This window comes from Lacerta agilis, chromosome 8 (assembly GCF_009819535.1).
Source record: "Lacerta agilis isolate rLacAgi1 chromosome 8, rLacAgi1.pri, whole genome shotgun sequence".
NCBI classification, from domain to species: Eukaryota; Metazoa; Chordata; class Lepidosauria; order Squamata; family Lacertidae; genus Lacerta; species Lacerta agilis.
The window spans coordinates 10,785,832-11,024,183 of NC_046319.1; the positions used below are offsets into that span (position 1 = coordinate 10,785,832).

General features: G+C 47.1%; 4 protein-coding genes across 13 annotated transcripts; 3 read left to right on the top strand and 1 right to left on the bottom strand.

Moving 5' to 3' along the window:
- The first annotated feature begins 14,518 nt into the window (after positions 1 to 14,518).
- Positions 14,519 to 137,737, top strand: UBR4 (ubiquitin protein ligase E3 component n-recognin 4). Of its 9 annotated transcripts, none has more exons than XM_033159446.1 (107): positions 14,519 to 14,773; positions 22,839 to 22,936; positions 23,200 to 23,303; positions 24,543 to 24,672; positions 25,021 to 25,157; positions 25,650 to 25,752; positions 26,236 to 26,377; positions 26,576 to 26,700; positions 27,437 to 27,561; positions 27,733 to 27,792; positions 28,873 to 29,063; positions 29,176 to 29,275; positions 29,370 to 29,507; positions 29,697 to 29,811; positions 29,936 to 30,123; positions 30,777 to 30,936; positions 32,196 to 32,284; positions 33,110 to 33,279; positions 33,656 to 33,938; positions 34,162 to 34,294; positions 35,909 to 35,988; positions 36,558 to 36,686; positions 37,384 to 37,566; positions 38,697 to 38,819; positions 39,570 to 39,799; positions 40,664 to 40,788; positions 41,049 to 41,146; positions 42,458 to 42,615; positions 43,269 to 43,478; positions 44,500 to 44,601; positions 45,583 to 45,683; positions 46,838 to 47,036; positions 47,859 to 48,047; positions 48,540 to 48,603; positions 49,347 to 49,538; positions 50,115 to 50,185; positions 50,390 to 50,537; positions 50,673 to 50,903; positions 51,494 to 51,664; positions 53,131 to 53,313; positions 54,272 to 54,430; positions 54,915 to 55,067; positions 55,535 to 55,762; positions 57,390 to 57,547; positions 58,169 to 58,340; positions 59,298 to 59,514; positions 61,555 to 61,718; positions 62,441 to 62,657; positions 65,158 to 65,374; positions 67,915 to 67,947; positions 71,966 to 72,029; positions 73,544 to 73,678; positions 75,215 to 75,389; positions 76,347 to 76,487; positions 77,282 to 77,403; positions 78,434 to 78,545; positions 79,352 to 79,482; positions 80,566 to 80,743; positions 81,344 to 81,448; positions 81,944 to 82,099; positions 83,480 to 83,654; positions 85,078 to 85,174; positions 85,978 to 86,085; positions 87,727 to 87,843; positions 89,844 to 90,053; positions 92,466 to 92,615; positions 93,852 to 94,079; positions 94,249 to 94,327; positions 95,018 to 95,260; positions 96,733 to 96,904; positions 97,553 to 97,697; positions 98,311 to 98,396; positions 98,907 to 98,994; positions 100,074 to 100,267; positions 101,473 to 101,712; positions 101,945 to 102,083; positions 102,173 to 102,298; positions 102,546 to 102,674; positions 104,501 to 104,844; positions 105,817 to 105,907; positions 106,697 to 106,781; positions 108,168 to 108,295; positions 109,414 to 109,543; positions 110,138 to 110,295; positions 110,633 to 110,742; positions 111,289 to 111,430; positions 112,194 to 112,275; positions 112,417 to 112,590; positions 113,238 to 113,359; positions 114,052 to 114,249; positions 114,582 to 114,662; positions 119,734 to 119,821; positions 120,808 to 120,953; positions 122,734 to 122,841; positions 123,098 to 123,217; positions 126,036 to 126,226; positions 127,123 to 127,296; positions 127,955 to 128,054; positions 129,161 to 129,379; positions 129,985 to 130,098; positions 131,224 to 131,366; positions 131,676 to 131,801; positions 132,090 to 132,284; positions 133,807 to 134,031; positions 135,893 to 135,983; positions 136,608 to 136,770; positions 137,310 to 137,737. In XM_033159446.1, exons 1-107 carry the CDS (start codon positions 14,613 to 14,615, stop codon positions 137,372 to 137,374), a joined length of 15,615 nt encoding a protein of 5,204 aa, XP_033015337.1. In that variant the 5' UTR covers positions 14,519 to 14,612; the 3' UTR covers positions 137,375 to 137,737. The 9 variants fall into 9 exon arrangements, with proteins under 9 accessions (XP_033015337.1, XP_033015338.1, XP_033015342.1 ...); XM_033159447.1 differs by having other exon boundaries at positions 79,361 to 79,482; XM_033159451.1 differs by having other exon boundaries at positions 14,520 to 14,773; positions 120,826 to 120,953.
- A 22,905-nt stretch (positions 137,738 to 160,642) lies between these two features.
- IFFO2 (intermediate filament family orphan 2) lies at positions 160,643 to 200,921 on the top strand. Of its 2 annotated transcripts, none has more exons than XM_033159456.1 (9): positions 160,643 to 161,769; positions 186,631 to 186,691; positions 187,785 to 187,880; positions 190,171 to 190,311; positions 191,664 to 191,803; positions 194,755 to 194,875; positions 198,289 to 198,381; positions 198,974 to 199,104; positions 199,621 to 200,921. In XM_033159456.1, the coding sequence occupies exons 1-9, from the start codon at positions 161,027 to 161,029 to the stop codon at positions 199,727 to 199,729; spliced, it is 1,635 nt and encodes a 544-aa protein (XP_033015347.1). In that variant the 5' UTR covers positions 160,643 to 161,026; the 3' UTR covers positions 199,730 to 200,921. The 2 variants fall into 2 exon arrangements, with proteins under 2 accessions (XP_033015347.1, XP_033015348.1); XM_033159457.1 differs by having other exon boundaries at positions 160,646 to 161,769; positions 199,624 to 200,921.
- LOC117052177 (ras-related protein Rab-34-like) lies at positions 181,532 to 182,297 on the bottom strand. The gene is given in 2 exon segments (XM_033158952.1): positions 181,532 to 182,009; positions 182,011 to 182,297. Coding segments are annotated over 2 exon segments (699 nt in total). The 3' UTR covers positions 181,532 to 181,597.
- Positions 200,922 to 209,440: 8,519 nt separating the features above from the next.
- ALDH4A1 (aldehyde dehydrogenase 4 family member A1) lies at positions 209,441 to 236,119 on the top strand. Its single transcript, XM_033159458.1, has 15 exons — positions 209,441 to 209,516; positions 211,898 to 211,991; positions 214,863 to 214,955; positions 216,379 to 216,426; positions 216,944 to 217,099; positions 217,740 to 217,889; positions 218,773 to 218,847; positions 220,412 to 220,599; positions 221,797 to 221,870; positions 223,050 to 223,246; positions 225,455 to 225,499; positions 232,295 to 232,447; positions 233,553 to 233,674; positions 234,151 to 234,269; positions 235,056 to 236,119. The coding sequence occupies exons 1-15, from the start codon at positions 209,476 to 209,478 to the stop codon at positions 235,166 to 235,168; spliced, it is 1,668 nt and encodes a 555-aa protein (XP_033015349.1). The 5' UTR covers positions 209,441 to 209,475; the 3' UTR covers positions 235,169 to 236,119.
- The last annotated feature ends 2,233 nt before the right edge of the window (positions 236,120 to 238,352 follow it).

Below are 238,352 nucleotides of genomic sequence, written 5' to 3' on the forward strand. Positions count from 1 at the left end.
CCTCATACACCTCTGCCAGCAACTGCCATCCGTTGCAACATTCTTTCTGGCCAGTAGGTGGAGCTGCATCAACAAACGTACAATAGCAATAATATACAACTTAATATGTGCCGAAGGGACAACAGGGGGGCAGATCTACCTGTTGGACATGCCTGGAATAGTAGAACTGAAACAGGGCTGCTTGTGTCAGAAAGGGAATGGCTGCCTTCTCAAACCCCCAGTTGTGGTCCCTCAGTTCCCTGGAAGTCCCCAGCAGCTTCCATTGCCTCCCGTCCTTCAAAGAACCCAAGCAGCACCACCATAGAAATGGACTGGGGGGCTTCTGAAAGCAATTGATGCTGAGGGAGGTTATTGGGACAGCATTACCTAGGAGGAAGATCCTCCCTTCTTCCAAGCTGATTTCAGAGATTTAAGATGTTAAGATTTCTTTATTGTCATTGTACAAGTACAATGAAATTGAATGCCATCCCATAAAAACAAAAAACACAATTCCAGCCACACATACACATACCTACACACCCATCACAACTCTCCAAGGTCATATTATCTAGTTACAGCATTTAAGATCGTTATAGCTCTTGGACAGAAACTGTTTTTTAATCTATTCGTTCTTGATTTAATTGTTCTAATTGTTCTAATGACTTCAATATTAATGTGGCAATTGTACTTGAGGGCAAGATGTGGATTATATGGTACAACCCAATGGTTATCTATTGTCCTGCCATTCGAAATTGAAGTTTGGTTTGTGTTTCTTCTTCTATATTTTGGATAACCATTTGTATTTGCTGACGTTTTTTTCCTGGAATGGTTTTGGAAATTCCTTAGTGCATTTGTCATTTGACATACATGGTGAATTAGGATTGAGTGTTCCGCATGGTCCATGAATCATATGTTTTGTAACAATTGCATGTAAGTGAGGAGTGTTGGTTATATTTGGAATTTCAGCAGATACAATTTTGTCTATCAGTTCTTCAGTTTTGAGTTTGCAGTCATCTTTAAGAATAAGTAGTATGTGAGCATGTGGTAAACCCCTCTTCTGAAATTCTATTACGTAGACAATTGCTTTTGGTACTCCAAAAAATGTGTTTTTCCCCCCCCAGAGATCAGCAATTAAAGATTTCAGTTTTAGATGAAATACTCTTGCAACTAAATCAGGACGAGCATCAGTAGTTTGGCCATGTTGTAGGTTTTCAACAATCTTTTCCCATTTCGGGTTGCACGTCATTGTAATAAAAAGATCAGGTTTGCCATATTTTCTAACAATTGCCATTGCATCTTGATAATTTTTGAAGCATGTTTCTTGGGCTACCTGCAAATGAGGAAGGTAAAATATATGTTTTTCCAGGAATCAGGCCTTTCTGATTGGATTCATTAATTAAGTGGTCCATCAATCCTGAGTATTTTTCAACTCGCAATTTTGGCTGATTTTGTTGTACATAGTTGAGTCTGTTGGATTCAGGTTTGACATATGCATCAACTATATACTGTTGTGTAAGGCGGCCAGCATTTAAGAAGGGGCTAAAATCGTCTCTGATGGAAAGATGATATCCGTAATATTGCATTTGCGTAACTCGAATTCTAGGATTTCGTGTTTGATTTGTTAAACTTTGTAACGCTTCAGGTCTGTGTTGCAAAGGTATATCAATTCCCCAGCTTTGATCACCATAAGGGAAGAGTAATGAATAAACCATGGGTTCCAGATTGGGGTCAAGGCAGTGGCGGAGTAAGGCTCCGCGGTACCCGGGGTGGCAAAGGAAACGCCCCGGGGCGGGGCGGCGTGACGTCACATTGTGATGTCGCGACGCCCTGACCCTGGGGCGTTTCCGGGAGTGCCGCCGCCGCTTCTGCAGCCCCCTTTTAAGCCAAAGAGCCCCCTTTTAAGCTCTGCGGCTCAAAAGGAGGCTGGGGAAGCGGCGGTCCGACGACGGAGTGCCCCTGCGCAAAATGTTGCGCAGGCGCACTCCATCGTCGGGCCGTGCACTGCCGCTCCCAGGGTGATGGAGAGAGCGGCAGCGCATGGGAATGGTGGGAGGGGCTGCCGCTTGTCACCCCCACGCGCCGCCGTTCGCTCCGTTGCCCCGGGAGCAGCAGCACCGCACACACTGTGCGCTGCTGCTCCCGGGGGGGCGGAGCAAGTGGCGGCGCGTGGGGGTGACAAGCAACAGCCCCTCCCGCCACTCCCCATGCACAGCCAGTCACCCTGGGAGCAGCAGCGCTGCACGGACGGGGTGCTCCCTCGGCCGTGCGCTGCTGCTCCCGGGGCGACTGAGCGAGCGGCGGTGCGTGGGGGTGACAAGCGGCGGCCCCTCCTGCCACTCCCCACGCCTCCGGTCACCCCGGGAGCAGCAGCGCTGCACGGACAGGGTGCTCGCTTGGCCGTGCAGCGCTGCTGCTCCTGGGGTGACGGAGGGAGCGGCAGTGCATTGGAATGGCGGGAGGGGCTGCTGGTTGTCACCCCCACGCGCCGCCGCTCGCTCCGTCGCTCCGGGAGCAACAGCGCACGGCCGAGGGAGCACCCCGTCCGTGCAGCGCTGCTGCTCTCAGAGTGACCGGCGTTGCGTGGGGAGTGGCGGGAGGGGCCGCCACTGGTCACCCCCACCCACCACTTGTCACCCCCACCCACCGCTTGTCACCCGGGGTGTACCGCCCCCACCGCACCCCCCTAGCGACGCCCCTGCGTCAAGGACACTAATCCTTTGTGTTTTTCTTTGATTTATATCATCTGTACTTGCTTTGCAGTGTATTAGAAGGTCTCTTTCTAGTGGAGGTTCGCCATCATCATTTTGAAAAATAAAAGCAACCTCATTATGTTTGGGTGCATTATAGCGTCTTTGGTCATTTATACGATCGTGCACTATTGTCATGGACACTTCCTTAATAACGTTTCCAGTTGTTGCAGCATCCTCCTCATATTCTTTTTCAACTTGGTACAACATTTTGCAGGCCTCTGCAAATGGATTTGTTTGAGCAATGAGTGTGCTTAGTATTTTCATAAGTTCTGGATTTATTCCTGTATTTGTTGAATTTTGCATTCTTTGCTCTGCAGCTTCAGAAGGCTCTAAAATATATAATTGAGCAAACTGTCTGTTTTGTCCCTGTTCTGGGGGCAGTGTGCCTGCTCTGTGACAAATTGATCCGTGGATCCGGAAACAATATGGGCCATTGCCAGGTGGTGGAGTTATGTTTGCTCCCATGGAGGCAAATGCTAATGCACTATTTATAGATCTAATATTGTGGAAGAAATTTTTGCTGTAGTAATGCTGTCCAGTCCTGAGCTGCTGGATTAATGGATTTGTACTAATTGAGGGAAGATTTACTTTTCCTTTTGAACAACATTGTGAAAATTTTCGATCAGAAGGTCTTTCAGCTTCAAAATGTTTTGTAGTACAAAATTGGCATATCTGATCTAAATATCCACACGTGTGTGTTTTAATGATGTCCTCATTAAAGTTCTCCATTTCATTCATAAGTGTCATTGTTAGTATTGCAGGCCTTGACTCTTGGTTTTGTATTATTTCCCTCTCTATGTTTTTCCTTTGTCGTAATTCTCTTTTCCTCTGTGTTAATTGTTGTTTCCATAATTGGTGTTCATCTGGAGGCAGATGTGTTAACCTTTCTCTTTCTAGTGTGGCATGTCGTTGACATTGAATTTTTCGTTCCTCTGGAGTTCTATTTGCTCTCCTTGCTATTTGTCTTTCAGCATCTTGCTGTTGTTTTTGAATTTCTCTTTTAGCATTTCTGTTTTTCTCTGTAGAAATTGATTGTTTTTTTTATGTGAGTTAGTGTCTTTGCATCTTCATGTAAATTTCTTTTATCTGTTATCCTGTCAATCTTGTTTGTGTTTTGTTCCTGATGTAGAGGTTGTTGGTCATCATGAGTTAAAGTTGCTTTTTAAGCTCTTTCAGTGTTTTTCTTCTGATCTTTTACCCTTTCTTCAATAGATCTATTTACTCGCCTTTTTCTTTCTCTTTCGGTGTTTTGCTGACGTATTGTTAGTCGTTCATCCGGGGTTTGACTTGCTCTCTTAGCTCTGCGTCTTTCTGTGTTTTTATTTTGCTCATTTTCTTTATCTTTTTTTGATTTTTTTGCTCGTCTTTGTCTTTCACTTTCTGCATTTTGTTGTCGTAAAGATTGTAGTTCTTCAGGAGTCAGATTTATTCCTCTTTGTTTTACATTTAACATTTTTTAATGTTTATTTTCCTGTTCTTCAATAGATCTATTTTCTATTCAGCTCTGCGTCCCTGTTGCCCTAGCAACGTCGGGGACATGCGCAGAGCTGACTGAGCGGCTCTTTCTTATATCGTTTTTTCCCCCTAACAACGCGAGAGCCGCATGACGTAGCCAGCTCTGCGCATAGCGTCCCTGTTGCCCTAGCAACATTGGGAACACACGCAGAGCTGACCAAGCAGCTCTCACTTGACATCACTCGCCCGCCGCCACTTGTAACGGCTGCTGCTGCTTAGAAGTACGTCCACGTGAGCGCGCACCTGCCGCGTGCCCGCGCACACCCACCGCTTCAACAGTTTCGCCTGGCCGCCCGAAGTCTCTGCGCTCCAAGTCCCAACGGCTGTCCGTGGGGCACATGCGCAGTAGCGCAATCCCACGGACACAGGAACTGGACGCAGAGACACTTGTACTTTATTATAGGTGACTGGATTCCAGGCAACTTATAGATAAAAAAGAAGCACAAAAAAACAAAACAAAAACAAAAACAATTAAACATGGATAGAATTAAATGTATAACTTTATAATCTCACTTATCCTACATATAATTACAATGGAAGAGAACAGCCCTTTCATTCAAAGCAGTCAATTTCCCAAAGTCAGTTGGAATAAGAAAGTCTTCTCCTGCCAGTGGAAGGACAGCAAAGAGGGAGTCAGTCTCACTTCTCTAGCGAGAGAGTTCCAAAGTCAGTGTTATAAGAATTACGAGGGGGGAAGGCGATGCCAGGGCATGTCCAGTTTTACCATTTCAGCCATGAACAGAGAGGGGTAACTGGACTGGAGATGAGGCCCAATTCTCCAGTTCCCAGAATCCTCCTCTTCGACGCCATGATCCACTGGCACAGCTTTCAAACATCTTCCTCTTCATTCCATTTGCAAATCACACCTCAGGAATTTATCACCTATCACCCCTCAGGAAGGAAATTCTCAGCAGGGCTGTCAATCTACTCCTTTGATGAGCTAGCAGCTATTGTCTCGCATAGGAAGATAAGGGGAAGAACATTTGACACCCCTCCACATGAAAAGGACACCCATTATTTCCATGAACTATCCAATTTCCGTGTAAGACCCTTGTTTTTCACACCTTCCAGCCACCATTGGATTGTATGGGAATAGGAGGGTATAAATATTAAGGGTTTCCCACTTATCAGGCCCCTTTCCCTTTTCTTAGAAGGCAGGGACCCTACAGCTGTAGTTTTTTTTTTTTTTTTTCCTGTGTCTAAATAAAGGATCAGTATTGTTTTGCCTGATCAACTTGTTGGTCTCTGTCATTTTTCCCGACCGGAGCTTTGAACCTAGAATCAACAATTGAGTCTCCGTATCGCCACAGACTTCCATATGAAGCAGTGGCATTTCAGGTAATTCTTATAACATCAGCCACCGAGAAGGTCCTCTCATGCGGCCCCACCAAGTGTGCCTAGGAGGGAGGCAGGACCGAGAGAAAGGCCACCCCCCCAAAAAAGCTCCAAACCCTGGCAGATTCGTAGTAGAGAATGCGGTCTTTCAGATAGCTTGCACCTGAGCTGTGTAGACTGCAGCCTAAAAGAACCCTGTGGACTCAGTCCAAAGTCTCATCTGGGCCACCCTTCTGTTCTCACAGTGGCCAACCAGATGCCTAGGAGTGGTCTGCAAGCAGGACTCGGGTGCAACAGGCCTCTTCCCAATTGCAAACTCCTGAGTGCAGCCAATTCCTGCCAAATTCCTGCCCTTGAGAGCAGCTCCTCACTAGCCTCTGCCCAACAAGGATCTGAATCCTGCAGTCCAGCTGAAGCTGGTCAACTCTCCTCTAGGTGGTCTTGGGCCGGCTGACTTTTGGTACCGCTAGCTAGAGCTTCCTTGGAGCTAGATGAATCCCAGAATGCATCCAATTCCTGCTGAAAGAAGGTCTGCAATCTGCACCAATCAGCAGGTCCATGCCAAGTGCAACGCCCACTAGAATCAGCTGTACTATGGCCCAACTCTGTTGTCTAGATGGCTAATGCGCTCAGATGCCTGATCATCGCCTAGGCACCTTGCAGGTGGGCCTAGAAGGGGGAAGTCTAAAGGCTTTGACATTCCTACATGCTTGCAGTGCTTCCCTTCACTAACTCACACATTCCTGAATATTCTGTAGGAGGTCGGAAAGATCTCGTAGCGCCTCTCTTTGGACCAGCTTCTTGTAGCTCTTCATTCAGGTCCTTGCTGAAGCCTTTGGGAGCAACATCAGCTGCATCCATAAAAGGTGTGGTTGGGATGCTGAGGGGAGAGAGGAAGAGTACTTTTGTAAAAAGGTTTTGTATAAGCTTCTGTCTGAAGTGTCACCAGGCCTAATTGTTTTTATTATTTTAAGAATTTCATAACATACTGCTTATTTACAGTATTTGTGCCCCATTGAATATCAGGCATGTCCAACTCCCAAGAGACTGTGATCTACTCACATTATAAAAATGTTGGCTGTGATCTACCCATTGTTATTGACAGGCACAGTTGTTTTGGGGGGGGGCAGATCTACCTGTTGGACATGCCTGGATTAGTAGAACTGAAACAGAGCTGCTTGTGTCAGAAAGGGAATGGCTGCCTTCTCAAACCCCCAGTTGTGGTCCCTCAATTCCCTGCAAGTCCCAAGCAGCTTCCATTGCCTCCCGTCCTTCAAAGAACCCAAGCAGCACCACCATAGAAATGGACTGGGGGGGGGGGGGCTTCTGAAAGCAATTGATGCTGAGGGAGGGGATTGGGACAGCATTACCTAGGAGGAAGATCCTCCCTTCTTCCAAGCTGATTTCAGAGATTTAAGATGTTAAGATTTCTTTATTGTCATTGTACAAGTACAACGAAATTGAATGCCATCCCATAAAAACAAAAAACACAATTCCAGCCACACATACACATACCTACACACCCATCACAGCTCTGTTTTTTAGAAACTGTTTTTTAATCTATTTGTTCTTGATTTAATTGTTCTATATCTCTTGCCCGAAGGCAGCGGTGCAAAAAGAATATATCCAGGATGAAATGGATCCTGTAAAATATTGTTTACTTTTCTAAGACAACGAGAACTGTATAGTTCTTCCAAAGATGGGAGAGGATGACCAATAATCTTTCGGGCTGTGGCTATGACCTTCTGGAGCACCTTCCTCTCCATGACTGTGCAACTGGAAAACCAAGCACAAATACAATATGTAAGAATGCTCTCTATGGAGCCTCGGTAGAAGGACACCAGCAGTCTCTCACTCAGATTGTTGTTTTTTAAAAGTCTGAGGAAATAAATTTTCTGCTGGGCCTTCTTTACCAGAGCAGTGGTATTAGCGCTCCTCCAGGTCATACCCTGCTCGATGGTCACTCCCAAAAACTGGAATTCAGTCACCCTCTGCACCCGGTCCTCGCCAATATACAGGGGCTGAATATCTGCCTTTCCCCCCCTGTAATCCACCACCAGTTCCTTGGTCTTTGCAGTATTAAGAGCCAGATTATTTTCTCCACACCAAACACAGAGCCACTCTACCTTGTCCCGATAGGCGGACTCATCCCCTCCAGAAATGAGCCCCACCACAGTAGTGTCATCAGCAAACTTGATGATTTTGTTGCTGGAATAGATAGCTGTTCAATCATACGTATAGAGGGTATGGAGCAGGGGACTCAACACACAACCCTACTCTAAACCTCTGAGAACGATCTGACAAAAAGTTCAAAACCAAGAGACAAATGGAGTTAGAAAGTCCAATCACCTCTAGCTTGGACATCAGTCTATGGGGGAGGATAGTGTTAAAAGGAGTGCTAAAATCCACGAACAACAGCCTCGCATAACTCCCCGGCTGCTCCAGATGAGACAGAGCAGCATGGAGAGTGGTAGTGATAGCATCTTCCATGGATCTATTTGCCCTGTATGCAAACTGGTAGTTGTCAAAAGTCGATGGAAGACAGAAAATAATGTGACTGCGTACCAATTTCTCAAAACACTTCATAATAATCGGAGTCAGTGCAACTGATCTGTAGTCATTCAAACTACTAATCATTTTAATCGTTGAAATTAATTCCCTGTCCATGAGAAAAGAGAGAAAAGAAACAGGAACGTCTGAATGTGAGGAATGGATCAGGCCCCCAGGCAGGGATGTCACATTTTTGACAGCAGATTTCTACAGATGCTAATATTTACACTGGGAGGTGCGTGGGATGGAGAACCTTTTCACAAAATGGCGACAAGGAAGGTTTGCATTAAATGGAAATGGCATTCATTCTTCTCTTCTAAAAACTTGCCCAAAGGTCAACACTTTCTTTGACCTTTGATAGCTCATTGCCAAACCTGGTGGTACCTGAAGTATACGCAGGTTCTAGCAAGACCCAATGCGGTGATTCAGCTTAAAGGTTTTATTGCAGTCCCAGGAACAGACTGGGGGAAAGGGGGAAAGGGTCTGATTTCTAAACTCTTCAGCCGCTGGTGACACCCACCTAATGTAAGGTTACCAGACGTCCCCATACAAAATCCATTGAAATTGAAAAGTGTCCCTAGACTCATTAACCTAATGCATGACTGGCTGCTTTGCACCAGGCAGTGAATCACAATGCAGGTTTGAGATTCCTGGCCTGCCTTGTGATGCAGACTCAAGCTCAGAGCAGGAGACACTAAGGAACATACATAAACAGGACCAGTATGCTACGTTCTAGAGCTAAGTCCAAATAAAATGCCAACATTCACTTACTGCCAGGAGTTTTTCAGTTGCCATGTTCTATACCGACTAAGCAAGGGTCACCACAGCAAACCTCTGCAAGCCTCTACAAGCTGAGGATGCCAGAACCTCCGTTCAAACAGCCACACACTTCATTGCTGGGTAACAGCCCTTGGTGACATGGAATGCACGGCCACCATGCCAACATTCTCAGCCAGGAGACTCCTTGGGTGACCTTGGGCTAGTCACTCACTGTCAGCCCAACTGGCCTCACCAGATTCTTGTGAGGAGAAGACAGGGAGAAGGAGAAATATGGACCTCACCTTGAGAGAAAGGCAGGATATAAACGTCATAAACAGATCCATAAACCACCAGTTGTGAAAAGTTGACCCATACCAGCTGCACAGTATATCTTCCACAGAAAGACTGAGAATACCCCTTCCAACTTGCCATCATTTAGACACAGCCACGAGATTGAAAGTGAAGTAAATTTGGGTTCAGGCAAGACCCAAGGCTTAATGGCTTTACTGAGGCCTCAGGAACAGACTGGGGAAACAGGGAAAGGGTCTCGATTTATATAAACCTCAGCCAGCCCCTGGCAACACCCACCTAGTGCATTGTGATGTGGACTCAAGCTCAGAGAAGACAGAAAGCACCTGCAGGCAGCACTGGATACAACCCTTTGTTTTCAGCAGGGGGTTTAAGTGCTGAAGGGACAACAAGTTGAGCTTTTCTATTGCCCCCACCTCCCACAGACAAGAAGACCCTTTTCAGCCCTGCTTCTTAGTGTGAACAGGATGGAAGATGTTAGCAGAGACCTCTCTCTTTATTATTTACGTTGGCTAAGCAGTCCCAATAGCCTGGTTCTTGTTTCATAGGAGGTGGCAGGTGAGATGCATTTGGAGAGAACTGATGGAGCATCTTCTGTTCTTCACATGGGGAAGTGGCATGCGACGATGAAAAAGGGCTGTTATGAACATCCCCATCTCTGGGTGGCAGGAGACTCCAGGGGTATCTGTGCTTACCCAGGGTTCCGTTTCCTTGGAATGAAGACAACATTTCTTTTGGGAAGCCTGAAAGTGAATGCTGTTTCCTGTTCTCCCCCCCCCCCCCAAGCACTTACTGGCAAATAAGGTGTATCCACAACAATTCTGGGCAATGCACACCATATTTAGTTTGTATGGCGGATTGAATATTTCGAATGCAGCATACAGCTTTGACCTGCCCCTCCCAATGAGGGAACTCTGTGAGGAATCAGAGAAAAGCCTCACCTGGGCTTTTGATGTTGTGGGTCCTTTCTTGAGTGCAAGGATAGGTCCTAATGTGTGGGGATACACTTGTAGGTACTATGTTGGGGACCCCAGAACTAGGTCAGGCATCTATTTTTCTTGTTAACAAAATATTATTTATTGATTTTTCACAAAAAAGCTTTACGATTTTTAACATAAGCCATAAGTTACTTTTTCCATTGACTTCCCGTCCTCCCCTCCCAGTTTTCATATTTACCCTTTAAAAAAAATTATTGAAAGAATTACAGTTACAAAGAAATGAAGCGAAACAATGGAAAAAGGGGGAAAGTGAGGGTAGAGGCATATAAGAAAGAAATATTCAAAAATGCAATATAATATATTCCCATACATAAATGGATAAAGTGTTATTTAAGCTTAAATGTTGCATACTTCACCTATACTATTCAATACATCCATTTAGAAATATCTATCTTAATAGTTAATGTTGGTGCTCTTATTTCAAGTCCTGCTCGCATTTTCATATTGCTGTTGCAACTCTATAAATAGTCAATTAAAAGTCTCCAAAGTCACTGGAATGTTGTGGGTCGCTGTTGCAGATGTCGTCTTCGGTGAGACTCCTTTCCTGGCTGATGAGATGCTTCTTGGGTCTTCTTGTTTTCGGAGGCCTCCTTCTAAGCGCCAGCCAATAGGCCGCCGTTTTCCATCGTGGTTTCATGCAGGAAAGATAGAAAAGAGATTCTGTTAAAAGGGTACTAAATTTAATTAATGTTAGACCCTTTTGTTCCCCATAAATAATTACTGTTCTGTGTGAATAAATAATTTAAAAAGAAGGGGGCTTTTACTGGCAAATAATGTGTATCCACAGAAAATCTGAGCAAAACATGCCATAGTTTAGCTTCTAAGGCAGATGGAATTTTCAGATTGCAACATACATAAAACTTTTTAAAAAATTATTTCTCTCTCCCCTCAGCATCCCAACATTTTCAGTGGTTTCTGATGCCAAGGACATTGCACCAGAAGGCTTTAGTGAGCACCAGCTAATCTGCTGTCGTTGTGCCTCAAAAGTTGTAAGAAGCAGGTATGTATTAAAATGCTGCGAGATCTTTCCATCCTCCTGAAGAAAGCCAAGGAACATGTGAGTTACTCAAAGGAATCATTGCAACCACGCAGGGGTGTCAAACCTTTCGGGCTGCCCCGTCTGGGCCCACCCAGCTCAGAGGGTCACTGAACAGGGCATGGTAATAAGAAGCAAACATGCTACTTTGGAATGACTTTATTTCTTCCATTAACCAAGATATTGAGACACAAGCTCCAGATGGATACGGACAACTATAAAATGTTTGGTCAAATTGGCAACAGCCACCTGGAGTACAGGTGCTACTTTTAAGAAGAGTCAGAGAGATGTTAAAATATAGTACAAAATCAATTCCTCTTTTGGGTGGGATTTGATGTTATCGTGGTTATATTGCATTGCTATAAAGGATATATGACTATAACCTTTTGATATGTCCATGCTATTTTGGAGTGTTACTTGTTTCCTTTAATAACTTTTTAATTAACCATTGAGAAAAGAAGCAGGAAGACTCAACCTGGGATGGCAGAACCCCTTCAGACAGTCCTGCTTCCTTGTACAGTCTAAGTAACCCTCTCCTTCTCTGACAGGTTGAGGTGCTGCTGGAGGCCTTCTACAAGATCACCCAGGGCCCTACAATGGAGGGCAGAAAAGTGGCCACCTGTGCTTTCTCCAATTTACCATCGCCTGGAGAAAGTGGATGAGTATCTCCTCCAATTTCCTATTGAGTATGGGGCACTCAAACTTCTACTGGACTAAGAGATGTTGGGAATCTGTGGGGTACACAAAGGAAGGGATGCAGAGGACAGAGGAAGAACACGTTCAAAGCCCAAGGCTTGAGATGTCTGCAGGCAAGTCATGTCTCGTTGGGGCCAAGCTGACCTTCTTTGCCCATAGCTGTACTTGGACAGAGCTGCAGCAAATGATCCAGCCGTCCTTCATCCCTGGCTGATAGAGCAGGCTTTACTTCAGCCCAGCAGTCCCAGAGCAAGTGCTGACTGAAGCCCCTTTTTTCTATTGGTGGGGATGGAGATAAACAAGCACAATCGCACAAGCTTCTTATTATCTATTTCATGTATGAATCGCTTCCTAGGAAGACTCTTGTAGACGTTACACAGTACAATAAAAAGAACGTTCTGAAATACAGGTCAGTTTCTGAGGTGCTTGGAAGGAGTCCCTTGTTTTGAAGCTCTTCAGGCGCCATGCTTCCTCAGCAAAGGTGTAAACCTCAGGGGGTCTGTGGGGCTCAGATTCCCTGGGGTGGGGTGGGGAGACTTATCTGGGCTCCACAGGCCGTGGACACTACCAGGCAAATGGACAGGCTCACCTGATGGGCTTGGTTGCAAGAGTGTTTTACTAAGGGTTCCATGTTTGTTTGTTACAGGTGGGTAGCCGTGCTGGTCTGCCATAGTCGAAACAAAATAGAAAATTATTTCCAGTAGCACCTTAGAGACCAACTGAGTGCATGCACACGAAAGCTCATACCAAGAACAAACTCAGTTGGTCTCTAAGGTGCTACTGGAAAGAATTTTCTATTATGTTTGTTTGTGTGAGAGAACATTTTGAAAAATTATAGCCTACCTCAAAGGGGCTATTGCCCCCACAAAGTGCCTTCATCCTGAAACACCACCCACTTTTTTGGAGCGACAGACTGCAAGGCTGCGAGGATGTCTGAACTAGTCTGACACTAATATAAATACCATCTTGATCATATTTTGCAGGGGCAATAATCATCTTGTCAAAGTTGCGGGGGGCAGTGTCACCATGAAAAACAACAACCAGGAGTCTGTGGGACTTTAAATGACTGTTTTTATTAGGGTGGAAGCTTCTGTAGGCCAAAGGCTACTTCCTGACATATCCTGAGGTTTGTAAAGACAACACTGAGGAAGAGGAGCGGACGGTCATACCACTCCGTAGCTCTGGGAGGGAAAAGGGTCTGCCAATAACTTCCAGCACCCTTAACAAAGGCCTGTACATAGAATTATTTGAGGGAACTCCATGACAATGAGGTACTGTATTGAATGTATAGTGCAGATGAGACTTCTGCTGTGTAATTCCTGGGTTACCTCTAGGGCTGGATGATATATCTATATATCGCCCAAAACCGAAGTCCATTTTGTGATACTGGTTTATTTTTGACCTGGCATTATAGCATGAATCATTTTATGTGTTTGCGTGTGTGCATGTACTATGCAAAAATCACAATGTGGGAAAAACCTGAAGCCAGCCAATTCCTGTACACAGCTCCATCCTTATTTCAAACATCGTTATATATCAGTGTATCGCGATGTTGTCGTGCCTGCAGAAAGTCCCAGGTTCAATCCCTGGCTGCTCTTCCAAGAGTTGGGCAAGATCCCTGCCCAAAATCCTGACCAGCCGGTTAGTGTAAACAATACTGAACGAGAGACCAAAATTCTGGCTCACAGAATCAGAGCTTGATGCAACGCTGAATAAATAAAGGATATGTATTCAATAATTATTAACATTAATATGTAATGAACACAACCATATTTGCAAGTAAGCAACACAGTTCTACCAGATACTGATCCTTACCCCATGATTCTAACAAAATCAAAAATTCTTTCCAGTAGCACCTTAGAGACCAACTGAGTTTGTTCCTGGTATGAGCTTTCGTGTGCATGCACACTTCTTCAGATACCTGAAGATTCTAGTTACTTTATAGTGTAATGCTATCAATGTCTCCTCAGAACTCATTTCCATTAAGTTCAATTGGTAAGCATTGGAGCCTTTGTCAAGAGCCTTTTCAGAGTCACATCTTAGGCTTTTAAAGGCTGCAAACTTATACATAATCGGCCAGGAATAAGCTGCACTGCACTCAGCGGGGTTTTACTTGAGGAACAAAAATAGGAACGTGCTACCAAGTCACTAGTCTGCACGTAAAGCTGGCTTGTACTTAGCGCATGCGCACAACGCCATCGAGAGCGAAACTCGCTGACTCACGTTTCTGCGCATGCGTCCTTCCCATGAGCCAGGAAAGCAAAGAGTTAGAGAAAGCATGGGAATGACCGCGTCTCCAGTCACTACCGCTATTCGTTCGGTCAACTTGGAAACCATGTTGTGTTAGATTTGCTCCTCAGAAATAGGAGGGATTTGAAGCAGCTCTAGTGGCTCGGCAATCTCTATAAACAACCCCCACATACTTTGCCTCGGCTGTCAGAAAGCAGAGAACTTCCGTGGGACCTTCTAGCCACTCAGCTTCGAAAAGAACGGAAGTTTATTCGAAACACGCCGCAATGCCAATCTCTAAGGCGAAGCTGCGTCTCTAAGCGATGATTGGTCGCTGCCGCCACTGCCATGTCGTCACTTCCGTCCTGGCCCGGAAGCGGTCCCCTGGCCTCTTCTTTCCTCGCCTCAGCAACTCAAACGCTTCTGGAACCTGAGCTGAGGAGAGTCGTCGTCAAGATGGCGGCGTCGGGGGGAGGCGGTAGCGCCGGTTCTTCCCCGACGGCAACGGCGGAGCGGGAGCCCGGCTGGGAGGTGGCGGTGCGGCCGCTCCTCTCCGCCTCCTACTCGGCCTTCGAGATGCGGGAGTTGCCGCAGCTGTTGGCCTCCGTCATTGAGAGGTAGGCGTGGCGTGGGGGCGTGGGCGGGGCTTCGGGCGATGGTGGGCGTGGTCCGGCCAACACCTGTTCCCGCCCCTTTGGCGCTGAGCGGGATTCATGGCACGTGGAGAGTGACTTGCGTGTACAGGTTATAGGCAATTGTTGCTATAAAATGGGATTGAAATTTACAGGTCTGGCAACCGACATTTCCATTTCGAGTTATGTCTCCTACCCATTGATATTGATGGACCCAGGTTGGTCACATGCATTGAGCTCAGTGGGTCTACTCTGAGCATGCCTAACACTGACTGTGACACTCGACGATTTGATCATTTTTTTTGGGGGGGGGGAGATATTTATTCTGTTCTTATTTTTTTATATACCGTCCCTCATCAAGAGACAACAGGATTGTTTACAACATAATAACCAAAATGCATGAAGTAATAATAGTAAAATAGGGGGGAAAGAAAAAAGGCAAATGCTAGCATAGAATAAATGCTGATTTACTAGCATATATTATACCTGCATTTTTCATTATTTGGTGAGGGGAGAGTCAGCATGGTGTAGTTGTTAGTGAGTATCTGACTAGGGAGCTGGGAGAGGCAAATTCAGATTAGGCTATTATTATTATTATTATTATTATTATAGCTCATTACCTGTTCTTCACTCTAAGGTCCCATGGGGAGGGGTTAAACAATATAATATTAAAACATATTAAAAAGTATTTAATTTCCCCACTCAGACACATGAAGCTTTCAGTGGTTATCTTCGGCTGGCACCTGTCTTCACTACCTCACAGGATTGTTGTGCGGCTAAAATGGAGACGGGAGACCGAAGAAAGAAACATAGGATTCACAACTGAGTTCCTCACAGGACAGTTGGCATATAATTATAAGTAAATAAATAATTATTTTGTGGTGCTTGGGGGCTAATTAAATTACGGGAAGCTGGTTCCCATCAGCCCCAGTAGTGGTGGTCAAGCAATGTGTGAGTTGTAGTCCAACAACAGCTTTGAGGGCTACCTCTCTAGTAAACAATTGTTTTAATACTTTGCTTTATTGTAGGTATTTTAATGGAGGCCTTTAGTTCTGTAATTCCCTTGGTGGTTTTACAAGAAAGCTTGTTACTAGATAGGTGGCTGTGTTTGTGTTTTGTAGCACCAGTTCAGGATTGCCCTTCATGCCTCATAGGCATGGGCGTAGCCGAGGGGGGGCAGGGAGGAGCCGCCGCCCCCCCTAAATAAAAATCAATACAAAAACATAGCTAACTGAGGTTCAGCCCCCCCCCCAACAAAGGGCCTGCCCAAACCAAAATCTTGGCTACTCCCATGCTCAGAGGGGTTGTGGTACCTGAAGGTTTTACGCCATAATGATCATCCTTAGAGTGCCTAAAGGGTCTTTTTGTTGTTACTTATGATTGCTTCCGGGACGCAGGTGGCGCTGTGGGTTAAACCACAGAGCCTAGGGCTTGCTGATCAGAAGGTCGGCGGTTCGAATCCCCGCGACAGGGTGAGCTCCCGTTGCTCGGTCCCAGCTCCTGCCCACCTAGCAGTTCGAAAGCACGTCAAAAGTGCAAGTAGTTAAATAGGTACTGCTCCAGTGGGAAGGTAAATGGCGTTTCCGTGCGCTGCTCTGGTTCGCCAGAAGCGGCTTTGTCATGCTGGCCACATGACCTGGAAGCTGTATGCCGGCTCCCTCGGCCAGTAAAGCGAGATGAGTGCCGCAACCCCAGATCGGACACGACTCAACCTAATGGTTAGGGGTCCCTTTACCTTTATGATTGCTTCCAACTCAGTTTTATTCCTGTTAGACCCAATGAAGTTACTGGACCTAAGTTGTTGTTGTTGTTCAGTCGTTCAGTCGTGTCCGACTCTTCGTGACCCCATGGACCAGAGCACGCCAGGCATGCCTATCCTTCACTGCCTCTCGCAGTTTGGCCAAACTCATGTTAGTAGCTTCGAGAACACTGTCCAACCATCTCATCCTCTGTCGTCCCCTTCTCCTTGTGCCCTCCATCTTTCCCAGCATCAGGGTCTTTTCTAGAGAGTCTTCTCTTCTCATGAGGTGGCCTAAGTTAGTCATGTCCATTAATTTCAGTGCGTTCACCCTGAGTAGGACTAACATTAGGTACAACCCTAAGTTTAATATTAAGTATACATTAAAAATTGTCTGTCTCCCAATCACTTGTTATATAAAAAATGCAGAAACGCAACAATAGTAAAATGGTATGCTATGTACAATTTACGTTATTAAAGCAGCTTCAAGAGAGGAACATGAAACTGCTTGGTCAGTTTCAGAAGAACAGCAAGACGTAAAAAAATTAAAATTCAATGCTTTGGGTTTTTTTTGTTTAAGTCTTGGTTGCTTTCCTAAAATTTGAGAGAGAATGGCGACCACTTGAACCTCTGTCCAGGGGGAAGGGGGAAAATTCAATAATCTGGGTGCTGCTGTTGGATTAGCCTTGTTGCAGTTAAATTTACTGTTAGTTTTTAATTTTGTTGCATGGTACATAAAATAGGATACGCTAACAAAAACAGCAGGACAATAACATAACAGTGCATATCAGTTGGTTAAAGAAGTGTAAGGAGCCACGTCCAGAGGGTCACACCCTAGACATGTTGGCATCTGTCTGTTTCAAGAGAGAATGGAGTGTGCTTTTGGGGGTGAAGTCAAACCACTAGAGAATCACAGCACCCACTGCGGCTGCAGAGACTGATAACTTGTAAGTGCTGCCTCCCATCGTTATTTCTGCTCTGTTAGCAGCACTGAAATGACCTCTCCAGGGCACAAACCTAGGCAATGTATGGAGGTCCTGGGCTGCCCAGATGACAGTACATTTGGCACTAGCTTAGCTGCAGGAGCCTTGCTATTATTGAGAGGGTGCTTTCCATTCATGAACAGTTAACAGCTCCAGAACGTATGGGGAAAGTAATAATCTTAATAGGAAGTTCTTTCACTTTTAATGAGCAGTGCATCATAGCTCAGTTGGTAGAGCATGAGACTCTTAATCTCAGGGTTATGGGTTCTAGCCCCATATTGGGTGAAAGATTCCTGCACTGCAGGTGGTTGGACTAGAATGTCCTCGTGGTTCCTTCCAACTGTTCAATTCTGTGGTTCAGTGATAATACTGATCCTGGGATCTAGTGAGATTTAGGGTAGCTATCACTGTCTTTTTCTGGTAGAGCTGCCATGCAGAAATTCAACCGATACAGCCTTCCCTCCAGCTGGGAGGTTTAGGGCATAGCTATCAACTTTGCCCTTTTCTTGCAAGGAATCCTATTCCGAATAAGGGAATTTCCCTTAAAAAAGGGGAAAGTTGACAGCTATGGTTTAGGGAGGTTTTTAAATGTCACAGTTGTTGACATTTGACTGTCAGAAGCACCCAGCTTCATCAGAATAAAGGTGTCACCTCTGTTCTGATTCACACAATAGTTCTGAAATAATATCACATTTATGTGACTGCTACAAAGCCCTGTAAAACTATCACTGACCACAGTCTTTCCCTTTTATGTATTTCCTACCATGTTTGTTCTTACAAAGCAGTTTTCAGTTGCGCTGCTTTTGTGTTTGCTGTATGGGTGTCATTTGGTGGTGGTTTTGTTTTGCCACTTAAACTGGTTTCTTCCACATTGCTCATGACTGCATTAATAGCCTTCTCTTTAAGTCAGGGTGGGGAACCTCGGGTCCTATGACCAAATGCAGCAGCAACCTGCAAGTCCTCTCTGGTCTTCAGGACTCCCCCCCCCCCCCCAGGCCTCTCTTTCTCCTTTTCTGATGATTTTGCCTGGTTGGAATGTGTCCTTGAATTGTGATAATAATGCCTTGTCCTTGCCTGGCTGGAGAGAAGTGTCTCTGTTGGTGTAGAAACCTCTGGTATTTGCATGGCTGGAATGCAGCCTACTGCACAAAATTAAGAGTTGCATCCATTGCTTTGCATACTTTGGGCTTTGGTCCTGCCCACCACTGGCATGTAGTCCCTAGAAGGTTCCTGAAAATGAACTTCTACCACTGTTTAAGTAAAGGATTTTCTAGACCAGCTAACAATGATAAAAACAGAGGTGCTTAAATACAATGGATGTAGCACAAACCACCTTAGAACAGTAGCAGGAACAAGCTGAGCACCCCACACCCTGGCAGAAAACAAACTATTCTGAAATGCCCTTCATCTTTCCTTGCATCAGGTTGTTTTTGTGCCTCTGTTGTGCAACTGTCTGCTTTGAACCCTCTGTTTTGCAAAATTGCACAAACTTCATCCAGCTCTGTGTGTGCATTAGTGTGTGTTCATGCTTTCAGAGTTATGGGGAACTGCTGTGGGGCATTAACAAAGCAAACAGCGTGAAGCTCGTTGAAGCAGCAGAGAGGGGGGAAAACATGTAAGTGCAAAAGGGTGCTTTGACTGTTGGCTGTTTCTCTTTGAGGCTCAACTCCTGAGTTGTTTTGTTGTCCCATCGCCTGGATTTTTCAGCACTTCCCAAGCCGATTTGAAAAGCCGATGGAGTCAGTCTGATGGAGTTACAGTTGTAAGAGCTTTGTTGGCCAGTTTTTGTAAGTGTGTGTCAGGTCCATATTATATGTTGGGACCCTCCTACTCAGTAATGGGTTTCTGCTTTGGTTGGCCTGATGGGTGAACTCCACCCATTCTTCTCAGTCACTCTGTGATTTTTGTTACCATTGGCCATGGTATGTTCCTGAACTTGTTCTGTGAGATGGGTATTGGGGGCACTGTGTTACAGTGGTCCAGGCCCTGCCTATGGGACTGTGTGCAGAAAATAGCAATAATATTAATAACAATTCAAACCTGGGTCTCCCATGTCCTAGTCCAACATTCTAACCACTACACCACACTGGCATTGGAAAAGTTCTCTTTGGCCCCCTGGCAGTTATGCTATGGGAAGTAGTAATCTATCGCCAAAGCTGTTTAACATCTACATGAAGCTGTTGGGAGCTTTATACATAGGGCTGCCTCTGAAGACGGTTCAGAAACTTCAGTTAGTGCAGAACTGCTCACCGGGACAAGGTGGTTTGCACATATTACACTGATCCTAGCCGAGTTGCACTGGCTACCAGTTAGTTCCAAGCCCAATTCAAAGTGCTGGTTTTGACCTATGGTGCCTTAAATGGCTCAGGACCTCAGTATCTCAAGGACCGCCTCTCCATATGAACATACCTGGATCCTGAGCACAATTCAAAGTGTTGGTGCTGACCTTTAAAGCCCTAAACGGCCTCAGCCCAGTATACCCGAAGGAGCGTCTCCACCCCCATCATTCAGCCCAGACACTGAGGTCCAGCTCCGAGGGCCTTCTGGTGTTTCCCTCACTGTGAGAAGCCAAGTTACAGGGAACCAGGCAGAGGGCCTTCTCCATAATGGCGCCCGCCTTGTGGAACACCCTCCCATCAGATGTCAAAGAGATAAACAACTATCTGACATTTAGAAGACATCTGAAGGCAGCCGTTGTTTAGGGAAGTTTTTAATGACTGATGTTTTAATGTATTTTTAATCTTTGTTGGAAGCCGTCCAGAGTGGCTGGGGAAACCCAGCCAGATGGGTGGGGTATAAATAATAATAAATTATTATTATTATTGTTATTGTTTTTATTATTATCTTCTGAGGCCCTTCTTCATGTGCCCCCTCCTGGAAAAGTGAGCAGTGTTTCCTAAACTTGGGTCTCCAGCTGTTTTTGGACAACAATTCACATCATCCCTAGCTAGCAGGATGAGTGGTCAGGGATGATAGGAATTGTCATCCAAAACAGCTGGAGATTCAAGCTCGGGGAACACTTGTCTGGAGGGTGGCCACACAAGAGCAGCCTTTTCTGTAGTGGCTCCCTGTTTGTGGGATGCTCTCCCCAGAGAGGCTCGCCTGGGTAGATGGATCTGTGGTTCTGGCTCAGTCTAAGGCAGCTTCCTCTGCTACTAAGTCAGACCATTGGTCCCTTTAACTCAGTACAGTATTGTCTACATTGACTAGCAGTGGATCTCCAGGGTTTCAGGCCAAGGGTCTTTTCCTAGCCCTTCCTGAAGACACCAGGGATTAAACCTGGGACTTTATGCAGGCAAGGCAGGTGCTCCAACACTGAGCTGTGGTCTTTCCCCATAAAATGTTTTCTTTCCAAGGTTTAAGTCCTCATAGGGTGAGTCCGGGGACGTAGAAAGATGCCTTATACAGAGACAGGCCTAGCTCAGTACTCTACGCTGACTAGCAGTGACTCCTGGGTTTCAGATGGAAGTCTCTCCCAGCCTTACCTAGAGTAGCTACAGTCCTGCCCCAGAGGCAACCTTCTGTGGGGAGAGGTAATAGCTTAGTGGTAAATTGAAAGCTTTACTGCAGGAAGTCCAGTGTTCAATCTCCAGCTTTAAAATTATTTTAATTGCATTGTTTTAACCCAGAGCTTTCCAAACTGTGTGTCATGACAGGTTAGTGTGTTGGCTGCAGTGTGTAGGTTTGTCGCGTGAATGCTCCCCACGCTCCTCCCTGGGCTGGAAAGGGATTACAGTAGTTTAACCTCTAGTTTGCTAGTAAAACTGAATTACTGTGTCGCAAAAATGATGCATGTCTAAATTTGTGTGTCACTAACATGAAAAGTTTGGAAAGTTATGTTTTAACTTTTCGATGGGGCTCTTATGCAGGGAAGGGTGGGATAGAAATGTAATAAATAATTCCAAAAAAGGATCAAGGCTAGCAGGGCTGGGGTGTGGGTGGTGGGGAAACTCTTCTCTCCCTGAGACTGGAGAGTTGATGCCAGCCAGAGCTGGCAGCACTGAGTTACCAGGTATACGCTAACCTAAGTCCCCTCCAGCTTTCAAAAGGTTAAGTCATAAAAGATTGGGGTGGATCATCAACTTTGGTGTTACTTTTGAATGTGAAATTCTCTGGATATTTTTACTTGAGATGCTGGTGGGATTCCCTTGCTGGGTTAAGATTTTTGATGAATGTTAGAGGAACTGCGAGTTATTGTTTTTATGTTGATGTGATATTTATACTTTTGAGAATGCGCCGTTGTTGTAGTTACACTGTTAGGTTTTTTATGTGTGAATCGATGCAGTCGTTACTCTTGTTGCAACAATTACATTACCCAAAAAACAACAACCCTCAAATGTTTCGGAAAGCACATTCTTGCTGATGTTTCAAAGAATATTGGGTTGGATCCAGGATAAGTAGATTTGCTAGTAGTTCCACTGTTGAGGGCAGTAATGTTTCTGAATCTTCTTCTTTGGCAATCCCTCATAGCAGAGTAAGATTGTCTTCCATGAAGATGGTCTTAACAGTGAGTCTGTAATTGACTGTGGAGGCCAATTCTGGATCCACACGTCTTTCCACAGCTGGGACATACCGGTAGGTTTCCGGGCGGGAGTTGATCACGGCGGGGGTTTGCCAAGCGTGCCTTCCTCTTAGCACACTTCTCCCTTTCATCCTGAGTTCAAGCATCTTCATAGACCATGACACTTTGGGTAAAGGCTATCCTCCAGTTGGAGTGTTCGCAGGCCAGTTTCCCAGTTGTCAGTGTTTATCCTACATTTTTAAAGATTTGCCTTGAGAGAGTCTTTAAACCCTCTTGTTGACCACCAGCATTACGCTTTCCATTTTAAAGTTTGGAATAGAGCAGTTGCTTTGGAAGACGATAATCAGGCATCCGAACAACATGACCAGTCCAACGAAGTTGATGTTGAAAAAGAATTGCTTTGACACTGGTGATCATTGCTTCTTCCAATACACTGGCATTAATTCGTCTGTCTTCCCAAGTGATGTGTTAACATTTTTTGGTGACACCGAAAAAATTCTGAATACCAGACACCAAGCTGGTTTCTGAATACCAGTTGCTGGAAACCACAGGAGGGGAGACAGTGCTCTTGTGCTTGGGTCCTGTTTGCAAGTTTCCCTTTGGGGCATCTGTTTGGCCATAGTGAGAACAGGCTGCTCGACTAGATGGACCACTGGCCTGACCCAGCAGGATCTTCATACGCCCTTATGGATACAACCTGTAATCTTTAACATACTTGATGCATATGGTCAAAGTTCAGGGCAGTCCCCGAGAGCACAGAAATAACTCGTTCATAATCCGCTCTCTGTCTTCTTTCTCTCTCTGCAGTGAGTCTGAAATCTTGCACCATGACAAGCAGTATGAACCTTTCTACTCGTCCTTTGTCGCCCTTGCGACGCACTACATCACCACAGTGTGTGGACTGGGTGAGTGTCCAGAGTGTGAGTTTTGACATTCTCCTTGAGCCATCATGCCTTCTCCCCTTGTTCTTACCAACAGATGTCTCTTTCCCTCAATGGCTTGTAATTTATAAGGTAAACAGGGGGCTAGACAGGGGAAGGGAGGTTTGCAAACCAGAAATGAACTTCCAAGGAGGGGAGACAGATCAGCAAATGGTAAATCAGTTTCTGAGGTTTCTTTGTAGGGAACTAACACCTCTTCGAATGATCTGACATCTTTGGCTTTTTAGTACCTAGAAATCAGCTGCAATCTGTGGCAGCTGCCTGCAAAGTCCTTATTGAATTTTCCCTGCTGCGACTTGAAAACCCAGATGAGGCTTGTGCCGTTTCACAGGTGAGAGGAGAAGCCTTTTTCATAGTGAGAATGTGTGTATGCATGGGTATAGTTTAATAGTAGAGCCTATGCTATGCATCCAGAAGTTTCCAAGGCTTGACTTAAACCAGGGATGCAGAGCTTCTATGCTCCCTTGCCTGCCCTGAATGTTGCTGGACTCCCAGCTCCCATCATCCTCAACCATCAGCCTTAGCTAGTATGGTAAATAGTCAGGGATGGTGAGAGTTGCAGTCCAAAGCATCTGGAGGGCATCAAGTTGGCGAAGGGTGGTCTAGAGGAACACTTTGTCCACTGACTCCTTTGCATACTGCATCTCAGCAGCCCAGAAGGAAGGCTCACCAATGTATGAACTGGGATTTTATTTCACTGGAGTTGCCAGGCATTGTACAGTTGGGGAAGTCTGGGGTAGAGAATATACGGGATTAGATGCTCCTGTTTCCTTACTGGGTGGAAAGTATTGCATATTGAAGCATGCCGCAGAGTGCGTGCAGATTAGACCACACAGATGGAATCACTGAAAAGACGCAGAGAGCTTTGCAAGGTTTAATAACAACTGCTCAAACATACATCTTACAGTCATCCCTTCTGCAAAGTGTCTGTAACCATCACTCATCCACCCCCAGGGGGCAGAGTAAGATACATACAGCACATTATATACTATTCACAATTGCTGAGACATGCAATATGTTAAAGAAAAAGAAACACTGTAATCACCTTATTCGGCTAATTATAATGACTTATCAGCACCTGCTACACTGCTGCAAAAACTAGGTCAGGATATGCACCCTTGCTTTTAAAGTGGTACACATCCTGTGGAACAATAATAAACCCTAATATTTAAACAAGATATTCAACAGAAAGCTTTAAATGTACAACATAACCTTGCAAACTGCAGCATGATGACAGTCTTACATTTTTGGCATACAGAAAGATAGCCTTGATGATGTGGTACCACTAGGCCCATTTCCACTTACCTGTTAAGTTAAAATTGTGTTAAGCTGGATGAATGTGTCTGTCCTGGTTGCCTACTTTGTACTGCTTTTAAAATGCATTTGCTGTTGTTTTCTGTGCTGTTTTTATTATATTGTGTTTGTCGCCTTGAGATATGTGGGAGATAATTAATAAATAATAGTAATAACCGGGACACCATAAAAATTCTGCTGCCTGTGTTTACTGAAATACCACCAAAGCATGTCCTTGCATCTGCCTTGACCTTTGAAGTTGTCTCTTTCTTTTTAGAAACACTTGATCCTGCTGATCAAGGGCCTGTGTACTGGCTGCAGCCGCCTTGACAGAACCGAAATCATCACATTCACAGCGATGATGAAGTCAGCCAAACTACCCCAGACAGTGAAGACCCTCTCTGATGGTGAGAACTGTAGTATGGTGTAGTGGTTAGAGTGTTGGACTGGGACCTGTGAGGCTAGGGTTCAAATCCCCACTCAGCCATGTTACGCTACATTAAGCTCACTTGGCCATTTCTCATCCTCGCCTACCTTGCAAGGTTGTTGTGAGGATGAATCGGTTAGGGGCTGGGAGAAGCCTGAATGCTCTCTTGAGCTCCTTGGAGGACAGGTGGGATATTAAATGAAATAAACTGGTAAACTTTGTTGTGAGCTCTCTAGTGCTGAACGTGACCAGACGATCACATCCAGCCTTTCTATTCCTGAAGCAAGGGCTGAATTACCGTAATGTGTTTTCCTCTCTCCTTCTGCAGTGGAGGATCAGAAAGAGCTGGCATCTCCAGTCAGCCCCGAACTGCGACAGAAGGAAGTGCAAATGAACTTCCTCAACCAGCTGACGTCTGTCTTTAATCCCAGAGTGGCAGCCTCTCCAATCCTGCCACAGACTCAGGTGTGTATGGAAGCCTGGAGACTCCCTCTGTCCAGTGACAACAGTTCAAGTGAAAGGAGCTGGGGAAGGGCTGCAGCTTAGGGGTAGGGCACCTGCTTTGCTTGCAGAAAGTGCTAGGTCCACTCCCTTGTTAGGGCTGGAAAAGACTGCTGGAGGGCCACTGCCAGACATTGGAGACAGGACTGAGCCAGTGGTCTGATTTAGTACAAGATAGCTTCCTATGTCTTAAGGCAGTGGTTCCCAAACTTTTCTCCTTGCAAGCTACTTGAGAATTGCTGGTGGTTCTTGGCAGACTGTTCTGCCTGCTGTGGCAACTGCAATATGCTGTGCTAGGTTTTGTCCGATTTTTGATTGAGTTTTTATTGCTTCTTTTATTTCCTGTATTACTTTTCATTGCATAGAATTCAAATTGTAATACACTAAAATACAAAAGCACTATGTAAATGTGGAGCGGCACCATGGCTGGTGCCCAATTCCCGTTTTTCTCCTCAGGGGGAAGGTGAAAGCGACGACCAGGCATCCACGGAACAAGCTTCTGCAGCCAAGACGAAGAGCATATTCATTGCTCAGAACGTGGCCAGCTTGCAAGAACTTGGTAGGGAGAGGATTTAATGCTTACGACTACTATCACTTGTTTTCAAGCGAGTGATCTTAAAAGAAAGGAAGAGGGGGGGGGAAGTAGGAAGTTGGGTTTCCCTAGCTGTATAACATTTCCATCGGCTGAGGCTGACTATTGTCAAACACCAGTTGCTGGGGGGTGGGCAGGGAAAGGGTTATTGCCTTCACACCCTATTAGTATTCCTCCTGGAGCCGTCTGATTGGCCACTGTGGGAAGAAACAGGAGGCAGGACGAGATGGTTGAAGGGATGGCGGGATGACTCAGTTGATAGAGCATGAAACTCTTAATCTCAGGGTCATGGGTTTGAGCCCCACTTTGGGTGAAAGATTTCTGTATTGTGGAACTAGATGACCCTCGTGGTCCCTTCCAACTCTACAGTTCTGTGAAAAGGAATTGGTCTGATCCAGCAGGGCTCTCTCTTTTTTTTTTTGTCACACCGCTTGCCTTTCTTCTTAACAGGTGGCTCTGAGAAGCTGCTGCGGGTCTGCCTGAACCTCCCTTACTTTCTGCGCTACATAAACCGCTTCCAGGATGCTGTGTCCGCTAATTCATTTTTCATCATGCCAGCCACTGTAGCTGATGCCACTGCAGTCCGTAACGGGTAAAGAGAGCTCCCCTTTTTATGTTCTCTTCCCCCCCCCCCACCTTCCAATCTATCATCCAGTTTGGGTTGGACGTTGCCAGATGGCCCTGGCTTACATCTGTTCAATGCTGGGTTTCGGTATCAGGGGGCCATTGATTTCCCTGCCTTGGTGAGTCCCAAGCTACCCTTCCAATGCTGTCAACCTTCTTTCTGCAGGTTCCATTCGCTGGTGATTGACGTGACCATGGCCTTGGATACTCTCTCCCTCCCTGTTCTGGAGCCTCTTACTCCCACAAGGCTGCAGGACGTCACTGTTCTGGCTCTTAGCTGCCTCTATGCAGGTGAGCACTTGCCTGACAGTAACATAATGAAACTGAACTTGGCACATATTTTCATTCTGATCTCAGAGTAAAAGGATGGACCTCTTCCTCTTGCCAGCTCTCCTTATGCCCCTCCTGTTCCGATGAAGTTTCTCCTTTGTTGAATTTTAGATTGCAAGCTTCTCTGGGCATGGGCCTACCCTCTTCTGTTTTGTCAAGTGATGTGCACATCAAATGTCGTTGCATCAACCGAATAGTAACAATGGGTTGTACCTAGTTAGTTCTACTCAGAGTAGACCCATTGAATTTACCAAACATGATTAACTTGGGCTGATTAGTTTCATAGGGTAAGTATAACAATTCATTTAAATTAGTGGATGTGACTAACTTAATTCCAATGCATCTATGCCAGTCTCATACCCTCCAGGTGTTTTGGACTACAAGTCGCAGCAGGGGCTGATGGGAGTTGTAGTCCAAAGCCTCTGGAGGGCAGTGGGCTGCTGAACGCTGGTTTGTGCCGAGTCTAGTTTAGTTGAATACAGCCCAGTTACGGTGTCTACCTGGTTTGTGCTTTGGAAACTTGTCTCTCAGTAGGAACTCTATAGAGAAGCACTGACAGTTAAAAGGAGGTTTCCTCAATTTGTGATTGGGGACACTTCTTCTTGCCCCTCTGCCCAGACTTATTATGGGATGTAGCTTACAGCACTAGGCGAGGCTCTGCCTGACGCCGAGATCCTCTCTTTCTCTCTCCGCCCAGGTGTGAGTGTTGCGACCTGCATGGCCATCCTGCATGTAGGCAGCACCCAGCAGGTCCGAACTGGCTCCACAAGTTCAAAAGAAGAAGACTATGAAAACGATGCAGCCACCATCGTGCAGAAATGTGTAAGTGGGGTGGCTGGATGCTTAGAGGAATCCCTCTTTCTGTGTGTCCAGAAGGGAAGATTCGGTGCTGAATTTGCAACCCAAAGGTTTTTTTTTTTTGTATGCATGCATGTATAAATGGCAGCTTTTCATTAAGTCCTGAAATATCTCGTTTCCCGTCTGTGTCTGCAGCTTGAAATCTACGATATGATTGGGCAGGCCATCAGCAACTCACGCCGTGCAGGTGGGGAGGTAAGGGCGATAACCTCCAAGCAGAACTCCTTTGTCTTGGCAACTTTGCCCCATATGGATGGGTTGGAATGAAATGTTATTTGTTCTTTCTGCAAGGTTTATATGTAGCACTTGATTGTAATAAGGCCTCAAAGCGGTTTACCAAAAGTAGTTGTTTGTTGTTGTTTATTAAACTTATTGAGACGCAGGTGGCGCTGTGGGTTAAATCACAGATCCTAGGGCTTGCTGATCAGAAGGTTGGCGGTTCGAATCCCCGCAACGGGGTGAGCGCCCGTTGCTCGGTCCCTGCTCCTGCCAACCTAGCAGTTCGAAAGCATGTCAAAGTGCAAGTAGATAAATAGGTACCACTCCGGCGGGAAGGTAAACGGCGTTTCCGTGCATTGCTCTGGTTCGCCAGAAGCAGTTTAGTCATGCTGGCCACATGACCCGGAAGCTGTACGCTGGCTCCCTCAGCCAGTAAAGCAAGATGAGCGCCGCAACCCCAGAGTCGTCTGCGACTGGACCTAATGGTCAGGAGTCCCTTTACCTTTTATTAAACTTATTAGTTGCTTTTTTGAAAAAACAACTCAAAGCAACTTACAATAAGTAACACCTACATCAAAACCAGTGAAAAACACAACAGGGGAAAAAATCTTAAAACACATTCAAATTTTTAAAAAGCAGGATTAAAACATCCCACCCCACCCACTGAAAGAAAAGAATGAAACAAAATAAGTACTGTATCAGTTAAAAAGTAGTTAAAAACTATTACTTAAAACTGTAAAAAATAATTAAAATGAATGATAAGCTGAAGACCAGAATAAAACAACATTCTGCAAGTCTGGGTAGGCTTTGCCTAAACGAAAATGGTTTTTAGTAGGTGCCGGAAGCAGTACAGTGAAAGCACCCACCTGGTGTCAACATGCAGGGAGTTCCGAAGTGTAGGTGCTGCTACACTAAAATATTGATTTCTTACAAACGTGGAATGAATATTGTATGACATCTGTAACAGTGCTCGTTTTGCAGATCAAAGTGATTGTGGTGTTGAACATGGGTTTGTATGTGTTCTCACTCTTTCCCCCCTCTTTCCTGGGATGGCAGCACTACCAGAACTTCCAGCTGCTTGGCGCCTGGTGTCTGCTGAACAGCCTGTTTCTCATCTTGAACCTCAGCCCCACAGCCCTGGCTGATAAGGGGAAAGAGAAAGATCCCCTGGCAGCCCTTCGGGTACGGGACATCATTGCTCGTTCCAAAGAGGGAGTGGGATCCCCCAAGCTGGGGCCCGGGAAAGGGTAAGTTTGGTATCAATCAAGAGAGTAACATCAGGGACTCCCCCCCCTTCCTGTATCTTAGAAGGAAAAGCTCTTGGGTTCTTAAAATGCTTCCTTTTTCTCTTCTCCATAGGCACCAGGGTTTTGGCGTCCTGTCTGTTGTCCTTGCCAACCATGCCATTAAGCTGCTCACTTCCCTCTTCCAAGACCTGCAAGTTGAAGCTCTTCACAAGGTGAGAGGGGGAGAGACAACTCGGATCAGGGTTCTGATGGGTTCTGCTTTCCAAACATGACAAAATAACACAGTTTTGACCCTCCGTCCTCCAGGGCTGGGAGACCGATGGCCCCCCGGCTGTGCTGAACATCATGGCCCAGAGCACATCGATACAGCGAATCCAGCGGTTGATCGACTCGGTGCCCCTCACCAACTTGCTCCTGACTTTGCTGTCGACCTCGTACAGAAAGGTATTTACGGGCCCCTTGGGCTTCCTTCAACCTGGAGGTCTAGAAACTTGCTCAATTTTTTTACATCATTTGTAAAAGTCATCTTTCAAGCCTAAGCTTTCAGGAGCTAAGCTTTGCAGAAAGCAGCTGACCTGGTCTGGTCTTTCTTCTCCCTCCCACCCCAAACCCCCCGCCGACCCAAACTTTCAGGCTTGTGTTCTTCAGCGACAACGAAAGGGTTCCATGAGCAGCGACGTGAGCGCTTCCACAGACTCCAACACTTACTACGAGGATGATTTCAGCAGCACCGAAGACAGCAGCCAGGGTGCGTGCAAAACAAGGGAGGCCTGGGGATTTGTATTTCATGGTGGCGGCAGTAGACTACCCTTAATTGCATGTTACACTCTCGTCTCTTAATCTCTGTGTTTACTTCGGGTTTTTTTACCTAGATGACGACAGCGAGCCCATCCTTGGGCAGTGGTTCGAGGAGACCATTTCTCCCAGCAAAGAGAAAGTGGCCCCTCCTCCGCCACCCCCGCCCCCGCCCCTGGAGAGCTCCCCTCGAGTGAAGAGCCCCAACAAGCAGGCCGTGGGAGAAAACGGGAACATCTTGGCCAGTCGCAAAGATCCAGAACTGGTGTGTGGTGGGAACTTTCTAGGGTTGTGTCCAGCTGGTTTTGCTCAGAGTAGACCCATTGAAATCAGTGGCGCATAGTTGAACCACGAGACTCATCCCCACAAGAGGCAGTGATGGTCACCACCTTGGACAAATTCACTGAGGACCCAAAGACTGTTCTGTTTCTTTGTTTTGAGACAAGTACACGCAAACACACTGGTTACTGCGATTTGCAGTATAAAAGGTGCCCTTTACACAATGCCTTTCAATAAGGAGTACATGGGGCAGGGAGGTGTGTATGGGGTGGGGGTGGGGACAGTACTGACGACCATATTCAATACCTGTTGGCCTTTGGAAGCAAAAAATCTTGGGCCTTCTGTTTTTGAACACAAAAAGTGATTTTTTTGGGATGTGACTGGGATCTGTGAGAAAGCACTGCTGATTACTGCATTGGCCTGAATATAAGCCTCACTTTCTCTCCAAATTCTGACTGTGAAAAGTTAAAGTGCAGCTTATATTTGTGACCATTTAAATAGTCAAACAGCGCCAGGAGCTGAATTTTAAAGTTGTGGCTTATATTCGGGGCAATACGGTATTATCCTCCTGGTTCCGTTCAGTTTCTGTTTGGCTCATGCACCATTCTCTCCTGTCTCCTCTTCTCCTTTGGCCTCTAGTTCTTAAACCTGGCCTCCAATATCCTGAACTTTGTGACTTCCTCCATGCTGGACTCCAGGAATAATTTCATACGCAACTACCTGAGCGTCTCGCTGACAGAGCAGCACATGGCCACGCTGGCCTGCATCATCAAGGAAGTGGACAAGGACGGGATCAAAGGTTGGGGAGCAAGTCCTTGCTCTCTCTCCCCCTTGCCATTCTAGCCTAGTGTCTTTGCATGAGACCCTGGAGGGGAAATTGAGCTAGATCAGGCATGGGCAACCTTAGGCCTTCACAATCCAGCTTTGAACCTTGAATGGTTTTTTCCCTGGCTGGAATGTCTACTTGAGCTCTGATAATGTTTCTGGCTTGCCTGGATGGAAAGTAGAGAGGGGTGTGTGTAAAAACTAGCCATCTCCAGCAAAGTAAAATTTACCTTTGTTGCCCCACCCATTTTTGCCTTTGGCCCTGCCCACCACTGGCATGTGGCCCCCAGAAAGTTACCCAGAGGGGAATGTGGCCTTTGGGTTGTATAAAAGGTTTCCCCACCCTTGAATTTGATGGATCACTGGTCTTGACATTGTCCAGCCATCTTCATATTTTCAAAGGGCATGTCTCTGTTAGCAAACGTCCCACGGGGGCAAGTTGTGAGACTGACCCCCAGGTAGGGACGAAGCCTGCATGCCCTCCTGGCTACTCGAGTCCAGGAGCACATTGATATGCGATTGTTCCCCAGCGTGAAGAACAACACACAAGCCATGAAGGCTAAACTGCTTTATTATAGATAAAATGCAGAGTATGCCTCTGCTTGCCAGCTCATTAAGTCAGAGCTGTGCATTAGCGTGTCCGGCATCTCTCAAGCCAGAAACGAAAGTAAAGTACAGTACAATAACATCACATGTGTGAGAAAGGACTGCTGGCTTTCTCACAGGATGAAAACAGACACATCGTCACGTGAGCCTCGCTGCTGCAGCTTTTGCAGCTCGGCGTGTAATAATATCCTGACATACTCTAGCTGTCTCTGAACCTGGCAGATGTGATTTGATTGTTGTAAGGGCAGAATTGTACACAAGCAGGAGACTTGCAGCTGCCCCTGGAACATAGCTGTCAACTTTTCCCTTTTCTTGTGAGGAATCCTATTCGGAATAAGGGAACTTCCCTTAAAAAGAGGGAAAAGTTGACAGCTATGCCCTGGAAGCGACAGCCCTGCATCTCCTCTACTGCTGGAGAAAGAGGGACACAGAGGGGGTGGCCATCTTTGGTGGCGTCTTTCGTCACTTAAAAGTTCTGGTTGAAGATCAAAGATGGACGAGTGTAATTGTAAGCAAAGTGACACCACCTCAACTGAGAGGTTCTGTTTAGCTATGCCGGGTTTCTGTTTATTTTGTGTGAAGTGGTGGGATCCTGGGATAACCAGCTGACTCTGACCTTTGTCATAGGTACCACAGAGGAAGAGGAATTTGCTGCTGCACTGTATCACTTCAACCACTCCTTGGTGACCTCGGATCTCCAGTCCCCCACTTTGCAAGTGAGTCTTGCAGTGCTTGTGGGGCTAGTAATAAGAAGGATCTAGAGCCCCCCCCCTTAGGAAAGCCAGGGCCAGCAGTTTAGAAATTAGCATGGGGGAATGGTGGGGTGGTGTTAATGTCTGAAAATTTGATAGCCAAGTTGAATCTAGAACAGAGTTGTAGAGCTCCCAGCAGCCAGCATGGTCCAGTGGTCAAGGACAATGATAGGAGCTCAGTGGTAGTGCATCTGCTTTGCATGCAGAAGATTACAGGCTCAATCCACAGCATCTTACAGATGCCATATAACACTCATTCTGTATTTGTAAGCACTGGATCTTTTAGTGTGGCAGCACCTACTTTTGGAACTCCCTGATTCTTGATACTAGGCAGCTGCCTTCACCATACTCTTTTTGGCCCCTGCTAGAAACATTCTTGTTTAGACAAGCCTACTCAGTTGTTTAGAAATTTGATGTGAGTTTTTAAATCTGTTTTTAGGTTAATTGCTATTTTAACTTTCTATAGTGTTAAATTATTGTTAGTTTTTCTTACTGATAGCTTGATTGTGTTACCTTTTTGGTAAACTGCTTTGAGGGTTGTTGTTGTTGTTGTTGTTTGTTTGTTTTTAACAATTGTGGAGCGTATAAATTTTATGAAGTAAATAAAAAAACAACAACCCGGAGAAGCCACTGTTGATCAGTATAGTCAACACTGAGCTAGATGGTCTGGCTCAATATAAGGGAGCTTCATACATCCCCCAAATTGCTAAAGGGAGTCCCCTTTAGCAGCAGTTGTTTAGATTTTATTGAAGGACTTCATGCCGGCACTTATTTTCCCCCTCTTGCCAGAGCACTCTCCTGCAGCAGCTGGGCGTGGCCCCTTTCTCCGAAGGTCCCTGGCCCCTTTACATCCACCCCCAGAGCTTGTCTGTCCTCTCTCGGCTCCTCCTCATCTGGCAGCACAAAGCGAGCACCCAAGGAGATCCTGACGTGCCCGAATGCCTGAAGGTTTGGGAGAGGTGAGCAAGGGGGTAAAGGAGAGCTGTAGTCAAGGCCTTGCTGAATAAGAAACAATGGGTCTCATCAACTAGTATCTTCACCGGGATAATCCTCAACTTCCTCCCTTGCCTGCATGTCTCTTATATATGTTAAGATTGGAGTCCTACTTCTTAAAATGCATTGGTAGACCTTAAAGGCCCTGCTTGGTAGTTCCACTGGCCTCAGATGTTCGGGGGTGGCAGTCCAGGGGAGGGCAGCCCCAAAGCGATGGAATCTTCCCAAGTCAGCACCTTCCTTGTGTAGCTTTTGTCATATGCCAGAGTTGTACCTGGTGCTGTTGAGCTCCTTGCTTTGCTGTGACCCGTTCCCTGCTTCTTCCCTTCCCCTCCTTGGCAGGTTTGTGGGTACCCTGAAGCAGAATGCCATGCAGGGGACGCTCCCTGGCGACACTGAGGACCTGAACGTTGAGCACCTCCAGCTGCTCCTACTGATCTTCCACAGCTTCTCTGAGAAAGGCCGCCGGTCGGTCTTGACCCTCTGCATCCAGACCATCCTGGAGCTGATGGCCAACCTGGATTCGCAGCTGAGCTGCGTCCCTCTCCTCCTGGCCCGCCTCCTCTTGGTCTTTGACTACTTGCTTCACCAATATTCAAAGGTTCCGGTGTACCTGTTTGAACAGGTGAGCACTGTGGGTGGGTGCCGCACCACTGCTGGATGGTGCACTCCTCAAACCAGGGATTCCTTAACTGTGATTCCTGCATTGCAGCACACGGGTTGGGCTAGATAACCATTGGGGGTCCCTTCCAGCTCTATAGTTACGTGGTTCTGTGATGAGCAACCAACCAAACTGACGGCATTCTTTGCTGCCCTCACATCTGTCCTCCTCCTGCTTGCCTTTTTAGGTGCAATACAACCTGCTCACCCCACCCATTGTTTGGGCTGGCGGGTCCCAGGATGGCAATCGGCGAACCTCTTCTCCCCTCTACCACGGGTTCAAGGAAGTGGAAGAGAACTGGGCCAAGCACTGCTCATCAGGTGGGTCTCTTGAGTAAGCTGGTGGAGGTATGGTTTCCATCTCCGGTTAGTGGCATTAAAACAGTTCCAAGCTTATTTTAGGACTTTTCCGAATGCCTCAAGTCTTTTTTGGTTGTTTTTGTTTTAATTCACCATGCTGGGGTGGTGGAGCTGATGAGTGTATCTTCTCCTCTCTTCAGCTGAAAAGCCTCTACAAGAGTGGCTTTAAATACAATCAGTTTAACCCACATGGGGAAAGGGCATAGCTGTCAACCTTTCCCTTTTTTTGCAGGAAATTCCCTTATTATAGCAGTGGGGAACAGCAGGGAGGGTTGACAGCTATGGGAAAGGGGGCAGGGAGGGAGTGGGGAGGGAAGAAAGAAACTTGGGCTGCCATTTTTTAAGCAGTTGTTTTGATAATGATCAGCTAGCACAGTTCAGGAGGTGCCTGATGGAGCTGAGCTTTGGCAAAGCTGACAGAGTGAGCCCTGCTTCCCATCTTCTGTTGAGGCTTGTCTGTTTTTGGAGCTTGGAGATGTATTTGATGCTTGAGTTTCCATGCTCACTCTCCCCCCCCCCCCATGCATGGCCAACCTGCAGTACAGATGTCCCCTGCACTTACGCATGATTGACCCGCATGTAACCCCATATACACATAGTGCCTGGAAATAAATAATTTTATTCAAACCAGGAAATGATGGGAGAGATCCTCCCTCCCTGGAGCCCAAAAAGAACGTCTGTAAGGTTGGAGGAAGCCTGGAAGAGACCAGAGGCACAGCAGCGGGGCTTTGTTTAGGCTGCTCAGTCTCCCCACCTAACAGCTGATGCGCATGGTAGCACAGCAGCAGCTGCTTGTCAACTCATCCTCCGGCCTCTAACTGCCCCAGAGCTTCAATTCCAGTTTTTGATATTTTAGGATACAGTATTTTTGGTCTACAGGTAGATGGGAGAGAGAGCGGCAGAGATGGTGTTTACTGTGTATTTAGATGATGTTCTCCACTATATGCAATTTCACATTGAATGCACAGTATCCAGGAGCGTAACCTCTGTGTAAGTGGAGAGTTGTTGTGTTTCCATTCTGGTTATGGAGGGAAGTTGCTTTCCCCCTTTTACAGCCTGTATCACTTACATGGACTTCCTGGCCACTTTGTGGCTGCTGCAGAGCTGGTTTAGAGTAAAGCCATAACTCATGTTGCGAATGCTGCAGGTTATGTTTTTTCGGGTTGCGCTCGCGCCAAACCTAGAAGTACCGGAACGGGTTACTTCCAGGTTTCGGCACTCGTGCATGCGCAGAAGCGGTACTGCGGGTTGCGAACGTGCCTCCTGTACGGATCACATTTGCAACCCAAGCGTGCACTGTACCTGCTTCACAAAACACTGCCAGGAATTTGCTGGGTAACCGTAGCTCTCTCCTCCTTCTGCAGGAATGGGAATTGCATGGGCCAACCTTGCAGGGTGGCTGCTGGGTCACTTATGTCTTTGGCACTGGTGTTTCTGTATTCTTTATTCCCTTTTGGGGTGGCATTTGAAAGCCTAGCTGTCCTGCTTTCAAGGATCACTTACGCCTGTGTTTCTGTGTTCCCTTGGAGGCAACTTAAAATAACCCGGTTCTTTGAATTGTTCTCTTTCTCCCAGATGCAGCCCCCCAACCAAGGTTCTACTGCATTCTCTCACCGGAAGCACCCGAGGACGATCTGAACCGCCTTGATAACACGGTACCTATAAGCATCTACCCCTGTAGAACTTGGAATTTTGCTACACTGGGCAAGGCTTCCTTGGTGATGTCCAGCAGTGTTTGGCAGCTGGCTTGGTACCAGCTGTGGGCCCCAGTTGATCATTGCACGTACAATGTACGAGACCTAAAGCTGTGTTTCTCAAATTTAGAATAACTGCCTTTTCCCTTTTGAAGGTTTGGTCTTAACCCATGCGCCCCAGTGCCCTCTTCCCTATAAAAAAAGCATTATTCAGAACAGTGGTTTGGCACAATCCGCTAAGGAAGATAACAACACAAAAAAATTCAAAACATTTACAGTTAATTAACAGTTAATTGCACATTTATTCAAAGTCCAGTTAATTTATTTAATTTAACTTGATCCATCAATACCAGCTTTTCAAAGTCTTGCCTCTCAGCTCTCCCCATTTCCTCCTTTGGGAACTGCTGGCCTAAAGGAAGGTGTTTTTCCTGTGGGGGCTAAATTGTACTTTTAGCAGATCTTCTGAACCAGAGTGGCGAGTGGAGCAAAGCCACAGTGAAACAGTTTGGACTCCTCTACTTCTCTTTCAGGTGTGCGAGGTCTTGTTTGCGAAGGCTACAAAATACGATGACCTGTACTCGGCCCTCACCTCGCTGCTGGCTGCTGGCTCCCACTTCGACACCCTCCGAAGAAAGGAGAACAAAAACGTCACCGCACTGGTAAGGACGCTCCCTGGCTCCTGAGCCAGACTTTGATGTGGCTGTTCTTCTGCTGCCCTCTCCAAATAAACTTGAATTTCTTTAACTAGATGAATCTGGCATGGAGCTCAGCTGCCGATCTGTCCACTGAGTCTATTGGCAGTGGTGATTCATCTTCTGCACTGTGCAGCTTGTGGGTGGGGGAGGCGGCAGCAATGTTGCTCAGTTGTGGGACCTAGTGCGGCAGCGGAATAAGTAAAGGTGGTCTTGAGTAGACAGTAGAGGCCTGTTTGAGACTCTGGTCATTGAACTGGCATGATGATTTGAGCCATCCTGACAGAAGGTTCTTGGTTCCCTCATTTGCCCAAGACATGAGATTTATATGAGAGGAAAGGGTCATATACTATGGCTGCACATGTGTTCTGCTTGCAGAAGGTTTCTGGTTCAATCCTTGGCATTTCCGGAAGGTAGGGTTGGCAGAGACTCCTGCCTGTGAAACTTTGTAGAACTGCTGGCAGTCAGTATAGGCAAGGATGTGCTTGGCTGGACCAATGGGCCGACTCAATAGAAGGATACTTCCTATGTCCCTCTGTAGGGCTTGCTGTATCGATTAGGCTTCCTTGCTTTTGGCTTCCCTTTCAGTTTTAGGCCCTGAGGGTTGGACAGCTGTAACAGGACTGCAGTTAGCTAATTCTGTCTTGCTTCCTCTTTTGCTCAGGAGGCCTGTGCACTTCAATACTACTTCTTGATCCTCTGGCGGATCCTGGGGATCTTGCCACCCTCCAAGAACTACATGAACCAGCTGGCGATGAACAGCCCTGAGATGAGTGAGTGTGACATCCTGCACACCCTGCGCTGGTCTTCCCGTCTGCGTATCCCCACCTACGTCAGCTGGATCAAGGTAGCTGCTCCACTTGGCTTGAGAACTTCAGGTTTTGTAGGTCGTCTAGATCAGTGTTTTTCAACCACTGTTCCGCGGCACACTAGTGTGCCGCGAGATGTTGCCTGGTGTGCCGTAGGAAAAATTGAAAAATTACTTTATATATAGGCACAGAGTCAATTTTTTTACCATTTTCTAATGGTGGTGTGCCTCGTGATTTTTTTCATGAAACAAGTGTGCCTTTGCCCAAAAAAGGTTGAAAAACACTGGTCTAGATGGAATCGTCCCCATTTCCCCTGCTTGCCCACATCCAGTGATCCACTGTGTAGCATTGTTTTAATGGTTGTGTTCGCCACGTATTGCATTTTCCTTTCATTGTAAGATTGAGACTTCCTTGGTTTATTGGAGGTGACACATATAAATAAATACAGCTAAACCATGGTTTAGTGTTACACCAAGGCAGACTTGTATTTCCCTCCTGCAAGTGAGCCATAAGAAGTCCTACTTTAGGATTATGTACAGCTTCACTGTTATCTCCAAAGTCAGAACTGTCATTAGTTATAACTATGGTTTGCTGAAACAAGGCAGCTAAATAAACCATGGTTAGAAATAGGCTTCCAGCCTATAGTTGCCCAGAGTGGCTAGGGCAACCCATTCAGGTGGGCGGGGTACAAATAAATTGTTGTTGTTTTAGCAAACTATAGTTAAGATTAGCCACAGCTTGTTGGATTTTGGTTGTTTCCTCAAGCTGCTGTTAAAACAACAGCTAGTCAGTTACGAAACAAGAATATCCTCCCTCCCCCAGCAACAGGATGAACACCTAAAATAGCCACCGCCCCATACATGGAACAGCAAAAATTATATTTCCCTGGTGCTGAAGAGTTGACAATGTTGGCACCAGCCAATACTACATGTGGGAGAGTGTTCCAGAGATGGAACAATAATAACACAATAATGCTTAAGCATTGTGGTCAAACACAGCCACTCTCTGTTCTCATGCGCTGCTAAGACCCTGGAAGCTACCCGTTTGATTCACTATGGGATGCACTTTTCATGAAATTACCTTTCAGCATAAGAGACGCTGCAGGCCTGTTGCAGTTCTGTCACCCATGGTGTATTGTATCTTCTTTTTGTTTTCTCCTTTCGCTTAGGATCACCTTGTTAAGCAGGGCATGAAATCTGAACACGCCACTTCTCTCGTTGAGCTGACCTCGGTCAAGTGCAGCTGTGTGAAGTACGACGTGGAAATAGCAGAGGAGTACTTTGCCAGACAGGTGTGTGTTGAGGTGCATAGAACTAGTGGCGGCAGCTGGGTTTTTGTTACCTGCTCTGATGCAATGCAGAGGGTAGTGAGAGGACTTAGATACACAATAACGTATTGAACCTGCTGGATCAATGCAATGGCCCGTGTATCCCAGCCTCCTGTTCTCATAGCGGCCAACCAGGTGCCTGTGGCATACTTGCAAGCAGGACCCAAGCACAAGAGCACTTTTGCCCTCTGTGGTTTTCCAGCAGCATCCAGCTTTGGAGGCAGAACATAGCCACCATACTAGGAGCCACTGATATCCATATCCTCTCTCGTTAATTGGTCCAATCCTCTTTTTTTTAAAGCCATCCAATTTGGCAGCCATCTCTGCCTCCTCTTGTTTAACTGTGCACTGGGTTAACAGTGTCTGTCCTGAATCTTCCATGGAAGGTAGTAATAATAATAGAACGACCTGGCAATATCCAGATGTTTCAGATATCTTTTCAAATCAAACTTGCCCATCACAGCTGTTGGTACCTGGTTAGCAAAGGCCAAGTTAGAATGCGGGGTGCAGGACCCAGATTCCCAATCCTATCTTGCCTGTGAAACTCATTGGGTGATTTCAGGCAAGTCTCTCTTAACCTAATGTACTATTGCAGGGTTCTGTTTTGAGAATAAAATGAGTTGGCTCCATGCAAGCCACCCCAAGCCTGCTAAGAGGGAAGGTTTGGGATCCAAAAGTACTCAGTAAAAATAACCACTGCCGTTCTTTCCAAAGATCTCCTCGTTCTGTGGGATCGACTGCACCACCATCCTTAGGCTGCACGAGATCCCCAGCTTGCAGTCGATTTATACCCTGGACGCCGCCATTTCCAAGGTCCAGGTCTCCCTCGACGAGCACTTCTCCAAGCTGGCCGCTGAGACCGACCCCCACAAGTCGTCTGAGATCACGAAGAACTTGCTCCCGGCTACCTTGCAGCTGATCGACACCTATGCCACCTTCACCAGGTAAGTGGGCTGCATCATATTCCTGGAAGGGTTGTCTTAGAACAGGGTTTCCCCAACTTGGGTCTCCAGCTGGTTTTGGACTACAATTCCCATCATCCCTGATCACTGGACCTGCTAGCTAGGGATCTAGGGAAGCCCTTAAGGAGGTCCTGAATGCAGCAACCCACTCTCCACACCTGTGATTCCTAGCAGCTGGTATTCAGTAGCGTTACTGCAACCAACTTTTAATTTGTTTGCCGCCTTTCTATACACGCAAGGCAGTTTACAAGCCGTAGACAAAAGCACAATTTGCAACAAAAAGCACATATCCTATAGCACTCATCCAGTGCAAATAAGTCATAATAAAAATATGACTTTAAAATAAGCAACTTACATCAAATAAAGTCATGTTCAGTAATCAATTTAGAATAATATATTGCACTATAAAATTAACTCTTGGAATATCAGTAAATAATAGCTAAACAGAAATTCATAGAATCATAGAGTTGGAAGAGACCACAAGGGCCATCCAGTCCAACCCCCTGCCAAGCAGGAAACAAATTCACTCTCGGCTATTACAGGAAATAATTACTAGATGATAATCAGCAACAAAGTCGTCATACATAAAAGACAATGTTAAAAGATCGAACTCCTCCATGAGTTTTTCCGATCCTGTCTTAAAGCCATCCAAGTTGGAGGTCATCACTGCCTCCTGTGGGAGGGAATTCCACAGTTTGACTATGCCTGCCCTGAATCGTCCAGCTTTCAGTTTCTTCAGGTGGCCTGGAGTTCTAGTATTTTGAGAGAGGGAGATATATTTTCTCAGCGACCCCCAAAAGTCTGAATTGGGAACTCCCAACCTCCCCTTCCCTGTCCCTGGTGCAGGTCTTACTTACTGCAGAGCCTCTTGGAGGAAGGCGCTTCTGAGAACAAGCCCACAGAGGAGAAGCTACAGGGCTACGCAGCTGTCCTGGCTATCGGCTCTAGCCGATGCAAATCCAACACTTTAGGTAAGCTGTTTTTTGCCCTCCTTCCCTGCTGTGGCTTCATCGCTGTGACTGCATTCCCAGATGATGTTACGGGTCCTCCGTATGTGGAGCACATGCATTCAAAATGTCCTGGATTCAATCTCCAGCATCTCCACTTGGTTGGGGGAGGAGGCGAGCGGGCAGCTGAGCTTGGAGCTTCTCCAACTCCATGAAATTATTGGGTGGAGTTTGAGTTCGTGCCCTGAAAGCTTGTCTCTGTTTGCCGGTCTTCTGTGGAGCAGGGCCAGCCCTTGTCCAGAACTTGCCTTCAGCTGTGCAGTCTTTGTGTGAATCATGGAACAACATCCACACCAATGAATTCCCAAACATTGGCTCATGGGTATGTCCAATTTTATAAATATTGTTGTTGTTGTTGTTTATTTTCTGGCTGCAGTGGCAAAGGGCTAAGTTTTTTCCCTCCCATTTGTTATGTTTATATACTGCCTTTTCCTCCAAGGAGCTCCGAGTGGTGTTATATTCCGGTCTCCCCTTTCCCATTTCATCCTCACAACAACCTGTGAGGTAGGTTGCTGAGAGATGGCGACTGGCCCAAGGTGGAGAGGTGATTTGAACCCTGATCTCTCAGGTCCCCAGTCCGACGATAACAACTTGGTTGTTGGGAAGAGGAAGCAGCTCACTCTGGCTGCTTCACCTTCTCACATTTCCCTCTCCTTCCTCTTTGTCCCCATTCAGTGGACCTTTACAGTGGTGAGCTCTCCTCTCTGCCCACTAGATGGCAGGCTCATCCACTGGTTTAATCTCCTCTTCTGCTTAACACATCTCTCAAGCTAGCTATGAGGTCTCTCTCTCTCTAGGAGGTGAAGGGGAGAAAGGTGCTTAAAACTTAACTTGACCATCCCCAAAAAAGCAGCTGTGGGACAGGTGTCCTTAAAGCAAAACCTTGCCTTATGGTGTGATAAGGCCAATGGCCCATTTAGTGAAGCATCCTATTCTCACAGTGGCCAACCAGATGCTTCGATGGGGGAATTCCCCCCCCCCAGCAGCATCCACACACAAGACCACCCTCCCTCCTGCAATTTCCAGTGACTGGTATTCAAAAGCATCACTTTCTCTCATCATGGAGGCAGTGGAAGCCTTTTGTGTCTCCTTCATACAGCTGCAGCTGATGGTCATAAAAGAGGCAGCTTTCTCATCTGTATTTTCACCCACCCAAATCTGGATTATGAAACACTCTCTTGGGCTCTTTACTTTGGGGCTGTAGCCAGCTAAGTCCTCGGAGTAGACCCATTGAAATGAAGGGCATGCCTGACTTTGGACCATTCGTTTCAGTGGATCTCCTCTGCGTAGCCCAATGCTGGGTACATTGCCCTTTAATTTTATACACCCTGGGAATCAAGTTTTCTGTGGTATTGTATTTATTTGCTGATTATTATTTTTTAAAAAACAATGTTTCCTTGCATATTTTACTCACTCTCAATTTTGCACTGTAAATAGCCCTGGAATAAATATTAAATGAATGGGCTAGTATAGGAAATGTATTTAAAAAACAAAAGCAAATGAGTTGGAGCTAACTCAGTTTTACTCAGAGTAGACACTCTGAAATGAATGAACCTGAGAGAGGCATGTTAATTAATTTAGTGGGCCTACTGTGAGGAGGACTAGCATTGGATGCTCTTTTGCTTGCTTCTAGCGCAACGCTTTTGCCAATGACACGATCCCAGCGGAGAGCTACATCAGCGCGGTGCAAGCCGCCCACCTCGGCACCCTCTGCAGCCAGAGCCTTCCCCTTGCGGCCTCCTTGAAGCGGACCCTCCTCTCCTTGGTCAGGCTCACTGGTGACCTCATTGTGTAAGCTGAAATGTGTTTGGTTCACAGACAGCTCCTCTTTCATCTCTACACCAATGGACATCACTTTGGGGTGGGGCACCTGTCTGTCTAGCTGAGTACTGAGTGGCAGCAGCTCCCCAGACGGGACATTTCCTAGCCCTACCTGGAGATACCATTGCAGATCCTCTTCCACTGAGCTAGGGCTCTTCCCTTAGACGAAAGAACACAGAACACTGCCTTGTACCAAGTAAGACCATTGGTCCATTTACAGTTGTACCTTCGGTTACGTATGCTTCGGGTTGCGTACTTTTTGGGTTACGAACTCCGCTAACCTGGAAGCGCAACCTGAAGTGTGCGTGATTCGTGCATGCGCAGAAGCGTTTTTGCGGTCTGTGCATGCGCAGAACAAATTATTCAGGTTACGTCCTTTTCGGGTTACGTATTGTAACCCGGGCTACCACTGTAGTCAGTATTGTTTGCACATACTGGGAGCTCCCCAAGGTTTGCACAGCTCCCCAAGGTTTTAGACAGGTGGTGTTCCCAGCCCTAGCTAGAGATCCGTCTGGGGATTGAACTGAGGACCTTCTGCGTGCAAAGCAGGTGCTCCCCTACTGAGCTACGGTCCCCTTCCTCTTCAACCATTTGAGGGCCCTCTTTCCCCCCTCTCCCTCCAGTTGGTCAGATGAACTGAACCCGCCCCAGGTCATCCGCACACTTCTTCCCCTTCTCCTGGAGACCAGCACGGAGAGCGTAGCGGAGATCAGCAGCAACTCCCTCGAGAGGATCCTGGGCCCAGCGGAATCGGACGAGTTCCTGTCACGAGTCTATGAGAAATTGATCATGGGCTGTTACAACATCCTGGCCAATCACTCTGACCCCAACAGGTATGGATTCTTTCACAGCCCTAAATGCCTTGAACAATAAGAAGAATCTGCTGGATGAGGCCAATGCCCCATCTAGTCCAGCATCCTGTTCTCACAGTGCTCAACCAGATGGCTCAGTGGGAAGCCAAAAAGCAGGATTTGAGCACAAGAGCACACTCCCTCCTGAGGTTTCCAGCAACTATTACTCAGAAGCATTGCTGCCTTCGACTGTGGAAGCAGAGCATAGCCACCAGGCTAGTAGCCGTCAAAAGCTATCTCCTTGGTCTTGTGCTCCATGAATTTGATTTGTTCTCTTTTAAAGCCATCTAGGTTGGTGGCTGTTACTTAAATATATGCCCGGTTCTTTCCCCGGAGGCAATGCAGTGTCCTCCATTGCTTGCATCTTTTCCCAAAGCGCTTTTATACAGTTTCAGCAGAGCAAATCCTTTGTACAGATAAATCCAAATGTAACACCTGTTTCTGTACACCTGAACTGCCAAACTGGTCTTAGCTGGGTCTCTTCTGCAGGCTACTTGTTTTTCTGCTGATTCACTAAAAAGGTGGGGCCCTATTGCCCCTCTTCACTCAGAGGGAATGCAGTTCATGAGATAAGAAGACCTCGAAAGGCCTTGAACATTTCCAAGCAACTAGCATAGAATTGTAGAGTTGGGAAGGGACCCCACGGGTCATCCATTCCAACCCCCTGAAATAAAACCTGCTGCAGCTTTAATCCAACATGGCTATCACACCCTCCCACGGGAGCGACTTCCATAGTTTACGCTGTGTGAAGAAGGATTTCTGGGTTTACCACAGGCATTTGATTGACCACTGTGAGAAGAGGATGCCAGACTAGATAGGCTGTTGACCTAATTACTTTTTTAAGCTGAACTGCCATGGCTGCAGTGGGTTCCTCCCATTAACACAAATGGATAACCAATGCTGCCCTCCTCACTGTTAAAAATGTGTCCTGTGCCTGGTAATACTTAACCTGCCTCTAGGTAAAGTTCCCATCTCTGGAAAAACAATTTCCCCCCTCCCTTAGTGGACTTGATGAATCCATCTTGGAAGAATGTCTGCAGCATCTGGAAAAGCAACTGGAAAGCAGCCAGGCCCGGAAAGCGATGGAAGAGTTCTTTTCCGAGAGGTGAGCTGCCCCATCTCCTTGGCCATCCACCTCCCTGTTATCTCTACATTTCTGACACACCCTTCTGCTCAGGTGCTGCCGAGCTCCTGTCTCCTGTGCAGCTTGGCCAGGTGACCAAGGATGATGGGAGTTGTAGTTCAACAGGGGTCCCCACCCCTGGCTATGTCACCCTATTGCCAACTTGGTACCCTTCAGATATTTTGAATGACAACTCCCTGTATGCACTGGGGCTGATGGGAGTTGTGGTCCCAAAACATCTGGAGGTTTGTGGAGGCTGGGAGATGCGCTAAGAGCCTAAGCAAAGGTCCATCTAGTTTCCAAAGGTGCCCAGACTGATGCCTCTAAGAAAAGCGTAAGTGGAGGAATGGAGGCCAAAGCCTTTCCCCCTGTTTATTTACATTTTTACTTATTTATAAAAGTAGTTACAGAATGCTTTTCAAAAGAGAAAACCAGAGCGGTATACAAAAACCACATGTAAAACCATACAACAACAAAAACCATATATAAACCCTAAAATCAGAAATAAGCTATTATGGAAAGATGCATTCTTAATCACTGACAGAATAGAAAAGTTTTCAGCAGGCATGACATGAAAGGCACTTGCACTGAAGGCTCTGTATCATTGTTGTCAAATGAGCCCCTCCAACTCTGGGAATGACACAAGGATGCTAACTGCAGGTGATCTCAGCGATTGAGCTGGAATTTAAGGGCTCAGGCAGTGCCTCAGGCACTCTGGACCAAATTTGGTCAGGGCTTTGTAAATTAATACAAAGACCTAAATCCCATATATCTGCTATTCAAAGTTATGCTGTCTCCAAACATGGCGGTTCCATTTTGCCACTAGTGGGGCTTAATGGCATGTAGCGTGGGGAGGACACACTAAATTCCAACATTTTCTTAGGTTTTGTGACACTTAACTAAGTTGTGTGGCTACCAGCCATCTTGTCTAATGCCTTTTATCCCATGTTCCTTTTGAACCAGTGGAGAACTGGTGCAGATCATGATGGCGACAGCCAACGAAAGCCTCTCAGCAAAGTTCTGCAACAGAGTCCTGAAGTTCTTCACCAAGCTGTTCCAGCTGAGTGAGTGGTCCTGCTCAGTCCTGCTTTGTGGCTATAGTTTTGACTTGTACAGGAATAATAAACTATTTGCTGCATTTAGTGCTTGCTTCCTTGTGCAGAACGTAGCGAGGTACTTGCTTTAAACACGGTTGTTGGTGCATGGGCCCGGTCCCATCTGAAACCTTCCCCTTTCCTCAGCTATTACTGAGGCTGTTGGAGAGATGGAGGGGAGGGATGGAGGGAAGCTACCATCAGCCCCAATTGCTTCAGATCACGTGAAAAACCCTTATCTCCATTCCTCCTCGGGGGATAGCATAGCCTTCTCTTTTCCTCTCCCCTTTTTTGGATGCCCAAGGCAGCTACTTCCGAATTTTTACAGCTCTCTTTTATATACACACTGTTGCTTAGTAAAAATCTCTTGGAACTGACTCAGGGATGGGGGCAACCTTGGTAGCCCTCCCGATGGTGTTGCTGGACTCCAGCTCCTACCAACCCCAACCAGCATGGCCAGCATTCCAGAGGTCCCCCGGTCCCCCCATCCCTGCATGATAAAGAAATTCTGGTGTTAAAAACCCCTGACTTCCTTTGTAGCTCAGCAGGACATGATATCTGCAAAATAAGCCCGCAGACATCTACTGGATTTGCTCTGCAAACTCATCAGATAACTCACTTTCCTTTTTTGTAAAATGCAGGTGATCTTAGCCTGCAGTATTTGGATAGAGCAATGCCTCTCAAACTTGGGTCTCCAGCTGTTGTTGGACTACATCTCCCATCGTCGCTGAACACAGGTCCTGCTAGCCAGGGATGATAGGAGTTGTAGTCCAATGACGGCTGGCGGCTCCACTGAGATAGAGGGTTCTCTCTCTCGCACCCCCCCCCCGGTAAAATAAATGCTGGTGAGCCCTTGGGGAAACTGCCTTAGGAGCAGAAGAAGCTGCCTGATACAGTGAGTCAGTGGACCACTTGTCTCACTATTGTCTGCAATGGCTGGCAGCAGCTGTCCAGGCCTTCAGGCAGGGAGCCTTTCCCTAGTCTTTTCCCAAGGTGACGCAGATTGAACCTGGGATCTTCTCCATACAAAGCAGGTGCTCTGCCCTTGAACTGTGACCTCTCTTCACTTTCCACGGAGGTTGCCGTTTTCTCAGTTTCACCTTCTTTCTCTTCGCCTCTTTTAGCTGAGAAGAGCCCCAACCCCAGCCTCCTGCGCCTGTGCGGCTCCTTGGCCCAGCTGGCATGCGTGGAGCCTGTGCGCCTCCAGGCCTGGCTGACCCGGATGACCACCTCACCCCCGAAAGAGTCTGACCAGCTGGAGGTGGTGCAGGAGAACAGGCAGCTGCTTCAGCTGCTGACAACCTACATTGTCCGAGAGAACAGGTAGGTGGATCGGCCCCATCCAGGTGGGGAGCTTCTAGTTTTTAGCCACACGGGAAGCTGCTTTATATGGAATCAGACCATTAGTCTATCTAGCTCAGTGGTTTCCAAAGTGGGCAATATTGCCCCCTGGGGATGGGGGTGGAATTACCTAGGAGGGCTCTAAGAGGCAGAGGAGTTGGTGATGCAAGACCCCTGCTAAGTGACTTTAAATCAGACATTGGGAAACTGGTGCCACTTCCTCAGGCTCATCCATCGCATTAAGAAGTTACCGGACAACCAAGTAGTTAGTAAGCGTCATATCGGAGGCTCTTGCAACTAGTAGACTTTGAAAAGCTGGTATCACTGGCTCAGGTTCATCAGTTTGCTGGCTTGATTAACCTGAAGAGCTTAGATTGGATTTGGAATGAATGTGCAGTTAAGAGTTTTGAGTTTCATTGTGTTACTACCTTCCATAGCAGGTTGTGCAAACCACTATTCTGAATTATGCTTTTTGTAGGGTAAGGGGCGCTGGGGATGAGTTTATGGAACCAAGGGAGTGCTGGGGCCCTGAAAACAGTTCGGGAACCAGTGATCCATACACTGACCGGCAGTTGCTCTCCAGGGTTTCAGAGCAGATTCCCAGCTCTACCTGGAGATGCTGCTGGCGATTGGAGCCGGGACCGTCCGCATTCAAAGCAGCCGCTCTGCCGTTTAGCAGCTGCCCTCCCCCATGGCCTCCCAAACCCCTGTTTCGATTCAAGGGGTTAAAAGCATTAGCCGTCAGGATGCTTCCCTGCAGTAAGTAAACGGGAATGACTTGATCTTGGTGTCTTGCCTTTCCAGCCAAGTCGGGGAAGGCGCCTGCACTGTCCTCCTGAGCACCCTGATCCCGATGGCCACGGAGATGCTGGCAAATGGTGACGGAACCGGCTTTCCCGAGCTGATGGTAGTCATGGCCACCCTGGCCAGCGCCGGTCAAGGGGCGGGGCACCTCCAGCTTCACAGTGCTGCCGTCGATTGGCTGAGCAGATGGTAAGAAGGTCTTGCGTGTCGGCCTCTCCCTCTTGTGAACAGAAATGGCTTAAGGTGGTTGGATGCTTTGTATTGAGATGCAAAGGCATTTGCCTGTCCATAGCCTGGAATGGTGAACTGTGCCACTGGGGCAGGGCGTGGCTTCTTTTCTTTAATTTTCAAGACTTAATTATCATTATGAATAACGATCTGGTAGGAAATACGTAAGAAGAAAATGGGGGGGGGGACAGCGGTAACAAAACAAAAACCAGGGTTCGCAGCCATTGCATCATAAAATAAAGTACGTTCTCAAGAGACTATGTATTGAATTAGATGTTACAGCAAAAACCGACCTGATGCAGAAAGAGTACAGAGCTGAGAATATGAATTCCAAATGAAGCCGTATTTCACTGGGACTTGTCATCCCCGTGCTTGGGTTGGGGATCCAGTATTCTAGGCCAATTTTCTGCCACCTTCCCCGCCAACCACTCTTTTTATCTCACGCTGTTCTAGCAAGAAATACTTGTCTCAGAAGAACGTCGTTGAGAAAATGAATGCCAACGTCATGCATGGAAAGGTATATGCGGTTAATTCCCTTGTGGTCTTGTAGATCAGGCAGCACCAAGGGGGAGCCAGGGAAGAAGGGATGGAGGACAGGGCAATACGGAGCCTCCTTTCTGAACACAAGGGTGATCCTTCCTTGCACAGAAATCTTGGGCTCGGTCTGTCATGGTGACTTTTGCCCAACATTTGAGGGAAGCATTATGGTCTCTGGCAGTCTACTCTGGGAATCTACCCCGGTGGATGCAGTCCAGAGAAACCCAGCTTTGCCTTGTGGAGTTTAGTAGAATTGGCTTGGGAGGTATACCTGAATACTTGCCATGGCAGGGAGCTGCCTTATACTGAGTTAGACCACTGGTCCACCTAGTTCAGTATGGCCTGCACTGACCGGCAGCAGCTCTCCAGGGTTTCAGGCAGGGGATATTTCCAGCCCTGAATGGAGATGCCTTTGTGGATTGAATCTGGGACCTTCTGCTTGCAAAGAGTAGCTCCACCACAACTACGGCCCATCCATGGTGGGGGGGGGGTGGAGAGAAGACTTCTTCTTGGAACAAGGGGCATGTTCCAGCCAGGCAAAAGCACTTGGGGAGAGCGTGCTCTCTGGAGAGTCCCAGGGGGCAGAGCAGAGAGGCCCACAGGCCTGAGTCTCTCAGCAGACTCAATGCTGCAGCCTGACTGTAAAGTTGCAGCAGGATTTAGTAGAAAAGGCCTCTTTCTTTGTGACTGAATGCCGCCTCCTCCTCCTCTTACCTCTTGCAGCATGTGACTATCCTGGAATGCACCTGCCATATCGTCTCCTACCTGGCTGATGTCACCAATGCACTGAGCCAGACCGGCGGGCAGGGCCCCAGCCACCTCTCGGTCGATGGGGAGGAGCGGGCCATTGAGGTGGACTCGGACTGGGTGGAGGAGCTGGCTGTGGAGGAGGAGGACTCCCAAGCTGAAGACTCGGTAGGTGGCCTTGGACTCGCTTGGCAAACCGATCTAGCAAAGGGGCAAGACCACTGTGTTCTATGGAAAAGTTTATGAAGACGAAACACTAAATTGTAAAAGACCCCTTACATTTAAGGCTTGCTTTTTTGCCTTTGCTTGAGGCTAACTCGGATTGGTTGAATTTAAATTTAGAAGGGCTCTTAATCTTCCCAAAGCAACAGATGTGATGGTAAAACTGTGCCCATACTGTACAATTTTCAAGTACCACATACATGAGGATTTCCATGAATGAAGGCTGTTTCGTACATTTTTTTCACAAAAACCTCCTTGCAGTGCAGAAAAGTAGGGCATTTGGGTGAAGGTGGCTCTGGTTTAGCCTTCTCCCTGAGTTTCTACTATTCTACTACATGCAGAAATTTTACCGCTTTTTAAAAAATAATGGAGCATTCAGCCAAATGAATTACCAACAGATCTGATACCTCTTCAGCTGATTGTGAATACAAAGCCATTGTGTAGACACTGGTCTGAAGAGAGACTGTGTATCTTTCCAGCTAAAAGGGCCTTTCCCCTCTTTTCTGGTGTGTGTGTGTGTAGGATGAGGACTCGCTCTGCAACAAACTTTGCACGTTTACCATCACTCAGAAAGAATTCATGAACCAACACTGGTGAGTCACCCTTGATTTTGAAATTTGAGTTCGGGGGGCTTCTCTGTGGTCACCCGTTGTCTTGTGGCATTTGTCAGCCTGATAGCCCTATCCTGGTGACCCAGGGTAGTGGGAAGTGCCCATTGCTGTGCTGGTCACCCAGCAGCCAGTCATCACGCAAACACAACTGACTGCTTTCAAGAAATAAAAACCCTCGCTCTGCAGGTACCACTGCCACACCTGCAAGATGGTCGACGGCGTCGGGGTCTGCACTGTTTGTGCGAAGGTTTGCCACAAGGACCATGAGATCTCGTACGCCAAGTACGGCTCTTTCTTTTGCGACTGTGGGGCAAAGGAGGACGGCAGCTGCCTGGTACGTTTCTCTGGTGATCGGGGGGTCTTGCGATCTGTGGGGTGTTGGAGGCAGCCCAAGCGGCACGCCGCAGGGGTGAAGCCACATGCCGTGTGTGAGCCTGACCACATGGAAATCCTGCTCCTGATTTTCCAGGCCTTGGTGAAGAGGACGCCCAGCAGTGGCATGAGCTCCACCATGAAGGAGTCTGCCTTCCAGAGTGAGACCCGCGTCTCTGAGAGCGTCGTCCGGCACTCCAGCACCTCCCCTACGGACAAATCCAAGACCTCCATCAACGACGGGCGGGTAGGGTCTGACGAGGAGAAGCCCAAGAAGAGCAGCCTGTGCCGGAACGTGGAGGGCTGCCGGGAACAGCTGCAGTCCCAGGTATGGCCCTGCTGGTCTGAAGGCCTCTCTCTTCAAGGGAGGAGCCTGGTGGTGCCATGGGGAAGTCGGGAGACACCTGCCCCTTGAGATCAGGAACATAGGAAGCTCCCTTATGTCAAGTTAGGGCAATTGGTTCAACCAGCTCAGTATTGTCTACACTGACTGGCAGCAGCTCTTCAGGCTTTCAGGCAGGGAGTGTTTCCCTAGCCCTTCCTGGAGATGCTTCCTGGATTGAACCATGGTCCTTTTGCATGCAAAGCAGGCACTATGTCACTGAGCTTCCCCTAAATGTAGTAAGATTCTAGTCCTCATGCTTCAGAATGAAGTTCTGAGTTAAATTGAAAGCTGCCTGATACGGAGCTGGACCCTTAGTCCTTCTAGCTCGCTGGCAGTGGCTCTCCAAGGTTTCAGCCTTTCCTGGTTAGGGTCGGGGATTTAACCTGGGACCTTCAACATGCAAGGCAGATACTCTTACCATCGAACCATATCCCTTCCCTATTGTTCACTTGATTTGCTGCCAGAGTCCTTCAGAAGCAAGGAGGCCACTAAGGCTGTTTCCCTTTCCCTCCCCCCACCCAATCTTGCTGCAGGCCAACTTCTCCTTTGCTCCTCTGGTGCTGGACATGCTGAACTTCCTCATGGAAGCCATCCAGGTCAACTTCCAGCAGGCCTCAGCCATGGGCAGCAGCAGCCGAGCCCAGCAGGCCCTCAGCGAGCTCCACACCTTGGACAAGACGGTGGAAATGACAGATCAGTTGATGGTAAGAACCTTGTGGTTTCCTTTGAAGCACACGGGGCAGCAGCTCCTCAATAGTCTTCCCTTCTCCAGAGGGACCCCAGGAGCCCACCCTCAGTGGCCAGCTCACCTCCTTTCACTCCAGTTGGCTCCAATCAGCAGGGGCCCTGCTGCAGAAATAGTAGCAGCTCTTTGACCCCCCCTCCCGCAACGGCCCCAGACCACTACACATCTGAACACAGGAGGTGGCATTCACTCTTTCCTTTCATGCTTTCCATAAGAACATAAGAGCTGATCACAAGAGCGCTCTCCCCTCTTGAGGTTTACAGCAACTGGTATTTGAAAGCATTGCTGCCTCCTGCTGTGGAGGCAGAGCATAGTCATCATGGCTAGTTGCGGGGGCGTAGCAAGGGGGGGCGGGGGGGCTGCCCCAGGTTCCATAATAGAGGGGGTGACAAATTATCAAGGAACAATTTTTTTGGGAAAAAAATTGAATTTTTTTAAAATGCCTGCTCCGAAGGTCTTATCTTACTATACTAGGGATTATATAGCTATATATGAAATTCCATGCATATCAGTTAATATCTTGACCCCCCTCCACCAAAATAGCTGTTTACTTGACTGTTTTCCTATGTTGTGAAGGCTGAAATTTCAGTTCAGTGGAGCACTTACTGTTCCCAACCCTAACCCTGTGGAAAGCCATCTAATTAGACTTTAATTTGATTTTGAGATGTTTTTAGGAGGTAATTTAATTATTGTTTGATTTTATACCAATGTTATGTATCTGATGTTAGCCACCCTGAGCCCGACTTCGGCTGGGGAGGGCGGGATATAAATAAAAGTTTTATATTATTATTACTTGTTATTATTCCTTTGTAAGAAAATATGAAATAACGTAAAACCATTTTTTGCGGGAGGGGGAATCAATGGGGGGGGTGACAAGAAATTTTCCACACCTGGTACCACCTGACCTTCCCATGCCTCTTGGGGGGGGGGGGTGGCAAAATTTTTTTGCCCTGGGTACCAGTTTACCTTGCCATGCCCCTGGCTAGTTGTCATCAGTACACCTCTCCTCCATTAATTTGTCCGGTTCTCTTTTGGAGCTGTCCATGTCGGCGACCATCTCTTCTTCCTGTAGCAGCGAGTTCCACAGTTTTGACTCTGTGCCATGTGAATAAGTCCTATTTTTTATCTATTCCGAATCTCCCAGCATTCGGCTTCATGGGCTGTTCACAAATTCTAGTGTTCTGTGATAGGGGGAAGAAACTTTTTGCTATCCACTTTACGCCTCCGCCACTTAAGGGCCCCCTCTGAAATGCTTTGACTTCAGCCTTGGCAGGGCTCGAGACGCACTTCTGCCATAGCTGGGAGGAAGCAGAGTTCATCGTTATGACTTCTTCCCAGTATTAAGCGTGAACAGAGACTCTTCCTTCCTCTGGCGTGGCGCCGCTCAATGGCTTGGCCTCTTCTGTGCTCTCCCCACTTCCCCAGGTGCCAACTCTCGGCTCCCAAGAAGGTGCCTTTGAGAATGTCCGCATGAACTACAGCGGGGACCAGGGCCAGACCATCCGGCAGCTGATCAGCGCCCATGTCCTGCGGCGAGTGGCCATGTGCGTGCTTTCCTCGCCTCATGGGCGCCGCCAGCATCTGGCCGTCAGCCATGAGAAGGGCAAGGTGAGTCTAGATGGAGCAGGGAAGCATCTACATTTGGGGCGACCACCTGCAGCGTGTGTGTGCATTTTAAAAACCCAATACATTTTATTTCGTCTTCCACATATGCATATTACACTACGAATGACGCTCGTCCTACCCAGAGTAGACCTGCTGAAATGAGTAAAACAAAATTAATCCTGTCCATCAACTTCAGTTGGTCTGCTGTGAGGAGGACTAGTCTTTGATACAGCCCCATAAGCTTCTTCCATCAGAGAGCCAGCATATGGCGTGGTGTTTAAGATTGTTGGTCTAGGACCTGGGAGATCAGGGTTCAAATCCTCAGTAAACTGAGGCTTGCTGGGTGACCTTGGGCCAGTAATGGTCTCTTAGCCTAAACTACTTTGCATGGTAGTTGTGGGAATTGAATGAGGAGGTGGAGAACCAGGTACGCCACTTTGAGCTCCTGGAGAAAGGTGAGCTATAAATGCAATAAATAAATAACTATTAAGTTCAAAATACGTTAGAGTATTAATAATCTTACGCTTGATTATATATATGCATAATAAAATAGCTTGTTGGAGCCAAATATCATTACTTAGCAGTTCATCCTTCTACAGAAATAAAGAACTATCTGGTCTGTAAATGCACAAAATCAGTTCCTTTTCCTGAAAATCTCTGTTGTCTCTTTATGTATTGAGTTACCAGGCTCCCATTTATCAGTAGCATCTCACAAAAACATACTTTTTCTTTTAACACAACTGTTTAGCTTAACTGTATTTTAACAGTTCCCATTGTTGCCTTATAAAGCTCTGTGCATTTACATAGTCTTGTAGTGGGGTCTGGGAAACCTTTATCAGCATAATGGTGCTGTGGAGATGAAGCTGGCAACCCTGGGCTATTCAGTTCCCGTTCAAGTGCTGAAGCACCACACACTCGCTCTCTGCAATGCCTCATGTTCGCATTTTGCTCTTAAATGCAGATCACAGTCTTGCAACTCTCGGCGTTGCTGAAGCAAGCCGATTCCAGCAAACGGAAACTGACCCTGACTCGCCTGGCATCCGCCCCGGTTCCCTTCACTGTGCTGAGCCTGACGGGGAACCCTTGCAAGGAGGACTACCTGGCTGTGTGTGGGCTGAAGGTAAAAAGCATGGCAGCAGCCTCTGGGGCCTCAGCACCGCTGGCTCTCTTGGCATGACTATCTTGGTTCCGTTCATTGCAGTGGGATAAAATATTTTCTCTCTCCGTTTAAAAAAAAATAAATACAAAAAAGCTACCTTGAGTTAATAAAATAGTCTATAAACATAGGACAGCTTGGAAGTGATGCCTCATGTAGTGGTGGTTTGAACCTGGGGGGATTTGAACCTGGGGGAGACCTGGCTTCAAATCCCCACTTGACCATGAAGCTCACTGGGTGACCGTAGGCCAGTCCCTGTCTCTCAGCCGAACCTACCTTGTGGGAATTAAATAAGGAGAAGAACAACAACCATGTGCGCCACCTCGAGCTCCTTAGAGAAAAAGTGGGATATAAATGCAATCCATCAATCATTTTCCAGTTTACGTATATTAACAACTTAGGCATTCTCTTCAGCATTTAATCAGTTTATCTCTCTCTCTCTTGACAGGACTGCCACGTGCTCACCTTCAGCAGCTCTGGATCTGTCTCTGACCACCTGGTCCTTCACCCTCAGCTGGCCACGGGCAACTTCATCATCAAAGCCGTGTGGCTGCCAGGCTCGCAGACGGAGCTCGCCATCGTCACAGCGGATTTTGTGAAGGTGCGGTGAAGTTGGGAAACAGGTTGGGGGCAAAGGATGCTGAACTAGATGGGACCTTTTAGGGTCTGATCTAGAGAGGGTTGCCATTGTGCTGCTCCTCAGCTGGGTATCCTGGACCCAAGCTGCTAAGGGCCTTGTAAATCAATGCATTTTTTTTTAACCTGGCCCCATAACATGTGGGCAGACACTGCTGACTTTGGAGCAGTGGAGTTACGAAGTTATGTCCTGGTGGTAGTCTGTCCCCATTGACAGTCTAGCCACAGCATTTTGACCCAGCTGGAGTCTGTTCTCGTAGTGGCCAACCAGATGCCCCAAGGGAAACCCAGAAGTTAGACCTGAGCATTGCAGCACTCTCCCCATTTGAGATTCCCAGCAATTGGCTTTTAGTCCATCAACATGCATCTAGCTTCTGACTGTAACCCTTTTTGTTGGCCCCAAACTACTAACTGTCCCTTCTGTTCCAACAGATTTATGACCTCTCGGTGGATGCCTTGAGCCCGACTTTCTACTTCCTGCTGCCTAGCTCCAAGATCAGGGACATTACTTTCCTATTCAACGAAGAGGGCAAGAACATTGTGGTCATCATGTCATCTGCCGGCTACATCTACACCCAGCTCATGGAGGAAGCGAGCAGCGCCCAGCATGGCCCTTTCTATGTCACCAATGTTCTAGAAATCTCACACGATGACCTGAAGGTAACACAGCACTGCATTTTATAGTTCTGGTACCTGGATCGATGAAGGTTTCTCAATACGACACGGCAGCCTTAAACATGACCCCCTCTCTGTTTGGCTCTCCCCCTTCTGGGGCATCACTGCTCACCCCTAACTATGAACAAGTTAAAAAGCACAGGTCCCAGTACCAGTCCTTGCAGTGCACCAGTGTGGTGTAGTGGTTAAGAGCGGTAGACTTGTAATCTGGGGAACCCGGTTCGCATCCCCGCTCCTCCACATGCAGCTGCTGGGTGACCTTGGGCTAGTCACACTTCTTTGAAGTCTCTCAGCCCCACTCACCTCACATAGTGTTTGTTGTGGGGGAGGAACGGAAAGGAGAATGTTAGCCGCTTTGAAACTCCTTCGGGTAGTGAAAAGCGGGATATCAAATCCAAACTCCTCCTCCTCTTCTTCTTCTTCTTCTTCTTCTTCTTCTTCTTCTTCTTCTTCATCTCCCCATTTGGAGAACTGTCCACTTCTTCCCATTTTTTGCTTCCTGCTACTTAACCAGTTCCTGATCCACAAGAAGACCTCTCTTCTTATTCCTTGACTGCTAAGCTTACTCAGGAGTCTTTGGTGAGGCACTTGTTTTTGAAAGTCCAAGTACACCACCTCTACAGCTTGTTAACACTCTCAAAGAACTCTTAATAGGTTTGTGAGTCAGGGCTCTCCTTCAGCAAGGCTTGTTCTTCTACATACTTGGTTATTTTACCCTTAACAATACTTTCCACCAGTTTTTGCAAGACAGATGTTAAGCTAACAGGACTGCAATTCCCAGCATTCCCCCCCCCCCCCCGCCCCACCACAACGCCCTGATCTTGTTTCAGTCTCTTCCCCTTCTGGAACATGTCTCCTGGCATCCAGCAAAATGTGGCCGTGTGTTTAAGAGGGTATGTTCAGTATAGGAGGGGTGAGCAAGTGCAAATGGAAATTGAGCCTGAAGATCAACAGGATATTGTGCATTCCTGAGAGGATATTTTCCTGCGTTGTCCCCAACCCAGTCCTACACAGAGTAGACTCATTTAAATTACTTGACCCAGTCACTAAAAACTGCAGGAGGGGAAAGTGCTTTTGTGGTCAGGTCCTGCTTACGGGTTGGGGCATGTGGTTGGCCACTGTGAGAACAGGATGCTGGGCCAGCTGGGCCACTGGACTGATCCAGCAGACACCTCCTAAGTTCTCATGCCCCTTGATTTCAGTGGATCTCCTCTTGAGTAGGACTCACATTCATAGAATCAGAGAATTGTAGAGTTGGAGGGAACCCTGAGGATCATCTAGTCTGACTCCCTGCAATGCAGGAATATAAAGCTGTCCCATTGGATTGGATGCAACCCTGAGACCTTCCGTGGACACTGCTGGCGTTTGCGGGGACTCCCTTGGTGACCCCTGGTCTTGCCACTGCATCACCCTTGACACCCTTACCTCCCATAAGCAGTTTAGCCTCAGGAGGGCTCGGCATCACCTGAACTTCCTCAAATGCCACGTCGAAGCAGCGTTTGGGCCAGGGAAAGCATTTCCCAGGTTGCCTTCTTGGTATCCTTCACAGTCCCGAGTCGCATCCACAGGTTTTCAGGTCTCGACATGCCTCTTTTCTCCCTGTTCCCTGCAGGACAGCAACGGTCAGGTGGCCGGAGGCGGTGTTTCTGTCTACTATTCCCACGTCCTGCAGATGCTGTTCTTCAGCTACTGCCAAGGCAAGTCCTTTGCGGCCACCGTCAGCCGGGCCACGCTGGAAGTGATGCGCCTCTTCCCCATCAACGTCAAAAGGTGAGGCCATCTCCCCCACCTCCTGCTCCCGTTGCATTTTGTGAGGTGGCTGTTAGGAACACCTTTCTATACAGTAGGCTGTGAAGCATATGGGGCATAAGAAACTGCTTTCTGCTGAGCCAGACCACTCAGTTCAGTACAGTCTGCACTGACTGGCAGCTGCTCTCCTTAGTTTCAGGCAGGGAACATTCCCAGAGATACCAAGGAGTGAGTCCATGGGGTTTTGAACTTGAGACTTCAGACATTCTTCCACTGAGCTGTAACTCTTACTTTAGAACACAGAAACGTAGGAAAATGTCCTCTGCATTGTCTACACTGATTGACAGCAGCTCTCCAGAGTTTCAGACATGGGACATTCCCAGCTATACCAAGAGATGCTGCGAGATATTGAACCTGGGACTTTCTGCTTGCAAGGCAGATGCTCTACCGCTGAGCTATGACCCTCATACCATAGCTGCCTTATACTGACACAGACCATCAAGTTCAGTATTGCCTACACTGACTGGCAGCGGCTCTCCCTAGTTTCAGGCAGGGAACGTTCCCAGATATACTGAGGAGTGAGCCACCAGTCCACGGTTGCCTCTGCTTGTGATGCTAGACTGACTTTACCTACCCTTGCAGCTCCAATGGGGGCAGCAAGACCTCCCCAGCGCTCTGCCAGTGGTCAGAGGTGATGAACCACCCTGGCCTGGTGTGCTGTGTGCAGCAGACGACCGGCGTCCCTCTGGTGGTGATGGTGAAGCCAGACACTTTCCTGATCCAGGAAATTAAAACCTTACCAGCTAAAGCAAAGGTCAGTTTGTTTGCTTTTTTTGTCTTCAGACTCCTCCCTTTGGGCAGTTTCCATAGGTGACAGGGAAAGCAAAAGGGGAGGGGGTTCTCTCAAGTCAGGGAGGAAGAAAAGAACAAGAGCACCCAGTAAACCAAATAGAATTACAATGAATGGAAAATTGCACAGCCTGATAATGCAAAAATGTAACATCAAATTTGCTTGCTGAGTCCTTGCAGAGTAGCACCGTATTCCAAATGCTGTGTGTTAGCATAGGATTTTATTTGCCAAAGAATAACTTAACAACTTGCTGGTGATTCTGTGAATCATTATTTTCTAGATTGGCTCCGTCACATTGTGTTTGACACTGTTTTTGTAATATTTATACTTTCAGTTGGTTTATGTTCCTCAATTTCTTGCAATGGGTGGTAGACAGAGAAGCAGATCTAGCTGTCTTCTTACCTCCTCACCCCCCCATGTCTGTCTGTCTGTCTGTTTTAAACTTACTGAGTTCCATATTTCATTAAGTAGTTTAAATGCATATGAAGATCTGAGGAATGGTGCCACTTTGACTGATCATTTCCCCAGCCCCTTTTCCAAAGGCATCTCAGAGTTTTCAGTGGCTCTAGTGAAGATGCAGTCAATGTGCTGCCCCCCAGAAGTTGCTGGGGTACGATTCCCTTTCATCCCTGACCATTGGCCATGATGCCTGGGACTGATGGGGGTTGGAGTCCCAACGACATCTGGAAAGCCACACAGATTCCCCATCCCAGGGATTCTGCATCCCTGAACTAGACCGTCAATTACCTTTACTGTCCCTAGGTACCTCTGTCACAGTTCTGACCATCACTTGCCTTTACTGCCCCTAGTTACCTTCTATTGCAATGCTGCCTTGCTTTTCTGCACGCTGCTATACTGGTTTATGCTCACCATTGGAAATGTAAGGAGCTGCCTACCTTTTGTGTATCTTTGGCCTTCCAGATCCAAGACATGGTGGCCATCCGGCACACGGCCTGCAACGAGCAGCAGCGGACTACCATGATCCTCCTGTGCGAGGACGGCAGCCTGCGGATCTACATGGCCAACGTGGAGAACACGTCCTACTGGCTCCAACCCTCCCTCCAGCCCAGTAGCGTCATCAGCATCATGAAGCCCGTCCGCAAGCGCAAAGCGGCGGCCATCAGTAAGTCGCTGCAAGGTCAGATTGGCTAGGGACTGTGAAGTGGTGCATACGCTCTCTTCATTGTGTTGTTTGGCTTACTTATCCGAGTAATCTGATTTTTATTAATCATTACTACTACTACTGTTATAATCACTCTTGTTCCTTACTATGATTATGGTGTTGTTGTTTTTGTTTTCACTGCCATTGATACCCATGGATTTCATAAGCCTAATATTCTTCAGGAAACTGTATTATTCAGATGGACTGTTTTGAACCCGATATTCTTTGCAGAAGCAGCCTTTATGGATGTGTTTGAGGGTCTCATTGTTTGTCTAGCAGTCTTGTGTTTCTAGGTGGTAATACCGCATTGCAATATTTTATATGAAAGTGTGGTTTGAGAATATTCAAAGAAATAAAAGCAAATGATATAGAGACTCCCCCTGCCTTTAAAGGGGGCTGCAGTCTAAAATTAAATTTAGCGTAGAGGATGAGGAGGAGGGAGGGATTAGGGATGAATGTTGGGGAAATGCGTAGTTGGATTTGACTGGAGTCTGAGATGAGGTCTAAGGTTTTAAGCCAAAGAGCTTCCAACAAAGGGTGTAGAATGATAGAAGTGTACAGTTTGGAAGGTTCCCTGGGGTTATTTATGTATTTGATTTATGTCCCACTTTTCCTCCAAGGAGCTCAAGGTGGCATACATAATTTCGCCCCTCCAATTTGCTTTGGTACACAAATGTAAGGTATCCCTGTAAGGTAGGTTCAGCTGAGAGACAGTGACTGTCCCAAGGCCATCCAGTGGCCTTCAGGTAGCAGAGTGGGGGGTTGAAGCCTCGTCTCCTGTTCCGACACTGCACAACATGGACTTTCGCTGGTGCTGTGAGGAAGGTATCTCAGACAGGATAAGAGAAGAGAGAGCATCGTGTAGATTCAAGCGACCTATTGCAAGCATTGTTGCTTTACTCCCAACACAATCAGCTATAGCCGGTGGATAAATATGATGGGGGGTTGGGAAGTCCATCGACATCTGGAGGGATGTTCCTCATCTCTCCCTTGGTGCAGTGTCCTGGTCCACTGGCCCAAAGGTGGGCTTGTGGGAGTGGTTTGGTGCAGGTATACCAAAGAAGGATGTCAAGAACGCCAGAGGGATCAGTGCTAGTGCTTTATTGTAATAAAGAGTAAACCTACAGTAAGTCAGCCTGCCAGGCCTTGCTGTTACAGGCATGGAACAGACACCGCAGCAGTGAGAAGTTGCCATGACTTGTCTGCGCCCAAGCAAACATTCGTACAGCCTTTATGCACAAAGCAGCATACGTCAGTTTGCCCAGAACCTCCCATCACACCTGGTTGGTGAGATCATAGATGGCATAGAAGCTTCTTCCCTCTCTGGGCCTAGAGCCCAGCATCCCAACACCTACAAATAAGCACAGCTTCAAAGCATGCCAATTAGGGTGTACCAAAGCAAGGGAAAAAATAAACATATGTGAGCTCAACTACCAGTTATTTTTGGGGTTATCTTGACTATCAGGATGGCGTTTCAGGCCTTCTGGAACATTTCTCTTTTGTTCGAAATATGCATCCTGCTTGATTGATTGATTTTATTTTATTAGGTGGGCAGCAAAAATGTTTCTTCTGATGGTTTTTAATATCTGTCTATCCATCCTCTCTGTATACAATTGGCCTGCTACTTCCGTGAGGGTTCAGTTCCAGGGATCCACGCCCAAATTGAAGCAGTTATATAAATACTACATATAATAACAAGCAGTAAAACGTAATACATAATAAACATAATGGATACATACTAAGCAGCAGTGTCAGATTATACACAGTGTCAGTCTAGTGATTAACTCCACAACTCAAACCCCTGTAAACTTGCAGAGTCTCACAACAGGTATCCGAAAGTTTGAACTCTACTCTTTTTGATTTTATATGATTTAGTGTTTTAAGCTTGATTCTGTGATGCAGCTTTGTGGAGTGGGTGGATTGCTTATTGTGAGTTTAGAAATTGCTTTATAAACGAAGAGTTCTCCCTGACTTTAACGTTTGGTTTTTTTTATCTCTCCCCCCTTCTTTCTCCAGCAACCCGCACCTCCACCCAGGTGAATTTCCCCATCGACTTCTTCGAGCACAACCAGCAGCTGACGGACGTGGAGTTTGGTGGCAATGACCTCCTGCAGGTCTACAACGCCCAGCAGATCAAGCATCGGCTCAACTCCACCGGCATGTATGTGGCCAACACCAAGGTGAGCATCCTTGCGAGGACTGGCCTTCTGAAAGGAGGAGGAGCTTCTGGGCAGACAGGGAGGATCACTAGTCCGAGATGGTGCTTGGAGTGGCGCTGGCGGTCATTTCTGGCCCATTTATTTACTTATTTTACATAATTTATACAACCCTTGTTTGTAAAATAAATAAATCTCAAAGTGCTTTAGCAATAAGAAATAGAAAGCACAATAATTTAAGGCATTCAAAAAGTCAAAATACCAAAAGCAGGTAAAAACTTCCATCGACTTTCCAAATAAAAATGTTTTTGGGAGACGCTGGGAAGAGTACAGCAAATGTGCCTGCCAGGTTTCAATAGGCAGAGATTTCCAAATTGTAGGTGCTACCACACTCAAAAATTGAGTTCTTAAGAATTTGGGGCAGTTATGTGACACGTGTAGCAGTGCCAGTGCTGCCGATTGAAGTGTTGGAGTGCACACGTGGAGTAACGCAACCTCGTAGGTAAACTGGTCCCAAGTTGATAAGGGCTTGGCCCAGCAGCAAATCAGCAACCAGTGCAGACCTCTGAGCACAAGATGTTCTATGCTGACAAGGTTTCACTCCTGTCGGTGGTCATGCTGCAGCATTCTGCACTGACTGCAGCTTCTGGATTAAGCATGAGGGAAGTCCCACGTAGAGCACATTGCAGTAATCTAGGCCTTTTTGCACTTTGTGTTCCCCTCCCGCCTTCATTCCCCTCACGCAGCCTGGCGGTTTCACCATCGAAGTGACCAACAACAACAGCACCATGGTGATGACCGGCATGAGGGTCCAGATTGGGACTCAGGCCATCGAGCGAGCCCCCTCCTACCTGGAGATCTTTGGCCGCACCATGCAGCTGAACCTGAGCCGGCCACGGTGGTTCGACTTCCCTTTCACCCGAGAGGAGGCCCTGCAGGCAGACAAGAAGCTGACCATCTTCGGTAAGATTCCCGAGGCTCCCCCTGTCCACGTTTTAAAGGCAAATAACTGTTGACTTTTGGTAATCATCTTATTTCCAGTTTCTCCGGCGGACACCACCAAGTGAGAGATCATTCTGCTTCCTCTTTATAGTGGACACGCCACTTATGCAAGGGTTTGGTTCCAGAGGTCCAGACACAAAGGCAAAACCCTGTAAAGCCAGGAACATCCAGAACCCCCCCCCCAATGCACAATAACCCCCCCCTACACACAATCACCCCTACCTGTCCAGAGTGGGCCTTGCCCCCTGCCTTGCTTACTGGCCTCTGAGAGTGTCCCACCTCCTCTCCAAAGCCTCGTAAGCAAGGCGGAGGGTTTAAAAAGCTCATTTCTGTGGTGGGTTTCCCCTGCTGCCCATTAATTAATTTATTTTTCAGCCATGTGCCTATGGTTGTGATCACGCAAGAAGATTATGCATGAGTTGCGGGCCCGCTGTGTTTATTTATTGCATTTAATACACACCCACATGTATTAGCTTCTTATGACATATAACATATACATGTAAAATAAAATACCGCACCCTAATCCAGAAGAGGGGGGGAAAACAAAATTAAAAAATTAAAAAAATCCTTCCAGTAGCCCCTTAGAGACCAACTAAGTTTGTTCTTGGTATGAACGTTCGTGTGCATGCACACTTCTTCAGATACACTGAAACAGAAGTCACCAGACCCTTACATATCGTGAGAGAGTGAGGAGGGGTATTACTCAGAAGGGTGGTGAGTTTAGGCAATACTGTGCATCCAAAACAGCATCCCGATAACATAATAAAGTTCCTGTTGTGGATTTTCATTCCATTAGTCACGCCTGTTGTTATGTTTTAAGACAGCTTTATTTGGCTAAAGCAGCAGGTGTTGGGGAATGAATTCCAAAGGCCTATAAGGGCAGGTCGGGTTTTTATAAGCAACAGCTTCATCATGCAGAGCAAAAAATAACATTCCAGGAAGAGAGGAAGAACAAGGCCCTAAACTCATTGATCAATGTGAGCAAATCCCTTCACATGTCTTCACAGACACCTTGGCTATTCCCTCCCCCCCTCCCCCGGAATCCTTTCTTAACATTTTCTTTTGCCTCTGCATCTTAATTAGTAGCAAATCGCTGTTAGTGTGGGGGTTGTGTTCTGGGTCATGGGACCCATAAACCGCTCCCTCCGCCCATTATACCCCCATTCCTCCCTCTTCCGGGTCCCAAACAAACCATGTGTCAGCGGTTGCATGTCAATTGGACGTTGGCAAAATGGTCGGCATCCCCCCCCCCCCTGTATATAGTGATAGTTTATCTTCTACATTGTCCCAAACAAACTTTCATGTTTCAATCTGCTGGATCAAGCATGAGGGAAGCCCCACGCAGAGTACATTGCAGTAATCAAGGCCTTTTTTGCACCTTTTACGTTAAAATAAAGTTTTTACGGTGTGAGGGGAGTTGCCTGTGTTCATTTTTAGCCCTGTCCATAAGAAAGCCATACCAAACAGTTGCCAAAGAGTCTTCATGCTACAAGCCTTGTTCCAATTTTATTTTATTTGTCAATCTGCTCTGCCCCCGCCCCCCGTGTGCTATTTGCCATACTTTTGTTTATTGCATTTATACCTTGACTTTCCACACACACATAAGGAGCTCAAGGTGGCATGCATGGTTCTCCCTCCCTCCTCATGTGAGGTTGGCTAGGCTGAGAGGCAGTGATTTGCCCAAGATCACCCCAGCAAGCTTCATGGCTAAGGGGGTGGATGGGGCTGGGGCTGGGATTTGGGATTTTTTTTATTTTTTAAATATTTTTATTAAAGATTTTCTTGATTTACAGAGGTAATGCAATGTCTCTCTTGTATTTTTCCATATAACATTTTTACAAATCGGTTGTTGTTGAGACATTAGGGAGAGAAGGGGGAGAGAGGTGGGTGGGATGGGGAGATGGGTGGGGTAGGGTGACGATGTTTCTGTTCCACTTAATATGTGTAGGGTTTGGTGTCAGTGTTGTCTGTGCAGGTTCTCTGTTCGCTTGTGCTCCTTTGGTGGTGAGAGAGGTCGGGGTTGGTGTGGGGCGTGATTGTTCTTTGTGGTTGGCTGTGGTGTTCTTTGGTCTCCTGTGTGAGTGGGGTGGGTGGATGTTTTTGGTCAGGTTACCCATATTGATTTGTATGCTGTTGGTAGATTTTTGTCATTATCTTGTTGGGCTGTGTGTGTGATGAAGGGGGACCGTACCGGGGTAAAGGTGTCTTCTTCCGTTTGTCCCCGTGTCAGTTTCAGCTTACTAGTTAGTTTTTCTAATAGGGCTGTTTCCCATACTACTTGGTACCATTGGTCCATGCTTATTCCTGACAGGTCTTTCCAGTGTCTGGTTATGGGGATTTGGGATTTGAGCTCTGATCTCTCAGCTCCTAGTGTGACACGCTAACTGCCACGCCTTGCTGGCTTTCCCTGCCTTGCTTGAAAGGTATGGAAAAAAGCCATGGCTCTTCTCTTCTCTTGCAGTCGGGGCGTCTGTGGATCCCGCCGGCGTCACCATGCTGGACGCCATCAAAATCTATGGCAAGACGAAGGAGCAGTTTGGCTGGCCGGATGAGCCCCCGGAGGATTTCCCATCAGCCTCAGTCAGCAACGTCTGTCCCCCCAACCTGAATCAGAGCAACGGAACTGGAGACACAGAATCGGCTACTCCGGCAGCTGCTAGCGGCACTGTTCTCGAGAGGTAAATCTTCAGAACCGTGTGCTCCTTTTTAGACTTGCCAACCATCCTGTCTTCCTGCAGGTACCGTTTCTAGCTCCAGGAACGTAGGAGCAGTTTTGTGGTCTAGAACCCCTTTGGATTCTATAATACAAAGGAGGGGGGGCAGGGCAGTGTTTTTGCTCTGAGCAGGCTGGATCCTCATTTCCCCACCCTGCAGGCCAACGTTTGGCAAATGGGTGTGATTAGTCACATAATCAATCCTCTGGCGTCCTAATGATGCCAGGAGATTGATCCCACCAACTGTATTGGGGGGAGAACCCTTTGCTCATTAGCTGATGGGCGTCTGTGTACTTAAATCTTTCTTTCTGTGAGGCTGAACTGCATGTAGGCGTTCCTTGTGAGGTTGTGGCATGAGTGGACCAACTGAGCAAGATTTAGCCCCCCCTCCCCAGCACTCAACAGCTGATGGGGATTAGATCCTGCTTTCTGCAGGAATCGACTGTGTATGACACTTCCCTGCAGGGAACCATGCAGAGTTGAAACCTACCTTTCGCTCTGCCTGTCAGTTGGTGACATCCGGTGACTGACAGGTGGGCATGGTTTTTTGTTTCTAAAAAGAGGTCCTACAGGCCACATTTGCACTCCTGGCGGGCTCAGATTGGGACACAGGCTGGAGGTTCCCCTCCCTGCTGTAATGGCCGTATTGTTGTGTGTTTGCACGTGCATTGGATGAGTGGTGGCAGGGAACTTTACAAGAGCCTCCCCCACCGCCTCCCCCAGTGTCACCTCATCCCTTCCAGCACAGCATGTAAAGATCCTCTCCCGCTCCTCTGCCCTGGCAACGGAGAGGTTGTGGTGCCCAGCATTCACCGTGCAAGTTCTGCAACGTCACTGCAGAAACGTCTCTCCATCTCCTCGTCCCTTTCCTCATTTTTCAGTCAGTTTCTTTCCAGGGAGACCAGACTCTGCCATGCAGCCGTGAGCGGGAGAGGATGGGGATGAAAAGAAAGAATGAGGAATTAAAACTGTTGTCCCTAGAGGGCAGCAGTGCTCTAGGACAGGGGTTTGGCAACATGGTGTCCTCAAGGCGTTGTTGGACTTCAGCTCCCATCATCCCCCCTGCCTGTTGGCCTGTGCTAGCTGGCTGGGACTGATGGGAGTTGCAGTCCACCAACCACTAGACAGCACCACTTGCTTTTGAGACTCAACTCCCTTGTTCTCTCTCTCTCTGTGATTGGGAGGGTGGACATGGGAGGAGCAGGCATGGCAGGAGAGGACAGAGTTAGGGCAGCCATCTAGAGCCATATATATATATTGGGCGGAGAAAATTCATACCAGCCTCAGTGTGTGCATGTGTGTATGTTTCTTATTTTTGCTAGAACCTGTGTGGCCTGCTAGCGTTGTGTGCTAAAAACAAACATGGTGGTGTTTGGGGGATGACGACAACGGGTTTGCTTTTGTCACCCAACTCCTCAAGGGCCTCTTGAGTCCCCTAAGTCCATGATTGGTCAGAGAAGAATGGAGGCAGGAACCAGTAGAAGGAAATCACGGAGCTGGACCTCAGTGTGATGGAGTCGGTGGGGGACGGGATAGTGGGTGCAGAGCAAATGGATACCCTTTGTAGTTCCTGGAGAGCAACAAGGCAGCAAACCACCTCTTGGGTTTGGGAAACGTGTGAAGGACTCGTGGCTCAAGAGTGTAGGATGGATACACACACTCAGTGACGGACACTGACATCCATTGACTAACTCCCATTCAATGACTGCTGCCCAATCACTGACATACAATCACTGACACATGGCTACTACAGGGTTGTGCATATGTCCCGCAGTTGTTGTATCTTAAATTAAAAATGTGAAATTCTTGTGCTGAGGAAAGCTCAGTTCTGTGAACCGCCAAAATAACTTAAATTCAGTCAGTCTGCCAATATTTCCTCTGTTCTTGTGCAACTTTTGTTCTGCAAGCAATCTTTAGCCACTAAAAAAATCTTGTTTAGAGTCCAATCCCCCACCCCACCCCCTAACACAAACTTTGCCTCTCAGATTTTAGCAGCCGTTACCTGCCGATGTTCAAGTGCATTTCCACACGTATGAAGACTAGACACATAAAGAAAGGAAAACAGAATTGCGGCTTATTCATGTCCTATAACTGTTAAACCCCGTTGGCAATATGAGCAGTGTGTGAGGTGCGGTAGAATTGACCCTTGCCTTCTAAAGCACGGAGCATCACCTTTGGCTGGGGGTAGGGGATGCAGAGAGGAGGCTTGGGGGTACCTCTCAGACTGGCCATTTCCCGCTCATTCTCTTCTCAGGCCTCCTCTTAATTCCTTTCAACTAGTAAAGTAACTGTTGCTTGAAATTGTTTCTGATCTCAGCCCCTCTTCTTTCTCTCCTCAAACTCTTCCATTTAATTTGCCTGTTTCTCTTCCCCTTTAATTTTTTGGTATGGTTTGCTTAGGATGTGTTTCTTCAATATTTTTCTGTGAGCTTCATATCTTTTTTTATTTATACGTGTATATACATATATATATATATTTTCCTTTTCCTTTGCTTCCCCCAAAGTTCTGAAACTGAGTCCTTAACCACCCTGGACCGGTTAGTATACTATCTTTTGTTTTCTCTTTCTCTCTCTCTCTCTCTGCACGAATGATTTTTTGCTTTATTTCTTGTGTGTGTAAGACAATAACAGCACATTGCTTTGATTTCTGTTGGTTGGTGTTTTCTTTTTTGAAAGCGCGTGTGCATAAAGCATAGATAATCTTGAAAAGTGACCTTCATGCTGCTTTTTTTTCACATTAGGACCTCTTGCATGGCAGATCAGCCAGCCAAGAAACCCAAGCGAAATTGAACTGAGCTGCTTGTCTCTTCTCCTGCTCGGCTTCCCCCCTCAATCTCTCTCCCCCTGCTCCTTTTGACTTCTGATTGGGAGAGATCTGCTAATCCTTGTCGGCAGCTAAATGCATTTAATTATTTTAAAAAATCTATTATATGTTGCTCCCCCTGCCCCGCTCGGGAATAAAGCCTGTCTGAAACAGCCTTGCAACAGAGGCCTGAGGCACACATAACACTAAGCTATGGTTTGCTGAAAAAAACCATGGTGTGTTCAGTTTAAGCTATGGTTTGTTCAGCCTACGGTTAAGCTAAACTATGGTTCATTAATCCATGGCTTGGTGTTATGTGTGAACCCAGCCCAGCAGTTTAATTCTGGCTTAACTATGGTTAAAGGTCACTCATTAACCGGGGATTGTAGTTGGTTTACAAACCTTAGCGAATGTTAACCGTAGCTTTGCATTACAAGCAAGCCCCAGACCTCCTACTTAACTGTTGGTAAGGAGTTGTAACTTCCACAAAGCTACAGAGCCATGAATGAAGAGCAGGGGGCGGGGGATCCAAGTGCTCTCAAGGTTTGGCTGCTCTTGCTGGTGCTTTCTAATTCTTCTGCGACGTTGCAAACTGATGTTCAAGAGATCTGCCTGATGCCTTAGCTTTAGCGTTGTGGGCAGGACATGCCCGTAAAAGCTACATTAAAATAAATAAATCAGTATTACATCTCCCCTCCAATAAAACCTGTTCAGACATTCCATAACATAACCTACTCCCAGCCTCCAATCTCAGCAAATGGAACATAACTTACTCTGTCTGCACTTGCCAGAAATCAGTCTTTTAGTGTGACCTGTTCTCTTGCACTCCCTGCCTGTTGATATTAGGCAGGCACCTTTGTTTCACTGTTTATGATCCCCAATGAGCTTGGCGTGTGTGTGTGACCCAGGAGAGGGCCTTCCTCTGTGGGAACCACTCTCCACCGAGCTGACCCTGGTGCCTTCCCTGTACAGCGTTTGGCAAATCCCTTGCCTTTGACACTTGAAACGTGTGTATTTTCGGGTTTTTAATTTCCACTTTTTAAGTGGGTGTGATTCCATCCTGAGACTTTCGAGTGAAGGGCTGGTCATAAATCTTAATAACAACAGCAATAATAGCACCCAGAGATACCATTGGGGGTTGAACCTGGGACCTTCTGCATGCAAAGCAGGTGCTCTGCCACTGAGCTCCATCTCCGGACACTTCAGCTAGCAGCTCACTTGCCTGAACTTCTGGTCTGTCTCATCTTCCCTCTCCCTCCTTCCTCCACCCCTCGCTTATCTCGTGCTGCTTCTGCATGGACCAAAGGAGCATACATTTTTGTGGGCAGGGCGGCCGTTCGGTTTGCAAGCTCTGGAGCAATGCGGCAACATGAAATAGAGCCACTAATGTAATCACCGTTTATAAGAGTTTTCCCCATTGTGCAATCGGTGTGCGTAGCACGACGAGGAAGAGCATGGGTCTCTGCTTCCAAGGAGCTCACAGTCTGAAAGCAGACACAATGGAGGTGTGAGAAGAAGGGGAGGATAATACTGGCAAGGGGAAGGAGAGGCACTTATATCAGTTACTAGTGCTTGGGCTGCACCAAGGAAGCCGCTTCCCTTGTGGACTAGTATCTTTTCAAATCCTGAAAAGTCTGCTGTAGCTGTATTGGGGCTCGGTGTGGGCAGTTCCACAAGAACACTGAAAGAGCGTTGGTTGGATTAAGGGTTGAACTCCGTGTCAGTCCTGCTCAGAATAGACCCACTAAAATTACAGTGGTTCTGCTGTGCATAGGACTTGGTTGGATTGCAATCCAGTCTCTCTCTCGCATTAGGTTATTTCTGCTCAGTCCTGAAACTCACTGGGTGACCTTGGGCTAGTCGTTGCCTCTCAGCCTAACCTACTTCACAGGGTTGCTGTGGGGATTAAATGAGGGGTGGGGAAAACTGCGTACGTCACCTTGAGCTCCTTGGAGGAAAGAGGTGGCATATAAATGTGATAAATCAATGTGCCCATTTCAAACTACAAGAAAGAAGATTCCACCTAAACATTAGGAAGAACTTCCTGACAGTGAGAGCTGTTCGGCAGTGGAATTTGCTACCAAGGAGTGTGGTGGAGTCTCCTTCTTTGGAGGTCTTTAAGCGGAGGCTTGACAGCCATCTGTCAGGAATGCTTTGATGGTGTTTCCTGCTTGGCAGGGGGTTGGACTGGATGGCCCTTGTGGTCTCTTCCAACTCTATGATTCTATGATTCTTCTGACAGACTGTAGGGAAGACTGTGTGTATTATAATTCTAGGACCTAGGGCTTAAAGATCGTTGCTATTTTCTTAAATGAAGTTTTAACCCCTTCTTGTTGCCCCAAAAAAGGAAAACAAAAATATATGTTGAATATTTGTGTGTGATGGTTGCTGGAATCTCAGAAGCCACTTCTGCCCCGGGTTTGTCAGAGCTGCATGAGCTTTCAGGAAGCTTGATTTAATTTTTATTGGGAAGTGTTTCCAGTCCTCCTTCCCTTCTCCATGAATTCTGAACCATTTTCTTCCCCACAACTAAAAGCACCCAGTGGCGATAGCTTTTCCTTCTTGGGGAGTTGCTCCTGGACCCCCTGATTATTTTAGTTGCCCACTTCTGCACCCTTTCCCACAGTTCTGTGACATCCTCCTTTTTTCTCTTTTGAGATAGGGCAGCCAGAACCGCCCCCGTAACTGCATTCTTTATTTGTGTTGCCAGCCTGACCATGGGAAGCTGTCTTATACTGAGTCAGACCCTTGGTCCATCTAGCTCAGTATTGCCTGGCATTGATTGGCAGCAATGGCTCTCCAGGATCTTAAGCAGGATTTTCTCCCAGCCCTACCTGAAAATGCCGTGCAAAGCAGGTGCTCTGCTACTGAGCTACCACCCTTCCCATAATGCAATGGGATGCTCTTTTTTCCCCCCCGAGTTAAAAAATAAATAAATTGTGGTGGTGACATTTCCTCTCTACAGGCAACCAGGTGGGTGATTGCTTGCATCCTGGAGAGATTTAAGGTGTGTTTTTTGTGTTTTTTTTTGGCCAGAGATGTACCAAATCTGGGCGTTTTTGAGTGCTGTTCCTCACTGTCTGCCATTCAGGTTTGCTGAAAAAGATGTTAGAATATTCTGCATTTTTTGACGGGGGAGAGTGACCTCTTTGGGAACAGCAAACGCCCCCTAAACCCCTCTGAGCAGCCTCTTTACATGGCTTTCCTTAACCCCCCTTCTCCGCAAAAGTACATGTCACGCCACCCCTTGATCTGCACCGCACGTGTGTGCGCTTCTCAGAGCAGAAGAGGGGGGAGGCATGCTGATGAATCAGTCCTGTCAATGCCATCCAAGTTATCCCTGCTGCAGGCTGTGTAAGGAGAAACATTCTTATCCTCTTTGGGGAGAGAAAAGCCTCTCTTCCCCCCCCCCCCACCCTCCCCATGGATTTGCAGAAGCGGCCCTAAGTTTTTTCTCTGAGCGGGAGCCAGGTTTAACTCTCTGGTCTGCAGCACAATGAATGAGATATGCACGATGCCTGTGGCAGTATTTTTTATTTTTTTATTTTTTTACATTTATCTTGCTGCGATTCCTTTCTCTCTTTTGGTGGCGGCGGCAAGGGACTTGGCATCTCTTAGCGCTCCCTCCCTCCCTCTTTCTGAGCCACCCAGAGCTGCTGCTTGCCATGAAGCAAAGAAATAAATAAATCTTAAGGAGTCTTGCCTTTCCCCCCCTGAAACCAGCTTTCTCCTTCGTTCTTTACCCCCTCCAGGCTAGTAGTCAGTTCTTTAGAAGCTCTGGAAAGCTGCTTTGCCATCGGACCAGTCAACGAGAAGGCAAGTAACTTTTCTTGAGGTTTTGGGAACGTTGTGGGTTTAGCTTTGGGGCGGGGAGGGCGGGAGGCAGATGCACAGCAAAGGGGATCAGCCACCCTCTAAGCCCTGATCTCCCCTCCACTCACCCACCCCAAAAGTGTTCTTATTTGCTGATTTTACTTTGATGCCGCTGGAAGCGGAGATCTGTCAGGAAAGCTGCCTAGCCAAAAAAGAGAGAGGGAGAAAAGGGTTGGTTTTTTTTTGGAGCTGGGTTTGAAATCCAGTGCTCCCTTCTCTGATCATTACCAGCAGGGAGTCATTGTTCCTGCACCAGATGGTGGGCTTGTAGGAGACCTGGACTTGCTGGGTCAGACTTTACTGCTGCATCCAAATGTCTGGTCTCCATCAGTGGCTCATTGGGGAGGCTTTATAGCAAGGATGGAGGGCTTTTTTTGGCCCTGGGGGCCAGCTCTTTATCTAATACCCTGCAGGCTCACCTTGACAGCCATTTGACCCCCCTGCCAACTCTGCAGTTCCGTGACAGGCGGGCCGGACCACCCACCTATCGACTCACTTGACAGCGTTATGCCCGTTGGAGGAAAATAGTGACCAAGCAGGATTGAACTCCCCGCCCATCAGCTGGTGTGTTTTGTGCAAAGATCCCATGAAGAACCAGTGTACATACCTGAGCTAAGAAGGATTGAACAACCTCCCTCAGCAGATGGGCCGGGGTATGGGCATTGCTGGGGGGTAGCTCCCCCCCCCATCTTCAAAAAGTATTAAAAAGCATTAAAAATTCGACAGGGGTTGGTTATGCACACTGGTTCCCCATGGAGAACATGCACAGCTGAACCAAACAGGATTTAACTCTCCCTTATTCCCGATCACTGGGGTGACATCACCCCATTGACAGGTAAAGGTAAAGGGACCCCTGACCATTAGGTCCAATTGTGAATGACTCTGGGGTTGTGGTGCTCATCCTGCTCTATAGGCCCAGGGAGCCGGCGTACAGCTTCTGGGTCATGTGGCCAGCATGACAAAGCCGCTTCTGGCGAACCAGAGCAGCGCGTGGAAACGCCGTTTACCTTCCCGCCTATTTATCCACTTGCACTTTGATGTGCTTTTGAACTGCTAAGTTGGCAGGAGCAGGGACCGAGTAATGGGAGCTCACCCCGTCGCGAAGATTCAAACAGCCGACCTTCTGAGCGGCAAACCCTAGGCTCTGGTTTAACCCACAGCACCACCCGTGTCCCTTCCATTGACAAGTGGATATAGCTTAAGGAAAACTGGAGCCCCTATGGGCCAGAGGCACCCACCCTGCTTTATTTGGTAGTTGACAAACAAATTCAGGCCTTCCAGGGTCCCAAAGTAAGCTTCCAAAGGGCTATGTTGTTGTTTGTCTACAGCCAACTTTATGGGACTGTTTACTCTTGTTTCCTGCCTTTCTGCCCAATGATGCTTTTTGGGGGAGAGGGGTAATAGGAAACTCCCAGCATCAAATTACTGCTAGCCCAGTTTCTGTGCCTGGTTTACAGGAGAAGAGCAAGGCTGCCGCTCAAGAGTTGGCTACCATGCTTCTGTCGACGCCAGCCCCCTCCAGCGTCCAGCAGCAGACCAAGAGCCTCCTGGCCAGCCTCCACACCAGCCGCTCGGCCTACCACAACCACAAGGTAAAGCTGCAGAGCCATCTTTGTTCCCCTACCACACAAACCTTTGGGGTTGCATGTCCCAGGTGCCAATGACTTCCCTGAGTTTCCCACCCTCGACGGATTCATTTTTGGCTTTCTTGTGTCTCGGATAAACCCTTGTGCCTCCCTGTAGATGCTGCAGAGGGGTCTGGGGTGGCTTTCAGGAGCTGTTCCCTTGCTCTGTGTGGGCCACTGGCTGGACCCTTGAGGCATCCCTGTCTGCAACTCTGGAGAGGGGAGGGTCTGTATGTTCCAAAACAGAGGTAGCTGCTGCCATGCTGCTCTCCTGATGCTGCTGAACTTACATCATCCAAACCAGCGACATCTGGGGGTGGTGGTGGTGGTACCACAATTGGCTGTCCCTGCCCTGGAACAACTCCGCGCAGATTCACACAAGTAGTGGTGGCAGGTGTGGGAAGAAAATCAAGCCTTCACTTCGTGATGAGGGCAACAGAGTTCAAGACAAGGCAATTGTGCTGGAGAAGACCCTCACCGGCAGTACTCCTGTCTGAACTGCTCAACATGGCGTTCCGCTCCCATATACAATGCTTAACTGCTTTTTATGGGGATTGCAACGTTAACACAACCTGGTTAATAAGAAAGCACAATAAACTAGCTTTGCAGGGAAAACAACAACAGGAAAACGGCACCACTGGTCAGAAACCCTCAAACATTCCTCGCTTCCTTCACCCTTTCTCTCCCACCCTCATGCTGAGACTCTTTTATACTCTGAGGGAGATGTGGCCTTAAGAGAGAAGCAGGCTTGGGCTTATTACAGGCCCAGGTCCTTGAGACCCCTTCCACTAGTAGCCTCACTGAGGAATTCCCCCAGAAAACGTCTGCTGATAATACAGCACTGGTAATAACCAGAATGAAGGGGGGGCAGGGTGCTCCAGAGTGGATCCTGTTGCTGTGGGGAGTAAGAACTGCAGCCGGGGGGGGGGGGGAGTCTCCTCCCGTGGACTCTTGTCACTGGCCTTCCCTGTGGAAACACGTGAACGGTCTCGGGTTCATCTCCCTCTCCTCCACCCCCCCCCCAGTTCAAGTGCACTGCTCAGAACAAGGTGGATGTTTGGTCTCTTGCTCAGTCCCGGGATTTGCTCCTGAGTCTTCCTGTCCTCTTTCTTTTTTAAAAAAAAATTGATTAACAAACAAAAGTGCAAGGATAACAGGAAGAAAGCAAGGAATCAGAGATTTAAACCGTAAAGCATCACAGGCTGGAAGGCTGTGCAAAGTTACAGCTCATCTCCAAAGGGATAATGAAGTATTAACTCATACAAATGTTCCTTTTGCAAATAATAAAGATTTATAAAAATAGAAGTATTCTCCACCTGTGTGTTCCTTTACAGAGCCTTTATTCTCAATAATATAGTCTTAAGCGAGCCATACATTTGCATAATTCAGTGGTGACACTGAATGACCGTGTGCCTCAAATAGTCATTAGAACGCAGCCTTTTAGATACTTTTAAGTTTATGAGATACTTTTTCCAAGAAGGGCAAACTGTTCTCCCTTTGCAGGATCAGGCTCTGCTGAGCAAAGCCATCCAGTATCTGACGGCTTCAAGCAAAGAGGGGAAGGACCTCGACCCGGAAGTGTTCCAGAGGCTGGTCATCACTGCCCGCTCCATCGCCATCATGAGGCCCAATAACTTGGTCCACTTCACAGAGTCAAAGCTACCGCAGCTGGAAGCAGGTGCATCAAGCTCCCCTCCCTTTCCCCATTTTTGTTCATGCGTTGGCTTCTCGTTCATATTTCTGACCTTGTGGTAGTAATGAATTGTATTTGTTCGGCTATGAACCATTACAAAGCAAAATTGCATTCAAAACAGAACCACAGATTTGGCTCCTAATTTTGTGGCACCCAGTGCATAAAGAGAAACATGCAAGGTTGCCTAGCTTTCCTCATCCAATAGCGAAAAGCACACTAGCTCATGTGGTGCAACAATTTTTTTTCCTGTGGCTAAACTTGGGACAGATATTTTTCACAAGGATCTTTTATAAAGGGCTCTGGGTAACATAGTGAACAATGCCGTTTTACAAAGAGTACAGAAATGCTGTTCCAAGTGTAATTCTTAACAGCAGCAATCCAGAAAGACAGAGGGTATAATAACTTAAGTCTTAATTCGTAGCAAATTAGTGAAGACTGTTATTCCAGCAGGCCTTTGAGAACTGTCTGTTTTTAAGGAAGGACCTTTCAAATAGTGCTATGCTGTTTTTACTGTCTGTATTTTAGTAGGTTTGTTTTTTACATTGTTTTAATTCCATTATAGTTTAATTACTTTTAAACTATTATCTGTTCTATATTTTTAGCGCTCTGCATTTTATCTGTGTTTGTTTTAGTTTTTGTACCGTGCTCTGAGTCCTGGCGCTGGGAAAAAGACACGGGATGATGATGATAATGATAATGATAATAATAAAAACACTTTTTGTCAGAGCCAAAGTAGTTAACTCCAGATGATTAGCTTTCTGATAGTCTTAATGGAGGGATGCAACATATTTCTGGCCTGCTCCGTGGGATGCTTTGCCTGGTCTGTTTTTGACATAGCTAAAACCAAACAAACCTGCAGCTAACTAACTAGTTTGTTAACTAACTAACTCACTCACTCACTCTCTCTCTCTCTCTTCCTTTTCCTTTTAAAACAACATTCAGAAGGGGGTGAAGAAGCTCAGGAGACCCAGAAGAACGCCGAAGGAGAAGGGTGCACTTTTATTACTCAGTTGGTCAACCATTTCTGGAAGCTGCATGCCTCAAAGCCCAAGAACGCCTTCTTGGCCCCTGCTTGCTTGCCAGGTACTCGCTTTCTGTCTTTAAAACTTGCTTGAGTCGCTTGTTCCTGAGCTCACCTGCAGGGTGAGCAAACAAGGAACTCATATAGAAACGCAGGAAGCTGCCTTACACCAAATCAGCCAATTTGGCCTGCCCAGGGGGTGTGGGGTGCCAAGAGGGGTGGCCAAAGAAGAGAAGTCGGGGAAGGGAAACTGTTTTTGTCCCAAGCGCTGCAGCCCCTTCTGAGGAGGACTTTCTGGGGAAGGGTGGGAAATGTCCAGAGTCAAAAAGTGGGTATAGCAATGAATGTGTATGTTACCTTTGCCCAATAGACTGCCTTCCAGCTGGGCAAAGGTCAGAGGTTTCTGCACACACACACGTGTTCTCCATCCATGCAAGCAAAGAGGCATTATCACGGTTCAAACCAGGAAAAGCACTTGCGGAGTGGGGCCAGTGAGTGGGCGTGGCCTTGGGAAGAAACCCAAGGGCCAGATGGAGAAGCCTGGAGGGCTATAGTTTCCTCACTCTTGCTTCAGGTCGAGCATACAACTGCCCTGGGCTGTTGAAGGAGGCCTTGAGTGCTCCATCCCTCCTCTTCTAGCCCCCAACAGGCTAGTGGAACAAAACTGCAGGCTAGTAGCTTCCTTTGTGGGCTTTATTAACCAGGCGGAATTGGTTTGTGCCATCAGAGCAGCGAGTGCAGCACCTTTCCCCTCTTGTCCCTGTGGGCAAAAAAAGTAAAAGATGCAAAACACATCAATTGTCAAATTCATAAAAAAAACACAACAAACCCCTCCTCCTTTCTTTCCCCGCCTTAGGCTTAACCCATGTGGAAGCCACCGTCAACGCTCTTGTGGACATAATCCATGGCTATTGCACCTGCGAGCTGGACTGCATCAACACGGCCTCCAAAATCTACATGCAGATGTTGCTGTGCCCGGTACAACTCTGAGCTGCTTTGGTTTGGGGGCAGGGTGGCGGGAGGAAGGGAGAGATGCCTGCGTGCAGCCAGATCTGTTCACTCTGGCTCTTCTGAGGCTCCATTGCTCTGCAGAGAGACTGGAGACCCCTGGGCTTGAAAGGCTCCTTTTGCCCTTTCTTACGCTGCCTCCTGTTCATCATCTGCATGAGGCTCCTGGGAGCCGTCATCTGGGGAATTGGGCCATGGCGCCATCTGATGACACGCAGCAGTCTCTCCCCCTCTCATCTGAATCAGGAGAACCTCCACCAGAGAAGAACGCAGGAAATGGCCTTATGCAGAGTCAGGCCCTTCGTCCATCTAGCCTAGTGTTGTCTGTACTGACTGGCAGCGGTTTCAGACAGGGCATCTCTCCCTTCCTTACCTGGATGAATGTGGGAACTTTTCTTCCTTTCCTTAAAAATGAAGCAAGATTGTAGCCCTTGTGGTTGTGAATGAAGAGTAGAATTAAACAGGTACAAATGAAGCTGCCTTATACTGAGTCAGACCATTGGCCCATCTAGCTTAGTATTGCCCGCACTGACCGGCAGCAACTCTCCTGGCTTCCAGGCAGGAGTCTCTCCCAGCCCTACCTGAAGATGCTGGTGATTGAACCTGGGACCTTTTGCGTGCAAGGCAGGCACTCTGCTGCTGGGTGACCACTCTTTCTATCTATAGAGAGGGCATATCCACATAACTCCTTTGTAGCTGTAGCTCACAGGCTAGAGCACATCAAGCTGCTCTTAATGTTGTATTTTTAATGCTGGCGACCTGCCCCGGGACCTTAACGGTGAAGGGTGGATAATGAATCAAATTATTATTATTAATGATGCTGGTGGTGCTTTTGGGGGGACATCAAGCAGCAGGTTTCATCTCCAGTCAAAAGAATTTTGGAAGCAGGTCTGGGGAAGATCCTAGCCAGAGATCCTCGGTGCCATCCCTTTTCAACGGCTGCATGGAACAATGGCAGGTGAATTGACACAGGCCAACTTTTGCTTTGCTTGCTATCCAGGATCCGGCCGTGAGCTTCTCCTGCAAGCAAGCTTTGATCCGTGTGTTGAGGCCCAGGAACAAGCGGAGGCACGTGACCCTGCCCTCGTCTCCTCGGAGCAACACCCCAATGGGTAACTAGCACTTGGTTTTTGGCTAACACAGTTGTGCTGGAGGAGTCCCCCTCTTGTGGGGCCTGTGCCATATAAAACCCTAGTTTAAAATCCCCCCCACAAGCTGACCCGCAGTCAGAATGTCAGAATTTTGGCACTTGGCGAGATCCCAAGAGAGCAACGGTGCATCCTACAGAGGAGCATGTGGCTGGGATTGGAGTTTCCTGATTTGTACCTCCTTTCCTGCACCTGAAATTCCATAACACAGGTGGAGAACCTTTTTATGCCCAAGGGCCGCAATCCGTTCCAGGCAACCTTCTGAGGGCCACATGCCAGTGGTGGGCAGGGCCAGATGCAACAGTGGGTAGAGCAAAAATGTAAACCATGCATTTGTACAGTAGACCAGTTTCTAAACACACATAGTCCCCTCTCAAGCCTCCATCCAGACAAGCAAGGGGGATATTATCAGCATTCAATGATGCACCTTGTTGTCTTTGGTTCCACGGAAACCAGTTTTACAAATTAGTTGACCGATGAATCCCATTGCCTTTCAATAGTACTTGGTCACAAATAGCTTTAACTGGATTGGGGCCAATGTGTTTAAAAGGCAGCAGGTAGAAAGTGGTACGGTCATATGCAGAAGACTGTACCGCCCAGTGGGGGTCGTGGCTATGCAAGAGTGTCAGCTCACTTGGTGGGGGACCCCATTGCACAACCAAGGCCTCCAATCCCAGCTGCAGCACAACGCAGCAAAGCATTGTGGGATTTCTGTGTGCCCGTGCCAATGTGCATTATATACGTGGCCGACAACACCACTTCTGCCCCAGGAGATAAAGACGATTATGACGATGACGATGCGGAGGATAAGATGCAGAGCTCTGGGATCCCGAATGGCGAAGATATCCGGCAGGAGAGCCAGGAGCAAAGCGAGGTGGACCATGGGGACTTTGAGATGGTGGTGAGTCTCACCGGCTTCATTTCCAAAAGGGACTTGGTGGGTAGGCAATTTGATGCTGGACTTCAACTCCCATCATTGACAGCCCCATTGGCTGTGCTAGTCAGGGTGGATGGGAGTCGTAGTCTCATCAACATCTAGAGACCACTGCCTTGCCAACCCCCTAGACCAGACTGATGTGACCAGACGGATCGTAGGAGGAGGCAGTGGTCCATCAGGTAAGCACCAAAAATCGACCCTCCTTTAGGCTCAGCATCAAAGCTGTGTGGGCAGGGGATCAAGAACCTGTGGCCCTCCAGGGGTTGTTGGACTCCCAGCATCGGCCAGTGTGATTCAAGGTCAGGGATTAAGGGAGATGGCAGTCTAGCATCCCCTGGAGGGCCACAGATGGCTTTCGTCTCTGCAGTAGAACCTCCTACCTTCTCCCTCTCTGCTTTAGAATTTCAATAGGCCGCTTGAGTGCATATCATCAGACATTTTGTTGATCTGGTTTTCTTTAAAAGTTTGTTATTCATTGTTTAGCAAAGGGGACGACGGTGACACACCAAACAGCCAGTAGACTCTGTACAAAAAAACACTGGCCTTTTAAAGAAAACTGTGTGTCCTGGCTGTACCTTGTAAGGTGTGTGTGTGTGTGTGTGTGTTTACTTGCCCAACAACTGGGTTCTGGAGGCATTTTGGGTGGGCCTGGCTGCCCTGGCACCTATCTGTCTGTCTAGCAAAGTGCAGAGGCAGCATACCAGATGCTGTAGACAAATGTCTGAAGGACAGCTCTCATGTAGAAGCTGGAGCAGACTTACTCCCCGTTGGCTCCAGAAGGCAGGATTAAACATAGGACATGCTCAGAATGGGTTGCATCCAGCTAACTTCTATTCACATTAAGCCCATGATAGAAATTAAAGTTTGCTGTGGCCATAAATTCCAGTGAGTCTGATTTGAGTAGGCCTAGCATTGGGTACTCTTTTATGCATCTCATGTGCATCTTTAACAGTAATGAAACCAGATGGTTATTTTACAGCGCTGCTTTGTACTGTGCGTTGGGCAGAGGGTGCTGTGGCATCAACCCCACTTCTATTTCTCCCCTAGTCCGAGTCGATGGTGTTGGAGACAGCTGAGAACGTGAACAATGGCAACCCCTCTCCTCTGGAAGCCCTCTTGGCTGGGGCTGAGGGGTTTCCTCCCATGCTGGACATCCCCCCAGATGCCGACGATGAGACGATGGTGGAGCTTGCCATTGCCCTGAGTCTGCAACAAGACCAGCAAGGTGAGAAGCACCCCCCCCCCCGCGGGGAGGCAGCATGGAGGGAGAGGGTCAGGTTGCCCCCAGTTCAATAAAGCTATGCTCTGCCTCTACTGTCAAGAGGCAGTAACGCTGAACACCAGTTGCTGGGAATCAGAAGTGGGGAGAGCACTGCTATTGTACTCATGTCCTGCTTGCTGGTTTCCCTATGTGGCATCTGGTTGCCCACTGTGAGAACAGGATGCTGGACTAGGTGGGCCACTGGCCTGATTTTGTAAGCTTTTATGTATGTGGCTTAGGATGTTCCCAGTCTGGTTTTGTAATTTTAACATTGAAATTTGTTTTATACTTAGTTGTGGATTGCTGCGGGCCCTTTTTATTTATCAGGGGGAAGAATTATAAATTTAATTACCCTAACCTAGTCACTTCCAAATTTGCTGTTTGATGAAGGGTTATTTGGGGATGACTTTTGTTGAGAGCAGCATTCCTCCTCAAGAGGTGCTGGCCAAAGCCTTTTCACTTGCTTTGTGAATGAAGGCACATCCCTGGGCGTTTGCTTTTCTGGGGATGAGGATCTCCACCTTTTCAGAGGCATTTCTCTTCCTTCCCTTTCCCCCTGCACAGGGAGCAGCAGCAGTGCACTTGGCCTGCAGAGCCTGGGGCTGTCTGGCCAAGCCCCCAGCTCTTCCTCTCTTGACGCCGGGACCCTTTCGGACACGACAGCATCAGGTAACTGTTCACAGCGTAAAACCCCAAATGATACTTCCTGTTTCAGAGCGCAGGCAATACCGCTTGAAATTCCATAGGTGCCTTTTAGCAGCTGGGGTGGCGTAGACATGCAGCAGCCTTATATCAAGTCAAACCATCTTCCCATCTAGCCTGGAATTGCCTACTTTTACAGGCAGCGACTCTATGGGGTCTTTGGCAGAGAAGGGTCTTTCCTGGTACCTGATAACCGGGGATTGACCTTCTGCCTGCACAGCAGATGCCCTTGCCACAGAGTTACAGCCCCTGCGCATGTATCCATACGCTTGTATCAAAAATAATAAATATATTAACAATCTGCTAATTGATCAATCAAGACCACTTTTTGAAAGCCCTTTTAAAAAATCCAGTTGATCATGCTGCAGCCATAATGTTTGAAATCTACTAAGATCTTTAAAAATCCTTATCGCAAGCTTTTGTGTTGGAGTTGCTCAAAGACGGTGTTTTTACTTGTAACAGCCCTCCTTACTCTCTTAGCTCCAGCTTCTGACGATGAAGGCAGCACGGCAGCGACAGACGGGTCCACCCTGCGGACCTCCCCAGCTGACCACGGCGGCAGCGTGGGCTCTGAGAGCGGTGGCAGCGCGGTGGATTCGGTGGCCGGAGAGCACAGTGGTAATGCCCACGATTAACTTGGCTTGGGCCCTGCCCCTCCCTCCACCTGGCAGCACATGATGGAATAAAGATAGGAACCCAGGAAGCTGTCTTAACACTGAGTCAGAGCCTTGTTCCATCTAGCATTTAGTTTTGTTGGCACTGACTGGCAGCAGCCCTCCAGGGTTTGGGGCAGGGCGCCTCTCTCAGCCCTATCTGGAGATGCCAGTGGGGATTGAACCCGCATGCAAAGCAGATCCTCTTCCACTGAGCTAGGGCCATTCCCTGATGGAATCCCTATGTTAGATGGAGTGCTTTCCTGGCCCATTTTGAATGTGTTTACTTCATTTTAGAATTTTAATACTTTTAACTAGAGGTGGTTTTTTTAATTGAAAAAAAATTGAATGTTCTGTTGTCACCTGCTCTGGATCTTGTGATGAAGGGCAGGTGAGGCATAAATAAATAAGCAACAGCTCTGCTGGATTGATCCACCCAGTCCAGCATCTTGTAACCAAAATGCCACTGGGCTGTTCACTGGGGCAGCCTATCATACCCTCTTAAAGGAGTTGCACCTGCCAGCTTTCAAGTTTAGCTATTAACCTGTAACAGCCATTGGCCAACCTAGTTCCCTCTTCAGATGTTTTGCACTACAACTCCCATCAGCCCCATCAGGGGACCAGGTTGGCCAGAGTCTCACCTGTAAAGCTGTTAAGCAGCTTGGGTGTAGGCTCCCTCAAGGAGCCCCTTTTCTTTCTGTTGCCCAGCAAAGGAAGCCCTGCTTCTCTGGAAGTTCTGTCAGTGGCCACTAGATGGAGGGCCTTTTCTGGCAGTGGTGCCTATACAGTAGTGTGAAGCTGCCTCCTTTCTCAGCCTCCTATGAACATGAACAACATTGAGGCATCTCTTTAAAAAAAATCAGTTATTTGCTGGTGGTGGATCTTGCCCCCCCTCCAGTTGCCTTTTCTTCCTGCGTATGAAAGCTGGTACATATCTGGTAATATTCTTGTTGCGCCAGCCTTCAGACGGGAAACAAGAAACAATGGGCTGCGCCCAACATTAGCCCCAAGCAGAGAAGATCCTTTGAAGTGAACAGACGCAACTAACTTAGGCTTTCAGTAGACTTTCTCTATGTCGTTGGGTGCAGCCCCTTTTTGCAGAATTGGAACATGGGGAACCGCCTTGAACAAAGTCAGAGCTTGAGTCCCAGGGTACCAGGCAGGGAGTCCTTTCCAGATCTCCCTGGAGATGGTGCCAGGGACTGAACCTGGGCCCTTCTGCATGCAGAATAGGCGCTCCACCGCTGAGCTGCGCCGCTCCCCCCAACAAATGTGTCTGTCCCAGTGTTTGGGGTCCTGGGAGTACTTATCGCCTCTCACCCTTGCCCTACTCCTCTCTTTCCAGTGTCCGGCCGCAGCAGCGCCTATGGAGACACAACCGCCGAGGGCCACCCTGCTGGGCCAGGGAGCGTCAGTTCCAGCACGGGCGCCATCAGCACCACCACCGGGCAGCAGGAGGGCGAAGGGTCCGAAGGGGAAGGGGAAGGAGAGGCGGAAGGAGACGTCCACGCCAGCAACAGGCAAGGCCTCCCTCCTTTCTGGCTATGGGAGAGTCTTGGGTCCCTGAGGCTAGAATGGGACACCCTGACCTCATCCTGCTTCACGTGTTGAGGCATCTCTTCTCCCTCCACCCCTGGCAGCGCATCCCGTTAAATAGATCCATTCTTAAATAGAACCTAGAACAGGGATCAGCAAGGTTTATCTTGCCTGGGCTGGATTGGTCCCGTGGAGATCCCTCCGTGGGCCGGATTGCGTGTGAGCGTCCATGATTTTCGGCATCTGCGTCTGCGCAGACGCGATTTTCGATGCCATGGAAGCGAGTCTCCATGCTGCACCGTGCTGGTTTAGCGCAGTGCACAAGCAGCAGCTTGGTTTGGGGGTGGCTTGTGGGCTGGTCATACGACCTCTGTGGGCCGCTTCAGGCCCATGGGCCTTAGGTTGCTGACCCCTGACCTAGAAACTGTTGTGAGATGCAAATGTGGTCCCTTCAGAGTCAATCCAGAAGCTGCAAGTGATGTGAGCCAAAAGAAGTCGTGCGTGCGTGCGTATGTCTAGCGGGGAACCAGATCATCAGCTGGTCAGGCTGGGAAACGGTCTCTCCCTCTCCCAAACGATGGAAACTGGCTCAGCAGCTCTTTGGAGATTGGTGGCATCCACCCATTGTCCATGATCGTTGACTGTGCTGCCCGTAGAGCTGATAGAGAGGCCGTCAGGTTGGGAAAGGCCTGTCCCAAAGCACAGCAGTGACGTCCTTCCTCCTAGCTGCAGCAGCACCTGACATACAAGAAAGACATGCTCCCCTCCCATTTTTATGTGGGAAATGGGATACTTGTGGTCCTAGTGAGCTTCCAGGATAGATATTGCAAGACTGCAGTGTCCAATCAGGGAGGCTCCCAAGGATTTGTGGGAAGTGGTGGTGGCAGCTCAGGATGCTGCCCTTTTGTTTTTATGGCCTGTGTCCTTCTGCAAGAAGCCGCCTCACCACCGCCTTTCTGGGTAAAGTTGTTGATGTGTGCAATCAACCAATTCCTGCTCATGGTTTGTTTCTCACTAGTTTGCTGGTTTTTTTTGGGGGGGGGGGGTTACGTTTGGCTCTTCGCCGGCATGTGAAGACTGCACTTGTACCACATTGCTCTTAATTGGAGCAGGCTGATTTAAATCAGGGTTTCCCACACTTGGATCTCCAGCTGTTTTTGGACTACAGTTCCCATCATCCCTGACCACTGGTCCTGCTAACTAGGGATGATAGGAGTTGTAGTCTTAGAACAGCTGGAGCCCCACGTTTGGGAAACCCTGATTTAAATGAATGAACGTGACTTGAGTCGTTTCATTTCATTGGGTTCACTCTTGAGTTAAAACGGAGTTGGCTACAACCCTGTGTGATATTGCTTGGCCACACCTGCTGCCCTCAAATGCCTTCTCTTCTCCCCCTCTGATGTTCAGGCTGCACATGGTCCGTCTGATGCTGCTGGAGAGGCTGCTGCAGACCCTTCCCCAGCTGAGGAACGTGGGCGGGGTCCGTGCCATCCCTTACATGCAGGTAACGTACAAAGTAGTCTCTCTCACTGTTTGGATGAGAGTCATTGCTTAGGAATCTTTGCCATATTCCCTGGGTGGGGAACATCTCTCTAGGCGACACAGAGGCCTTGAACCCTCCCGGGATGTGCTTGCCTGGCTGGATGTGTCTTTGGACTTCAATCATGCCTCTTGTTTGCCTGGATGGGAGGATAAAGAGGGGGTGAGAGCATGCAGAAGCCTAGCCTATTATAGTCATTGCTGTGTCCACTCTTGCCTCTGGCCCTGCCCAGCATGTGTCCCTTAGACGCTTTCCCAGAACAGAGTGCCCCTGGCCTAGAACCTGGACTGTCCCATCATCTGCCAGGGGCCAGAAGGGGCTGCCCCCCCTTAATAAAATATAATAATGCTTCCTTAGGGATATTGTAGTTTTATCTGGTTACAACTGGCTGCTGGAGTCGCTTTCCCGTGTTGTTTGAAATGGAAAGTACAAATGAATTACATCGTAACAGCCATTTGGAAACCGTGGTTTGTTCCAACCCCATTTGTAAATGCTGGTTTGTCACTCACTACACAGCTAGTGTTAGATGCCACACTGCACTATGGTTAGCTCCAGGAAGGGAGAGAAAGGATTTGCAGAGGATGGGGTGGGGGACAAACCACAGCTGCGAGTTGGCAGCATCGCTGTCTGTCTGAGGTTCTCCGCAGCTGTCCAGCATGGATACCCAGCTTGTGTGCTCCCAAGGAATGTTAATAGCGGAAGAACCTCTGCCCCGGACGCCTTTGAGGTCCCCCTTCTTTGTGCCTTATGAGCTTCTGTGTGGCCAGGTAATCCTGATGCTTACGACAGACCTGGATGGCGATGACGAGAAGGACAAGGGTGCCCTGGATAACCTCCTCGCCCAGCTCATCGCAGAACTGTGTATGGATAAAAAGGTATACAGGGAGCTGAGTTGCCCTCCTCCCCCTCCTGATCTCCTTTCGGCCAGGAGAGAAGGCATATTGGGTTACTTCTTCTTCTGGTCGAGGCAGGAAAACAGATGCTTTCGGAATTAGGCTATTGCCCCCATGAGCCTCTCTTTGCTGCCTTTCTTTGAACACAGCTGCAGTCGCCTTGGGCTGCCTGTGTTTTGTTTTGTTTTTGTTTTTGTTGCCCTATTATCTTACCAGTAGTGAGTTTTTGTATTTCTTTTTCTTCGCAGCTGATGGGAGTGGAAGTCCAAAATATCAGGAGGTGTGGAGGCTTGTATAAAGTGGGACTGGGCTTCCCTCCCAGCAGCTGAGCAGGGAATGTAGCAGCACCACTCTCATCGGCAGGCGGTCCCAAGCAGAGTATTATGGCAATGTTGGGTTTTTTTGTGGGGGGGGGGGGGGTTGCCAAGCAACCTCCCACCCAGCCATCTCCTCCCTTCCCTTGAAGCTTTTTAAAACACAGCACAAAGCAGGCTTGACAACCTGAGTCTCCCATGCCTGGCTTCTTTGGGTGGTGCTGGAGGCCAGCTGGTGGCCTTCCTTAGGCTGGGTTTGGCCCATGGGGCAGGGCGCCCAACTACTGGGAGATCTTCTGCTTTGCAGCCATAAAGCTGGGATTTATTTGAAAAATCTCCCCCCCACTTCCCCCCCCCCAAAGAACCCCATTGATGTAAGACGGTCACCTCTTTCTGAGCCGCACAGTAGCCCCTCTACCAGTGAAACCATTTCAGGCCACTGACTACATGGGCCACCACCAGCATACGGCAGCATCAAGTGGACCTCCTTCCAGTGGAGTGTGCGTGTTGTGGACACAAGGCAGGATGTGAATCGCCCTGATAATTTATGTGAACCACCCTGATATTTTATGTGAACCACCCTGAGACCTTCGGATATAGAAATTAAATTAAAATTAATTAATTAATTAATAATAGTATAATAAAGAAAGAAAGAAAGTGTATGGGACAGTCAGCCTTTGGACCAAGTTGGCGACCCCCAAATTGATGGCTGTTTGCTTGGAATCTCCGGTAGTGCCCTGACATACACATTTTGGAGGGGTGTCACATAGCAAGCTGCCTTATACAGTGGTACCTCAGGTTACATACGCTTCAGGTTACATACTCTGCTAATCCAGAAATAACGCTTCAGGATAAGAACAGAAACCGTGCTCTGGCGGCGCAGTGGCAGCGGGCGGTCCCATTAGCTAAAGTGGTGCTTCAGGTTAAGAACAGTTTCAGGTTAAGAACGGACCTCCAGAACAAATTACGTTCTTAACCCGAGGTACCATTGTATTGAGCCAGAATGTTGGCTCATGCAGCTCAGTATTGTTTACACTGACCGGCAGCAGCCCTTCAGGGTTTCGGGCAGGAGGCATTCCCAGCCCTACCTGGAGGTGCTGCTGGGGATTGAACCTGAGACCTTCTGCCTGCAAAGCAGATGCTCTTTGCCCCAAATCACGGGGCAATCTGAGTCTTTCTGCATAATCTGTTTCATTTCACTCTGCAGTTCTTGAGATTTGGGCTGGATGGGGTGGGCTTGAGTTCTACTGCTGTGGAGCTTCAGGGGCAACCAGTTCCTCTCACCTTCTCCCTTCCCCACCCTTCCCAGGACGTCTCCAAGAAAAACGAGCGCACTGCCCTGAACGAAGTCCACCTGGTGATCATGCGGCTGCTGAGCGTCTTCATGTCGCGAACGAAGTCAGGGTCCAAATCTTCCATTTGCGAGGTACCAAAATCCCTTTCGCAGTTCTAGTCTTGCAAAAGGCTTCGTTACGTGAGGTTGGTAGAGGGAGAACGTCTGCGTGTGGCTGATAGAACGGCCGGACCACCTCTGGAGAGCAGCTCCCAAGCTCCCTTTTGCCCTTGAAACCCCAGTTGGCAAAGAAGTGGTTAAAAGTGGGGATGGGGGACAGGGATTTGCAGATGTGATTATAGGGGAGCAGAGATGTTGCAGCACCAACGTTTCAAAGTCGTTAAGAGGATTCCATCCCTGTTTTGTTGTTAAAAGGTGCAGTAATAAGGCTTTTTTTCTTTTTTTCTGAAAAAGAGGGGGGAAAGCTGGGGGGCTTGGTGGGGGGAGAGCCGGCAAACGTGCAGGCAGAGGGAAGAAGATTAATAACAAAAGCGTAGAGGTTAAAAACGGAGACCGAAGTGCGTCGGATTTTAATGAGCTTATGAGCTGTGGGGTTTGTTTGGATTTAACCAGAGTTTCTGTAATGGTTTTATTTACACTTGCGTTTTCGCCAGTCCTTGTTTCGCCTGTGGTTCATCTGACCCAACAAAAAGAGGTGGGCTATATATATCTATTTAGTGCAGAAGTTTGCCGTTTAAGGACATGGGTGCAAGAGATTTCCCTTCTGCATACGGGAGGCTAAAACTCTCCTCATTGAGGCCTTTACGTTCCTCCCACAACTGGCCAGATTCCAGAGAAATGGATCGGAATCCCAACTTCTTTAAAAAAAGAAATTGTGTGTGTGTCTGAGAAGTATCTCTCTCCTCCTCCTAATCCTCAGCTCATTGCCCTCTGGCATGTGTGTCGAGGGGAGATTAGACTTAAGAACTGATTGCCTTTTTTTGTCCTCTCCTCCCCCCCCCCCGTCCCTTTTGCTAAGCACTTGTTCAAAAGACACCCCCCCCCCCGCCCCTCTCCATAAACACACCATCAATTGATGCTTTCTTTAAGAAATGATATCAATAAATCACACCACCAAAACTTGAAATCTAGCTGTCAAGTCCTCTGCGGCTATGAAAGGAAGCCCCAGGTGTCTTCTGACCTGCTTCCGTTCGAGCGATCCTAAGCCCCCATCCTAAGCCTGCTGAAATGAGTATTCTCAAGCAGATGTATCTCTGTACTGGCAACCATCTGGTCTCTTAACAATTTTCTGGATCCTCCAACATTAACTTTGTCCTAGTTTCCATTGTTTCTACCCTACAACTTACTCTATTGTTGCTGTTTTTAACAAAGATACTACTTTCTGCCCAACTCCTCTTCACTCCCCCCCCCTCTGAGGGGAAAGGGTAGTCAGCCAAGACCAGGGGATGGGGTAGCCAATGTGGTGTCCTTCCTAGACATTGCTGGGTACCCATCATCCCTGACTATTGGCCGTGCTGGCTTCTGGGAGTTGTAGTCCAGCAACTTCTGGAGGGGAACCCCATTAGGGTTGTGATGCATTCCTCAGGATCACCCTCACTTGGGAAGAAACAGTGATCTGCCAGGAATGATACCCCTGTTGGGAAACTATCTTTGATCCGATCCCTCTTTTGGAAAGGGCTGTAGCTCAGTGGTGGAGCATCTGCCTTACATGCAGAAGGTCCCACGTTCAAGCCTCGGCATCCCAAGGTAGGGCTAGCAGAGAACCCTGGAGAGCCACTGCCAGTCAGTGAAGGCATGTCTTCAGTATAAAGGCAGCTTCCTAAATTCCTAAGATAGTTAGGGAGCTGCTTTGTATGGAGTCAGGCCCTTGATCCATGCAGCCCAGCAATGGTATACACTGACTGGCAGAGGCTCTCCAGAATTTCAGGCAGAGAGGACGTTCCTGGCCCTGCCTGGAAATGCAGGCAATTGAAGCTGGGATCTCAGTGGGCTGTACCTCTGAGCTGTGGCCAGCTGTCAGTGATCAGACTCCTAAAGTGGGCTCACTCAACCCCGAATTTGTCACTCAGGTCTGCAAACATCTACGAGGAAATAAGCTGAGAGGACTCAACTTTCTCTCTCTCTCCTCTCAGTCCTCTTCCCTGATCTCCAGTGCCACCGCAGCCGCCCTGCTGAGCTCTGGTGCGGTGGACTACTGCCTGCATGTCTTGAAATCCCTCCTGGAATACTGGAAGAACCAACAGAATGACGAGGAGCCTGTGGCCACTAGCCAGTTGCTGAAACCTCACACCACCTCCTCCCCACCAGACATGAGCCCCTTTTTCCTGCGCCAGTATGTCAAGGTGAGTTGCGGATCCAACCGGCGGGTCCAGCACCAGCAGCCACTGCAGATTGGACAAATCTGCAAGCCTGTCCCATTTCCACAGGGGAGCAGATTAAAGTCTTAACTGTGTTCCTGGGCAGATTACCCCCCCCCCAAGGGTAATTCTGGGGAATTCCACCCCCCACCTAAAAAAAACACCAGGCAGAAAAATGGAAATCAAATAACTTAAATCTTCAACCCGACACCCTTTTATTTTATTTTTTTCTAACTGTTGCAACAACTGTCAGTAGTACAGAAGAAGAAAGACGTACAATGACTGAACAGGTATTTACGGTGTAAAATATACAAAAGCTGTTCACTCGGTGCCGCGCGCCCAAAGCTGTTGAGCTCCCTCCCAACTGTGATTTCACACACAGATATGTTGAACACCTGACCAAGACCTTCTTATTGGTCTTCAGAGTCCTAAGGAAGAGTGGGGAGAGTATCACCCGCTGTCCCCTGCCTTGTCCCAACTCCCCCCCCCCCCACACACATTGAATGGGTGTGGCATGGTCTTAAGGTGAACTCTGAAGGAAGGAAGAGGCTTATTTCCAATAACTGACTGGCGAGGACCCCTCCTGGCTCCTGGCAGCCCTTGTGAACGACGTGGATTTGCCAGCTTAGTTCCTCGGCCACTGCAGCCGCCGTGGTGCCTCCTTTTATACTCAGCGCCTGGTGGTGGAGCTTTAGTTTTTATTTCCTGCCCCGGCAAAGTATAATGGAATAAGCCGCATTAAACGTTAGGGTGCTCTTTGCTGGAAGAATAGAAGCTGTTGGGATTCTGAAGGCCTGTGGTGATGGTTGGTGCTGTTTTAAGCTCTTGCCTTTTCTTTCCTTTCTCTCAAAGGGGACCTGCTGTTTTCACATTACTCTTGTCAGTCAAGAGGTGTTCTTTTCTTTTTCTTTTTCTTTTTCTTTTTTAAAAAATTAGCTTTAGAAAGAGGCTGTGCTAAGGACTGGGGAGGATATAATGTGCAACAGCTCTCTTGATTACCCAGTGATGCCACGTTGAACACAGTTTAGAACTCTGATCCGCGGAAGTGGGCAGCAGATGTAAAACGAATGGGTGGCTTCCTCCAGCTAACAGCTTTAGTTCTGCCTCGAGAGATCTCTCTCCATTACCCATAATCGGACGAAAATATTATAAGGAAGGGAGAGTTGTGTACTCCCCCCCCCCCAAGCTTGGGTACTTGATGTCGTGCAACTAGATTTGCTTTTGCTTCTTCTCAAGAGGTTCCAACCAGCTGGTGAAGGATGTAAAGCAACTGTTTATTTGAAAGCAAGACGGTGATGGGAGGCAAAGTATCTGTGCTCTGTCTCCACTATCGGAGACAGTAATGCTTCTGAGTAACAGTTGCTGGAAACTACTGCAGGGGAGAGCGCTCTTGAGCTCGGGTCTTGCTTGTGATGACCACCAACTGCAAGTTCACGAAGGAGGGCAAGGCTACCTGCAGCTACTACCTACAGTGGCTACATTTTACCTCCGCTGTCAGAGGCATCATGCCAGTTGCTGAGAATCACAGGAGAGGAGAGAGCTCTTGTGCTCAGGTCCTGCTTGCAGGCTTCCCACCCAAGCCCACAGGCATCTGGCTGGCTACTGCAAGTAGAGGATGCTGGGCTAGATGAGCCATCGGCCTCTTGGGCTTGCCGATCGGAAGGTCAGCAGTTGGAATCCCCGTGACAGGGTGAGCTCTGTCCCAGCTCATACCAACCTAGCAGTTCGAAATCATGCCAGTGCAAGTAGATAAATAGGTACCGCTGTGGCAGGAAGGTCAACAGCATTTCCATGCGCTCCGGTTTCCGTCACAGTGTCCCGTTGCGCCAGAAGCAGTTTAGTCCTGCTGGCCACATGACCCGGAAAGCTGTCTGTGGACAAACACTGGCTCCCTCGGCCTGACAAGCAAGATGAGTGCCGCAACCCAATAGTCGCCTTCGACTGGACTTAAACGTCCAGGGGTCCTTTACCTTTTTTTACCTTTACCAGCAGGGCTCTTCCTATGTTCTTACCAGTGCTTGGCTTTTCATTTTGATTAAAGTTTCCAGGCCTTTTCAATTGCTTGTGGACGTGCATCACAAATGGACCAAAATTCAACCAAGTGGGTGTCGTCAAAACTAACAGCCCTTCCGTGATTCACAGTTAGAAGCAGAAACGGGTTCAAAAGCAGCGTGCATTATAAAACCAGAAATCAATATTTGCTTATATATCCAAGAGGTCACCTTTCAGACCTGGCACCCGCACCTGCCATCCCTGGGCAGCTGCAGGTGCCCCCTGCAGATGGTCTGGCTTGGTAGAAGGCAACTTCCCGTGTCGGTTGGAGGAGACAGTATTACACTAAACGGCATGTGGCCGCTTCATAAATTAACTTCTGTTCCGAACGTTTCTCCCTTTCAGGGCCACGCCGCTGACGTCTTTGAAGCTTACACCCAACTCTTGACGGAGATGGTGCTTCGTTTGCCGTACCAAATCAAGAAGATCGCCGACACCAATTCCCGCATCCCGCCACCGGTCTTTGACCATTCCTGGTTCTACTTCCTCTCGGAGGTAGGTCGGCAGAAGATTGCAGGCCTGAGGTTGAATGCTTGGCGGAGGAAGCAGCCTTGAATCTTCACCTTCTGAGAACCACCTCCCCAACTACCCTTAGGATGCTGTCTCTTACTCTGGCGTGTCCTCCTCATGTTGAGAGAGGTCGTGTTTGAGCCGGCGATCTGGAATGCAGACAGGTGCAAAAAGGGTTTCATAAACCAAGTGCACTTCCCCTAGAAGATGCTGAGCTACAACTCAGATCAGCACTCTGCTCGTGATGGCTCTGAGTGGAGCTGATGGGAGTTGGAGAAAGCCTGGTCTGTGTTTATATGCTAAAAGCAGGCCTTGGCTTCACTAAACATGATCCTCCTGTGAAGAAGTAGGTGCAGGTGCAGGTGCGGTAGGGTAGATTGGTGAGAGCAGGTCGTATAAGAGAGCCTGTGTTGTGATGGTTAATAATGTCTGACTAGAACATGAGAGACCAGGATTCAAATCTCCAATCAAGCCCCCTTTGGGCCATTCTAACCTACCTCTGCCAATAATGATAAATGGAGAGATGGGAACCATAGACCCCACCTGATTTCATATATATTAATTTCATGAAATGTATACATTGCTTGATTGTAAAAACTTCAAAAGTGTTTTTAAAAAAGTTCCTTGGAGTAAAGATGGTATGTTGTTTGTTGTTGTTGTTGTTGTTGTTGTTGTTGTTGTTCTTCTTCTTCTTCTCCTTCTCCTTCTCCTTCCTTCCTTCCTTCCTTCCTTCCTTCCTTCCTTCCTCCTTCCCTCCCTCCCTCCTCCTCCTCCTCCTCCTCCTCCTCAGATTTATATACAATCCTTCATCAAAAGCTCTCAGGGCAGTTCACAGGATTAAAAAACACAAGACAAAAACACAAATAGTTTGTTGTTATTTATCAGATAAAATAATAATCATCATCATCATCATCATCATCATCATCATCTAGCCAAATGGAAGTGAAGATTCTTTAGGTGATGCCTGTTTGCTTCCATTGGAAAGGAAGTTTCTAGACCTCAGTGCTGCCCAGAAAAACACTTGGATGAGAGGGTGATGGATTCTGCAGGCGCTAGACTTCTCTGCCGTGTTATCAGCAGGCAGCACGGTGCTGTTACTGTTATTACAGAAGGGCCCTGAGAACTTCACTCTTCTCTTTGTGCCTGTGCAGTTGCAGCACTTTCAACTATATAGGTTTTCTTACAGAAACTCTGCACCCTTTTCTCTCCCCCCCCCCCCAGTACCTGATGATCCAGCAGACGCCCTTTGTGAGGCGCCAGGTCCGCAAGCTCCTGCTCTTCATCTGCGGCTCCAAGGAGAAGTACCGCCAGCTGCGTGACCTGCACACACTAGATTCCCACGTCCGGGGGATCAAGAAGCTGCTAGAGGAGCAAGGGATCTTCTTGAGGGCCAGCGTGGTCACGGCCAGCTCGGGATCTGCTCTGCAGTACGACACGCTGATCAATTTGGTAAGGAAGCCTGTGCGTGTCCTTATGAGCATGGATCAGTGCAGTGGCCCAATAGAGTGGAGGTGCAAAGCCAGAGCAGTGAATCATGCAGAGACACAGCGGAAGACCCCCCCCTCCCCGGTTACGGTTTGCAGCTGTCGTAATTGAGCTTCCTTCTGTGCCGTTTTAGATGGAGCATTTGAAAGCCTGTGCGGAAATCGCCACCCAGCGGACAGTGAACTGGCAGAAGTTCTGCATCAAGGATGACTGTAAGTTGCTTTCCTGTGAAGGTGTGGGGTGACAGAAGGTGATTTGGGTGGAATTGTGGTGGGGGGGTGGGGGTGGTAGTGCTGGAAAAGACCTACCAATCTAATCAACTGGATTCCTCCCCTTTTTAATAGTGAGATTTGATTGAAGAGGAAAGAAGGCTGAGATTTTTTTTAAAAAAAAACCTTTCATAAAATTTATACAGTACATGATTGTAAAACAAAAACAAAACCCAAAGCAGTTTACAAAACACTTAAAACAATAAGATTACCAGTAAGAATTAAGAATAAATTGAGACTTTTGAAAACAACAACAGAATAGAATAAAAACAGATTAAAAATAACATCACTAAGTATCTGGGTAGGCTTTGTTTTTAGTTTTAGACATATCAGGGAGAATCGCAGAGGGTCTTAGTCTCGCAGGAGGTAATGATCTCTACTGCCTGCTTGCCACCCAACAGACAAATCTACTGTCTGAAGAATATGCCACCCGCTTACCCCAAGTTTTTGTTCTCTTTGCCAATGAGGTCTAGAAACTTGTTCCACGGCGAAAGTGAATGGGTTGGTACTCAAAGCTCCCGTGATCCCATTCGCCTAGATTTTGCTGCCTGTTTTCTTTTTAAAAGGGAGCTCTGATAGGGAAAGCCGAGAGGACTTGTTTGTTGAGACAATCCCTTTTTCTTACTCCTCTAGCCGTCCTCTACTTCCTCCTGCAAGTCAGCTTCCTGGTCGATGAGGGCGTGTCCCCCGTCCTGTTGCAGCTCCTTTCCTGCGCCCTGTGCGGCAGCAAAGTCCTCTCGGCGGCATCTTCCTCTGGATCATCCGGTGCGTCAACCTCGACACCTGCAGGCTCTGGGACCTCTGGGCAGCCGGCCGGGCAGAGCAAATCCTCCACTAAGAAGAGCAAGAAGGAAGAGAAAGAGAAAGACCGAGAGGGTGAGAGGAGTTGTGTGACGGAGGCATGTCTTTAGGCCTGCTGCTAACTTTATAAAAAATAATAATACGCTGTCATTCATAAAAAAATATCAGAGCAGGTTTTTTTTTACAACAATTATATCAGTTCACAACAATTATGCACAAAACTGTACAACAAAAACTATACGAAAACCTTAAAACCAGAAATCGGCTATGTGTTATGGGCAGATGGATTCTTAATGGCCTACCTGCCTGCCTGCATTTTTCCATTTGTATCCCACTTTTCCTCCAAGGAGCTCAGGTGTGGTGTACGTGGTTCTGTTCCTGTGCGTTTTATTTATTTATTATTTTTATTTATTGAATGTATATACCGCCCTATACCCGGTGGTCTCAGGGTAGTTCACAGAACAAAATCAGAATATAAAACCACAAAACATAATAAAAATAAAAACAGCAACCAAACAACCCACCCACCCCAACCACATTTTAAAAGGGCATAGTATGTCATAGGATTTTATCCTTGCAACAACACTGTTAGGCATGGCTTAGGCTGAAAGACTGTGAGTCTCCCGAGGTCGCTAACTACTGCACCATGCTGGCTCTTTAAATTATCATCAGGGGGTTAAATGTTGGTAGAAAAGAAGGTGACAGTGACCCCAAAGGCTCAATTTCTCGTTGCTGTCTAATGATCTTTGCCAACTCTGAGAACAACCAGGGACGTTCCTACAGATTGGGGTGGTGGTGGTGGTGGACTAATGCTTCTAGAACTGCCAATCAAGAAACTGGTAGAATTCACAGGGTCAGGACAGAAATCTGATCTGCCCAGTCCTCTGTCTGTCTCCGCTAACGGTGGCTTTTGCACACAAGGCAGGATGTTGCTAGCTATCCTCTGTCTCCGGTATGGTGTAATTGGAGGAGTCCTGCCTTCTGAACAGGAGCTTCCATTCAGTATAGATCCATGTTTGTTAGCCGGTAGCCTCGTCGGTTCATTCAGCTAGAATATGCGGGCAGCAGAGGAACTGGATGGGTCACCTGCTGCCAAGAGCTGTACACACAATCATAGGAGCATAGGAAGCTGTCTTCTACTGACCTGAACTGTTGGCCCATCTAGTCTTAGTATTGTCTACACTGACTGGCAGCAGCCCTCCAGGATTTCAAATAGGGTTTTCTCCCAGCCCTGCCTGCAGATGACTTTGGGGATTGAACCTGGGATCTTCTGCATGCAAAGCAGGTGCTCTGCCACTGAGCTGTGGCCCCAGGAACGCATGAAGCTGCCTTATACCAAGTAAGACCACTGGTCCATTTAGCTCTATATTGTCTACACAGACTGGCAGCAGCACCTCAAGGTTTCAGATGGGGCATTTCTATCCCTACCTGGATGCAAAGCAGCAGGTGCTCTACATTCTCCCCACCCCACCCCGAACTGTAGCCTAACGATACACCTGCCTAAGCAATCTCTACCTCCTCTTTTATTCCTGTGCCCCATCTTCCAGGAGAGGGTTCATCGGGCAGCCAGGAAGACCAGCTGTGCACAGCCCTGGTGAACCAGCTGAATAAGTTTGCTGACAAGGAGACCCTGATTCAGTTCCTGCGTTGCTTCCTGCTGGAGTCCAACTCATCCTCCGTTCGCTGGCAGGCCCACTGCCTGACGCTCCACATCTACAGGTGAGTCGTGAAACTGGCAGCTTACATTAAACAAAAATAAACAGTAATAAAAGCAAACTAGTTAAAAACCTCAGTATCCTGCTTGTGGGTTTCCCTTTATGGCACCTGGCTGGCCACTTTGAGAACAGAATGCAGTTGAAATGCACTGTGCCCTGACGGCAGCCCAGTGATCAGCATCGTTTCTGAACCTTACGTTTCCAAAGGCCTCCCTGAGCAGGAAGGAATGATAACAAGGAGGGAGCCTGTCTGACCTCTGTTGGGAGGGATTCCCACAATATGGGAGCAGCCGCAGAAAAGTTTCTCTCTTGTGTCTCCACCAGCCATGGCTCTGATGCTGGCGAGACTGAGAGAAGGTTGCTCACCCAAGGATCTTGGCACCCGGGTGGGGTTGTTCTAGACTTCCAAGACAGGTGGCGGCCTTTACCTATTTGTTTGCTCATTTTTTTAAATAGTGGACCAGGTAGAGAGTGAGCAGTCTGAAATGGCTGAAGGGCTTCTAAGAAGGGCACAAGAGGGAGGGATGGGTCTGCATAAACAGCCCGGAGGAGAGATGTGTCCATAGGGTGGGGGATAAGACCTTCAGCCGTATGCGCAGTGGGGAGTGGGCCCCTTGGTTAACCCCTTCCTCCTTGCCCCCTTTCCCTTTAGAAACTCAAACAAGTCCCAGCAGGAGCTGCTGCTAGATCTCATGTGGTCAATCTGGCCGGAGCTGCCGGCTTACGGACGGAAGGCTGCCCAGTTTGTGGACCTCCTGGGTTACTTCTCCCTGAAGACGCAGCAGACAGAGAAGAAGGTAGGGGTGTCTCATTGGGACGGCCAAAAGGACTTTCTCTCACTGTCCTCCTTTATTCCTCAAGGATGTAAAAGAGCAGCCACTGCATCTGGGGTGTGTGGGGGGTTTGTGTGTGCTTCTCAGTGTGTAAAGGAAGGACTCCTGACGAAAGAAAAGCCCAGTTCTAGCCTCCATCTTGACCAGGCAGGCTTTAAAACAGAAACCTGTCTCTGTAGGGCAGGGGGCCCCCTCAGGCCTGGGGGCTAAATGTAGCCTTCCAGGACCCTTGTATTTGGCCTCGGGACTCTGCCTAGGCCACATTACGGATGGAGCCTGCTCTCCCTGGGTGCTATTGCGTGGCTGGAATGTGTCTTTGGACTGTAATGATGGTGCTTCTTGCTTACAAGGTTGGAGGGATCTCTTGACTTTTGTGTGGTTGGAATGCAGGCCCCTATATATTTAAAGGCATACATGGTATGTGCAAAGGATCATCATCCTTCTCGAGAGAATAAATATTGAAATAGCCAAGTTTGAGAGTGGATAATTGGGAGCTCTCTATAACCGACTCTGGTTTTGGTCTTCATATTCACTCCTGAATCCTCTTTGTGAGCTATTTGTTAAACTTTTCTTTCAGTTAAAGGAATATTCCCAAAAAGCTGTTGAGATCCTACGGATGCAAAACCACATCCTGACCAACCATCCCAACTCAAATATTTATAAGTGAGTGTCTCTGGTGCAAAATAAATATATATTTTTTTAAAACGTGTACAGGGCTGTGGTGCAACCCATCTCAGGAGTGGAGGGCAGCTGGAACTGTGGGGAGGTGCTGCTCTTTGTCACTGACCCATTTTCATTTACTGCAGAAGAACAGTCTTGTTCTCCACCCCCCTGCTTGTATTCCTGTCACACCTCGCTCAAGAGCCCTTTGTGCAGCTCAGGGCTTTCAAAAAGGGACTATTGAGGGATAAGACTATCAGTGACTGTCAGCCAGCTCAATGGATCTGCCAGGATCAAGAGCAGTGTACCTTCGTATACCAGATGCTTGGAAGAAACAGGAAGTGGGGGGTGGGACTGTTGCTTTCACGTACTACTCGAGGGCTTCCTGAAGGCATCTGATTGGCCACTGCATCAAACAGGGTTGTTTGGCTTGACAGGTCATTTCCCAGTCCAGCAGGGCTCCTCCTTTGCCTGTGCAAATTTCTCAGATACCCTTATTCCCTCCCCTTCCAGCACACTGTCTGGTCTGGTGGAATTTGACGGCTACTATTTGGAGAGCGACCCCTGCCTTGTTTGCAACAACCCAGAAGTTCCATTCTGCGTAAGTAGCTGCTCCTCAGCATCAGTCCTGCCTTGAGGGTATTGGTGCGTCGATTCTGCACAGCTTTGCTCAGTCTCCTTCTTCGCACTTCCCTTTATTTATCACATACAGAAAGATAAATGGAAGTAACTGCTTTGCAAAACTTGAGTGCAGCTTACAGAGTCAAAACTGACTGATAGCACAAAGCACATAATAAACAAATGGAAATAAAAGGGACGAGCATGTTCCTTCTTATATTTTTAATCTGCACCAGGGTTCTTGTTTAATTTACAAAGCCTGAACAACTTAGGTCCAGGGTACCTCATATCCCAGCTCAGTCACTGACATCATCTGCAGGAGCGTCCCGGGCCGTTTCCTGAGTTGGTGAGGCTCATTTGACAGCAACAAGAAACCAAGCCTTGGTGTCACTGACTGAGTCCTGTGCAACACTCTGCCAATAGAGATTCAGCAGGCGCCTTCTGTCTCAACTCTTAAACGCCTGCTGAAAACTGTTCTATTCCATTTGTCCTATGCAGGGAATCCACCAGGGTTTAATTGATGTCTGTTCTTCAACCTGTATAGGTTCTGAAAAAAAGTATTCTGTATCGTTTCCAACACTTCATTATCGTTCAAATCAGAGTCCCAGATTTCAATGCCATAGTAGAGCTTTTGACTAATCACATTGCTGCCAAAAACCTTTAGGGAAGGTTCGATCAGCTGCCCTCCCTTACTGTAACAGAACTTCATCAATGCCCCTGTAGTTTTCTGTGCTTTGACTTTCGCTGCCTCCATACAACACTTCCAAGACAAGCGTTCGCCCAGGAATTTAACTGAAGGAGTTTGTTCCATAGCTTCCTGGTGTCACTTTTAAACTTCCTTGTGCTTTTGTTGTCTTTTGTCTTACGTTTTTATTGCTGCAATCCGCTTTGATGTGTTTTTATGTGACAGAGCGGTATACAGATACTCTTGGAGATGAATAAGTAAAATAAATAAGATAATTCGTTCCTGTTAACGTGTAACTGGCTGGAGCGTAGAGTGCTTTCTCCAGTTTGTTTATGGGTAAGTGATGCTTCTCTCCTCCTCCTCCTCCTGCTCCACAGTACATCAAACTTTCTTCCATCAAAGTGGACACTCGGTACACCACCACCCAGCAGGTGGTGAAGCTCATTGGCAGCCACACCATCAGCAAAGTGACCGTGAAGATCGGGGACCTGAAACGCACCAAGATGGTCCGGACTATCAACCTCTATTACAACAACCGGACAGTGCAGGCCATCGTGGAGCTCAAAAACAAGTAATTTCATTTTTTTATTTAAAGGGCTTCTGCCCCACTCCCTTCTGGATTCCCCCCCCCCCAAGTTCCCAGAATGGCTTGCAGACTGATTTTAAAAGAAAAGATAAAAGACGCCCCTCTGCCCTCGAGGCATGCAATCTAAGAAAAATGACACAAAAGGGGGGGAGGGAGCAAGGAGGAAACAAGTGAGCCCCCAAAGGCGCTGACCGTTAATCAACAGGTTATTTGATGGACCAGCCGGGTCAGAAAGCTGAGTTGTGATTGCCCATATGCGGGCAGCAATTAAGTTTCATGTATTTCATGTGTCACAAAGAGAAGAGGATGCAGATTCTTCTTGACTTTCCATGTGGATTAGCGGGCATCTCAAGAATCCTCCTTGTTCCTTGCCCCCACTCCCCACCCCTTGCGGAAAAAGCACCCTTGCCAATAAGAAAAAGGACTATGTTAAAATTCCAGGGTGGTGGTGTATATATATTTATGTATAAATAGAACCAAGTGTTACATTTTGTTCCGTCCCATGAGGCACGAACATCTCTTTAATCCTAAATAGCCTTGCTGTGGTTGGGGATAATGGCTTAGTCTCTGGCTCCGGCTCCCTATCATGTTGACACAGGCGGAGAAGAAGCGAATCCAAAGAGCCCAGTCCCTCGGTTCATCCTCTTTTAAAGGAGATTTTCAACGGAGGCCGCCGTGCTTAGCTTTGGCGTGGGATGGAGGATGCTGAACCTGCTTGGCTTCCTTTAAATCAGTGGCTCCCAAAGTGGGTGGTAGCGCTCCCGGGGTGGGGGGTGGGCAGGTAGTGACATCACCTGGGGGGGGAGCGCTGAACGTGCAGGGGACCACAGGGCTTTGAAAAGCTGGTATCCGTGGATCAAGTTAATCCATTTTGTTGAATTAACAAAGCTAAATAGTTTCGATTGGATTTTGAATAAATGTACAATTAACTGTTTTGGATTTAATTGTGCTCTTACCTTCCTTTTTGGGTCATGCGAACTGCTCTTATGACTAACACTTTTTAATAGGGAAGGGCAGGGGGAACCGAGGGCGAGTTTACGGAAACCGGTGTGTGTGTGTGTGTGTGTGTGTGTGAACAAATGAAAAGTTTGGGAACAGCTGCTTTAAATGATTTTCCTCTTCCTTCTCCCGCACTCTTGCCCCCCCCTGCTCATTAACTTGCTTTATTCCCCCCCCTCCCACTTTTGTAGACCAGCCCGCTGGCATAAGGCTAAGAAGGTCCAGCTCACCCCGGGCCAGACAGAGGTGAAGATCGACCTGCCGCTGCCCATCGTGGCTTCCAACCTGATGATTGAGTTTGCAGACTTCTATGAGAACTACCAGGCCTCTACAGAGACCCTCCAGTGCCCCCGGTGCAGCGCCTCTGTTCCAGCCAACCCCGGGGTGTGTGGGAACTGTGGAGAGAACGTCTACCAGTGCCACAAGTGCAGGTGTGCAAAATTCCTCAGGGATTCAGATGCGATTGAGGGTTCAGAAGCAGGTCTTCTTCTGTGTGTGAAACTCACTTTCACTTGAGCTACAGTTTTCTCTCCCCACCCCAAAACTGCACCAGCATTCCTCCCTTGCAGGCCCCTCATTACCAGGTGAGGAGGTGGACCAGCGGTTGAGTTTCTGTCACGTCAAAAGTCCTGCCAACTCGCCTTTTCTGCCCTTCGTTCCCAGGTCCATCAATTATGACGAGAAGGACCCCTTCCTCTGCAACGCCTGTGGGTTCTGCAAATACGCTCGCTTTGACTTCATGCTGTATGCAAAGCCCTGCTGCGCAGTGGATCCAATCGAGAATGAGGAGGACAGGAAAAAGGTCAGGCGCACAAACGTTCACACGCGTGCATGCCCTCTGAGCTACCCTAGTCAGAAATTGTAACATAAATCCCATTTCTTGCTTTGAAGGCGGTAACCAACATCAACAGCCTCCTAGACAAGGCAGACCGAGTGTACCACCAGCTCATGGGTCACAGGCCGCAGCTGGAAAACCTCCTCTGCAAAGTGAACGAGGCAGCGCCCGAAAAGCCACAGGTATTCATCTCTCTCTCTCTCTCTCTCTCTCCTCCCAGTGCTTTTATTTGCCATTGCTCTAGAAACTGAAACCCTTTCCCTGTGGGGAAATCTCTATAAATGCATGCAGGCATGGAAGGGTTGTGATTGTGGAGCATTGCCTGGCCAGTTCAGTCATGAGGGTGTCGCTTGCTCCCACCATTCCTTCGCCGTTTCCTTCCTCTCTGGCGCCCAGTTTTGAATTCCCTCCCTCTTGTGGCATTTTCAGGATGACGCCGGCGGGAGTGGAGGAATCAGCTCCACCTCGGCCAGCGTGAACAGGTACATCCTGCAGCTGGCCCAGGAGTATTGCGGAGACTGCAAAAACTCTTTCGACGAGCTCTCCAAGATCATCCAGGTAAATAACCTCCGTGCTGCTGGTAGTGCCAGCATATGAGTCAGGTCAATCTATGCCTGGGAAACCACCATTGAAAACGGAGGCGCCACGCCCCCAAGGTAGGCTCTCCTCTACCTGGTCCGTCTTCCAGTTTGGCACAGCCCAAGATGGCAGAGACCATCTTAGTGCCAAGTTTGGGACTGCCTTCCTTGAAGGATTGCTCACGCCCCACCTGTGCTCACTCAGCCACACTACGATCTGCAGAACTGGCACTTTCACCACTTTTGTACAGTATTCATTCTACACTTGCAAGGAATCAGTTCTTTGGTGTGGCAGTGCCTGCACTGTTGGAACTCCCTGCACATTGATAACTGCACAAGTCTGCTTTGCTATACTGCTTTTGGTGTCTGCTTATATAAGCCAGCCTACCCAGCCATGTATACTGGATACGTATTTTAGAGTTACAGGTGGGTAGCCGTGTTGGTCTGCCATAGTCAAAACAAAATGGAAAATTCTTTCTAGTAGCACCTTAGAGACCAACTGAGTTTGTTCCTGGTATGAGCTTTCGTGTGCATGCACACTTGGTATCTGAAGAAGTGTGCATGCACACGAAAGCTCATACCAGGAACAAACTCAGTTGGTCTCTAAGGTGCTACTAGAAAGAATTTTCCGTATTTTAGAGTGTCGTTTTATTTGGTATCTGAAGAAGTGTGCATATATTATATACTGGTATCTGAAGAAGTGTGCATGCACATGAAAGCTCATACCAAGAACAAACTTAGTTGGTCTCTAAGGTGCTACTGGAAGGATTTTTTTTATTTTTTATTTTGTTTTATTTTATAATGTGCATTTTTAAACTGTTTAGTTTTGCTTCTGAATTTCTTTTAGGCTAACTTGCTTTTAGTGGTAATTTTTTGTATGCTTTTATGCGAACCATTTAGATTATTAAGCGGTATATAAATACCGTTGAATCACGTAAGAAATGAACTAGAGGTTAGACACATATTAGTGTTTTTAACACTTAATTTTTTCCTGTAGAAGTAGAGTTTCCAAAGGGAAGGTTTATTGAGCATGGAAGGGAATGCTGCTTCCCAATCTGCCCCTTTTCTGCTCATAGTTGACACTTCCTGAAGGTTTTCCCCCTATATAAAAGGTGGCCTTTTTGGAGTTGCTTTTTAAAAACAAAAACGAAACCTTGCACTTCTTATCTAGCTTGGGATCCAGGGTTCTTTCTGTGAAGTAGCTGATGTGGCTCAATGTGGCCACTAGGGGGCCTGTTGCGGCGGCAGCATAGCCTTCCATAAGCATAATTTTGGGCCAGACTTAGCTAGGGAAAAAGCCTGAACTTCAAGCAACCTGTGAGGTCATCTTGCCCCGTATTCTCCCACTCGGCCACTTTGATCTGCGGAACTGGCACTGTTAACAGGCGCCACACCATACCCGTTCGCAATGGTAAGAAACCAATATTTCCATGTGGCAGCACCCGCACTTTGGAACTCCCTGCCTGTTGATATCAGGCAGGTGCCTTCATGGTACTCTCTTCAGTGCCTGCTGAAAACATCTTTGTTTAGGGAAACGCCTATCGAGATGCCTAAAGCATGTGCTTTCCTCTGGTTTTTAGCTTAATCGTTGATTTTAATTATCTCTTCGTAAGTCCTTTTTACTGATGATTTCATTGTTTTATTCTTTTTTGTAAACCATTTAGAGGTGTAGAAATTTTATGAGATAAAAGGGGGAAAGGGAAAGATAGGTGCCTATCTACCTGCAGGTTCTGATCAGCAACAAAGGCAGCGGGGCCGGGTCCCCCTGTCCTCCCTCTTACCCTCCCCTCCTTTGTCCACCCACAGAAAGTCTTCGCCTCCAGGAAGGAGCTCCTGGAGTACGACCTCCAGCAGAGAGAAGCGGCCAGCAAGTCCTCCTGCTCTGCCGTGCAGCCCACTTTCACCGCCAGCCAGTACCGGGCGCTCTCCGTCTTGGGCTGCGGCCACACCTCCTCCACCAAGTGCTACGGCTGCGCCTCGGCGGTCACAGAGCACTGCATCACGCTGCTCCGCGCCCTGGCCACCAACGGCGCCATCCGCCACATCCTCGTCTCCCAGGGGCTCATCCGGGAGCTCTTTGACTACAACCTGCGCCGCGGCGCGGCCACCATGCGGGAGGAGGTCCGGCAGCTCATGTGCCTCCTCACCAGGTGTGGAGGAGCTTGGGTGGCCTTTCTGAACATCCCGAAGGGGGGGGGGAAGCTTTGGGCTTTTAAAACGTATTGATTTTTTTTTTTTTTAATGCAACTGGGTCTCCCACTTCAATCTATGTGAACTTTTTTTTTTTTTTAAAAAAAAATACTTTTTGATCAAATAATAATAATATTTATTATTTATACCCCACCCATTAGGCCGGGCCTCCCCAGCCACTCTGGGTGGCTCCCAACAGAATATTAAAAACACAATAAAACATCAAACATTAAAAACTCCCCTAAACTAGGCTGCCTTCAGATGTCTTCTAAAAGTCAGATAGTTAAAGAGGTGCCCCAATTTATCAGGCAGGATTCATGGGTTGTCTCCAACTAAGTCCTTGTCAAGAGTAGGCCCACTGAAATGAATGGACCAGTTAGTAATGTTCCTTAATTTTGGCAGGTCTGTTGTTGGTAGAACTAAAATATGTATGCCTTTCTTCATAACGGGGTGGGGGGGGAGTGTTGCTCCAGTTCCTTGGTAATTTTTCTTACAGATGGGACCCCACACACTTACTTTAGTGAACTAGCATTGGATGCCACAGGATATACACAAGCACACAGACACACATGTAACGTTGACACAGATGCTTGTAAAAATAAGTGGGGTTTTTAGCGTACACAGCCAGCTACTTAGGTGTGTCCTTTCCTCTGGAAACAAGAGGAAACCAACAACTCCTATTAACCCTCAGCCCTTTGCAAGGTCCCTCTGCAGCCTGTCCAAGCACCAAAGCCTTCCCAGCTGCCTGACCTGAACAAAGAATTTGAGACCCGAGTTCCGCCTTGGAAGTGCAGGCTAAGCAGACCTGTTACAACTTTTGCATGACCCAGACAGTACAGGGAGGTCTTAAGGACGTGTTGAGGAAGTCGGCTCAGTACGGAGCTTTTTAACTCTGTCTTTTCTTTTTATTCTGTGTCCGTCTTGAAAACAAGGGACAATCCGGAAGCCACTCAGCAGATGAACGACCTCATCATCAGCAAGGTGTCTGCGGCTCTGAAGGGTCACTGGGCGAACCCTGACCTGGTGAGGAGGGGGTTGGTGCTTTGGGTATTTGTCCTGCCTTCCGTCCCTCCCTGGCTACATCCAAATTGGTCATTGTAGAATTGTAGAGTTGGAAGGGGCTCTCAGGGGTCACCGAATCCAACCCGCTGCTCTGCAATGCAGGAGTCACAGCTGAAGAATCCCTTGTCAGATGGCCAACCAACCTCTGTTTAAAAACCTCCAATGAACTTGATTGCAACGTTTCTTTTCTTACCTTGCCGCTCCTTGCTAAGAAGGGTTGTATCCAATGTCAGTCCTATCCAGAGCTGGCCCGTTGAAATTCATGGACAGGGGTAACTTGGGCCCATGTATTTCAATGGGTCTAGCAACCCATTGCACTAAAGGGTTGCACATGTACACAACCCAGCACTCTTCTTATCCTCAGAACAACCTTGCAGGGTAGGCAAGGCTGACAAGAGCTCCAGGGCCAAGCAGGGTTGAAAGCCAGCTGCATCCTGCTGCCCAATAGTAGCTCAGCGCTCTTGTATACCTCGCCTGCGCTCACATTAAGAAATGTACCTGTAGTCCTCGGTTGCAACTTGAGATCTCTTAGCTGTGATTCCTACATTGCAGGGGGTTGGACTAGACGATCCTTTGCGTCCCTTCCAACTCCACAGTTCTGTGGTTCCTCTTTGCGCCAATCCTTTTTTTTTTTTAAAGTTCTGCCATATTTCTTTTGTGGGGGAGAGAGAACCAAAGTGGGACGGGGCAGCGGTATTCTGGTCTGGCCCGCCTCTCAGCCCTGCCTTACTCTTTCTCCCCCATCTGCAGGCCAGCAGCCTTCAGTATGAGATGCTGCTGCTGACAGACTCCATCTCCAAGGAAGACAGCTGCTGGGAGCTGAGGCTGCGCTGTGGTGAGTCTCTGCATTTGGCAAGCAAGATGTGGAGTGTGTGCAGCAAACGGTGTTCTAAGAAAAACTGTTCCCTTTCCCTTACGGGGTATTCCCTTGAGCGGGTTCCCTATCGGTAGGAGAAAACAACAGAGGCCAAACAGAATATATTGAGGAGCAAAGCAGCTAGTAAGCCTGATCTTTATTCAAGGAACTGTTGCAACAAGGTCCCCACTCACCTCACGCAGGAGGGAAGAGAACCCTAAACAATGGTGCGCAAGCCCTTATATAGATTTTTGAAATTGCCCACCCTGTAGCCCAAGACAACCTGTCTGCCAGGATACCCAATAATGGTCACTGGTTGCATTACCTGGGCAGTCTGGCCATTCTTTCGTGATGGTTAATACTTTAGTTCCTGACTCCAGGTCACAAGCTCACCCTGTTGTTGTTTAGTCGTGTCCGACTCTTCCAAACTACTCCTCCTCCTCCTCCTCCTCCTCCTCCTCTTCTTCTTCTTCTTCTTCTTCTTCTTCTTCTTCTTCTTCTTCTTCTTCTTTGTGACCCCATGGACCAGAGCTCACCCTATCCATACACAAATACGCCCTTAAGACAGGATTTGCAAGCAAAAAGACTTCCCCCATTTGCCTCCCAGAGGAATATTTGAGGTCATTGGGAGAGTCAAAATGGCTTCAGGATTGCTCTTCCATACTCTTTCAGACACATGATTCATATATTTAGATATGTGTGCATTTATGAATATTTATTCCGTATTTGAGACCTTAAAATTCTTATAACAATGGCGAGGGTGGTCAACTCTATGTTTGGAAAGAGGGATGACTGGTTAAGGAAAGAGGTGTCTTGCATCTCCTGGCCACCCTAACAAACAGTCCCCACTGCTGTGGAGTCATGAGGGCATAAGAACCCATTGGATCAGGCCAGGGGCCTATCTATTCCTGCATCCTCTTCTCACAGTGGCCAATCGGGTTCCTCTTCTGGGAAGCCCAAAAGCAGGACCCAAGGGCAACAGCAACATTCCCTTCCTGTGGGTTTCTCCCCCCCCCCCCATAATTTTTATTGAGTTTTTCCACACAAATACAACTTCTACAAAACATAAAATGTTGCCATCCACTTCTTTATATACATGAACGAATTCCTATGCCCCACAAATAACCCAGAGATGCATTTTAAATAAAAGCACACATTCTACTCATGTAAAAAACAAACCAACGCTGATTCCCGGACTGTCCGCGGGCCGGATTGAGAAGGCTATTGGGGCAGATCCGTCCCCCGGACCTTAGTTTGCCTACCCATGCTGTACCCCATAGCTGGTGGGCGTTCAAGAATGTGTCTATATCCTTGCCTTGCTGTTTGGTGCTGCCTTCTGTGATGTCTTTCCTTCTCCCCCTCCAGCTCTCAGTCTCTTCCTGATGGCCGTGAACATCAAGACGCCGGTGGTGGTGGAAAACATCACTCTCATGTGCTTGCGCATCCTACAGAAGCTGATCAAGCCCCCGGCTCCAACCAGCAAGAAGAACAAGGTAGCCTTCCCCCTGCAGCCCTTTTTGGGACACTTGAGCCGTCTCGTTCATCACTGGAATCCTGTTTCCACCTGAGCAAATCCTCCTAGGCAGAATGTGCTTGGGGAGACTCTTGGGGAAAACCTTTGTACATATTTTCTGATTTTGGATGTATGGGAGCATGTGGGGCAGCAGAATGGGGGAACCAGAAGACTCCAAGGTGTGTTTTGAGCACAGCATTTTTGAACCGTTGTGTTTGTTATTTAACTGATTTTGGGCTGGGTGGGTGCATGTTTTCTATATGATTTGCTCCATTTTATTCTATAGGCCAACTTGATTATGGGGGGGCAAGCATTGTTGTTTGTTTTTGCAATAGGGTGGGGTGTATTCTTCTTTAAAAAGGACTCAGAAGGAAATCTTCCTGTAGCTTGGTGGAAGAGCACATGCTTTGTGGGAAAGGAGGTAACCCAGGTTGGTCCCTAGAATTTCCAGAGAACTAGTGTGGTGTATTGATGGAGTGTCGGACTAGAACCTGGGAGACCAGGGTTTAAATCCCCCCACTTGGCCACGTGAGGTTCACTGGGGGGCCTCGGCCCAGTCGCTGCTTCTCACAGCCTAGCCTACCTCACAGGATTGTTATGAGGATAAAATGGAGTGCTGGCCCCCCAACAGCTGTTACTGTGCAAGATAGATGGACTTGGCATAACATCAGAATATAAAATCTGGCCAAACTTCACTATGGTTCTCCACTGCATGTAGGTATAAAGCAGTTGCTAAAAACCATTAGTAATTTAATTATCCTGTGCTTCAGGCACCTCTCAGTAGGAAACGGCCTTACACAGTCAGGCCATTGGTCTTTCTAGCTTAGTAAAATCTACAGTGGCTGGCAGTGTCTCTCTAGGGTTTCAGGCAGGGTCTGTTCTAGCCCCACCTGGAGATTCCAGGGGTGGATCCCGGGACCTTCTGCATGCGAAACACAGAGCTTTTGTGATGAAAGCATCCGTATCAACACACTGATGCCGAGTCCTACTTTACATGGGGTTAACCCCACTCTAGATGCAGGCAGGTCTCTGAGTATCTGGCCTGTGGGTGACTGGTCCTGCTTCAGGCTGTCACAGCCTTTCCTTGTTCTTCTTTAGGACACCCCTGTGGACTCCTTGACCACCGTCAAGCCCTACAGCAATGAAATCCACGCTCAGGCCCAACTCTGGCTCAAGAGGGACCCCAAAGCTTCGTACGAGGCTTGGAAGAAATGCCTCCCTGCCAGAGGTATGTACTGCGCCCTGAGGAAGAGAGAGAGTGTGTGTGTGTGTGTGTGAGAGAGAGGGGGGGGGAAATCAGACTCTTTTGCCCTTTGCACTCAAGGGATCATAGCATTGGAGAGCAGGTCTGAGGTCATCTAGGTGGACACACATACCCACTGATGCAGAAAGCCCACTATTTTTAGGCCCCTCACCTTGATTGCCGCCCTTTTATGGACACATTTGTTCTGCTCCTTGGGTGTTGGGAGCATTTGACCCTCCAGATGCTGCCAAACTACAACTCCCATCAGCCCCAGTAAGCATGGCCCATGGCAAGGGATGATGGGAGTTGCAGCTCAGCAGCAACTGGAGGGCCATAAAGTTCCCCACACCTGCTGCACCTGTTGCTGCTTAATCCAGACTTATTTCCCTCACAACGGAACTTCAGTTTGAGATCGGTTCTTACACCCTCGCGCTGCATTTATGGCTATCCCCATGGAAAGTTCCCAGCTCTCGGGGAAATGAAGTTCTTGCCCTGCCCCTGAGCAACAGAGGTAGCTCTTGGTACCCAGTTAGGGGACAGCTCTGCTAACCTCTGCTCGAATCCTCGCCCTCGCTTTAGGCCTCGACGCCAATGGAAAATCGCCCAGCAGGACGGAGCTTCGCCATCTTTACCTGACGGAGAAGTACACTTGGAAGTGGAAGCAGTTCATGAGTAGGCGGGGGAAGAGGACCTGCCCCCTGGATCTCAAGCTGGGACACAACAATTGGCTGCGGCAGGTATAGAGACCCTCCCCAAAGGCTCTAACTTGTGCCATCTGATTAGAGCTGTTTCACATGTGTCCCTCGGAAATGGTGTGACATTCCTTTGCACTGGGTGCAGACCTTTTATCTCATGTATATCTTGGGTCGTAAGCTGCCTTCAGACCTAGGTGGTGAAATGTAGGGTATACACTCTTAAAATAGAGAAAACCAAATGTTTTTTAACAGGTGCTCCATGTACATTGGGTTGGGGTAACCTCGGGCTCTGGGGCCAAATGTGGGTCATTGCAGCCAGTTGCCTCAACCCTGCATGAGATGAGTCTCCCGAGTGCCCCAATTTTCCTCTCCTTGGTAGGTCTTGTTCACGCCTGCAACCCAGGCTGCCCGGCAGGCTGCCTGCACCATCGTCGAAGCTCTGGCCACCATCCCCAGCCGGAAGCAGCAAGTCCTTGACCTGCTCACCAGGTACGGTGCCGCAAGCTCCCTCTTCTTGGGGGGGGGGGGGACCATAGGATCATAGAATTGTAGAGTTGGAAGGGGCCATGAGGGCCATCTAGTCCAGTGTTTTTCAACCACTGTTCCGCGGCACACTAGTGTGCCGCGAGATGTTGCCTGGTGTGCCGTGGGAAAAATTGAAAAATGACTTTATATATAGTCAATATAGGCACAGAGTTAATTTTTTTAACATTTTCTAATGGTGGTGTGCCTCGTGATTTTTTTCATGAAACAAGTGTGCCTTTGCCCAAAAAAGGTTGAAAAACACTGATCTAGTCCAGCCCCCTGCCATGCAGGGATATTTCACCCAAGGCGGGGTTTGAACCCACAATGCTGAGATTAAGAGTCTCATGTTCTACCGACTTGAGAAACCCTGCAGGTGCAAGGATCTCCCCACTGCCAGTTAAATAATTTCCGCTCACTTTTGTATCAGTGTTTTGCTTCTCTGTTTGCAAAGAAGTCAGATCTCTTTTTTCTATTTCCAACTCGCCAGCGTTTTCTCTGCCTTTCTCTTAGTTACCTGGATGAGTTGAGCATGGCTGGAGAATGTGCAGCAGAATACCTGGCGCTCTACCAGAAACTCATCAAGCCTGCCCGCTGGAAGGTCTACCTGGCAGCCAGGGGAGTCCTGCCTTATGTTGGCAACCTCATTACAAAGGTAAAGAAAGGAGCAGGTTTTCTACCTGGGGCTTGTTGCCGAGAAGTCTGAGAACTGAGAGGTGGGAGGGAAAGCAGTTTGCGTATGCCCAGTGAATTCACAACAGGCGTGAGGTTTGAACGGGGCTTTTGGTACTTCCTGATGTAAGCTGTGCTCTTTTACACAAGTGATCTGTGTCAGTTCCCTTCCCTCCCTCCCTCCAGTGACAAAAGTTACCATCAGCATCTAACACCTTGCTTTCAGGATTTGTGCTGCCTGCCAATCTGCTTCTGGGCCACGTTCAAGGTGTTGGCACTAACATTAAAGGCCCTCTGTAGCTCAGGACCAGTTCCTTAAGAGATCACCTTATCTCTTATACACCCATTGGATCCTTGCAGTCTGTAGGAGAGTTTCTCCTGCAAGTTCCAAAGATCTCAGAAGCCCACACTGTTGTAATTCGGAGCAGGGCTTTTAGTGTGGCTGCCCCTGTTCTGTGGAACAGCATCCCTGCAGAGAGACAGCACCCCTACACACTATTCAGCCTTTCCAGAAATAATAGAATTTTTGTTCTGACAGGCTTTCCCAGCTGAATCAATAAACGGGTCTTTAACTATGTGTGTCCACTTCTTGTGGTTTAAGTCTTTGTTGTTTCTCATCATTTTATTTGTGAATCGCCTTGCAATAGTGGCTTAAAAAGTGATTAATAAGCCAGTGTCAATAGTAGGAACGATACACCCCCCCCCCCACATGGTACCTTCATAACTTGCGCCCCTCTGCTTTTTAGGAAATTGCCCGTCTTCTCGCCCTGGAGGAGGCCACTCTCAGCACTGACCTGCAGCAGGGATACGCTTTGAAGAGCATCACAGGTGATGTTTGTTGCTCCTCCTCCCATCACCTCCTTTCTTGACTTGATGTGCCATTTCTGTGTGCGCTGGACTTTTGTCCCATTCTCTCTCTCCTCGGCGTCCCCACTTTGTAAACTGAGCCTTAATTCCTTGCTCCCCCAGGCCTCCTTTCCTCCTTTGTGGAGGTCGAGTCCATCAAACGACACTTCAAGAGCCGCCTGGTGGGGACCGTGCTGAACGGCTACCTGTGCCTGAGGAAGTTGGTGGTGCAGCGGACCAAGCTGATTGATGAGACCCAGGACATGCTGCTGGAGATGCTGGAGGACATGACAACAGGTGGGGAGCACGCCGGTGGGGTGGGGAGCTTGCGAAACTCCTGGGACCAGAGGCTTTTTGCGGGGGGTGTTGCTTTTTTATATATAAAAATATTTGTGCATATTCATGAAAAACATCAGAGGGTTTTAAAACAATTGTGCATAAAAGCTTAAAAATCAGAAACCATGTAAAGATGCATTCTGCATTGCCTTCATAGGCCTGGTGCAATAGATGTTTAAAGGTAAGCACAGAAGCTGAATCTCCAGTGGCGGAGCATTCCACAGGACAGGGCTGATGGACCCTGTTCTTATTGCTACAAAGTGAGCCTTGCCAACTCAGGGAACGGCCAGCCATGCTCCTGCAAATAATCTCAGTGACTGAGGTGGGATATAAGGGTTCAGGGCTTTGTCAATTAATACATGGAAACTGAACCTGGGTGAGCAGCCAGTGCAGATGATTTAACAAGGGTGTCACATGCTGTCAGCCAGATTCCCCATCCGCAGTCTGGCCGCAGCATTCTGCACCAGCTGGAGCTTCTGAACCAAGAGCAGCCCCACACCCAGCGCATTGCAGTAATCCAGCCTCAAGACTAACAATGCATGGATTTACACTAAGGAGATGATTCAGGAAGTCCCCGTGAGGCTTGACTCCATCGCTTTTCTCTGCAGGCACAGAATCTGAAACGAAGGCCTTCATGGCAGTGTGCATTGAAACGGCCAAGCGTTACAGCCTCGTTGACTACCGGACACCCGTCTTCATTTTCGAGAGGCTCTGCAGCATTATCTATCCGGTAGGGGAGCTGACCTGTTTCTAGTCGCTAAGGAGGGACAGCTGGACCCAGCCAAAATCCCAGGGGTGCCTCCCTCAGTTACGCAAACATCTACCCTAAGTTTTTTGGGTGGTGCATGGATGTGGCTGGGAGCCTCCCGCTGCCACAGTAGCAAAGCACACAATAGCGATATTGGCACAACTGCGATGGACAATGATGCAGTTTCTAGAAATGTAGATCTGCGTATGGTAGCCAGGGTACTCTGTTTCCCTAACTCCAGAGAGCTGATGCACAATATTCCTGCAGTGGAAACTTAAATTCCCCACCCCCCCAATATAAACAGGAGGATTTATTTTTGAAAATGTCTAAAAGGCAATGGCTCGTGCAGAGGTGCAACAGGCAGGCAGCTCCAAGAGTAATTAGGCCCTGTAGCCCACAACTGCACCTATAGAATGATCAATTCCCACCCAATGCACTCCACAGGAACTGATGAGGAAGGAGGCAGGACCAGAATGATAAGTCAAACAGAGCTATAACGGGCATCCTCTCCTGTGGGTTTCAATACTTAGACATTTCCTTTAGGCACAGAGTTTGGGCCATGCTATCCCTTGCACTACTTTGCATTTTGTCCACTGTCAGCTGTGCAGAAGGGACCAGGCAAGTTTCAGGGCAGGAGACATGGGCTCATTTCCTACCCATTGCCGTTGTTTCAGGAGGAGAACGAGGTGACGGAGTTCTTTGTCACCCTGGAGAAGGACCCCCAGCAGGAAGACTTCCTCCAGGGGCGGATGCCTGGCAACCCCTACAGCAGCAATGAGCCAGGCATTGGGCCCCTGATGAGGGACATCAAGAACAAGATCTGCCAGGACTGCGACTTGGTGGCTCTGCTGGAGGACGACAGTGGGATGGAGGTGAGGATCGTTGCGGAGGGGGGCAGAGCATGGATGAGGAGCCCTCCAGATGTTGCCAGGGAGCTCTGAGGGCCACATAAGAAAAGAGCTGAAAGACCTCATTCAGCTCCTGGACCTGATGCTCCCCACTCTGCGTGCCAGCTGATCCTTTTAAAACTGGAGCTGCCAGGTTTGAACCAGGACCTTCTGCATCCAAAGTGTGTGCTCTTCCGCTGAGCAATGGTCCCTCAAATGTTCCAGATGTCTAGGCATCAAAAGGAGTGTTGGAAGGACCACTAGTATGCATTTTGCCCATAGTGAGTTGCTGTTTTCATGTTTTTTTTTTCTTTCAGCTCTTGGTGAACAACAAGATCATCAGCCTTGACCTCCCGGTGGCCGAGGTATACAAGAAAGTCTGGTGCCCAACAAATGAGGTATGGCTCTCGACACACACAATGCCAAATCTTGTGGGGCTTTTATTGTGTCTTATGACCTCTTCTGGCTGCAAGTTGTTCATTGCCTCTGAAAAATAGTGAATTGGGATACAAAGCTCCAACCTCTGTCAACAGCCCCAAAGGCTTTGCTTGTTCCACGTGTGCAGGGTTCCTTTTGCTGGAGCCCCCTTCTCAAGAGGCTTCTCTCTCTCTCTCTCTCTCTCTCTCTCTCTCTCTCTCTCTCTCTCTTTGAGAAGTGGGTCATGAAATCTGTGTGTTTGGTTGCTAATCTCCTTCCCTCTCTGGTTTAGGCCATTGTGTACAGACTCTGGGCCACTGTGTTCCGTCTGCATTTCAAAGAACAGCTGGCACCCCAGAATTATTATTTAACTCTTCTCACCACCCCTGGTTTTCCAGTATCTTGATCCTGATGAGCAGGCCTAGTTCCTCTTTACAATCAAAGCCTGGGCTGGCATTGAGGCTACTTGCCCCCACCCAGATGCCAGCCAGCCAGAAATTAACCACTGCCAGGATTCACCTTATATGTCTAGAAGGGTTTGTGGATCTGTAGGACAGTTGTATTGCAGTGGGGAAGGGCTGAGAAAGGCTGCGTCCAGCCAGAAGAATACCTAGCAGGTGATTGCCAGTGTCTAAGAGGGCTGATAGTATTTTGATGATCACAGATCAAAATTAGGAAGCAAACAAGTCAGTATTTCCAGTTGACAGGTCAGCCGAGTGGACTTGGCTTTGCCCAGCCAGGTTAGAATTGCAGCATGAAATCACGAAGCGATGGAACTTCTTTATGTAGTATATGAGAATGGTGATGCATCGAGATGGAAAAGGGCCGTGGGTTTATATACAGTATATGCTTGCAGAAATGCAAAACGCTCAGGACATTTTTGAAGGGAAGGAAACTTGATTCCCTCCCCCTGCAAAAGGGGAGTTGGGGGTTGGGGTGGAAATCAAGCATTTGATGTCTTTGCTTTGACTATCAGTGCCAAACTTTGGGTATTATCCTCCAGAAAGCCTCTAGGAATGAATATGTTAAAATACCCCTGCCTTGTCATCCGAGTTCAAAAGAATCTCATGTTTGTCGAGAAGCAGTTGGGAGATTAATGCATTCAGATGCATGGATCCGAATGGCCCTGTGTTTCCAACAGACTGACAGTTCCTGAATAGAGAGACCTGCATTTCAGAATTTAATACGACTCTAGGTTTTTCACCCCTGTGTGTGTGTGTGTGTGTGTGTGATGAATATTTCACAGATTGCTCTTAGCATTTCCCTCTCTCCAGCCTTTCAGCCTCTCTTCCTTACGGGGCCTTTTGTCAAGTTCCACTTCGTGTGTGTCTCTCCCCCCCCCCCCGGGTCATTATTACAAATTAATGCATTAATATGCCCCTTCCATGGCAAAATGGCAACTGACTTGTTTGTTGGGGGAAAGTCAATGACCTTTTTGAAGGAAAATTATGCAGAAAGGTCATTGGGAACTTGCTTTCACCCTGTTGGTTTCATGTATTTGGCTATTGAGTCTTGGGTGAAACCCCCCCCCCCCCCCGGTCTTCACTACGTGCCAAAATTTCAGCTGTGATGTGTCGTCCCCCCCAAAGTCAGTAGATAACTGAGAAACGTTATAATTCTGTGTTTTAATAATACGGCTTTCGGCAATGCTGGTAACCAGCTCTTGCCATCCCGCAAGCATGTTTAAGGGTTGTCCTGAAAGTTGCCGTGAGAAGAAAACAAACCTGATCCTTACTCAGAGGCTGAACAGAGACGAGGGTCCGTTCCAGACGTGGCTCCGGGAGCTTCGTTTTATAAATGCATTTATTTAATTAATATATACAATGCCTCGTAATGTAAAAGTAGCTTCTCTGGTAGGGTTGCCATATTCCCCGAAGTGAATATCTAGCCAAAGTTGTTGAGGTCTCTCCCAAAAATTCATTTAAGGGCTTTTCTTGGATTTTTTTTAAAAAATAAAAAAATCTCCCTACTTGCCAGATGGCAGGGTTTTCCCCGGACATTTGCCAATTCAGCAAAAATCCTCCCACATGCCATTTTGCTGCCCGATTCCCGGATGTGCCTGGGAAAACCTGGACATAGTATGACAGCCCTATTCTCTGGGCCTCTCCCGGGCGTTTAGCACCTTAAAGTATTTGGCCACCCAACAAGCGGAGAGTGGAGCTTGCCCTCGCTTGGAGGTGCGAGAGTGATAAATTTTATTCGTGTCTTGGTGCAGGTGAAAACTATACCAAAGTGTGTACAGAGACCCTCTTCTTTTCTCTCTCCTCTTTTCTCTCTCTCCCCCCCCCCCCAAATGCACCTTGGATCTAAGGGTCCCTAGATGTGATATGGGAGCCAGTGGTGTAGTGGTTAGAATATCGGCCCAGGGCCTGGGAGAGACCAGGGTTCGAATCCCTGCTGGGCCGTGAAGCTCACTGGGTGTGACCTTTAGGAGTCAGGCACTACCTTCTCTGGGTCTAACCCACCACCTTGCAGGGTTGCTGTGGGGATTAACAGAGAAGAAGGGGAGAAGCATGCACTCTTTGGAGAAAAAAGGCGCTCTATAGATGCAGTCAGTCACTCAATAATAAATATACAACCATCCTAGCAAGGCTCTCGGAGAGTCTGAGAGTTCGGACCCTGGGCGAGAACCTCGAAGCTGCGTCAAAAGGAAAATAAATTGCTATTGATTTATACATTTTAGGAACTTCGTATCAATGGCAACGTTTTCATATGTAACTGCATTTGCGTAATATTTCGGTTGCACTGTCTGTTGTTGCTTCGGTTTTTCCGTACGTTGCTTGGAGATATTTTTTTAAAATATATTAGCCGGTGTAGAAATCAAATAGCCAATCATTCATTCAAGGAGCCAGCCCTCCAGATCCCTTTTCCAGGCTGTGCGTGACCGTCGCCTGTTGCATCTCTGCCTGCGTGGCTTCCCAGGATTCCCGGCTGCCCTGCTGAAAAGGCCGGGGAGAGTTTTTGTCAGCGTTGCTGTCAGCGCCTGAGCAGCTTTCATCTTCTTCCCCTTTGTGACGGCCTCCGCGCCCCCCCTTTCCTCCTCCTGCAGCTCCTTCTCTGGTTCCCTAGGAAATAGACAGGCTCACAAGGAGCTAACCTCGGGGCTGCATTTGTTTCCCTTGTCTCTCTTTCACCCGCTTTCCCTTTGTTCGTCTGCCATTTTACCAGAGCCCCCCGCGGTGCTAATTGCGGGTCTCTGGCACGGCCTTTGAGCCGATCTTCCCCCGAGGGTTTTCCCCGGCGCTTTCCGGAATCTTCTCTGACATTAAGCGCTGCTTATTCCACATTAGGCTTAGCTGCAGACTTCTTGACAGGTCCTCTTCTCTCCCTCTCTGCACCCTCCAATATCCCCACCCCACCCCAATAAGGCCTCCTTCTCCCAAAGCTGGGATCCCAAACATACAGACCCCCCCTCCCTTTCTTCCCTGCTCTGTATTCAAACTTAAAACAGCATTAAAGTTCAGAAAGGGAGAGAGAGATGGGGAGACAAACAGCCAAGGCTTCTGGCACAAAACAAGCTTCCTCCCCACAGGGAAAGTTGTAACAAGTCCCTTCTCCGCTTAGCCACTCTCCTAATACCCTGTTCAACTTAAAAGCTTATTAAACTGTCACTCTCTCTTCCTCTCTCTCTCACCCCCCCTTCCATCCTCTTCACGTCAGCGAGGGAGATTTGCGTCTATTTAAAAAAAAGAAAAGCCAATCAAATTAACATATCTTCTCATTCCGTATATTTTATTCCAGCCTCCCTCTTCTCGAGCACATATCCCGAATGTTATATACATATACATACTGGTTTTAAGGGCAAAATATGTTTCAGTTAAAGGCTGGTTACAGCAGGGACTTCCAGGGCAGCTGCTGAAAAGCTACACCTCTACATGTGAAGCTCCTTTTATTCCAACATGATGGTACCTACACCTTAGGAACTCCCAGCCTGTTGATGCCACCCAGGTGCCTTCACTGTGCCCTTTCCAGTGCCAGCCAAAAATATTTTTGCTTAGGCAAACACTCAGGCATGAAGAATGTTGATGTGCATTCTAACATTAATTATTTTGTGACGGTTTTCAATAACTTTTGCTGAGAATTTCATTGTTTGGGTCTGTTTGTAAATTGCTTTGAGTTTCGTTTTGCTTTTTACAAGCAAGTGGTACATCCGTTTTATGAAATACAGTCGTACCTTGGAAGTCAAACGGAATCCGTTCCGGAAGTCTGTTCGACTTCCAAAACGTTCGGAAACCAAAGAGCAACTTCCGATTGGCTGCAGGAAGCTCCTTCAGCCAGTCGGAAACTCCGTCGGACGTTCGGCTTCCAAAAATCGTTTGCAAATCGGAACACTCACTTCTGGGTTTGCGGCGTTTGGGAGCCAAAACCTTCGGGAACTAAGCTGTTCAAAAACCAAGGTACGATTGTAAATGTGTTTCTTGGGAATCAGGCCTTTGACCTGTCAAGCTGAGTACTGTCTACCCTGACTGGCAGCAGCCCTCCAGGGAAGCGTTTCTCCTGCTTGCTCTGCCTCTGCAGCTCTCTCTAGCTAACTAGATATTCCAGGGATTGGTCTGAGGCTGTAAAGAGGCAAGACGACTCAGGCTTCCCTAGGCGTGAATTAACTCTGCTGCCACCCCACATCTTGTTTCATTGCGGAGTGGGTCATAATCCTGCTTTTCCTCTGTCGTGCCCCTTTCCTCTCACCGAGAGCGAGCAGGAGGAGGGGAAGGAACTGCACTTTTGTTTCTCTGCATTTACTTATTCAGAGGACTGCTGGATCAAAGAGCTCCCTAAGGCCTGTACATAATAAAATTGTAGGCGCCTCCTGGCAGAGACCCTTAAAAGGTCTGCATTAGGGAGGCTCACAGCTGGCTGCTGGCTCCCTTCGGAGGCTCTTCAGAGTGTAGCCCAGAACTTCTTGACTATCCTGACGCTACTGACAAGACCCCCCCCCCCCGCCTTTTCCTGTGGGGTTAGCTCAGCCCTGGTTAAAAGGGGCTGTCCATTTAAGGCTGCTCTGGGGCTCGGCAAAGACTCCACTGTGGTTCCTTCCGGCTTCTTTCTCCGCAGGGGGAGCCCATGAGGATTATATACCGCATGCGAGGCTTGCTGGGCGACGCGACGGAAGAGTTCATTGAGTCGCTGGACTCCACTACAGGTACGGCGCTTGCTTCTCACTCGACGGAAGGGACCACCCAGAGGTCTTCAGCCGTGGGGTCACAGCAGTTTGGCCAAAGACCGCCTGGCAGCGGGAGCTCTGTGGGGCTGAGGTTGCCTCCCTTCTTGGAGAAAGTCACTTCTGCAGTCCAACTGCTTTGAACACCTCTGACCTGGCACTGGTCTCAACAATCCTGGGTTGCATCCAGCTAAAGTTCTACTCGGAACAGATCCATTGGTGTGGGTGGAACCGTAAGTCATGTCTGTTAGCCTCAATGGATCTACTCCGAGCAGGACTTACATTGGATAGAATGCAGTGAACATTTGGGGGAATTGAGTGGTAACCTGGGAGGGAATTACCTGTGCAGAAGATCCATTGACCTCAGGTGTGGGGAACCCCCCCAATGTTCCTGAACTCCAAACTCACCCACTGAAGATTTAGGTTGGACAAAAGAAAGTGCATCTTCATTCAGTGCTTGGTTAAACTATGGAACTCACTTCTACAGGAGGCAGTGATGGGCCACCAACTTGGAGAGCTTTAGAAGAGGATGGGGCAAATTCACGGGAGGATGAGGCTATCAGTGGCTTCTAGGCACTGTGAAGGCTTTGCTTTCAAATACCAGTTGCTGGAAACTGCAGGAGGAGAGAATTGCTGTTGTACTCAGGTCCTGCTTGCAGGATTCCCATAATGGGCATCTCGCCGGCCACTGTGAAAACAGGATTCTGGGCTAGGTGGGCCCCATTGGGCCTTATCCAGCAAGCCTCGTGATCTTAATTTGCATCAGTCCTGGCAAGCATCCCTGGTTAGGGATGATGAGAGTTGCAGCTCAGCCACATCCAAAGGGTTTCCCACCACCTGTTTAGCTGCTCTTTGGTGGAAGGGGAAAAAACGTGGCCTGGCGCTGTCACCCTTTTAGTCCTCCCGCCGCAGTGGCTGGCGTGTGCTTCCTCCCAGCTTTGTTGATGCCATTGCCTCTCTCCTGTCAGCCTCTTTCTTTTCCACAGATGAAGAGGAGGATGAGGAAGAAGTGTACAAGATGGCGGGCGTGATGGCACAGTGCGGGGGGCTGGGCTGCATGCTGAACCGCTTGACCGGCATCAAGGATTTCAAGCAAGGCCGACACCTCCTGACGGTGAGCGCCCCCCCCCAAGCAATCGCTCCCTCTTTCTTTGTGTGTCTGTGCCCCTTTTCTGGTTCACCGACAAAGGACCGAATGGGAGAACCATTCAACGTGCTTTTCCACGGTCATCTGTTCGGCCATGGCGAGAGCAGAGAGCAGGACGCTGGACCAGATGGGCAATTGGCCTGATTCAGCAGGCTCTTCTGAGGTCCTTGTATTATTTTGCTCACAAGAGCGCTCCCTCCATTTTCTTTATTATTGTTATTATTTACAGTCGTACCTCGGGTTACGTACGCTTTGGGTTGCGTACTTTTCGGGTTACGAACTCCTGTAACCTGAAAGTGTAACCCGCTGCGCATGCGCATAAGCATTCTGTGCGCTTCGCGTATGCGCAGTGCGTGTTTTTCGGGTTACATATGTTTCGGGTTACGTACAGCGACCCGGAACCAATTAAGTACGTAACCCAAGGCATGACTGTACTTATTCATTACAGTTGCATACCACCCTTCATCCATAGATCTCAAGGCGGTTCACAGCATAAAAATACAAGAAAAAACACCAGCCATCCGACCCGCTACCTGCCTGTCCTTCCTTAGAGCCAGTGCTTTGTAGTGCTTAGCGTGTTTGTTGGACTGTGACCTGGGAGACCAGAATTTGAATCCTCTGTCAGCCATGAAGTTTCATTGGGGTGACCTGGAGCTGGTCACCGTCTCTTGGCTTCACCTATCTCTCAGGGTTGTTGTGAAAACAGCTCAGTGGCAGAGCCCTTCTTTTGCATGCAGAATTTGCCAAGGTTAATCCCCAGTGGCCTCTCAAGGGGGGGGGGGGCTCCCTGCCTGAAATCCTGTGAAGCTGCTGCCAGTCTAGACACAATACTGAGCTAGTGGCCTGACTTTGTATAAGGCAGCTTCCTATGTCCTAGCATAGAACTGTAGTGTTGGAAGGGACCCCGAGGGACATCTGGTCCAATTCCCTGCAGTGCAAGAATCTTGCCCACACCCATCCCTCGGCCATCTTGAGAACTTAAGCATCAGCCAGCCCCCCCCCCCCCGAATTTTGACCTATAAAACTTTAAACGGCTCAGGACCGCAATACCTCAAGGACTGCATCTTTCCGTATAAACCTACCCAGACCCTGAGATCATCTTCTGAGGCCCTCCTTCATGTGCCCCCTCCTCGAGAGGTCTGGAGGGTGGCAACACGAGAACGGGGCCTTCTCTGCAGTGGCTCTCCGTCTGTGGAATGCTCTCCCCAGGGAAGTTTGCCTGGTGCCTTCATTATACACCTTTAGGCGCCAGGCAAAAATGTTCCTTTTTAACCAGGCCTTTGGTGGATCCTTTTAAAATGTTTTTGTGGTGGTGGTGGTGGGGAAGGAAATGGGGGGTTGTTTTATATTTATTAGGTATTTTGTGGTTTTATATCTTGATTTTATTCTGTGAACCGCCCCGAGACCCCCAGGTATAGGATGGCATATAAATTCAAAATAATAATAATAATAATAATAATAATAATAATAATAATAATAATAATCACCTGATGCCACAAGCCAAGATGGTGATGATGAGGGGTACGACTTTGCCTTGGCTGGCATTGCTTGCAGTTCCTCCCCTTGACCAGAAGGTGGTGCAGGGAGCCAGTGCCTGATCCGCAGGGCTCCCAGCAGGGAGAACCCAGAGCACTCAAGAGATGCAAGCGAGCCAGGGGGCACAAAGTGAGGAGCGGGTCCCGCATTGGGGTTGACGCTGGTCCTAAAATTTGTGAAGGCGACTTCTCACGTCTCCCCCTCCACACAGGTGCTGCTGAAACTCTTCAGCTACTGTGTCAAAGTGAAGGTTAACCGCCAGCAGCTGGTGAAGCTGGAGATGAACACTCTCAACGTCATGCTGGGGACCCTCAACCTGGTAAGGCAGAACCTCCTGCCATCGGGAGATGTGGGAAAATACGGGGTGGCTGGGCTCCCTCTCTGTTCCCGGAACTGCCTTCCCACTCCGTGGCCACATCAAGAGCGCTTTCCGTAATTGTTCAGCCACGCTGCCCTCCCTTACCTGTGTGTTACGCCACGCTGGCCCGGGAAGGGGAGGCTGGCACCAGTTGGGCAGCTTCTCAGAGGGTCGGGGCACGGGCTGCTGTGACGCTTGTCGCCACCCTTCTTGTCAGGCTCTCGTGGCCGAGCAGGAGAGCAAAGACAGCGGAGGGGCAGCTGTGGCCGAGCAAGTGCTCAGCATCATGGAGATCATCCTGGATGAGTCCAACGCAGAGCCACTAAGCGAGGACAAGGTGAGTGTTTGCACATGGGAGGAATGGGGGCGAGGGGAAGGTTTGCGGTTTCTGCATCCAGGGAGCAGATTTCATTCCTCCCCTCCCTTGATCCTCTTCCCTGTTGTTTTAGTTTTGTATGCTCCTTGGTGGCAGAAGCCTACCTGCATAGCAGTGGTGCTTTGGGTTCGCTTGTGTTTTGCCTGTCTCTCTTTAGGAAACTCTTGAATCGTCACAGGCACAGGTGGCATTGCCCAAATCGGGGATAGAGAGCCAGGGGCCCTCCAGATGTTTTTGGGCTGCAGCTCTCATCATCCCTGGGCTGCTGGGATTTGGGGTCCCAAGAACATCTGGAGGGTCACAGCTGGCTCCCCACTCCTGGTCTAAATAACAATTTCTTCATGGTTCTCTTGAGCAGCGTACAGAGACAGGTGGAATTAGCATTGCTGTGGGCAGCCTTGCCAAAGGTTGGAGTGGAGGGAAATTCCAGCAGGTGCCCAGGGGCCCCCATAGTGCACAGGATCCAGGAAGCTGTTCCAGGGACAAGCAGGAGGTGCAAATTACAAATACAGTTGCAAGACGTGTTTGTGCCAGGTCCCTTCCATAGCAATCTTTCATGCCCTCCCTGCCCCACCTCTCCATTCCAAAAGCTCTGATTATTCCACTATCAGTTCCATTATTATTATTTCTCAGTTGGGGATTGCTAATAGTTGAGAGCTGCTTCTGTCTTTCTGGGCTGGGGGTTAAGAAGGGTTCTGACCCTGAGGGGGTTTTAATGGCAGTCGCAGGAAGTCTGGCATCCGTTGGCCTTTGGGTAGATTGACAGAGCTGTTCTGTTATTGGCCTCCTGGGAAAGAGCTTAAGAGTGCCATTTCTCCAATGCCTGGAGGTTACTTTGTGGTGCCAGAAAACTGCTTGTGTTCCTCCCACGAGGACGTAAGTTTAGGAAACGATGGAAGGATCTGCAGTGGAGAGCTTTTTCATTGACCCTGCATGAGTGCCTGCTCTCAGGGTTCCTTCCAAGGGGGATCCTGTTGTGTCTCTGCATCATCTGTAATTGGACCCCATAGTCACTCCCTTGAGGAGGCTATGCAGCTGCTTCTGTGTTGCCCTTCAAAGGGGGGGGGGTCTGGAAATACACTGGTTCTTCTAGCCAAATGAAAACATACAGCATCATGCAAAGTGATAAGATTTATTGCAGTCTGCAGAAATCATAAAATCGCCCAGAAGAATTCTCTAAATTCTGGACCCAGGGCATAGGTTGCAAAGGCACTTTATCATATTTTCCCATACATGATTCCCTTGTGCCCAATCCTTTCCAAGGCTCCAATTGGTCATCCGAGCACATGGACACCTCATGAACACCTCATGCTTACTTCTCATTGGTCTAAGAAATATGTTTCTACCTACTATACAATATCATAACCGCATATAGCTTTAAAACAAAGGTATAAATCCATCCATTCTTCTGTCTCCTGCAAAATGTTGCATTTTTAGTACTCTGTTACATGAAGCGTGGAGCGTCTAGTCTTTTCAAGGTTACCTCACCTCTCTGTTATGCGAAGCTGATTAAGGCTGAGAGGCCCAGCAGAGACAGAAATACAGTTTATAATTCATATAATGGGGGTGCAGGAAGGAAAAAAGAAAAAAGTTTCCCCTTTGGAGGTGAGAAACAACCAAAACTTATTTCTCAATTCTACACGAGGACAGCATTTCAGTAAGTGTGAGGAGGAATTACATTAGGCTTAAGTATAAAAACAAACGCATCTCTGCTGAGCTAGTGTGTCTGCTTTCTTTCACTATTAATTAGTGAGCTAACGGGGCTTCAGGCTAGTTGACCTTCTTGCAATCTTTCAACACCTGGCAATATTAGAATCATTTTGCAAAGCAAGCCAGCTTCTTATATGAGGGAAGAAACATGGGGCTTATATTTTTAATAAAAAGTAAAAAAGCATGAAGAAACAAGGGGTCATTGGGGCTACATCTGTGTGACGAGCCAACCTTTAGATAAATGGGAGCCTTTGGAAGACGTGTTCAGAACAGGGATTCACACAGATGTCCAATAGTTCTTGAGCTTCCCTTTGACCATAGCAGGGGTTATAAAGTAGAAGTCCCCTGGGTCACAGCTGACCCTCTGGAGCAGGCACACTTATGGTATAGCAGGGTTGAGCCATGGGCCCACCCCTCCCTTCTCAGAGTTAGCCCCCAGGGGATATTGCTGGCTGACCAGGGTCTTCAGGTCACAATAGCTGGGCCTGACTTCAGCCTCTGACCCCCCCCCCCCCGCTCAAGGGGGTTGAACTGTATCTTGCCATGAGCTGAAGGACATCCAGGAACTCCCTAGCGAGGCTGGAGGTTTGGCTCCCCTCTCCCCCCCCAATGATGCCGTAGAGATACTAGGCCTTCTCTTGTTGCCTGCCTAAATGAGATTTTTTTCTTTTAAGCCTGCTGTGTTCATTGGAACACGTGTTTCGTTGCTAATAAATTGGTTCTAGCATATGCAAGGGGCGTTTCTTACAGAGACTTGATGGTGAATCATCCAAATGAATCCAGGACAGGACAAAAAGCCTAAGAGAGTTGGCTTTCCCAGATCAGGGAGTGGTCGGGGGGGGGGTTATCGGAGGGGGAAGCTAAGATGTTGTCCTGAAGGCGTTGAGAATAGAGAACGAGCAGCAGAAACAGAGGAAGAGGAATTTGCACAGAGCAGGGAGGTTGAGGGATTGTGGGGGGTGGATTTGAGAAGCTGCCCTGTAAATGGGGTGTGGGGCAGGGAGAAGGGTGTCCCAAGGCAGATAGACTCAGGGTGTCTTGACTGACGGGCCATTTCCTCCCTCCGCAGGGAAACCTCCTCCTCACGGGAGACAAGGACCAGCTGGTGATGCTGCTGGACCAGATCAACAGCACCTTCGTCCGCTCCAACCCTAGCGTCCTGCAGGGCCTGCTCCGCATCATCCCTTACCTGTCCTTTGGGGAGATGGAGAAGATGCAGATCCTGGTCGATCGCTTCAAGCCCTACTGCAGCTTCGACAAGTATGCCTCCCTGGGAACCCTGAACCGAACTCTCCTGCCCTCTCCTGTTCCCTGAGTTTTTAAGTGTGCAAAATAAATTGGGGTGCTGCTGGTTTGCAAGGGCTCTGCTTGTCAGAGGTGCAGCTCTGCTTAATCTCTGGTTCCAGGCTGGCCTCAAAGCTCCCTCTCTGCGCAGCCTAGCACAGAATCCCCCCAACCGGGTGCCCTTCAGATATTTTGGACTATGCCATCCAGGCCGGGCTGGGGGCATTGTAGCCCCAAACTCTGAAGGGGCACCAGGCTGGTCTTGAAACAGTTGGGTTGTGTACAGGAGTCTCTATATGTTACAAAAAAGGTGTGTTTTATGCATTATACAAAGATAGGAAATGTGCTTAATTTTGACTTCCTGTACTTGCTGTTGAGGGTGGGCAAGGGCATTGAAGCCGCTCCCCACAACTGCTGGATATCTTTGCACATTTTCAAGCATAGCTTCACCCTCTTGAGAACTAGAAACTTGGCACCCCTCTCTCCTTTTTGACAAAAGCTAATACTCTCAGGAGTCTGAATGATTGCACCAGTTGTATCACTATGGTTCTTCAGTGTCCTTTTGTTTTGCTTTTAATGCGCATTTCGTGGGTATTGCAACAATTAAGGCTAGAAAACAGTGACCAAAAGACTATTTCAATTTCCTATTAATATTTTACTCACTTTGAGGTGCTTTGGCATAGAAATAAACAGGGACGAGAGTCCTTTTTACAAGCTCAGCTCTGCAAAAAGGCTAGAATCAGAGGGTGCAGATGGCTTGCGCTTCTGCCCCCAAGAAATGATGTGACTTAATTTTATTTAGAAAGAAGATTCTGAGCCTGGATTGGCCCCCGGACAGCCTTTTTGAGTCCCTTGCCTCTTTTCTCCCCCAGGTACGATGAGGAACACAGCGGGGATGACAAGGTCTTCCTGGACTGTTTCTGCAAAATAGCAGCTGGCATCAAGAACAACACTAATGGGCACCTCCTGAAAGACCTCATCCTCCAGAGGGGGATCACGCAGAACGCCCTCGACTACATGAAGAAGCACATCCCCAGTGCCAAAAAGTGAGAGTCGTGTGGGAGGATGGAGGCGATTTGTGGGTGGCACTGGGACGAGCTCCCCCTGCATTGGGGCATTGCCCTTTCCTTGGGGGTGGCCTGAGAGTGCCCAGTTTGCTGCTCCCTTGCAGAGCTAATGTGAGGAAAGAAAATCCCAAGCTTTGCCATCCTTAAAAAAACAACAACAAAATATTGGGGTTTAAGGTGGCGGAGAAATCTCTTAGCCAGGAAGCCACAGAGAACTGCTGTTAGAGCAGAGAACACTGGGCTAGGTGGACCCAGTTCTGGATAAGGCAGCACTAAAGGTTACCTGGGCCCTTAACAGCTTTCTGGACCCTTGACACTCTATGCTGGCTTCCAGGGAAGCAACTGCAGGTCTCTGACTCACCTGCCACCCCGGCCAAGTCATTTTCTCGGGTGTTTGGAGCTCAGCCACATGAAGCATGATTTCAGGCAAAATGACACCACTGTGGGAATTGAGGTGGTTCATTCCTTTTGGGAGTGTCTGAATTGCCTTAATTTGGGGAGCAGGTGGGGAGAGCCGCCTTTGCAGCATGAGTGTGTGAGCCACACAGCGGGGCTGGGGTGGAGTAATCCAGGTCTTGATGCTGATAGTGACAGCTACTTTTCAAACGCTTTTTCTTTTCCAATCTTCTCTCCGCAGTCTGGATGCCGATGTGTGGAAGAAATTTCTCTCCCGGCCGGCCCTTCCTTTCATCCTCCGGCTGCTCCGAGGTCTCGCCACGCAGCACCCCCCAACACAGGTGAAAGAGATGTCTTCTACCCCCGCCCCCCTTGGCCAATGAGTCTAATCTGGTCTCCATGTACATCAGGTTTAGGCATATACATGGTGCCTGATCTTAGGGGCTGATTCCAGGCACAGCTTCCTTCTCCTAAGTGTGAGACGAAGGCAAAGGGCTCTTTTTAGCCCAGCCCCTATGGAGCCCTTCTCATTATGGACCTCAGGGGGGTGTGTGTGTGCGTGTGTGTGTGTTTGCGTTTAGGGTGGGAATGATCCAGCAATAATGGAGCTACATCAGTTTACCAAAGGGGCAGAAGGAAAACACCCCAAAATGTGCTACAGAACAGTGGTTCCCAAATGGTGGCCCACGAGAGTCATTCGGATGCAGTGCAGTGTGTCTTGGAATTCTAATTGTAATACAATAAGATTGTATTGCAGGGGGTTGGTCTCCGGGACCCTTCCAATTCTGCAATTCTGTGATTCTAGCAATACAATATATATGAAATAAAAGCAGCAACAGTGCAATTAAACATCACACAGCCACTAGCTAGTGCAGCACATTGCAGTTACTACAACAGGCAGAACAAAACAATTGTCTGGTCCACCAAAACCCTCAGCAGTTTTCAGGGGGGCTGGGGGGGGGAACAAGTTTGGGAACTTCTGCCTTAGAATGGTCTGTTTCCAGTAAACGGGATGCTCTTGAAGAAGAGCAATACGGTTTTGAAAGGGGAAAATTTGAAGTGTTCCATTGGTGCTCCTCCAGTGTCCTCCTCCAAGGTGTTGCAGGGGCTCCTGCTGCATCCTTGTCTCTCTTGGCTGGTGTAACTGGAACGCTCTGTGTGCCATACCCAAACGTATGCCAGTTTTATCGACCCATTCAGTTGCTTAAAATTCACTTTGCTCTTGAACTTCAATGGTGTTAATTGGGTGGCATCCCTGCAGGTCTGTGTGCCTTTTGTACTATACTGTGCTCGAAAGATGGACAATTTTTTAAGAGCAAAGCTGTATCTGGTGTAGAGGGGCGAGAGCCATAGGAGATTTCCTTTTCAGGTTCCACAGCTCAGGGCCAAGGGTGACTCATCCTCCTGTCCTCTTTGCCCACTGCGTTAACGTCTACTCCCTGAACAGGTGCTCATTGGGACCGACTCGATCACAAACCTGCACAAGCTGGAGCAAGTCTCCAGTGACGAAGGGATTGGGACGCTGGCCGAGAATCTCCTGGAGGCCCTGCGGGAGCACCCAGAGGTGAACAAGAAGATTGATGCTGCCCGGAGAGAGACGCGAGCGGAGAAGAAGCGCATGGCCATGGCGATGCGCCAGAAAGCGTTGGGCACCCTTGGCATGACGGTAAGAGCATAAGCAGAGCCAGCTGCATTAGGCCCGGTACCCATCTAGCAGAGCATCCTGTTCTCACATTGACCAGCCAGATGCCACGATAGGGAGCTGGTATTCAGAAACATTACTGCCTCCAACTTTGGAGGCCGAGCATAGCCATTGTGGCTAACAGCCGTCCGAAGCCCTCTCCTTCATGAATTTGCCTAATCCTCTTTCAAAGCTAATTCAGTTGGTCACCATCACTGTCTCCTGTGGGAGAGAGTTCCGCAGTTTAACTCTGCACAGCATGAAGAAGTCCTTTCTTTTATCTGTCACGACTCTTCCAATGTTCAGCTCCATTGGATGTCCACAAGTTCTAGCAATGGCTGGCTCTTTGGGTGGTGCCATTTAATCCAGCGGGACCAGTGGCTGTTCAGGTCCCACTTGTTGTTTTGACCACGGCCATGGCAGCAACCATAAGGTCGACACATTTTCCAGTGCGAAACTTTCCATGCCTGCACAACATCAAGATGCTCCCTTGTGATGGCCCTCTTCCTCCAATCTGCACGACCAGTTTTCATCCCCCCCCCCAAACTCTGCTTTTCTCCTTGATAACCTTGCCGTGCTGGATCTTTCAGACCAACGAGAAGGGCCAGGTGGTGACAAAGACAGCGCTGCTGAAGCAGATGGAGGAGCTGATTGAGGAGCCGGGCCTCACCTGTTGCATCTGCAGGGAGGGCTACAAGTTCCAGGTAGGCCTTGGGGGTGAAGTGGGGAGTCAGAGCCTGGCAATTTCACCCAGTCATGCTGTTTCATGCAGGCACCCATGTCTGCATATGCACATTTCATTGCAGCCATGATTTCCAAGGTGCTGGGCAGCTGAGCGACATCCATAGTTGTGTAGGTCTACATTGAATTGCAGGGTGTTGGACCAGATGACACTTTGGGGCCATTCCAAGTCTACAATTCTGTGACTTCTCTACCAGAGGTTCCCAAACTCATTTGCCCTACAGCCTCCTTTTCAGGGGGGGGGGGGAGATATCTCAGTGGCCCTCTAGAAATCTGCCTTCTTTAAGTGAACAAACGGAAAGATGCTGTGACAAATTTGCATTCTTTTATGTATCTATATTTCTACCTATGTCCTCCAACATAGTAAAGAAAGATGTTGTTGTAGATAAGACATGCTGAAGCTTGAAATTATAAAATTGTTTCTTAAAATCAGCTATGGTGACATTCACATTACACACAGAATATTAAGATAACAAAGGATAATATTAAAATGAAAATTACAAATAACATTAAAAATTATCCTAGTGAGAAAGATGAACCAGGGTGGATCTAGACACAGATTAAAAACACTATAAATAAGTCAGAAATTAAATCGTTACAATGAAAGAAAAATAAAGCCTATGTAAAAATCCATATAAATTCCTATTTGCTCTCTGGTGTTGCATGCTTATAACACATTCAAAACGTATTATTGTGATGAATGTGGCTGAGTCGCTGGTGCGCCAAATAGGCAGGCAAGCTGCGACCCCTCTCCTCCAGCATGACTGTCGGATCCAGGGGAAGCGTTGTCATCATCCCGCAGCAGTGCCCGGCCTGGTGGTAAGTGCCATTACAGAGCAGATGAAACATGTATGAATGGTTTTTCAAAACGTTCTTTTTATGCTTCCACTGCCCTCTTATTTTTATTCACTGCCCCCCCCCCGATTGTTCCAGCTCCCCCCGGGGGGATGGATTGCCCACTTTGGGAAACACTGCTCTATAGACTTCCAGGGCCAAAGAGAAAACAGCAGCTTTTTCTGTGCAGCTTTTCCACATTCGAAGCTTGGTGCCTTGGGTTTTCCACCGCAGCTTCCGTTTTCTCCCCACAGCCAACAAAGGTCCTGGGCATCTACACCTTCACCAAGCGAGTCGCCCTGGAGGAGTTTGAGAACAAGCCTCGGAAGCAGCAGGGCTACAGCACCGTTTCGCACTTTAACATTGTCCACTACGACTGTCACCTGGCAGCTGTGAGGTGGGTCTGAGTTCCCCTCTGGGCCTGAGATCTCCTTTGCATCTTGGCCACAAAGCCATGCCTGATCTGCTGGGGGTTCGGTTTAGCCTGGGGAAGAATCCCATCAGCTGCAGCTTTGGTAATGAGCTAACTAACAATACTTTAAGGAATGCACTAGTTGGTAAGCTCCAGGGTTTGTGGTGTGTGTGTGGAAGTAAAATATTTAAGTCTTCGGGACTGAGGCAGTCACCAGCTTTGCTCTACAGGGAAGAGGTTTGCAGGGAAGGGAACTTTCCCTGACTGATAATGACCTTGCTTTTACTCCTGCAGGTTGGCACGTGGGCGCGAGGAATGGGAGAGTGCAGCCCTGCAGAATGCCAACACCAAATGCAACGGCCTCTTGCCGGTGTGGGGGCCCCATGTCCCAGAATCGGCCTTTGCTACCTGCCTAGCCAGGTGAGTCTGAGGAGCTGCCCTTTTGCCCGCTGTTCTGTCGGGGTCAGCAGTCTCATGCTGCAAGTGCCCTCTTCCCACCAGCTTCTGGGGAAGAGGGCCTTATTTCTTGGACTGTACCATCCTAACACATCCTTTTCAGAACCGTATCTGTATTTTGCCCTTTCCTTATCCCTCCAGCATCTCCATGTATCTTTTTTTTTTGAATGAAACACAGCTGCCTCATGTTTGGCTTTCCTGGGCCTCTTGTGAGATCTGCAGCCTAACCTGGTGTTGGTTTTCTTCCTGTAGGCACAACACCTACCTTCAAGAGTGCACGGGGCAGCGGGAGCCCACCTACCAGCTCAATGTGCACGACACCAAGCTGCTGTTCCTCCGGTTCGCCATGGAGCAGTCGTTCAGTGTGGACACGGGCGGCGGAGGGCGGGAGAGCAACGTCCACCTCATCCCCTACATCATTCACACGGTGCTTTATGTCCTCAACACGTCAGTACCTTTTATCTTTCTCTCGCTGTCTCTCTCTCTCTCTGCGTGTCTGTGCATATGTCCCCTGAGCCATTCTCCCTTGGTGGAGCAGGGCGTCGCGAGACCGGTTGCTGCTTTGAATTGCTGCGCAGACGGAGCAATAGATTTCGAGGTTTCGTTGCTCACCCCTCCCAAAGGAAGCTTAGCAGCCTGCACTGGCATGAGCCCTGTCTGTGGATCGAGCAGGAAGAGTGACCCATACGGGGAATACTGTCCGTCCACTGAGGAGAAGACACCTTCACATTAAATCCAGTGGTCCTTCCTGTAGTGTGATCCTTGTTTAGTTTGGGTATATAGGCTTCTCTACAAAGGGTAGGATTCTCATCTGGTGCCCTGTTTCTGGCCCCACCCCAAGCTACTGGCACGTAGCTTCTGCGTGTTTGCCCAGAAAGGAATGTCGCTGTGAGGTCGAAAACAGTTTGCCACCCCTGTTCTTTGCCGCGATGTTGATGCATGTGCCTAAACTCCTTTGGGGAGGAGGGTCCAGAGCTCATCCTGAGAGTGCCTGCTTTGTGTGCCTGAATTTCAGGGCTGGGGAATGGAGAGGTCTTGGGAGAGCTGCTGGTCATGAGCAGGGCCAGCCCAAGACATGTTGGCATCTGAGGCGAACCAAAAAATGGCAGGTGTCCCCTGTCAGGAAAGAAGGGGCGAATGAGTGAAGATCTGCTTCAGGAACAAGGGGAGGGGGAAAGAGAGAGAGCCAGTAGTGCCTTCTATTGGCAGAGAGGTCGCTGTGGAGGTGCTGCAACTATCGCTGCCACCGCAGCAGCAACGGGTAATGCATTTGTTGGAGGCTGGATCTGCTGCCCCTGTGGATCTTGCTGCCCAAGGCTATCACTTCACTTTGCCTTAGGGGTGGATCGGCCCTGGGGAAGAGACTATGCCAGGGGTCGGCAAGATTTACCTTGGCTGGGCCAGTTCACTCCAGCAGAGATCCCTCCGTGGGCCGGATCGCGTGCACACGCCCACAATTTCTGGTGCTGCAGAAGCGAGTCCCCACACCGCACTGGTTAATGCAGTGCTCAGAGACTTGCCGAGCAGGCAGCTTGGTTCAGTGGCAGCTCATGGGCCGGTTAAATGACCCCTGTGGGCCGTTTGTGACCCATGGGCCTTAGGTTGCCGACCCCTGTAGTATGCTAAGGGGACCTATGTTCACGTGTTGATACATGTGGAGGTGGATCTTGGCTCAGCCTGTTAAATGATATCTGGTTGGATGGGGGAAGGCAAGTATGGGGGCATTTTGTTCTGCTTTTTGGCTCATTAGCTTGGTCTGGTGTCAGTTCTTGACACTGGAGGGGAGGCCTCAACAACATATTGTTGGGTAGTCTAGCCCTTGTAGGAGGCCACTGTTCTGCAGGGTTTTGGTAGGCCAGTGTGAGAACAGGATGCTGGACAGACTGATCTGGCAAGCTCTTCTTACATTGAAAGCTTTCTTCCCCCTGCTGTTCAAAGTGCATCGCTTCTGTCTCTGCTTGACTTCCAGAACACGAGCGACCTCTCGAGAAGAGAAGAACCTCCAGAGCTTCCTGGAGCACCCAAAGGAGAAGTGGGTGGAGAGTGCCTTTGAGGTGGACGGGCCCCATTATTACATCGTCATGGCGCTTCACATCCTGCCCCCGGAGAGGTGGAAGGCGATGCGCATCGACATTCTCAAGCGGCTGCTGGTGATCTCACACGCTCGGGTGGTGTCGCCAGGGGGAGCAAGCAGGTATGGGGCTGTCCACACCCACCCACCCACCCCTTTCCCTCTCCCCTCTCTGTGCCGCAGAGAAAGCAACCGGTTCCTTCCCTTCCCACCCCCAGAGAATGGTCCTATAGGGTTACAAAGGCAGGCTCGTTGGATTGGGACCCTTGGACATGACTTGGCTACACAGCCTTTGCCTTCTGCATTAGATTCTGAGGCTGATGTGGAGTTACAGTCTGAAACATCTGGAGGGTACCTGGCTGGCAAAGGCTGGTTTTGATGATCAAACAAAATTTTCTTCTTCTCCTTAAAAATCAGCATCTTTTTTAAAAAAAACAATAACCCTGAATTTCCAATAGTTCCTGGAAGAGTCGAGAACAACACGCAAGATTTTGATGGATGCTGTTCGATAGTCTGTTTCCCTATGTTGGTACATGTCTTGGTGCCCTTTTCAGGCACACAGGAGAATTACCGGTAGATGTAGTTGACATTGACTCTTAAGTGAGCTGGGCCTGCTGTAAATCCCAGGAGAAGCCTGACCTCTTCTCCTTCCTCCTCTCTTTGTCTTGGCCACAGAGCTGTCTCTGTTTTGCCTGCATTAAGTCTGTGGCTCAGTGCCTCCCTACACCCAGTTGCATTTTAAATTGTTTTGTATGCTACTCAGGTTTATTCATGATATATAGTGGTCTACAGCTAAGTTCTACTCTAGAGTAGATGCAATGAAATTAATGATTCTAAATTAGTCATGTCCATTGATTTCAGCTGGTTGGCTCTGAGTAGGCTTAGCACTAGAAAGATTTTGAGAGGCATGTAAAGGTCAATGCTGTCCCTGTCTCACAAATTACTCAAGGGAGGACATTGCAGGGGACGGGTGCTGTCACCAAGAAGGCCCAAGGAGTGACCCTCTGGTCATTTGAAATGGCTCCAGGCTTTCTGTTTCCTCTGCCTCTGATCTCTTGTCTGTAAGAGGGAGAAAAGATACGCTGTGTTTGCCTTGATCTCAGGGCCTAACCCTTTGGACCATGCCATGGCTGGATCAGCTGTGTTACAGGAGAGTAAATTGGGAGGAAATGTCTTTGGAGGAGTCTCTGCCGCGCCCCTTCGCTTGAAGTGTTTCCTTGCAGCTTCCTGAGAGCAGGTGTTCAGGGGTCATGATGGAAGGGCGTGCATTTTGGATGCTCTGTAATTGCGCCCGAGTGGTCTTGTAACCTTCGGGGAGGGGCTGCAGACTCCGGCATTGATTGCTCTGCACATTTCCTGCTGCTGTAAGGGAAATCTGCCGTTTGATTCATGCCTGTTCTGGGGAAGTAGCTTTAGCCTCCCAGGGGAAGCACTTTCCTCAGGGACCTGCAGCCTGCAGTTCTCAAGCAGCCTAAGGGCTTGGAGCCCTGACAGAAGCAGAGGTGGCTTGGTGGTACCTCTTGCTTTGTAGCATTGACCTGCCCTTAAAAAATGTTATGAGTGGAGCGGGCAGAGGGGAAACCCCTTGCAACATGATTGCGATGATTTAGGGGGCGGGGGATGCTTAACTTCATGGCCTGGAGGAAATGCTCCCCCCTTTTTTGGGGGGGTGGAAACAAGATTGCAGGAATTTCAGCAACAGTGCCAGGCCCCATGTTGCACAACACCTTGCAGTTGTGCCTGCGGCCGTAGTTCTAAATCGCTTTGCTGGGGAGAACAGTGGAGCATCCCATCTCTCTGTGTGTTCCTTCCCTCCCTCCCTCCCTCCAGCGCCTGGCTGAGCTTGCCTCACGCATTTTCCCACATGTATTATGGATGGGCTTCTGGCTGTTGCCACAGCCAGGGCTATTCATCAGCTGAGCTAACAAGCAGCAAAGAAAAGCGTAGCAATTAACTGCGAGGCTTGATCTTATTTTCCTAACAGGCTAACGGATAAAACAGTGAAGGACTACTCTGCCTATCGCTCCGGCCTCCTCTTCTGGGCCCTCGTTGATCTCATTTACAACATGTTCAAAGTAAGCGAGCTTGGAACTCTTGGTGCATTTCTTCTTCTTCTTTTAGCAATGCTCCTCAAACCAGTGGCCTGCTTTTTTCCAGGGGGCCAGCACCATCTGTCGTGTGCACAGCTCCCAGGCTGAGGAATGTTGGGGGAATCCTAGTTCGGGGTGATCTAAAAGCTGAGTTAAGACATTTTACATCAGTGTTCCAGGTTTTTCCTCTTTCCCCATCCCTGTTTCCCTATTTTTTATCAGTTCTGGAGAGGGGTAGCATGTACCACCCATCTTCTTAAAAGCCTCAGTAGATGAGATTATTGGCATCCTCTGAATAACAACAAAAGAAGACCACAGCAAAGGGACTGGGTCCCAGTTCAGTCTCCTGTGGCCAACTACAGATGCTCCCTGGAAGAGCCCACAAGACAACAGCCTTTCTCCAGGAGCTGGCAATCAAAGGAATACTGCTCTTGAAGCTGGAGGATCTATCTAGGCATTATTGACTTACAACTTCTTGATAGGCCCTTCTTTCAAAAGGTTCCCCCCCCCCTTAGGTCTGATTTCCCATTTTAAAACCATGTTTGCCTGCTTCCTCTTTGTCCTCCATGCTCAAGCTTCTAACCCTCCCTTCTCCTCTTTCCCATCCAGAAGGTGCCTACGAGTAACACAGAGGGAGGCTGGTCCTACTCTCTGGCAGAATACATCCGCCACAATGACATGCCCATCTACGAAGCCGCAGACAAGGCTCTGAAGACTTTCCAGGAGGAGTTTATGCCTGTGGAGACCTTTTCAGAATTTCTGGACGTGGCTGGTTAGTTACTCCGGAAAGCTCTACGTGTATTTTATAATAACGCTGTTTACTGACATGCTGCCTTTGAGTGATGGGAACTGATTCAGATGTAACTGAGATGTTTTTCACAGGGATAAAAACTCCAATGAACGTGTGCATGTGGGTAGCAGGGTTGGGAAAGGCTTGGGGAGCCTCTGCCAGTCAGAGTACAGTTTGCTGGGTTAGATGGGCCAGCACTCCGACTTGGTATAAGGCAGCTTCCTATGTACCCTGTATCTTGTGAACCAAAAGTGATTTGGATAGTATAGCAGTGGGTAGGTGAGCGGACAGTGAACTGCAGACCTTCCCATGAGTCAGCAGTTTGGCTACCAGCTATTCCTGCCTCCTTGGTTTTGGGGACTGAAGCCGTTAAAGAGTATGGGGGAGGCACCAATCTTCTCCATTAGTTCCTCTCCTCCCCTGGCCTCTTCACTTGCTTGTCTGAATTGGTGGCAAAGGAAGATGCTTCTAGGAATTGGTTTGCTGAATGTGCACAGCTGACATCCCTTTCCCGGTTTCAGGACTGTTGTCAGAAATCAGCGATCCCGATGGCTTCCTCAAGGATCTCCTCAACTCCATCCCCTGAGCCTGCTGCCCTGAGCGGCTACATGAAGAGACCACAATCAGCTTGCCTCCCTGCTGTTCCTCTGTATCCTGCCCAACCAGCCCGCAAAGAGTGTTGCAGTTACTTTATCTCCAAGCCCCTTGTCGTCCCCCTCACCTCACCCCCTGCCTTGACCCCAATCTTGGAGTGATGTTGGATTTTCAGCTTTTCTCCCCTGTCCACCACCGCCGGTCCACCCCTGTGCTTCTCAATGTTCTGCCTTGCGTGCTCCGAGCCAGTGAAGGAACGTGCAAGGACTTGAATAACCCAAGCCGGCCCCAGTCAGTTCTACTGCTTCTTTGTGTGTGTGACCATTTTACCAGTCAATAAATAAGTTAAATACAACTCTGGTGGGAATGGGTTTTGCCTGCTTTGTGTTTACCACTTACTAAAGGTTGGTTTTCCTGCCATCTGCTCACTGGAAGTCTTCATGTACAGACCCATAGAAAAGTGTCTGTGTACAGAATACTTTTGCTTTACGCAAACTGTAGCTCTTGTGGTTTAACATTTTAAGTGCATGCATGTGCAGAGGAGTGTTCTGCTGTCGCCCCCAGGACGTTCTCACGGTCCCCTGCCAGACCCCTGGAAGTCGCCAGGTCAGATGTTTGACTACTGAAATGAGACTTCCCTTAAAAGTCCTTACAGAATCTACAGCCTGCACCTACTAAGTTTTATCGAGAGCAAAAGGACTTTCCCTCTATATCATGGGTAGGCAAACTAAGGCCCGGGGGCCGGATCCGGCCCAATCGCCTTCTAAATCCAGCCTGTTTTTATATTAGTAGAATGTGTCCTTTTATTTAAAATGCATCTCTGGGTTATTTGTGGGGCCTGCCTGGTGTTTTACATGAGTAGAATGTGTACTTTTATTTAAAATGCATCTCTGGGTTATTTGTGGAGCATAGGAATTTGTTCATTACCCCCCAAAAATATAGTCTGGCCCCCCACAAGGTCTTAGGGACAGTGGACCGGCCCCCTGCTGAAAAAGTTTGCTGACCCCTGCTCTATATCCTTGTTTGAGTATATCCCCGCAGGAGTAACCTAGACCAGAACACAGATAGTTAATGCTTGGAACAATTTAATGCTTTTATGTGTGTGTGACAACATAATTGACTCTCCTCCTTAATACCTGTCCTACACTTTTGTTATCCCTTGTTATCATCTCATTTTCTGCCTCTCAGTTGTCCTACTCAGCCAGATGCACTTCACCTGTCACTCACTTGTAACTCCGCCCAGCATTCCATCACACTCCCTGGCGGTCCAGCATTCTTCCTCTCATTTCCAAGTTCCACATATGAGCCGAGTTTGGAGTGCATGATCCCCACTGGCTTCCCCTCTTCCTGCTCTTCTAGAAGTGGCCCATGAGCTGCAAGCTTTCAAACCAAGGTGTTCTTCTGAAGTACACAAATAACCATTCAGAGAAATCTCATTATGTGATTTGCCAATGATAATGTTGGGTGTGGGCAGATAAGGGTAGGCGGAGGTGCCCTTTCCTGACTCACTGCTTCTTGGAAGGTTTATGGAGGCGCCCGTTCCAGTTCTAGTTTCCTCACCCCCCCCCCCAATGAAATTAATTAGCTGCCCTGCAAGGCTCGGCCTTAGCCTGAAGGAAAGCAGGGCATGGAGGAGAGCTGGGATTTTGATACAGTTCATTGTGAGGATGCTGGGATGTGGTGAGCTCCGATCCTGGCAAGGGCAGCTGTTTTGAAGCCCACTTTACCCTAGCTGGTTAGCACCAGGCATACAACCACGTGCTGTTTTGCACTGTAATCAGCAAAAGATGAGCCCCGTGTGACGCAAGGAGTTTTCATTCTAAATTCAGCCACTGGAGGAGGGACAGCCAGAAGGATCTCTGGATCAATAAAAGCAAAGCCCTACAGCCTACCTTGGAGATTCAGGTGTTTTGGACCATGACTCCCATCATGCTTTGTTCTTCTACCTCTTGACCTGACTCGGCCTTCCCCAGTTTGGTGCCCTCCCATCAGCCCCAGCATCCTATGGCCATGTTGGCTGGGATTAATGGGAGTCATAGTCGAAAACATCTGGAGGGCACCAGGTTGACAAAAGCTGCTCTACAGGTACATTGGGCTTGGTTGCTATGGGAGGGTGAGAACTAAGGAACAAAGGCTTAATGGAAGAGAGGGATTTGAAAAAAGGGGTGCTGGAAAGAAGTTTCTACCATAAGGGGCAGTGGAGACTTTGAGCCTACAGAAATTGAACCTCCAGGGCAGGGCCACTTCTTTGCTAGTCCTACTCAGAGTAGACCCAAGGAAATTAATGAACCCTAGTCATGTCTGTTAACTTCAGTGGGTCTACTGTGAGTAGAACTAGTACTGGATACAGCCTGGAATCTGTTCCCACCCCTGCTGGCCAACTTTGACTAGCAGGTGGGTCGTCCTGCCCACCCATTGCCTGACATCATGACCTAAAACCCCCAGGCTGCCGCTTTGTGTCCTTTGCAGCATGTTGAGTGGATCCCCTTCACAGTCAGGGACAACCCCATCTGCTCGCAGAACAGAGAGCGTGCATGACTTTGTCCCATAGGTATCCTGGAAACAATCCTCGTCTGCTTTCATTTTGGGGTGCCCAGCTTTTTGTTGCTGCTGAATTGGTTTGACCTGGAGCAAGGGGGAATCCTGGCCAACATCCGCCTTGCTCAGCTGCCCTCAACCACCGTCCTAATATGGTGCCTTTGACAGGATGTTTTCTCTCTCTTACTTGCACAGGCAGATCTCTGTCTATATCCCATGACCCTTTCTACCAGTGGAGGAGAGAAGCTCTGTTCAGCCAGCCACTCTGTGGGAATGTTGGAGCCCTTCCCTGAGCACAGGGCCTGGCACTTGCTTTCCACGGCTGCCTGCAAACTCCTTGGCAGGTCTGCAGGGTTGGATCCTTGATGTGGTTTTGGCAGAGCCAGCAGGTAGATCTTAGAGCGCTCTCCTGGCTTGTTAAACAAACTTTCACATGGCTGTATGGCGTACTAGTCACGTTTCTATCTTGCCCCGTGCGCAGGGTTGCCTCGCCTGGTGCAATGGATGCATCACCCCGGGAGGAGGGCAGGCTCTTCTGTTGCAACTGATCCATGCTGGTTGGCGCCTGCGGGTTTTGCTGGGATCTGCTGTTGGTTAGCCATCAGGGTGGAGGTCGATGTATCTCTCTGAACACAAGGTGCAGGCAGGCGTGTGAATTAGATGTAGCCTTTCCTCTTTCTCTCCTGCCTGTTCCAGGAGGAGGGAAGACTGCAAGGACCACCCATCTCTTCTCTGCCGTCTATATGTGTGGAGGGGGGTGACATTGTTGAGCAACTACACATTGTCTTTGTCCGTTTCCTCTTTCCGAGTTGTTTCTGCATAGGAACACAGGAAGCTGCATTATATAGCGAGCCAGACCATTGGTCTATCTAGCTCAGTATTGTTCAGAATGGCACCTGGGACTGTTTGTGTGCAAAGCATGTGCTCTGCCACTGAGCTATGGCCCTTTCCCTAAAAATAAAGTAAGATTCTAGTTCTCATTGTTCTGAATAAAGGGCCAAATTAAATGACACAAGAAGCTGTCTTATACAGAGTCGGATCATTGACTCCCATCTGCAGCAGCTGCAGTGTGTGTGTGGTGGTGGTGGTGGGGCTATTGGCAGCATGGTGCTGAGCGCCTGCTGAAGTCTGGCCCTGCACAAACAAGTTCTTTTGGGGGGGGGGTCAGTTAAAGGCATGAGGGGCAGGAAGGGAGAAAGGGTGGGTGTTAATGTGTTCTATAGTGAAACAGGAAAAGCCAGGTGACAAAATGCTTTCCCCCTGGAAATTAGGAAGGGGCTTTGACTGAACATCAAATGGTTTGGGCCAAACCTTGCTGGGAACATTTTGTCATACGTAGTGCAGTGTCTATTCTGGGAACAGGACGGTCCTTTTCTCCCAAGTCCATTCTGAAGAGAGTGCAGAATAGGCACTCGCTTGCTAGACCCACCAAACACGTGGTGTATTACTGGATGTTTTTTTTTTCTGAATGGTGCCTTCATAGGCACTCTATTGACTAGAACTGCCTTGGGGAACTCTGAAGTTTTTCCGCCCCCACCGCTGACCATGAGATGGCTGCTTTTGGAACAAAAACCCAAGCGAGGGTTGTGTTTTTACAACTGTAGGAAGGGGTACCCTTGATGTTGTAGTGGCTGCAAGATAAATTGGCCCAGACCTTGAGGCGCCTCTTTCGAAAGGCCTGGTGGTGAAGGCCTTTGGTGGCAAACTATGCCCCCCGTTTACTTTTAATAGCCTCTATTAACAATTTTAAGAACAGTCCCAGTTTGTAAACTTGCCTGTTGTTGTCTTAATCCAGGGATTTAAAGAAAAGCAAGCTCTGCGAGCCAAGCAGTTAAAACAGGGGGAAAAACACAGATTCACAGCAGGACCGAATATAACAAGTTGTAAAACAGTTTCGCCTGCTGGGTCAATATTTGCAGTGACAAAGTGCTTCGCCCATTTATATTTCAGCTGGTATGATGAGCGCAGGACTGTGTGTCTGCGCACGTACTGAAGGGCTTACAGCAGATGTGCATTGCCAGCTGTGTAGGTTGTTCCCAATTGGGGAATAATTGGCAGTGCTATCCATGTACAAATGTCAGCAGAGTTGCTTATTCTCCAGTCGTGTCCCCTTTGCTCTTACAAACGCTGTCTCGAGTCATCCCTGATTTCTTTGCCTCCAGAAACTTCTCCTTTTCCATCAGATGCCTGTTTGGAATCATCTCTCCAAACCCAAGGAAATGTTGTTGTTGTTGTGTCCCTGTCCCGTTCCCCCCCCCTCCCTGTGCCTTAAAACAGTGCCATCTGCACTGATGCAAATGCCTCAAAGGAATCACAAGCTCTTTCCAGCTCAGATCACATTTGAGGAACGCACGGCGCCATCAGGAGGATTTTAGACACAGGTCTTGCTTCAGGTGTTGTTGGATTCAGACCCTCAGCAGCCAGCATGGCCTGTGATGAGGACGAGTTGGGATGTAACAGGATCTGGAGGGCCTCACAGGTTCCACATCCCTGCTCTACTACTTTTGGCCCAGCCAGCAGTGCGGCAGATGCAGCCCTTCTGAGATTACACAACAAACTCATCATGATAAATAATAGCAATTGGGCATGCATTGCAGCAATCACTGCAGATCTCTATGTGTTGCCTCTCAGCTAGATCAACTATTTTCTGGACACGTATGTGGGCAAATGATTTTGAGTGCTCCAATATCTTCCTTCCGAGTGGCTTAAAACGTGTTTCCCTTGAGGTTCCACTGTATGTAACAGAACTTGTGCACCATTCTCTTGAAATTGAAGCGTCTGGTGTTTTCAGGGTTACTAAATGCTTAGCTTCGGAGCATACAGAACAATTCCTCAATGTTCTTCTCCAGCGAGATCCTAGGAGCTGAACCTCAGTGACTGATTTACCTCATTTCACTCTGGCGCCAGTCGGGGAATCCAGGAGCAGATTCCTTCTCGGTGACTAAAGAGCTGCCTTTTCCTGCTGATTCGTAACCTCTAGGGTGCAGGAGACAGGGACCTTTCCACAGAAATTGTAATGGGTTGAGGATCCCCCACAACCCTAGACCACTACGCCACTGGGTCCAATCCAAATGTAGTAGGTCTGTGCTGTCTAGTTCTGGATACTCTCATGCGTTAACAGAATATTCAGACAGCAGTGTCGGTAAGGGGTAGGAAAAGTCTGGTAAGAACACAAGAGCCTGTTGGGTCAGATCAAAGCTCCATCTTGTTCAGCATCCTTTTCCTAACAGTAGCCATTTAAAAATGCTTTTTTAAAAATTGAAGGTTTTTTTGATACAGCAAGATAAAAAGAAATGGGGGCGGGGGGGTAGAGAGAAAAAAGAGAAAAGAAAGAGGGCTTCTGATTCTCTGTCAGTTACATAAAAAGAACCGTTCAAAATATTTGTTCCACAACAACATCCAACTGTTCCACTTTCCATAAACCAGTATTTTTCCAACCAACAGTAGCCAATCAGATGCCTCCAGGAGGCCCACAAGCAGGGCACAAAGGCAGCTGCTACTGTTCCCCGGCAACTGGCACTCAGGGACAAGTTGCCTCTGAATCTTGAACAATGGAACCAATGCTATCTATTAGTGTATTCTGAAGTAGGCTCAGCACCATCTTGCTGTATCAGGTCAAGGCTCCCTCTTAATCCAGTGTTCCAATGACTGGCTGCTTGGGGCTGGTGGGAGTTGTAGGGGGAGAGAATCAGACTGGAGAAACCTGGCTTAGAAGATCCAGTTGGCACCCACACAGAGAATGGATGTCGGGGAAATGAGACTTTTGGGAGGTGATGTTGGACCAGAACACGTGAAGGGAGGTGGATATTGAGGGAAACTGGGAAACGTTACTGGAAACGGCCACTGCATAAGTGGGGAGTAGGACACAATGTGATTTGAGCCAAGGGAAATCTGGATCCAAATGCACAGCACAGCCACGTGAGGCTCATTCATTACTTGGTGTTGCCTAGGGTGGGAGTCGCTTTCTCTTTGCCAGGATTTACTCCATGGGCTCGCTGGATGGAACTCCCTGTTGGCATCTCGTGAATGAGGCTGAGGTATAAAGATGATTACTGCAAATAGCCCATCTGGCTTTAGGTAGGGTAGAAAGCAGGGGTGGCCCGACCATGAGGTACACCGAGGGAGCAGCCTCAGGTAGTAAAATCCAAGGGTGTGCCCCCGCTGCTGGAGAAGTGAGGAGAAGCAGCTGCATTGTCTTCTGGGTTCTGGTGAGATCTTGCGAGAGCCATGTGAAATTGTGACCTTCCTGAGACCCTGGCGAGTGAGCCTTCAGCAGGTGGGGCACAGGCAGGTTGGGAGCCTCAGCTGGCAAAATGGGACGGGTGCCACTAAAAAGCAACAGCCACGATTCCTGGAGGAATGTTTTGAGGCGTATATGGAAAAACATTGCTCTCTAAAAAGAGTATGTTGATATGCATGGATTAAGTATGTGAAGTATAAGCGAGAACAATAATTAGAAATGGTTAAAAGAGATGTATTATCCAAAGAACGCAATGATAGTATTTAAATTTGAGCTAAAGGAAGTCGAGCCGTGGTGGAGGGAAGTCACGGGGGTATGTAGGGTTTATGTTTGCAGGGCGGGGGGTACAAGTATTTTCTTTAGTTTAATTTTGTATTAGCATTTGTTTATTTTAATTTTCTGTGTCATTTATAAATAAAATCAATCAATCAATAGCCACGATTCCTTTCTCAGTACCCTATACAGAATTCACAGTGTGCAATAACTGTAGCAGTCTCCCCCCCCCCCCCCCCCGTCTTTAGGGCCCAGATTCAGTTTGTGAAGTTGGACGACGCCTTTTACCCCACTCAGTGTTTACCATCTAGAACCACTTTGTTGCCAGGTGGGAGCGGCAGCTCTGGCAATTCACGTGGCCTTTGCACCAACCTGGATGAGAGAAGGCACCTCGATCTGCCTTCCCATCCAAGCCAAGTAACGTTCCCCCTGCTTTCTGGCTCTCGTTTTTGGGCACGTGAGCAGTTGCTTCAGTCTTGCCCCCGGCACTAATGTGCAGAGTAAGAACGTTTCAACTCCTGGATAAACATGTAGGATGTTAACAAAGATGGATCAAAGATGGCAGATTGAAGACGGAAAACAGGAACGTAGGAAGCTGTCTTACACCAAGCCAGACCATTGGTCCATCTAATTCAGTACTGTTGACACTGACTGACAGCAGCTCTCCAGGGTTTCCAACAAAGGTGCTTCCCATCCCTACCATTAGATGACGTTGGGGATAGAAACTGGAACCTTCTGCATGCAAAACAAGTGCTCCACTACTGAGCTATGGCCCTTGTCAGGATACGGAAGGATGGAGCCCCAGCTAGCAGCTGAAGGGGCTGCCAGCTTCCAAATTTTGGAGTTCAATAAAAAAAACAATCAAGCAGCCTCCCCCCTAGTTACAAAATGAGTCTTTTTCTCTCTCCAGACCTTACGAGATGAGCTGTTCACTCTTCCTGGAAGCATTGGGGGAAGCCAACTCTTTGCTGGCTCCACTACGAGGCAGTGTTCATTGCAGACCTTCATGCTATGATTTAGCAGTGCCCTGTTGACAGGTTGAATGCCAGGCCGTGTTCTTTTCCCCAGCGAGGCTCCCAATGAAAACTGCTTGGAGGAAATCTTCAGACTTCATAGCTGGAATTTGCTAGGAGATGCAATTGTTGTGTAGTGAGAGCCAGCGTGGTGCAGCAGTTAGAGCGTCAGACTACGACCTGAGAGAGACCAGGGTTCAAATCCCCAATTAGCCATGATGTAGTTTACTGGGTGACCTTGGGTCAGTCTCTCTGAGTTTAACCTACCTCACAGGGTTGTCGCGAGGATAAAATGGGGAGTGGGGAGAACTATGTATGCCACCTTGAGCTTCTTGGAGGAAAGGTGGGGTATATAAGTGAATAAATGAAGAATTTCTGACTGCTATTGTTTCTGAACATCACATTTCTGGTGTCTCTGAATGCTGTCTGGAGTCATTCTGTTTCCTGGTGGGCATGTAGTTAATCTGTCCCCGGCCTGATGTTGGAAGAGCTCTCTCACTCAGCATACACATCCTCTGTGATGGAACTGTGATGTAAGAGTACCGTAAATTTTTCTGCCTATAAGACGCCCCCATGTATAAAACGCCCCCTATTTTGGGGGACTCTGATTTCTAAAAATGGGGGGAGATAGCCCCCATGTATAAGACGCCTCCAAATTCTGGACATTATTTTTTAGGGGGGGAAACCTAGTCTTATACACGGAAAAATACAGTAAATAAAAGCATTGCAAGTATTTGCTTATCCCGCCTAAGCTGTTGTTGTTGCCCCATCTGTGTCAAGAGGCAATGGAGTGCGCCTTTGGGGGTGAAGTCAAACCACTGCGTTAGCAGCACCAAAGTGACCTCCTCAAGGTGCAAGCCAGGACAGTGTGTATGGAAGTCCTGAGCTGCCCAGAAGACAAGACACCCCTTCCCTCAGTCCTGGCACTGGTCAGCTAATTAACATGGGGGAAATTATTAAGGCGAATGTTGAAGTCACACGTATTCGCACGGAACCGCCTGATGAATCTACGTTCAGTTTGCATTTTTTTCCATACGTGGCCTACTGTAAGAGAAGCAGGGCACAGGAGTGAGATGGGCAAATCTTCCACCTCCTGCAGCAAGAGCCAACACAGAGGTGTTGTCTGGATCTCTCTTCAGGAGTGTGTGAAATTTTTTGCATATACGAGTGCTTGTGGTCAGGAAAGGTGTGTCGTGGGCGAGGAGGTGGTGGTGGAAGGACCTGGTGCTAAACTCCTAGGAGGGATGCTTTTCGTCGATGCAGCAAAGTTCTGCGTTGGTTTTCTCGTATCATCATCGCAGCTGTGCCTGGGAGTGATCCTTTTGAGGTGCAAGCGGCCAATGGCTGGGAAACCAGGTTTTGCTCCAGCTCATTAAGCTCTCTTTGCGGAAGGCGCCATGGAGACAGCCTTGAAGTGAGGCTTCAACACCCAGTTGCTATAATGACATCTGCCCTTGACTGAACTGAGAAAGAGGGAGGGAGGGACTAATCGCCTGTGAACTGATGTAGATCAGGCTGAAATACTGGGCCGAGGTCATTCTTGCTGTCTGCCTTTCTGCTCCCCTCTGCTCCTTTTCCCTCAAATTATAAACCGATTGTGTTCTGTTTCCTCAGTAAAGTCTGACCAGGATTTTCTCTCTCTCTCTGGACTCCCATTTGCATTATTTAACTGACTTTGTTGACAACCCCAACTACTGACATCTTATGGGTCTGCCATCCCCGGCTTCTGAGGTTTCAGCAACAATGGCTCACATGCTTTCAAGCCTACTTACACAGCCGTGTTGCCCAGACCAGAATCTTTGGGTTGAAAAAGTTTTCTTTTTAAGTTGAAGGAAGCTGAATTCTGTGTACAACACCCCTTTCTGTGAACTTTCTGCACTACCATGGAATTGCAGTTACACAAGCTGGGCTGCTCATTAACTTGACCCCTAAGTATTTTCCCCCAATAGCGGCCAAGGCCTGTCCTTCATGCTGCTGCTGAAATTGTGTTGCCTCCACTTTCTGTGGGCATGATTCTGACAGCACATCTCTTCTTGAAGTTTGAGCTGCAGAGTCACATCAGTTCTGTTCTGGGTGAGGCAATGCTCACAGGTGCTGAAAACCAGCCAGTGGAGGTGGTAGAGTTTCTCTCTCTCACCTTGTAGTCCCTAAGATTTCTTATTAGCTCACTCCTATAAAACATTAACAAGATGGCCTTTTATCTGTTTGGAGCCTCTGTTTGTGCAAGTTCCCAGGTGCATGCCAGGAACTGTAACAGTGGTGTGCGGTGAACTTTTTCACAGGGGAACAGTTAGGGCCTGAGGCGCAAACTTGCGAGGGTGATTGGGGAGGGGGGATGCTGCACATGTCCCGATGTCACACACGTGAGCATTGCACCTCCCTCCTTAAGCCAGGCAGAAGCTTCTGGGAAGGAGGCACCAGGGAAGCATTTAGGGGGCTAGCCTAGTCTGCACACCACTGAACTGTCATCTGGTGTGCTTTTTCTTCTTCTTCTAAAGAAGTTCTTCATAGTTGTTCCTCTCTGGACCACCTCGCCCTCCCCTCTCCTGGCGCAGCTCTGATTTCTGCAGAAATTCTGCTAAACCAGCAGCAACTGGAAACGCACACACATACAAATGTGTTACATGGAGTCTATACAACTCTCGTGCCTAATAACGTGGAACCCTCCCCTCCCTTCTTAGGAAGCCCCAAGGGGTGGGTGTGGTGGAGGGTTGCTGAATGATTTATCTGAGGATTTCCATGTGGCTTTAAATGTTCTCCCACTATCCCAAGGGGTGTGGGAGATAAAAGAATGGTTATATAAGAGCCCATTTTGCCCTCCATTGGCTTCTTAAGGAATTTAAGTCTGCTTCTCTCCTCCAGGCCCAGATTCCTACCTTAAGTAAAAGTTAAGTAAAAACAAAATACAAAAATTCCTTCCAGTAGCACCTTAGAGACCAACTAAGTTTGTTCTTGGTATGAGTTTTCGAGTGCATGCACACTTCTTCAGATACAAATAAGTATCTGGTATCTGAAGAAGTGTGCATGTACACAAAAGCTCATACCAAGAACAAACTTAGTTGGTCTCTAAGGTGCTACTGGAAGGGATTTTTTTATTTTTTATTTTGTTTTGACAATGGCAGACTAACACGGCTACCTACCTGTAACTAGTTAAGTAAAGCTTGCTACAAATCAATATCCTCTTCCTTCCGACACAGGCTTTGCCAACCCAGTGCCCTCCAGATGTTTCAGATCACAACTCCTGCCAGTCTATGATGCTGGGGAGGATGGGCGTCATAGTCCAACATCTGGCAAGGCAAGAACCAGTTTAGCAGAGGCTGTTCTCAAAAGTTTTCCTCCCTCTCTCATAACACTAGAACTCATGGACAGCCAACAAAGCTGCATGTTGGGAGATTCAGGACAGAGAAAAGAAAGGACTTCACGAAGCACAAGAGTTGACCTGCCGATGGGCCACCAACTTGGATGGCTTTAAGAGAGGATTGGACAAATTCATGGAGGAGAGACCTTTGATGGCTACTAAGCATGATGGTTCTGCTCTGCCTCCACGGTTAGAAGGGGAGAGTGCTGTGGTTTCCCAGAGGCATCTGGTTGGCCACAGTGAGAACAGGATGCGGGGCTGGATGGGCCATTGGCCTGATTCAGATGTCTCTGTTCCTAAACACAAAGGAGACGGTGGAGATTTCTGGATGAAACCAGTTTTTGAAACCCCCAAACATGGAGATTTTTTTAGGGGCACACAACCCACGACAAGCACTGTTGAGAGTGAATGGGGGCTCCACAACAGCACAATGTGCCAATTTCACTCTGAGGTTGCACCCTTGGCTTTCAAAATCTCAGTGAGGACTCAGTAACACTAGATGGGTCTTTTTGTTTTGTGTTTTTGTTTTACAAATCTTGTTCTCCAATTCAGATTGCAGTTCTAAATCCATGAAATATTCTCGATGGTTCATGTTGTAGCCTTTCTAGTCTGGTGGGATGTTCTGTTCTGTGCTTGTTGATCTGCTGAGCTTTGCTAGCAAGAGAGATAATGAGGAGCTGAACAGACACCAGAGAAGCCGCATTGCTCACATCTAAGGTGTGTAGGCAGATAGGATTGTAGTCAGGAGCCGTGTAGCTGGTGAGATCCAGCACAGTTCCCTCGGTGACCTTTGCAAATGAGTCGCTGCTCCAACAAGCTTTGATTGAGCCAGCTCAGCTCCTGGGCAGTATAACAGATAACTTGACTCGACAGCTTACTTGGGAGGTCTGTTTGTGAGTCCTTAGAGGTGAGCTATGTTGCTGCTCCAGTTTTATACAATTCTTCAGTGTCTTCACAGTGAATAGTCAAGGCTGCCCTGCGTCTGGAACATAGGAAGCTGCCTTATACTGGAATATTAGTCCATCTAGTTCAGTACTGTCTGCACTGACTGGCAGCAGCTCTCCAGGGTCTCAGGCAGGGATCTCTTCCAGTTCTACTTGGAGATGCTGCCTGGAAGTGCCAAGCATGTGCTCTGAGCTATGCCCCCCCCCCACGCTTTTATCTAGGTAGCTCAGCTCCTGTGCAATTTGCCTGAACTTGACAGCTCAGCTTTAGAAACCGCAAAACAAAATTGAGTCAGAACAGATGCAAAACTTTTGGCAGATCAGCTTTAAGATCAGACGGGTCTCAGGCTCTAGTTAGCAGAACTGAATTAGTACTTTGGGGAAATTTAGGGGCACGGTTTATTGGAAAATAGAATCATAGAATTGTAGAGTTGGAAGGAACATTAAGGATGATCTAGTCCAATGCAGTGCAATGCAGGAATGACAGCTGAAAAATCCCTGACAGAGGGCCATCCAAATATTCTAGTACAAGACCTGTTGAAACAACTGGGAGCTGGACAAAATAATGTGGGTGGTGGTCTCAAATGGCCAAAACATATATAAACCTGGCTGTGCTTACCTAGGCATTTTAATGTTCCAGGAGAATTAGTTTTCCTCTGTGGCTTTCCAGGATTGGATTCAGCCCCACATCTGTTAGTTAATCCACCCCAAGCCTAGGGTGGGGCAGTGTCTTTTTCTGGATTACTACAGCAAAATCTCTGGACTTGTGTCAGCTGTTTTCCCCAGTTCTTTTTCTTTCCTTTATTTGCATCTGGGCATATCAAAGGGATGGGGTTGCTTCCAAAGACGTCTTTTGATGCTTGCAAAAAAAAAAAAAAAGTAATTAAGATCTCGGCCTTATTGGGACAGGTGAGGTTGCAACACGCCTCTGACAAAAACATGCTGAAGGAGGCCTAATAGGGTGCTCCTGTTTAATAGGATGAACCACAGGCACATGTGGGAAAATTGCACCAACTTGTTCAATGGGCATTTGTGCTTTTGTTTTGGTTAACCAGACAGCACAGTTGGGCAGCTAGAAATTGCCCTCCCCACCCACTGCCTTTTCCAAACTTGCTTTGCACTGAAACAGAGACAGAAGCACAGGGGCTTCAGAGGGGAGCCACAGAGGGGAGCACAGCTACAGCTTTTGGTTAAATCATCCATTTACTGAAAACCATGAGGACTAGCATCTTGCTTTATTTTGAACCATAGCTCAGTAGTAGAGCACCTGTTTTGCACACAGAAAGTCCCTAGGTTTGGTCCCAAGCATTGTCTCCACGTAAGGCTGGGAGAGAACCCTGTCTTTAACCTTGGTCTGTTGCTGTGAGTTGGCATACACAATACTGAGCTAGATGGACGCAAGGGAAGGGCTACAGCTCAGATAGCTCTGTCCAAAAAGGGAAAGACACCCGCCTGAAATCCTGAAGAGCTGTTGCCATCTCATCCTCACGATTCTCTCCCCTCCAACCATCAATCTTCATTGGAATATTTTGGGAAGGGGGGTGCCACTTGGCTCCTCGCTGCCTCAAAAAGTTTGCTTTGTATGTCTGCATACCTTGAGGTTTCTCCAAGCATGAACATACCTCTCTCTGATGTGCAAGCCTGACTGCTCTGGCTAAATGAGGCCAAGGACCTGGAGAATTGGGATTGCTATATGTACATGGGGCATCTGCATTCCTGCGGCTTAACATATATTGTTTTAATCCTTACAATGAGCCTGTAACATAGGGAAATATTACCACTCCATTGCTGAGGCAATGAGAGCATGGTTTCCCTGATGTCCACTTCATAAGGGGTGGTTTGAACTGGGTATTGGCTGGTTTGTGGCTCAGCTTCTTGGCTGCTAGGCTACAACAGCTCACACCAAATTCAGGTTCCCACACCTGCCCCAAACTTAAGAAAAAAAGGACAGCCTGCTGCATCAGGTCAATGGCCCATCTAGTCCAGCATCCTCTTCTTACAGGGACCAACCAGATGCCCCAAAGGAAAACCAGCAAGCAAGATTCAAGCATAAGAGCCCTCTCTCCTCCTGTGGCTTCCAGCAACTGATATTCAGAAGCATTCTTGCCTCTGACCATGGAGGCACAGCATACCCATCAGAGCTTGTGTCAGGAGTAAATCACACAGAGTAAGTGAACTCTTTATTAGAAGAAACAGAGTCAGCTCAGGAGCGCAAGGTCTAATGGACACAGCAACTCTTCTCGGTATGTCTTGACCCTATGACGCAGTTGTGAAGGCTTCCCACAGCTGCCTAAATCCCCTCCTCTCCTGGGTCAATCCCAAGCAATCTGAGACTCCACTGATGCTCCTGCCACTCCTCCCTTTTCATACCTCTCCTGGTTCTGGGAGACCAGCGGGGATGGGAGCTTGTTGCAGCAGGGCAGGGGGGAATGCCCTGGCTTCTTCACCAGTTGGGCTCATCTCTGCCCTTTGGCCTCCCTCCTCTCCTGCTTCCGCCTCTTCTTCTGGACTTCTCTGTGCCACAGAATCTACCTGCTCACTAAACTCTGTTGCCTCTTCAGCTTCTGACACCTCCTCCTACCAGGCTTCTCCCTCTGTCTACTCAACAGGATTGGGGAGTGATGTGGCAGTACTTCAGATTTCTTCAGACAGGTTTGAGCTGTAGGGCTGCCAGGCACAATAAGGGCAGCCTTTCTTTCTCCAGATGTTTTAGACCCACAACTCCCATCAGCTCCCAGCCAGCACAACTGAATTTTTGGTCCAAAACATCTGGAGGTCACCAGGTTGGGGAAGACTGCAGTGGTGCAATGAAGAAGATCCCTATCTGAATCATGACTCTTCCTGTGGAATGAGAATGGGAAGAAATGGGGTGCTGGGTGTGGGATGGCATTTCTTACTCCACCCTTGGCCATCGCCCTAAAAGCACACTTGAGATCTTAGGAAATGCTGTTATGAAGGAGACACCCCAGAATTTAGCTGACTCAACTTTTGCTGATGCAAAGCTTTTTTTTTTTTTTTTTAAAACACGTTTGCTTTGGGTTACTCTGGATCATGGTGTCCCCCTCTGGCCTGATGTAGAGCAATTTTTTCCGATGATGATGAGCGGGCGAGGTTTGCTTTAGACATCAAGCTGTCCATCAAGCTGTGCAGTAAAGTTAGTGAGGAAATGGCTGCTGTCCTTGTCTCAGTCTGTACCTGTTGTGACATACCTGTATAGCTCTGGTGTAAGGGATAAAACCTTCTGCCACCACCCATCTAGTTGTTGGTTTATGAATTTCAGAGGAAGCACCCAAGCATTCTCACCCATTCCTAATTAGAGCACAGGCATATGTCTTCTAAGGATCTAGAAGAGATCCTTAGAATTTATTTGTATGGTGCTGGTGCTGCTGTGGCCCAGCTTAGATCAGGTTGCAACTTGGTAGTGTGTCGTGACCCACCACTTAGGCATCAGGAACCCTGAAGATCCCTATACACTGCCTGGCTAAAACTCTGGAGTCTGATAAGTGTTTGGATGGTCCCTGCCTGTGAACTACACATACACCATCTTGGGTTCCAAGGATAGGATAGGAAACAAATGTAATAAAGACCTAGTTGAAATGTAAGAGAACCAAGCTGACCCGGAAGATTTCTGGACAGCCTTGGGTCAAGTTGCTAACTCTGGCTAGAAGATCAGGTATCGCTTGCACAGAGTCGGCCCCTTCGTCCATCCAACTCTGCCATACAACCACGGCCGTTCACCTAAAATGAGCACTGGAAACTGCTTGATATTTAGATGCATTGGTCCACCTAGCTCAGTACTGTCTGTGTTGAGTGTCAGCCGTGCTTCAGGCAGGAGATCTGTCCCAGTCCTACCTGGAGGTGCTGCCAGGGATTGAACCTGGGACCTTCTGAATGCAAGGCAGATGCTCTACCATTGAGCTATGGCTCTCCCCTTAAAGACATAGGCGTATAGGAAGGTGCCTTTGACCAAGTCATCCCTTGGTTCATCTAGCTCAGTATTGTCTACACTAGGGGCAAAATACTGGTGCCCTCTAGGAGCTGTTGGACTCCCATCAGTCTAATAAATGAATGAGGCAAAAACATTCATCTTCCCCCTTTGGCTAATTAAACAATCTATGGCCTTTTTAACTGGGGGAATTGGGTATTGTTTCAGTTTCCTTTTTGGAGGGAAAGCTGTCTTTATTAAAGCTTGGAAAAAAACAAAAAAAAAGCAATATAGAAAAGTTAACATCAAATACCAAGCATTTTAAACATAAAAACTAAAAGAAAGAAAAAAAGGAAAAAGAAAAAACTTCTGATTCACTGTCTATCAGCTTTATAGACTTATGCAAACCCCTTGCTCCATAATAGCATTCAACTCTTGCACTTTCCACCCTTTTTCAGTCTTCAACCCAATATCATATGCTCATTTTCCTTTTTGCACAAAAAGTCCATAAGGCGTTTCCAATCAATAATAAATGTCAACAATGATTTTTCTCTAATGAAACACATCAGCTTTGCCATCTGAGTCAAATTAATTAATTTCAATAACCAACCTTCCGTAGTAGGTACCGTATTTTTCGCTCTATAAGATGCACTTTTTCCTCCTAAAAAGTAAGGGGAAGTATCTGTGCGTATTATGGAGCGAATGGTGGTCCCTGCAGCCGAATTGCTCAGGGGCCAAAAGCAGATTGTGCTTTTTTTTTTTTAACAAACAGAAAAGGGGGTGCTGAAAGGACCCTGCTCAGCAGCTGATCAGCAAGAGATCGGGAGAGAGATAAGAGTCCCTGGCTCCCTTTCGGCCCTGCCCCCTTGCCCAGGCCTCCATTGTTGAATGTGCTGCAGAGGGAGGTTGTTTGTTTCCCCAGCGGCATGTGACTGGCTGATTAGATTATCTGTCTGGAAACTGTAGAAACGGCTCACTTTCCTTAAGAAGCTGCAGAAATGTGAGTTGAACCCCATAAAAACAGGGCTTTTCCTCTTTGCTTTTCTCCCTTTGCAAAAGCAGCTTTGCTTTTCCCCCTTTGCAAAAAGAGCTGCACAAATCTGAGCTGATCCTCAAAAAACCAGGGCTTTTCCCTTTGCAAAAAAAAGTTGCACAAATTTGAGCTGATCCTCAAAAAAACAGGGCTTTTAGAGGAGGAAAACCAGAAAAATATTTTTTCCCCTGTTTCCTCCTCTAAAAATGAGGTGCGCCCTATGGTCCAGTGCGCCCTATGGAGCGAAAAATATGGTAATAACTGTTTTGAACAATTAAAGCACACTATAGAAATAAAGCACATCTTTGGCCCTCCAGATGTTACTGGACTACAACTCCCAACATCCCTGACCAGCTGGAGCTCATGGGGAATCTTAACTGCATCCAAAGGGGCACAGGTTCCCCACTCCTGCTCTACTGCCTATGCAAGGGCGTAGCCAAGGGGGCAGGGAGGGCAGCTGCCCCCCCAATCAATAAAAATACATAGCAAACAGGTTCTGCCCCTCTCCCAACAAAAATACTGGCTATGCCCATGTGCTTATGAGAGAAGTAGAAGCTCTTCCAAGATTATGTTTTGCCATCTGTAGTAGCTTTAACTGTTCTTCATGCAAGCGATCTGCAGCCCAGTTAATCAGGTGGACTTTTTTAGTTGCTTAAAAGAGTTTAAAAACTATTAGCCAATAAACCAGCTCTCAGCATTGCATTCCTGGTTATCACTCTCAGCACTTGCTTTCTCTAGTCTTAAATCTTATCTGTGCAAGTCCTGGCCAAATCCTGTACAGCTTGCTCACATATTGTTTGTTGTGTTGGTAGCCAGATTATCCGTGAGTCAAGCTGCCAGTGATGTCATTTGCCCTTTTGTTATCTCTGCCTCTGTGAAAGAGCCAGGTAGAGTCCCACCAGCAAATTCTCTTGTTCTTGGTCCATAATTATGGGCGATGCTTCCAGGAAATACCAAAGCCCTATCCCTTATATGGTGAGGCTGGATCACCCGTGTGACTCATCCACCTTTCCTTCTTCCCACCTTGACAGTTTGAAAAAAGGCTCTGAGAAGAACGCAAGAGGTGCCGCCTTTTAGAGTTGGTGTTATTAAGTCACCGCTTTTGAGGCTGTGGGCTCTGAGTCACCACAACTGATGAAGTCACATTGGGTGCTCTTCCTCAGAACATGCAAGTTCTTGTCCATTGCCCATGCTGGACCGCTCCTGTCTGGGCATTGCATTCCTTCCTGCTTTGCCACACATTTTTTCTCCAAGTAAGGTCATAGGAACTGCTGGGCCCGAATCGTTAGGAACCCCTGAACCGTTTGCTTTTGACAAATTAGACACAAGAGGTGTAGCCTGGAATTAATGGCTGAAATGAATCCATTATATTCTTGTTCTGGAACCTGATTTCCCATGCCCTGACTCTCTGCTTCTCGTGGAAGAGCGTTCCCATATTATTGATATTCCTATGCAATCTAAACTGATTTCACGACAATTAAAATCCAACACAAATAATTTGAGTGCAACAGAAATGTTTCTGGATGCATGGATGTTCCAGTGTGCAGGCATGACAGACCTCTCCGCCCTCTAATGGGCTCAGTAAATATCATTTGTGAGGTGTTAGCATGTGTGGCATTCAGCTGGAACTAGGTAATCGCACAATGGACCTCACCCGTGACTGTCGTCAGGCTACGTCTCTGCAGCTTACGTCAATTTTTACAGTAGAGTCACATGCAAAAATTGACACGATTTGGGGGGGGGATACCACACAAATCCCTTGAGCACAGCACTCTCCAGTACCCCAGGAAAACTCACACATAGTATTAGGTCACTGGAAGTGTCCTGCCTCTCAATGCAGAGATTCCGCTCTTACCTTTCACTGCTAATTACCATACCTTGGTACACTTACCAAATGTATTTCTGAAACGTACTTATTGCACTGGCCATCCCAGCAGCAATTAACACCCATTAATTATATGTTAAAGATTATACCTCCTACAGTTGGGAGTTTGGAAGTCAGTCTCTTGGTATTTTACCAAGTCTTTTTGGGCATGGTGAATGAAATCAGCCCGTTTTGTTTCTTAATTAGAGAGTTTACTGCTTGAACCTGAGGGTTACTTAGTCCTTGAAAACCAGGAAGGAAAAGATAACAATGGGGAACATCATTATTACTATCTGTGATTGGTGAGAATCAGCAGTTCTCAGTCACAAAAGTATAATGGAATTGCTTTAGGGACATCCTGAGTAATTATGGGGGCAGTCCATGAGGCAGCTAAAGATTGAAAGAGTCCCAGGTTCTAACCTCTAGAAGTTCAACAACAGCACATCTGATCTACGACTGGATGGATCCTTTCGCAAGTCAAAGCTTTTTGTTTCTCCAAAGTCACTAGGACTTCAGTGGAAGGAATTGTTTCTGAGAGTTATTAATTGAAATTCAATCACTTCGTCAGGGGATGAAATGAGACCATAATGCAATTAGGCAGTGGCTTAAAATGCTAACCAGATGAAAGGTCTCTATTGTCTCCTACTCTGTGTCATCCTTTTGAATTGAACCTACCAACTGAGAGCTTGGCTGAGGCAATCTTGATCCATTTGGATTCTGTACTTTTTCACATAAAAAGGACTCATAGATGGGAGATGGAGACAAAAATGCCAGGCCTCAGCCTCCAAACCTGTTTGTAGTTCCAGGATTTTGGCTGCCTATGCATTTGGTTCTCTTGAGCATTATCTGGGATTAACTTTCCTCATGCTGAGATGTAGCAGACAGCCTCCTTTGAGAGCAGATGACTCTAGTCTGTCTGGGTGTTTGATGGATAAAACAATTGCACCCAACACAGATATGTGGTCAAAACTACCATACCTCCTTCCACAGTGGCTGACTGGATTGAGGCATCATGCAGAGATGCAACTGGTGGCCTGTTCTCTGGGTGGGTCCTTTGGGTTTCCCAAGAACCTTTAATTCTTTAACACTTTCCAGAAGTTTTCTAAAGGCAATTCCAGGATGGAAGGTCACATGTTAAATCCTCGCATTTAACTACCAGCAGTTCAGTGCAAAAGAAGGATACTGCCCCCACCCTGGCCCCCAGCCTACTGTCAAATAACAAAACACGGCATTGCTAGAGCAAACAGGGCACCCTAATGTCTACATACAGCATCAACGTACGCCTCTATGTAATACCTCTTCCTCTCATCTGGATTAACACACCCACCCAGTGCAATTATTTCAGCAAGCAGACAGAACAACAATGATGGAAGCTTCCTTGCCTGAGGTATGCTGAGAACGCACAAGGCGCACACTGCCTCTCCACCTGAAAGAAAGTGCTACGCCTTAAAGTAGCCAAACCCCAAATGCCTCCCAGACAATTCATGCTTTGCTTCTTCAAACCAGATGACCAAAATAAGGCCCCAAGTTCAAGTGGAATATCACAGACTTCTTTGTGTGAGATTGTGAGCCCTGAAAGGAACGTGGAAATGGAGCCTAGCATGAAAGTCACCTGTGCTTCAATTTCTCTTGGCTTCCTGGCCAATAGCTCCTGCCACTTCCCCAAGCTCTTTTGCCTTTCCATAGCATAGAAAACTTTTACTGTAGTCCAGGCCTTCAAAGATCCTGCTTTGTTTTTCTTTTCTTTCTCTTAAACTGATCTTCCACTTTTCTTACTTCTGCACACTGCTTGCCATTGGTTGCACCTTCACCAAATGGGCATTTATGAGCGTTCCATGGCATCAGAGACACTCAACCAATGGCTGCAGATTGCGCAGGGGCTGTTACAGTGCCTAGATGAAAAGCAAAGGATTGATTGACAAGTTCATGCTGCTGGGATGGCCTCTTCCCTAAGAAATGAGGATTGCAGTGGTGTTTTCCAAAACTATTCATTTATGAGTTGTATTGGCATTTATTAACTCCATAGAAATTGAGGCAAATGAGGCTATTATGACTGGAGCTGTAACCAAATAACGTTGGTGAGGAAACATACTTGTGTGTTTGCTGCAGGAAAAATGAACCGTGTGGATTTTAATTAGAATCAAAGCCTGTTAATGGTCAGATAAACTCTGCCAGTGCCTCTGCAGTGAACCATACAAGCTTTGACGTGCTTTTAAGCAGAAGCAAAACAAGTGCCTTCTTCAGAGCCCCCCTTCTTAATGTCCCATGTGAACTTCACAATGCCCAAGTTGTCCAGCTCCCTAGTACGTCAGCAGTGGCGGCTGCGGGAGGCTTTGGTGAAGCCAGCAAAGAAAGGCAGCCTCTCCATTCGAACACAATGCTCCTTCTGTGCAGCTGGAGGGAAAGAAAGGAGAGGGGGGGGCAATGAATGTTGTGACGAACAGCCTGGAGGCTGGGTGGTGAATCTCCACTCTGATGAAAGCAGACTTTTTTTTTTTACTGTAGTCCAGGCCTTCAAGCGCAGCCTGCCCACAGTCACCTGGTCATGTTTGGTGACTTGCAAGGGCTTGGGATAAAACTGAGAATCACCCTTGATTTGCTGCCTGCTTGGGTATGCAAAAACAGGGGCTTCTCACAAAATGTATCATGCCCCAATGCGTACCTGGTGGCTGCATTTGACTCAAAGAGTACTCAACTAACCCATATCAGTGTTAATATCTAAAGCACAGGAGCTGCCCCAAAGAGGCATCATGTCTCTGAATACCAGTTGCTGGGAATCACAGGTGGGCAGAGTGCTCTTGTGCTCATATCCTGCTTGCAGGCTTCCCAAAGGCATCTAGTTGGCCAATGTGAGAACAGGATTGTGGACTAGATGGGCCTGATCCAGCAGGCTCTTAGTTCTTTTCCAGTTCAAAAATTCTGATTCCAGCGTACAGACAGAACAGCTTGTGACCCAGGAGAGCTCCACCTCTCCTCCCCAGTGCCCCCTCCAACACTGCAAAGCATTCCAAGGCTGCAAGCCACTTCCACTTTCGCAGCATGGCCTCTCTTAGCAGTCTGCTGCATTAAAAGAGAGAACTTTACCCAGCTTCAAGGTCACACTAGCTCCTGATATAGAGTACTGATGTAGATCAGTGTGGTAATGCTGATGGACTACAACACCCACCAGCCGCAACATGACCAATGGCTAGGGATGGTGGAAGTTGCAGTTCAGCACCATGTGGAAGACCCCAGGTTCCCCACACTGAGTGTAGCTGAACAGGAAGCCCGCAACTGATGCACATTTAACTAGTGTGCATTCAGCTTTATGTGCAGGGTAAAAAAATATATAGTTAAAAATGTAAAAGGGGGAGAAAAGAGGGCAAGGTTCCAGGAAAAATGACCTTGGCAATCCAGCCGGCCATTGAACCCAATGGGTTTTATCTATATGTGATTTTGGCTTACCTTGAACTGGAGGGAAGCATGAGTCAAGTGGCCATGCGCAGTTAAAATAAAAAAATGTCCCCGAGCATACTCAGAGTTCATGCACCTCAGCACCACTGAGCAGCTACGATGCGAATCCCGGACAAACCCGACTCCCCTGACCCTTAATTCAATGTAAAAATCCACCGCACGGAGCACGTGTTCAACACACGCAGATTCGTGGGCGTGGTTAGAGCCGGCGAAGCCGGCGGCGACGTGGGCGTGGCCCACGTGGAGCAACGCCTGGGCTGAAGCCGCGCAAGGAGGGGGCGTGGCCAGCAGGAGCACGCCGTAGGACCGCAACGCAGAGGGAAGGGAGTGGGCGGAGTCTGAGGCGCGGCTCAATGTTGAGAGGGAGGGATGCTGCATAAAAGCGTGGGAGGCGTGAGGCGTGGCCGAGACAGGCATATAGAAAAGAGAACGGGAGAAGTGGGAGTGGCTAAGAGACAGAAGGGGCGTGCTCAAGCTATAGGAAAGGGAATAGAGAGAAAAAAAGGAGGCGTTGCGGAGTGGGCGGTTCCTTCTCCGCGCAGTCCCCACCCCACCAGCCAACCCCAAGCCGCTCAGTGGTCGCCTTTTGGGTTAGTTAGCCGGCGAGCACTGCAGAGACGGCAGCAGCATCGGTGGCGCCGGCGCATCTTCCTCTTCTTCTTCCCCCCCTCCCCCCTCCCGGCCATCGAGTCCATTTTCACTTCGGCGCGAGGAGGAAGCTGCGAGGATGGCCGTTTCGAACGTTCGGGCGTTTCAATTCCACGGCGGCGGCGGCCGTTACCGCTCCAACGGCCAGATCCCAACGGCCGACGGCGAATAATTCAAACAATAATAATGAAATAACTTCTCTATTTTTTTATTTGCGTATTTAAAACAAATCTCTCTATATATTACCTCAGGAAAAGCGACGTCCCGTGGTAAGAGGAATATATAAAGATATAGATATATAAAAGAAATATTTTTTTACCTCAGTGAAGGATAAAGGAGGGCGACGCCGCTTAAAATGATGCTCAACTCGATGCTGTTCGGCGAGATGGCGGCGCGGGCTTTTCCGGCGTCGGCGGGGTCGGCCTCCTCGTCGGTGGTCGGGGGCGAGATGGACGACGGCGTCGGCGGGGCCCCACCGGTGACGGCGGCGCTGCGGAACGACCTGGGCTCCAACATCCACCTCCTGAAGGGGCTCAACGTGCGCTTCCGTTGCTTCCTGGCCAAGGTACACGAGCTGGAGCGGCGGAACCGGCTGCTGGAGAAGCAGCTGCAGGCGCAGCAGCTGAGCGAGCGCGAGCGGCGCCTCCACTACAAGCGCTTCCCGAGGCACCAGGCCGTGCAGACGGACCCCGTGCCGCCCTCCATGCCCCCCTACGTGCCGTCCGCGGCGGCGGCGGCGGCGGCCGGGCCTCCTCCTCCTCACCCGCCTCCTCCGTCGTCGCCTTCTTTCTCCTCGTTCCCGCCGGCCTCGGCTCCCGCCTCGCAGCTGCCTCACTCGCACTCGCACCCGCCGTCGCACCACTCCTCCTCCTCCTCCTCCTCGCAGCAGCACTACAGCCGCCTGCCCGGCACCATCTGGAGCTACACGCAGGTGAGGCGGACGGGCGGCGGCGGCCTGGAGACCCTGCAAGGACCCGGCGTCTCCTGGGTGCACCCGGACGGCGTCGGCGTCCAGATCGACACCATCACGCCCGAGATCCGCGCCCTCTACAATGTCCTGGCCAAAGTCAAGCGGGAGAGGGACGACTACAAGAGGAGGTGGGTGGAAGGCCGCAGCGGGGATGGGCTCGGCTTGGGGGACGGGGGGGGGGAGTGACACGTGGATATTGGGGAGGTGGGGCGGAGCCGGAGAGGACCCCGACTCGCGAATTGGCAGTGTTTGTGTGTATGGGATTGACACGTGAATCATGGGGTAGCTGCGGTTCGTGAATGGTCTGTTTGCGTGTATGGAAATGACGCGTGGATTATGGGGTGAGTGGGACATGTTTATGGTTGGGGGGGGGGAATAGCACCTTAATTGTGTCTGTATGACCTGTGTGCGAATGGTCTGTGCTTGTGAGAGTGAATTATTCAATGAGTGGGACATGTATGTGGTTGGTGTGTGTGGGGTAACCTGTATTATAATAAATAACAAGATGAACTTAAAGATCAACTAAATATCAGCTTTCAAGGTATGAGCGTTTGTGTGTAATACACACTTCCTCAGAATTTACACACGAAAGCTCATACCTTGAAAGCTTATATTTAGTCAATCTTTAAGGTGCCACTGGAATTATAACAGTCTTAAAAAAAACCCACTACTTTTTTATCATTAAATCAGAAACAAAACTAGACACCTAAAACGGGGGCCAGTTTAATTGGAAAGCTCTGGCAAGTCTTCACAAGACATCTGAAGCAACTGTTGGTTGTTGCTTTATGGATGTTAGTTAATCATGTCCATTAATTTCAGTGATTCTGCTATGGGTATAACCAGTGCTGCATACAATCTTTTACTGTATTTCTGACAGAGAGATGGGTAATTTGTAGCCCTTCAGATGTTGCTAGACCACAGCTGTCAGCGTCCCTGTCTATTAGGCTTGCTGGCTGCTGGGAGGTGGAGTCCAGCAACATCTGGAGGGCAGAAGGTTGGCTAATATCCATCATTTTACATTTCCATCTTATGATTTAGTTATACTTTGTGTTAGAAAAAAATGCATTTCTCTTTTATGTCTATTGGCTCACTCATTTACTTTTTGTATGATTGGAAATGAATGCATCTGTACATTTCCTGTAGATCAGAGATGGAAAATCTATGCATCTCCAGATGTAGTGGAATTTCAGCTCCCATAGTCATCCCTAAACTCTAGCCATGCTGGCTGGGACTGATGGGAGTTGGAATACAACAGCATCTAGAGCAGGGGTCAGCAAACTTTTTCAGCAGGGAGCCAGTCCACTCAGACCTTGTGGGGGGCCGGACTATATTTTTTTTTGGGGGGGGGGGGAATGAACGAATTCCTATGCCCCACAAATAACCCAGAGATGCATTTTAAATAAAAGCGCACATTCTACTCATGTAAAAACACAAATAACCCAGAGATGCATTTTAAATAAAAAGACACATTCTACTCATGTAAAAACACACTGATTCCCAGACTGTCTGCGAGCCGCATTTAGAAAGCGATTGGGCCGCTCCAGCCCCTGGGCATTAGTTTGGGGACCCCTGATCTAGAGGACCACACAGGTTCCACATCACTCATAAGCTCCACTTATGGCATTTTCTGTAGCATGAAAACTCAACAGAACTTCAAAAACATAAAGCAGCAACATTAACAATCATTTAAAAATATAGGCCACTTAAAGCAGTATCATAAAGTTCCTGTACTCATAGAAAACCTATCCATCTTAAAATAGCTCTCTACAAATGAAGGCCTTGTTAAAGAGAAAGCCACATAAAGTAAATGGGGTTTTAACTCTCAAATGTTCTTTTTAAAGGGATGTTTGCTTGCAATTCTAGTAAAATGTCAGCTGGATGGATGGAGTTTACGGATGAAACAGCTCCTTTGGCCTTCCTAAACAATTGTAGTTCATCCAGAAGGTTAATTTCATCTGTATTATTAGAAGCACAATTCTATGCAAGTTTACTCAGAACTAAGTCCTACTGTATGTTGGGGCTTATTCTCGGGTAAGTGCATAGGATTGGGGCTTTCATATAGTCAACCTTTCCTTTGGTACATTTATAGTGAAAGTAGTAGAGAGGGCCTCTTGCCCTCCTGACCAATGGATCTAGCTCTCTGGAGTCTTTGGAGGGGCTTTGGATAGTAGATTTCTTTATTTACTTAGCTTCCTACTCTGCCTTTCCTTTGATAGGCCCAAGACTGTTTAGCAAATTAGCATTGGATGGGTTTAGGTGGTGGTGGGGATAATGATGTAGGAATATTAATCTTCCTTTTGCCCACCCCACCCCCCATCTGTCCCAGACATTTGGAAGCTTTTTTGAAGAGGGAGAAGGGCTCAAGGTGAAATGAGAGAAGAGGAGAGATGGATGGAAGGAAGAGGGATAGAAATATACAGCTGGGGAATGGAATGAATGAAACTGAAGGGCTGAATAAGAATGGAAGTACAGTAGAGGGATGTGGAGAAGAGGAAGTGAAGAAAGGGAAACACTGAGTAAGAAGGGGAGGAGAAAATGGATAGAGAATGACAGAGGAAGTGAAGATACTGGAAGGGTAGTGGGAATAGGGGAACAGAGAGAAATAAGTCAGGGATGAAAGATTGTAGTGTAGGAGAGAAGAAGTGGGGGATGGAGAGCAGGGCAGTAGGGGCGTGGGGATGAATGAAAAGGCGGGGAGGGAATAGAGACTGTTAGGAATGCATGGGGGGAGGGAGAGAACTGAAATATGCTGGAAAGGAGTACACAAATAGAGTAGGGAGGCCAGCTTGAAATGGAGCAGAAAGAGAGGGGGTGGTAAAGAAAGAAAAGGACATTGAAATAAAGGTACAGTCACAAAGAATGCCAGAAGTTCACTTAGTCTATTTCTGTCTTCAGAAGCATCTGGTGGCTCAGTCTTGATAACTCTAACCCATTGTCTATCCCAGTACCTGATATTCAGAAGTATGTTTGCAGAGTAGGAATTGGATATTCAAATTAATAAATAAGGAGGTTTTCTGGGGGGAGTGGGAGAAAGAGAGAGGAAGGAATCTGCAATTGGGAAAGAGGATAAATAAGGGGGAGGGGAAGATATGCCACCATCAGGCAACTACAAAATTTGGGATGGGGGGGGTAGGAGTAAGAGAGAGCAGGATATAAATAATAAATAGTACATCAATTCTTACTCTCCAGAGCTCAAAGAGTTAGGCAAAGATTCACTGTTTACCATAGATAACAGTGAAGGGGGAGAATCCTGGTCCTTCTGGCAGAAAGTCATATTTATAATGCAGTGCTTAAAGACTTATCCTTGTCAGGGCTTTGTGTTTCTTAGCTTATCTTGGTAGAGTTGAGGGGTATGGGGAGAGTTGATAATGGGCTGGAGGGGAGGGGGTTTGAGGAGACATAGAATGAGGGCCTCTGAGATGACAGATGGCAGCCGGGATTTTGGTATGTAAATCTCTACTCCTTCCCAACCCAGTAGGAAGTGGGGGCAGCACATCAGGTGGGGGAAGGGGATCTAAAGGGGGAGATGGTGTACATGGGCGGGGACAGCACTTCCCATTCCACCCACACACATGCCAATAGAGCAGGAAGTGAGTTCTTGGGGGAACTGGAGAGGGAGGGTGTGAGTTTTGAATAAAGTGAGATAAAAAAGGAAGTGGTTGTTGGAATACAATTTTTACCTTCTTCCTTTAGAACAAGAGACAGTGGTGACAGATGGGCCCTGGGGTAGACTTCATGATGATAAGTGGTGGGATGAGGTGCTGTATTTCACATGAATAAGGCAAAACAGTTGGCTGATTAGTTCAGTAGGCTCCCTAGTTGTGGAAGAAATAGACAGTGGTTTTTGTCTTACACTTTCCTCCTTCAGTATAAAGTCTGAGACTGATGGAAGATGAAGAGGAGTGAAAGGGATTGTGAGGTGGTTTCATGGAGAGCATATGGTGGTACTGTGCAGAGCAGTTGTCAAATTTAAATACTGTGATACTTCATGCTCCAGTGCAGAGTGGGAATTGAGTTTATGACCCTTGACACATGAGTAATTTTCATGAGGTGGGTACTTTGCATGATGTGCCAATTAGGGCACTGGAAAAGGCCTATGTTTGGTACAAGATGGCAGCATGAATGTTCAGGGAATCTACCTGTGCGGTACTGGTTTTCTGACTGTCACTGTAGGAAAAGGTGGGGGGTGGAGAGAGGGAGAGAGAGAGAACTGCAGCAGGGGATGAAATGGGTGCTTGAGGTTATGGGATAGAGGGTAAAGGTGATGCCCTGCCTGTTGAGCTAAGTGGCTGCAATGTCACCTCAATAAAAAATGAATAACAAGTACCTGTGTCCTCATGTCAAAGAAAGAGGGGTTAAAATTATTTGTAAGATGACGCACCATAGAATTAGGGTTTGGGTTGTAGAGAAGGAAATGTATACAAAAGACTCTCCACCTAATCTACTCAAAGAAAAAGATGAAATCGAGCAAATCGAGCATTTCTTGAACTCTGGTAGTCAGGGTTGTGGGTGGGTGCCTGCCTAGTTAGGAAGATACCTCTGGCAAGGACATTATAGAGACATCTGCTTTTTTGCTCTGTGTTTACAATTTGGTAGCAAAAGCTGGTTGGGGATTTCTCCTTGATGAGCCTGCTTTTTGGCTCCTGTGAATGAGCTCAGTGGTGCAGTATTTAGACTGAGAACACTGCAGAGGAAGGGATTGCATCCAAACAAAGCTGTTTGAATATAATGCTTGCCTTAAAAAAAGAAAAAAAGCACCTGTGCAGCCTCATTTCCTATAAACTCCAAGTAGATTTGAGCATATTGAGTTGCCTCCTTACTATGCTTCTTTACTCTTTCTCCCCTGTTATATGGTATGTGTGTTGTGTAGGTGTAAATAGGAATGTAGGAAGATGGCTATATGAATAGGTAACTGCCTTGAGAAAGCTGCAGAAAGCAATCTTCCTTAAGCTAGACCTTCTTTGCTTTTATAAACTGGGCGTCAGCATTCTCTTTTTAATTGGTAGGCTCCCACTCTTTTTTATGGCCCGGCTATTCTGCCTGTCCTTATTGTCATACTTCATGTTGGACTGGAACATATGATTTTCCTCATATAATACTTGCTTTTGAAATATTCTGTAGATATAGTGTAATCATGACTTTAAAAATTGAGAAGGAAATGTTATAGTCAGTCTTGGCTGTCACTTCCACATTGTATTGTTTCTAGGTACAGTCAGCAAACAGGCTTCCTTTTGGTCCCTGTTCTGTATATTTCATATGAAATTTACTCTATAATGTGGGGTAATGGTGGCATACATTACCTTTAAAAGTTGGCTGGAACTCTTAACTCTATCAAATACTTTTGAGATTATGCTGAGTTTAGAGAAGAAGCTGATATGAATATTTGAAGATGTTGACCTTTGGGTTTGTAAACAGCAATAAAATATTTTTGTCATTATTAAGGTTTTTATTTGTAGATGATAACAAATAAAAACCTTAATAATTAAAAAGAACATAAGAATGTTTGCTGTTTTTCAGTGATTTAAGGGCTCAGTCTCCAGCACTATTTTTTAAAATAACGCTCATAGTTTTTGCTACTTTTAAACTGTCTCCCTGCTCTTTATGCTCTGACTTTTATTTTGAAGTTGCTTACCCAAGTCTTATTTGGGTATTTAAACTCTTTACTGTTATTATGTGAAGCAAGTGGCATTGTAAATGTATGTTATTTTTTAGTGGTTTTGGTAGCTTACTGTGGATGTTCTAAAAGGTATTGCAACACATAAGTGATCCTGATGGTGCTGTTGTGGGTAAGAGCCCATGGAAATGTCATAAGGTGGTAAGCATATATTGGGTGTCTTTTTACAGCAGAACAAATAATCTAACATAGGACTGTATCTGAAGCAGGTTCTACTCTTGAGTAAACCCATTGAAGTCGATAGACATGTCCTACTAAGGTCCATTAGTTTCGGTGGATCTTCTCTGAGTAGAATTTATTGTCGTCAAATGGAGGGTTGAACTGTAGATAAAATTGTTGGCACTCTCCTCCCCCTAGTGTGTAATTCTATAAGTGTAATTCCCTCTCAAGTAGCAAATTCAGAGGTTTGTTACCGATCATTTCTCTTAAAACATTTTAATTACATTTTTATTGTGTTCTTTCTCCATGGCACTTAGGGCAGTTTTGTTCACAGCAACCTTGTGGACTAGGCTAGGCTAAGAGATGGTGAGTTTAATACCTGAGTGGAGGGTGAATATGTGCCAACACTATATTATTAGTGTACCACCCTGCCTGACTGACTGGGTTGCCCTAGGCTACTCCATACTGCCTCTCAGCGGTGGGTAAGAATGATCATCGGGCGCTGAATTTTTAAAAATGTGCTAGAGAACTAATTCCTTCTCTTCCCTCCCTTCTTCATTGTATGTGGGTGTCCACAGGATACACAGTTTTTGTGGACTCACTTTGCGTTGCTGGCTGCTAGTGTGCGATTGGGCATAAGGAAACATGGCTGGCATGGTATTAGGGGATAGGAGAGCAATAAACTCATTGTAACTCAAGGCCCAGAACAAATACATGGATATTACAATAATTTATTTCCGTGGGAAGTCTGACATGCCACTCTAATCTAAGACTTCAGTTGTTTTAAGTGAAAAACCACTGAAATCTCAAAGAGAATGTATGAGTTCAGGTTCATAGTTGGTTTTTAAAGCAGAAGTTGACAAATGAGAATACAAGTTATTATTGTAACTTCTATGCTCCCATTTTCTTGTTCCTGCAAAATAGTATCCTCCACAAATAAATCCATGAGTGGCACTCTGATACATGAAATTTGTAAATGAGGCTATGGTGGATTAAGAATCTACGTGACTGCAGTTCTCAACTGAAAAAGGAGAAATAAAGACATTTCAGTCATTGTAAGTGGTTTGAAGGAGAACTGGCATCCCAATCCATACACGTGTGCAACTGATGATCCAGGGAACCAGTGCCATAATCACACTTAGTTGTCAGCTGGGGTATGCATGTTTACTCATAAGTAAGCCAGTTGAAACTTACCGGTACTTAGGATTGCAGCTCTTGGTCCGCATTAGGTTTTTTACTGTGGTATCTACTAACTTGTAGAAGAACCATTAGCTGATCTGTTTTTCAGCGACTTCATATTGTAAAGATTGTACTGACTATGTGGTGTTAGGAATACCATGTGCTTTGAACAAAAGGCAAATAAGACATTTCTTGGACCAGGTAGTTAGCTTAAACTTTCATGTTTTTGGCTCAGAGTAATGCTCTGTGAGATCTAATAGTAAAAAACAAACAAACCCACGCTCCCCCCCCCCCCGTGCTTGATCTAAAACCTGATATTTATTTTTTGCATTACAAAAATCAGTTGACATCGCTCAGACTTCTTGTTTCTATTATAGCATTTGGTCTGAAATGTTTAGGGTGTGTCTGTTTAAAGATGCATAGATTTTTATCTCTGGTGGTGGTGCAGTATATGTTGATAAATATTGCAATAAGATCTTGGTGTGTGGTTTGAATTAATAACTCTGTGTGGCCAGCTAAAGACTGCCTAGTTAGTGAAAATCCCTCATAGAGTCTTCAGTATTCTCATTTCTGAAGAGGTCTTTTCTTTGCAGAAAGCCTATTGATCAGTCTGTCTGGAACTTTAGTTCCAGCACTTGAATGGATTTGTATATTATGGTTCCAAAATTGTCTTTAATTGGTCCAGACATTGAGTGTTTATCAGGCAGTTGGGCCTTCTTGTGACTGTGGAGAGAAAACTAACTTGTTAATATTGGTTGAGCTGGAAATAATTGCTTTTCCTCAGGTTGCACTTTGATTTGGCAGATTAATAAAGTCCAGTTGAGGATAGGGATTATTCCAAATTTTCTGCAGCTGGGGAGGGGAAAGGTTATCATTGCCAAAGGGAAAGCGTGACAAAACTAACAAACTTTTGTTTTTCAAATCTAAGGAACTTAAGCACATTTTTATTAAAAGCAATCTGTGAGGAATGTCTAAATCAACTTTTAAGTTAAAATATCACTGTAACAAGATGCAAATGTTATACTAGCAAAGGCCAATCAAAAACAAATGATTTTTGATATGGGAAGGAATTCCAGTGAAATTATAATTCTCTCCTGACCATGTTCCTTGTTGTGCTACCTTGCTATGGCTTCATTGCATTTCTGATGTTTTTTGGTGTGGGTTTTTCTTAATCAGAAAATGTCTTATCACTATAGTTTCCAAGAGTTTTTTTTGTTTTGTTTTGTTTTGTTTTTCAAAGGTGATACCAGAGAATGAGGAGTTTGTACTAATGCATAGCTTTGATGCAGGAAGTTGTTATTGCCAACTGTTTGATTGGTGTCAGTTTTTAAATGCAGGGCAGAGCCAATTCTAAAGTTTTAAGTGCAAGTTTTCTAACAGTAGAGCTATAAATACCACAATCTTGGATGCATTTTGTTTTTTTCGCTGGGAATCTCCGCACATGTGTGTGCCAGCCATTTTGCTGGTATATACACGATTCTATCTTTCAAGAAACTTTGAATTATTAAGGTGATATCCAGTGCAAGTAATCAAAGTAGACCCATTGAAATCAATGGACTTCATTTCAGTGAGAATATTGTTGGCTGTTAGCATTGTATTTTTATATTTAAGATTTCATCCTGATTTAGAGATGGAAAGGGGGAGCAAATGCAGTGAATATGGGCCTTTAAAACGAGGTTGCTGGATAGGCAGCTTAATACGTGCTCTTTCTTTCTTCTCATTTGGTTGTGGTATTTCCATCACAGTCAATGTTAGGTGAGCTGCTGCCTTGTGAGCCCCAGACTAAGGCTTAAATACTGATGCTGAATCAATAGAATTGAGAATAAATGGGCAATAAATCTCATGCCGTAAAACTGCTTCTGATAATTCTTTGGCTGTTTTCAGTGAGTCAGTCGAATTTTTCCTTATCTAACATTCTTGTGTTTATCTCTGCTAGGGTTGTAATCAGAAGTAACAAATATATTGCTGTTAATTATGTGAAAGTGTGTTGAAGTGATCACCAAAGCCAGCTTTCCTCAGTCTGTTGCTCTCGGGTGTTTTGAACTACAGCTCATATCAGTTCCAACCAGCAGGGCCAGTGGTTAGAGTGGATGGGGGTTGTAGTTCGAAACATCTGGAGGGAATTAGTTTGGAGAAGGCTAAGCAAGACTCTCTAAGGGTTATGAAATAATGGGCATCCCCACTGATTTCAGTGAGTCTTCTCTGGCTTTGTTGTTGGCATCCATCTATTTCGGGAGACAGTGGAGTGGAGTTGAGCTGTTGGGGGGTCGCAGTGCCTGCTGTGGCTGTAGAAACTGATGCGGGAGAGACATGTTTTGTTGCAGATTAATGCATCTGGTTGTGCTCCTGCAGAATTTAGCTAAATAAAAAGCTTGGTTTTTCTCCCCCATACAAAATCCTCATAAAACATACTAGTTAATAAGCTTTCATGGAGTCCTTACATTTGCCATTTGAGTGTTTTGACCACTAATCTTCTAGGAAGTTCTACTTTATATTTCCTTTTCTTTTAAGTTAGCTCTGCAGCACCAGCCTCTTAAATCCAATTCAGATAGTATCTGAAGACATGAGCAGGGATGACTTGGGTGAAAATAGAAACCTAGACGCAAGATATTTCTAGCTCTTCATTATGTGTAATCATAGGCTTAAATGGCTGTAGAAAGCAGTCCAAGTGCTGGACTGTCTGTAGCTAAAGTAAGAATGAGGCTGATGTAGAGCTCAGCAGCTGCTTTTTTTTTTTTTAACTGCAGTTCAGGCTTTGTGGGGACACTGCCAGGATTTTGCCTTTTGACTCCTGTGCAGCTTTTATTTTCCCCAGGGCTGTTGACTAATCTTAGGGCTGTGCTTTTAAAAGTTGAGAATGTGAAGATTTGTAATTTGGATTGTGTTTAATATATGGCAAAGCTGCAAAGCTGTGAAGAGGAATGAAGATGGCTGTTGCCATTGCTTAAAATCTGAATGCAAGACTTTTTGAAAACAATCAATATTTTTGTATTTTTGCATAGGATCTAGTGTATTGTGCTCCATCAAACATTTTTCCAGTGTGGGTAGCTCCCCAGCCAGTAAATAAAATCAAGAATATTTTAATGCTCTTGAAAGGTTTGACTCATTGGCCACACAACCAGTAGAGCTCAAGGTTATGCTTCAGTGCTTAAATGAAACTCTGTCTATAACAGGTTTCAGCTTTCTTTTGTCTTTAGTTGCCTTACTAAATTCCTGCTGAATGCTGTTTCCACTAGCCTAGTTTCCATTGCTGTTTCTCAACCTCTCTTTCAGTGTTTAATATTTAAAATGTGTGTGCAGGTAGATCTGCAGCATAGTAATGTACCAACTGCAGTATAGTAATATACCAACTATTTCTTAGGTTCTGTTAATCGCAGATGGATGCTGGCTTCTAGAGACTTTTACCCTGTCAAAAGATCTACGAGCTGTACCACCAACCTGGAAGAAATTATATAGAAGTGTTTCTTTATTATGATTCATATCTTTTATTTCCATGATCCTCATTGAGCACAAAATTATTTAGATATCAAAGGCTGCAATCTTGTACATGATTACCTCAAAGTACCGGTAAGTCCTATTCAACACATTAGGATTTGCTTCTGAGTAGGCAAAAGTGTGATTGCACTGTAAATATTAATTGAGGTGTGGGGGTGTAAATATATATCGTTTCTTCTGTCTAAAAGTGATGGTGATCCAGAAGAGGGATATGTGCATGCTCTGGAGAGAATAGCACATACAACCAGTCAATGCTATGGAGTTCAGGTTTTGCTGTGCAGGTTTGAAGGACCGAGTGACCAACCACTCAAATCTTACAGCAGCTTGTCTCTGGTATTGGAACTGCTGAAATGAAATAAAGATGTGAAGTCCCAATTCCACATGTTTTGATGGGTGAGTGGGTAGATTTTTCAGTCTCTTGCAGCCTTATGGCACCTTAAGCACATTTATTTGGATCCTGACCACAAAATACTCAGCAAAATCCAGTAACTGGCAAGCTTTATACCCCATAGTCCCTCACTTGTACTGCTATCTTAACTGTTTTTCTTCATTTTAAACTATGTGAGAAGACTTCCATTTTAATCTCAGAGGAGAAGAATAATTCCATGCCATGGATGTAGAGTTGTTTCATCTACAGCCTATTACATCAGCCCCGTCCCTAAATCTCCTTTGCAAACAAGAACGTTAGGGCAGCAGAAAGAATGGTATTCTGTCTCCATTAATGATGTGCTTTGCTTGTTAATAACACAGATCTGCACTCTGGTTGCATTATTGTGTGAAACTGAATCATAGATGGTACATTTTAAGTATGGGCATGTCTGGCAAAGCGTAATCTGCACTCATGTGGCAAATATTCATTCACTGGCTGCTGTAATCCAGCCAGGATTCACATAGTCTGCTTTATTCAGCCATAATTACTTGGAATACAATATTAACCCACACTAGTGATAGAAATGTAATCTTATCTTGAATGTTTCTTAGTATTTTTTCCTTTGAAAAGTCGCTCAGAATCAGCTACCACAGTTCAGGAGCAAAGCAGAGAGATATACCGATAATGTTGATATAATATTCCTCTTGCCTCCATATTGGAAGTCTATGGTCTGTTGGGAATGAACAGCAATGTATGGGGCTGTGCTGTAAATTTATTTAATGTCTAAAACTGTGTGAACAAAATAATAATTTCTATGTTTTCAATAATTGTCACGAGGGGCAGAAAAATTATTAGCTAGTAGGAACTGCACATCTGGTCCTGGGCTAGTGATGGCCTTTTAAAATCCACTTAGATGAATTTAGATGTAAGCTTAGAGGAAAACATTGGAGTGGGTATATTGTTATATAGATGCTGCAAATGATAGGCTGGAATAACTGTTGTGTACCACAAATGCCCTTTTTATACTATTTTGTGAAGGGTTTTTGTTTTTGCTTAGCTGCAGCATGTGGGGCTGGTTAGACTTTTTCTAAAAATAAAAATAAAAACCTTTATCAGTGTAGAAATAAATTTGCGGAATTGGCTGTTTGAAAATCTAAATTGCCATTTGCTACTGCAGTTCTCTCATGCACATTGTGGTTTCAGGTGTATCAGCTGGCTTTATTTCCAGTGTGCTTTCCATCTGCTCTCAACTTCGTATAGGCTGGATAGATTTATAACTTCTCTTGATTGCTTTACTTTGCAGTTGACTTTGCCTTGCATGTGATTTAAAGAGCATGCAAGCACATGACCCAGTCTAGCACTCTAGTAATTGCGCATTGCTCTGTTGAGGAGTGAATGATGAAGTCATAGCATCTGCCAGTGTGTTCCATGCAACCAGTTCTATTTATTAAAGTGAACATTGTTGGGGCTGTAATACTTCCAATGCTATAACTCCATGCACTTGCAGAGATTACTAAATAGCTACTGCACTTGCTGATATAAAGCCAACGAACAGTGGAACTGGTACAGAGACTAACGCTGTAATACTGCACCTACTTACCTGAGAGTTAGCTCCACAGAACAAACATATATAGGATTGTGCTATATGTATGGGAGAGGAGTCTTAGCATTACTGTGGGTCCCACTTCAGCTGCCTCCCCATTGGTGATTCATATGTTCAAATCCTTCTAATTCTTGTCCAATATATTGGGGCAGGAATATGAAATAACTGTTTTTTTATTATACAGCTATTACTTCAAGAGAACACACTGCCCTGGAGATCTAAGTTAGGACAGATCTATCAGTAATAACTTGAAGAGAGTGCTGAAGACCATGCACATCCAGTCACCCTGATTGGAGGGAAATCCAGTGTAGGAAAGTTTATTTGAGTACCTGTAGATAAATGTTTTTGAGCCTGTGCCACTTAGGGAGGTGAACTCCCAGCATCCTGGAAACCAGATTGCAACCATCTTCCCCCACAAAAGCTTATGACATTGGTACCCTGACACTTCCTTGTTGTACCGAAATAAATTCATTCAGTTTTCAAAAGCAAGTATGTATTGCTGTTTGTAAAGCTTCTGATCAAATTGTGATACACCTGAAATTCTTCTTTGAGGAAACTATATTTTACAAAACATGGCTATGTCAGTTAGAGTGATACTTTAGTCCTGATTGTTATCTGAAATTTCGCTTGCAAAATTCTGTGGTGGAGAATAACAATACATTTACTTGAAATACAACAGCCTTATGGTTATCTTATTGCAGTGTATCAGTATCAGGTTGGTTGCTAGAATGAAGATGAAAGTAACACCAGTAATAGTTGTGCAGCTTCGCTCCCACTGGATCTTCTAAAACACCACCAAGTATAAAGTCCTAAATCTGAAGTTCTTAAAATGTACAATATTTGACTCTCAAATGGGTAGTATTTTGCTTGTGGCTGTTCAAAAACCAAAATGCAGCAGCATTAATGTTTAGGCACTTGTAAGCTCCTTGTGTTGTTAGCCACTTTTATTTAAAGGAAGTAGACTTCTTTTTTCTAAACTGAAAATGAGCAGTTTTGGTGCAAATATATCCTATAATCTTTTTTTTAATCCTGTAATGTTTACAAGGGTAATGCAGTATATGTTGCTTTTTGTTCAAACAAATATTCAAGTTGCATTTGGTGAGTTGATCAAAAAGTTTTTAAATGTGCCTTCACCATGCATACACCTACATTTGTTTCTTAGCCTGCATGATCATCTCATGTGTGTGTGTGAAAAATATTTCATCATATTTCTTTCACCATAGTAAAATGTTGCTTAAAATTCAGTAGACATTTGAGTATTAATGTAATGGAGCTAGTCTGACAGGTAGTTTACAATGTGGCGATATAGATATTGCTTAGGCAAGAAAATGCTCTCCAAAACATGAGTTCTGTATTTAATTATCTTGCACCCTGGAGCTCTTTTCAGCAAGCTAATCCTCTGCTCTTCAGATTGCCAAAATAATTACCTCTTTCAAAAGTGAGCCAAAAGAATTCTGTTTTTACCTCCAGTTATAATAACTGCAGTTACTACAAAAAGCAAAGAATGACTTTCTCTCTTTTTTTTACCACAGATGTTTCATAAGCCTTGCTGCTAATTGTTTTTCCAGTAGGACTTAGATCATATGAAAGCAGTTAACATTCAGTTTGCTAAGGGATATTTTTGGAATAAAAATTTACCACATAAATTAGTCTGCCGAAAGAAGAGTTTACTGCAACTTTTGAACTAGTTTTGGTCAGATAGAGAATGGCATTCCCTTTGACGTATCCATGTAGGGTAGACTGACTCTGTAGAAGGAGGCTCTTGCAGAAGAGCTGGCACACTGGTTGACATGGGCATCACACTGTTCAGTGGGGAGGAATGTGATATATGCACAGGAATAGTCTTCTCTAGAAACTTGTTTACTCCCCTGTAAGCATATTTGAGTTGTAAGTGAATCATTCTTCTGACTGGTGTCTTAAGCAGATGGACATTATTGCCTGATACTGAGGAACTCTTAATATACAGTAAGACGTTTCAATGTGTGATAGTTAAAACAAGCAAGAATGAAATAAGAAATACAATATATCTGTAGCTCTAGCTGAAATCTGTGTGATATGATGAATTTCTTCTTAAATGTGAGCAGAGCAGTTTATGGCTTTTTACTGTTATTCCCTATAATGATTCTAGGTAAACCCCTCAGATTTTTACTGACTAGGAATAGCTGCTACAATACAGCAGCTATGTACTGCAGGATGTGGTTTTGAATAATTCCCTAAGCTGCTGTGGAGCTGTTTCCCTGTTGTCTTTTATTTTCCTCTCTGAATTGGTTCCTTTCTGCTGAAAGTGGAGATCAGTAATACAAAGGCCTTTGTGGCTTTCATCCCAGTTATAAACTGCTACAGTGACTCTGCCCTTCAGAAAACGTCAGGAAGGTGATTCAGAAGCATTTGTTCAGTCTTGGCAACTTGCAAGAAAATGTATTGTAGAAAAATTGCTACATTCACTTTTCCTTTTTCAAGCTACTAACTTTCCTGTTGCTTCATCTAAGCCTACAAAACATGTGTCCTATTTACCAAGGCATGTTTTGGTGTAATTTTAAGGAGTAGCTCTTTTGAAGGGTTCCCCTATTTTTTAGTCGAAACAAACAAAAAAAATCCTTCCAGTAGCACCTTAGACACCAACAGTGTTTGTTATTGGTATGAGCTTTCGTGTGCATGCATACTTATTCAGATACACCTGATTGCCTTAAAGTTAAGGTTGTTTCTGATCCATTTTTTGGATTGCAAAAACAAAAAATAACTTGGAGGTGGTTCTCTTTACTGCAGCCTTACAGTCTTATGTCTGGAGAGTGCTATAAATACCGGTAGTTCATGATGCCTAAAGAAATGTTCTGCAACCTTGGCTCCCCACAGCTCCCATCATCCCTGACAGTTGGCTAAATTGTCATGGGAATCTCCATATATCACCTAAATCATGGGTAGGCAAACTAAGGCCTGGGGGCTGGAGCCGGCCCAGTTGCCTTCTAAATCTGGCCTGCGGACGGTCTGGGAATCGGCACGTTTTTACATTAGTAGAATGTGCCTTTTTATTTAAACGCCAAGAAAATTAGAGCTAATACGCCCAGGAACCTCACCAAAATGCTGGAGAGGGTGCACATCCACAGGCACATACCTCCACATGTGGGAGTGCCCCAAAATTCAACTATTCTGAACAACGACCATATGAGAAATATGTAAAATAACCAAGCAAGTATTAGAAATCACCCCCAGAATTGGCCTTACTAAACATCTTCCAAGACAATAATACCCACTTACACCACAAAGAACTCATAACCCACCTACTTTCAGTAGCCAGAAACATCATAACCAGACACTGGAGAGACCTGTCGGGAGTAAGCATGGACCAATGGTACCAAACAGTATGGGAAACAGCCTTACTAGAAAAATTAACCAATAAGCTGAAACTGACACGGGGACAAATAAAAGAAGACACCTTCACCCCGGGTATGGCTCCTCTTTATCACACACACAGCCCAACAAGACAATGACAAAAACCCACCAACAGCATACAAATCAATACGGCTAACCTAATCCAAAACACCCACCCACCCCACTCACACATGAAAACAAAGACCACCACAGCCAACCACAAATGAACAAGCATAGCCAAGGCCAACTGCGACCTCTCACCACCAAAGGAACACAAGCAAACAACAGAGAACCTGCACAAACAACGCTGACACCAAACCCTACATACATTAAGTAAAATAGAAACATAGTCACCTGACCCCGGCCCACCCCTTTCCCCCTTTTTCTTCCTAATGTCTCAACAAATGAAACTGATTTGTAAAAAATGTTACTTCAAAAAAATACGAGAGAGACATTGCACATACTTTTGTGAATCAAGAAAATCTTTAATAAAAAACACAATAAAAATGCATCTCTGGGTTATTTGTGGGGCCTCCCTGGTATTTTTACATGAGTAGAATGTGCGCTTTTATTTAAAATGCATCTCTGGGTTATTTGTGGGGCATAGGAATTCATTGGTTTTTTTTCTTTCCAAAATATTGTCCGGCTCCCCACAAGGTCTGAGGGACGGTGGGGGGGGGAAGTTTGCTAACCCCTGACCTAAATTATATGGATGCCATGCCATCAGAGCTGTATGGCAGGGATGAGGACCCTGTGGTTCTCTAGATCAGTGTTTTTCAACCACTGTTCCGCGAGATGTTGCCTGGTGTGCCGTGGGAAAAATTGTGTTTATTTGATTCCTATTCAAGAGAATTACTTTATATATAGTCAATATAGGCACAGAGTTAAATTTTTTAACATTTTCTAATGGTGGTGTGCCTCGTGATTTTTTTCATAAAACAAGTGTGCCCTTGCCCAAAAAAGGTTGAAAAACACTGCTCTAGATGACAATGGACTCCCATCAACCCCAGCCAACATGGTCAGTGTTCGGTGATTATGGGAGCTGTGCTCCAAAAATATTCAGAGTGTCACTAGTTCTCTATCCCTGCTATTCAGGTAAGGCTGAAAAATGGTGGCATTGTTTAATATTCAGAATACCAATTTTAAAATTCTGCAGTTTACAATGTGTGTTGCAAATAGCATGTGATCAGACTGCTTGGTTATATTAGAAGGACTCTGAGCTGTTGAGCACGCAGAGCAGGCTAGGACAGAGATATCCCAGCTCTTATTTCAGTGAAGTTCCCTTGCTTTAAGCAAAGAAAATCTTTGCAATGGTAGCTGGAGCATAGCATGCATACAGATCTTACCACAATAGATTGAAATGTATTTGCTTGCAAGTTCTGCACAAGAGCTGCTTGAGGAGGTGTTGCCTTGCTGAAATTAACAACAGAACTTTGAAGAATGTGGTCAAAACCACAATCCAACACATTCCTCTCAGCTCTTCGTAAACTTAAGCATGGAGGAGTTTTGCTATTACAAAGCTTGGAACAAATACAACTTTGCTCTTTGTTACAGTGCAGAGTGTTTATTGTGGCTCCAACAGCAAGTTGTTGCTTCCCCCCCTTCAGGTGAATTTAATCACCATGCGTAATGGTTCAGTGCATACAAGGTACTAGCTCACCAGGCATTATCATTGTTCTGACATGTGCATACCAGACCTATGAAATCTCTTGCTAACATTTTCCACCATCAGGAGAAATAGTATTTCCATTTTGGGGCATAATTAATGAGAACAGGTACAGAAGCCAACTTGATGGGACTATTTGCTCAAGTCTCCTTCATATAGAAACTTGGTACTTGGTAGCATCATATTGAAAACTAAGAGAAGAGAGGGTGTAGTTCACAGGTAGATTAGTTCATTCTGTGCAGAAAGTCTGAGGATCTGTCATTGGCAACATCATTCTCCAAGTAGAGCTGAGAAGGACAGGGAACCCTGCTGCCTGCCAATGTTGACAGTATAGAGTGTTGTTTTTGTTAAAATTAGTATACTGAACTTCATCCACAGTTTGAGGAAATGATGCTCTATGTTGCAAGTCCTGTTCAGCCAGCTTTTAATGGAATTGGATGTTCCCATTAAATTAAAACATTTTGCACAGAGCTATTCAGTATCCATTTAATTTTGTGTTTCAGTAAGCATCTTAATAGAAATATAAACACAAACTTGCTAAAATGCATGCAGTTATTCTGGTTACTTACAGCTATTTGTCATCTTCTTGCTCCCCCCTCAGCATCGCCTACCAAGTGCTGACAATCATCGACTATTTGAAAAGCTCTTGTTTGTGGTATACTTGTCTCTGCTGTTAATGGTTTAAAGGAGCACCTAGTGGCATACAGTGTATTTAGAGAAGCTAACTCAAGACACTGCTTCTTTATTAGTTGAATTCTGCACCAAGGCAAGCTGGTATAAACTTCAAAAATTACCTAGATGGAGGGTACTAATTTTCCACAATTCTGTTTTATCTTAGTTATAAGCGTCATTTTTGCATCGTATTAATTCGTGGAACTAGTACATCAAATGTTGCCTTTTGACATTTTTTTTAAATGGCATTGACGTGGATGAGAGATGTAGTTCCCCTCGAATGACGATTTCCAATCAGACATCCTTGGCAGTTGCCTCAGTGATGTAACCAGCAACTAAAAACCATTAATGCCAGCCCTGGTGATTGGGAAATGACTCTTTAGATGGATATAGGGAGAAAGAGATTAGTATGCATGTTGCTACAGACCCACACATGAGTAATTTCAAAGTAAACTGGTTGTGTTTGAGCATGAGGAACATAAAATCTCTTGCCAGCATTAGCAAACAGTACGGCACACCCTGCCAATCAGGTGCACCTTGGGAAAACATGGCCATCAAGAGATCTGAAGCGATTTAAGACAAGCAGCGTTGCCATGGGGCAGCAAGTGGAAAAACATGTCTCTAGCCCGTGACTGTGGGGCAAGGGGGTACCACCCAGGGTGCAATTACCTGGGCCTGGCACCCACTGTTCTTTGTTCTTCATCCTTTTGTCTAATGCTGGCGGGGCTCATGACCGAATACCTTAGATGCTTCTCATCGAAGAGATGAGCAAACTAGGTGTAACCCTCAAGCCCAGATGAAAAGCTGACATCTGTTATTACATTCTCTCATCCTTGGCTCTCACCAAATGAAGAATTCCTTTCAACACATAGGTGTGCATGTATGTTCGATCATCCCTTGAAATTATCACTTGAAATTGGAACTGTGGAATTCTGCCACTAGTATGTGGATTAAAGCATGTACCTGATGGTCACAATTATTTCCGTGGAAGCTTGAGAACCAACTTCTCTATTGGTTCATATTAGGAGCAAACAAACATGGCCTGCCCTCCTTTCTTCACAATGTTATTTAGCTCTCTATGTGCAGTTAAGATGCATTTTAAAATTGTACCCAATAATTGTTTAGTGGTTTGTCTCCCTGGGAGGGGTGATTTTCAGTCTGTGACTGTGACGTAATCCTCATCCTATCTAATGTCAAGCTTGTTGGTTTGGTGTCTGTTTGGTTTGGCAGCAAAATGGGATCACTCTGGGAAGGTCATGGTTTCCCCACATACTACCTAGGTATGCATGATTTTGGGGGAAGATTTTCTTTAACACTCCCCCCCTCATAGAATCACAGAGTTTTATTGTTGGAAGAGACCCCCAAGGGTCTTCCAGTCTAGCCCCCTGTGATGCAGGAATCACACATTGCTTATCTGCTCTTTGCATGAAAAAGATCTCAGGCTCAGTCCCCAGTAGCATGTCCAAGTGGGGCTGGGGAGATCCTCTACCTGAAATCCTGGGCAGCCTCTGCTGCCAGTCAGTGTAGACAGTACTGGACTAGATGGACCAGTGGTTTAACTTAGTACAAAGCAGCTTGTGATGGTCCTGTATGAGAAAACCTGGAGTTATTTGTTCTTTTCTTTTAAAAAAACACTAAAAAACAACAACACTTTCCTTTTGTATAGAAATAAGTTCATTGCTAATGTTCAGGCCAATGCAACTTCTTCCCCATCTGTACAGTTTGCATCACTGGCAGCATTTCACTCTCCATCACTTATCAGTCAGGTCTCACTCGTCACTGTGGATCCACTTGGCATCGCCAATCCTGAGTGTGCTGCTCCTCTCCAGCTCTGCCACCACACTGCCCTTGAAGGTCAGTTCTGCCACCAGGAAAAAGAACTTCCACACATTCTCATCTGTGAGTGAGGAGACAGCCCAGTATTCAGCCTCCATTTCTTTTGTCACTTTGAGGGTTTCCCTCATGATGAAGCTGCACTTCACTGGAGAGCTAAGATCCTTCTTGAGAATGACGTTGAAAGGGTTGTTCTCCTTCAGGGCATCAACCAGTGACTGCCTGGTATGGCCCAGCGAGGCCATGTCGCTCAAGTCGAAGATGATGATTATAGGTTGAGTCCCATGATAGTAGGTGGAGGCGATGCATTTGAAGCACTCCTGGCCAGCTGTGTCCCACAGCTGCAGGCACCTCAAAACACTCCATCTGTAAGTCCACCCCAATGGTGACTTTGTAGTTATTGTCAATAGTGTCTCTGCAAACTGATTGATCAAACAGTTCTTCCCCACAGTGGTCGCCAACCACAATCATCTTGGAAACTTTAAACCCCATGGTCCCTGTCCATTGGGCCTGGAACATCCCAACCACTTTGGGGCAGAAGGAAGTCCTGGAATGAAGGGCAGCCCCTTTGGTGAAGCACTGTGGCAGTTCAGCAATGATGTGGTTCCTTCTGATGGGGGCAAGGATGTTCCTCATTGGGACGTGAGGTTTGACTGCAGAGCTCTCCAGTATTCTCCCCTGGACTGAACTTTGTGCCTTCTGGATGCAAAGCAGCTGCTCTGCCAGAGCTACTCTCCTTCCCAAAATATCAAAGCTTGTTTTTCAAATCCTCCATCAGACAGGGAGGGAGCAGAGATTCCAGCAGGCCTCAACACCTCTCCTGGACAGGGGCAAGAGGAGGAGGGTGGGGTGCCTTTTTTTCAGAGGGTAGAGGGCAATTGAAATTTCCTCCCCCCCCCCCCCGGAAAGGGAGACATGGATCCAGAATCATTGTAGGCATTGGTATCCCCCATTGTGATGCAAGAGTTAAACCAAATGGTTCAAACTGCCGTAATGCAAAAGGAAGTGAGTATTTATGGAAACTCCAGATTTAGATAAACATTTACATAATGGCCACCTTTTAAAATTCCTTCTGTCACTGTTCATATTTCTTTAGAAGTCAGTTCAATTCATGAATAATACTTGTAAGGCTGAAGTACGTAGTTAAACTCTTGACTCTTCTCTATAGTCAACACTTTCATCAGTTTGGTGTGGTATGCCTTGTTGCCTTACTGTGTAATACTGTAACTGTTTTTATGCTACCTCTAGAAAGTATTTCCCTCCTCCCAGCCTGTCAAAGAAGCATATGACATTGGAGGTAGTTTGAGGTCTGGGACTGAAGTGATGGAATAAGTGAGGAATGCCCTATTGCCTATGGAAACGGGGCTGGATTCCTAGCTTCAGCTTGACTGGTCCATCATTTCCCAGTAACTATAACAAAGAGCCATGTGAATGTTGAGAGTAGTCAAAACACACAGCTGCCCTTAGAGAGAGGAAAGAGCTTAGATCATGCTCGGCGTTTAAATGTTTTGGAATTGATACCTTATTTAAAAATAATCCCAGTAGCCTGTGACGTGGCTGCTAGTGGCATTTTTGCAGTCTGTAAATTCTGGCAGGCAAAATTTGCTCCAGCGCTGAATGTCCTGCCTTGATTGCAGCTGGACATTGTGGGAACTGAGGTTTGAGCCAATAAAATTTTGAACCTAGGAAGAGCAGCTGTCTGCAGCATAAGTGTGAGAACTGCTGTCCTTTGGGCTGCCTTCCCAGACACCTTGCAGTCTCACCCGCTGGAAGTGGGCCTACCAATAGAAGGACAGGTTCCTATGTTCTTACTGCCAGAGGGATGCTAATGAAGCAGTCAGGCATTTTCCTCTGCTTTGTTGGAAGGGTGACGTGTGTGTGTGTGTGTGTGTGATCAAGAATGGCTGCCTCAGCATCTCCTTAGGCTACTTCACAGCAGTCCCACTTATATGCTGGGCCTCTCAGGTTGCTTCAGAGCTTGAGCATACTTAAGGACAGCTGAAACATGCTGCAGCAGCATCTTAAAGCTCTCTTGGCAATGAATGAGGCCTTATAGGAATGGCTAAAGAACATAGCAGTCAGCTGCAAGCATTTTCCCCATCACTACCTCTATATTGCTTGTGATGCTTCTAGCAGCAACAGTGGTAGATTGTTTCAGAATCCTTTTTAACAATATTTGTTTGTGAATAGGATCTGTATGTCATGACTCTAGCTTTGCCTATTTTAACATATTAATCTGAAAGGAGCAAGGCTGGTGGGTTGGTTTAATTTGTGTTCTTGTGTCAGACTCAAGACTGCAGGAGTTGGTTTACACCAGGGAGATGAGACACTTTTTTAAATGTGTTCACACAGGGCTGGTATGAAATTAATCAGTGTCATGGGAGAAATAGTCAAAGCCAAGAACAAAAAGGGATTTTGGTTATGACTTCCATTGGGGAAACCTTACATGCCATTAGTGAAATGCAGCGTCTGGCTCTTCTTCAGAGAGAGTCATTGGCAGATAAAAATTGCCTATCTGGCTGAACTAGCCTTGTAACTGAAAGCAGGGGGGTGGGGGTGGATTGTTCTTTAAATGTATACATTCACATAGCATGCATATGACTTGACTCCATCACTATATGCCAGGGTCGCAGAACCTTTTTCAGCCCATTCTCTCCTGGAAAACCTTTTGGGGGCCACATGAGAGGGGCTGGCAAAGGCAAAATATTTCTTCACCCTTACATTTCCCTCTTTATCCTCCATTCAGGCAAGCCAGAGGCATTATCAGAGTTTAAGGGCAGCTTGGGAGGGTGCAGCTTGGGCGGGTGTGGGGCCTTGGGACCAGACAAAGAGGCCTGGAGGGTTGCATCCAGCCCCTGGGCCTGAGGTTCCTCATCTGTGCTCTGTGCCACCAGGAAAGCATGCTGTTAAGTCAGTTAAACTGGGATTGGATCCTTCCACCTCATAAAGCAAATTAACTAGGTTTAAACAAAGATAATGAAACTTATTACAGCTCCGCTTGTGTGATTGTGGTTAGCAAACACCCTGCAGACAATGACAGGACAGGGATTTGTCATAACTTTATGACACTTGTTTAGAATGACGCAAGTACTGGGGAAGGAACCACCTAACATTTTGCTTTTGCTTTTTATTTTTTTAAAAAAATACCAGTTTGTCTGTCTCTTGCTCTGCCTTGTAGTTCAAGAAGTTGAAATCAATGAAGATAAGCCTTTGAGAGCAGCAACTGATACTATCAGTTTAAGTACTGGATGTACAACATCCTACCTGGCATGTAAAATTGTAATGATCTCATCAATATTCCTTGTGTAAATGATTTGGAAAAATTACTCAACTATTTATCTTTAAATCTCTTGTCTAGAATGGCAACTTTCTTTCTTTTTTTACCTCCCAAGTATATTTACTGCAGGTCAGAAGATGGAGGCAGATTTGGAAAAGCATCATTGCTTCTTGTATATAAATACCCTGGTAACCAGTAACTTGTGTGCAAGCAGGGTCACTAGAGTTGAAGTCTAAAAACACATGTGTTAAAAACAAACCCCAGGACCAATATTTTAAATGGCTGGTGTTGAAAAGCAAGGTTAGAAATATATTTCTGCTCAATTGTGCAGTTGCTTATTAGGGAGACTTCACCTCATGCCAGTAGATCTGCCCTGCAGACATAAAAGTGAAGATGGCCATTGTGGGTTGCACATAATGCTTGTGGTTCACAAGAGTTCCTCCTCCTGCTTCAGGAAAACGACACATTCAGGTGCAGTTTGTCAAGGATTAGGGCGGAAAATGACAGCATAACAGCTGCCTTTGTTGTCCCCTTCTGAAATGATCCCTTTGGCATGTGGCTGTGTTCTAAATGCAGCCCTTAAGGGTGTGTGTGTGTTACGACTTGTAAAATGGTGGTTCTGCACAGAAGCTGCTTTTGGAAATAGTTCAGTGGGATGTGGTTGAATGGTAAACACAAGCGTCACTAGATTGTTTTGGAAATGGGAATGCTGGCAAATCATTGTATGAATCTGTCAGCAAATGGCACAGGAACAGTTCTCAAACTTTTGTAGTTTTGATGAAGTGTTGTGGGTAGATCTTGTGTTTTCTGTTCTTCCACCAACGTAACCTTGTTAATGTTAGCCAATTGGATAAGTAAACAAGTGTAATTTCATACTGTGCTTTTAATTAGACTGTTGGGAGTATTTTAATCATCCTTGCGTTGATGCTTTTTTCCAGACGTCTAATGGCAGTCGTCAATCATAGTTTTGTAACCAAGCTTTCAAGTTCTCCAGCAGTTCTGCTAAGGGATTTGTGGAGCGAAAGGTCTCTACAAACATGACCTGATGCATTCCTGAGGCTTACTTAAGGGAAGCTTTCTGCAGAATGTTTTATCTGATGGAGTCAGCAGTAGCTCCTGGTGCCTTGGGCTGCCACTGTGCTTGAAGGAGGAGTCAGGCTTTGGCTTCACCTATGAAATTGTAGTTGTTAAAAGAGTGTCCTTTATTATGAGATATGATCATTTGGAGGTTAACATGTTCTTACTGAACCAAAGGATTCCTGGCAAGTTTTTCCAATAAGTGAGGTTCAGTACTGTATTTTAATTCTGGGGTAGGGCATGCATTCGCCTTAACCTAGGCCTGCCTTCTCCAACTTTGTGCCCTCCAGATGTTTGGATCACAACTCCCATCAGTCCCAGCATCTTATGGCCATGCTGACTAGGGCTTATGGAAGGGTTTATGGAAGTTGTGGACCAAAACATTTAAAGGGCCTCAAATTGGAGAAGGCTGGCTTTAGGCAGTATGTAACCAGCAAGGAAAACTGGATCCCATACAGGACTATCCAAGGCCAGGACAACTGCTTGTCAGATCTTCCTATTTGAAATTGGGTTCAGAGCTCGTAAGGCTCCCTCTAACTTGGGCTGTGCTTTTTTAGAGTGCCATTGTCACATACTTCTCTCTTATCTCTAATTCACAACTCTTCTTTTTTTCAGATGGGAGGAGGAACTGGCAAAGCGAATGAATCTGGAATCAATGGTAGAGACTCTCCAAGAGGTAGGTTTCGGAGAGCACCTAAATGTGTATGTTTCTTCAAAGGTGGATAGGGGGCATTTCTTATTTTTATTGCTACCCAGCTGGCTTCATGAACTGCCTGTGGCCTGGGGTTAGGGACTGCCTGGGATTAATGACCAGGTGTGTGTATCACTTCATTTGTAAAAAATCAGACACTAAATGGGATACTAGTTCACAGCTGCTCTTCTGTAAATTGTACTACAGGATAATAAAGAACTCTGATTTTATTTTTTTATAAAGAGGACTTCGATTCCTGGTAGCCAGTGGCACTTCAGCAATAGAAGAACAACTTCATTTTTCTAAAGGACATAGGCCCCAAATATCTGAAAGACTGTCTCCATCTCTACTAGCCTTCTCAGGTGTTAAGAACTGTAGGGTGTGACAGGGGTTCTTGATAATTCCTTCCACCATCCTCAGTGGTAGCCTTTCTCTGTGGTTGCCCCTAAATTGTAGAACTCCTTCCCCACAGAGGTGCATCTAAGCATCTTAATTGTACAGCTTTTGTCATATGCTGAAGATGCATATCGTAATCCAAGTATTTGATCGTTAAGACATTTTGTTTTGTAAGACCCACCTCTTTCACTGAATTTATATTTTCCTGTTGCATTTTGAACAGTTTTATAATTGTAATAATTTGATTTGTTTTTCTGATTGTATTTTCAATTGTTTTAACTCACTCTAGGGTGTTATGGTGAAGGATGCATTGGAAATCTGATAAATCAATAAAGCTGGCAGTCCAGAGGTGTGGGTTGCATAATGGCATAGCTTTTCATTAGCAGCTAAGATAGTCACAGCTACTTATGGGAATCTAATTCACATTGTTGACCTTCCAACATCCAGAAATAATGTTTATTACAGTATTTGAGGCATCTGGGATAGCACTTTGGGGACCCAGAGGACCACATGCTGTTTTCCACTCCTTGGCTTACCTGGGAGTTAGTGAGGCTGATCCACATGATAGGAGCAAACTGAAATTAGCTGCCGGATTTGTATTGGATTATTTCTTTAGAGCTTTGTGTCTGAAGCTTGTGCCCTTCCTTCTGCACCAAAATTCTTTGTACCATTTGTCCTCTAGGAGGCACAAGAAGCTGAAGCCCTCCAAGAAGAGTTAAATGAGAAGATTGGGAGACTGAAAGCTGAACTTGTTGTCTTCAAGGGTCTGATGAGTGATGTAAGTACCCTGGCAGGCTGAGTTGCACCAGGTTTAAAGGGGGGGGAGTCATCTTCATAGCTTCATTAATGAAAAAGTTATGATTTCAATAAGTGCTGCTTGCAGTTAGTATTATGGCTGCCTTGTATGATCTAATGCATCAGACCAATTCCCTTGTCCTCTCCCTGCTTCCTGTCTGGTCTGTGTAGATGCATTTAACTTGCTGCTTATCACACAACCCTGAGTGTTCCCCGATGGCTTCACACCAGCTAGCAGTGCTGGGTACTTCCCCCCACCCCTCCAGTGCTGCAACCTCTGAAAAGAATGCTCTTTAAAGGGTTTAGGCTTTCCCATTAAGTGCAGGTTTGAAGAAGCACCATGCAGGTGCCATCAGTTAGAAAAATGCTAAAAATACTCCTTTCAGTTTCATATAACCAAAATGATTTCAGAAACTCCACTTCAGATCTACTTTGCTGGGTCACTTAGTTTCAAGCCTGCCATTTGAGGATATTGAGTAAACTGTGTGCATATTTAGAACTGTGGATGCCATTTTAGGGAGTCGTTTCAGGGAGCAGCTTCCTGCTTTGGAAACTTGAATTGTCAAAAGTGTGGCCTGACAATCAGAACAGGTAGAAAGCATGAGAAACCTCATTTATGTGACAACTATTTAGCTGATGTAGGGAACTGAGTGCGCAAAGATTCTAGTTCACATGAAGAAAAGCCACTCCTGATTTTCCACACTTTTTGCTTTAAGGCCTCACATTTATCTCCTGGCTCAACAGCAGAGCTACCCCAGCGCTCCTCTTCTCTCTCTCTCTCTCCACCCCCCTCTGTAGTATTGTTTTCAGTTGGGAACTTCAAACATTGCTCTGGGACATATCAGAAGCACATTGCCCTGGCTCCTTATAAAAACTGGGGTGGGGGTGGGGAGAGAACCTGTTGGTGCATATTGTGGTTCTGAAAGTCAGACTCCAAAGAAAATGTCAATGGACACAAGTATTTGCACTCTCCTTTTTATGAGGGAAATCCATTCTTTCGGCCAAGTGTGGATGTGTCATTGCTCCACAAAGTGGCTCTAGGGCAGCAGAACTGTAAAAAGGTTGGCAGGATCTCAGTTGAGTTTACATACCGTGCAACTTTCATGATGTAAACATGCCGGGTATAATTCTTTTATCTTTGTAATTTATAGGTGGTGCAGTTATGGACTGTTAAAACTTAATAGTTTTAAATAAATACTCTTAGTATGTGCAGAGAGCTGCAACCCAGTCAGAGCACAGTCTAACTAAGGGTGAGGGAATACAGAAAAATGTACACCGCGTGTAGACAGCAGAAGCTGCAGAATTTTGTGGAGAGTAGAGCAAGGTTTTGTTTTTTTTATAAGAAATGATTGCTTAAGAGACATTTCCATAATGGAAAGGTATGAGGTGTAAAACATTGTCCTTACCAGTATTGCATGTGGAATAAATATTTGGCTTTGTTCAGATTTGGATTTTTTTTTAAGGAACTAGATGCTTTTCTCTAGGGAGACTGGGTGTGTGTGGATTTTTAAGGGTTAAGTAGTGCAAAAAACCCCAAAGCACAGTTACAGAATATTTGGGAAATGCTCCTCCATTTATAGCCACTGAATTTCTTACATTTCTGTGCTGCTCTTCCTCCTAAAGGAGCTCAGAACTACAAATAATAAGCAGCAAAACAATATATATACACAAACAAACCTAGGAAGTGAAAATCTGCTGAACAAGACTAGAAAATTTGGGAGGTCCCTATTCTTCTAGAATTAGATATTTTGGTTTGTAGATTTTTTTAAATGCTCATTACTTTCTGGAGGCATATATCATGTGCCAGGTTTCCTCTTGTAAGATGTTGGAATTCAATTATATCATTGTCCTGTAAGAGAAACTATTTTTAGTGTGAAGTAGCTAGGTGAATTTTCTGACATGAAGTACTGTCTTTCAACATAAAACAGAACCTGCATCCCACACATCATGTGGGGGACATCTGGAATAGGCTTTTCCATGTACATACCATAAAATAAATAGCATTGCCAATGTAAAACTTTGGGTTGAGTTTGCTTAAACTGTAACCTTCCTTGAACATTTGCCTTTGTTAGAAATCAGTGTTCAACTTGCAGTGACTTTGACTACCTACCCCAAATGCTGCTGTCCCTTGGATGTTTAGTATGCCTGGAAACCAGGCAGCATTTAATATGGAGGCTGGCGTGATCTGCATTGATGGAGATACTGTAGGTCATCTCCTCCTTATCTTCTGAACTGTATTAATGGAAGATAATCCACTGCTGTCCTTCCTGCAGCCTATGACAGACCTGGACACAAAGATCCAAGAAAAAGCCATGAAGGTGGACATGGACATCTGCCGACGAATCGATATCACAGCCAAACTGTGTGATGTAGCGCAGCAGCGCAACTCTGAAGACGTTTCCAAGATATTCCAGGTGATTAGGCTCTGTCCTGTCCTGTGGAGAACATGGCTGTGCTAGAGAGAGATGGAGCTGTGTTTTGGATTTGGAGTTGCTGTTCAGGATTCCCACTATAAATCATGGGGCCAGCTGACAAGCCACTGTAGAGAACATCCCAGTTTCATGTGCTCTGTTCCCATGTTGGGAATAATCTAAATTGAAGCAGGGAGTTGTGTTCTTGCATCTACAAAGGTCTGCACAGGTGTCACCAGGCCTTGGGTCTCACACAGCAACATTAGGACTTCAAATCTCTTTAGAAGTCTTCAGATAAATTTTAAGAGTAAGCTTGTGTGTCTGCTGGTCCTCTTGAGACACCACAAAAAATGCATTACGGTGTCCCACTTGGTTTTTATGTTCCTTATAAAATAAAAATCAGATTTTTTTTCTGACCCTGGGAGAACTTTAGGAGAAAACAAACAGTTAGCTGTCATGAAGGAGAACATTGCAAGTGTGTAGGCAGCTGTGAAAACCTCCATCCGAAAGTAGGTTTTGGTGCAGTCCAGGGAGTAGGAGACAGGCCATCACCACATGGCACCCTGCCCCTCCTCTTAGTATTCCTGACCCTGACCCTGCTATCCATTATTAAATCCCAAGGAGCACACTGTCCCATACAACCTTAAACCAATAAAACAAAATTCATAAAACCACCCCAGAGTCGTACTAATGTATCAGTTCACTTGTATATGCTTACTGATTATAACTCTGTTTGATAGCTGTGATCAACTTTTGTTTATGGTGGATGGATATTTGAAATGAAATTTCTTTGTGTTTCCAAACTCCTTCCTCCAGTTTCATTCTGTTTTCCTGTCAAAACTGGTGCCTGACTAGCTCTGCTTCTAGGTGGGAAATGGTGCAGGACTCGGGGTTCTTCTTCCTAGCTGTATGACACAGCCTAGTCCTCCCCTTGTCACTGTTAGCTGAGGCCAGGCAGGGGACCGCCAAGGGGTGCCTGTTGCTCTCCAGCTTGTCACCTTGAGCATCTCCAACCGCTTGTGCGTCATCCTTCTAGCCTTCGCATGGCCGACTGTAGCCCAAATGGCTGTGCCACTGAGGCATGGCCCGTCTGAAGTGCTAGCAGCTTGCTTTTTTGCCGTGTGCTGTCTCAATCTGCTTCCCTGTGCTGTGTGTTCTGCCACCTGTAACACTTGTGATTTAATGAATCTGTGTCAGCTGTCACTTGCTCACTCAAACCATTGGAAGTGGGGTGGGGGTGGCTGATGGCTCACAATGTTTTTCCCCACCTCATACCTCTTCTTCTTTATCTCTGCCCCTTCTTGGTGCAGCAGCTCACCTGAACCTTCTAGTCACTGCCCTTCTCTCCAATTCAGGTGGCTTCCAAGAAGAAAGAGCGGAAACTCGTGTTGGATGATGATCTCTCTGAGCAGGATCCAGACAATGCCCGATTTTCGGACGATGAAGTCAGTTCTCTGAACATCACGGATGAAATGAAGAGGATGTTTAATCAGCTGTGAGTATTTCAGAGGCTGGGGAATGTCTTGGCATCCTTTTGGCTGTGGCCCTTGGAAGGGGGGAGATGACACCAAAATATGGCTTTGGGGTAGTTTCTGTTCTTCACTGAGGCAAGTAGGATTTTGTAGGCTTTAATCATGCAAATCAGAGAACTCACATAGATCTGCTTGTTTTGCATAATTCTGTTTCTGCTGGAAGAACATAAGAGTAACCTTGCTAGAGCAGACCAAGTGCATCCTGCTTCTCTTGTTTGCTAGCCAGGTGCCTTTGGGAAAATCCACAAGCAATATTCAAAGCCAGGAATCCTTGGCCAATTTGTCCTCCAGGAACTGGTAACTAGAGGGCCACTGCTTCCAGAACCTGGAGGTTCCAGATAGCTGTTCTAGCTAATATCCCCCATGAATATGTCTAATCTTTTAAAATACAGATGGGGAACAAAGTGCTTCCCAGATGTTAGACTCCAGCTCCCATCAGCCCCAGCCATCATAGAAAGATGGGAGTTGTAGTTCAACCACATCTGGAGGGCATCAGGTTCCCTAGCTCTGTTCTAAATACAGCTAAGATAGAGTCTTCATATCACAGGCAGGGTAACAAGGAGTGCAAGGCACTCAAGCCTGTCCCCTGGAAATAATAGCTTTTCACTCCCTGCCACCTTGAGATTCCGATGGTAATTGCCTACACACTTCCAGTTGTATGCTTTGCAGTCAACATGGCCAGAAACAATTTGGTTTTCAGAAAGAAAATGAAAAGGGTGGGGATCTATATGCAGAATTTCAGATACCTGAAAATACCTTTCTCTCCAGAATAATAATACACACACAGAGCCCTCCCCAGTTAAGCTCTACTCTTGTCCTCTCCCATTCAGCAGGACTGAGGGGTCTAGTTTCTCTGATGAGCAAGACTTGCTGACAAGAGGGCCTGCAGCCTTTTGCTGCAAGTGCAACCCTAACGCAGGGGCATCACAACACACACTTTTGGACAGCCTACATTGCAGTGCATGCCCTGTTGTCTCTGCAACCCTTCTTATCCAGTGGGCAGGAAGCTTGCTGCAAATGAGCTAGGCAGGATTGGCTAGGTTACTGGAATCCATCATGACTTCACCCAGCAGTCCTCTTCTTAAATGCCAATAAAAGATAAGAGTCTTCGTCACTCAGAAATTATGTCCCCAAGTGAAACTCTTGCTTAGTAATCATAATGCTGGTCTTTATGACTGTTTTTATAGAGCCAATGCTTTTAAACACTTTGCCTCTTTCAAGAAGCAGAACTTCCAGGCCATTGTGCATACGCACTCTCCCTCAGAAGGATCTGCAGCTAGCAGCTCTCATTCATGCCATGCGCCTTATGTAGGAGCCCCACCCCTGTGGCATATTTTTGGGACGTGGGATTTGTTCCAGCTCTTACTTTGAATGGCAGGTGCCAACATCACCTTTTGCTGCACACCTTTACTCATTTTAAAATGCTACATGCTTGGACTACGGCAGTGATGGAGTACAACACTGTGGACAAGGTTGACAGTTCTGGCTATACACTTAATAGGCCAGTCCATTGCATTGTTGGAAGTGAAAAGAAATCCCTTCTAAAACCCCTAATGAACGACAACTGCATTAGTGCTGTGTCTTTTTGTAAGAGCGTTCAAATTATTCAGATTATACAAATAGCCATGGTTGCAAAATAAATGCAGCTGAAGGCAAACAGTAGTTTTAAACTGGGAGACTTGGCCAATTTTAGAAGCTGGCATGTGCTCCCACACTGCTTCTTCCAGTCCACTGCCAAGTTTTGAATCCATTTGTCATAAGATGAAGTGTTGACCTCGACTTCCTGCTTTATGTATGCTCTGCTGGGAAGGAAATGAACTCAGGAGACAAAAATGTCTGCCATTGTGGAGCTCAGCAGAGTAACCACAAGATTCCAGGAGGATGGGATCAAGCAGTCCCCTCTCAGGCAATTCTTTAAAAGAAGCTAGTGTAAAATGTTTTCAAAGTTTCATCCTGTTTAGCTGAAAATTCAGGCATCACTGCCTTGTGACCTTGACTAGATGTAACTTCTCAAACTTGATTGTGTTCCTTTGGCTAGCCCAAATTGGTCCCATAAAAGGCATCAGTTTTGATGTGATGTGTTCCCTGGAACTGCCTTAGTAATGTTTACTTGCTTAGTGATCAGAGCTGTTGCGTTACTTCATTTGTACGGCATTTAACTGCTTACAGGTCTGTAGTCCAAAGGTCCTTGCAAAGCACCTGCTTTACCTGCAGAAGTCACTACATTCACTTCCTGGCATCCCCCGGTAGAGCTGGGAAAAGAATCTTGCTTGGTATGGTGTAGAACTGCTGCCACCCATCTATTCAGACAATACTGATCTAAGTGAATCAACAGTCAGACTGTGTATACTTGGCCCCCCCCATGCCTCTTCTTCCACCCCCCCCCCAGTGCCGCTTCTCCGGTCCGCCACAAGGTCTGAGGGACAGTGGACCGGCTAATTTTTTTTTGCCAACCCCTGTTGTACGGCATATGAAACTAAAGCAGCACAGAGCAATGATTATAGGTGGTTAGTGAAACTGCCCATCTTTTCACTGCTTTAAAGCATGACTTTTTAATTACATGTGTATATCTTGAACATTTTGTATCTTTTGTTAGTGATGGGCAGAAATCTTTTTAATTCGGACACTAGAACCTTTGTGTAAAGCTCTGGACTGTTGTTTTGATGTGCAGCACCACCTGGAGGGGAACAGCTGAACTGTCACACTAAGATTAGCTTGGAATTTCAAGTCTGCCTATCCTGCAGCAGAATAAAAGGCAGATGTGGAGCATCTTTTCAGCAGAGGGCGAGATAGCCACATCAAAACCCTATGCCTTTATGTGTGTGTTCATGCTAATACTGTTTCCTAAGCTTGTTTTGAAGACGGATTACAAGGATTTTTAATGAATGAATATCTATATATATTTCCCTGTCAGGCGTGAAACCTTTGATTTTGATGATGACTGTGACAGCTTGACGTGGGAGGAGAATGAGGATACTTTGCTCCTCTGGGAAGACTTCACCAACTGTAATCCATCGATCGAGCTCCAGGGAGAGGTGAGTTTTGGATTTGAGCTCTTCATGGGATGGCTCTCTAGCTTCTTCAGAAGTAAGGCTGTGACTGATTTCTGGAAGGGTTTTAAAAAGTAATGACTTTTTATTATCAAAAACATAAATCCAAATTTGCAAAAGCCTCCATTGTGTTAGAATTTGGTACATCCTCTCTGCTGGAGAATAAAAATGGCCACTTTTGCAAAGATTGGTTTGCTTGCTCCTGTATAATTGACAGGCGATTGTTTTTGATCTGCACTTGAAGTTGTGTTGTTGAGGCTCCTTTGATTGTGCAGGAAAAAACCAACATGGAGTTTAAAGCTTTGTCATGGTGTTGGCTACATTTTTGTTTTCTCCACCCACCTTCAGCTCCCCACCATCTCAACACACATGTATTTCTTATGGTACAACTTAATTGTTCCTTATGGCGTATTTTGTCTAATATTAGCATACATATGTTTTTTATACATTAAATTTTTTGTATCCCACCTTTTTATTAAAGTATCTTAGTGGCACACAATTTTAAAACAATCTATTTTTTAAATTGTTGGCAATATAAAACTGCTGCAGAAGAGAAGAAAATTAAAATGCTAAAGGGGGGAAATAAAATATTCCAAACCCAAGGGTTTCTTAAAGTCACATTGTAGTTTCTCTCTAAAAGGCAGACAGTGAGATGGTTGGAAGGTTTCATGGTCTTTAGAACTGCAGTAAAGCAAAACAAAACATTAGATATACTTTTAAGTAATATCCTGATTAGACGCATTGAAATCAGTATTCATTAAGTTAGTTTTGACAATCCTCCTCCATTGATTTTGGTCGGTCTGCTCTGAGTATGACAATCAGAATTCTCTTTATATCCCACCTTTTTCTCCAAGGAGCTCAAGGGGACATACATGATTCTCCCCCCTCCTCATTTAATCCCCACAGCAACCTTGTGAGATAGCTTAGGCTGAGAGGCAGTGACTGGACCAAGGTGAGACCCAGTGAGATTCATGAGCAAGTGGGAATATGAGCCCTGGTCTTCCAGGTCCTAGTCCAGAGCTTTCCAAACTTTTCATGTTGGTGACACACTTTTTAGATGTGCATCAGTTCGCGACACAGTAATTCAGTTCTGCATCATTTCATGACACAGTAATATAGCTTTACTAGCAAACCAGAGGTTAAGCTAACCCCTTTCCAGCCCTGGCAGGAGCGTGGGGAGCATTCGCCGACACACCTACACATTGCAGCTGACACACTAACATGTCACAACACACAGTTTGGAAAGCTCTGTCCTAGTCTAACACTCTACTGCACCACATAGGCCTATTATATTGTATTTTTATGTTGTGAACCTGCCCTGAGGTCTGCGTATGAGGGGCAGTATACAAATTTAATTAATTAATTAATAATACTCATTACATTGGGCCTACTCAGAGTAGACCCATGGAAATTAATGTAACCCAGGTTTTTCATGGCTACCGAGTTAAATGGGTCTAGCATTGGCTACAACTCCAGAAACTAGTGTGGTTTCCTGATGGGGATTCTTAAGTTTTGTGCTGTGTTTCTGGAATCACATGGCAGTGCTTTTTCATGTGGAGCCTTCTGTTGCCGCATGATCTTTTGCTCTTCTGCAGGCAGTGGCTGTTTGTAAATCAGAGGGTTGCCAGGCACTCAAGGCCTCATTAAATGATAATAGTGGTGTTTGTAAAAAAGAAAACGGGGGGGGGGGGGGAGCAACTCTTAACTTATCTCCCTTCAACTATAGTAACATGGGGCTATGAGATCATATAGGACTCAAGAGCACTGCTTGTGAATTTGAGAATTTTTACTTTTACTATGTTAAATTATGCTTTTATCAACAACTTACAAGTGGCTGACAACTTCTGGAACATAGCATAAATTTCTTAAACTGATAGGCACTTGGTAATTCTGTAGAAATTGATTTTGATTTGTCCCATATTGGAGAAATAAAGCTGAAGTCACTTAAACATTGGGGCAAAGTGAGAAGGGACTTCACAGGAAGCTGGCCAAGCTATGGTATTAAAAATGTAGGCTTGTTGTATATCTGATAATATTTTAACAGGTTTTTTTAAAGCCAACAACAGAGAGATTGAAACACAGGAAACAGCAGCACAGGAAGTTAGTCACAAAGGAAGCAGGCTAGGCACAGTTAACAAAGTCTTACTAGTTTTTAATGAATGGGACTTTGATTTAGCTGACATATATCAGAAACACTGAGCTAAAATGAGAGGACAGGAATGATGGAGTGGCCTAGACATCTTTCTCCAAGGGCATCAAGTCAACTGGTTTGCAAATTCTCTTTTCAGGATGCCTGGTTCAGAAGAGCCTTGAGCTGCTTATTCCATTGGTGCTTGCTGAACTGCGGGTAGAGCAACAGAATCCTGTCCCTGTTGCCCAATAAAGTCTGTAGGGAAAAGATTCTGTGTTTAATGGGTGTGTCTCTTTCTGATGATGCATTTGAGCCTTGAGTGCCTTGACACTGGGAGAGCTCTGACCTTTCATGGTCAAATTCTCAGTGTACCTCCATTCCTTTCTCAGTAACATGATAGAGGGTGGTGATGGTGGGAGGCAGGAAGCTTTGTCTTCTTGGCTAGAAAGCCACTACAGCAGCCACATCTCCTGAGCAATCCATTTTATACTGACTGCCAGGAGCACATGTTAATTTGTTCCTTTCCATTTTGTGAACTGTGGTGGTGTGCACTGCAAAACGGTGAGAGATTACACCAAAGTGCTGCAGTTGCAAAATGTGGCATACGTTTGTGAAGGCGCCTTTCCAGTGAGCTGCAACTGCCAGGGCGATAAAGCAGTTTTAGTGATGGGCTGGAATTAAGTGACAGATTATTTGCATATAGCCATGTGCCTGTGTGTTAGAAGTATAGCTATCAGTGGAGTATTACAGAGTTCAGGCCTAGCATGCTGCAGCTCTAAAGGTTTTAAGAGGCTTAAATCCTTTCTAACTGAAAATTACACAACGAAAGGGTAGATTTGCCTTGTAGATCGAGATCAGGAATAAAAGGCTAATTGACTCAGGGAGCTGAGCACAGAGTGCTGCAACTCCCTCTCTCCAGGCCTCTAGCTCCCCAGACAGAGCCAGAACTGAACCATTCTTCTGCACTTCAGGCTTCTGTCTGTAGAGCTCTGCTAGGCTGAATTCTGTCAAGTGGACACTATCTTATAACTGATGATCTTGAATGTTACCATAATATACTAAATGCATGGAGAAGGTCCTAGGTTCAGTCCGCAGCATCTCCAGGTAGGGCCTGGGAGAGATCCTGGCCTGAAATCTTGGAGAGCCACTGCAAGTCAGTGTAGACAATACTGAGCTGGATAGGATCTACAGTATTGCCTGGCTCTTTGGCTGGTTCTGGATGACAGAATTCGTTGCTCACCTCTTCCTGATTTTCTTTATTTTATAGCAAGAGGAGAACTTGGGCAACTTGATCCATGAAACAGAATCTTTCTTCAAAACGAGGGACAAAGAATACCAAGAAACGATAGGACAGATTGAGGTAAGGAATGAGGAGCCTAAGAATTGTTTGTCAGTGTTGTCTGGTTGTGTTTAATTAAGGGCAGCAAATGATTAAATCTGAGGAGCAGCCACAGGCTGGTCATGGATCAAAATGGTCAGGCTTTGCCTTATTGCTGAGGGGTAACTTTCAAGGAGGTTACCTTCTCCATCTCTTTTTGCTAATGAGGGCTATGTGGTTGAATTGGGCATGAGAAGAGAAACAAGGTGGGCAAAGTTTTCTGGGGTGGGCAGAATGACAGAAGGTAATAGGAAATAAAGGAATATGAATCATAGGCAAATCAGGGAAGAATTGGGTGCAACTTGAGGGCTTGTGCATGTTATTTGTGAAGGGATACTTCTTGGCCATGAATCTTTTGGAATTTAGGTATATCATAAGCTCAGAACATTGTCAAGAAAAATGAGGAGGTAGTTTATTCCCTCCTTTATAAATAGCGATGCTCACTTCTGTTAGCACCCTTTAAGCCAGCTGGTGGTAATATATTGACATTCCATCAAAATGTGCAGGAGGGCAGGGAGGGCACAAGGTGGTTCTCATGTTTTGCTTGACTTGACTTGGCCCTCCTTCTGTGCAGCTTGAGCTTGCCACGGCCAAGAGTGACATGAATCGCCACCTCCACGAGTACATGGAAATGTGCAGCATGAAACGGGGCCTGGATGTGCAAATGGAGACTTGCCGGCGGCTCATTAAAGGCTCTGCTGAAAGGTAACACAGAATCCACACCTGAGAACTTTTATTTGCCCAAGTGGGGTGCTGATGGGGGAGCTTTCGTTCAGAGGTATTGGGAGGGACTCAATAATGTGAAGACTAGCTGTTCTGAGGTGTCTGGTTTCGCTGAAAGTACCAAACACAGCAGGCCCCAAGATGTAACTGTTTACCTTGAAAATCCAGTTTAACAGCAATACTGTTTAAGAGCGACAGATACTTTATGGCACCCAGTGGTCCAGAGCACTAGGGTGCTGTCTGCTCCATTTGTCATTTCACTTTTTGCAATGTCTGCGAAGGGTTTTACATGTCGCTATAAAACTGTTGATGCCTGAAATGCAGCAAACATATTGTCCAAGCCACAACGTATCCTTTGCATTCTGGGGAGCCAGTACTTCCTTACTTTACATCCATGCAAGTTGAACATGCTTTTGCTGCTGTTTAACATGGAAAGACGTCTTATTAAGAGGATGGACCTAACCACACTCTTCCTCTCTCTCCCCTTTTCTTTGTCAGCAGAAATTCCCCGTCTCCCAGTTCGGTAGCCAGCAGCGACTCAGGAAACACGGATGAAATTCAGGATGAGTTTGACAGAGAAGCAGACGTTGAGCCCATGGTCAGCTGATAAATAACCAGAACATTCTGGCGCAAGGAGAGAAGAAAAAGAAAACCCAGAAAAAGAAGAGATTTCACAAATGCAGAGAGATCAGAGACTTCAAAGCCCCTAGCCTTGGGGGTGCCAAGGACTTGATCTAGTATTTTTTCCCACCCCATCCAAGGATTTGGTGCTGTAAAAAAACGTTTATACTGTTCTACAAATGACAGATGTGGAGTTCTGTAAGGAAAAGTATATGTATATGGTATTTTAATTGTGCCTTTGCCCCAAGCTGAGCCACTTTGAGCTCCACTGGAATATCATAGTGCTTTTTATATAAAAATGATGATTCTAAATAAGCTTCTGGTAGCAGAAGAATGAATTGCTGTGGAAGTTTAGCACTGGACGGAAGTGCTGGGCAAATTGGCAGAGCAGGCCCCGTGGCAACTAAGTAGCAAATATCACACCATTGAGCAGCAATGAGGACAAGTGTCTTGCGTGAACAGGATTGAAAGTGTCCTCCCCTCCCAATCTTAGCCCTTTAATGGCACCTGCTCTTGGCTCATGCAGTTAGAAGGGATGTGAATTGTGGCTTGAGAGAATCCTTTCAGAGACCTGCACAATACCTTTTCTGCTGAGGTCCAGAACTCTTATTAGAAGCTTGGTGGCAAGGCAAGAATAGCAAAAGTCTGGTGGGGTGGGAATAACACAGTTTTTTAATTACTATGCAAAAACAAGCAAGCAAAGCGTTCGCCTTATTTGTATGGAATGTTAGGTCACTGCTGGGCTTCTCTTATCTCCTGTTGGGAAGAAAGCTGAGCATTCACTTTGCACACCTTTACTTGTTTGTGGAGCTTGTTTTGGCCAAGAGTGCTTCCTACTGCTCCATCTGCTCCCAGTGATCCTTTGGTTCCAAACTTTCTCCCTTCCCTCCCTCTTTTCTTCACCCTCCCCCTTCATTTGTACTTTAGCCATCAAATGATTTCCTCTCAAAAAGTTACTGTTGAGGAAGGGCTGCATTTTTGTGCTGCTATCTGAAGCTTGGAGCGTGATAGCTTTCCACACCATCCTCAGAAACAGTGTTAACTAAATTATAGGGTGAGTGGCATTACCTTTCCCAAGACCCCTCAGCAAGGGACACAACTTTAGATGTCTTGAAGCATGTCAGGTCCCACACCTGCATTTCAGGTACACTGAAAATAAGTATTACAAGATGTGGATTTTTTAAAAAATATCAAGAGTACAGTATTGTATTGTCTGACACTAAGGTATAACTGTCATGTGCTGTGCTTTTCTTTTCTGAAAAAGCAAGTGAGACTAGCCCCCCACTCCATCCTTTGGTGGCTTAAACACAAGCACCTGACGTTTATTTGCCAGATAGTCACCTGGAGTTGGTGCCATGAATCAGCCTCTTCTTGGTCCAGATCACTTGCTGTTATCCATAACGAAAGAGTCGCAACATGGTATCATTTTATGCTGCCCAGATTTGTGGGCACAATCACCCTTCTGGCAAGCTGCTATGTGTGGTTGGGTGTCAGATATTTATCTCTCCTGCAAAACGCTTCTTAATGACACAAAATGCCTAGGAGAAGATGGCTGATTGGGTCCCCCCCCACCCCCCCGGTCTCTGGAGTGCTTTCTTGTCCCATTGGCTGCTGCTTTGGGTTGCTGAAGGTAATGGCTGGCGCCTAGGCAGATGAACACGTCTGTCCTGTGAAGGAAACACTCCTGGGTGGGGAAGTGTTTTGCTTCAGAAGGGGAGCTTTACTTTATTCCCATCCATGCAAAAAAAGGGAGTGGGAGATGCAATATAAAAGGGACACTTTGTGTTTGTCCTGATTTGATGCTTGAAACTCAAATTTGCTGCTTCTGGTTAGTAGCTTTATGTCCCATTGCTTAGCGACCCTTTAAAAAGCTTGTTTTTGCAACTTTCGGTCAAGCGCTTCATCGCTTTCTCTCCCTGCTTTGGAAAAGGAATCTCATTCCTAAGTGCTTATTCTTTTCACCCCATTTCTATCCAAAGCTGTACCCTTTTCTGACTGAGTTTTGCAGCTTTTTTGTGGGGTGGAGGGGAGACCAGCAGCCCTGTCCTTTCCAAAGGGTTGGGCCTCGGCACTTTCATAAATAGCATCTCAGGGTCCCGAAGCCAGCGTTGAATGTTGGCTCTTTCACTCTGCAGTTTCTCCAAACACCGGGAGACCCGCCTACCCAATCTGGCAGCTCCTGAGTGCAGGTTGTATGCGTACCTGCTAAACTTCAGTTGCCCAGAAATTGTAGGATTTACTATTTCTGAAACGGAGGAATTTGAGCGGTTTTTACTTAAGGCCATCCAACTTCATTGCTGCTAATCTTCTTTGAGGGGAGGGGTGTGTTTTAAACTTTAAGAGCATGTGTTAATGTGTTTGCTTTTAATGGCTGGCATGCTCAAGGTAGAGTGTAGTGAGTAGGCATGGGCAGAGGTAACTGGTTCTTGTATGGTTGTGTAAGTGGGATGGGGATGAGGTTTCACTGGTCAACATGGAGGGCATCAACAAAATGGTTCATTTTGTAATGACTAGCTGGGTACTCAAGTAAGCAATTACTATTGTATGTATGTGTTAGGTAGGTGGGGATTACCTTTGTAAGAATAATGATAGAACAGAATAGTAGTGGTTAAGGTGGTGGCTGGTATCTTTTTTTATCATATGCAACCTGAATTTAAAAATTTCTCTTCACATTTTGAATATGAGGTTTTATTACATCTGAGGGAGCATCAGGGTGAGTTAGCGAATGGATCAGTCCCTTAAGAGTCCAGTTTCCTTTGTATTGCATTTCTTTCAGTCAGTGCTGCTGGCTTTAGTAGACAGTGGCACCTCTAGATTTGCATTCAGTCTTGTCCGTCCGTAGCAACCAGATTTAAAGCTTGTCAGGAAAAAAAATGTGATAAATGCTGGACGTTAATTGTGATGACCTCGTTCCCCCCCCTTCTGTAAAGCTGTAAATACTTTATTTTCTATTCTTGAGGCAGTGTCATATTGACACTTTTTTAAAAAAGAAAATGAATTACAATTGGGTGGGAGTAGGGGTGGGAATCTTATTTTCTTGTGGGTTTTTAAGGGATTTTTTAAGCTGGCTAATTTCCTTTACTTATTAGTGAGAGGATGAAGATCTGTCAAGATTCCTAAGCAAACTGGGTTTGTAAAAAAAGAAAAGGAAAAAAAAGACAAATTCAATAGACAGGCCTTGTGCCTGCTTTATGGATGCATGTTATTGTTGTTTTAGAAAAAATGTCCAAAGAACAATCATGTTGAATTATTCCCAGTGTTTTATTACTACATCTTGGCTCAGGCAGTGAACAAGTACGCAAAGCTGCTTTGAAGATGAATGCCAAGGACAAAAAGGAAAACCACCCCCTAATGAAATTCACTTAGCTTAAATGTGTACTCTTCAAAGTGGATGCTGTATTTTTAAAGGTGTTAAGTTCAGACATCGTAACAATTGTTTGGCAGCATTTGGGGGAAGCCGTGTAACAAACTGCAATAGCTGAAAAACATGCTCACCATCCTTCAGTCAGGACTATCCAAGGTTCTTGCCTCTCACTAGAGGGCAAAACATAGAGCAAACTCCCTGCCCTTTCATTCGCTCCACATGCATTTTCAAGAAACAAACCCTTCTAGATTTCCCTATGTGGGAACTGAAATGGAGGTAAGGATGTGGCATTCAATTTGAAATATTTGTGTGTATCTGTCTACACAAACACACACACAAAGAAATGGGTCAAAATCAGTTTTCTGCATAACGTGGAGAAACGCTCAAATCTCAAGAGGGTTTATCTAATGCTAGTTCTGCATGAAGATAATGGACATAACTGTTGATTTCAATGGGTCTACTCTGAGTAAAACTGATTTGGCTCCAACCCAAAGAATTCCTGTACTCAACACCATTCCTGGCTAGCTCACATACTCAAAATGTATCAGAGGGGGAAGGATGGTTATAGCAAATTAGAATCTGAATGATGTGAACCTGTGGGGGGTGCCTTATCCTCTCACCACTTCATTTTTGAGTTGGCCCAGGTCGATGGTGCTCACAAAAAGAATTCAGAGTTTTAGGAAGGTTATACCTGACTTAGCACTTTGCTACCTATTGCAGCTTGGCTTGGCGGTCAAAAACAGCAAAGTTCAATGTCCCAAAATTTCACAGTAGCAAAAATGTGGCTAGCTGATTTGCCCAGCCAGTACTCTGGATGGAAAATTAATAATGGGAAAGATGTATTCTGCCTTTGTTTCCAACAATATCTCCAACAACAAGCAGATAGTTTCTGGAAGGTGTTTCCACCTGCAAAAATGATTGTGTGGATTTCCCTCCAGAGCCCTAGACATGCTCCTGGTGTATGCAGGAGGCTCTCTGCCTTGTATTGGCTCCTCCATCCCTTCAAACACACCGAGCATAAATTGATGAGAGAGCCATTCTAGCCTTGCAGCATTCATGACATTGGTCAGTGCCAGAGTTTCCATGACAGATTACTTGATTGTTGTGTCTTGGAAGCAGACTAGAAGAGGATGCAGGTTTCAAAACACAGTCATGCTGCTGCAGACTGTTTGCCTGCCTCTATAAAACTTGCTGCTCCAGATGGTCAATAGCACAAACTCAACTTTTCCCTCCTGGTAGGTTTTCAGACCAGTTTTCCAGATAATTCATAGAGGTGAACTTGAAAGCTTCTGTCTGCCAAGCTCTGTGCCTCCATCCTTTGCTGACTCTAACTCTTTGTGAGAAATGTAGAAAAGGAAGGGCCTTGATCCATCTTGGCAGGAGAGCCAAGGCAAAACCACTTTTTTAAGCAGCCTGCTCTAAAAATGGTGTTTCTCAGCATTTGTAGCTGGTTTGGAGATTTCAGCAATCCTTTGTTATATAGCCTCTCCTGTTCTGCAGAAGTGGAGACACAAAAGTTTGGGTTGGTGTTTTTGCTATTTTCAAAGAGCTTATTAGCATTTCACACCCTTCATAGCTCCAACAGGCTTGTAGGCAACCTGTCGTGTATAATTAGTTGCAGATAAAAAGCTGTACCAAAGCCAAGACCTTATTTTTTCCATCTTAGGCCCCTAAATGACTGACATAGGGGATGTGTTGTGAGAAGGCAGGCGGACTACTAAAAACTTCTGTGAGCTGGTAACATTTTTGTGAATGTATCTTGCAGAGCTGCTTTTAGAAATCCACAAACTGCACTTTATTAGGCAAGGTAAGTTCTAAAATGGAGCCCTGTTGATCTTGGCAGGTGGTGTTGTAGGAATTGCATGGTGCAAAATAGCTGCTTGGCTGGCTGTCTTGCAGAAACTTAGGTAAAAGGGCTTTGGTGTTGTCTGTTTGCTGTTGGTTTGCTTGTTTGTTTTTTGTTTGCAACTGATGGCTGGTGTTCCTCCAGCAAAGGGACCACAAGGCTCCTCTGTCCACGGGCAAATTCTGAATTTGCACTGTTGCCTAAAAAAAAAAAATGCAGCAGAGATGTTTGTGAGTAGTAATGTGGGCATAGATTGTTTTGACTTCCGCTATAAGGAACGTATAAGCTATAAGAAATTTATAATGTCCTCCAAATGCTGGTATCCTGTGGTTTTTTAAAATATTTTTTTTAAGGTGGCTCAATTTTGGGGCCAAAAAGGGTAATCTGGATTAACCCCCCCTCCACCACCGCCACCTTTCTCTTTATGACTGAAGTTGCTGAAGTATTTCCTTTCCAACCGCAAAAAACCTGACTACTTAACGAGTGTGGGATGGGGAAAGAAACTGTTTACTGTGTTGTTGTACATATTGTGCTTTATATTCTGTATATTAGCATATTTTAAGGGGGTGGGGATAACCAGATGTAATGTATTTGTGCTCTAATTGGGAGAAAGGTCCAAGGGTTAACCATTTCTTAAGCTTGCTCCAGAAGCACATGCCTCCCACCCACCATCAAAGGGGGATTTCCCTGTTCCTCATCTGTAGCACAGCTTCACATGAGCCTGTGTTTTATTGATGGTTCAGGAACTTTCATTTTGGATAGGGCACCCAGAAATTGTGTGAACATCCTGGCACTTCCATGCTCCAAGCGGATTGTTGCCATGCATTCATGAGTGCCAAAAAGGTCCCACCTTACACATCCAATCTGATGTCCCAAAGCACTGTGGGGACTTTTCCTCTTTTGGAAAAGGAAGTGCACCCACGAGTCCCGTCCATCTCTGCTTGAGCTCCCCTGTGCTGCTGGTCCTGCTTCTAGGAGAGGAGCTCTGAAACTTGGTTCATCCTTCAGCTCTCAAGTTCTTTCTAGCAAATGTTTTGGTTTTGAATAATCTCTCTCCTCCCCTCCCCTTCCCTTTCTTTCACATACCAAACGGGCTTCTCTGTGAATCAGGGATGTACCTGAAGCTTGTTGGTGGGGAAAACGGGTTCTGGTAATTATTTGTTTAAAATGGGGGGGAAAAACCCTTACAATAAACGCCAAACTTCCTGGTTATTGAAAGTTTCGTGTGTGTCTATCTTTTTTTGCGGGGCTGGACAGTATGTCAATAGTGGGTGGAGCCAGTAGCAGAAATGGGTGGGGCAGTGGATGTGACTCCCCTTTTGTTACATTTCATCCAGGCAGAAATCAGGTTTGCATGTCCCTCTCATACACCCCCCCTCCTTTTTCCAGGCAAAAGCTCTTAAGGAAGTGGCTGTAGAGCAGGGTTGGAGTTGGGGAATGGTTTGGCTTGAGGCTTGGATCTCATTCAGCTCCTGGACCTGAGGTTCCCCACCCTTAATTTAGTCCAGTGAGGACTGAGCATGCTCAATGGTCACAGAACACTGACTTCCTGTCTGGGGAGTAGGGGGCAGAAAGTTGGGGGATGGAATGGATTGTCCTGGAAGAGTGTACGGCTGGCAAGAACCTGGAATGGAGTGTTACACGCTGCAAGTAGTAGCAAGCCCATGTTGCTGCTACAGAACAAGGCTGTAGTTAATCCTCTGTGTTGCACACCAGGCTTCAGCCCTGGTGCCTTGTAAGTGTTTTGGGCTAAATCTCCCATCAGCCCCAGCCAGTGCTGATGGGAATTACAGTTCACAGCACCTGGAGGGCACCAGGTTGGTAGTGACTGATCTGCACCTACTCTTTCCAACTTAGTTGAAGCCTGTGTAGACCTGCCCCTTATGAGTGCAGGATCCTGCAAAAATGGACAATTCTCCCTCAAGCCTCTTGTAAGGTAAAAAGGTAAAGGACCTTTTCCAGTCAAAGGAGACTATGAGACTATGCTCATTTTACTTTCAGGCTGAGGGAGCTGACATTTGTCCACAGACAGCTTTCTGGGTCACGAAACACCATTATGGAAGCCAGAGCGCATGGAAACGCCATTTACCTTTCCACCTCAGTGGGTACCTATTTATCTATTTGCACTAGTGTGCTTTCAAACTGCTAGGTTGGCAGGAACTGGGACAGAGGAACCCTGTTGCATGGATTTGAACCGAGACCTTCCGATCAGCAATCCCAAGAGGCCATAGTGCCACCCGCATCAAGCCTCTTATTCAGTCCCTCACTGTGGCACCAGGCTTTTTTCTTTTTCTTTAAGTGAAACTTTCATATAACTTTCTCCTGGTACCTCCAGCAGGCCCATTGATCATGTGGTGTTCTGTTACCCCTGTTTTCTACTTATAGCCTTAGAATGCTAATAATAGCTCACTTCAAGGTAATGCTGATAATGGTCAGTCTGGATAGATCTGTGTGCTGAGAGCACCTTTCCTTGTTGCTCAGCCTCCACTGCCTCATTTAAAACAATTACTTAAAAAAAACAACCCAACAACAACCACATTTTTTGAAAATACTATTTAATTTATTACCTGCCGTTCGCCAACAGGTCCCCAGGGTGGGCTAGAACAACCTTAAAATTCAGCATTAACAATGGTTAAAACAAATAACGGGCTGTGTTCCGAAAACACATCTCATGTGTCAAAAGGCCAGGGCAAAGAAGTGTTTCTTCAGCATACAACAAAAGCTGCATAATGAAAGTACCTGATGCATAGCTGTCAACTTTTCCCTTTTCTTGCGAGGAATCCTATTTGGAATAAGGGAATCTCCCTTAAAAAAAGGGGGAAAGTTGTCAGCTATGACCTGATGGACCTCTGTGGGGTGGGAGTTCCACAATTCAGAAGGTGCCACAGTGAATGCCCTCTCCTGGGCTGGCCACCCCACCCCAAGCTTCTGATGGCAGAGGAACTACCAAGAGGGGCCTCCTATGCTGATTTCAGCACCCAGAAGGGTCTGTAGGGAAGGAGGTGGCCTTTTAGTTTTTTGCAGCCTGAGTCGTTTAGGGGGTACTATTGGAGGGTTTGGAATTTTTAACATGCTTTTTCCTGGGCTCCTCGCCTTCTTGCAAGCGAGGGGGTGGGGGTGGGGACTCTGTTGCAAGAGGCCAATAAAGATCAACAGCTTCCTTGCTTCCTCCATTTGTGTCACTGACCTTGATGGGGAGTTGGACTGCAAAAGCCAACCCCAGTTTTCTTGCAAGAGGCACACTTGCCACCACTGTCAGTGGAAGTAGAACATAGCCATCACCACTAGCAGCTCTGCTTGTGATTCCCAGCAACTAATATTTAAAGGCCCCTGGCACGGTTCTTAACAAGAGGTAGTACCTGCCCAGACTCAAGAGCTCTTGACCCAACTGCACTCTAGTTGCTGGAGATCACAGGAGGAGAGAGGGCTCTTGTGCTCAGATCCTGCTCTCGGACTTCCCTTTGGGCATCTATCTGGTTGGCCACAGTGAGAATAGGATGCTGGATTGGATAGGCCTTTGGTCTGATCCAGCAGGGCTATTTTTGTCTTCTCCAGCAATATGGCCCACAGAGAAAGCTTTCCCCTCTAGATCATGGGTAGGCAAACTAAGACCCAGGGGAAGGATCCGGCCCAATCACCTTCTAAATCCAGCCTGCGGACGGTCCGGGAACCAGCATGTTTTTACATGAGTAGAATGTGTCCTTTTATTTAAAATGCATCTCTGGGTTATTTGTGGGGCATAGGAATTCGTTCATATTCCACCCCCCCCCCATATAGTCCCAGCCCCCCACAAGGTCTGAGGGACAGTGGACCGGCCCCCTGCTGAAAAAGTTTGCTGACCCCTGCTCTAGATGCATCTTCGTAGCACGGACATCTGCACCAGTTGCATTTCTGCCTGTGGTCCAGCTGCCGCAGACTAAGGGAAATGCATGCCTGGGTCTGGGGCCGATACCCTTTGTGAATGCATTGGAAATGCTGCGGGATTCCTTAGTCCCCCACCCCGACCCCCAAATTTTCACGCCCGCTTTCTTAGCTGATTCCCCCTTTAAGAGAGTTTTGCTGCGTTTCCCCTTTACATCTCTCATTTAAAGGTTGCAACTTGAAGCCGGCGTCCGATTGGTCGGAACTCTGCGGTGCCGCCTTCTGGTTGGTTCCCGCGGCTCCCTCCCCGTTTTCCGAAGAGCAGTGGGTTAGCCTACTTGCCTTTCTTTGGAGGGGGAAATGGAATAATCTAAATATAGATACTTTCAGCTAGGGATATTTGAGGCTGAACTCTGCTGAGGAAATATACATAACAATAAATGCTTTCGGAGCTATGTTCTGTAGCAATGCGTAATGGGTTGTTCTTCTCTGGGGGAGGGGAAATGCAAATATATCCCCCCCTCATTGCTAAGAGAATGGTCCATTCCAAATTCAGGGACGGGGAGGGTGTTCCCCCTTTCCATGCGTGCTTTGCTCCCAGTTTGGGATTCAAGAGAGAAAGATATATACAGTATACAGTAGTGTACAGTATATACATAGGATGTTGCTTCCTCTGTTACAGAGAACGCTACCCAGGGTGGGGTGAGTTTGGATTATTGGGGGAGACTATTTGGGGAGGGGGGCAAATCTTCTCTTTGCAGTCTTGAATCCCGATTTTCCAAGTGTGGGGCAGTCAGGCTGAAACCACCCCATCGCAGACTGTGCTCCTGTATATCCCACCTATGGGCAAAGCCTGGTTTTTATACTGGGTATTGCAGAGCCCCTCTTACAGAAGTCTGAAAGGGACCCACCCGCTTTTTGGAAGGAAGGTCTTCTTGCCACTATCTGATCACCCTCTGGGGTGGTGGTGGTGGGGAGGCTGGAGCCCTTAGTTCTAGGGGTATCTCTGGAGTAACCTCCTTCCTTGCGTGCAAAAGTACCCCTCCAGTAAACGAAGATCAAAACTGGGCAGTCCCTTCTACTTTGGGAGGGGGGGTTAGGGAACCTCCTAGTAGCCTCCCCAGGAATTACTTTTCTATTCATTCCTCAATGAATAGCCCCCTTCTACTGATTCCTGGCGTAAGGACCCCTTCCTGAGTTTGACTGCAAGCCTAACTTCACTTAACCTGTGAGTTAAGATCCATTCAATTCAATGGGACATTTATGTATACATGGTTAGGATTTCAGCCATGGTCTCTTTTTTTCCCCCTGTGGGGAGTGGGGTTGGCTCCTGGGTCTTACTCTCTTGTTGTGCTGTTGTAAGGATTTGCAATTTCAAACTGTCAGTAAACATTCTATTGGTGGGTGGTAGCAGGGATCAAGATCTGTATTTGTTGAGCTGTATCTCACATTAGCCTTCCTTTGAGTAAACTCGTTAAACTTAATGGACACTGGCAAACTTGAGACCATTAATTTCAGTAGGTCTAATTTGAGTAAAACTAACCCATAGTATTTCTCTCCCAGGACAGGCACCCAGTTCTTCTCTTTTTATCTCCAGAAGCCTTTCGCTTTCTGAGACTTTGACCATGCCCGAAAAGAGCAATTTCCCCAAATTCAGATAACCTGGAAAAAAACAGACCTGGGGGAGGGGTTGTTAGGTGTGCTTCCCTCTCTCCCTAGGCAGTCAAAGATTTTGCAAGGAGCTTCAAGGCAAGAACTTTGACAGAGGTTGGGTAGCTGCTCTGATGAAATTTTCTGGCCTGTCGTCAGCAAGTGGAATTTTTTCTCTCTCTCCCCCCACGAGCAAAAGAACTTCAGTGTCTGGTTAAAAGATGATTCGAGCTCTTAAAAACTAAACTGCAGGAGGAGAACTTCTGCATTTTTTTGCACTTCAGAGTGCTTGCCTTAACTTATTTGGAAAATAATTATTTATAGGCTTTAAATTAAAATGCTGATCCCTGGCTTTTCTGCTAAATTCATTATTATTAATAATTACCCACCCTTCACCCTAAGGTGATCAGGTCCTTGAGATAGTAAAAACAATACTGTACGTGATTTTTAAAACAACACACTCTTTTTTTTTTTTAAAAAAAAAAGATCAGACTGAAATACAAATGAAATAAAATATTTAAAAAGATAGCAACAGGGCGATAGTTCCCATTCTGCTTTGGCAGACTTGGCCAAATGGAAACATCACAATTTTGGTGTGGTCTTACCAACTCAAATCATTTATCCATTTAGTTCAGTGCTGTCTACTCTGACTGGCAGCAGCTCTTCAGGGTTTCAGGCAGGGGACAATCCCAGCCCTAGCTAGAGATGCCGGTTATTGAATCTGGGACCTTCTACTATGCCCCTTTCGGATGTAGCTGAACTACAACTCCCACCGCTGCTGGCTGTGCTTGCTGGGGCTGCTGGGAGTTGTAGTTCAGCAACATCCAGAGGGCCTTAATTCTTTTATTTTTATTTTTAATGTATTTTCTATATCTTGCCTCCCGTTGTCACAGATTCCTGGTAATTCCAACTGTCCCGCAGTCCTGTTATCTCTATCTGCCTCGCACCTTTCCTTGTGGTCCTTATCGCAGCTAATGAGGGCTTGGATTTTATCAGTACTTGCCTGAGATAACAGACCGGCAAAGCCACCATCTCAGGAAAGCAAACACACGCAGCCGGTCTGCTTTCCCCATGTCTTTCCAACTGCACTTGCCTTAAAGTTCTTAAAGAAAATTCGAGCTGGCTCGCCGGCCCCCGAAGTGTGTCGGTGCGGAGAAGAATGTCAAACTTTGCACCAAGACGCACAGGTCCAGCTGCAGTCTGCTGAGCAAACTGTTGAACTTTGGATTGAAGGCCAAAACGTTGGGCAGGCTGCGTTGGCAGTGGCAGTGTCCCTGTAGCAAGATTTTTTTTGCTAGCACTGTTGTGGATGTCATTCTGCAGCCGTCACCCGCCGCAGCCTTCCTGTAAAAAAAACCCAGCAGCTTAATAGGGGGTAATTCCCAAAGGGACGCGAGAACTAATATTTCTCCCTTTTCTTTCTCCCTTACCAGGCTGCGATGGCAGCACCGAGCCACTGCAGAGGTGGCCAATGAACCCATCTTGGCATTCAAGTCCGGCAGCCCCGAACGAGCAGCTCTGCAGAAGGTACTGCATAGAGGAGATATATGCACTTTGGGCATCGTTGAACTTGGCCGTCACTTGCCTTTACTGCCCCTCGCTGCCTCCGTCACAACTCTGCCTTCTTTTAATGCCGGAATGGGAAACCCTTGGCCCTCCAGATGTTGCTGCCACAGCTGTTGGGAATTGGGAGTCTAGCAACACCTGGAAGGCCCACAGTTCCCCCATCCCTAAACTAGACCATCACTTGCCGTTACTGCCCCCAGCTACCGTATTTTTCCGTGTATAACATGCCCCCGTGTATAAGACGTCCCTCTCTTTTTTGGGACTAAAAATTGAGAAAATGGGGGGAGATTGCCCAACTGCCACAGCCAATCGCACGCACATCCACGAAGCCACCAATTGTCTGCACACTCGCCGTAAGCATGCGCCAACCGCCTGCCCAATTGCCGCAGCAGCCAATAGCCAGCGGACCTTGACGCACCCACCAATAACACGCAAAAACGCCGCTGGCAATCTCCTACTCGCAGCAGCCAACAATCGCCCGTCCCAACTCGCCACTATCCGTGTATAAGAAGAGCCCCAATTTTTTGCATAATTTTGAAATAAAAAAAACCCTCGTTTTATAGACGGAAAAATACGGTACTTCCATCAGCTACTGTTTTTCTTGTGCATTTTTTACTCGTTCATACCTACTTCCTTGGGTTATGGGGGTTTTCATGCCAAAGCGTTTTTACTGTTATGCCGACTTAGGTACCCTAACTTGAAGCATCCTCAGATTTTGCATCCTATCCAACTTCTAGAGTGTCGTGCTGTTTTGGAAGAAGTTACATAACCCTTAATCTTACTTACACATGTCTGGGTCTGAGTGACAGACGTCTTTGTTACATATCTTTAGGCACCAGGCAGAAACATTCTTTTCCCTCCAGGCCTTTGGCTACTTCAACCATCTATGGCTTTTTAAACTCTGTTACTGTTTTTGTTGGTTCTGTGTTATGTATTTTTGTGTTTTTGTGTTGTAAATTACTCTGTGATCCTTGGATAAAGGGCAGTATAGAAATGTAATTAATAATTGTAGTTGTAATAATAATTAATTTTAATGCAGAGATGGGGAATGAACCCATGGCTTCCAGATATTGCTGAACTACAGTTCCCATCCAGTGTTAGAAATTCAGATATATAAGCTAGCCGCCAAATGGCTCCTTAAACCAAGGTTAAAAGGTAAAGGGACCCCTGGCCATTAGGTCCAGTCGCGGACGACTCTGGGGTTGCGGCGCTCATCTCGCTTTATTGGCCGAGGGAGCCGGCGTACAGCTTCCGGGTCATGTGGCCAGCATGACTAAGCCACTTCTGGCGAACCAGAGCAGCTCACGGAAATGCCATTTACCTTCCCGCCGGAGTGGTACCTATCTTTCTACTTGCATTTTGACGTGCTTTCAAACTGCTGCCGGTAGGTTAGCAGGAGCAGGGACCGGGCAACGGGAGCTCACCCCGTTGCGGGGATTCGAACCGCCGACCTTCTGATCAGCAAGCCCTAGGCTCTATGGTTTAACCCACAGTGCCACCCGCGTCCCTAAACCAAGGTTACAGTAGTCAAAATAGAATGTCCAGTTGACTTTTTGGGGTAAGATGGCTCTAAAGTCTTATTTTCAAATGAATGACTGACTGTGATTGATTCTCAGTTAAACATCTGGCTAGTTCCGATGACCACCTTGAGCTAGGTTAAGAGCTTTGAGAACTTAAAAGAAGAAAAGTCACTTGATCCAGGGACAGTCCACATATATATTGGCCTATTCCAACCTCTTTTGCTTAAAATGGTGACTGCTCCTGCTCAGGCCGCATAGAAAAATCATTTTGGTTCCAGAAATTCATTCCGATTGTCCAGATAAAATATAAATGATAGAATTATACGGTCTAGATCTAACGATCCCCAGATGCTGGAGATGTCAGGTGCCATTCTGATGCCCAGGCATCTTCACTTGGTCGCAAGTGGTTGAAAGCCAGGTGCAAAATGCGCCTGGCGCCTGGCTAATTTCGAACACTGCTCCCATCATCCCTGATGGTTGGTCATGCTGGCTGCGGCTGATAGGAGTTTGAGTCCACCAACCTCTGGAGGGCCTACAGTTTCCCCATTCCTGAGCAAGACCATCACTTGCCATCACTTCCCCAGCTAACTCAATCACAGCTCTGCTTTCTCTTAATGCAGGGATTGGGGAACCTGTGGCCCTCCAGATGTGATTGGACTCCAGCCCCCATCACCATCCTTGACCATTGGCCGCGCTGGTTGGGGCTGATGGATGATGGAAGAGTCCAACCATGTCTGGAGGACCTTGGCTGTTCTCCATTCCTGGTCTGAAGAGTGGGAGAGGGAGATATGTGGGGTCCTGGGTGGGGGTTCCAGGAATATGGGGGCAGCAAGGAAGAATGGGTGGAGTCATTTCAAGGAGCAGCGGCAGGGCCCTGTAGCAGAAGGAAAGGCAAATCTGGAAAAGTGAAGGTCCTAGGCCAGGAGCCTAATGCACAGGGGGCAGTGTGGTTCTCCACACCTCTCTGTCTGGCTCCCAGGACTCTCCCCAGACAAAATCCCTTCTCTCCTGGACCTAGTTCACACACCCTTTGAACCCTTTTGCCTCGTTGGAAATATATCCTTGATTTTTGATAATGCCTCTTTCTTCCCTGGATGGGAGATAGAGAGGGGCATGCGAGTCTGTGAAGAAACCAGCCTGGTGTTAAAAGTTTGCATCCATTGCTCCTCTCATTTTTCACCACTGGCATGAGAGCCCCAGAAGGGAACGTGGATAGGGATTCCCCTCCTGAAATGAGAGGGGTGGGGACAATTCCTTAGGGAAGGCTCTAAAGGAAAACCTAACTCTTAAAACTCTTAAACTGTTCCTGTAGGCTCTAAATGATTTGAAAGGCAAGACCGAATCCATCCCGTGTGTCGTCGGAGGAGAGGAGGTGTGGACGGCTGATGTGAGGTATCAAGTCTCGGTGAGTTCCGGCGACAAACTTCCGCTTATATTTATATTTATATTTTGTTAGTGGCCTGACATAGCCCTGGGATGAATTTTCCCTCCACTTCCCAAAATCAGTAAGCTGTCGAGATTTTGTTTGGGAAGGATAACCTCTCTGTCACAAGAGCCTGTGGCGATATAGCAGTTTGAGTGTCAGACTAGGACCTGGGAGACCTGGGTTCAAATCCTGACTCAGCTGTAAATCTCTCTGTGGGGACCTTGGGAGCCAGTTGCTGCTTTTGCCTACCTCGCAGGGTTGTTGCTGGGATTAAGTGAGGGCAGGAAGGAACTATGTATACCCCTCAAGCTCACTAGAGAAAAAGGCAGGATATAAATCCAATGAAAGAAAATCTTGTTGGGATTACCTTCCGTATTTTTCGCTCCATAAGATGCACCTTTTTCCTCCTAAAAAGTAAGGGGAAATATCTGTGCGTCTTATGGAGTGAATGGTGGTCCCTGGAGCTGAATTGCCCACGGGCCAAAAGAGGATCATGCTTTTTATTTTACAAAGAGAAAAGGGGGTGTTGAAAGGACCCCGCTCAGCAGCTGATCAGCAAGAGATCGGGAGAGAGATAACAGTCCCGGCTCCCTTTCAGCCCCGCCCTCTTGCCACGCCCTCCTTTGTTGAATGTGCTGCAGAGGGAGGTTGTTTGTTTCCACAGCGACATGTGACTGGCTGATTAGATTATCTGTCTGGAAACTGTAGAAAACGCTCCCTTTCCTTTAGAAGCTGCAGAAATGTGAGTTGAACCCCATAAAAACGGGGCTTTTCCCCCTTTGCAAAAGGAGCTTTGCTTTTCCCGCTTTGCAAAAAAAGCTGCAAAACTTTTAGCCAATCCTCAAAAAAACCAGGGCTTTTCCCTTTGCAAAAAAGCTGCAAAACTTTGAGCCGATCCTCAAAAAAACCAGGGCTTTTCCCTTTGCAAAAAAGCTGCAAAACTTTGAGCCGATCCTCAAAAAAACCAGGGCTTTTCCCTTTGCAAAAAAAGCTGCAAAACTTTTAGTTGACCCTAAGAAAAAAAGGGCTTTTCCCTTTGCAAAAAAGCTGCAAAACTTTGAGCTGATCCTCAAAAAAACAGGGCATTTAGAGGAGGAAAACCATAAAAATATTTTTTTTTCCCTTGTTTCCTCCTCTAAAAACGAGGTGCGCCCTATGGTCCGGTGCTCCCTATGGAGCGAAAAATATGGTAGTTGCAACCTGGGTGCCCCTTGAAATATTGCTTGAAATATCTTCTGGAATGCCAATGGACTTTATTCCTAGCTAAGACTACTGCTATCCTATAAAAAACTTACCTGGGAGTAAGTCCCGTTGAACCGTGGGAGACGGGGCTGGTTTCTGAGTAGATGGGCAGAACGTTACTATAAGGACCTCCAAAAATACATATTTTCTTCTTTTTCAGCCTTTCAACCATTCCCACAAAGTGGCCAAATACTGCTACGCAGATAAGGTGAGCAGCGCCTGCGTCGGAAGCCGTGTCTGGCGGCAGATGTGCTGCTTGGGCACGGATAGTTTCCTGGTGGCAGAAATGGGATTTCCTGCATACTCTACCTGTTGAGCTACAGTCACTCTCTTACTTCCCACGGTGGCCAATCAGATGCCTCCAGTTGGCCCACCAGCAGGGTGCAAAACTTCCCACCATCCAGTACTCAGAGGAATGCTGCTGTCTTGTGGCAGGGAGTGCCACCGGTGCTGTGTGCATCGCACAGCTGAGGGAACAAAATTTAAAAATATCCTTCCAGTAGCACCTTAGAGACGAACTAAGTTTCTCATTGGTATGAGCTGTCAATAGTTGGTCTCTAAGGTGCTACTGGAAGGATTTTTTGTATTTTGTTTTGACTGTGGCAGACCAACACGGCTACCTACCTGCCTGTAACTGCAGCTGAGGGAGTTATTCTCTCTTTCTGTTTTCTCCAAACTGCATTTAATTCTTATAAACCTCCCCTGTCGTCTTCTCTGCCAACCAGGACTTGCTGAACAAGGCCATCAACGCCGCTGTGGCCGCCCGAAGGGAATGGGACCTGCGGCCTGTCCAGGACCGTGCAGAGATATTTTTCAAAGCGGCCAACCTGCTGAGCGGTCCCAGGAGGGCGGAAATCTTGGCCAAGACCATGGTGGGACAGGTGTGTGGTGTGTTGCGGGTCTAAAACCCCAGCAGGGAGGTGTTTCTGTGGCTAGGACCCTCCTCTGCCTTCCTGCTGGCTATGTTGTGTTAGAAGCAAAAATCTGAAAGAAGAAACGATATCATTTATTTATTTATCAATTTATTTATTTTACTAAAATTTTATATACTGCTTGATTGCAGGGGATTGCCCCTTGGCAGTACCTTCCAACTCTACAGTCCTTGGATTGTATGATTATAAAAGAAAAGAAACCCAATGATTTTGCACCTAGTCTTTGGAACTCCCTGCCTCTTGACACCAGGCACGCATTTTCACCATACACTTTCTGGTGCCTGGTGAAAACTTTTTTGATTAGCTAAAGCCTATCCGGACATGTAGAATGCTTGCGAGGGTTTTTATCCGATTTTTAACACCTTGTTGGTTTTTGTTATTCCCCCCCCCCAGTGTTTCAAATGTTTTATTTTAACTTTTTTAAAACAGTAATAATTTCATTGTTCTGCTCATTTTTCACGAATGCTGAGCGAGTATTATGTAGTAGCTCTGCGTTAAGGGGAGGGAAGCAGAGGCCCGTGTGAATAAGGGACATGAATATGAACCTGGAAGAATGGCAACTTTGGAAAGTTTTGTTTCTTTAAACCAGGCAAAGACCGTCATCCAAGCGGAGATTGACGCGGCCGCGGAGCTCATCGACTTCTTCCGTTTCAACGCCAAGTATGCCGTGGAGCTGGAGGAACAGCAGCCACTCAGCGTTCCACCCAGCACCAACAGCATGATCTATCGGGGGCTGGAGGTGGGGCACAAAGGTTGTTCCCCCCCGGGGTGGAGTACCCTCTATGCGACAGTCAGGATAGAGACCATTGTGACTGCGGGGGGTGGGGGGGACCAGAAGATCCTTGGGGGGGTTCCTTCCAACTCTCTGATTCTATGATCATAAAGACAACAATCTCAAAGCGCTTTGCTAAATGGCGGGGAGACGTTCGCCCCCCCGACTTCTGACCATCTTGTTAGTCAAATAATAATCTTTTGGAGGTCCCGAGCAACAAAGATGCTAGGTTGGCCTCAACTAGTGCCAGGGCCTTCTCAATATTGGCCCCAACTTGGTGGAACAGTCTATCACAAGAGACCAGGGCCCTGCGGGATTTGACATCTTTCCGCAGGGCCTGCAAGACGGAGCTGTTCCACCTAGCCTTTGGGTTGGTTTCTGTTTAATATTTATGCTTCATTCTCTTATTGGTGGGTTATTTTGAAATTGAGACCGCAGTTTTAATATTGAATTTTTAAATTTGTATTTAATCTGTTATTTTAAATTGATTGTGTTTATGTTTTTTGCTGTGATTTTAATTGGTGTTAGCTGCCCTGAGCCCGGTTTTTTGGCTGGGAAGGGCGGGGTATAAATGAAATTTTTCTTTTTTATTATTTAGTCCAGCCCACCCACCTTTTCTGACTTCTGCATGGTTTCAAGCTCGCCTGTGCACAATGAGGGCTAGAAGCTTTGCAGGGTTGTGTTTTTTTTAAAATTAAAACGAGGTTTCTCAGGGAGCTGTAGCCCTGTGCATATTTTAAAAAACAGATGCTACAGACGCTTATTCGCGCCTCCCTGTTCCCCCCGAGAATCTCTTCCGTGGCTGCTTATTCCACGGTCCTAATTCATCCTTTTTTCCCTACTCCTGCAGGGTTTCATTGCCGCTGTCTCCCCCTTCAACTTCACCGCCATCGGAGGGAACCTGGCAGGAGCTCCAGCTTTGATGGTGAGTAATCGTGGGGTGGGGGGCCTGGACGGCTCTTTGGTGTTCTGTCCTCCCCCTACCCGCCAGTGGCAGGGGGAGTTTTGGGGAGAAGTGTTTCTCAAACCCCTCCCCACCTCCATGCAGCATGTATTTCTACACCCAGCCTTGTGCTTTTTGAACACCAGGGGGGGTCCCTTCTCCCGCCCGCTGAGCTGAGCATCTCACGGGGAAAGCGTTCCGGTTTTTAAACATCACCCTCCCTCCCCTCGCCATCCTCTGGACATTTTTTTAAAAGGTCTTTCTTTAAAACTAGGAAACTTCCTCGAAGTTTGCTAGGCAATCCTGAGACGGGGAGGAGAGTGGGTTAGGGACAAAGGCACCGATCCAATCTCTCAGATTCAAGAACGTAAGAATTTAGGAATTGTCAGGCCACTGTCCCAACTAGTCCCTCAAGCACAAGAGCCTTCTCCCCTCCTGTAGTTTTCATCAACCATAGACTGCCTCCTGTGGCAGGCAGTTCCATAGCTTATGTGCTTCATGAAGAAGTTATTTCTTTTATCTGTCTGGAATCTTCCAACCTTCGGCGTCATTGGAGGAGTTCTAGTGTTAGGAGAGAGGGAGAAAATATTTTCTCTCTCCACTTTCTCCATGTCACTTTTATAATTTATAAACTTCTATCGTGCCCCCTCTTTCTTTCTTTTTCTCAATGCCAGAGTTTCCCAAACTTGGGTCTCCAGCTGTCTTTGGACTACAATTCCCATCATCCATGACCACTGGTCCCGCTAGCGACGGATGATGGGAGTTGTAGTCCAAAAACGGCTGGAGACCCAAGTCTGGGAAACCCTGCTCTAAACTAAAAAGTCCCAAATGCTGCAACCTTTTGTTGCAGGGGAGTCTCTCTCTACCCCCTCGATCGCTTTAGTTGCCCTGTTCTGAACCTTTTGAAACTCTACAGTGCCCTTTTTGAGGCGAGGCTCAACCTGGGAAAGTCTTCCGTAGCTGCAGGGCTCATCCCTGCCTTCTCCAGGTAGGCTTGAGATGTCCTCTTTGTGAAGCCCTGGGGAGCCGCTGCCAGTCAGTGTAGACAACACTGAGCTATATGTACCAATTGGTCTGATAAGGCAGCTTCCTGTTCAGTGTTCAGCCTGCTGAGTGAGACCACAGCGAGCCCACCTATTCTTGTCTCAAAAACCTACTGCTTGTCCCTGAGCAACTGGCATTTGGAGATAGACTGCCCCCTTACACGAAGGCTCCATTCCGTGCCACAATGTCTATTTAAGAACACCCAAAGGCCCAAAGTCAAGCCAGCCTCCTGCTTCCCACACCAGCTAATCAGACGCTTCTGGGAAGCCCATAATCAGGGCATGAAGACAACAGCTCTCTGCCCTTGTTTCTGCAGAGCAGCTGGCATTCTTAGGTAGACTGCCCCTGAACCTGGAGGTTCCATTTAACTGCCCTAACTAAACACCAGTTGCATTGCAGGCAGGTGGACTAGATGACCCTTGGAATCCCTTCCAGCTCTAGGATTCTATGGTTCTGTGACAAACCTGATTTGCTTTGTGGCCTTTGCTTTCTCCCCTTCCAGGGGAACGTGGTCCTCTGGAAACCTAGTGACACAGCCATGCTGTCCAGCTATGCCGTCTACAAGATCCTTTTGGAAGCGGGGCTTCCGCCCAATGTCATCCAGTTCGTCCCGGCCGACGGCCCCGTTTTTGGCGATGCAGTGACCGCCTCGGAGCACTTTTGTGGGCTCAACTTCACTGGCAGCGTACCGTGAGTTAGGAGGGGTGGGAAACCTCCTGTTTGTAGGCTGCCACTGATTTGAAGTTGTATTTACAGGTTGTTCAATTTCCTGTTCATAGGCTGCCACTTCCTGGAATACCTGTTTGTAGGATGCTCAGCTTCCTGTTTACAAGCTTCCACTTCCTGGAGGTCATATTTGCGGGCAGCTCAGCTTCCTCTTTATAGGCTGCCACTTTCTGGAAGACATATTTACAGGATGCTCAGCATACATACCGACACTTCCTGGAAGTTGTATTTGCAAGTTTCTCAACTTCCTGTTTATTGGCTGATACTTCCTGCAAGATGAATTTGCAGCATGCTCGACTTCCTGTTTATAGGTACCACTTCCTGGAAGAGTTGTTTACGGGATGCTCGGCTTCCTGCTTACACACTGACACTTCCTGGAAGTTGTATTTGCAAGTTTCTCAACTTCCTGTTTATTGGCTGATACTTCCTGGAAGTTGCATTTACAGGCTGCTCAACTTCCTGTTTATAGGTTGACACTTCCTGTCCGTGGCAGAGTGCGGGAGAGGCAAAGCCAGAAGTACTTCATTTCATTCTCTCTCTCCCCCCCCCCTTTTTCTTCTTTTTGATTTCAAGTGTGACCAAACTCTTGCTTTTCAAAACAATAAAAATGCTAATGCTGTCACACCAGGAGTCCCACACTCCGGCGCTAATTTATGAGCTCCCCACCTTTTAAGGAGCAGGGGCGCATCCGAGCGTGGCGCTCGTTCGGAGGTTTAGAGGAGGCTGGTGCTTTTAATAGCCTCGCAGTCTTCTGAGAGCCAGAGATTTCAGGGGAGGGGGGGTCAGGCTGGGGTGGAAATGCCAACTCTCGCTTGCCCCAGAAAACAGCAAATTGTAACGGGAGGGGGAGAGAGAATCTGCTGACGCAGCCTCTGCCAGAAATTAAGCGGCTGGCTGGTGGCAAACAGAGAATTTGGTGCCCCGAGAATCGTAGAATTGTAGAGCCGGAAGGGACCCCACAGGGACATCTAGTCCAACCCCCTAGAGATTGAACCCAGGATCACATACATGTTTAGCGACAGGGTTGACAGATCGAAACAGAGATTATGTGTGTGTGTGCAACATCACTATTCATAAGAACATCAGAGGAGCCTGCTGGATCAGGCCAGAGTCCTGAAATTCTGCATCACGAGAAGTTCTTTTCCTCCCCTCCTTTTCCAGAACCTTCAAACGACTCTGGAAGCAGGTCTCCGAGAACCTGGATCGGTACCGCACCTTCCCACGGCTTGCTGGGGGTAAGAGTCTGATGTGGGTGATATGCTGCCCCAGTTCTCCATGGAGGCTGGAAAGACTTGAGTTGTTCCTTGCATGAGTTGCTGTTATTACTCCTTTCCCCCCAACGAACTAAGAGCATAACAACAGCCTGCTAGATCAGGACATATGGCTCATCTAGCCCAGAATCCTGTCCTCACAGTGGCCAAGCTGATGCCTCAGTGGGAAGCCCACAAGTAGGATCTGAGCCCCAGAGCTCTCTCCCACTGTAGCCATTGTGGTTAGTAGTCACTCAGTGAACGCATGAAGTGCTCAAGTGGGTTGGAAATAAACAGATCTGCGATGTGCAGCGAACCTTTGGAACTCGCTGCTGCAGGATCTGAGCAGAACAGCAACTCTCCGCACCCCTCAAGGCTCTTAGGAGAGAGCACCCTTGTGCTCGAGCTTTGCTTGTGGCCTTCCTGTGATGGGCATCTATTTGGCCGCTGTGGGAGCAGGATGCTGAGCTAGATGGCTTGATCCAGCTGGGGTCTCCGGGAGGCATGTGGATTGAAAGGCTGAAATTCAGGTGATGGTTTGCACGGAGACTCGGAGTTGCCTTCTGCCATGTTTCATTCATTCATTATATAAATGTACCTTGGTTTTTGAACAGCTTAGTTCTTGAATGTTTTTGCGAACTATTTTTGGAAGCCGAACGTCTGACGGGGCTCCCGATTGGCTGCCGGAGCTTCCTGCATCCAATCGGAGGCTGCGCTTTGGTTTCTGAACATTATGGGAGTCGAACGGACTTCCGGAATGGATTCTGTTCGACTTCCAAGGTACGACTGCATTTCAATGCTGCTTTTCACTCGCCTGAGCCACAAAGCGGTTTTGCATACAGTAATAACATAGCAGATCGTCACGAGCGCAATATAAATTATATAAAAAAGCAAGCAACAATTCAATGTTTGATTGGTGTGTGTGTGTGTGTGTGTGTGTGGATTTCGGCTCCCAGAAACTGCAGTAGAGTGTCACCGTTGGACTCGGGTCGCGCTCGGGGAAACTGGTTGGCCGCTCCGAGAAGAGGACGCCGGGCCAGGGTCCTGATCCAGCCGCAGGGCTCTTCTGACGTATCTCACGATGCACGGGAAGTCGATGCCCTGCTGCCGGTCAACCCCCCCCCCCCCCGTGCCAAAGTCTCCCTTCTCTCTCTCTTTGCGCAGAGTGCGGCGGCAAGAACTTCCACTTTGTCCACGCCTCGGCGGACGTGCCCAGCGTGGTGAGCGGGACCCTGCGCTCGGCCTTCGAGTACGGCGGGCAGAAGTGCTCGGCCTGCTCCCGCCTCTATGCCCCCGACTCTCTGTGGCCCCGCATCAAAGCCGCGCTCCTGGAAGAGCACCGGAAGATCAAAGTGGGCGATGTGAGTGGGAGGACTCCTCTCTGCTGAAGGGGCTTTGCGGCTCAGCGGGTGGCTGATGGGATTAGAGGCTGCACTTGGCTGGCTGCTAATTCCCATTGAAGGCACCTCTTTATTCCCTGCTTTCCCCCTCCCCGCTTTCGGGACCATCCCTGCCCCCTCCCTGCAGTGCCTGACACCCCCTTTCCCTACAGAACTCTCTCCTTCGTCCGTAGTACTCTCTCTCTCTCTCTCTCTCTGGCAATTAGAAATTAACTTGTTGCCTACACAGGCGAGGGTTGGTTGCACGGAACAGACTAATTGGGGGGGGGAACCCACTGCCTTTTGCCACACACACCCCTTTTTCTTCATAAAGCTATTGATGGCTGCTAGCCATGGTGGCAGGGACGCGGGTGGCGCTGTTGGTTAAACCACAGAGCCCTAGGGCATGCCGATCAGAAGGTCGGCGGTTCGAATCCCCGCGACGGGGTGAGCTCCCGTCGCTCGGTCCCTGCTCCTGCCAACCTAGCAGTTCGAAAGCACGTCAAAGTGCAAGTAGATAAATAGGTACCGCTCCGGCGGGAAGGTAAACGGCATTTCCGTGCGCTGCTCTGGTTTTGCCAGAAGCAGCTTAATCATGATGGCCACATGACCCGGAAGCTGTAGACCAGCTCCCTTGGCCAGTAAAGCGAGATGAGCGCCGCAACCCCAGAGTCGTCTGTGACTGGACCTAATGGTCAGGGGTCCCTTTACCTAGAGGTTACCAGAGCATAGATGACAGAGGTTAGTCTATCCCTGTCCAGTTAGGGGTTCAAAACATGTTCATGGCTGTGGCAGATTTTCGCCCCCTCTGCAATGCGGGTTGCTGCTTAGTCCTGGAAAACTTGGCGGAAAACCAGTTCACACATGTGCATGGATTCATGGCTTAATCCTACAGCAACTAACTGGGCTTTCAGTGTTTCCATGGACCCACCTATAGAACCTTTATGTTTCATTTTGTAGTGTTCTTTGGGTGGTGTCAGTTCACGTAAACCATCCTCTAAAAATTGCAGGGTCCCAAACTGGAAGGAGTGAGCAGGCTCAATGAGTAGGGCCCCAAACCCAGAGTCGTCCGCAACTAGACCTAATGGTCAGGGGTCCCTTTACCTTTACCTTTAGCCATGCTGGCAGTGCTCTGGCTCCACAGTCAGAGGCAGAGATGCTTCTGAGTCCCAGTTTCTGGAAACCACAGGAGGAGAGAGAGAGGGCCATTGCTCCTAGATCCCACTTGCAGGCTTCCCCTTTGGTGCAGCTGGGCTACTGGGCACTGCGATGCTGGGCTACTTGGGCCATTGGCCTGGGTCAAGGCCGCAGGGCGGATTGCAACGTCAGAGCACAATATTGCAAGCGGTTTAAAAAGCTCACAGTCACAAAAACAAGAGGGCTCCCAAAAACATGCGATGGCTCCCCTTCCAGCCATAGATTGGGAGGGTTGAACCTAGAACCCTTCCCCCATTCAGCTCTTGTGCTCTGTGACTCGTGTCTTCATTGAGCACATTCACAGAGGGCCTTAACAATCAGTCCTTTTCCCCCGAGGAACTCAGGGAATCATAGCTGTCTGTGGGGAAGAAGGGGGGTCTCCGAACAACCCTCAGCACCCGCAACAGACTACAGCTCCCAGAATTCTTTGGGGGAAGTCCTGACGATAGTAGCTTCTGTACCTAAAGACAATGAACTTCATTTGGCAATTAATTACATTAGTTTCCGCCAGTACAAATAGCGACAGAAATAGCTTTTAGTGGGATTCGGAACTGTAGTGCAACAGAAACAGGGCTGATCGCAATGAAAGCCCCCATCTGCACTGAAAATTTAACACAGAATCATGTCACTTTAAACATTCATGGCTTCCTCTAAAGGATCCTGGGAACTGTAGTTTGTTAAGGCTGCTGAGAGTTGTTAGGAGGTTCCCCCATTGCCCTCCCAGAGTTTCAATTTCCAAAGCAGTTTAGCAATCAATCCCTCTTCCCAGGGAATAACCCGGGAGGGGAAGAGGAATCTCCGACAACTCTCAGCATCCTTAACAAACTACAGTTCCCAGAATCCTTCCGGGGAAGCCAAAGCGGTCTTAAAATGGTATCACAGTGCCTTTAACGTAAGGCATGCATGCAGCCCTCGCTTTGGTGGGAAATGGGCAGAACAGAAACCAAGTGGCATCTCACATTTTTTTTCTTCCTCATTTGGTTTTCTCCCCAGCCGACAGATTTCGAGACGTTCTTCTCTGCTGTCATCGACCACAAGGTAATGGGGCTTCATTCGTATCTCTTTTCTGATCGCTCCGGTAATTCTGTATGGTGCGGGGTCCGTGAAACGAATCGGGGATTTCTCTATGTAAATTCCTTCCCTCTGCACCTCTGACTGGTTTTGTTCATTTATCCTTGCAGGCTTTTGGGGGGTGCTGTAGGGTTGAGCCCATTGGGCAGTAGACTCTGTCCTAAGTTAGTGATTCCCTGCCTGTCTTTTGCTCTAGCGCCACCTGCTGTTTGGCTCCTTGCCTTCTGCCCTACTAGGCCCAGTGGGCGCCAACCGCCATCACTAATGGAGAATTGTATGGCCAAGCTGGGATTCTTGGTTATTTTGAGCATCGTACTCTAGATTATGGTTTCTGTAAAATCTGTTTTGGTTGCACATGTGCACACTCCCTATCCTTTGGCCACTGCTTGCCCTGCCTTTTGCAGACCGAGGGCCGCATTCCCTTCTAGGCAGGCTTCCGGGGGCCACGTGTCATGATGGGTGGGGCCAGAGGCAAAAGTGTGGGGGGGGGCGACAAAAGTAAGTTTTGCCTTTGTGCAGTAGGGTACTTTCAGGGCCGGATTTAGGTTTGATGAGGCCCTAAGCTACTGAAGGTAGTGGGGCCTTTTATATGTCCGGCTGTCAACAACAAATTGTCACTGTTTTCTGTGTTGAATATATGCTATATGGTAATTTATGGACCTACACAACTGTTGCTGTATATAGGTTTTATTTTATTTGTTTTTTTATCTTATATTTTGGAAATGTACATACAGTTTTTTTCCCTTGAAATTTTTTGAGGTAAGCTATAGCTTGTTTAGCTTATATGTAAATCCGGCACTGGGTACTTTAATTAAACAGTCACATGTCCTTCTCTATGCCCACATCCAAGGAAGGAAGAGGCATTTTCAGAGTTCAAGGGAAGCACTTCCCAGTCAGGCTAAAACACTCAAGTGGGGTGAGAACAGGACCAGTGAGGGGTGTGGCCTCAGAGGAGAGGGTGTGGCCTGGCGAGAGTCCTAGGGCAGTGTTTTTCAACCTTTTTTGGGCAAAGGCACACTTGTTTCATGAAAAAAATCACGAGGCACGCCACCATTAGAAAATGTTAAAAAAAATTAACTCTGTGCCTATATTGACTATATATAAAGTAATTCTCTTGAATAGGAATCAAATAAACAAATTTTCCCCATGGCACACCAGGCAACATCTCGCGGCACACTAGTGTGCCGCGGAACAGTGGTTGAAAAACACTGTCCTAGGGGCTGGACAGAGAGGCTTAGAGGACCTCAAATCATCCCCTGGGCCTGAGACTCCCCATTTATTTACTAATTAACTTTGCTAGTTGCTTTATCTTGCCCAAGGCAACCCAGAGCAACTTACTACTGTACACCCCTGCAACATAGATGCATTAAAATCAAGGTGGGGGGAGGAAATGCATCTCACCCACTTCTCAAAAGCCACAGATAGAGGCGGAAGGCCTGGTTGAAGACGAACATTTTTGCCTGGTGCCTAAAGGTGTATAATGAAGGCGCCAAGCGAGTCTCACTGGGGAGAGCATTCCACAGACAGGAAGCCACTGCAGAGAAGGCCCCGTTCTTGTGTTGACACCCTCCAGACTTCTCGCGGACGAGGCACATGAAGAAGGGTCCAGGGCCCAGGTTGGTTTTATGGAGAGAGGCTGTCCTCGAGGTATTGCGGTCTTGAGCCGTTTAAGTCTTTATACGTCAAAAGCAGCACTTCGTATTGGGCCCGGAAACAAATTGGCAACCAGTGCAGTCCAGCCAGGATCTGGCTGCCTGGCTGCCAAATTCTGGACCAGCTTGAAGCCTCCAAACCATCCTCAGAGGTCACCCGATGTATAACACAGTTGCAGTAATCTAACTTAGAGGGACACGGGTGGCGCTGTGGGTTAAACCACAGAGCCTAGGGCTTGCAGATCAGAAGGTGGGCGGTTCGAATCCCCGTGACGGGGTGAGTTGTCTGCAACTGGACCTAATGGTCAGGGGTCCCTTTACCTTTACCTTTTAACCTAGAGGTTACCGGAGCATAAACGACAGAGGTTAGTCTATCCCTGTCCAGTTAGGGGTTCAAAACATGTTCATGGCTGTGGCAGATTTTCACCCCCTCTGCAATGCGGGTCGCTGCTTAGTCCTGGAAAACCTGGCGGAAAACCAGTTCACACATGTGCATGGATTCATGGCTTAATCCTACAGCAACTAGCCGGGCTTTCAGTGTTTCCACGGACCCACCTATAGAACCTTTTCGTTTCATTTTGTAGTGTTCTTTGGGTGGTGTCGATTCACGTGAACCATCCCCTAAAAATTGCAGGGTCCCAAACTGGAAGGAGTGAGCCGGCTCAATGAGTAGGGCACCTGCTCTGCAACTCCTGCCTGAAACCCTTGAAAGCCATTGCTGCCAGTCAGTGTAGACAGCACCAAGCTACCCTGTTTCTCCTAAAATAAGACATAGCCATAAAATAAGCCATAGCAGGATTGCTATGCATTTGCGAAATATAAGCCGTTCCCCAAAAATAAGCCATACCCCGAAAATAAGCCATAGTGACGTGGTACCTCCCATTAAAACAGCCTGGAGAGGCGTGGCTATGCAGCGTACCGATGCGACACGGTTAAAATAAGACATCCCCTGAAAATAAGCCATACTGTGTTTTGTTGAGTGAAAAAAAATATAAGACGGTGTCTTATTTTAGGAGAAACACGGTAGATGGAGCAACAGCTTTCCCCCTGATGTGTGTGTATGTGTGCGCACAAAACTGAGCTAGACAGACCACATGTCTGGCTCGGTACAGTGGTACCTCGGGTTAAGAACTTAATTTGTTCTGGAGGTCCGTTCTTAACCTGAAACTGTTCTTAACCTGAGGTACCACTTTAGCTAATGGGGCCTACCGCTGCTGCCACGCGATTTCTGTTCTCATCCTGAGGTAAAGTTCTTAACCTGAGGTACTATTTCTGGGTTAGCGGAGTCTGTAACCTGAAGCGTCTGTAACCCGAGGTACCACTGTATAGGCAGAGTATTCTGTTCCAGTTTGGAGTGTGTTCCTTACAGCGTGTTATTTTAACCCTAGACTTTGCTGTCTCTTCCTCCCCAACGGCCTTTACCTGTGCTCTTTCCCTGAGAAGGCGAGGAAAACCTGGCCTCAATTTACTGTGGCATAAACAGTGATCAGTCTTTTTTTGAGTTAAGGTGAAGGAAGGAATTGGAAAACGAAATTGACAGTATCAGGGTGCCATTATCGAAATCTTTGGTCTGGACACATTTGGAATGCAGAGCATGGTGCTGATAATGCCAAGGTTGCAGGTTCGATCCCCTTAGTAAGGAAAGGTGCAGAAAAGGGAAACCGAAATGATCAAGGTGGGAATGGAATGACTCTGTTATGAAGAAAAGTTGCAGTGTTTGGGATTTTTGAGTTTACGGAAAAGGCAAGTTAGAGGCAACCTGGTAGAAGTTTATAAATTTCTGCATGGCAAAAGTGGTCAGAGAAACGTTTTCCCTGAACACTCCACTGAAGCTGAATGTTGGAACATTCAGGAATGATAAAAGAAAGTCTTCCTTTGTGCAGCCCGTGGTTAGACTGTGGAACTCCCTCCCACTGGAGACAGTGATGGCCATCACTGAGGACTGCACAAATTCATAGAGGAGAGGGTTCTCGATGGCTACTAGCCACAGAGACTCTGCTCTGCCCTCCACAGTCGGAGGCAGGGATGCTTCTGTGAACACCAGTTGCTGGAAACCACCAGAGGGGAGAATGCCCTTGTGCTCAGACCTTGCTTGTGGGTTTCCCTTTGAGGCCTCTGGTCAGCCACTGTGAGAACAGGACGCTGGCCTAGATGGGCCGTTGGCCTGATCTAGCAGGTTCTTATGATGTTCCTGAAGGAATCAGGGCCCTTAATGAAACTCACAAAGCCCCCACCCTCTTGACTCCCTCCAACTCCAGCCAAATCAGGGTCCTCCCTTTCCTTGGTCACCTCCTGACTCAACACTATTTGTTCTGCATTATATCTCTGTGAGTTGCCCTTCAGCCGAACGTCTCCCAGGATAATCCTCAACGAAACTCTGGAGTGCATCAGTTGCATTGCAGGCAGTGTGGTGTAGCGGTTATGCCGTTGGACTAGGACCCAACAAACCAGGGTTCGAATTCCCCACACCCCACTTGGCCATGAAACTCGCTTGGTGACCTTGGGAGAGCCTAACCCAGGGGTCCCCAGACTTAAGGCCCGTGGGCTGGGTGTGGCCCGAGGGGGTTCATTTATTTGGCGCCCACTGCCGCCTGCCGCCGCCACCCGCTCTTACTGGCGCGGCTGCCCACTTTCGGGTCAGTGGAACGCCGGAAATAGCTTGTGCACATGAGCAAGCATCATTTCTGGCGCACTTCTGGGTCTGCGGAGGCCCGTGCACATGTGCACAAGCTATTTCCGGCCTTCTGCCGACCCGAAAGTGCGCCAGAAACAGCGTGTGGGCACGCACTCCCCCACCCTCCGGCCTGCCTCGCGATCGGCACTGGAGGAAGTGGCCCCAGGTCCAGTAAGTCCGGGGACCCCCTGGCCTAACCTACCTCGCAGGTTTGTTGTGGGGATTAGAGGAGGAGGAGAACGTCGCCCGCTGCCTTGAGCTCCTCGGGAGAAAAAGGTGGGTTAGAAAGGAAACGAAAAAGGCCCAAGTTAGCCCGGCAAACCCGTTTCCTCCTTCCACCTAGGGATGTAGGCCTGGCCCCCTGATCCTTCTCAGACCCACGGCCAACGATCTCGCAGCCACCTGCCCTTCCCTGTCCCGCTTTCCACGGCTCCCTGTCCCACCCCCTCCCCAGTCTCTGGGTCCTGCGTGGCGTTACCCCCACCTCGGTTCCTTCCTCACCCCCCCTTGCTCTGCTATCTCCACCTCCCAGGAGCTGAGCTCCCTCCATTCCTGCCTTTTCTGCTGAGCGAATCCCTGCTGAGATTACGGCTGAGCCGGCAAATGCTTTCTTTAAAGACGTATTTTCACAGCTTAGGAGCAGGCATCTGTCAATAATGATAACCCCACCACTGCTGCCGCCACCTCCTCCTCCTCCTTTTCGCTCCCCACCCCGCCCTCACGTTCCCCTGCTTCGCTCCGTCTAGGCACATTTCCCCCTTCCCGTAGCCGAAGACTTTCCCTTTGAAGTCCATTCCTTCTCCTGTTGAATTGGGCTAATCTCTCGTCACACCCTACGGGGTTGGGAAGAGGCGCCGCTGACCGCACGGGGATCTGTCTTTGGGGCAAGTTTCTCATTTCCCAGAATCCTCCTCTCCTTTCCTTTGCTTGGCCCTCCTAGGAAGGTAGGGAGCTGCCTCCATCCCTTCCACCTAGCTCAACCCCCCCCCCAGGAGGAGCCGGCCCACCTTGGCCAAGGGGGCGGAGCCACCGCTTAAGGGCATTATAACCTCTGAGCGCTTTATGGAAACGAACAAAACGATGAAATCGGCAAGTATCCGAAAGAATTAAAACCAGCAGTCGGCCGAAGAACGCGTGGATGGGCAAAAGGTTTTTTAAATTTTTCTGGTGGGCGCCGAAAAGGGTGCCGTGAGTTTTGGCACGTTCTGGACTTCAAGAGGCGGGGAGTTCCAATGTGTAGGTGCCGCCTTCATGAAAAAGATCCTTACCACAGTCTACAACGGGTACCTGTAACAGTGGCAGTTTTGCAGAGCGGGTATCTATTAAGGCGACCCTGCAAGCAAACTGGTCCCATTCTGTTAAGGCCCCATCCTTGGTGATGCTCGATCGCCAGGTGAGGACAACTCTGAAGTTAATGCAGCTTAGCAGAGTGCTGTCAGGGTGCTTGTATCGATCACCCGAAGCGGGCGGTTGTGCGAACATGATCTGGGTGGGTGCAGGACTTGGCCTTTCCTTCACAAACCCTCCATTCCGGTTTAGGGTGTGGGGGATGGAAACGGAAACTGCCCATGCCATAATGCCATTATTATACAAACCTGTGGTGCGACTGCATCTGGAATATTGTGTGTCGTTCTGGTCGCCTCCCTTCAAAAGGGAGTTGGAAAAGATTTAGACAAGGACAAGCAAAATAATCCAAGGTGTGTGTGTGTGTGTGTGTGTGTGTGGAGCGACTCCCCTATGAAGAAAGGTTGCAGCATTTGGGACTTTTTGGTTTAGAGCAGTGTTTTCCCAAACGCGGGTCCCCGGCTGTTTTTGAACTGCAGTTCCCATCATCCATGACCGCTGGGATGATGGGAGTTGTAGTCTCCAAAACAAACAGCTGGAGGCCCAAATTTGGGAAACAGTGGTTTAGAGAAATGGTGAATAAGTGGCGACTTGATAGAAGCTTATAAATTTATGGGTGGCATGGAGAAAGTGGATAGAGAAAGGTTTTTTCCCCCCTCCCTCTCAAAATAACACTAGAACTCGTGGGCATCCAATGAAGCTGAACGTGGGATACTGTAATTCAGGACAGGAAAAAAGAGATTCTTTATGCAGCGCATCATTAAACTACGGAACTCCCTGCCACAGGAGGGCGTGATAGCCACCAGCTTGTGTGGCTTTAAAAGATGATTGGACAGATTCATGGAGGAGGAGAGGGCTATTGATGGCTGTTATCCACAGTGGCTGGGCTCTGCCCTTTACCGTCAGAGGCAGCCAAGCTTCTGAATGCTGGTTTCTGGAAACAGTGGGAGAGGAGAAGAGGGCTTTTGTGCTCAGATCCTGCTTGCTGGTTCCCTGTTCTGCCACTGTGAGAACAGGATGGTGGACTTGATGGGCCGTTGGCCTGATCCGGAAGGTTCTCTTTATGTTCTTAATGTCCTCCTTCTCTTCCAGTCTTTCGAGCGCAACAAGAAGTGGCTCGTCCACGCCGAGACGTCGCCGAACCTCAGCATCCTGGCCGGGGGCGGGTGCGACGATAAGGTTGGCTATTACGTCCAGCCGTGTATTATTGAGACGAAGGACCCAAAAGACGCCATCATGCAAGAGGTGGGTCTTCGAAGGGGGCAGCGTTTCTTCCCAGGGGAACGTTGACCGCCCTCCGTGGCTCACACACGCATTTCGTGCGAAGCCAAAAAAGCGAGGCCTTCCGGGTGTGGATAGGAAGTCCCGAGATCCAACTTGGATGGCTTTGAAAGGGGATTAGACAAATTCAGTGTGTGTGTGTGTGTGTGTGTGTGTGTGTGTGTGAGAATGGCTGTTCTCTGCCTCCACAGTCGGAGGCAGCAATTCTCCTGAATGCTGGACATTGCAAGAAGGGATTGGGGCTCTTGGGTTCCGGTCTTGCTTGTGGGTTTCCTATTGAGGCATCGGGCTGGCCCCTGAGAGACTAGGACGCTGGACTAGATGAGCCATGGGTCTGATCCAGCTGGCTGCTAAAGCAAAAATTGCCAACAGTATTTGTGTGTCCCCCCCCCAACACATCGTCCAAGGTGGGTACCACGGACGAAGGCATTTCCCCTACTCTAGAAAGGAAAAAAGTCTTTGATCTGTTAAGAACTGGAGGCAGAAACATTTTATGTTGGCTCTCACGTTCTACTCCGGGGGAAAAAACAACCAGAGGTCTTTGGACTCCAGGTCCCATCAGCTTCATCCAGTAGGGACAATGGTCAGGGATGATGGGAGTTGTAGTCCAGCAGCATCCAGAGATTGCCCATCTTCGCACCAAATGATGTGATGGAGGTAGCTGGGGGCAGTGAAGGCAAGCGATGGAGGCATCTTGGGGCAGTGAAGGCAAAGTGACAGCCTGGTTCACGGATTGGGAACCTGCAACTCTCTTTGTGTTGTTGGGGCTCCAGCTCCCATCAACTTTAGCTAAGCTTGGCCAGTGGTCTGGGACCAATGCTGGGAGTTGGGGTCCTACTCAGAGTAGACCCATGTGCTAAGTTTGCCTCTAGGTGTTATCCAAGCTGAATGTTGGAAGGTTCAGGACAGATAAAAGAAATCCTTCCAGTTAAACTGTGGAACTCATTCAAAGATTAGGTAGCATCCTGACGATCTGCAGAGGCTTAGACACTCACACCAATGCTGTTCTCAGAGATGCATCTCTTGTCTCTTATCTTTTGCCTCCTATCTCCCCCCCCCCCACATTCAGGAAATTTTCGGGCCCATCCTGACTGTGTATGTTTACCCGGAGAGTCGGTACAAAGATGTCCTGCAGCTGATTGACAACACTTCTCCGTATGGCCTCACGGGGGCAGTGTTTGCCCAAGATAAGTAAGCACTGGAGTCCACCCCCCCCAGCCCTCCCCCTGGGTCTCATCCTGACCACATTTGCCAGCATAGTACAAATCAGGTGTCGCGAGCAATTCAAGAGAGGAGGAACGAATTTCATATAGGTATGGGTTTTGATTCTGGGCCGCCTTTCCAAGACAAGGACCCACTTTTATTGTCGTTCTTTATTATTTCATTGGGTTTGTACCCCACTTTTTCCCCTCCGAAGAGCTCAGTTTCGTGTTCATGGTCCTGTCCGTGTTCCTCATTTCATCCCCGCAATGACCCTACGAGGTAGGTTGGGCTGAGAGAGGCACTGGCTGTCCGCCCCAAGGGCACATCCAGGGATTCGAACCCTGGTCTTTTGGGTCATCTGTGTTGCCTTGGGCCTGACCTGTCGCGCAGGTGTGGCCTCATGGTTTCTTAACATGATTTCCTTCCCACCCACCCACCTCACCCCATTTCTGTGTCTTTTACAGAGCCGTCATTGACGAAGCGGCAAAGGTCCTGAGGAACGCAGCTGGGAACTTCTACATCAACGACAAGTCAACTGGCTCCGTCGTGGCGCAGCAGCCATTCGGTGGATCCCGGGCCTCAGGTGTGCGAGAGTGAAAGTTGGGTGGGGTTTTGACTGGGTGGGGCAACTTAGCACCTTCTGCCTTCCTCTTCTGTTTTATTCATCTGTTGCCTTTAAGCAGAGGTTGGATGGCCATCTGTCATGGAATTGGCCAAGGTGAGCTTTTGGAATCCCTTACAATTCTATGATCATCTTCTTTCCTACAGTGAGTTCAAGGTGGCATGCCTAGCGCTCCCCCTCATTTTATCCTCACAACGACCTTGTGGGGTAGGCTAGGCTGAGGGACAGCGGCTGCCCCCCCAAGATCTCCGGGGGGGGGGGGGCTTCGTGTGGCCAAATGGGGTGATTTGAACCCTGGTCTCTCCCAGGTCTGACACTCACGCCATGTTGGCTGCCCAAAAGGAATTAACAGGGAGTGCCGAGAGGAAATGTAAATATTACATTTCCTTGTAATAGCGCATACTTCCAAATCCCAAGATTTATTTATTTAATATCTTGTTGTTGTTTTTTAAAAAATTAGCATTTCAACAATGTACATTTCAAAGCGGTTTACAGCAATAAAAACAGAACCATGCAAGAAAACCATGGAAAAAGTTAAATATGCAAAGAGGTAAAGACCAATTAAAAGGCAGGCGAAAAAAGAAAGAAAAAAAAACGGGTGTTAGCAATAGAAAATTCCTAAAGTGAAATAAGTAGCCGGGGGCACAATGAGGTCTAGCAGCTTGCTTCGCTTGTTTTGTGTTTTGGGGGAAAAAGGGAAATGGTTGTTCTCAGATTGCCATTTGCATTTCCCCCCTTTGGAAACAGGAACGAACGACAAGCCCGGGAGCCCTCACTACATCCTGCGCTGGACGTCCCCGCAAGCTGTCAAAGAAACCCACGCACCCCTGGGGGACTGGAAGTATCCGTACATGCAGTGATGCAGCTCTCGACGGTGCCTTTTATCTTGGAGCCGCAGTTGGGTTACCGACCCACCGCACTGTGGATCTGTTAAAGTAGTGGCAATCTTTCATAATGCACAGGTGTATTTAGGAACTGATGCCCCCTCCCCAAAGCCCTTGGGGAACCTTATTTCCTGTTTTGGAGGAAACATTGAGGCTCAGTGCAATGTTAGCCTTTGAAATAATCTTTAATTATTAACATTATTTTAATCTTTGAAAAGCTCTCTTAATTTTAACACCTTTTAAACCTCGGTAGGATTCCAGATTTGCTGAGCTCAGCACTCCTGATCCGAGTCGCTAAAAAGTTTTGCATCATTCTATTTTCCCACCTAAAAACTGTGCCCTGCTCCCACCTGGGCAGAGGAATTATGGTTTCTCTGCCGAGAGCAACTTTGTTAAAATGTCGGTTCATAGGGGCATTCGCATGTCTGAGCTGACCCTGCAGCCTTTGAGCTCAGAGTTGTGGGTTGGAAAACACACACACACAAACACACACACACACACATATATGGTATATATATAGAATCTCCAAAACCCAAGATCCCATTGGCCAATATTATTTGGACAACAATGTCTCTTTCTATATACACCTCACCTGCTGTAGATTTGATCACTGAAGTGGGGCTAGGCAAAGGTGGGTTTTTTTGTTTTTGTTTTTGAAAAAAGGATGCCTGTTTTCGCAGCCCAGATATTTTTATCCAGATTCCGGCATCAACTTTCCAAATAAAATAAAATCAGGTCAAAAGAAGGATACTTTGGAGGGGAAAGTTAAAACGGAATGATTGGTTTGTGGGCGACTAACATGCAATATGTTTAACAGCTCAACGCGGCTGTTAAATTCAGTGTTAATAATAATGTAACAGGGTGTATATTTTTATGTGCCTTTGGAACAAAGAGAGCTTAGTAAATCTGATAAAGATTTCATGCGTTTTTGGACTTTGCTTATTAAAATACGCTTCACTTAGGGAAGGGGTGGGGAATCTTAGGGCTGGTGAATTGCCTGATGGGAAGGTTTGCGGCTTGAGATCCTGAGGGCCAGGTAGAGAGGTTTGGAGGGCCACATCCTGCCACTGGATTTCAATTCATGTGACATGTACATGCTTGAGTTTGCTCAGGTTAGCTGGATCAGGGGGTTAGAGGCAACTTTCCTCTGGTGGAGGAACCCAGCTCTTGCCGATCCCGCAAGTGGGAATCTGTGGGTGAAAACCTTTTAGCGTTGGGTTGAATGAGGCCACGTGTCATAGAAAATGGCGTGTGACATTGTGGACTCTTGTGTGACGTCAGCAGCTGCAGAGGTGAGCTAAGCGCATTTGCTCGGGAAATAGAGGTCCCACGTGCCGCGGTCCTGCCACTGGGACACCATTTTGCTTCACTAAAGCCTCAAAAACGCAACCGGAACCACTGAATGAATTCTACAGGCATCCCGTCGATTAACGGTGTAAATAGGCCTCTTCGTCTTCAGACAAGGCGTACATCCCTTATGCTTAAAATTAATTTCCCATAAATTGCAACAGCAGCATTATCTTGCTTGGGCACGCTCTGCCACAGGACCCTAAGGTGCTAGTCCAGTTTGTGTCCTGGAAATCCAGTTGGTAACTACTCAGTTGCAAAGGTGTGTAGCAAGCTGCTTTGAGTTTACTTTTCATGAAACAAAACAAGAATTAAGAATGCAAATACTACTACTACGACTACTACTACAGTGGTACCTCGGGTTACAGACACTTCAGGTTACAAACTCTGCTAACCCGGAAGTAGTACCTCGGGTTAAGAACTTTGCCCCAGATGAGAACAGGAATCGTGCTCTGGCAGCACGGCAGCAGGGGGAGGCCCCATTAGCTAAAGTGGTACCTCAGGTTAAGAATGGTTTCAGGTTAAGAACAGACCTCTGGAACAAATTAGGTTTGCAACCTGAGGTAGAAGAAGAAGAAGAAGAAGAAGTAGAGTTTGGATTTGATATCCCGCTTTATCACTACCCGAAGGAGTCTCCAAGCGGCTAACATTCTCCTTTCCCTTCCTCCCCCACAACAAACACTCTGTGAGGTGAGTGGGGCTGAGAGACTTCAGAGAAGTGTGACTAGCCCAAGGTCACCCAGCAGCTGCATGTGGAGGAGTGGAGACGCGAACCCGGTTCCCCAGATTACGAGTCTACTGCTCTGTCTTAACCACTACACCACACTGGCTCCCTGTGAATGATAAAAATTAGCCCGTACTGACTGGTAACGACTTTTTTAGGGGTTCAGACTGAAACATATACAAACTGTTTGATTTACCACTGGGATACAGCCCATTTGCTGAGCCGGGCCGTTGGTCCATCTAACTCTGTACTGCCTACTCTGACTGGCAGCAGCACTCCCCAAACCCTGCTTCTTTTAACCAGGCAATGCCTAGGAGGGGATTCTGCCTTAGGTGTGTCTGTCGGCTGCAGCTTTTGGACTCCTCTGTTCCAGGTTTGAGGCCAGATACTTCAGGGCAGGGAAATGTATGCAAACCAGCCAGATTGCTGACCCCTCTGTAACATCAGATGGAAATATCCACCAACTGACTCATCTTATTCGGCATGACACTTCATCAGGTGTCCTTCCTGCCCCCAGAGGACAGTTCTGAGCATTGGTACATTAATGTAGACTGAATTGTAATTCAGATGCTGGGAAAATCAGGAGTGCATGCTCTGTAAGCAAGATTCCAGGTGAGGGCGGGGTCATCTAGATTATTTATTTTATTTCACCAGGCTGGTGAAAGGCCAAACTTCCTGCAGTCTTGGGCAAAAAGGTTGATGAGTCTCTGTAGAGCAGGGTTTCCCAAACTTGGGCCTCCGGCTGTTTTGGGACTACAATTCCCATCATCCCTGACCACTGGTCCTGCTAGGATGATGGGAGTTGTAGTCCACAACAGCTGGAGACCTAAGTCAGGGAATCCCTGGGCTAGATGGCCATTCCAACTCTACAGTTTTATGACAATGCACCATAACATATAGCAATTGAGGATAGTAGCCGCAAAAAAGCTCTTTCCTCCACGAATTTGTCCCAATCCTCTTTTTCAAAGCCAATCAAGTTGATGGCCATCACTGCCTCCTAATCCCTGCTGCAGAACTTGCATTTCTACCCCACCTTTCTTCCTCCAAGGAGCTCAAGGTGGCTTCCACTCCCCCTTCATTTAATCCCCC

Bases quoted from the DNA above. Each gene is read 5' to 3' on its own strand.
- IFFO2 (XM_033159456.1), top strand. From the start codon at position 161,027: ATGATGCTCAACTCGATGCTGTTCGGCGAGATGGCGGCGCGGGCTTTT. The intron at 190,312-191,663 runs GTGATTAGGCTC...TCTCCAATTCAG, and splicing joins ACGTTTCCAAGATATTCCAG to GTGGCTTCCAAGAAGAAAGA. The intron at 194,876-198,288 runs GTGAGTTTTGGA...TTTATTTTATAG, and splicing joins CGATCGAGCTCCAGGGAGAG to CAAGAGGAGAACTTGGGCAA.
- UBR4 (XM_033159446.1), top strand. From the start codon at position 14,613: ATGGCGGCGTCGGGGGGAGGCGGTAGCGCCGGTTCTTCCCCGACGGCA. The intron at 129,380-129,984 runs GTAAGAGCATAA...TGGATCTTTCAG, and splicing joins TGGGCACCCTTGGCATGACG to ACCAACGAGAAGGGCCAGGT. The intron at 131,802-132,089 runs GTGAGTCTGAGG...TTCTTCCTGTAG, and splicing joins TTTGCTACCTGCCTAGCCAG to GCACAACACCTACCTTCAAG.
- ALDH4A1 (XM_033159458.1), top strand. From the start codon at position 209,476: ATGTTGCTTCCTCTGTTACAGAGAACGCTACCCAGGGTGGG. The intron at 216,427-216,943 runs GTGAGCAGCGCC...TCTGCCAACCAG, and splicing joins AATACTGCTACGCAGATAAG to GACTTGCTGAACAAGGCCAT. The intron at 232,448-233,552 runs GTGGGTCTTCGA...CCCCACATTCAG, and splicing joins AAGACGCCATCATGCAAGAG to GAAATTTTCGGGCCCATCCT.